The sequence below is a fragment of the Esox lucius genome, chromosome 14 (genome assembly GCF_011004845.1).
Source record: "Esox lucius isolate fEsoLuc1 chromosome 14, fEsoLuc1.pri, whole genome shotgun sequence".
NCBI classification, from domain to species: Eukaryota; Metazoa; Chordata; class Actinopteri; order Esociformes; family Esocidae; genus Esox; species Esox lucius.
In genome coordinates, this window is record NC_047582.1 from 1842680 (window position 1) to 2131037 (window position 288358).

The following is a 288358-nucleotide window of genomic DNA, read 5'->3' on the forward strand; positions in this document are numbered from 1 at the left end:
AATGCGAATGGCACCACCCAGACCATGCATGGATCAGGCTCTACCGGGCAGAGAGGCTACCAAGAGGCCAATTGCAGCTTTGAAGGAGCTTCAGTCTATTATGGCAAAGACTGGTCAATGTGTGCTTGTGACCACAATATCTCAAGCACTCCTCAAATCTGGTCTCTATGGAAGGGTGGCAAGAAATAGAAAACACTCCTCAAAAAAGTGCCGTTTGAGTTTTGCCAAAAAGCATATTGTGTGAATCCACTGTGTGATGACAAGTGTCCTGCATTTATTTAGACATTCCGGTGCTATTATTGGCTGTAATATCAATATTGATTTCAGCAAAGACCACACACCCCACCCTGGGTTAAATTATGCATAAAACTGCAATGCATTGAACAGTGTACATTTGTTTTGTGGGAGAAATTGGGTTATTCCAGAGTGGTACGTCAGGCACTCTCTACAAAGTACATTACTTGCATATAAACCTTGAGAGTTTTACATGACTTTTATTTTCAGAGGTGTTCCTTGTATTTGTCAGGTATATACAGTTATACAGGTCCGGAAATATCTGGACACTGACAAGGTTTGTTAGTTTGTCTGTTTACCAAAATATATTCAAGTTACAGTTAAATAATGAACATGGGCTTAAAGTGCAGTCTCTCAGCTTTAATTTGAGGGTATTCACATCCAAATTAGAGGAAGAATTCAGGAATTACAACACTTTAGTATGTAGCTCCCTCTTTTTCAAGGAACCAAAAGTAATTGGACAATTTAATAAAAAGCTGTTTATATGGACAAGTGTGGGCTATTCGTTATTTCTTCAAGTAAGCAGGTAAAAGGTCTGGAGTTGATTCCAGGTGTGGCATTCGCATTTGGAAGCTGTTGCTGTGAACCCACAACATGCGGTCAAAGGACCTCTCAATGCAAGTGAAACAGGCCATCCTTAGGCTGCAAAAAAAAATAATCAGAGAGATAGTAGGAACATTAAGAGTGGCCAAATCAACAGTTTGGTAGATTCTGAGAAAGAAAAAATGCAGTGGTGAGCTCTAAAACACAAAAAGGCCTGGATGTCCACAAAAGACTACAGTGGTGGATGATCATAGGATCCTTACCATGGTAAAGAAACCCATTCACAACATCCAGCCAAGTAAAGAACACTCTCCAGGGGGCAAGCATATCCTTATTCAAGTCTACCATGAAGAGAAGAGTTCACGAGGGCAAATACAGAGGGACCCCACAAGGTGCAAAACATTCATAAGCCTCAAGAATAGAAAGGCCAGATTAGACTTCTAAAAAGCCAACCCAGCTCTGGAACAGCATTCAGTAACAGTTCATGCAAATACATATTAACAACTATATTAACAACAATGTAATGCCACAGGTTTTACATTGTAATTACGATAAAATAATGATTCATCAGTATAGGTTTATTACAAAACCTCCTTTACGATGCTATTTGAAGGGTGTAACTACACACAATTTTGTTTTAGTAATTACACAATGTCTTGTTACACATGTAAATAAAACATTACACTTTTGCTGTCGGCTCTGTTGTACCATATGAATAGCTACACCGAAGATGTCTCTAGCTAATCCTAATGGTGGCTGTCCCTCCTACAGCTAGATGCTGACCCTCAAACATAGCCTGCCATCCAGATTTCAGAAGCAAGAGTAATTCTACTTAGAGATTGTGCAGATATACACAACATATGAGATATCTTGCCTACAATTGAAAGTTTAAAAATAGGGTCAGTAATCAGTAATGCATCTTTAACCGACAAACACTAGAGGCTAACTTACCATGCTTACTGCCGGGCTACAATGTTTTCTTCTATCAAATGTAATTTAAGAATAATGTAATTAATATTTACCTACCTAGGAATTAGCAACTTATGAGAAAGTGAAACATAATGTTAAAACCTGTGTAATACCATGTAGTTGCAATTTAATTTATATGTACTTACCCAGGAATAAGCAACCTTTGTAATTAATGTCTACCTACCTAGGAATGAGCTGTTTATGAGAAACCCAAGAATCTGTTACAGGTCCCAGGCGTGGGACCAGGGAGGCTGTTTATATGACCTCTAAAACAGGATAAATAATAAGGAATATAATAAAAATAAGATTAAGATTAATAAAGTTATCTTATATGTTCTCTCTTTCTGATAGCACAATCATTTACATTCCATGTTCCATGTGTGGTGAGTCATGCAGTTAACATATCATACTATTTCTAAGAAGAAACATGAATCCTGATTTCACACATACACACACAATCTCACCATTGGCTGTACAAACACAAAGCCTTGCTAGAGAATAGGAACACAGTTAAGCATACAAATAAAAAAGTCTTTAGAAAAATGAATGTGACCATAAAGATGCTTCAATAAGCTTACAAACATCGGTCTGCATTCCACATTAATACCTTAACTTTAGACAATGAAACACTATCTGGAGGCCTTACATTTAACTGCATTTCAATAACTGCTTAAAGGTAGAAAAACTTAAATCCTACTAAAAGAATATTACAATATCCTAATTACAATACAAACATTCTCAAAACATCTATGAATGGAATGTAAAAGGAAAAATACATAACTGGTGCACGTAACCTTTCCTTGCTTTTAAAGTTCAATACGTTAGCATTGCTAGCTTCTCGGACAGGCTAGCGCACCCAAACTAACTAAAAGTTATATAAATCATAATTCACTACCTGCCAAAAGACAGTTGTCAACTACTAAAATGTTTATATCAATCTTGATTATGAAGAATTTGTGTTTGTCACTTCACAAACCTGTAAAACAGGTTTAAAATGACACAACAATTTTGCTGATCTGTTGTGGTTTCTCCGCAAGATTAAAGATCGCCTGACCTGCTCCCCAAACATAATGGTCCTCTGCTCGCTAGTGCCCCCTAGTCGTTGCATGAGGTATAAGTGGTTCTCAATGACCTTCAATGTAGTTTCACTTGAAAAAACTACTGAATACCGCAAAACAATAAATTACAATTATTTTGCATAGTTTAGTTACAAAAGAAACAACATTTCCACCAGACAGTTAATAAAAAATTATTACGTTGTTCATACATAACATTTGATTTTTCGAAGAAAACATTGTAGTCAGACAATAAGCATTGTAATTTAGCCTGTAGTGTTTGTCAGTTAAAGACACAACTGATTACTGACCCTATTTCTTAGACCTCAAATTTCAGGTGAGATGTGTAATATGTTTTACATATCTATGCAATCTCTGAGCAGAATTACGCATACCTCTGAAATTTGAATATTAGTCTATGTTTGAGGGTCAGCATCTACTGTAGATGTAGGAGTACAGCTACCGTTAGGATTGACTACAGAGACAACATCTTCGTTGTAGCTTTTCATACGGTGCAACATAGCTGACTGCAGAAGTGTAATTCCAAGAAGTTTTTTTTACAGGTGTAATATGACATTGTGTAATTACTAAAACAAAAATCATATGTAATTACACACTTGGAATAGCATACTACAGGATGTTTGTAATTACCTTTTGTTTGTTTACCTTTTGCATGGAGAAGGCTTAGAACGGCTCATGATCCGAAAAATACCACATCATCTGTAAAACACGGTGGAGGCAGTGTGATGACATGGGCAGGCATGGCTTCCAATGACACTGGGTCACTAGTGTTTATTGATGATGTGACAGAAGCAGCCGGATGAATTCTGAAGTGAGTAGGGATATATTGTCTATATTCAGCAAAGTTGATTGGATGGCGCTTCACTTTACAGATGGATAATGACCCAAAACATACTGCGAAAGAAACCCAGAAGTTTTTAAGGCAAAGAGATGGAATCTTCTGCAATGGTCAAGTCAATCACCTGATCTCAACCCGATTGAGCATGCATTTCACTTGCTGAAGACTGAACTTAAAGCAGAAAGACCCACAAACAAACAACCACTGAAGACAGCTGCAGTAAAGGGCTGGAAAAGCATCACAAAGGATGAAACTCAAACTCAATCGTTTGATGTCCATTCGTTCCAGACTTCAAGCAGTCATTGCCTGCAAAGGATTCTCGACAAAGTATTAACAATTAAGATTTTATTTATGGTTGTGTTAAATTGTCCAATTATATTTCAGCCCCATATTCTAATGACACCTGAGACGATCATAAACACAACCAAATTGTTACTATTCCAATTGCATTAAATACAGCATATTTATAAGAATGTTTGAGTCGGCATTACTCCTCAGTGGCGGTAAGGGACTTGGCTATTTTACAGAATATTAGTTTGCCATTTTTTCAGCCTTATAATGGGTCAAAGGCAAAAGCAATCAAAACTTCACATTGGCAGCTCTCTTATGCCTGAAATAATGATGGAACAAGTAACAACTGTAAAGGCAAGTGTCCTTATACATTTGTTGTCCTGAAACAGGCATCCTAAGTGTAATTTCTTAATGCTGAAACCAATACGTACACAGGTACAGTTAAATAAATGGTTTTAATCTATATTTTAACCTCATATTAATTGTTCAATTTGAGATCTAAGCTTTATGAATATAGAGCAAAAAGAAGAAACAATAATTCCCTGTCCTAATACTTACAGAGGGAACTGTATATGGGGTCCTTCAGTTGAAAATTAAGAGACAGCAGTAGGTAGGCAGCACCAAGTTCTTTACACTGTTACTAAGTCAGACATAAAAACAAGTGTCCAGCACCCACAATGAGCACAAGTCAAAAATCAGCTGTACTGTATAACAATCTGAATACAGTCCCTTTATAAGCTGAGTCAGTGAAGTCAACTTTCCCAATGTATACATACTTTTTTTCACTGAAATTGGGATATTATCACACGGTCAACTAACACCAACCTAGTTGTGAAATCACAGTCCAGTAGACTCATTAACAAGCAAATTAATTTCTTTCACAGTAACTAGTTTACAACACCCTCGCACAATCGCCAAATCCTCCATTCGAAATGACAAAGTTACTATGGGAGACTCCTTTTATTTCTTGGTTGTTTAGCACTCTGTATGTAAATATCAACACCAGGAGATTTTGATGAGTGGATCTGAGTACCAGCACAGAGAAATACTATTTTATACGAGTCACAACAGAGTGCCATTCTAATCCAACATAATGAACCACCTGGTCCAGGGCTCGGCATCGGCAGTAAGTACCACTACAAACGGTAATGTTCCAGCCTAGAAAATCCCTGTTCTGCACACTTTTTGACAGTGCCTGCATTTAGGAGCTGGGAGTTTTACTTCCTCAAACATGTATTGGAGACAAATCTGCTCTGATGGCAGACAATGTGATTGGTCGACATAACGGAGAGTGCGTAGCTTATCTCGTAACTCTAAAGTTACTCAATTAAAGTTTGCATTGAAAACAGTGAAGGCCTAGCGTGGTCCAGTTGTCTATGCTTCCTGACAAAACGTATCTATAAAATTGGGTAAATGGCAGTGGTTAAGATAAGGGTTTATTGTATGGACAAGAACTATCCCTGGTCAACTGTCTTCTCAGAGCATTCAGCCCTTTAGAAATGCAAGTTTCACTAATGGTCATTCAATCAAATTTTGCTCTACATTTATGGCTGATTTGCCTCCTAAACATGTTTAAGTAAAACTCCAATGTGTGATGCTTCACAAGAACTCTAGTATAAGTACAGTAACCCTTCTACTTTCAGTACGAATAAACCCTCACAGAATCATCATAACTAGTGTTTTTCATTAGATTGATTCAGACTAGGACCGAGTTTTAAAGAACAAGAAATGTTTCACTTTATAATACATATTTAAAAGATGATCGCAAAGTTGTATCATCCCTTACCTTGGCAGACATGTATTTAGGTTCAAAACAACCTACAACACATTCTTCATTATTTATTATCCAGAACATTCATGTCTGAAAATACTTAAAGCCACAGTACAGACAAATGAAGCAAGGTCTCTATCATTTTTGATAAAATATTTACATTTCAGTTCACTTCTGCCTCTCCTGTTTTGGTCATAGTCATGGTAAAATGGCACAGAAGCGAAAGTCAACTTTTCAATTTGAGACAAAAAATCAGCAAACAAATTAATTCAGTACCATAACACAGAAAATTCAAATAAAATGTAAGCGCAAGGAAGAGCCTTGAATTAAAATTGAAACATCACATAAAGATAGTTCTGTTGTTTAAATATCAGATAAAATATTTTAGTGATTTTGTTTTTACATACATTATAATATTTTACTTCTGCATTGTTTTCCCATTATATACACAGGCAAATTCTAGCCTTGTCCCAGATCTGTTTGTGCTTTTACCAACTCCAAACGCTCATTGGAATTTCACTGACTGATTGGAAGTTGCCATGTTAGAACAAACAGGAGGGAACACACGCGAGGCAGATAAAGGGCAATGCAGTAACAAGGGCTTGATTACATATTTGGTTGAAAGTAAGGTATATGAGGAAAAAGGTTTTCTTTCAGTTCATGTCAGTGAATTTATACTACAAACATCAGGCTGAGAATCGTCTATCAGGCAGACAATCAGCCCCCTGTCCAACTTCACATTTAATCCATTCAGTCTACCCATAAATTATTTCATTAAAATGCTATTGTCTCATTAAAAATGGCATACATTCTCTTCTACCCCTCTTACTAGAAGCCGGTGTTACAGTCTAATAGGTATTCCCTCACTGGGCCCAATGGGCAGGGTATTGTTTCTCAAAATGTACATTCTCTTACATCTCTCACAGTCTGTTTTACCCATTACTACACTGTGGTGCTACAGTCTGTCTTACCCATCACTACATCTGGGTGGTACAGTCTGTCTCACCCCTCACTACATCCGAGTGGTACAGTCTGTCTCAACCCTCACTACATCCGAGTGGTACAGTCTGTCTCAACCCTCACTACATCCGAGTGCTACAGTCTGTCTCCAAGCTCTGCAGATTCAGATTTTGAAACCCAATCATTAGTCACACACTTACTGGATTCTGATTGCACTGTCCTTCCCAATGAGTCTCTTAAAGTCCTCTGTACATTTTCCCATTCCCCTTTCAAAAGTTTCAGGAGGAACAGCTCACTCTCCCATCCCCTCACTGGATCCAAATGGTGTTGGCTCGGTCTGGCCTGCGTGGGTCGGTGGTCAGATCTCCGAATGTGGAGAAGAACTGCTCCATCTCTTTCTGAAGCATCTCGTTCCTCTTTTCTGCATCATCCTTGGCCCGCTCTGCATTACGCAGCTTGATCTCCACCATGGTGTACTTCTTCCTCTCCTGGTCCAGCTCCTCGTGGAGATTCCCCATCTCTGTCTCCAGCTCCTGGTTACAGTGCTCCAAACTGTGGAGTGAAGAGTAGTAAAATGAGAGAATAATTACTAATTATGCTTACACTGAAGGTTAGAGGTAGGGATGTGTGAGCTCTATGTGGCAGGTATCCATCTTTATCTGCAACTTCAAGTTAAAGATGGGAATGGAAGATCCAATTTCGCTATAGGCCTCGTTGACCCCTCTCGAAACATAGCTCTTATGGTTGTGACCATAAAGCTCTTTTTTGGTCTCGTCACTAAAAACAGTGTGCCAGAAGCTATGAGGTGTTGTCGGGCATATTGTAACCAGGCTTTTTTGTGGCACTGGCGCAGTAAAGGCTTCTTTCTGGCAACTCGACCATGCAGCTCAAGTATCGTCGTATCGTGCTCCCTGAAACAACAATCTTTTTCCAGAGCAGCCTGTATTTCTCCTGAGGTTACCTGTGGGTATCCCGAACAATTCTTCTGGCAGTTTTGTCTGAAATCTTTCTTGGTCTATCTGACCTTGGCTTGGTATCAAGAGATCCCTAAATGTTCCACTTCTTAATAAGTGATTGAACAGTACTGACTGGCTTTTGCAAGGCTTTGGATATCTTTTTATATCCTTTTCCATCTTTATTAAGTTCTATTACCTTGTTACGCAGGTCTTTTGACAGTTCTTTTCTGCTCCACATGGCTCAGTATCTAGCCTGCTCAGTGCATCCACGTGAGATCTAACAAACTCATTGACTATTTATACACTAATTGCAATTTAAAAAGCCACAGGTGTGGGAAATTCACCTGTGTGTCTGTAACCAGGCCAAACATTCAAGGGTATGTAACTTTTGATCAGGGCCATTTGGGTGATTACTGTTATCATTATGATTTAAAAAGGAGCCAAACAATTATGTGATAATAAATGGCTTCATATGATTACTATCCTTAAATAAAATACATTTTTTTTGCATGATCAGTCATATTTTCAAAATCAATGCCAAGATTTCACAATTTTTGTCAGGGTATGCAAACTTATGAGCACAACTGTATGTTTTCCAACTATTCTGCACGATGGGTTCACAACAGACTAGACACAGAGAGTAGAGAATATCTGAGTACCTGAAATATCTTTGTGAAAGAAGGTCTTGATGCTTTGTTATTGTGGTTTGGATCATTGCCCTGCTGAAATTGTCTTAGTGGACAATTGTCTTTAGAGCAGGTTCTCTTGTAGTATTTCCCTGAATTTTGCTTCATACATTTTTCCTTTAATTTTAACAAAATGCCATGTCCTTGCAGATCAGACGCATCCCCACAGCAAGAGGTTGCCACCACAGTACATCATGTAGTGCTTTGAATTTTGGTCAAAATGTTCTATCTTGGTCTTATCTGACCACAAAAACATTTTGTGTTCAAATGAGACCACAAAATGGTCTTATCTGACATTTGCATTACATCGTAATTTGGTTATCATTTTCTGTCAGATTTACAACCTGACCAATGTCTTAATACAGTAATACAGTGAGAGCAACTTTAATGTTTCACAGTTGAAGTACAATGGTAAGGTTACTGTGTCTTCGTTACAGTAGGCCAATTTCATTCATCTGTGAATGAATACTTACATAGGCATCATATTAATATTTCCCAACATTAAACCAATGTCACTATACAATAAATGATTTTGACATTTGAATGTGTTTTAAAATAAAATATAAAAAATAACCATATTTCAACGTACCATTTGTTATTCAGCAATGACAATTAGTCTGGGTTTTGAATACTTTTCAAGGCACTACAGTATAACTTCAGTATAACGTCTATATAATTGGAGAAATACTAGTAGGTGCGTTATTGTTGGGTAACATACATGCAGAAGGTGCAATGCCAGGCCAGGTGCAATGCCAGTCCTTGCAAGAAAGCATAAAAGGCCCTGACAATTAAAACATTTTACTATAAAAATGTTTTATTAGTATTTCTCTGGTGATTGAATAGGTTAGTTTGAACCTGAGCCAGCAGAGTTTAAAAGGAGGACACAGTTATTCAATAAAACACATTGATTTGTATACTGACAAAAACAATCCAGCATTTCAATACTTGAAGACAACAGTAGGGGGCACTCTACCTCTTTATCCTGGCCTCGTACTCAGTCTTCTGCTTCTGCATTTCCTGTTTGAGACTAGCCACCAGGCTGTGTAGAGCACTGTGACTACTATGTCCGTTACTGATGGCGAACATCTCACTATTATCGCTGCTACTGGTGGCCCTGCTACCCCTTCCTCCACCTCCGTTCCTCTGCTCCCCTTTACCCTTGACGTCCCCCCCTGGCTGGGGCTGCTCATCGAGTGAAGACAGCCCACCGGAACAATCCAGCAGCACCAGGGGGTCCTCATAGTGACATAACCCACCGTAGAAGTCCTGTTCTGGGCAGGTGGTGGTGGACGAGCGGCAGGATGTGGAGTTGTCTGGTAGGGAGATCTCACAGGAGGAGGTGGACCATGTGGCACTGTCCACGCTTTGCTTGTCCTCACAGCTGGAATTGAGACACTGGTGTTGTTGATTCTGTAACTGCTGCTGTTGTTGTTGCTGTTGGACGTTGTCGTAGGTGGACAGCCGGTTCTGGGCCATCGTCTGTTCCCCACAGTTCCTCGATTTGCTGTCTCGTAAGGTGACCTGGTAACCGTTTGGCAACCACAGGCCGTTGCGCCCGTTCAGGGTACCGTTCACCACGTCGGTGCTGGAGACGCCCAAGCGGACTCCCCCATTTGAGACCCCATTGGTGCCCATTTTGGTGCCCGAACCCTTCAGCGTTCCAGTGCGTCGGGCCTGGAGGCTGCTGCTGTCCCCTAATAATAAAAAAACAATGATTTTACATTTCTGACCAACATCTTTTACAAAATAAAGAAATCGCATCTTACATTGAAGCCTAATTCAATTCAAAATGTACAGCAATTAATAGGCGACACAGGAGATTCACCATTTATTTGGTTATCATTTTAACCTTTTCTAACATGAACCCCAAATAGTTTCACCAAAACAGATTCTTCCATATAGACAGCTGAAATGGATTTAGTGTTCTACTAACCTTTAGTAGTTATTTTTTTTGCTGTGAGCTAGGAATTTCCTTTGGCAGATATACAAAATTGGCATTGTATAACTGCTTGGGTCAATACAGTTGCAAGAAATACTGATAGATGTGCTTGTTTTTGGCAAGTGGCCGTAGAGAGACAGAAAAATATAGTGTGCTCTGGTCTATGAAAAAGAATATTGTAAAACCTTGTAAAAAGAATATAATACATTTGCTTTTAGAAATATAATAAATACTTGACCCTAATGAAATCCTTTGTTTTGTGTGTTGGGGTACTGGGAAAGACACGACAGTGGAAATAAGCACCTCACAGGACATTCACAGGCCTTTATTACCGGTGTTGCCGGGTAGAGTCTGGCTCTTCTCCTGGTGGGCTGAATCGCCAGTGGATGAGGAACTAAATGAACCATTGGTGACGATGCCACCGCCTTTGGAGAATGCAGGGTTCTTCTTAACCATTAAGGGTGGGCTGCGGGACAAGTCAAACCGCCCGGTCATGTGGCCATTTTTGGGGCTGGCTGCACGTGGAGAACCAGAGCCGCTGTTATCTAATGGTATCGGCTGCTGGTGGTGGGGCAACTCAGGGTTTTCCCAGGAACATTTTCTGACCCTTGCTGTATTCTGGGTGTTGTTGTTCTGTTCTGAGGAGTTCTGCAGCTGCTGGCCTGCAGCTGTCTGAATTGGCCTCCCCAGCACCTATGAAATCATAAAATCTCCTGCTAAGTATTGTATCATAAAAAAGTGTCATTTAGTTTTTCTCAAATCTTATATGCCTTCGTTTAGGAAAGTAGACAAATGAAGATATTTCGTTTGATCAAATCAAATCATAAAACTTTTGGAATTTCAATTTCAATGTACTTCCTGAACTGACTAAACCAAAATGGAATTGAGCCCAGAACTGAGGAGTTTTTAATTCCTAGTGGATTGCAGCCAAAGACATGCACACCTCGTTGTTGTTGTTGTTGACCAGCTCAAGTGTGGTGGGACTGCCCTCGTCTCCGGAGAACAGGATGTCGTGGCGACCAATCAGGACTGACATCAGCTGCTGCACCAGCACAGTACCTGCAGACACATCCAGTCATACTATATTCAAACATTATACATTACACCCACAATATAAAAAAAAAGAAATACATGAGATAACAGAAACTCTGACATTTAAATATTACGACCCAGCAGAGATTTACCTTCCATGATTGCTACAGGGTCTTCAATCTTTGGCCGCAGAATATTTGGACCAAACACTGTGGCCAAGTTCTGGACACTCATCTTGTTCACACCTGAATAGGACTGGACTTCATCTAAAAATCTGGAAGAGGAGACCAGGATTAACCAGGAGAGCTTTTTAATATTAGTTCTTGAACAAAAGCTATTGAAAAACATCACAACACAGGAGACATTGCTGGGCTAATACAGAATAATACAGTAAAAAAGTAATGTACACAGTAATTAACAGTACTGCACCTGCATATGTATTGCAGCAGATTATAGTTGACTTGAGGTAGGCATTCCACTTTTCTTTTCAATTCCTTCATTCCCTGGACAGAGAAAACAAACAAACAAATTGTTCATTCATCAGTCTAAAACACCACTTCAAGTGATTAAATAGGGATTACATAATATTATTAGTTTGGCATCCCCACAGAATTTTAAAATAAGTTTATAACATGATATTTCTACTGAATATTTGCTAAATGCTTCACATTAATTGATTAAATGCTACCAAATGTATCAGAAAACATTAATTAAAGCTTTGTTTTTTCTAGCCATGGATAAATGCAGTCATAACACACAGTTGCACAATAATCTAATTCAACGTATCTGAATAATTTATCTTAAATGTATCCTTTCAAATACAGCAGTATATACAATATTGATTGGTCAACATACTCCTATCTCCATAATCTGCTCAGGTATAATCATAATCAATACTACAGGAATCAGCAGTTGAAACAATAACAACGAGTTTCCCCGTCCGTTTCTGTAAAAACCGACAGAAGATGAGCTGGACATTTTTTTACTCTCTGACACTCATTGACGGTGCTATGGATGCAACATAATAGGTTAAACAATGTTTTGAGGCCTAGAGGGTTCATTCATGTACTTTGTTTACAACATTGGAGTATAGATATTTTACACTAATATTTTAGGTTCTTACTGGATACAACAATTAAACTTAGCTCATTTATAATTTATAACCTTTAAGAATCAATGGATAAATAAAATGAACTTCTTTAGTTCTTATCTTTAAAACAATTCAATACAAATGCAATAAATGCATGGTACTGTAAGGATATGAGAAATTGTAACAAAATGCTGCTGCTTTTTCAATAAAATTTGCTGGCCATGCTTAGAACTTTGTGTCTTCTGTAAAATGATTAGATACCTCTAACTTGGCTGGCAGACTGGGGACAGTAATGTTTTCTGAGGTGAGGCAGGTGAAGTATGAATTACGCTGGAGGCAGATTCACAAACAGATAAGCACGCACACACACACACACACACACACACACTGTGCAGAATGAAAGATGACAGGAAATGAGTCTGGAAAGTGACTGAGTGGAGCTGGTTGGATAACCTGTGAGACAGCAAGCCTTGTTGGGTGAGAGAAGATAAAATCCAATTGGTTGAAACACAGGCGAGAGAACAATGTAAGCATACTATTAGCATGGAACAGCGGGGTAGGGTACAGATGACTGAGCAGAGAAACCACCTTAAAGATTTAAGAAAAGAGCTGAAAATGTTGAGATGGATTAGATATTATGCAAGCCCAATTAAACTTACCATAACAAATTGGCCTACTTAAATATACTAAACGAGGTTCTATGCATTGACAGTTACTCATTTACTGAATCTTACAAGTAATCCTGGTCCAAAATGTAGAATTACAATATATTTGGAATAAGATGCCATTTCAGAAGCATTATATTTACATTTCAGTAATTTATCAGACACTTTACCAGAGTGATGTAGCCATTCACACCCACCATTGTTACATCGCCCTGCACAAATATTGGCATCATTGTTAAACATGAGAAAAACGAGCTGTACATTTTTTTTTTGCTGTTCATTCTCTTGATTTTTCATTCAAAATATTCCCAAAAATCTGATAATTGGTGTAAAATTATAGACAACAAATGTATCTAAAATAGATCTTTATCTCCAAAAAGTGCCAAAATTATTATATTGCCATTCATATATTATGTTTGTAAGTAGTAATCACCTGAGGGATTAGGAACACATAAGTTGTAAGCCATGACTTCCTGTATCATAGGGGTATAAATATGAGGTGGCACACAGTGGAAATGGCCATTTTCAACCTTTGAGCCTATCAGGGCAATAATAAAGAAGTTTAAAGCAACTGGAGGTGTCAACAATCAGCCTGGAAAAGGACGTGTCAATATTGACCCCACGTACTGTGAGGCGGATGGTTCGAGAGGCCAAAGAATCACAGCTGCATAATTGCAGATGTTTATTGGGTCTTGGGGACAGAATGTTTTCAATCCTACAATCAGATGCCACCTACGAGTTGTTTGGAAGGGTTGCCATAAACAAATACTTTTGTTTAAAACAAAAACTCAGTTTGCCAAACTGGGCAAATGGGACCTGTTTCAATGGTTAGATGAGACGTGAGGTGGGTTTGATGTGGACAAAGAGCCATGCAGAAAGGTACCTCATCCCTACTGGGAAGTATGGTTGCGGATTGCTGATATTCTTCTGAAGTCCCTCAACAAATTACTAGGATACGTTGACTCCATCAAGTACCAGCAGATATTAAATAAATATCTGCCAGAAAGCTTTAACTGGGCTGTGGTTGGATCTTCCAGTAGGAAAATGATCCAAAGCACATCTCAAAATCAACACAAAAATGGTTCACTGACTGCAGAATGAAGGTTTTGCCATGGCCATCCCAGTCCCCTGACCTAAACCCTGTAGAAAACCTGTGAGATGAGCTGAAGCTGAATCTGGAACGACTGCGTATGGAGGAATGGTCTCAGATCCCTTGCCATGTGTTCTCCAACCTCATTAAGCATTTTAGGAGACTCAAAACATATCTCGGTTGCAAAAATATTAAATGAAGAGGTGCCAATACTTATGGCACATATACTGCATATTTGAGAGATATATTTCTTTAAAATATCAATAAATTTTTCCTTTGTTTTAAATTTTTTTCTATATTTTGAATGAAAGATCAAGAGGATAAACAATATAGTAATAGTTTTGCTCATATTTACAAAGGGCGCCAATATTAGTGGAGCGCACATTATGTTCCCATCCTCTTCTTACCTCCTCTACCAACCTGCTGTAGATGTATTGTTAAGTGTCTTGCTTTTTAACTTTACTGCCCTGACTGCTAGGCTATAGTACTTGCCACGTCACAGTCTTCGCCACAGGAGGTACTTACAGATTCCTCGTCTTTGCTGAGGAACTTGGTGCAGGAGAGGAACTCATCAAACTTGGAGAACGGGATGACCGGTTCTGGTAGCTCTCTGAGATACAGCTTCAGCAGAGAGGCTACTGTATGTACATCTGTATTACTGCACAGAGAGATAGAGATGAATGGAAGGGAAAAAGAGAGAAAGTGGGAGAGAAAGGGAGAGGAAGGTGAACTGGATAGAGTTGGTGAACTGGGACCCAGTAATAAATAATGTGTAAAAGAATCCCAGTCCCTAACTCAGTGGGAGGTGAATATGACCATGTGTCTCTCACTCAAGGCAGGATTCGTCAGTGGCCATGTGGTCTCTGAGTTATAGAAGGTGTCACAGCCCTGATACAAATGACAGTCCCATAGTGCACTGCAGTGCAGTCCCTCAGTATGTTTTCCTCTATAGAAACTTTCACTCTCTGTTTCTTTCTTTCCATCTCTCACTCTTTCAGTGTGTCTCTCTGTCTCAATCCCCATGTATCTGTTTCTCTTCCTCAATCAGTTTTTTCTCTATCTTTCTCTTTCTCTGTCTCTATGTCTCTTGATCTGTGTTTCTCTTGTGTCTGTTGGCACTGGTCCTCTACCTCTTTTTTCTCCCACCCCGAGTTTAGTCGCCCAACCAAAACAGGAGCTGTCTCCAATTAGCACTTCCATCACAGTGTGACAGTATAGGAGTTAAAGTTTAAAACAGTCACAATTATCACCTCCATGCCAGCGTTCTCATCACACCTGTCCTGCACTCCTGTGGAAGTGTTGAGTAGTGTCAGAATTCGAGTCACACTTTATTTATGGCAAACCAAATTCACACATATCATCTTATTCACCATCCATCCCGTGTGCATTTTGACTACAGTGAAAATAGGTTTGCATAGCTTTACTTACTGAAATTCATGCAGATACAGGCTTTATGTCTAGTAGGTATTCTGAATTTGTCTCACTGATGTATCTCACTGACTCACATTGTGAGCTATGTATTCAAGGAATAAATGTGGTAGAATATTGTTTTATCTCTCAAGAAGACACAATCCTTTTTACTTTGCCTATTGACATTGTGACCTATTGAGCACAATCAACACAATCCTGAATTGGTCTGTAGCTTTGTTTACACAGGCAGCCCAATTTATTGAAATGTTTCATGCAAAACGCATAACGGGACTTCTGTCGTCATTATTTCTCTGTACTTATAGTGTTACATTTTGAAAACCTGACTGCTGGCATTCACACTTTTTTGGGATTACATTATCAGTAAACTAATATTAAAAGGTCCTAAGTAGACCTACGTGGCTGTAGAAGAATAATGTAGCACTACTAAAACGAGTGCAGGTTATGCAAGGTTATGTTTTCCATTTCAATATATTCCTCATTTAAGACAGTGGTTCTCAAAAATGCACAGCATGTGAATTCACTACTGTTGGTAACATCTGTGGCAGTTGCCATTCGAGATTCTTTACTTGTGACATTGACATTTTATGTATACTAATGAGATATTATATGTTGATTTGGTTCCCATTCTTCTTTACAAAACTGATCAAGGTCTGGCAAGTTCCTTTAGCGGTGTTGACGGAAAGCAATATCAAGTCATGCTACACATTTACAATATAGGTTCGGCTCTGACCGGGCCTCAAAAGGACATTAACTTTTTCATGCTTTGGGTCATTGTCATGCTGAAAGGTACACTTTCTTTCTCAGAGGTCTGAGGTCATCAAGGTTATCCTGTAGGACTTTTCTGTAAATTGCTCCATGTATTTTGCCTTCTATCCTGACAAGCTTCTCTGACAATGAGAAACATTCCCATAACATGATGCTGCCACTACCATGCTTTACAATAGAGATTGTTATATCCAGCTAATGTGCCATGTTTTTGTTTGCGCCAAACCTTTGCATTCAGGCCAAAATGGGCTTAAAGTACAATCTCTCAGCTTTAATGTGAGGTTATTCATATGCAAATTGGAGGAAGGGTTTAGGAATTACTTTAATATGTAGCCCCAACTTTGCCACAAGACAAATTAATGTCAACAGTGTTTTCTGTTTTGCATTGTTAAAATGGGACTGTAGATAATAGCATTCTTCTTTCTACCTTACAGATATAGGCCAGATGTCGGATTCTAGTTTCAAGTTTGAAGATCTATTTGTGAAATGCACCAAATAACAAAGCGTCATCTTGCACAATGAAATTCTTGTTACATGGCACCCGACAACTACGTAGTGAGAGTTAAGAAGAAGAGTATGTAAGCAAAATAATAAGAAAATAAAGCAACAACATAAAACTAGCAGCAATCTGGGTAGTATTATTGAACATTTAGATATGGCAATTATGGCAGTAATATACATAACAATGTGAACAAACGGCAATTGGTAGAGTTATTGATTATTATCGATTACTGAGTGCAATAAGCTTATGAATGGTGGCACAGCACACTACAACTATGTAGTGAGATTTACAAAGAAATTTTTTACACACAGCAAAAAATATATCAAGAGGATAAACAACAATATACATAACATTGTACATAGCAGCAGTATAAAAATAGTACTGTAAACTAGCAGCAACTAGCAGGTAGTAGTACTGAATATTGTCGATTTTGCAAGTTTTCCCACTTACAAAGCATGTAGAAGTCTGTAATTTATCATTTATCATAGGTACTCTTCAACTGTGAGTGACAGAATCTAAAACATAAATCCAGAAAATCACATTGTATGATTTCTAAGTAATTCATTTGCATTTTATTGCAGGAAATAAGTATTTGATACATCAAAAAAGCACAACTTAATATTTGGTACAGAAACCTTTGTTTGGAATTACAGAGATCATACGTTTCCTGTAGTTCTTGACAAGGTGTGCACACACTGCAGCAGGGATTTTGGCCCACTCTTCCAGACAGGCCATCTCCAGATCCTTCAGGTTTCAGGGCTGTCGCTGGGCAATACGGACTTTCAGCTCCCTATAAAGATTTTCTATTGGGTTCAGGTCTGGAGACTGGCTAAGCCACTCCAGGACCTTGAGATGCTTCTTACGGAGCCACTACTTAGTTGCCCTGGCTGTGTGTTTCGGGTCGTTGTCAAGCTGGAAGACCCAGCCACGACCCATCTTCAATACTCTTACTGAGGGAAGGAGGTTGTTGGCCAAGATCTCGCGATACATGGCCCCATCCATCCTCCCCTCAATACAGTGCAATCGTCCTGTCCCCTTTGCAGAAAAGCATCCCCAAAGAATGATGTTTCAACCTCTATGCTTCACGGTTGGGATGGTGTTCTTGGGGTTTTACTCATCCTTCTTCTTCCTCCAAACACGGCAAGTGGAGTTTAGACCAAAAAGCTCTATTTTTGACTCATCAGACCAAATCACCTTCTGCCATTCCTCCTCTGGATCATCCAGATGGTCAAACTTCAGACGGGCCTGGACATGCGCTGGCTTGAGCAGGGGGGCCTTGCGTGCGCTGCAGGATTTTAATCCATGACGGCGTAGTAATTTTATCCCTGATGTCCTTACACAGCTCTTTGGTCTTGGCCATTGTGGAGAGGTTGGAGTCTGTTTGATTGAGTGTGTGGACAGGTGTCTTTTATACATGTAACAAGTTCAAACAGGTGCAGTTAATATAGGTAATGAGTGGAGAACAGGAGGGCTTCTTAAAGAAAAACTAACAGGTCTGTGAGAGACGGAATTCTTACTGCGTGGTAGGTGATCAAATACTTATGTCATGCAATAAAATGCAAATTAATTATTTAAAAATCCAAAATGTTTAGATTCTGTCTCTCACAGTTGAAATGTACCTATGATAATAATTACAGACCTCTACATGCTTTGTAAGTAGGAAAACCTGCAAAATCGGCAGTGTACCAAATACTTGTTCTCCCCACTTAAAAAATTTAAACTAGCATCAGTTTTGAAAGAGTAGGCTAGGGGAGTATGAACAGTATGCATTGAGAATTATAGATACATATGAGTCTAATATGCTTATGAATATGCTTATGCTACATGCAAATTCATATTCTAATGCCCATTAAAAGTACCTGAAAGGACATCAAAGCAAATGGAATGTTTGTGTGATAAGTATGATCATGGATCAGTGTTACTGGTTGAGGAGCCTTATGGTCTGAGGGAAAAAACTGTTTTTGAGTCTTGAAGTGCAGGCTCCGATGCTCCGGTAGCTTCTACCAGATGGCAGCAGTGTGAACAGACCATAGACTGGGCGGCTGTGATTTTTGATGATGTTCCGTGCTTTCCTCAGGCTTCGTGTATGGTAGATGCCTTGCATGGAGGGGAGATGGGAGACTTTACAACCCTTTGGAGGGACTTGCGGTTTGCAGCAGGTCAGCTGCCATACCAGGCAGCATGACAGGATTATTTTAATGGTGCACCTGTAGAGGTTGGTGTTTTTGCAGATATGCCAAATTTCATGAGTCTCCTCAGGAAGTATAGTTGTTTTTGGGCAGTTTTCACTGCCGTGTTTGGACCAAGTGAAGTCATGCTTCATGAACACACCGAGAAACTTGAATTGGGAGACTCTCCACTTCAGCTCCATCGATGTGTATTGGTGTTTGATCCCACCTGTCCCGCTTCCTGAAGTCCACGATCATCTCTTTAGTCTTACAGACATTGAGAGAAAGGTTGTTTCCTGGCACCATGTAGCCAGGTTCCTTACCTCCTCTCTGTATGTGGTCTAATTATTGTTGGAGATGAGACCCAGTATGGTAGTGCTGTCTGCAAATTTGAAGATGATAGTGGAGCTTTGTGTGGCCATGCAGTCATGCATGAACAGGGAGTACAAGAGGGGACTGAGTATGCAGCCCCATGGGTCAGTGTAGAGGAGGTGAGGTTGCCAATTCTTACCACCTCGGGTCAGCCCGTCAGAAAGTCTAGGATCCAATTGCAGAGGGAGGTGTTTGGCGGGCACAATAGTGTTGAATGCAGAGCTCCACAAACAGCATCCTCATGTATGGGTGCCTTTTTCCAGGTGGGAGAGGGCAGTGTGCCGTCAGGGTGATGGTATCGTTTGTAGATCTATCTAGCACACAGCAGTTTGCAGTATCCCATTGAAAGTTAATTTGTGCATGTAGTTTGTCCATTTTATTGTCCAGGGATTGAACATTTGCGAGTAGAATGGTCGGTAATGACGGATTGCAGTATCTTATCTGAGATCTGCATAGGACACCGGCACCGGCTAGCCTATTGACACAAAAAGACATGTGCATCCCACTCTCCAAATGACCTGCTGCACACCTGAAACTCATTTTGATTGTGTGTGATTTGTGGTGATATGTCTGAGGCAAGATTGAGGTCACTTAAAGAAAGTGAAATCACCATTTTAATGAATCGATTTATCATCTCGATCTGCTTCAGCGCGGAAGGAGCACATTGTACATTTCTATAAATATCCCGAACGGTAATCGCTAGAATCATATAGTTTTCTTCTAGCTAATATCTAGACATTCTAATGAACCAACCCGTATATAGTTTGTGTTCCTATGGATATCACACCCTGCGTGATGAGGCAAAAGTAGAGTTGCACCAAAACTGGCCACCGTCACGCACGTCATGTAATGGGGAGTTCACCTTATCCCATTTGTAGGTCTACTCCTTGTTGCCCAATCACAAACAGCGCATCTACTATGACATAATGCCTGGAAATATGACCTTTAGGAGGCACGAATGATGGGAAAGAGTTGGGGACATGTAGTCCTCTCCAAATCAACAACAGCGTTCAGCCACTGGTACATTGGCCATCACCAGTGTAGGTTTTGGTGCCTCTGTCCAATATGACTGTAGATGTTACCTATCCGGATAACAAGTAGATTGCTATTTATGATATATAGCACAGTATTACATCATTTGCATTATAAATATGATGTAAAAATGTTCTTCTGTCAACATTCTATTGTGATGTTCTTTGGTTTTTCTAAAAAATAAAATTATCTTACTGTTTTATAATGAGACATAACTACAACTGCGCTACAGGTCCTCTGCTCTGGTGTAATTACCACATACAATTGAAGTCCGCCTTTCCAACACATAAAATTTCTGAGAGTGTACTGATTACACAGATATACAATATTTCATGACACCTGTAACATGAATAAATGAATAAAGGACCCAAAATGTCCAAGTCATGACATCTGGCAAAAAATCACCCAAGACCAACAAGTGTTAAAACAGAGCGTTTATGAAGGATCTTGGCAATTTCAATGGAGTTGGTCATGTGACTGGAGTGCAGCATTAACTGACCATAACCATGTTTCAAGGGATATTCAAGTCCTTTTTTATATCCCTCCCCTGATCTGTATCTTTCCACAATGTTGACCCTTTGTTCTTTTCGAAATGTCTTGGTGCTCATAGTTCAGTGTTTGATTGGCAATTCACTAACCAAGTGTTTAAAAGGTGATTATTTAGACCTTGGTATTAAAAGAATTTAGGATTGGTATTAAAAGAGTGGTGACAACTAATACATTGATATTTCAGCTTTATATTTTTAATATCAAATACCATTTTACAATAATAAAAAGATCCCCTAAAAGTGAGGAGTAGTGATCTGATTTAATTCCTTGCAGAGCTGCATTATTGTGGCTTAGTGCTTTGGAGGATTATTTTGGTCTTGCTTTGGAGGAAATATTTGCCTCAGGGCAAAACTGAGGTCACGAGATGAACACCACAAAATTGGGAGTAGTCAAAATTTGGGTCAAAATTGTGAATACAAATGTTCAAGGTGTATGTTCAAATGTATAGTATGAACAAGATTATTTACATGTGAAATGCATATGAATTCATGAATCTCTGAGGCACTGACAAAATGTGAAACAGTTCAAGGTAGTGTAGACTTTATATAGGCACTGTATATTGCTGCTTTCAAAGTCAAACACAATATATTTTTATAACGGCACTTCTGTGAAATATTTCTCATCTTATTGTATTTGGGAATGTAACATTTGCATTTTCTATGATTTGTTCTATTTTATACTTTTATAACATTATTTCACTTGTCTTAGGTAACCCTGGCAATATGCTGTAGATGCACTGATTTGAATCTAATGGATAACAAACCTCTTACATACCAGTCAAATGAGGGCTTCTCTCCACAGTCAAAAGCATCCTGAAGCTCTTTGACCAGGTTGGCCTGCCCTGGCAGCCTAAAGAGCCCCTCTTCCCGTAGACCCCATTGTCGTATGAAGTCCACACACTGCTCCACCAGCATGGGTGCCTGCTTGCTCCCATAACGCCGTTCATAGCGTACTGTTTCCTCCAGCTTCTGACCAAAGATACCTAGGAGAGACCCAAATCAGAAGTTCAAAATAAGGGTCCATGATAACTTTCTTAGGCTATTTTGGACATATCATTAATTAACATGTATATGGGTTTAATTATTTGCATTTGTTAAATTGTTAGCACCCCTTTTATACTAATTATTTGTATTAACTTTATTTTAATATTGTTAAATCTTAGTATACAGAATTTTGGTCAACATTGGTAGTTAATAAATGAAATAGACTTTGACTTTTGCACAATTGCTTGTGTAAATTACCTTTGTGTAGACAAGTACAGTAAACACATGTACAGTAAACACATAGAAACAGCAGTCTCTCGCCATTGCTTACCATAATTTTTTTCCTGAACTAATGGCCATTTTCCACTGCATGGTACCGGCTCAACTACTCGCCTATAGACTTGACTTTAATCGCTTCATGGGGGACAGTTCCTTACTGTGTTTAAACACGTAAGGGAAGACAATGGACATTTTTCAAGCTAGGAATCCCACATTCTACTTTTCCTCGTTCAGGAAAAGGAACAACTCTTTTTCAAAGTGTGTAAGGTATAAGCTATATGGTCTGAATTGGACAGTACCACATGCAGATTATGACATTGATTTACTACAATTTGATGAACTCCCGAAACAAATGAAGATCACGATTTTTTGGGACATCGGACTGATTATTATTGAACACCGAGTCACCTACCTATGGTGAGTTCTGTGTTATTATAAATGTATTGTTAAGTTACTGAGTAAGGCTTAATGACTGTTTTGTATTAAACAATGACTGTTTGCAATATTCTATTAACATTCAAATAATTTAGTCAAAGTCACTGGTAGCTGAACACAAGTTCTAAACCATTGGCGGGAAAACAAGTTATAGAAGCTGAGCTTGAAAAAAACAGCGTTGGCATGAGATGAAATACCCTTGTGTTTCTTTGTGTGTCCACAAGTTTGTTTGTCCACAAATGTGCTTATTCTTTGTAACTTTTATCAACTGATACGTAACATTAGCTTAATCGTTTTTCTTTGTGTAACGTCATCCACATCAGGTAGATAACGTTACTCTTGGCAGTAACATTTAGCTAGACAATGTTTACTAGAGATAGGGTGAGAAGCTCGGTCACCCGGGAGGAGCTCAGAGTAGAGCCGCTGCTCCTCCACATCGAGAGGGGTCAGCTGAGGTGGCTTGGGCATCTTTTTCGGATGCCTCCGGAACGCCTTCCTGGGAAGGTGTTCCGGTCCCGTCCCACCGGGAGGAGACCCCGGGGAAGACCTAGGACACGCTGGAGGGACTATGTCTCCCGGCTGGCCTGGGAACGCCTCGGTGTCCCCCCGGGAAGAGCTGGAGGAAGTGTCTGGGGAGAGGGAAGTCTGGGCATCCCTGCTTAGACTGCTGCCCCCGCGACCCGGCCCCGGATAAGCGGAAGAAGATGGTATGGTATGGGTATGTTTACTTGGTTTCACCATACTTACCTGTTCACCAAATGTTATGTTTATTTTTAGGGTGGAGCAAGCACAGTACTCCACGCCACCATGTGGAGGACTGCTACATAGGTATGTGTGGGTTCATTCACTTAACCCAGATTATTAAGTTATTAAAGCATGTTGCTTCCAATTTTATTTGTCAATTTAAATTACATTTTAAGGGCAAGAAGGCAGAGGTTGGGGGAAGTTTTAGCTCTGCACATGGTGGACACTGCAATTTGAGTTCTGATTGTAAAATAAACAGATATTTAGCACGGAATAATTAACTGTCTGTCTTTACTTTCAAAACTTTTGGAGAAGATCAAGCGGCTGACTGAAGAGAAGGTTGAGCTAAGGGCACAGCTGGCTCTACAATCAGGTAAAAACAAGACTATAGTTACGCTAACATCTTGCCTTCATGAAACTGCATTTGTCTGAATGTATGCCCTTTACTACAATGCAATACTGTACAGTTTCTCCGAAATTACATGTATATGCCAGTTTTGTTTATTTCACCATCTATTGACATTTCATTGTGCTTTTTAGCTTCTGATAAAGGTCTGACTGAAGAGAATGTCAAGCCGAGGGCACAGCTGGCTCTACAATCAGGTAAAAACAAGAATATAGTTTCGCTAGCATGTTGTCTTCATTAAATATTTCATTTGTATTGAATGTCATGCAATTGGATTTTCTTTTGAATAAAGGATTTTCGGGCCCTCAAAACAAGGGATCAAGTGCGTTATCTTGGTGTTCTGATAGACTCAGACCTCACATTTAACAGTCATATCAAAGCGGTCACCAAAACAGCATTCGATCATCTAAAAATGGGATGACACTGAGGAGGCTGTCCAGAACCAGGTCCCCAGGTACCAGAAAGGGGCAGCTGAATGTGCAGGTGGGAGAAGACGTCGCAGTGGTACAAGGGACCTGGCGTGAATATGAATGACATCTCCAGCACAACCAATATTGCTGCTAATCTACAGTACTCTTTTTTAACTGCTGCTATGTACAGTGTTATGTATATTATCCTCTTAATATATTTGAAGCAGTGTGTGAATGTTCTTAGTTCTGACTGTAGTTGTAGTGTGCTATGCCACCATTCATAAGCTTATTGCACTGATGTACAGTGGGTATAGAAAAGAATCACCCCCCTTTAAAATAATCACATTTTGTTGCTTTGCAGCCTGAAATGAAAACAGACACAAAAAAATATAAAAAAATATTCAGCTGTATTTACAACTTATAACATCCAAGTGAAATATATAATACCAACTTGTCAGAAAAAGAAAAAACAATTCTCCTAAAAATGACTTGTAAACCCAACCAGGTGTAGTTAATCACCTTATCAATAGCACACAAAGCCAATTGACTTTCAACTGTGACCAGCTGTGGTCATTTTGATTAGCTCACCATGAAACAAGCTTTTCCTGAAGCATTTCAGTCCTTGGTAGTGCAACTGAAGAAAACAATCAATTATGGGTGGCAAGGCATTGTCAAAAGATCTTCGGGATAAAGTCTATAAAGTCAGGAGATGGATAAAAAAAAAAAATTCAAAGGCTTTATCAGTGCCTAGAAGCACAGTGAAGTCTATTATTAAGAAGTGGAAGGCATTTGGTACAACAGAGACCCTCCCTGGGTCAGGATGTCGCTCCAAACTGGATGAAAGAGCCAGGAGGAAACTGGTCAGAGAGGCTACCAAGAGGCCTATAGCAACTCTGAAACAGTTGCAGGAATTCATGACAAAGAGTGGTCATTGTGTGCATGTAACAACAATATCATAAATTCTCCACAAATGTGTCTTTTATGGGAGGGTTGCAAGAAAAAAGCCTCTCCTCAAGAAAGGCCATATGCAGTCATGACTGAGCTTTCATGTTATCATGTTATGGGGTTGTTTCTCTGCAACAGGGACTGGAGCACTTGTCAGGATAGAAGGAAAAATGGATGGGGGAAAATCTGCTGTTCTCTGCCAGAAAGTTGTCAATGGGAAGAAGATTTACATTCCAAGATGACAATGACCCAAAGCACACAGCAAAACTGACCACACAGTGGTTGAAGGAGAAAAAGGTGAATGTCCTTGTATGGCCTAGTCAAAGCCCGGACTTAAACCCATTGAAAATCTGTGGAATGACTTGAAGACAGCAGTCCACAAACGGTCACCATCAAACTGAACTGAACTTGAGCAGTTCTGCAAAGAAGAGTGGTCAAATATTGCAACGTCTGGATGTGCAAAGTTAGTAGAGACATATCCCAACAGACTAAAGGGTGTAATTAAAGCAAAAGGTGGTTCAACAAAATACTGACACAAGGGGGTGATCCTTTTTCCAACTCAGTGATTATGTTTTTGAATTATTTTTCTCATCTCATCATCTCATCTTCATCCGCTTATCCGGTATCAGGCCGCAGGGACAGCAGCTCCAGTAGGGGACCCCAAACTTCCCTTTTTCTGACATGTTGGTGTTATATCTTTCACTTGGATGTTTTATGTTGCACTGAGTAAATACAGCTGAATGAAACAAAAACTGTCTGTCTTCATTTCAGGCTGCAAAGCAACAAAATGTGATTATTTTACTTTTCTATTCCCACTGTATCTATAATATTCAATAACTATCCATCACACTTATGTATATTACTGGCATTCTAGCCCTTGTTTATTTTGTATTGTATTATGTTTATTTTGTACTTTTCCCCATCAAATACTGTAATTTTACTATATCTCTTTTTTGACATGTTTTTTTTTTTCAATTTGTTTATTTTGTATGCTTGCGGTATAATGTTTTTTTGTATGCATCTTGCACTATTTGAAATAAATTTTTTAGATTTTATTCAGTTCATTGCATTTGTGATATGACCAAAATTATTGTAAAGGATTATTAAAAATAAAACCTAACATTGGGGCATGAGACATCCTGCTGGGTTTAGTGCATAAAAGCAGCTGGCAGCCGTCGAGTCGCTGAACAGGGTTTTGTTGGAAGGCATTGTCATGAAAGTGGCCCACCGGTGGCCCGACTGCAACGCGCGCTATAAAAAAAAAAAGCATCCGCAGAAAGCTAGTGAGCCGCCAGTGGGCCACTGGCGTGTTGCTTGCTGTGGACAGGAATAACGCTGCACAAGGACTAAACTAACAACAGGGGTAGTAGTACACCCAATGCAAAACTTCGGCGAAATAGGCTCAATCGTTTGTGCAGGTTTGTGCCGTAAAAATTTTTGTTTGTGATGCTATCATTTTATAGATATTAAAGAATATTTTATAGGTCATTCTGAGGTCACTCCCCCCAACATCCTCCGAAATCAACGAAAAAAGTCTTGTTTGTTTGTGATTCGTTTGCGCCGTTAAGTTTTTCCTTTGTGCTCCATGGGTATTTTATATGTTAGACATTTAATTATTGGTGATGACGTCACTTAGCCCCCCAACATGCTCCAAATTTAGTCAAAATAGGCTCATTCGTTTGGCCTTCGTTTGTGCTGGTTTGTGCCATAAAAGTTTTGTTTAGCTTCAGTGCTTTAAATATTAGACATTTTATTATTGGTTATGGTACCACCAGCCCCCAACATGCTGAAAATTCCATCGAAAATAGGCTCAATCATTTGTGCTCCGTTTGTGCTGGTTTGTGCATTAAAAATATTAGTTTGTGCAGCATTTTTATATTAATTTTAAGTCACCAGCCCTTGAACCTGCTCCAAACTGCCTCAAAATAGGCTCAATCGTTTGTGCTTTGTTTGTGCCACACAAACAAAACTTTTAACTGCACAAAACAGCACAAATGAAGCACAAATGAATCTCAATTTGGAGCGTGTTGGGGGGCTGTTGAGTGAGATCACCAAAATATATAAAATACAGAAGCAGCACAAACAAAAAATTTTATGGAACAAACAAAGCACAAACAATATGACGATCTTGGAGGATTTTGGGGGGTTGAGTGATTTTATTTTGTATCTCAAAAATGACAGCAGTACAAACAAAAATTTTAACGGCACAAACCAGCACAAATGGAGCACAAATTATTGAAGTTCTGTATTGGGTGGGGGGCCAACTTCACGCAGGTTATGTAGTGGTAGTGACAAGGAAGTTTGTAGGAAGGTTGTGGTGGATCTCTGAACAGAGGAGAATAACGTTAGCAAGGACAATAACTCAAACAGTTTTGTAAAGCAGAGAGCGGCCGTGAGCGTTAATACCGGGTAGTGAACAACAACAATCTAGCAATGAGCGGCAAGCTGATGAGGGGATGAACCGCAGGTGTGGAGGCTTGAGGAGGAGTAGTGGAGATGTGGAGGAAAACAGAACTGGATCACAGGAGCCTGAATCCGGCTCCCAAATACACACAGACAAACTGGAGAGACGGAGGGCCTGGCACGGACTAGGAGGAGGTGGATGTGGAGCGCGTGATATGATTATGGATTGCAGAATCATGATTTTCACGGAAATGTGGCTTAACAACAACATACCTGACAAATTGAGCTGGATGGCCACGATATCTTTAGAGCAGATAGGATTGAAATGGAATGCGGTAAGACAAGATGTAGTGGACTGTGCATTTATGTAAACAAAACATGGTGTACAAACACTAAATTAACTGGGAGTCATTGCTCAACCAATCTAGAATACCTGATGATTAGATACAGGCCTTTATACCTGCCTCGGGAGTTTACATCTATTGTTGTTATGGCGGTGAACAGGTCCGGAAGAAATTAGGAGACCACTGCACCTTTTTCTTTCCTTTCCAAAACGTTGAAAGGGAAAGTTTTGAGTGAGGAACAAAAGCGTTCAATTTGCAGTGGTCTCTTAATTTTAACCCTTCTGTTCAGCACTCAAAACCTTCATTTCTTTACAAATGGTACATACAGTGGGGAGAACAAGTATTTGATACACTGCCGATTTTGCAGGTTTTCCCACTTACAAAGCATGTAGAAGTCCGCCATTTTTATCATAGGTACTCTTCAACTGTGAATAATAAAATAAAATGCAAATGAATTACTTAAAAATCATACAATGCGATTTTCTGGATTTTTGTTTTAGATTCCATCTCTCACAGTTGATGAGTACCTATGATAAAAATTACAGACTTCTACATGCTTTGTAAGTAGGAAAACCTGCAAAATCGGCAGTGTATCAAATACTTGTTCTCCCCACTGTATACAGTGGATATAAAAGGTCTACACACCGCTGTTAAAATGCCAGGTTCTTGTGATGTAACAGAATGAGACAAAGATAAATCATGTAAGAACTTTTTCCACCTTTAATGTGACCTATAACGTAAACAATTCAATTGAAATCAAACTGAAATCTTTGATGGGGAAAAAGAAAAAACAACCTGGTTGCATAAGTGTGCACACCCTTAAACTAATACTTTGTTGAAGCACCTTTTGATATTATTACAGCATTCAGTCTTTTTGGGTAAGAGTCTATTTGCATGGCACATCTTGACGTGGTAATATTTGCCCACTCTACTTTGCAAAAGCGCTCCAAATCTTTCGGATTGCGAGGACATCTTCTGTGCACAGGCCACAACTGTACCTACCCCGACCTCTCAGGGACCTTGTTGGACTACTTCCTTTTACTCATCTGACACTGCCAAAGACTGATACTGGAAGTTTTCAGTTACCAGTATGTGTCTAGCTCACTAACCTCACCGCTGCTATCTATGCATTCCAGCTGCACATGCACCTTGTACATTAAATTTGCCTCTTTGCACATTTAGAATTGCCATTTTGCTTGCAATTTTACAGTAACACACACGTTTACCTCACACGTCTACAGTTGTTACACACACATCTACCATAGTGCTCTGGATCACGGTTGCTCATGCTACCCTACTACAGTACTCCTTCATTTGCCTGGTTTGCACATCTTGTATGCCATTTAGAAATTGCCATTTATACCCAAACAACTGTTTTCAGACTTTTAACATACATTATATCTAATACTTTCTGCACTACTTTATTTGCCTGAATTGCACATTTAGTATTGCAATTTGTACTGCATTTGCCTTCAATGCACATCTACACATTCCACTTGCAATATACATATACTTAATACTTGTACACATTCTGCCCTCTATTTGGACTTCTGGTTAGATGCTTAGTGCATTTCATTGTACTGTACTTGTACTGTTCAATTACAAAAAAGTTGAATCTAATCTAAAAATGAGACCTGGGACAACAAGTGCTTGGAAATTGACCATTAGTAAGAACAAAAAACGTTGGATATATTATCTATTCTCTTCGCAGAATATGATGTTTTGTTTGGCATAAACATAAACCATAACAGACCCTCTTGCAGGCTACATGTTTGACCATGCTCTAAATATTTCCTGCATTCAAACAGTGCACTTGGCACCCATAATTTGATAATTCGAGAGCGACAACTTTTATGAATTTTCACAACTGTATTTAGGACCATAACACTTGTAGCATTGATGTGTACACTGCTGCCTAGGCTTCATTACTGTTCTTCTAGCAGCAGGGTATATACTAGCAGTGCTAACTCAGATTTACTTTTTCTAAATAAAAGCCATCATTGAAATATATAAGGCAATATAGTTAACAATTGAGTCTGTACACTTCATGTTTAATGTCCAATGTTGTTCTTGTCTGTACTTTTTTACAGACTACATTGTTAATTAAATTGCCTTATAGATTTCAATGATGGCTTTTATTGTGATAAAGGAAATCTGAGCGCTGCCAGCAAAATATCCTGATGCTAAAATAACGCTAATGAATCATTGTTTGGCCATCACTACTGCTGCCGTCTCTGCCACTTACAGTACAGAACTTTCAAGATTTGTTCAAGAAATATTGTTCTTGTAGAACCACAGCACACCAGCACACAGCACAAACTTGTTTGACTATTCTGATATGGGAGCTCATAACTCAAAACAACCTTTTCTACATGCCCCACTACATTGAGATGAGTCATGACTCACCCCTCCTGAAGCTGACGCAACTTGTGATTTTCCGTTAGATGCTCTGATTAATAAAGCTTTGGTATGCCAGAGCACCAGAGGCACACAGTTTACATTCCTGTTCTCCAACATCGTACAGACAGATCACAAAACAGTTATCCTGCAGCCTTAGGAACTGACAGGTCAGAAAGAAAGAGAGATGCATGTAGGATGATGACAGGCATATCTGATGGGACTGACAACTTTATTTATTTATTTTAGTTTCAGCGAGGTCTCAGTCACTTGGTTTCAATGATTCAGTAACCAAGCTAGGGGTCCACTAAGATGAGAGCTCATGAATCAGAAAAAAAGGTGTTTGTTGGTCTCCTTTCGGAAACGAAAAGTGTTTATCAGTTTTCCCCAAATCTTACACATCAATGTCCACAGTCCCAAGTCCCAGTCAGAGAAAAAGAAATTAAAAACATACCATGCATGCCACTTAATCACCAAATTGAGCGAGAAGAATGTCAATAATCCTCACAAACACACCAGTAAAGGAACGGAACTAGAAAGGGATGAACCAAAGCAAGAGGATACAATAGCAGAAATTCTGATGGAAGTCACATGTCACATGTAACTGTGGTCGTTGAATCAGGCCCAATGGTCTTTCAGCAAAAATCTCCCTTCTGTAACATCCCCCATTGTCTCTATCCTTATTTTAGCATACAAATGCCAGAAAACCCATCTTAACAAAAAAGAATGTACAATAATCAGTGAGAAACCAAATGGATTGATTCAATGTCCAACTCTTCCTGCTGTGTTTTCCAGGGCTGGTCTAAGTCGACTCCGCTTTGCTTTCACTTGAATATGGACTCTCTGGTTACTCTGCTGTTTGGTCCAGGGTGAAGACTGGATTGTCAGCTTTAGTACCGGCAATTAGTAAACTCCTTCAACACTCGCAGGTCCTGCTGGGTCAACTCCTCAGGCTGACTGCCTGCTGAGCGCTCCTGGCTCACACACATGTGCCTCTCTACTTCACAGCGCTATACCTCTTGTCCTCTTAGCCATCCATTCTCCTTTTGTCAGTCCAAACATGCAGTACAGCCAAAGAGGAAAACAGAGACAGAGAGGCAGAGACACAAAGAAAAATAATGTGAGAGAAACAAAGGGAGAAAGAGACAAAGGGAAAGTCAGAGAACAGGGCTCTAAATGCCCTGTCTTCAGTTGTCAGACGTGGTGACTGCTGTTTTGGACACCATACACACAAAAAACAATGGGTGACACACAAACTCACGGAAAGACACACACAAGTGCTAATCATTCCCACTGTGCTCACTCATGGTGATCACTTGACTGAGCCAAAGCCCTCCTCTAAGTCCTCCAAACATTTGCTTTGATCCATGCTGGTCAATTATTGAAGGAAAACAACTGAAGGACTTGAGAAAAACAAAGCTTGTGAGAGAACTGCTAGACACGCTCATTGTCATTGAATGCAGTAGAGAAAACACCTTTCCTCTCTCTGTTTTTCGGCCTCTCTCTCTCTCTCTCTCTGTCTCTCACTCAGTCTCTTGGACAGCTTCTCCATCAACCTCTTTCTCAGTCAGCATCAGTCGGTCTCACTGTTCTTCTCAGTCTCTCGATTTGTAAGCCATTTCCATTTAAAAGGCTTTGTTGGCATTGGAAATGTGTTTACATTGCCAAAGCAAGTGGGAAAATGAAACATTGGAATTATAATTTTTTTTTAACTAAACAATTGTAAGTAAACACTTCGCCCTGGAGGGACCTTAGGTGGTGTGTATCATGTCTGATTTCTAGGGCAGTGAGATGTGTTTCATGCATTATTGACCAAAAGAAGTGAGTCCTTGATTGATAGACACATCAGATGTCTTTCAGTGATGTTCCTATCAGCAGATATGTTGATAAATGTACAAGGTGTCAATGTTTTTCCTCTTTCTAAAAGACTACAACGTCAAAGCCATATACTTCCTGCTCTGGACTTCAACAAGTTTAACAAGACCAACGTGGCAAATAAGTACGCTTGGAATTGGGAGGCACCTCACCTCACGATGCAATATTATCACTGTCACGTCCTGGCTATGCCCCTAGCCATCTCTGCACTGGGCTGGGGGCATAGCCAGGACAGGACAGGAGGTGGCATCTAGCCACCTCCAATCCTTTTGGTCTCCCCAATTGGAGGCAGGTGTTGGATGTTGCCTCCAATTGGGGACCCTATTTGAGTCCTTTGATTTTGCCATGCTGGTGTAGTTCATTTTGGTTTCTCCTTTGTATGGAATATCCCACGTCATTGGTTGCTGCCGCTGTTTGTTTTGTTTGAGTCTTTTGTTTTCATTACAAAGTATGTCACAGATTGTGTGATTCGCTTTGCCCATTCAAATTGTGGGGTAGTCTGTTAAGAAGACTATCCAGGGTTTGTTGTTTTGGTTTCACTGCTGTCACAATGTTCACCTCTGAATTATGTCAGGTGGTATTACCCAAGTACAGTAGGCCTACATGATTTTTGTGCAACACGAATTACATGCAGCGTGAGACATGTCTAGCTTTTTTTCCCTGCAATGTTGTTGAACCCAAAGTGATCCCACACCTTTGACTGAAAAGTGCACAGCTTGAATGTGTTCATTCCACCAAAAAAGACCATTGCGCCAGAGAGAAGTACCTGCTTGAGCGCAGCCTGCGGGTTTGTAAAACTAAGGTGACAAGTGAGCTTAGGTACAGTGGGGCTTTTGCCTTGCAAGGACTGGTAAATTAGTTGGTACCAGTGAGATAGGCGCCGGGTGTGTAATGAGGGCCAGCCAACTAACTGTATTCAGGAGGCGATCTACGCTCGCTATGAATTCTGGAACTTGTGGTAGTTTATGGATAGACCAACGTCAAGGAAAGAGATTCTACCGCAAAATTAAAATTAGCATGTTCTGGGTTGTGTTCAGGAAACCTTTTTGTTTTTATGACACAAATATATCACTGCTAACATTAGTAATTGGTACATACAGTTGTTGTGCTAATGCCCTTTTAATCAAACATTACACAAAAGACATTTTGAGTTTTATATTTCATCTCACTGACTCTAGTTCCCCTACTCTAAACAGGAGACTTCTAGAGGGGGAAGAAGGCATATGAAGAAAGGGGAATGAAGCAGTCAACTTTGTCTAGCTGAGGCTCATTAACAGGACTTTACCTGCAGCGTTGTGTTATGGTTACGGTTAATGTCCGATCCAAAAACATCCAGTGCTAGAGCCCCGAAAGCTCAGGTCTGGTGAACCACTGGTTCTGTTGCAATTGTTGGTTTAGTTTGTAGTGTTTTAGGCTATGTTTCTGGGTAATTTGTTCTAGAAAATAAAATGGTGACATCTACATTCTCCAGTGACAAATGTTCCTAATGGAAGCCCTGTGTGTTTGTGTGTGTGGATGTGTGCGTGCGTGTGTGTATACGTGTTTTGTCGCTTCACAACAGAAATCCCTACGATACAGTAGTCTACAGGATTTACCTGCTCAGTGGGCACTGAATACATGCAAATCAAACACAAAATCAAAATGTACCCTTCTGAGTCTTCTGATCACAAAATAACTAACGCAAAAAGGTGGCCCCTTAGAAGAAATCCTGACTAACGGAAGATGAACTATACACATAAAAAATTAAGACTCAGTTCAGACTGTGGATATCCACAGAAAACAAATTCACAGGAAGGGTTACCAAGTTATGTTAACATACACACATTAGGGCATTGCTGCATGTTTTAGTCATTCAGGTGATACTCTAATCCAGAGTGATTTACAGGAGCAATTAGGGTTAATTGTCATACTCAGAATAACATATTACACCTTGCTGGCACAGAAATTAGATCTAGAAATCTTTTGGCTGGCTATCCTCTGCTTTGGTAACATTATTCACACACAAGACTGAAAAATTACATTTGATATGATTGTGCATTCCCACCTCCCAGGGGATACATGAACATAAAACATAGCACAGAAATATCACTTCACTACAGTGAACTCATTGTCATGTTCAAGAAACCAATTTGAAATGATTCGAGCTTTGTGACATGGTGCATTATCCTGCTGGAAGTAGCCATCAGAGGATGGGTACATGGTGGTCATAAAGGTATGGACATGGTCAGAAACAATGCTCAGGTAGGCCGTGGCATTTAAAAGATGCCCAATTGGCACTAAGGGGCCTAAAGTGTGCCAAGTAAAGTGTGTCCCACACCATTACACCACCACCACCAGCCTGCACAGTGGTAACAATGCATGATGGATCCATGTTCTCATTCTGTTTATGCCAAATTCTGATTCTACCATCTGAATGTCTCAACAGAAATCGAGACTCATCAGACCAGGCAACATTCTTCCAGTCTTCAACTGTCCAATTTTTCCTATTTGTAGTGGAGATGAGTGGTACCCGGTGGGGTCTTCTGCTGTTGTAGCCCATCCGCCTCAAGGTTGTGCGTGTTGTGGCTTCACAAATGCTTTGCTGCATACCTCGGTTGTAACAAGTGGTTATTTCAGTCAAAGTTGCTCTTCTATCTGCTTGAATCAGTCGGCCCATTCTCCTCTGACCTCTAGGATCAACAAGGCATTTTCGCCCACAGGACAGCCGCATACTGGATGTTTTTCCCTTTTCACACCATTCTTTGTAAACCCTAGAAATGGTTGTGCGTGAAAATCCCAGTAACTGAGCAGATTGTGAAATACTCAGACCGGCCCGTCTTGCACCAACAACCATGCCAGGCTCTTTCCCATTCTGACATTCAGTTTGGAGTTCAGGAGATTGTCTTGACCAGGACCACACCCCTAAATGCTTTGAAGCAACTGCCATGAGATTGGTTGATTAGATAATTGCATTCATGAGAAATTGAACAGGTGTTCCTAATAATCCTTTAGGTGAGTGTAGACATGTCTTGATTTCTTGGTAGATGTCCTGGTAGACATGTCTTGATTTCCAACCCTTCAGAATGTGCTGGAGAGTTGCTGGTGTGAGGCAAGGGCATAATTGACAATTGATAAGAATGGGATTAACCTTTTCACGCGTGAGTTTGAAATATTCCTTACCGACCCCCCAGCGTGAGTTTTTTTGCACGTGACTTCAGTACTCTGCAGCATTTGAACTCACGCCAGCATTTGAACAGTCATCTTGCTAGGTAAGGAACACTACATGCATTGCATTGCAAGCTTCTCTCGTTGACTCGAATTCTAAGAGCTGCAAAAGTTGGTTGATTTATTACTGTAGCTAGCTAGAAAACGTCAGCTAACCGCTAGCAAACGTCAGCTGCCTGCTAGCTAACAAATCGTGACCAGTTATTCAGTGCAGTGAAAATGAATAAACTATATAAAATGCATACAACGGGGAACGTAACTTCTAGAAAGTTTTTGCAATGGTTTTGATCGGTAGTAGTCGCTAATATAATTCGTTTTTGTGCATTAGTGTTGGCTGTCTGTTGGTACGTAACTAACACTTCTTGTCCCGATTTGAATGCTTTCTACCTGGTTAATATCATAGTATGGTCTTGAAACAATTACAATCAGGAAATAAAGTTATAAACACTGTTTGAGCTAAATGTGAGTAAATAATAGCGCGGTTTTACCAGCCATTGTTACGTTACTTGTAGCTAGGTATGCTAATGGTGCGTTCTAAACATGACGTTCTAATCACACCGGTGTGATCGTACGCTCCAGGGACCACTCTAGATTGATCACACCAGTGTGATCGTACGCGCCAAAGGGTTAAAGAAGGTGATAGCTGCAAAGCTTAGAAAGGAGTGATAGGGAAGCAGAATAGACAGCTGCTGGGATGAATGGGGGGGGCCCTAGACTTCAACAAATGAACATACTGGAAACTATACACTTCTTTGGGGTTGTACCTGGTTGACCTGGCAACATTTCACTGTGGCCCATGTAAGGTCACACCAGGGAGATTGTGTCAAGGTGGATGAAACTCCTTCTTCCTGAGACCTATACGCTGTGGAGGTACTTCCTCGGATAATAAAACTTCTCAGGTGGGTTAACGGACAGGTCTCCAACCAGAACAGTTTGGATAAATGATCCTCTAACTCAGTGACTGAAGGAAGTAAACTGAAATTGCAATTCCAGTGTTCCACATTAAAAAGCAAGAGTGACATTTCCTATATAATTAAAAAATAAGTTCCTTTTTTGCCTCTTCTTTTATATTGAGCCCTAGTCGGTGGTTAATGTAACATCACAGAACAGCTCAGTGGTGATTTGACAGGACCGCTGTGGGGGTTGAAACAGCAACTGAAGCCGCTGATGCTATTCTGGACTGAAAACCCTTTGGTTAAGGGAGCTCCCTCCCTCTGAGGCTCAGACCAAATGAACAGAACATGGATGATGATTTTAATCTCTTGGGTTTTATCTCTCTAATAATCTCACTTCAGTGTGCATGTGTGTGTGTGTGCGCACATGTGTGTGCATATGTGATCCAAAACCTCCACTGCTGCAGAATGTGAAAAGAAGCCCACTCCAAAATACAAGCTTGGCTGTTGAGGCTGCTGTGCTGTGTTGTGGTCGCAGGCCAGGGAGCTTTAGCACCGAGCCAAAGCTCTCCGGTGGCATCTTTGACAAATGACTCTGCCTTTTGAAGAGCAGTCAACTGCAATAGACATCAAACTCCCTGCACTGAAAACAGAGGGGCCGTCGGCCCGAAAAATGAGAGAGCCTTCTATTCATGCCACAGAGCTAGGAAAGAGATTTGGGGTATGGGAGCCTGCCAGACTTACAGACACAGGGGCCAGAGCAGTTTGTTGGCTGATTGCAATCAATAACAAACTGCACCACAAGCACCAGCATCAGCAATGCAAGTAAAAAACAAAACAAGTTAAGAAGCTACTATGAAACACTGTATGAATTAGCACATTAGAAGACACAAAGAGGTTTCCAAGACCGAATAATTCCAAAACAAATGCAGCATTGTTTGCGCATCAAAGCATCAACGTGAGCATTTGTCTTCCCCACAAAATTGTATAATAGGCTCTAGATGTAACAACTAGCATAAAAACATCTCACACGGCTGAATATTCAGAGAGAATTATCATAATGTGTTTTGTTGAAACAGGTCCAAAGATTACGCCTATAGACATGGACGGAAACATTTATAGAAAAAGCAGGCCAAACGTTACATCGGCACAAAAAACCTTTTAAACATTTATCAGATGCTGTAATCCAGAGAAGTAGCGAGTGCACACGTTTTCATTCCAGGCCCCCGTGGCAATCAACCCTACAGACCTGGGTTTGTGATGGGACCTGTACTAACCTCCACCAAAGGGTGCCCATATGACCCTCCGGATGGTCTTCACCCAATCCTCCATGTCATTCTGGGTGCTGGCCATGAGAAGGTAGGTCTCATGATTCGCTGTCATCCGCTCCCTGTCTCCTCCTGGGAAAAAAACCAAAGCCTTACACAAAAACCAAAGATCCAGTACAAAAATGTCTTAGTGTTAGATATTGAAAGTTTGCCTTCAGCTGGCAAGCTGTCAATATCTAATAAATGGCAAACTGTCAATTTTCAGAATATCATTAAATTATGTTATTCAGAATGATTAATAACATCATAATTTGTGTTATGATGCTATTCATAATTATCTGTATTATGAATAACAACATAATACAAATTCAAATACCCAGGTTGTTATATTTGTGTGGTTTCACCTACCACATTAAGCCTGTGTAACTTACAGCTAATTCATTGAGTAAGATGTACCTACAATTACTATAAGTGGGTACTGTGGTTGCCTCAGCTAGCTGTCTTAACATTAATGAAATAACTCTAAGTCATTCTGCATAAGAGCTTCTGCCAAATGACTAAAATGTAAAAATGTCAAATGTAATACATACACCATAATTACTCTGGGTTGTATAAGTGTGTAGGGGGGACATGGAAATTAATTTTCTGCATGTTGCTCTCCCCTAAGACATTGTTAGACAGTGGGTTTAGAGCCAGGAATCAACCATCATTCATAGAAACCCTGAAGCGGTTAGGGTTAAGTACCTTGCTCAAGGTCAGAATGACACCTTGACAGTTCTGGGATATCATCCAGCAATCTAGTATCCACTGGCCAAAACCTGTAACTGTTAGTCTAACATCCCATCCCATTAAAAGTATAACATACCATTGTAACATCACAGAACATCATTATACAGCATTAAAGTAAATACCCTCTGCTGTCATTGCCACTGTAACAAACATAATTATTTAATAATTAGTGTAATTTGTAGTCTGAATGATGCTTGTCGGTAGTGTGTCTGTGGTGTTATGATGGTGTGTAATTACAGGTGGGTTCAGTCAGAGGGATCATTGACGCCTTGACCAGTATGATGTCATTAAGGTGCAGACAAACAGAGAGATTAAGTTCTGTCTGTGTGGGCGTGTGTAATGTCTGTGTGGGCATGTGGATGCGACTATCATAGATTTGTGTCTCTGTGTGTATTTTATTGTTTGTGTATGTGTGTGTGTGTATGCAAATTCAAGGCCTCTAAACATGGCCTCTTACAGCCAGGAGAATGCCCACCAGACCGAACCGATTTATGGCCTCCGTGAGATCCCTTCTCAATGACCTCATCCCGTTATCACGCTGATAATATGTCCACTCCTGTCAGTCCAATTGCTTAGGATGTTACTGTAATCCTTGCATGGAAAAGACAGCATGGCGCCGCAGTGGGTGGTGCCCAGTACTTCAATGGGGCGGAGCTCCCTGCCATACAGCAGAAGGCCTGAAACAAGACTTTGCCCACCCATGCCAAGGACTCTTCTCTCCAGTACCACACTGCGCATTCTACTTGTGCGTTACATCTGGAACCAACTGGAACCTAAACAGATTCCACATCCAAGCCATAAAATGGCTAATCAAATGTGTACTTGCCCCATTTGTTTTAAGTAAATATATATTTTCAGGCTTTTTAATGCATTATAAAAAGGTAAAAGACTAACATGTCCACTGACCCCGGGGGTAATGTTTCCTGTTGTCTTGTTTAGTGTTTACAGGGCATCTGCTCCAGCCCCATCACACACAAAGGAGTTGAGACCCATTAAGAGCTCAATGTCCACATTCATTTAGGAAATGACTAAAGGGGAGAGAAACATCATATGTTGCGTGCTGTACTATACCATTTAGCAACGCAATGTTTACATACACTTCTCCCATGACGCAAAGAATGTTGTGTACATACATCTATCCTAACCACTCCTCTTCCATTAACACAATACAAAATCATTCATTCCAGAAGACCAGCCAGTTCATGACGAACAAGTTTGACAAAGAAATGACTAACTCTGGATGGGAAGTCAGTCTTCAGAGGCACGCTATCACCTGGGCCCAAGTTGTGCACGCATGTATGGTTAGGAAAACATTTGGGATATATTGTTTGGAATGGCTTCATAACACGTTTGCCAGAAGCTTGGCTTTGACAGTCAGTTATGTACTTGTAATTCGGTCAACAGGATGGCTAAATAAGTGGTGTAGTACGAAGAAAAACGGGGCTCAAAAAGCTTATCACCACTTTCCCATCCAATAAAGCATAAAATGCCTGAAATAATTAATATATATCAATTACAATTCTAAATATACACGTCAAATGCATTTTAAAAAATCTGTCATGCGTTATAATACATTACAAAATGTATTACATAAATATAAGGGCTATTTTTGATATTTCACGCGTACTACATCCAAATCTGTATTCTCAATGTATTGTTTTTCTTATGGGATTGCTATATGAAATAGTGTACAGGTGCAAAATATTAGAATATTGTGAAGAATTTCTTTTTTTCTGTAATTCAAATTAAAAAGTGACACATATTCTAGATTCATAACACATAAAGTGAAACATTTCAGGCCATTTTTGTTTCTTGATAATTACGGCTTACAGCTTGTTGAAATCCAAAATCCAGTATCTCAAAATATTTGAATTAAAATGTATAATACAGAAATGTTGACCTGAGAAGAGCTCTAATCAGCTAATTAACTCAAAACACCTGCAAAGGTTTCCTAAGTATGTTAATTTATGCACTCAATACTTGGTTGGGGCTCCTTTTGCACAAATTACTGCAACAATGCGGCATAGTATGAAGGCAATCAGCCTGTGGCACTGCTGAGGTGTTATAGAAGCCCAGGTTGCTTTGATTGTGTTGTTAGGTCTGGTGTATCTAATTTTCCTCTTGACAATACCCCATAGATTCTCAATGGAATTCAGGTCAGGCGAGTTGGCTAGCCAATCAGGAAAATCAGGAAATCAGGATCTCATATCATAAAGCTTGTCAGCAGATGAAAGAATGAAGTGCTCTAAAATCTCCTGGTAGATGGTTGCATTGACTCTGGACTTGATAAAACACTGTGGACCAATACCAGCAGATAACATGGCACCCCAAATCATCACTGACTGTGGAAACTTCACACTGGACCTCAAGCAACTCGGATTCTGTGCTTCTCCACTCTTCTTCTGGGACCTTGATTTCCAAATGAAATGCAAAATGTACTTTCATCTGAAGAGAGGACTTTGGACCACTGATCAACAGTCCCGTAATTTTTTTCTTCGCCCAGGTAAGACACTTCTGACACTGTCTCTGGTTCAGGAGTAGCTTGACATTAGGAATGCAGCACTTGTAGCCCATTTTCCTGGACACGTCTGTGGCTCTTGATGCACTGACTTCAGCCTCACTCCACTCCTTGTGAAGCTCCCCCAAGTTCTTGAATCGGCATTGCTTGACAATCTCCTCAAGGCTGCGGACATCCCTGTTGCTTATGCGCCTTTTCCTACCACACTATTTCCTTCCAGTAAACCTCCCATGAATATGCTTTGATACACCACTCTGTGAACAGCCAGCCCTTTCAGCAATGACCTTACATAGCTTACCCTCCTCGTGGAGGGCGTCAACGAGTGTCTTCTGGACAACTTGTCAGCAGTCTTCCCCATGATTGTGGTTGTGTGTAGGCTCAGGGAGTTAATTAGCTGATTAGAGCTCTTCTCAGTATGACATTTCTGTATTGCAAATTTTTTATATTAATATTTTAAGATAATGGATTTTTGATTTCAATGAGCTGTAAGCCGTAATCATTAGGATTGAAACCAAAAAGCTGGAAATGTTTCACTTCATGTGTAATGAATGTAGAATATATGAAGGTGTCACTTTTTGATTTGAATTATGAAAAAATTAAACTTTTCCACAATATTCTTTTTTTATGCACCTGTACAAGTAGTGATCACTGCCTCATCATGCCTTCTGCATATGTTAACTTCGCCTAATGAATGGCTATACAAAATATATGACATTGGGAATTAAATAACAGGTACAAATATTTAAATGTAAGAGTCATTAAAACAAAGATTGTTTAAGAATTAAATGAGATAGAAAATATAGGGTATTAACTTTTACTGCTTACAAAGAACTAAGAACAAATAGTTACAGAACAAAACTAACAAACCACATGACCAGAGTTGGAACGAAGGCATAAAGTAAGAGTCTCCTTTGTAAAGGAACGCAGGTGCATGTTTGTAGTAACACTGCTTTCTCTTTATATTTGCCTTTCATAAGATCTGTCATGATAGCTTTTAGCCTTGCTATCAACAGGTGCCCATATAATTTGACTGCCAGACCACTTGCCTCTGTGGCATACTAACGGATAAAAACCTCTTATGGTGAAGCTACTATGGGATTTTAACATTGTGATGCAACATCACCCCAATTAGATTTTAATTTTAAAAAATTGGTTCCTATTAAATCACATCAGGATAAAAAAGGAGATGATTATGAAATCACTAAATTAACCAAGCACACAACTTACCTGTCAAAGGTTCTTCAAAGAGCACCTAATTTCTTGGAGAGGACACTTTACCTATGGAACCAACCGGCTCTAGCAACTGAGATGAAGTTGATGACTGATTTCTATTTAATGAGCATACCAATTTCTGGCAGCCATGGCAGGTGGTCAAAACATTTTCTCCTCCCACACGTGTTTACATTCCCTTTTACCTGTTCTGGCTGGCTGCCCATGTCTTTCTGTGTCTCTGATTCTGACTTAAGCTATTTCTCCAGATTGGTTGATGTATTGTTTCATTTCTCCAGATAGGTTGATGCATTGTGATCCATTTGTGAAAGAACAAATAATAATGACCCAGGCTCATGACCCACCTGATTAGATCCAGACATGTCTCATGTGCCCCTGATTTTGGCAGACCAGATCTGTGCTTTGTCTTCTGAGCCCCATCTTAACCAAAACGATTATTCAGCCAATTTTAAGACCTGACATTAAATGGTAAAATGCAACTCATGCTAGTGAACTAAACAACATTTAAATAAAAATGATTAGAACTGGAAAAGAAAGTATGTTGCACCATGCTGATGTTCGGTAGTGCTGCAGTGCGAACTGTATTTTAATTAACAAGATTGAACGAAATCCATTCCACTGTCATTTGTGAGCACCACCTCTGCATAGGATATAGGTTAATGATTTATACTAAAACAAAAAGCAATTATGCAAGATCTTCTTTTATCAACACGCAAGGAATGCCAATTAAATCTCTTCAAAACACTTCTAATTTACCCAAAGATCTCTGGAAATAGACTAGCTGTTTGCATGCCCTGCGTCAGCCATTTGTCTGTTAATCATATCTATGATTCTCTATCATGCATTGCAGGAATAATGTAATGCAATTTTTACAGGGAATTCATTCCTTGTTCTTTATAGCTGCAGAAACAATAACAATACTTATTCAATAACAATACCTTTGTCTTTTTCTACAAAATACCTAAGCGGCAATGTAGAAATGGTTAGATATCGATTCTAAAAAGTATATTCGGTTAAATGTAAATGAGCGTACGACAACAGCTTAAATAGCCAAAGTCACGAGGAAAAAAAGTATTACCAACAAGTAAAACATATGTTATTACTGACCCGATAACACGCAGTTCAAATGTTTCTCAAATAAGACGGTTTACAGTTAGGTTAAAATAAAGAAAGTAATATACTCCGCTACCTCCAACGTAAACGTTAAAAAAGGTCCTCCAACGAACAAGCCGCGCGCACCGGCTGTCCGGCGGATAGACAATAGGATTAAAGTGTTTCAACCCCTCCCCTCTACTCCCTCCGTTCTCCTCCATGGCAGTGCTGCGCCGGTAAGCGAGGGAAGAGGGAGAAGAGATATTTTATTTATTTTGTGGCCGAGAAACTCACACAATCTTAGTAGTGTTTAAATAATATCACTTCAGGCTGAGAAGGTGCAATGTTGGTCTGTGTGGTAGGTTTTTCTGGACCGATCTGTCTAAAAAACGTTTTGGGGGAGGGGCGCATGTATTACAAATAGCACGTTTTAATCTCGTTATAAACTTGGTCTTTTTAAAGTACCCTATTTTCTAAATTCTGATCCAATTCAAGCTGTCTCAGTTCACTCCCTCCCCCGAATGTTACTGTTAGTTACAAGGTTCATAGCTTTGCTGACTCCCTGAATGATATATCCGGCCCTGTGCATTCATCTACTGCATTCCTTGCAGGTTGATTGACCTGACTCACTTGCTCTCATTCCCCCACATTAATCTCACACTCATTGACCCTTCTGCTAGTCATAGGAGTGAATGGTCTGTTGCAATGATTCCCTGTCTGTATTTTTGCTTCATTTCTTGCATGCCCTGTAGTTTCACGTAGTTCCTCCAGACAGGGCCTATTTTCCTCAGGATGTCCTGTATCACTGAGTGGTCTTTTAAGGGAAGTTCCAAGCCGTTACTCATTGTGACTTTGACATTACCATTTCATACTTTCTGCTGGCTAGAAAAAAGCAGGTGTGACCCTTCAACACTTTGATTAATGTTTTAGTTTCAGGCGTCAGCAACCTTCATTAGGATAATGTAAGATGTGCCTCTAGAAAGTTTAGACTATTGGTCTGAATATCTGGGTATTACACTTTTAGATGGGTTTAAGATAGTTGACAGAAAAGGTTGCATAGTTCATTACACTCTTGAGAGGAATAGAGTGGATCACACTTAATATGTAGAGTCAGTGATTTCAAACAATACCAGGACAATACAAGATTTTCTGACTAATGCCATGGAGAACAACATTACTCCCACCATTGCTGAGTTTAATGTTTAGAAATGAACTAAGAATATTCTGACTAGGAAAAAAAACACCATATCTACGTTAAGAGAGCTTGAAAAAAATTGGTAGCTGACCCAATGGAACTGTTTTCTTGTCATTCCATCATTTCATTCCTTAATTTCTTAGGCATTTTAAGGATAGATCGTCATACAAACGTATTGTAATTCACCATGTGTCCTTCGGATTTCTTTGTCCTTATTAAGATCAATTGACCTACAGAATGTCCCAATCTGCATAACAAATTACATTGTACCTCCTCTGTAGTGCACTTCTTTTGACCAGAGCCTACATGGCTCAGTGAAAAGTACTGCACTAGAAATACTGTCATTTGAAACGTTGGAAGCTGTTAAACAAGCATACATGAGGATTGTATACAGTTGCATGCCATAGCTGCTTTGCCAAGCAAGTTCCAGCTGCATGAGCCATTTCCTGTTGAAGTTTCAGTTTAATTTGAAAAATCAATGACTAATTGATGAATAATACGTAAAGACGTAAAATGTTTTGCATTAAATCTATTGGATTTACCATTCCTCTAAAGTATTGACCAGTATAAACAAATTAATGTCAAATTGTTGTTTTTTTGCACTGACATGACAAAGACCCTTTGTATCTGCCAATAATGTAATGTATAACTTGACTAGCCAGAAATTATATTCAGAGACAGCCATATGGCTTGTGAGAGAAAATCTGATACAGAGAGGACTTTATTTTATTCAAGCAGTCACCAAAACAGAGATTATGTTACATACTAATTCCACTGTGAAAAGACACCAGAAAAGCAAGTGCCTTTGTTTCTCTACTCTGTCCTCCGGTGTCCTATTTTGGTGCAGAGAAAAGTGAACACAGAACTATGCATGTCTTTTAAAGGCGCAGCTCAGTAAGCATCCCTGTGCCCAGTGAAGTGAAATATAGTGTTTTGAATATGCATATCCTTAGTTCACTATCTATTTGTATTAGCATTGCCTGCATTCCAAATGTCACCAATTCCCTTCATAGAGCACTGCTTTTGAAGAGGGCTCTATAGGGTGCCATTTGGGATGCACACACGCTGCATCAGTCAGAGGTAAGTTGACACTGGGCCAAACTCTTGTCTTGACTGGTACATAGCTTGTTAGCTGTTTGTTATGTCTGCTTAAAGGGGAGTCAGTTATCTTTTTGGTCTGGTTGATGTAAAATCTACATTTCAGTCAGTCTGTCATTCCAAAGGAAAGGGACCTGCCTTGTTAACACACTGACTGCTCTCCAATTGCATAAATTCGTTTAAATAGAACAAGGCATGTGTAAAGTATGTTAATCTGTTCTCTTGGTGACTATACATTTTTCCTGATTAGGTAAATATCTAACTAGAACTTGGGACCACTGCTTCACAAACACATGTTACAGTCCTTCCTCCTTCCTTAAAAATGTCATGTATGGAAATTGTTTTAGACAAGTTGCACATTTTGAAATTTGACTTTCGCAATAACTGAAAATATTAATATTTCAACTGACATTTCAGAAATGGTAATTCTTGACATGGTAGCTAAAATCTTTATGTAACTAATAGTCACTAAACATTGACGGCTTGATCAAATGATTAATCGGTACAAGATAAATTTCGAAACTGCTGTTGGCTATAACGAGAATAGGGGGTTTTACGCTATGTTTTACAACTCAGACTTAAAAATCATGTGAGACTGATCAAGGACCACAAAGGTACATAAATCAAGCAAGATCATGTCTACTGATGCCTGTATCTGAAACAAGCTCAATACATTCTATGCGTGTTTTGAGGCTGACAACACTAAGACCATTTGGAAAGCCCTTAGTGAGTGAACAAACAGAAAGCCGCTAGTCCAGTTTAAAGTGTGTGGTAGTAAGCCTGATTACAAGAAGTAAGGAGTCAGCCTACATGGAAGACGTATGTAAACTCAAATTGTAGCACTAGGATAATAACCTTCCCCTGAATATCAGTGTCTTACTAAGAGGCTCTGCCACAGTAAATCCAAGCTATCACCTACCAATTGTGTTCCACAACCAACCACATGCTACATGTGATGGTGAGCTAGACATGTACATTTACAATAATCTGTTTTAATGTTCTGTAATTCATAACACTTATAGGGTGCAACATAACTAAAGTCTCTTTTTACAATTTCTGTAGAAACCAACCAAAGTGTAAGAAAGGAAAGATACTGTAAATAAATATTAAACAGGTCTTATCACCATAAATATCTGATAGATAACACCAAGACACAAGTAAGTTTTCACTAGACACACTTCTCATCTTTGGTTCAATCATGCAGGGACCCTGTAATATACTTGATAAAATGGTTCTAAGGGACCATTTGCATAGCTGTTTATTCATCTGTTGATGAATGTTCTGTATGGTGATCATTGGCAGCTTCTGGACTTCATGGAACCTAGCAAAGCAGAACAAGCAGCAACACACGATGTAAACTACATTAATAGAACAGCTAGTGGAGGGAGGAACACTCAACCAGGTTTATATTCCATCCTAAATGGCACCCCTCTTCGATACATAGTGCACTTTTTTGACCAGTGGCCTTATGGGCTATTTGGGACACAACCTAATAAAGCACAATGTTTACAGAGCCCAAATGACTCTACATAGAATGCCAAAGACATAGAATAATTTTGTGAATTACACAGTATCTGATAAAGTAAGATAAATACAGTATGTTATGAAATAGACACTAAAGAGATGAATGTACAGTCAATGTCTTTCATCATACAAAATGGGTAAAGCAGTATACAACTGTACACAAATTTAGCTTGTGAGCACCACTTTCATACACCCACTGACAATATATCAAATCTCCAGGGAATCTTTAACCACATAAGTCATTAAAAACACTATATTTTACAATAACAACCCACAAAACCAACAAACCGTAATATGTTAGTTATACTTAATGACTATGACGTTCTATTTACCAAGATAAAAGCCTGCAATCTGATTTTTCAGGCCATCTTGTTTCTACCTGTTATAAACTTCACACATTTTTAGATAAGAATAAAAAATGTCTCATTTGATTCATTATCTCCTAACCCATCCAATCAAGATAAATGGCAATCAAGGTAAATGTAAATCAATGAACGCCGAAACCAGGTAATCAAATGGCTGCTGAGGATTGGAAAAACAAGGCAATTTTTAACAAAAAGTGATTTTACATATGTTTAAATTTGTATTTAATAACTATTGTTTGCATGTACTGATTCAATATTTTAGTCATTTTAAGCACCAGTTAGTGAAATTGACACTGTTCATCTGACAACACCATTCCTAACCCTGGCAGCCTTAAAGTATGCAAGTGAAAATAAGTTCCAGCTGCTGGATATCCTTACCAGCATGAAATGACTTGCAGACAGATAGCAATATTCAGGAACACTTAATTTGGATAGAAAATCTATAGATTCTTTACAACTCATTCAATTAACTATCTGGCATCACCAACCCTAACCGTAAACCTCACCCTATCTCTAAAAATATGTTAAAAATACTTTTTTTGCATCAAGACATTGGCTTTTTACACTTACATTAGGTTATATTGGGTTGCTTTCAGTTTACAAAAAAAGTTCTCATTCTAGTGGATATATAATATTGTGACTAACTTAACATGAATTACTGGAAAAATGTATGTTGAAAATATGTATTGTTAATAAACTATTAGCCCCGTTCCTTACTCTGTATATACAGTTACAGGACTAGTAACATTTTAGCCATGCTAGTGGAAATGTTGGTATACTGTACTAGCCTGGCTTGCTTGTGTCAAAAATCCTTAAGATCCACCTCTGGTCATATGACATATACATATATACATATATATACACATATACATATATACATATACAGTGGGGAGAACAAGTATTTGATACACTGCCGATTTTGCAGGTTTTCCCACTTACATAGTATGTAGAAGTCTATCATTTTTATCATAGGTACTCTTCAACTGTGAGTGAAGGAATCTAAAACAAAAATCCAGAAAATCACATTGTATGATTTTTTTATAATTAATTTGCATTTTATTAAATGACATAAGTATTTGATACATCAGAAAAGCACAACTTAATATTTGGTACAGAAACCTTTCTTTGCAATTACAGAGATCATACGTTTCCTGTAGTTCTTGCCCACTCCTCCATACAGACCTTCTCCAGATCCTTCAGGTTACAGGGCTGTCGCTGGGCAATACGGACTTTCAGCTCCCTCCACTGATTTTCTATTGTGTTCAGGTCTGGAAACTGGCTAGGCCACTCCAGGACCTTGAGATGCTTTTTACAGAGCCAATCCTTAGTTGCCCTGGCTGTGTGTTTCGGGTCATTGTCATGCTGGAAGACCCAGCCACGACCCATCTTCAATGCTCTTATTGAGGGAAAGAGGTTGTTGGCCAAGATCTCGCGATATATGGCCCAACCATCCTCCCCTCAATACGGTGCAGTCGTCCTGTCCCCTTTGCAGAAAAGCATCCCCAAAGAATGATGTTTTCACCTCCATGCTTCACGGCTGAGATGGTGTTCTTGGGGGGTTGCACTCATCCTTCTTCTTCCTCCAAACACGGCGATTGGAGTTTAGACCAAAAAGCTCTATTTTTGTCTCATCGGACCACATGACCTTCTCCCATTCCTCCTCTGGATCATCTAGATGGTCATTGGCAAACTTCAGACAGGTCTGTACATGCGCTGGCTTGAGCAGGGGGAACTTGCATGCGCTGCAGGATTTTAATCCATGACGGCGTAGTGTGTTACTAATTCTTTGAGACTGTGGTCCCTTTGAGCTCTCCTCAGGTCATTGACCAGGTCCTGCCGTGTAGTTCTGGGCTGATCCCTCACCTTCCTCATGATCATTGATGCCCCACGAGGTGAGATCTTGCATGGAGCCCCAGACCAAGGGAGATTGACCATCATCTTGAACTTCTTCCATTTTTCTAATAATTGCGCCAGCAGTTGTTGCCTTCTCACCAAGCTGCTTGCCTGTTGTCCTGTAGCCCATCCCAGCCTTGTGCAGGTCTACAATTTTATCCCTGATGTCCTTACACAGCTCTCTGGTCTTGGCCATTGTGGAGAGGTTGGAGTCTGTTTGATTGAGTGTGTGGACAGGTGTCTTTTATACTGGTAACGAGTTCAAACAGGTGCAGTTGATACAGGTAATGAGTGGAAAACAGGAGGGCTTCTTAAAGAAAAACGAACAGGTCTGTGAGAGCCAGAATTCTTACTGGTTGGTAGGTGATCAAATACTTATGTCATGCAAATAAATGCAAATTAATTATTTAAAAATCACACCATGTAATTTTCTGGATTTTTGTTTTACATTCCGTCTCTCACAGTTGAAGTGTACCTATGATACAAATGTAAGACCATTCTTTGTAAGTAGGAAAACCTGCAAAATCGGCAGTGTATCAAATACTTGTTCTCCCCACTGTGTATACACTCACCTAAAGGATTATTAGGAACACCATACTAATACTGTGTTTGACCCCCTTTCGCCTTCAGAACTGCCTTAATTCTACGTGGCATTGATTCAACACGGTGCTGAAAGCATTCTTTAGAAATGTTGACCCATATTGATAGAATAGCATCTTGCAGTTGATGGAGATTTGTGGGATGCACATCCAGGGCACGAAGCTCCCGTTCCACCACATCCCAAAGATGCTCTATTGGGTTGAGATATGGTGACTGTGGGGGCCATTTCAGTACAGTGAACTCATTGTCATGTTCAAGAAACCAATTTGAAATGATTCGAGCTTTGTGACATGGTGCATTATCCTGCTGGAAGTAGCCATCAGAGGATGGGTACATGGTGGTCTTAAAAGGATGGACATGGTCAGAAACAATGCTCAGGTAGGCCGTGGCATTTAAACTATGCCCAATTGGCACTAAGGGGCCTAAAGTGTGCCAAGAAAACATCCCCAACACCATTACACCACCAGCCTGCACAGTGGTAACAAGGCATAATGGATCCATGTTTTCATTCTGTTTACGCCAAATTCTGACTCTACCATCTGAATGTCTCAACAGAAATCGAGACTCATCAGACCAGGCAACATTCTTCCAGTCTTCAACTGTCCAATTGTGGTGAGCTCGTGCAAATTGTAGCCTCTTTTTCCTGTTTGTAGTGGAGATGAGTGGTACCCGGTGGGGTCTTCTGCTGTTGTAGCCCATCTGCCTCAAGGTTGTGCGTGTTGTGACTTCACAAATGCTTTGCTGCATACCTCGGTTGTAACAAGTGGTTGTTTCAGTCAAAGTTGCTCTTCTATCAGCTTGAATCAGTCGGCCCATTCTCCTCTGACCTCTAGCATCAACAAGGCATTTTCGCCCACAGGACTGCCGCATACTGGATGTTTTTCCCTTTTCACACCATTCTTTGTAAACCCTAGAAATGGTTGTGCGTGAAAATCCCAGTAACTGAGCAGATTGTGAAATACTCAGACTGGCCCGTCTGGCACCAACAACCATGCCACACTCAAAATTGCTTAAATCACCTTTCTTTCCCATTCTGACATTCAGTTTGGAGTTCAGGAGATTGTCTTGACCAGGACCACACCCCTAATTGCATTAAAGCAACTGCCATGTGATTGGTTGATTTGATAATTGCATTAAAGAGAAATTGAACAGGTGTTCCTAATAATCCTTGAGGTAAGTGTATATGCACATACTAGGGGTTTCGCGATATACCGGTTTTGACGGTAACCGTGATATTAAATTTTTTTTATATTGATATCATGTTAATAATACACATGATAATATCGTTTTCACCAATCAATCAATCAAATTTATTTATAAAGCCCTTTTTACAACAGCAGTTCAAAGTGCTTTACAGAGACACCCGGCCTTAAACCCCAAGGAGCAAACAACAGTAGTGTTGGATTTCAGTGGCTAGGAAAAACTCCCTAAGAAGGCTTCACCAGATGAAACTGAAGTTCTATTTTAGCCAATTCACATGTATTTTTCCAAAAACTACCTTATTTTTGTCATCTATAGACAAACGGTGAATGTACTTAAAGAAGGAGACGGGACCTATACACTGGTGTTGAAATCAACTTGTAATCTTCCCCCAAAAATTTTTTCCATGGCTTATTCATGGCCAAATGATGCATTTGCTTAAACTACGAGTTTGGACCTATACACCGGCCTTTACGTAACCTTTTCGTAGCTTATTCAATAGGTGAAAATGTTTTGTATTTTTCCAAAAACTCCTCTGTGTGTTAGGCCTTGTGGATCAGTGGCCTTTTCACCATCCATTAAGTGTAATTGTTCTTTTTGTATTGTATTTTTTTATTTGTACAGTTACGGTTACAGACTCTCCACCGCCATACATTCTTATTTTGAGTGTAATTAATTTGCCAAAAAAGAGTGAAAAGTACATAAAAGAAAGTTTAAGATTATTTTGACTGACAGCATTTTTTTCATGTAAATCTTCTATTGACACCACGATAATATCGTTACCGTGAATTATTTTGGCCATGATAACCGTGTAGTGAAAATCTGAGTACAGTTGCACTCCACATGGCACCACATTCTGGTCAAAAGTATTGCACTACATAGTGAATAGGCAGTGATTCACAATGCAGACTAAAGGCTGATTTATGCTACAATGTCAAACGTGTCTGCGTAGGATCCCAGACAGCGCAGAGAGCTGCACAGGCCCACACAGCCAGGCAACACAGGCTACGTGCACCAGCAAAAAAATCTGAAAGTGTATTTTGTTCATATGTTTAGTTTTCTTTAAAAAGCAGATATTGCACATTGAAGTTTTGTTCAATTGTTTTTTGTTTGAAAATGCAGAGAAAATTGGATCTTGTTTAAATGTGCAATTTCAAGTTCTAAGATGGCTGCTCTTTTTACTGTCATCTGCAACAATGACATGAGGGATGGTGACTCATGTCCCAGTAAGGTTTTAGGTGGAGGGATAGCAATTGTCCCCTGAAGCAGTTTTTCGCCAAACTTGCTTTCTTGAAAAATTCCCCCATCGCTCTCTCAGCCGTAAGATCCCACATCCACCATGTTAAATCGATACTGTGCATCATACAAAGCCATGAGAACAATTTTTAACTGTGTAGTTAAAAAAGTCCCTGCCTTGATGTAGGGGTGCTTTTATTTGCACATGCTTTCCATCAATGCTTCCAAGACAGTTAGGAAAGTTCCACAGTCTCCAAAAATCTTAAGCTTACTAGCCAGGATGGGAAGCAAACAAATTCACTCTTTAGTGCCAACCAGATTGCCTTTGTGACCTTGGAAAGGATATTGGACACAGTTGTAGAAGCCATCTTGTAGCTCGAAGCTACCGTCGGTTGTGATGCACCCGTAGCAAGAATTCTCAGGATGACCGAAAACCTCTCAGAAGAGGTTATAGGTGTGGAGTGGGTGGCTTGATGGGTTATAAAGCAATGCAGAATATCACTGAAACGATTAGCTGACATCCTAAAATATCTGAAATGCATTTCTTCATCCATGTTACGCATCTGCTGAACAAGCACACTGTATTCACCCTCATCTGCTCGAGACATACTCAAAGGCCTTGTTGACCACCTCTTTTTACGCCTTCCGTCTGTTTCAAATCAGTTCTTCCAACTCATTGTCCATCTCCTCCTCCTCTTCATTTAATTTGACTAATTCTCTCAAAAGCGCCATTCCAGGTATTGTAACCCTCGATATAGCAAGGGAGCTAGCTGTTGTTACATTGTTTACCAACTATACAGTAACTTATTCTGTGACGCCTTCCTGCTCTCCAAGCGAACAAACCAACCATTTGTGCGATCTTGCCACCTAGTGCAAAGAAATGTAATGATATCTACACAACAAGGATGCACAACTATAAATGCCTATGCACATCTGCCAACATCTGCAGATGACATTAACGCAGACCCGCATAAGCATAAATAAGGCTTAAGAAGCATGCCCAGAGTTGCATGGTTCATCATTTAAATTGGTTACTGTATAAGAAGCCCTGAACCATCTCGCCATAGTGAGGTTTCAGGGATATTACAGGGACATGTGAAAGGAGAGTTATAGAAATATATTTAATTCTAACAATTATATTTCTACATAAGACAACAGAAATATTGTCATATGCATGACAACAAGGGAGCATATTTGGGGAGGAGAATCACTATGTTGTTCTGGATATGAGCATCTGTAAATGAATGAGGTGAAAACGTAACTGGTGTAATTTGAAAAAGTGGTTTCAGCGGTTTCTGTAGTGGAAGCCATATGAGGTTGCAGGTAGAATGTTTTTGGGGGGTTCCAGGTAGAACCATTTTGAGTTCCAAGTAAAACACATTTCAGCTGGAACCAAAAACAGCCATACCTGGACTCTTTTTTAGAGTGCAAGGTAGATGAGAAGTACTGCTCTTTAATGCTTGGCTCTTAGATGTTGAGTTAGTCAGATTGGCTGTCCGTCAATAAAACACACAGCCTTAGAGCAGTTCCATTAGTTATGGGCTCCAGACAGTGCAGCTAATGAGTGACCCAGTCTCTTAGACTGACTGCTAACAGGTGGTCAACGACATAGATCTGCTCTGTACAATAATTGGCGCTGCGTTAACTAAAGATACCTGGTCTCCTAGTTTGTTCACTTTAAACTTCAGTATTTTCTTTTTCTGTGGAAACATTTGACATGTTTTGGTGCCCTACAAAGCATTGTGAAACTGCAGAGATTTCAAAAAGAGAAGGATGTTGTGCAAAGAAAGCTATTTTTCCATATTTACCATACCATATTTTTTCTGATTCAAGTAAACTGAGGGAACAGCAGTCGGTGGAAGGAAGCATACAATTTACACAAAGCAACGCAGCATTGTTTGGTCAGAATGACTAAAACAGATGTCATACATCCGCCTGTTAGGTCCTGGGGACTTGCAGATGTAAAATCATATAAACCAGTCACTCCACAACAACAGATGCATCTTTCAAGATCTTTGTGATTATTTGCTAGAAAAAGCTTGAAAACAAAAAACAAACTTGATGCCCATGTATATATCATGTATATATATCTTGAATGATGGAATCTGTGCTCAAAAACGTGTCTATGTAGCCATCTCGTTGGTAGTACAGAAATGTATTACATGCAGGGACATGTTTAGATTCAATACAGTGTATAATGATAGTCTGGGAGCGTCTCAGAAGTTCAGCCACTCATAAATACCTGTCATTTCCACAGAGCTCAGCACAGGAAGTCACACTCAGTTTACAGGATTGTCCTGATTTACAGAAAAGCTATAGTTGTATAGTGTAGTATTTTAATCTGTCACTGAATCAGAAGGCATTGTACACCAATCAACAATACTTGCCTCCTATCTCTCTGTATGGATAGATCCATGTGGATGGATATATTTCTCATGGGGGGGCAGACAGCCTTGGAGTTAGAGGGTTGGGTTAGTAATTGAATAGTAGCTGGTTTGAATTCCATGAGCCAATTGAAAAATCGGACAATGTGCCCTTAAACAAGACACTTGACTCTAATTGCTTTCATTATTTTGGATAAATTATTAAAATGTAAATGCTTTTTAGGTCATTTGGTCAAAGTTCATTGATGATTGATGATATACAACATATTATTCTAGAACTAGCATTGGCCTACATCACTTATTTCCATATATATCTACCAATTCAGATGATATAATTTGTGAAGACTAACAGTTACCTTTGGAAACAAAAGAGAAACTCATGCCAATGTTTGTCTATGTGTCAAGCAGCACATTTCCAAAGGGAAAAAGGTTTAGCCAATGACGAGCCTGAACTAGCAAAACGCACACATAATTGCCATTGTTACCTGAGTGAGAAGATTTTAAATCTGATAGTCCAAACTCTAACAAATTATGAGCTGCTGGCTGCATCACTTCCATACCTCCACGTGTCATTCACTTATCCCAGAGAATAGGACTCTTGAGCTGGGAAAATGTCTTGCTCGACTGCGTGTTCTTGGAGACTGTGGCCCTCTTGCTCTGGAGCTCTTGCTAGTTTTGGCCCTTACACTAAACGGTCAATAAGCCCAGCTGAGAGAGGGGAGGGGTGACTGGGTAGAAGGTAGAGGCTACACCCACTTCTCCCACTCTAAGAAAACAATAGGTTAGTAGATCTCAGAGCTGTACAAGCCACTCTATAAAGGGGCTTGGTTTCACCTCGCCTCGGGCTGTGAAGCAAGGTCCAATAAACAAAACAGGAAATCCTATTTAGAGTAATGATACCTCATTGACATTTCAAACCACTATGCCAATGCTGAGGTAAAACCAAGGCAACATTTATAATAACAATAATTAATAAAAGTTGCAAATGATATGTCTTCAAATTGAGTGTTGTTATAAGTGTCCGACACAAGGTTTGGTCCAAATATATTCGCAGGATGGAAGAAACTAGGCATTGTGAGAATGAAGTGAAGCATTGAATGAACCACTGGACTAATTATCAAAAAAGGAACTAGGCAAACCTAGTTCGGCCAGGTCACAATTAGAATGAATGAATGTTGTTGCCCTTGCTGGATTCAAATCTGGGGTCTCCTATGTGATATCCTGTGTCTTTTGCCACTATGCCACTAAGCATAATATAATCGTGAACAGTTTTATTTGCTACTGAAGTAGCTACTGAAGCTTGTAGCCAGTGATGTTTTTGTCTATCCAGAGAAAATCCAAATGCATTCTTTGTTCTGTTGGAGGTGAGTATCGAACACTGGTAGTCAGTCAGGCACTCAGTAAGAGATATTCACTCTTCTTGGCCAGCTCCGCTTACACCAGGGGTGTCCAAATAGTTCTACAGAGGGCCAAGTGTCTGCAGGTTTTTCGTTTTTCCAATAAATTGGTTCCCAGTTCACACCTAAACAACCAGGTGAGGGTAGAAACTAACCAATTAATAACCAAATTTATCAATCAAGTACAAGGTGAGAGTGTAAATCTGCAGACACTTGGCTCTCCGTGTAACTGTTTGGACACCCCTGGCTCTATCAAAATGATAGAGGAAAAGAGAGAAAGAAAAAAACAGAGGAAGAGGAGAGATGCAGTAGGTGAAAGTGTGTGCACTAACTCTGCTGTGTTTCTACTATAGTTCTCTCTTAATCAGTGTAGTTTACACACCATGCTTAAATGTAAACATGTTATAATGTTACATATGGGAAGCCAGATTCTTCCCTCAGCAAGTAATGAGATTTAACCATATCCACTAATGGGGAAATAATTTTAAATGTAACTCAAGTTGTGATGAACGCGCCTGGAAGAGGTACAAAGTGTATTTTGTCCCAATGTCACAAGATTCAACAGTGTAAAGGATGATTTAATAGGTGAAACATTCTCCAAGCATCACAGAGATTGAAGAATATCTTGAATCTTGGGGTCACCAAGTCTCCATAACTACGATGAGACGGCATCTCCGTGCCAACCAGCTATTTGGTCATATTGCCAGGACATATACTCTACTCTCATAAATGACAAAAGTAGAATTTTAAGACCAAAGGTGGATTTTGTTTAAGAAGAGGTATGGTCATGCAGAAAACAAGAAACCAGGCAAACCTAGTTCAGCCGGCCCGCAATAGAAATTGCTGACTCGAAACCGGGTCGCCCGTGTGAAAGGCTGTATCGTTAACCACTACACCACAGAGCTGTGCATTTGCCATGTGTCAGTATAGCGTCTTGTGTTTATCCTGAAGAAATCCTCTTTTGCCACTGGCCGTTTTAACAGTTAATTGGCCATTCGTGAATGACACTGATACAGTTAAATTGACTAACGTTTCTTACTAAGTTTACCTCCACCACAAATAGCGTCTATGTATGCCGTTTGCCACTGGCCGTTTTAACAGCATATTAGCCAGTAATAAGCTTTATCAGTATCTACTAACTTCCTGGAATAGTCATAAGAATTGAGCAATTGCTAGCGAGTCTGACAAAGCTATTTCATTTCATGGCATAAGAACATATTTTTTTCTTTCATGGCAAAACAACATACTTTTTTCTTTCATTCGTGAATTACATTTACACAATAACTATCAATAAAGGCGACGATAACGAACTTTTTCATCAAGTAAAAAGACGAGAGAATTATGGAATCTACAAAAAATATATAATAAATGTCATCGCTCTCAATAGATTCAAACTTAGATCTTCCATATGAGAGGCACTGTCTTTAACCACTACACCACGGTATTTCATGTTTCAGCAGTTGTTAGACTCCTTTTAGGATTGTGTTAAACTGACTAACGTTTCTTATTAAGTTTACCTCCACTATAGCGTCTATGAACTATATTGCTTTTGCTACCTGGCCGTTTTAACAGCTTATTAGCCAGTAATAGGCTTACTAGTATCTATTAACTTCCTAAGAATAATCATAATAATTGAGCAATTGCAAGCAAGACTGAAGATTAACTTTTCCATGGCAGAAACTGTCGCAATATAACCATATATAGTTTCAGTTAAGGCTTACTATAACGTAACTACTGTATGTGGTAGCCAGCAAATGTGTTTGTCTATCCTGACCCAAAGCGCATGCACGGATGCCTACTTCGAAAATCCACCAGAAACAGTATGTGTATATTAGAAGTGGAATGTATAGATGTGCATGATGTTTCAGGTCTGTTTCGCTTCCAAAGGCCTGGGGATTTAGTATACACTGAATTGTGGACTGTCAAGTACCACAATATTTTTTAGCATATTATGTCTTCCCCTGCCAGAAGGATAAAATTGTGTTCTTGTTGGATACTTTGGATCTTTCAGCAGGACAATGATCTACAGCATTCTTTCAGATCCTCGCAAAAATGTCTCACAGACCATAGAATCAAACTTTTACAATGGCCCTTAACCTAAACCTGACTGAAACCTGAGAAGTGAGTGTTAGAGGAGAGACCAATGAGGACAGAGGACTCTGAAGTTTCTGATGAGATTCAACTCAGTGCTATTATCTTGTCAAGGGGAGGGTGCACAAAGTTTTAAATGCACTAGTGCCAAAACTAAAGATATTTTGCAAGATTTTGTTGCTCAGGGCACACAGTTTGAAATAATGGATTTGGACAGCGCTAATAATGCTAATTCCAGGCTGGGACAGAGGTGAATAATGGCTTGTTGTGAAAGATTACTCGATGGGCCTTCAAGAACAACTTAGGGTGATAGAAATTTCACCCAAATATGAATCTAGGTCAAACTATCCTGTTAACTTTGATCATACTTGGACATTGTATCTAGAGTTAACCTGTGGGAATCATGAGCATGGTGTGGTCAGACTGCCTTTACACGCCAATTTTCCTATTTTCAAATTGCACCATGCTGCTGTATAGCATGCATGACAAAATGTACAGTATTTCACAAAAGTGAGTCCACCCCTCACATTTTTGCTAATATTTGATTATATCTTTTCATGTGACAACAATGGGGAAATGACACTTTGCTACAATGTAAAGTAGTGAGTGTACAGCTTGTATAACAGTGAAAATTGGCTGTCCCCTCAAAATAACTCAACCCACAGCCATTAATGTCTAAACTGCTGGCAACAAAAGAGAGTACACCCCTAAGTGAAAATGTCAAAATTGGGCCCAATTTGCAATTTTCACCTCCCCGGTGTCATGTGACTCGTTAGTGTTTCTCAGGTGTGAATGGGGAGCAGGTGTGTTCAATTTGGTGTTATTGCTCTCACACTCCCTCATACTGGTCACTTGAAGTTCAACATGGCCCCTCATGGCAAAAAATTCTGAGGATCTGAAAAAAAGAATTGTTGCTCTACATAAATATTGCCTAGGCTATAAGAAGATTGCCAAAACCCTGAAACTGAGCTGCAGCACAGTGGCCAAGACCATACAGCTGTTTAACAGGACAGGTTCCACTCAGAACAGACCTTGCCATGGTCGATCAAAAAAGTTGAGTGCACATGCTGTCATCCCAGAAGGAAGCCTCTTCAAAAGATAATGCACAAGAAAGCCCACAAACAGTTTGCTGAAGACAAGCAGACTAAGGACATGGATTACTGGAACCATGTCCTGTGGTCTGATGAGACCAAGATAAACTTATTTGGTTCAGATGGTGTCAAGCATGTTTGGCGGCAACCAGGTGAGGAGTACAAAGACAAGTGTGTCTTGCCTACAGTCAAGCATGGTGGTGGGAGTGTCATGGTCTGGGGCTGCATGAGTGTTGCCGGCACTGGGGAGCTACAGTTCATTGAGGGAACCATGAAGGCCAACATGTACTGCTTTCCAAAGCATCAGCATTCAGGCTAAGCACCTCACTAATCTCTTCAGACATGTCAGATATGTCCATCTCTTTGAAGGGGTTGGTGATGAAAGCCACACAAGGCTCCAGTCTCCTGAAGTCACTGAACCTCTCCTCAAATTCCTGACCCAGCCTTTTCAGTAGATCCATGTACTTCCATCTGTTGAGGACAGCAGGTGACACTTTATTTTCCTTCAGCATTTTCTGCAGAGAGGGGAAGTGCTGCATTTTGCTTTTCTGGATTTGCTGCAAGAGACTCAGCTTTGCAATAAAAGCTTTCACAGAACTTATAATTTCAACAATTTATTTGCCTTTTCCTTGTAATTCAGCATTTAATGTGTTTTTGTGTGATGTCTGTCAGGAATGCAAGATCCAGCTGCCATGCAGTTGTGCTCATAAGTTGGCATACCTTTTTGACATTTTGGCATTGATTTTGAAAATATTATAGATCATTTTATTTAAGGATACTGATCATATGAAGTCATTTATTATCACAGTTGTTTGGCTTCGAGTGCTGTCTTCATTTCATGACTCCAAAAAACCTAGATTTCTGTCAGAAGTGAAAGAAAACAATGTAGATCTTTTACTGATCCACCTAGTTTCTGTGTGAAGCAAAATATCACCATACTCGGATGCCAGTTCTGCTAGAAAAAGTTTGAAGGTTCTGTGTTGTTTAGCCTTTGCTGTAATAGTATTTATGATCTTAATGACAGGCGTCATGATATGCTAAAATCGGTTTACTTTGGCACGGATTGCCTGCTGATGGATGATGTGGTGGTAGTTAAAAAAAAACAAGGAAATTCAGGATCTGATTTGCAATTTGCTATGAAAGTTAGTTGATTCACCTTCTCCAACTCTATTCTGCTACCAGATGGAAAAGTAATTTATACTTTGTGGTGAAGTGCCACTCCACATTGTCTCTTTTTCCCACCGCAATTTTACCATGCTCACATTTTCTTTTGACAACCATGAACACAAACTCCCATTCCAGATGGAAATTGTACATCTCTGTTTTAACTTTCTTTTGCGTGGAGCAGGTGCACCTGCCGCAGCGCTGATGATGAAACTGAACTTGATTTTATATTTATATAGTTGCGATGTGCAGTTCGCTAACAATTCGTTTGTTTTGAATGAATCTTTTTAGTAATTCAGGAATCACAAGTCCTATTTTCTAGTGACTTGATCAATAGTATCGTTCGCAGAATGTTTGACAGCGGATTTCTACAACATGATCACTTCTAGCTCAGTTCTCTGATCAACGTCTATGTAACATTGCAGAGAAAAATAGATCATTGCAGGAACATCATAAAGACATGTTTATAACTGATAATTGAATCACACAGTCTATAATAATTAATATAGTTAGTTGATTACTGATGTCATGAAAAAAATTAAAAACGACAACTACACAGAGCCGCTGCCTTTGCCTAAGTTAAAAACACTTGTTAACAACTGACCTGTCCAGTCTTATCGTTAAAATGAACGATAGTTTTGTTCATTTGAACGACTGTCAGTGGAGTTCTAACCAACCACCGAATAACTGTTAGTTTTACTTTCTCAAAGAAAAATAGATTAAGACAGTAGAATTTTAAAGACATGTTTGTAACAGATTATTGGACACAGGTCTAAAATAATTAATGTAGTAGTTGATTTTTGATTGTAATGATGAACACGTATTAAATCGTACACTGAGCCTTTGCCTAAGTAAAAAGAGTTGTGAACGACTAATTCAGTCAGTTTTATCGTTCAACTGAACGGTTGTTTCATTCACTTGAACGACTGGAAACAGAGTTCTACCCTGACCGCTGGTGTAACAAATACACCAGGGAGGCAGGAGTAGATGGAACAAATGCGGAACGCGCACTTTAATGTAGTAACTCAGGGAGCAGGCAACAGGCAAAAAACACAGAGGCAGGCTCAGGTCGGTACACGGAAAGGTTGGACGGCAGGGCAGAAGTACACAACGGCAGATGGAGGAGGGATAGTCCAGGGCCGAAAACGGGACTAGCAGGTCAAAAGAGCTGGCAAAGGCAAAAACACAGACAAGGATTAGACAAAGAGGGTTGGTTGAAACACAGTCAAGGTAATAAATCCACTCTATCCAAAAGACGAGAGAACAAGGCTCAGTATGCATCCGCTACACAAAAGCAATACCTCACAAAGAACTAGGGAAGCTGGGTAAAATAAATAGGGAGTGTTAATCGGGAACATGTCTCAGTACTCAGGTGATTGTGATCTGAGATGTGAGTTCCGTTCAAGGGAGGCAGGTTGTGTGTTAGTATGATGAGGAACTGCAGGCAGGGAGTGTGATTGAGCTGGTTGAGGACAACGGTCGTCAGAAAAGACACTTAAACAACATTATGATGATGAGCATTCGTGGGGCCCCCGGGGTGGGGGGGGTGGGGCTGTAGGCATTACTGACTCAAATGAACAAAATAACTTTAATGATTCAAACTTTTTACTGAACGACTCAACAAGATCTTTCCATCACTAATATGTTGCTTGCTTCCAGCAATCCACTTGACCTACTTGACCTACCAAATCACAAACAATCCTAAAGGCTGCTGCCGGCAATACGCCTCTTTAGAAACACAGAGCTTTTAAAAAGTTATCGGCTTATACATGAGGATATTATGATCATAATCAATGAGTCTGTTTAGACAAAGACAGACATGCTTCAGTGAATTAAACAGCATGCTGTGCCAAGCTGTTTCTTTCTTCTTTAAAGTAGCACTGAGAGGAAATTAAATTAGGATTGTATGAATCGTAGTGAATGCACGTAATGAGTTAGTCTACCTGGCTGAGCCAAGGGTGAATCACATATGCCACAGTACACATTGATGGTTCACTGTTGCTTTGTCACAATCCTGAGCTGAACCCATTTACCATGTAACCATACACCACACAGACTCCAGGCATTACTCTCCTTGTCGCAGAGACACATTGGTTAAAAGCCTAAGTGGTCTCATGTTTTTCTGTCAGTGCCTAAGAATGTTTTGTTTTTGTGGATCCACAGTTCTGTGGTTGAACATAGTTATTTCTCCTCCCTACGGGGAGTCATTGATGCAGTCACTTCACCAACCAACAGAAACATAGGTAATATAGGGCATATTCTGTCACTTTGGATGATTGATTGACAGGTAGGTGGAACTTCCTGTGTGACGTATGTTAAGGGTTGTAATTTCCTGTATGACATATGCGTGTCCGGGGGATGAAATATGGTATGGAGGGTGTGTGGTTTGTAATTCATGGTGGCTTTAATGTTTAACAATAGGGCTCCAGGGTTCTGACATTATCTCCAGGATAAAGGCTTACTGCGTAAATGATGTGGTCATCATGACAGAGGGTTGTATGCATTACAGACTTGAGTTCCTGGAATGTGGTGGTGTTGACCCATTTCGATCAATTACGATTGCTTCAGTTTGCATCACAGTATTTTGCCACAGATTCCTCACCAAGGATACAATCGCATTGGTCCGTCAGAAGACATTTGCAAACAGCTCAATCCAATGGCTTGAATATCTGGCCTAGAATATATTGATACAGCATGCCCTGAACCGAGGTGAAATGAAAATCGGGCATACTGTGTTGATGGATATACTGAACGTGATGGTGTGTGGACAGCCTATGCATTTCTAAGCTGTTTCTGGCACAGTCACCCAAAGTGACATTGTTCAAAAAGCACCAACCTGGTGACAAAGATTCAGTATGGGTTGATGCACCAGCAATGGCTGGTAAAGCTTGAAGCTTTACCAGCCAAAAGATCAACACAACGTGCATGTTCAGTACATATGTGAATGTGAGTGGAATCAGCTTACAAACACATCTGCAGATGTCCAAGCTTTCTTGAAAACCTTTGATGCTCCAGAGCGCTTTGACCCTCATGCTCTTTTCTGTGGTCGTATCATTGCAATTCAGTTGAAGTTTATGGCTCAAGAAGGGGAGACTATACAGTATAACGATGCCTGTAGTCTTTACCCATTCGGCAACAAGACAAAGACTTATCCGATTGGGCATCCAAACAATCTTTCGAGATTTCAAATCACCACTTTGGTATTGGTAGGGCTACCATGTGTCCGCCAAAAGGCCTTTATCATCCCGTTTTACCACACTGGGTCAGTGATAAACTGTTCTTTCCTTTGTGTAGATTTGTGCAGAGTCTGAAAACCAGGTAACTGATTGTTCACAGACTGATACAGAAAGAGCTTTAACTGGTACCTGGGTTACTACTGAGTTGGTTAAGGCTGTTGAGAAAGGTTATCACATTGTGTAAATATTGAACGTCTGGTATTTCACCAGGACATCAGATAATCTTTTTTGCAGATTACGTGAGAACATTCCTGAAGCACAAGTAGGAAGCTAGCCACTTTCACCATCAGTGGTTGACGATGATGCTAAAGAACAGTATATTTGTGAATATCATGAAAAGGAGGTTCTGCAGCTTGACAAGGAAAACAGTGTTAGGCGATCTTTGGCTAAATTGTCTTTGGGGTAAGTTGGGTGAGCGGACTAACCTTATGAACACAATGTTAATTTCAGATCCGGAGGAGTTTTGCCACTACCTTTAATCCAGTGAAATAGAAGTTAGTTTCTCATTTATCTCAGACAAGGTTGTCTCCTCACTTATTTCCGATGGAGACAACTCCGCCTACAGGTGGGAGATTGACCATCTGGTGTCCTGATGCAGTCAGGACAACTTGGAGCTCAACGCCTTAAAGACAGTGGAGATGATAGTAGACTTCAGGCGAAGCCCATCTGCCCTCCCGCCCCCCGGGTGGATCCCCAGTCAACTCTGTGGAGTCCTTTCGCTTTCTGGGCACCATCATAGCCAAATTGTCTATAGCCCACTGTCCACAAACACACACAGGCCTCAATAGGACAAATCTATAACCCTTTCCCATATACACACAACCCTCAACTGGACAAAATCTTGCACCTCACATATACTAAACTTTTTAGTAATCTTTTAGCAATTTATTAATGCACAGTCTACTATGTTTATGCTTAGTCCACTGTTCTTATTTGTTTTAATTTCCGTTATTCCTTTTGTATAAATTGTTGCACCAACGGCACCAACAAATCTTAATCATTCACTGAATCTATGAAATCAGCCCAGTTGGTTTGGTGTGGAACCTCGTCTGGAAACCTCCAACCTTGTCTGCCACACTCCAATAACAGGGTTGCTTTAAGGGGTCGAACACAGTCTCCAGAAAGGGGGCAACATAAATAGGAATTGGCTTTTAAATTGATTATATTATGTGGCGCTTGTGCCTGATATCAGATGCTGAATGTCTTCTGGTTTTCCCCAATTTTATCAAGTGGTTCTTGAGGTAAGGTGACCAGACATTCCGTTTTGCCCAAGATTGTCCTGGTTTCAAGCTTGCTGTCCCAGGTCCCAACAAATATCGGTAAAACACTAAAATGTCCCGGTTTTTGACATTTACTACAACATTTTCACGGTTTTCACCACAATAAAAAAATAAATAATAATATTGCAATGTCTCCACATACAAGTTGGAGCCAAACTACTGCATAGAACTGCTTGGCAAAGCAACAATTCACATCAATACTCAAGGAAGCAGAAAAACACACAGGACTGTGGATACAGTCACAAACGGGCCCAAGTCCACCCCCACTCCACCAATCACAAACAAGCACAATGATGATGAAATCGCCTATCTATGGTGGGTGCATAAGTGCATTAACATGCGGTACACTTAAGGGTCCCAGTTTGGGGCTTTGAAAATGCGGTCACCCTAACTTGAGGGCAAAAAAACATTTCTGTTTTGTTAATTACACTTTTGCTTTGGTCTGACTCTCAGGTTTTAATCACTCCCAGGTCTGAAGCAGAATGAAAACCAGAAGTGTTTCAGTCAACCCAGGACTGGAGTAAAAAGAATAAACTTGTTTGGAAGGTGTTCATTTTCCCACACGACCCCTTCGTTTGTTAGAGACAGCTCAGGTTATATCTGTCGACCATTCTTGAGGTCCATGTTGACACACACTATCAGTTTACTGTGTGTGTGTCTGGAGACACTATGATCATTGCTGTCTGCTTTTGGTCTGTCTCCACCTGGGTCCTCTGTAGCCATTGTATCACAAGTACAGGTGTGCATGAGTATGTATGTGTGCTTGTTTTCTCACTACTCATCGGAATACCCAAGGAAGCTAAGGTCAGGTCAGGGAGGGCATGGGTTGTTTGGCTCTACTGTCGCTTCCGGGGCTCCGTAGGGAGGAGAAATAACTATGTTCAACCACAGAACTGTGGATCCACAAAAACATTCTTAGGCACTGACAGAAAAACATGAGACCACTTAGGCTTTTAACCAATGTGTCTCTGCGACAAGGAGAGTAATGCCTGGAGTCTGTGTGGTGTATGGTTACATGGTAAATGGGTTCAGCTCAGGATTGTGACAAAGCAACAGTGAACCATCAATGTGTACTGTGGCATATGTGATTCACCCTTTGGCTCAGCCAGGTAGACTAACTCATTACGTGCATTCACTACGATTCATACAATCCTAATTTAATTTCCTCTCAATGCTACTTTAAAGAAGAAAGAAACAGCTTGGCACAGCATGCTGTTTAATTCACTGAAGCATGTCTGTCTTTGTCTAAACAGACTTCAGGCAAATGTAGTCTTAATACAATAATTCAACTGGTTAGAATGTGGCAGCTATAACTGTGCCTACACCAGAAATACAGGAATCAAACCAGGATGTAACCAACTTGTAAACTGCGGTTATGTTCAGTATGAACATATCAGCAGCACTATTATGTCCAATATTATGTCCAATATCAAGATATCCCAGATTGAGATTCAAACACAGATCAACCATGTGAAAGGCTGTGTTGCTAACCACTACACCACAGAGCTCTACAATTCGTCAAATGTCAGTATAGCTCCTTGTGTCTATGAACAAATCCTCTTTTGCCACGGGCCGTTTTAACAACTAATTGGCCATTCATGAATGGTATTGATATAGTTAAACTGACTAATGTTTACCTCCACCACAAATAGTGTTTATGAACTGTTAGCTTTGGCCACTGGCCGTTTGAACAACTTATTAGCCATTAATACGCTTTACTGGTAATTACTAACTTACTGGAATAGTCATAGGAAATGAGTAATTGCTAGAGGGTCTGCCAAAGCTATTTCATTTCATGGCATAAGAACTTATTTTTTTTTATCATGGCACAACAACATACTTTTCTTCTTTCATTAGTGAATGACACTGATACAATAACTATCAAGAAAGGTGATGATAACTAACTTTTTCATCAAGTGAAATAATGAGAGAATCATGGAAATATATATTTTTTGTTGTTCACAACAGATTTGAAATTGAGTCTTCCACGTGAGAGGCACTGTCTTTAACCATAACGCCATGACGTTACGCATTTCACCAGTCGATTAACAGTATTGAGCATTGTGTTCACTGACTAACATTTCTTATTAAGTTTACCAGTTAGCTTTTGCCACTGACCATTAGAACAGCTTATTAGCCAGTATAAGGCTTACTGTTACCTACTAACTTTGTAGGAATAATCAAAAGAATTGAGCAATTGCTAGTGAGACTGAAGATGACATTTTCCATGCCAGAAACATTCGCAATATTACCGTATACAGTTTTAGTTAAGGCTCACTGTAACGTAACTACTGTATGTTGTAGCCAGCAAATGTGTTTGTCTATCCTGACCCAAAACACATGCACGGATGTGTACTTCAAAAATCCACTATAAAAGTAAACTGTTTTATTTCAGGTTTACTATAATGCAGTCACTGGAGGTTTTAGCCAGCGAAGTTTTCGTTTATATGGAATAATTCACAATGCGTTCTTCGCTTTGCCTGCGAGGAGATACAACCTCGGGACCTATAGTTGGTAAGGCCACTTCCCTAACCACTATGCTATTTAACAAGGGGTAGTCAGTCAGTCAGTAAGAGATATTCACTCTTCTTAGCGGGCTCCGTTACGCGGTCTGGCAAAAAAATTTAATCAGATAGTCATACTAGCCAGGTATTACCCACAGGCTAGTGAGCTATCTCAATTTCATTCCTGGTCACAAATTTTCCTTTTTTTTTTTTTTTTTACACTGTGCCTTAAATAAGACCTGCATGTTCTGCCAGGTCTGTGTGCTGTAAATACTTCATTAGGTTAAGGGATCAATTACATGTTTTCGGATATGGAATCACAACGTAAATTATGCTGCCTAAGATGACTTTATTATTGTTTATATTACTATAGTGCCACTGACACTGAACTTGTGACACTGAACTGTCATTCCTTTTTGTCGGACAGTGTAAGCGGAGCCAGTTAAGAAGAGTGAATGTGAACGACTGACCGACCCTTGCTAAATAGCGTAGTGGTTAGAGAAGCGGACCTGTGAAATATACGTCCCACGTTCGTATTTCCTAGCTGGCGAAGCGATGTACGCATTATGAATTATTCTGTATAGACAAAAACTTTGCTGGCTAAAACCGTTATTATTATCTACCATTATAGTAAATCTGAAATCTGAAATCAGTTTACTGAGATTTGTGGTGGAGGTAAACTTAATAAGAAACGTTAGTCAATCAATCAAATGTATTTATAAAGCCCTTTTTACAACAGCAGTTGTCACAAAGTGCTTTACAGAGACACCCGGCCTTAAACCCCAAGGAGCAAACAACAGTAGTGTTGGATTTCAGTGGCTAGGAAAAACTCCCTGAGAAGGCCGAATTTTAGGAAAAAACCTAGAGAGGACCCAGACTCAGAGGGGTGACCAGTCCTCTTCTGTCTGTGCCGGGTGAGATATTAAGAGTCCAATTAGAATAATAAATACATTTCTCTAGGCTAAATCCAGAGAAATCCAGAGAAATCCATTTGATTGCAGACTAGGTCAAAAGTATGACCAGGTGGACAAGGACAGGGACAGCAATGGGCGCCCCAAACCAGGTACTCCGCAGGTGTGGACCAGGACCTCATGTCCTCCTAAAATTTAAAACTGGAGGAGACTGAGAAAAGTTAGAAAGTGCATTCCTCATATCCCCCAGCACAATAATATAGCAGCGTAACACCTTGAAACTGAGACGGGGGGTCCGGCGACACTGTGGCCCTACCCGGGGGAGGCCCCGGAGCGCCCAATTGCACAAGTGCGCAACAGAGAGTCAACAACAAGCCAGTGACTCTTCCTCCGAAAGGCATTGGAGGGAGGGCATCCCAGTGGCGACGAGAGCCCACCTGGCAAGACAGCAAGTGTGGACAGTATCAAGCCTACTGGTCACCTTCACGCCCCCGGGCCAGGCTACACCTAATTATAAACCGTGCTGTAGAGATGAGTTTTTAGTAGACACTTGAAAGTTTGCACTGAGTTTGCATTTCTAACCTTAATTGGCAGATCATTCCACAGTAGTGGAGCTCTATGAGAAAAGGCCCTGCCGCCAGCTGTTTGTTTAGAAATTCTAGGTACAATTAAAAGGCCTGCATCTTGCGATCGTAGGTTACGTGTATGTATGGCTGGATAATTTCAGCAAGGTAAGTAGGAGCAAGTCCATGTATTGATTTATAGGTTAAGAGTAAAACCTTAAAATCAGCCCTAACCCTAACAGGCAGCCAGGACAGGAGTAATGTGTTCAAAATGTTTTGTTCTAGTTAGGATTCTAGCAGCCGTGTGCAGCACTAATTTAAGTTTATTTATTAATTTGTCTGGATAACCAGAGAGAAGAGCATTGCAGTAATCTAGTCTAGAAGTAACGAAAACATGGATACATACAACAGTTTTTGATAGAATGTTTCGATTTTTCGAAGATGAAAATAAGCAACTCTTGAGACATATTTTATATGTTCTACAAAGGAGAGGTCAGGGTCAAGGGTAACGCCAAGGTGTTTTATAGGTTTTTGGGATACGACCATGCAGCCGTCGAGGTTCACAGTGAGATCTGCTCACAACGCTCTTTGTTTCTTGGGTCCTAAAACAAGCATTTCTGTTTTCCTTGAGTTTAAGAGCAAGAAATTCTCTGACATCCACATCCTAATATCTGAAATGCATGCTTCCAAAGTAGCTCATTTAGATTCCACAATTCTCTTGTCTATTCACTTGATTAAAAAGTTATTGTTGTCTTTATTGATAGTTACTGTATAAATGTCATGCACAAATGAAAGAAAATAAGGATGTTTTTTTCCCATGAAAGAACAAAATAAGTTCTTATGCCATGAAATGAAATAGCTTTGTCAGACTCGCTAGCAATTGCTCAATTCTTATGACTTTTCCAGTAAGTTAGTAGATACCGGTAAAAGCTTATACGCTGTTAAAACAGCCAGTGGCAAACGCCATACATAGACGCTAGACGCTAGTGCATAGAAACGTTAGTCAGTTTAACTGTATCAATGTAATTCACGAATGGCCAATTAACTATTAAAACGGCCAGTGGCAAAAGAGGATTTATTCAGGATATACACATGCCGGGTGTCAGTATAGACAAGAGGCTATACTTACAGACAGCAAATGTAGAGATCTGTGGTGTAGTGGTAAACAACACAGCCTTTCATGTGGGTGACCTGGGTTCAAACCTCTAGATGGCAACACACTCAGTTGAAAGTCAGCTGAACTAGGCTTGCTGCTTGTTTTGAAGAGGGTTTAAATGACAAAAATCTAATTTGACTGTACAACTGTGTAATATAGCAATATAGAAAATAAACACCATAATTATTCTGCACAACCAAAAGAGATCTATCAGGATCCAAAATGGTTCTGCCTGGATCCAAAGTTATTTTTGAACTCTTGAGAGTGCAATCTTTACTGGAGTAGAGACTACTACATTTGTCCTGGCATGGATATAACATAATATAATACACTAGACTTATAGATAATACCACTGTTCAACAGACTACTCATGCATGCCTTAGCTAAGCTCTGACTTGGATGTGAATGTAGGTTCATTAGGTTGATAGCCCAGGGACTTTTTGTATCAGCAGAAACTGAGGGAAAAGGACACTCGGTCCAGTATGCCAATTCAAAAAAAGGTAGTAGGTTCTCTCACAGATCAAAGTGTAGTACACTGAAAGGAACACTGAAAACACACTTATACACTCACCTAAAGGATTATTAGGAACACCTGTTCAATTTCTCATTAATGCAATACGCTAATCAACCAATCACATGGCAGTTGCTTCAAAGCATTTAGGGGTGTGGTTCTGGTCAAGACAATCTCCTGAACTCCAAACTGAATGTCAGAATGGGAAAGAAAGGTGATTTAAGCAATTTTGAGCATGGCATGGTTGCTGGTGCCAGACGGGCCGGTCTGAGTAACTTTGACAGGGTACCACTCATCCCCACTACAAATAGGAAAAAGAGGCTACAATTTGCACGAGCTCACCAAAATTGGACAGTTGAAGACTGGAAGAATGTTGCCTGGTCTGATGAGTCTCAATTTCTGTTGAGACATTCAGATGGTAGAGTCAGAATGTGGCGTAAACAGAATGAGAACATGGATCCATCATGCCTTGTTACCACTGTGCAGGCTGGTGGTGGTGGTGTAATGGTGTGGGGGATGTTTTCTTGGCACACTTTAGTCCCCTTAGTGCCAATTGGGTATTGTTTAAATTCCACGGCCAACCTGAGCATTGTTTCTGACCATGTCCATCCCTTTATGACCACCATGTACCCATCCTCTGATGGCTACTTCCAGCAGGATAATGCACCATGTCACAAAGCTCGAATCATTTCAAATTGGTTTCTTGACCATGACAATGAGTTCACTGTACTGAAATGGCCTCCACAGTCACCAGATCTCAACCCAATAGAGCATCTTTGGGATGTGGTGGAACGGGAGTTTCGAGCTCTGGATGTGCATCCCACAATTCTCCATCAACTGCAAGATTGTATCCTATCAATATGGGCCAAGATTTCTAAAGAATACTTTCAGCACCTTGTGGAATCAATGCCATGTAGAATTAAGGCAGTTCTGAAGGCGAAAGGGGTCAAACACATATTAGTATGGTGTTCCTAATAATCCTTTAGGTGAGTGTATATAGGACACTTACTGTGTCGATGAAATTTAATTTACACAAACTCCTCTCAGAAATGCCACAGAAATCTTTTTCACATAGTTTATTTGAATGTCTTTTACGACAAATGATGTCTATAGTACAGGCCACCTTACCACTCTGAGAGTGCATGGACTCAAGCCGAGGGGGTCTGTGATGATGGATGACCATCACACAGTGAATCCACAAAAAGTTATATTTAATGTGCCGATCATCAATGTAAATCTCTATGGCAACCAGTCCCATCCCAAACAGGTAATTAAGTACATTCTGTAAATCCAAATGATCAATTCCAGGTCCCTGTCTTTGCTTTTACCGTCTGAAGACATTTGACATTTCCCATGACAAGCCTTCTGCAAGTGCACTTTGCTTTTGACTGTAAATCTGAAAAGTGGAACTCAAAAACACGATATAACTCAAACGCAGCTGGGGCTTAGCAGATGAGTGCTTTAAGAAAACTTGGTTCTGAGAAATTCATAAAAAAATATTTTGATCAAAACCCGGACAACAACAGGTCACTCCAGTCTCTCTGCCTCGCTCTCTTTCTCTCCCTTCCCTTGTGTCTTTCTCCCCTTCCCTCTCTTGACCTCTATTTTAGTTTCTCCCTTGTACTCTCTGTACTCGCCTTGCCGGCCCTTGTCTTTGTTGCTCTCTCTGATAAAGCTGCTGTCCAAAGGGCTGGTTGACAGCTTCACTATAGATTGTGCCAGTGAAAGGGACAGATGGATGGCTGATAGTGGGTGAGTAAGTGAGGGGACAATCTAATTGGAGAGATCAGGAAATGCTGACAGGGAGGTCACCAAAGGAACAGGGCACAGCCAATGATGTCACCCCACCCCCATCCTGTAGGCCAAACTGAAAATGTTAGAAAACGCATTGTGGAAAAATACACTTTATCCTCACTCAATGAGACAACTGACCATACTGCTGTTCGGTGGTTGCACACTGCTATTTAGCTGGTCTCAGTGAATAGCCTGTACTCCTGCTGCACATGGAGGTGAACACAGGCTAATAAGTCAAATGTCAAGTGCATTCAATTGGAAAATGCAACACGTCACTGCAGAAATGCAAATATAAAAGGCTTATTCAGATTGACATTGACATTTTAGGGAGCTTCAAGAAAAACGCTTTTAGGTATTTAACACATATTTAATACTAAAGCTAGGTATAACTGGTCTGGCATAATTACTAAAATTTAGGAAGGCAGCTTTGATACAGAGACTGGAGAATGACTAATATGAAGATCTTTCCCAATCCTATTCAATTTCCTGCCCTCTTCTATTTGCATTTCTGGTTAGATGCTAACTGCATTTCATGTACTGTACTCGTACTGTTCAATGACAACAAAGTTGAATCTAATCTAAATCATCTAATTTAATATCTGACCACAGCAAGACAGTGCACTATTAGGGCCATTGTACTGAAGTAGTGCACTGAACAGGGAATAGGCTGCCATTTGGTATATTGATAGAATACAGTGGGGAGAAGTATTTGATACACTGCAGATTTTTCAGGTTTTCCTACTTTAATTTTTATCAGAGGTACACTTCAACTGTGAGAGACGGAATCTCAGGGGGCTTTAGTATCAGGGGATACTACTGAAAGTGTCTAAAGACAGGATGAGGAGACTGCAAGTCATGCAAACTGACAGAGAGACCGGCAAGAAAGCTCAAATTGGGAATATCTAAGGCACTTCGAATTATTTTGTAGAAAGAAATATTGAAAACATTAACTTAAAATATTAACGGCAGAAGTCTTCTGATTGTACTCTATTTATGCAATTAATACCTTAAAAAGCATACAAATGGGCACTTTAAATCAGTGGTAGCATCTAGCAACTCCTTGTGGTCAGTCAGGTGCCTGCAAGTTGTAGTGAGGTTGTTTTCCGGTAAATGTGTTCCCCTCCAAGCATATAGATGTTTGCATTAATATTTTCCCTAGATAAAGTGGGGAGAACAAATATTTGATAACCTGCCGATTTTGCAGGTTATCAAATACTCCTGATACACCTGTCCACACACTCAATCAAACAGACTCCAACCTCTCCACAATGGTCAAGACCAGAGAGCTGTGTAAGGATTTATCAGGGATACATTTGTAGACCTGCACAAGGCTGGGATGGGCTACAAGACAATAGGCAAGCAGCTTGGTGAGAAGGCAACAACTGTTGGCGCAATTATTAGAAAATGGAAGAAGTTCAAGATGACGGTCAATCTCCCTCGGTCTGGGGCTCCATGCAAGATCTCACCTCGTGGGGCATCAATGATCATGAGGAAGGTGAGGGATTAGCCCAGAACTCCACGGCAGGACCTGGTCAATGACCTGAAGAGAGCTGGGACCACAGTCTCAAAGAAAACCATTAGTAACACACTACGCCATCATGGATTAAAATCCTGCAGCGCACACGAGTTCCCCCTGCTCAAGCCAGCGTATGTCCAGGCCCGTCTGAAGTTTGCCAATGACCATCTGGATGATCCAGAGGAGGAATGGGAGAATGTCATGTGGTCTGATGAGACAAAAATAAAATAGCTTTTTGGTCTAAACTCCACTCGCCGTGTTTGGAGGAAGAAGAAGGATGAGTACAACCTCAAGAACACCATCCCAACCGTGAAGCATGGAGGTGGAAACATCATCCTTTGGGGATGCTTTTCTGCAAAGGGGACAGGACGACTGCACCGTATTGAGGGGAGGGAGGATGGATGGGGCCATGTATCGCGAGATCTTGGAGTACAACCTCCTTCACTCAGTAAGAACATTGAAGATGGGTCGTGGCTGGGTTTTCCAGCATGACAACGACCCGAAACACACAGCCAGGGCAACTAAGGAGTGGCTCCGTAAGAAGCATCTCAAGGTCCTGGAGTGGCTTGGCCAGTCTCCAGACCTGAACCCAATAGAAAATCTTTGGAGGGAGCTGAAAGTCTGTATTGCCCAGCGACAGCCCCGAAACCTGAAGGATCTGGAGAAGGTCTTTATGGAGGAGTGGGCCAAAATCCCTGCTGCAGTGTGTGCAAACCTGGTCAAGAACTACAGGAAACGTATGATCTCTGTAATTGCAAACAAAGGTTTCTGTACCAAATATTAAGTTCTGCTTTTCTGATGTATCAAATACTTATGTAATGCAATAAAATGCTAATTAATTACTTAAAAATCATACAGTGTGATTTTCCGGAATTTTGTTAGATTGCATCACTCACAATTGAAGAGTACCTATGATAAAATGACAGACTTCTACATGCTTTGTAAGTGGGAAAACCTGCAGTGTATCAAATACTTGTTCTCCCCACTTTATCTGGGGAAAATATTAATACAAACATCTATATGCTTTGAGGGAAACACATTTACCGGAAAACAACCTCACTACAACTTGCAGGCACCTGACTGACCACAAGGAGTTGCTAGATGCTACCACTGATATAAAGTGCCCATTTGAATGCTTTTTAAGGTATTAATTGCATAAATAGAGTACAATCAGAAGACTTCTGCAGTTAATATTTTAAGTTAATGTTTTCAATATTTCTTTCTACAAATAATTTGAAGTGCCTTAGATATTCCCAATTTGAGCTTTCTTGCCGGTCTCTCTGTCAGTTTGCTTGACTTGCAGTCTCCTCATCCTGTCTTTAGACACTTTCAGTAGTATCCCCAATACTGAAGCCCCCTGGACAAGCAATTACTATACAGGTCTTGTATGGGAGGAAAGAGGAGGAAACAAGTCATATTTTTGTTTAAATTCAATCTTCTAAACATTATTCTACAATGAGCCCCTTTAAGGGGTAGGTTGCACTTTTAGTTAAAGCCCAGCTCACCTTAAATCCACCGTTTATATTATGTGCCAGCAATAATTTTGTGGTTTCAGGTAGCCTTGCGATCGAAACATCTGAGTAGTAACCGAAAGTTCACAAACAAACTCAATTGAATTCCAGAGCTAGGCAATACAAGTCAGTTAACATTAACTGCTTCCAGGTCATCGCTGTACATAGGAATATGTAATTCAACTTACCTGGTATAATAAGAAAGGGCAAAATGTGTGGTTTGATTATTATCTTACCCCATGGAAGCTACATGCAGATACAAAACTGAGAATTTTCAGGAAATTACAGTGTAGTCTATTCAGTACTTCTATGTGGAGTGTTTCTTATGATGAATTGCTAAGTGTTTACCTGGCAGGCTTCTAAATATGAACCAATAACAAGATAGGTTGATACTGTTGGCGAAGCAAATCTCTTAATACAAGCAACAAATGTCAACACATGTAAATAAACCCATTTTAATAGGAATTAATTTGTCTCAAGCATGCCGGAAAATTGATAAAAACAACATATTCTAAATAAAGTCATCAAAGAAGCATCTAACCAAATCCCATCCAAATCTCTGGAGAACATAGGGGATAGCTAGAAAACCAGGAACTTCATAAACACCCCAAACTCGAATCACAACTGCTATAAACATATGGGTAACTTATTTGTAATAACATGATGAACACCCAGTTGAGCCACTTACAGAAATGAGCAACACACAAAATACTAAAATAATCTTTTGAATTCCTTGAGAAAATAATGCATATCATCCAACAATATAGCACCTTGACACATTTCATGGCACTCTCTTTACCCCACATTATACTAATAACATCTGCCTCCCTACCTCCTGCTTATTTCCCATAATCAAAAGTTAAACCAAATGCAAGCCCAGGATACAAAAGACTTAATGCACACACCTGGGATAGAGTTCAAATCCATGTAGAGAGAGGCAGTACTCTCTACCTCTGCCGTACTTAGAGGAGCCGGAGACGCCGTGTGAACCGACATTCACCTCTCTCTTCAACTGTCCCCATAAGCCTCTACTCCCCTCTTCCTTCGGACAGCAAGACTCTCTATGCACCCCAACTTCCTCCTCTATATCCTCCCCCGTAATTTCAATCCTGAATTCAAAAAGCGTAGCATGCAACTCGTCGACTCACTCATGAAATCAGTGACATCACCAACAAAAGTTCAGACAACCGGCAACGATTAGTCGATTCACCTCAGCCGCCTCAGTTGTCTGCTCCAAAGTAAAATGCCCAAGTGGTAAAACAGCCACAGCAAAGCAACAAAGACTCATAGCCAGGCTGTTACGTAGCTTAGCATACACTTAGTCAATTGACTAGGAATCGGGTGGCTACAGCATAGGGTGTTCTGATCTGTCCCTATAGGACATGGCAGGCTGAGACCAAGGAGTTGTTGTAAATTACCAGACTGAGTGCAGCCCCCCGACCCACTGAGACCCAGGGAGGTCTCCCTTCTCTCTCCGGGCTTGTAAATCTTGTCGACAGACCAGGCACTCTGCCAAATAACTCAGCCTCCTTGGAGCTCTATTAATACAGCTACCGTTGCTGACCAGCGGTGGTCGTATCTGTTGGACAGTGGTGCTCCCTCTTCATGGGTTAATCCATCCGCATGAACAGAAGGAGGGTCTTTAATAATCTCATTCTTAACTTTTTTTAAGGCCACTGATTCCTAACAAGGGGTACTACACCAGTGAGCTACTTAAATTAACTAAAGAGACCATAGCATCACTGGGACAATGCACATGAAAGGGTAGCCTACTTTAGGGATACTCAACACAAGACAAACTTCCATTGTTGGTACAGTAACCGATAAAGGTTGGGAACATACATTGTTAACCATCATTAATGGTAAAATATGCAGTTTTCACATTCATGTTGTCCAAAATGCACCAGTTCAATTTTGAATAATTTATTAATTACTTAGCCTAAAAATCATTTTGATATTGTATCAGTACTTTCAAAAGAGGTTACCGTTTTATAGCCCAATCCCTCAACGTTTTAACAAACCAGGGGCTCTGAGTACCCCTTATTATGGTTTAAACTGCTGATTTCCCTTTCAAGGGACAGTCACTGAATATAGCCTAGCGAATACACAGATTGAATTAAATGCTGCTGCAACTAGTGATGGCCAAACAAGACTTCATTAGTGTTATTTTAGCTGCAGGATATTATGCTGACAACACTCAGATGTTCTTTATCACAACAAAAGCCATCATTGAACTTTATAAGGTAATATAGCTAACAATCTGGTCTGTAAAAAAGAAGAGACAAGAACAGTATTGGAAAGGACATTAAACATTAAATGTACAGACTAGATTTTTAACTATACTGCCCTATATATTTCAATTATGGCTTTTATTTTGAAATAGAAAATCTGAGTTAGTGCTGCTAGCATAATATCCTGCTGCTAGAAAAACGGTAATGAAGTCTCATACGGCCATCACTAGCTGCAACTCTATTAGGATAGACTCCATTGCAGCAAGCCGATAGAGAGAGAGGGAAAACCAACTTTAACAAGCTTGTTCCAAGTATTTACCTGACTTGGAATTAGTTTACATACCATCTCCAAACGTTCAACTTAAGTATCCAGGCAATCCTGCAGACAACCACATTCACAAACAAATGTAACTACAACAGCAGTAGGAAGGAGCAGCCCTGAAAAACAGAGTCTAAATATGCCCTGCCGGAAAGTTCCGGCTAACCTGATACTTGTTGCTGGGGGGCTGGGGGTAAGAGTGGGGGTGTGTACGGGGTTAGCCGAGTGTTTTGATGTCAAATAGCGATTTCCAGACACAGGGGTATAGTCTCAGGTATTTTTGGTCGTCATGATTACCTATTCCCTATATATAGGGCCATTTCGCACTCAGATAAACAATACGTCAAGCTGTGATCCTCTCCATCAGGCCTGGTTATATAAGCATCTGAGTTTCCAGTCTTCAGTTTGGCCAAGACCCAGACAGACAGTTAGGACTCAGCTAGACTCCTGTACTGTCAGTTGTTTATCTCTGACACACACACACACACAGTATTGCATCAGGACAGTGCTTCATGCAATCTCTCTTTTCTTATCAGTCTTTATCTCTCTCTTTAGCCATGAAGTAGGCACTAGTATGGACCTCTTCTGCTCTGTGTTAGGTAAGTGACTGACTGGCTGTGTTCTCCCAGGGCTGTGGCAGGGGCAGGCAGTCACAGACACAAACTTCGGACTAGAAGTTCTAGACATGAGAAAGCACGCGTGGACCTCCTTGCTGGGCAAAACAACATGACTTGTTTGGGAGTTTTTTAAGCTTTTCAAATGTTGCTTAATTGAGCTTGCATGGTAGTTCACAGACAATATAACCAACATAATAGTCTACAAACATCAAATGCAGCCCATATCTAGTACTGCTGGCAGGCCCAAGCAAACTAATTAAAGTCTATGGCAAATTTGTATTAGTTTAACCTAGGTGTGGTGTTGGAGACTAGATGGTCAATGGTAGTTTTACTTTAAAATATAATTCAAGAAGCAGTCGACCACAGAAAATGCACTTAAAGACCGTATGTAACTGTTCAGATATTTTGGAATTCCTCACTGTGCTGTCTTTCTTCACATGGAAAGTAGCATTGTTACATTTCAGTGGCAAGTCATTTCACTTAAGTAAACATAGTAGTTAATCATAACTGACCCCCTCAACCATCTGTTGGGTACAGCAGAATGGTCTCCCAGACTTTCCCTTCTGGTTTGGTTTGGTCTGTCAGTCTGCCACCAGGGTGGGTTTATGTTAACTCAGCCAATTACAATATATACAAAACAATTACATGTTTTCATGTGTTTTTATGCTGTATTGAACAGGAAAGGGGTGAAAGATAGATGAGAATGTTGGTGCTTAAAGGCCAGAGGGCTGGATTTTAACGCTGCAACAGTATATGTTCACCGGAGGCTGGACCACCCCAGGCAGCTCCATGATGGCTTTCAAACATTATTTGTTTTCATTGAGTAGCATGTCTTCAGCCAGGAGACAGTCAACCATTTATATCTGTTTCATTTTGCTGTGGGCATCCTGACTGATCTGTTACAGGCTTATAGGCAACACTACATCCCATTGTACCAGACGCATAAGGCCACGGCTCATTTACAGTTCTATAACACAGTACTGCAAGTTGTTGTTATTGCCAATGCCTTTTTCAATTTCGGACACTATCAATCATGCCAAATCAGCTTTGTCAGCAATCTTGTGAGATATGTTTGTCTGATCCTTAAGGGCCTTGGTCCATCACTGCCCCAAACTGAGCGCATGCCTGGATTCACCCCAGCTGCAAATAAACAATCTAATTACAAAGAGATGGAAAAGGCTAGAGTATTGTAGTATTTTAAACCAATAAACAACACATAACTGCCTATTCTAACATTTATGCTTTTTTGACATTTAGGTTTGATTTAACATTGCTATATACAGTTTTATGTCTTGTCAATAAATGAAGATGTTTTAGTTGTAAACTTATAAATAAAATAAATTACAGGTGTATTTTACAATGCTATACCTATAAAAGGACTAAACAATTCATACAGTACATAACCAATTCAAAAGCAGTTCATTTTGTACATCATTAACTACACGTCATAAAAACCTAAAAGTACAGTACTCTATATCACTGCTTCTCAGTTACTAAGGTGTCGCCGATCACACTGGCGTGATCAAATCACATGACTTGTTTAAGATGTTGAAGCATGAAAACAGAAGTGCTGTCGTCCACTTCTGTCGAAAGTGCTGGCTTGAAACTCCTTTCTAGTTTTTTTTTTTTATGCATTTATTAATGTCTATGTAATTTTTTGTTATAAAATGAAAGAAAGAAACATTTCTGAAAAATTTATTATTTTTCAAATCGGATTTTGTGTTTTTTGTGTGTTTTTGGGTCCAGTATGTTGATACAGAATGTCAAAGTGAAAAACTAATTGTCAGGTCATATAGGTGATGTTGTGCTGAAAAAAAACAAACAAATATTGGTATGGTAAAAAAGTTTTTTTTATCTAGTTTATAAAGGCAAAATTTAAAGTACTCAAAAACAGCCAAAATAGCACAGGACTCCTAAGCGCTAACTTACATTTATTATATATATATAGCTCTGAAGGCTGAAGAATCCATTTTAAAAAGTTTAATCAAAGGACAGCTCTGTCTAACTAGTCTCACACCTTGTTCAAACCAACTCGACTACAACAAAGAAAACAGAAGAAATGGCCGCATTCCAAAGTCATAGACCAAATTAATTGAAGCCAAGGAAAAAACCTTTAGGTTAAAAAAAAATCCTTGATTTTGTTTTAGTCATGCTAGGCTTGGTGCCATTTGATTTCCCTTTCCCAAACTTAACTCCACTCTTAGTTCACTGATGCATTCCCTTAGCGCTACATCTCTGTTCGGCAACAAAGGAAGTTGGAAAGGGGAGATGAGAGGTAAATAATAGAAAGAAGAAATCTAAAGGTTACATAGCTATTAATTAAAGACAATATTTGAAGGAAATTAAAGTCTGACTTTCTGTTACACAGATCAATGTTACATTTTCTCAATGCTGTTTTGCATAAAGGCTCAACTTTTGACATTAAAAATCACACCCACCCACCTTGAAGATACTGCTGCCCCTTCTTTGAATGGGTTTCTTTGTTCCTATCACTGTATATAGTGTAGATACCTATATATATTTTACATCTTCCAATCTCAGCAGGCATCCTACCACTTAGGCCATTGATACCAGGTGATGTGAAGAGGATCAGTGTTTTTTCCATGGGTTCTCACTACAAGTGTCCCCCCAGAGATTGATTCTTTATACACCTTGTCACTTAGCTCTGTAATCTCATCACATAGTCTCTCCAATCCTTTCTATGTACAGTGGGGAGAACAAGTATTTGATACACTGCCGATTTTGCAGGTTTTCCTACTTACAAAGCATGTAGAGGTCTTTAATTTTTATCATAGGTACTCAACAACTGTGAGAGAAGGAATCTAAAACAAATCCAGAAAATCACATTGTATGATTTTAAAATAATTAATTTGCATTTTATTGCATGACATAAGTATTTGATCAACTACCAACCAGTAATATTTCTGGCTCTCACAGACCTATTCGTTTTTCTTTAAGAAGCCCTCCTTTCTCCACTCATTACCTGTATTAACTGCACCTGTTTGAACTCTTTACCTGTATAAAAGACACCTGTCCACACACTCAATCAACAGACTCCAACCTCTCCACAATGGCCAAGACCAGAGAGCTGTGTAAGGACATCAGGGATAACATTGTAGACCTGCACGAGGCTGGGAAGACTGAATCTGCAATAGGTAAGCAGCTTGGTGTGAAAAAATCTACTGTGGGAGCAATTCTAAGAAAATGGAAGACATACAAGACCAATGATAATCTCACTCCATCCGGGGCTCCACGCAAGATCTCACCCCATGGGGTCAAAATGATCACAAGAACGGTGAGCAAAAATACCACAACCACACGGGGGGACCTAGTGAATGACCTGCAGAGAGCAGAGAGCTGATTCCCGGCCACCACATATAACTGCGTGCAAGACTCTTCATTTTTACAGTGCCTAAATGTCCTTCGTGCAATGTGTCCAACATCTGACTGTGCAATTTGGAGGGAATTACAACTCGTAATCCACACATCAGAGTTCCTTGACACACAGAAAGCTGTTCTCTCCTCACTGAAAATGCTGGATATAGTGAGTTTCCATGCGCTGGCCATCCCTGTACTGTGATGTCATAGACCTTGGACAATGTTGGGTCATTACGGGTCTCTCTCTGAATAGTGGCATTTGTTACAGGTAGCTGACTCACGATTGTGGTATGAAACACATCAGCTGGATCCATAGCATGTGACTCTTCCATAGACTTCAATGGAAGATGCGACAACCCGTCCGCATTACCATGTAGTTTAGTGCCCTTGTACTCAATATCATATTGGTGAGCACCCAAGAAGAGTGACCAACGCTGTAGCCGTGCTGAGGCCATCACTGAAACACCCTTCCGTACGTTGAAGATCGAGACCAAGGGCTGATGGTCTGTGATGAGGGTAAACCGTTGACCATACAGATAATGGTGAAACTTTTTAACCCCCCACACAAGACTAAGTGCTTCTCGATCTATCTGTGCGTAGTTACGTTCTGCTGCCGACAGTGATCTCGATGCGAAGGCGATTGGTTTTTCTGTGCCGTCTGGAAACTTGTGTGATAGCACAGCGCCGATTCCATACGGCGACGCATCACATGCCAACCTGATGGGCAGGGATGGGTTAAAATGTGCCAACACTACCTCAGAAGTTATGAGCATTTTGGTCTTTTGAAAAGCTTGTTCACAACTGTCTGACCAATTCCACTGTGTCCTTGTTTGCAACAGTGCGTTCAATGGATGTAACACAGTCGAGAGGTTCGGAAGGAATTTGTGGTAATAGTTCACAAGTCCGAGATATGATCGGAGCTGGGACACATTCTGTGGGTGTGGTGCATTTAACACAGCTTCAATTTTGTCCTGCGACTTATGAAGACCATCTTTGTCTATCACATGTCCACAGTAAGAAATCCGGGACTTGAAGAACTCACATTTTTCCTTGTTAGCTCTCAGTCCATACTCACACAATCGAGTCAACACTCGTAAGTTTTGGAGGTGATCTGAATCATCCTTCCCCGTTACAATAATATCGTCCAGGTAACACTGCGTTCCCGGAATGCCCTGCAGCACCTGGTCCATCGCTCTCTGCCACAACGCAGGAGCTGAGGCGATTCCGAAGACTAGACGGTTGTACTGATAGAGCCCTTTATGTGTGTTGATGGTCAAGAACTTCTTGGATTCTTCATCCATTTCCATTTGGAGGTGAGCTTGAGCCAGGTCAATTTTTGAGAAGTGTTCACCACCAGACAAGGATGCGAAAATATCTTCAATGCGTGGTAAGGGATACTGTACAGCATGAAGCGCTGGATTAATGGTCACTTTAAAGTCCCCGCAAATACGCACATCATCTGTTTTCAGTTTTTTTATTACTGGTACTATGGGTGTTGCCCATTCACTTCTTTCGACCTTGGTCAGGATTCCCAATTTTTCCAAATGGTCCAGCTCCGCTTCCACTTTGGGACGAATTGCGTATGGCACTGGGCGAGCTTTTAAGAATTTTGGAGAGGTGTCTTCTTTCAACTCCAGATTCCCTTTTATTCCCTTAAGTGTCCCTATTCCTTTCTGAAACACGGGTTCCACCGTTTGTATAATTTGCGCTAAAGTCATTTGTGTCTCTTTGTTTGCAATTTGTTGTGACACATCCAGGTTTTTTATGGCATGCCAATCCAGAGGTATTTTCCTCAGCCACTCACGTCCGAACAATGCAGGTCCTCCGTTTTCCAACACATACAGGTTCAGCTGCTGCTGATTATCTTCGTACTTCACAGTTACTGGTAACTTTCCTTTCGGAGACACTTTTTCGCCAGTATAAGTCTTTAATATCACTGATGTCTTTTGCAGTGGTATTTCTGAAAACAGTCGCTTGTAATCAGCTGCTGAGATGACTGATAAAGCAGATCCAGTGTCTAACTCCATTTTGAGTTTAACTCCTGACACTTCAGGTGTGAGCCAAATAACTCTTCGATCTGTCTCCTCAATATTATACAATTCCAGACATGAAAGGTCATCCGTACCTGAACTTGTGTTCGAATCATTTTCAGTTACTTGATGTACAGTGGCGGGTTTGTGTTTCACTTTATACGTTTTGTCCTTGTGCATTTTCCTTTTCTCTGTTTTGCACACTCTCTCAATATATCCCTTTTTATGACATTTTCTACATTCTTTATCTTTGAACCAGCAGTCATTTCCATCATGAGACATTTTCCCACAGCGATGACATTTCAGTTTTCTCTCTGATTTCAGTGACAGTTTATTTGCTGCACACTCTACTGATTTTTGTTGCAATTCCAATGCATCTTTTGCTGCTGTCTCCATGGATATTGATATGTTCAGTGCACGCTCAAGTGTCAAATCTTTTTCTGTCAACAGTCTTTTTTGTGTGCCTTCATTATGCATTCCACACACAAGTCTGTCTCTTAATGCATCTGCCAGTCCCCCTCCGAATTGGCAATGCTCTGACAATCGGCGCAACTCAGCTATGTATTCAGAAATGCTTTCTCCTTTAGCTTGGTTCCGTTTATGGAATCTAAATCTTTCCACAATAACTAGGGGTTTGGGGTTCAAATGTTCACTTAGAATGTCCACTATTTCTGTGAAAGTTTTATCCGCCGGCTTTTCAGGGGTTAACAAACTACGAAGCAGTCCATACGTTTTCGCTCCCATCACGCTCAGCAAAACAGCAACTTTCTTATCATTTTCAACACTGTTAGCCTTGCAATACAGCTCCACTCTTTCCACATAAGATCCCCAATCCTCAGCATTAGTGTCAAATGCGGCGATAGTTCCGATCATTGACATTTTTGCTCAGTTGCACTTTCCTTTAGACATTAATTGGCTTTCACACTCTTTTCATGTAACTCACACGCTCTATTTGTGATTGATTACCCACATCCGTGGTTGTCGATCCAGACCTCGTCGCCAATTTGTCGTGTTTGTTACTAATAAAGAAAGACTCGACACAAGCGTCTGCTATGTACTTCACGTGTACATTTTTACTGAACCGGAACTGCACTCAAACTCGTACATACTAGATGTCACCACAAGGTGGCAGGCTTATCACAAGAATGATGATGCCCAATAGTACATACATTACAGTATTACATGTGACGGATCTTAGTCTTCTCTGAAGTGCCTACAAGAAAGTTATAGCTAGCTTTCTTGCGTTCCAGTAAAGAAAAAAGGCTGATCACTTTGATATTACATGACGTGTGGTCTGTGGCTAAAGCCCCCCTAAAATATGCCTAGCGACGTCCCTGGTTGGAACCAAACAGAAATGTTCTTGTACACCCTTTCCCTTTGGCTCTGGCTGCTTTCATGACACACTCCCTATCCTTGAAATCAAGGAACCTAATTATTGCCGTTCTTGGCAGAGCATCTATCCTGTGTGACGTCTCAGTCACTTGTGGGGAACACAGTGATCCCACTCTAGCCTTTTCCAAGGCCTCAGGAAGCCAACCCTCTGGAAAGGTGCACTTTACTTGCCTTTCTACCCAGTCTCAGCTTGTATCTTAGACAGCAATTTTTGGCTTTCACCCTCGTTTCCAGTGTGCATACCCTATTTTGCAGAACGTTAATGGTTGATTCAGCATTCCCTAACTGCCTTGGATGCATTCCCTAACTGCCTTGTTGTTGCCTTGGATAACTGAGATCAGGCTGTCTACTCTGTTTGAGAGTTTGTTAGCCTTTATAGTGCCCGAAATTTCAGAAAGATATTTTCATAGCTCTACTCTGAGCTCCTCCACATCGAGAGGGGTCAGCTGAGGTGGCTTGGGCATCTTTTTCGGATGCCTCCGGAACGCCTTCCTGGGAAGGTGTTCCGGTCCCGTCCCACCGGGAGGAGACCCCGGGGAAGACCTAGGACACGCTGGAGGGACTATGTCTCCCGGCTGGCCTGGGAACGCCTCGGTGTCCCCCCGGAAGAGCTGGAGGAAGTGTCTGGGGAGAGGGAAGTCTGGGCATCCCTGCTTAGACTGCTGCCCCCGCGACCCGGCCCCGGATAAGCGGAAGAAGATGGTATGGTATGGTATATTTTCATAGCATGTAGGTTTACAGTTTTTCTTGATTGCCAAGATACTTTTAATGAAAATGGGGACAAGTTGATCTTCATTTTAACCCAATGAGCACAGCAGTGTTCTTTGTTTGCAAGAAAATGTCGTCATTGCTTTCACATAGAATGTCAATGGTAAGCATCATTTTGCAAAAGAGTTAACACAACTCTCCACTAAAAATGCAAAACTTTGTTGAGCAAATCACATCAAACTAAATTAAAACATTAGTTCACAGCTGATTCAAACCACTCCCTTGAATCGGAAATTCGTCTACATGTATATAAGACTTTGCACAATTGTAAACCAGGAATTAATTATTTTTCATGCATAAGAGGTCACCCTGAGTTGCTATTAGCAAAAATGGGTCAAACAAGGGTAACGGAAGAGGTTAAGATGCATAAAGGTGGAGTAGCTCAAAATGTAATTCAAAGGAATATTGTTTTAATTAAATTTGTGCCACCACTATTGACTATATTGTCAATCATGTCTTTTCAATGAGAGAGGCTGGGAGGCAGGTCCAGCCCAATTTCTAAAGAACCATCTTATTATTGGCATCAATATCAAGAATATTCAAAACTTACTATAGGTAAGTTACTACAACACACCCCACTGTATAAACTACACTATGCAAAATCACATTTTAGAAATTGGTTGGTTTTTGCAGTGATTTGTTAGGTGTGTTTTACTCTGTGTAAACACCATTTGCCCGAAAAGGGGCAAATGGAAAGGGGTCAAACACGGTAAAGCTTTTGTTTTCTAGATATTCATGCTCTTCAATGACATTCTTTATTGGAAGATAAAACAGTCCATGCAGTGATACTTTAATATGTTAACTTGGCTTTTATAATATAATTACAGTATTGACAAATAGCCCATACATATAATTTTTTTTTAATCCATATTAGGGTATACTGATAGTTGTAGTTAGTAATTATTGGGTCATTGTGTAATGATTAATTTTAAGATTATTTTGACGAACTGTGTCACAGTGTGGTTTGTTGGATGCTATGTGGCCGTCCGGAAGGCCCTACCACAGGTTGTGAAAACCGCCCAGCTCCCAGCCATTGTGGACCTTCAGCACTTTTACACCTTTTAGACTTGTGTTTGCCTGCGCTCTGTTGAGGAAGCGTTCAATTAATTATAGAATTAATATACTGAATCCTGCGCCTGGTTCTCCCCTTCTACAACACATCACAGATACAGTGATGCAGTATGACAAACCACAACAAATAGTTACATTTAGGTATTAAAACAGACTCAATAGTTTAGGTTAGCTGAGTGGTTTAGTCAATAAGGGCTTTGGAAAAAAGCGTAAAAAAATAAAACAACGTCTACCTAAAACTTGGATTTTAAAAAAACCTCTGAGGCAGCGTCCATGTTTTATGCCTGAAACCCATCAGCAAGTATTTCTCCAGATGAATACCTAAAAAAAAATTGCCACTATTGACCAAAGAATATTCAAATTTGCATGATCTGGCAAATAAATGCATATAAATCAGTCATTGTTATTGTAACAATATTTTGTAATCATGTTGGTGTCAGTTCTCCAAATATTCAATAATATTTGTATCAACTACATTGACTTAAAGTGATACAATTCAGTACACATGCTTCAAGATTAGTTTCTCTAACCACTAGACAACCCTGGTAGTATTTTTACTAAACACGATTGAATGAGGCTTCTTATAACAGAGATCCTGCATTTACAAAATTTGGCCAAGGGGGACGATGCAGAATTCTTCAGGGAAGATATGTTTACATTACAGAACCCTCAACTTTGCTATAAAAAAGTAAATGCACCTCATGTGGCATTACCATTGGTAACATTTTGGCAGTTAAAATACTATTATTACCATACATACTACCATAGACATGGCTGTCCTGTTTCTTTTTCAACCAGATTTAATTATATTAGTTAACTAAAACAATTCTAGGGCTGCTTCTTTACTCTCATAAATAATGTTGTTTAACAGAGAGACAATTTGTTCCTGCTAAAATAATGGTCCTAGTTACTGGTGGTCCTTCACACTCATGCATGTGAAGGACCACCAGTAACTACTTTTGAGCAGATCTGAGATGTGACCAACAACAAGGGATGGGATGAGGAATGTCAAACTAACTATTATTTTAAAGAATACCATGCTGGCTTTGGAGATGTTATCTTATTGAACACTAACACAAACACCCACTCACTCACACACACAAACACAGAGGCAGATTGATGAAAAGTTCATCTCATGACTTTCTGAAAAGTCACATCACAAAGAAAATGTTAGACTGCAACACTGACAGCCTTTCAGTCAGAGAAAGACCAGGTGTAGAAATTAACACTGCATACTGTGAGGTTTATATTCTTCTGAAATGCTCAAATTGCGTTTTTCAAGAACTGCTAGGAATATTACTGGAAAAACTCATGACATTAGAACAATATAATTGACACTGACACTAGGGATACCATTATTCCAAAGCCCTGACCAATGTCCATGCAGTATACCACCTCCCTCCCTCTATCCTAGAATAAATGTATTATCTGTCATGTCACATCAATCATTTATTTGATGTTTAAACAGAATTATCTCCTGCTGAGAGGATTCATGTTTGATATAAAAAATTTAACAATAACTTAACAAAAGTGAAGAGAGCCCAGAATGCCAACATATAAACAAGAAAAGCAGAGACAAACAGAAAATTAGAAATCTGTCCCAAGCAATGACGTCAACAATAAAGACAGGAATGAAAAAAAGTATAATTATTTAGACAGCAAAGATTATATATTACACTTTTAGTCAGCATTTTTGCTTTGCTTTGCTTGGTGGCGGACAGCTCAAAAGATAGACCTGTTCTGAAATTTAAGTGGCTGATTGTCAGTACAGTATGTAAGTGACAACAGACGTTTTATGGGATTACAGGATACAAGCCTTTGCGTTTTAAAACTATATTAACTGCACTGAGACTAAGGACGATGTTCTGAATTAATTACAATTAGAGATGCAACACCTGACACAGATGCTGATGTTATTAGAATATTAAGACTGCAGGGCTAGTACATTAAGGCCCAAAAGGAGAAATATTCTCTCAGAACTATGTTTTCATCCCTAACATGTCAGGCTTTCAGACAGGTTACTCAACCGAGACCGCTCTGTTCTGTGTCACACAGGATTGTAGTCTGCACAAGCTAACTCTTGGTCCTCATACAGTAAGATCTATCCACTGCACTTGACACTGTGAACTCTGGTTCTCCTCCACAAACACTGGGAACGGTTGTCTCAGGAAGAGCACACTCTTGGATTGCATCCTTCTTGACAGGCCGTTCATTCAAGGTGACGTGGAGAAAATCTGTATCTGCTTTATGGGTCCTCACTACTGTTGTCCACCAGGGCTCAGTTCTAGGCCGTCTACTCTTCTTTATATACATCAAATCAACTGGTAATATCATATTCTCACATGGTCTCTCTTATCATTGCTCGGCAAATGACACTCAATTACAACCCTGTTTCCCCAAAAAAATTTATGCTGTGTAAAATATTAAGAAAACCCACATGCAATGATATGCAAATCTTATTTTTTTAATCTCACAACTAATTAAGTTAATTGGCAACAGGTCAGTAACATGATTGGGTATAAAAAGAGCATCCCAGAGAGGATGGGTCTTTCAGAAAGACATGATTCTGTAGTGGACATCACTGCATGAGCTCAGGAACACTTCCAAAAACCATTGTCCGTGAACACACTATATTGCTTCATCCACAAATGCCAATTTAAACTCTACCATGCAAAGAAGAAACCACTGCCGCCTTCTCTGAGCCTGAGTTAATTTAAGATGGACTGAGGCAAAGTGGAAAATGCTCCTGGAAATGAATCATGGAAGCGGAGTCCTCCGGACTAAAAAGGGGAGGGACCATCCGGCTTGTTATCAGTACACAGTTCAAAAGCCAGCATCTGTGATAGTATGGAGGCGCATTAGTGCACATGGCATGGGTGACTTGCACATCTGTGAAGGCACCAATAATGCTGAACAATATATACAGGTTTTGGAGCAACATATATTCTGCCATCATGTCTTTTTCAGGGAAGGCCTTGGTTATTTCAGCAAGACAATGCCAAAACACGTTCTGCACGTATAACAACCGAATGGCTCTATAGGAATAGAGTCCAGGTGCTAAACTGGCCTGCCTGCAGTCCAGAACTGTCACCCATTGAAAACATTTGGCGCAATATGAAACGTACGACAAAAAGTACGACAAAGGAATCCTATATCAAGCAAGAATGGGAATATATTTCACATTCAAAACTACAGCAATTGGTCTCATCACATCCCAAATGCTTACAGAGTATTGTTAAAAGAAGAGGTGATGCAACACTGTGGTAAACATGCCCCTGTCCCTTTTTTGAAACAAGTTGCTGGCATCAAATTCAAAATGGGAGGGCATTTTTCCAAAAACAATAAGATTTCTCAGTTTCTGTATTTGATTTGTTGTCTTTGTACTATTTTCGGTTAAATATAGGGATAAATTATTTGCACATCACTGCATTCTGTTTTTATTTGCATTTATGCAGCGTCCCAATTTTTGGAAACAGTGTTGTACATTATGCTGATGTGACAAATATGATTTATTCCTATAAAAAACTATTTTAATCACTAGGTCACAAACGTGTTTTTAAAAAGCAGATTGTCATCTAACCAAATCCCAGGTTATTTGTAAGAAGCAACACATTCTTTAAAAGAACCATTTAGGGTAGTCATTTTAGCATCATCCAAAGTTATGTTCCGTGATAGAAAATAGCATGTACTAACTTATGTGCATTTAACACCAACGTACGGTCACATGGGAGAACTAGGTTCAAATCCAGTAAGGGCAACAACAAGTCCATCCATCCATCCATCTTCTTCCGCTTATCCGGGGCCGGGTCGCGGGGGCAGCAGTCTAAGCAGGGATGCCCAGACTTCCCTCTCCCCAGACACTTCCTCTAGCTCTTCCGGGGGGACACCGAGGCGTTCCCAGGCCAGCCGGGAGACATAGTCCCTCCAGCGTGTCCTAGGTCTTCCCCGGGGTCTCCTCCTGGTGGGACGGGACCGGAACACCTTCCCAGGAAGGCGTTCCGGAGGCATCCGAAACAGATGCCCAAGCCACCTCAGCTGACCCCTCTCGATGTGGAGGAGCAGCGGCTCTACTCTGAGCTCCTCCCGGGTGACCGAGCTTCTCAACCTATCTCTAAGGGATCGCCCGGCCACCCTGCGGAGAAAGCTCATTTCGGCCGCCTGTATCCGGGATCTTGTCCTTTCGGTCATGACCCAAAGCTCATGACCATAGGTGAGAGTAGGAACGTAGATTGACTGGTAAATCGAGAGCTTCGCCTTGCGGCTCAGCTCTTTCTTCACCACGACAGACCGATACATCGACTGCATTACTGCAGAAGCTGCACCGATCCGTCTGTCAATCTCCCGTTCCATCCTTCCCTCACTCGTGAACAAGACCCCTAGATACTTAAACTCCTCCACTTGAGGCAGGCACTCTCCACCAACCTTAAGTGGGCAAGCCACCCTTTTCCGACTGAGGACCATGGCCTTGGATTTGGAGGTACTGATTTTCATCCTCACCGCTTCACACTCGGCTGCAAACCGTCCCAGTGCATGCTGAAGGTCCTGGTTAGAAGGGGCCAACACGACAACATCATCTGCAAAGAGCAGAGACGAAATTGTGTGGTCCCCAAACTGGCTGCGCCTAGAAATTCTGTCCATAAAAATTACCACCTACAGGAGGGACCATAAGGGGCCGGTGCAAAGAGGATCGGGCGGCAGTCGAAGGCAGGGGCCTAGACAACCCGATCTCTGGACACGGAAACTGGCTCTAGGGATGTGGAATGTCACCTCGCTGGCGGGGAAGGAGCCTGAGTTAGTGTGTGAGGTTGAGAGGTTCCGATTAGAGGTAGTCGGGATCACCTCTACGCACGGCTTGGGCTCTGGAACCACACTCCTTGAGAGAGGATGGACTCTTCACCACTCTGGAGTTGCCCATGGTGAGAGGCGGCGGGCTGGTGTGGGTTTGCTTATAGCTCCCCAGCTCTGCCGCCATGTGTTGGAGTTTACCCCGGTGAACCAGAGGGTCGTTTCCCTGCGCCTACGGGTCGGGGATAGGTCTCTCACTACTGTTTGTGCCTACGGGCCGAACGGCAGTGCAGAGTACCCGACCTTCTTGGAGTCTCTGGGAGGGGTGCTGGAAAGTGCTCCGACTGGGGACTCTATTGTTCTACTGGGGGACTTCAACGCCCATGTGGGCAACGACAGTGACACCTGGAGGGGCGTTATTGGGAGGAACGGCCCCCCTGATCTGAACCCGAGTGGTGTTCAGTTATTGGACTTCTGTGCTAGTCACAGTTTGTCCATAACGAACACCATGTTCAAGCATAAGGGTGTCCATCAGTGCACGTGGCACCAGGACACCCTAGGCCGCAGGTCGATGATCGACTTTGTTGTCGTCTCATCTGACCTGCGGCCGTATGTCTTGGACACTCGGGTGAAGAGAGGGGCGGAGCTGTCAACTGATCACCACCTGGTGGTGAGTTGGATCCGATGGCGGGGGAGGAAGCTGGACAGACTCGGCAGGCCCAAGCGTACTGTAAGGGTCTGCTGGGAACGTCTGGCCGAGTCTCCTGTCAGAGAGATCTTTAACTCCCACCTCCGGCAGAGCTTCGACTGGATCCCGAGGGAGGTTGGAGATATTGAGTCCGAGTGGACCATGTTCTCCACCGCCATTGTCGAAGCGGCCGCTCGGAGCTGTGGCCGTAAGGTCTCCGGTGCCTGTCAAGGCGGCAATCCCCGAACCCGGTGGTGGACACCGGAAGTAAGGGATGCTGTCAAGCTGAAGAAGGAGTCCTATCAGGCCTGGTTGGCTTGTGGGACTCCTGAAGCAGCTGACGGGTACCGACAGGCCAAGCGGGCTGCAGCCCGGGTGGTTGTGGAGGCAAAAACTCGGGCCTGGGAGGAGTTCGGTGAGGCCATGGAGAAGGACTATCAGCTGGCCTCGAAGAGATTCTGGCAAACCATCCGGCGCCTCAGGAGAGGGAAACAGCCCTACCAACGCTGTTTACAGTAGAGGTGGGCAGCTGTTGACCTCAACTGAGGATGTCGTCGGGCGATGGAAGGAGTACTTCGAGGATCTCCTCAATCCCGCTGACACGTCTTCCATTGAGGAAGCAGAGGATGAGGGCTCAGAGGTGGACTCGTCCATCACCCGGGCTGAAGTCACAGAGGTGGTCAAGAAACTCCGGGGGTGGATGAGATCCGCCCTGAGTACCTCAAGTCTCTGGATGTTGTGGGGCTGTCTTGGTTGACACGCCTGTGCAACATCGCGTGGCGGTCGGGGACAGTGCCTCTGGGATGGCAGACCGGGGTGGTGGTCCCTCTTTTTAAGAAGGGGGACCGGAGGGTGTGTTCCAACTATAGGGGGATCACACTTCTCAGCCTCCCCGGGAAAGTCTATGCCAGGGTTCTGGAGAGGAGAATACTGCCGATAGTAGAACCTCGGATTCAGGAGGAACAGTGTGGTTTTCGTCCGGGCCGTGGAACACTGGACCAGCTCTATACCCTCTACGGGGTGTTGGAGGGTTCATGGGAGTTTGCCCAACCAATCCACATGTGTTTTGTGGATTTGGAGAAGGCATTCGACTGTGTCCCTCGCGGTATCTTGTGGAGGGTGCTTGGGGAATATGGGGTCCTGGGTCCTTTGCTAAGGGCTGTCAGGTCCCTGTACAACCGAAGCAGGAGCTTGGTCCGCATTGCCGGCAGTAAGTCAGACTTGTTCCCAGTGCAACAACAAGTATAACTTTTAATTGCAGGCTGGCTGAACTAGACTTGCCTGGTCCCCTTTATGGTTATTCAAGCTGTACATCATTCATAGAGAGGCACAGGAACTAATGCAGTCACTGTCTCATCAAACTCTATGTAACTTTTCTAAAATACCGCAGCCTGCCTAATTCAACCTTCCAAACTTCTCCCATGTCACTACATTACACTGCATACTCCATTTACTTATTAACAAAGCTTACATCCACTACAGGACCACAAAGCTTGCCTACTGAGCAGTAGGTGGAACTGCTCCTTCCAAAAATCAGGCTATTCTTAAACCCTGCTTCGCTACCGGTCTGGGTAGAATCAGTTTGCCATCAAAGACATTAGGTTTCAATTTCTTAAGTGGTCCACTTATATTTGAAAAGTGCAGATTCCCTTGAACGCCTGAATTCTCTCAACATTAAAGTTAGACAGGTGATTAAATACAAATAATATTGTGTTTCCCTTGCTAAACTACACCATATTATCTTAAACGCAGGGGACCATTCTTGAGACAAAAGTAACACATTTTCTTTTGAGGATGTAGATCATCAGATTAATTAATTAAATGTAGGATGCAACAATTTCTCTGTTTCTGGTGCCACAATCAGGGGTTAAACTGGGCAGAAGCCAGCAGGAGCTGAGCTAGTGCACATATGGTCAAAATGAGACCTACAGTTAGGGAAGCTGAGCTCTTTAGATACATTTTAGATACAACCGGTAAGTAGAAAGTAGGGTACCCCTACTTCCCAAATCTCAATGTGATCCCTCGCCACTATCCTATAAGCAGAAGATGCTGAAAAGAGATCTTTATGGTTGGAAATATGTTGAAAGGTCTTTTAGTTACTTTGCTCAGTTAGACATGTGTTCTGTTACGTATGATGTATTGCTTCTCCCCTTCCCCGTTGCGGAGTGTGGGTTGTTTTTGTGTCTGTGTCCAGGTGGTTTGTCTGTCTGTCTTTCGCAGGTGTGGTGAGTTGCTGATGATGAGGGTGGGCGTGGCCTGTCCTTCTCCCTTATTCCCTGTGTAATGCTTGTTCGCTGTCTACCCTTGGTATGTTGTTGTTTGTGTGTTGTGCTATGTATAGTATGTAGTAAAATACCCGGTAAGGGCTCGTTTTCAGCTTGGTGTCTCATCTAGTTTCTTGTTGGCTGCATTCAGCCCTCAGCACACATCACTTTCACACCCTTGAGCATTCAGGCAACTGGCAGTTACCCCTCCACCTCCAAACGAGCCATATCCTACATTATTTCCAGACATCATTTGTCATCTTAGACTAAGTAAAGCATAAATAAACACATTTCAGGATTAGGGCGCAAGCACTGCTCTGTTTTTTGTGAGGAACAAACTTTTTTTTGTGGAGGGAACAAACAAATAGTCCCTCCAGTTAAATCTTTTTATTTTTTTAAGCATCAGTGCTTGACGAGAAAATGGAAATGTATACAGGAAGAAACAAAGCCCACGGCTGATGATAAGAAAGGGATATCAAATATCCAAACAACATATGCAACTATATGCCACATTAGTTGTATTGCGTCATTGGTGGTGGACGAGGTGAGTTGTACCAATAATATAAAGCGCTTTGAATATTTCAGATGGGAGAGGTTATTATTGACATTATAATTGACAGTTCACAATAGTATACATTATTTCATTAAATTCTTTATACATACATTTGAAAATGCTTCAAATCAAAATGCCTCAAAAAGGACCTGCATTCCTTTATTTATAACCTGTTCTTTTCCATTCTCTTTTGATTAATTTGCAGAATAAAGACACTTTGATACACTTCATTGTATCCTGTACTGTAATATCTAATCCAAATCAATACTAGCAGAAGGGCAGGGATAATATAAACTCATTGTTTGAGAACATTTCCAAGCTGTTCTTAGTATACCCTTGCTGCTCCCAATGTTGCCCTTACTGTAACTCCCTGAAGGACAGAAGAGTGATATAGTAGGTTGCCAAAATCTATATCTGCTTCACTGACAGAAGGAGTATGAGGCACTGCTCATTGCAGTTGGTGGGACCCATACTGAAAAAAGAGAATTGAAATATAAATGTAACAAATAATATATATTTTTACAAACACACGTGTCACAAGATACCTTACTACGTTTTCCCAATGGCTGTAAAAATGTAAGAAACCACATGGAGGCACTATAGCTGTTCTTTCAAATGAACAGTGGGGAATTCTTACGCACATTGCAACTGCTAAAGTGGTTGACCAAGCGGCAAACAACATACAAGCACTGGTCTGCTATGAGATATGAAACTACCTGACATCCTATAGGAGAGTAAGGCATTCAATAACAGAGCAATTGCTGTGATGTTGTCATCTACTGACAAAGACCACCATAAACGTTTTGCCACATAAGATAATAGACCTGTCCTACTTGAGACCCTCTAGCACTCTAACCTATTCTTTATCACTTTAGTAAACCTCTATCTTTCCTAAAGAAAATGAGTTGCCCCATAGTGTAAGAAAATACCTGCAAGACACACTGAAGCTAACATATTAAAAATGTATACTTAAACACTGCCATTCTCCCATGACCCCTGTCTTAGTAGCATTTCAGCTCGAAGCCATCCACCTGCCCACTGTAACATAATCCAGGACACTGGTTGCATTATGGGATGCCTCAGCACTGAATAACCATGGAAACATTCACCATGAAAATATTTCCCATAACTCAAGGTGCCATACAGTGTCACGGCCAGTAATCATACTTTCTGTAGCTTTCCAAATGGCACCCTATATGAGCCCTGGCCTGAAGTAGTGGATGAGAATAGAGAATAGGCTCGGTTTTCTCATCCGACTTTCTCTTGCTGTGCACTGACATACTGATTATATTTTTTATTTCAACTATCAGAAACCTGAAAAACAGAGAATAAGAAATGGACATAATACATTAGTGTGACATTATAACACATCTATATTCAGTATGAAAGGCTAACCAGAGTAAAGTTGGATTACCTGACTTCTATGCAGTGCTGAAAGTTCTGGAGACAACTCAAGAGTGGGTACAAAATGTCACCTTGACTTTTCAACACATTCCTCAAAAAGAGGAGAAAGGTTTTGCTTTGTTGTTACAACAAAGGCCTTTGATAATGTCTGACATTCGGTCTGAGGTAAGCAACTAAAGTTCACTAGTTCCAGAACATCATTATAATAACTAAAAAAAGTATTTTGTACACTTCAAATTGATCACAACTAATCCCAAAAATTGTAAATGATAAAAAGATAAAGTAAAAATGTATTTGGATAGTCAATCTGCAGATGCTTTACGGGCTATCAAAACATCTAAACATTCAAAACATTCAATCCTCATCCCATTCCTAACCCTAAGTCATTCCCTAACACTTAACCTAACATTAACCATAACCTTAGCAGTTTGTTTTTGACATTTTGTTAATATGAATATCTTTAGAGCGTCTATAAATGTTTCTGTCTTAATAAACAGAAAATTATTATTTGATACCTTTACAGAATTTACATACAATCACAAAAATTCCTGCACCACATACGTGAAACCACCAAACCTGACCAAATTCACCCTAATTAAGCATGACATTTGCAGTGTCAGAGTTGTGAGTTCGATTTCCATGGACAGACAGAATGAAAATATATGTTCAAAAAGGCACAGCAGGCTGCAGGCTGAAGAATGCCTGTCTGTCCACCAAGATCCTTGTGAACTTCCACCACTGCACAATTGAGAGCATTCTGACAAACTGCGCCACAGTGTGGTTTAGAAGCTGCTCCAAAACCGTCCGGAAGGCCCTGCAATGGGTGGTGAAAACCGTCCAGCACATAACTAGTGCCAAGCTTCCTGCCATCGCAGACCTCTAGCAGAAGTGATGTCTGAGCAGAGCACGTGGGATCATCAAGGACCCTTGTCACCAACTGTTTGCCCTCCTTCCTTCAGGCAGGTGGTACAGGCCTCTTCGGTCCCACACCAGCAGGCTCAGGAACAGTTTCTTCTCATCTACTGTAACCCTGCTGAACTCTGTGACCCATCACTTACCATACCTCCCCGCCTCTCTGGGACCTTGTTGCACAACTCCCTTGTACTAATCTGACACTGCCTTGCAATGCCTGATAATGGGAGATTTCAGTTGTTAAAGGTACTTGTCTACCTCAGGAACCTCACCACTGCTAGCCCTGAATTTTGCCTCTTTACACATTGAGAATTGCCATTGTGCCTGCATTTTTACAGTTGTTACACACGCATGTCCACCTCAGGACCTCATTGCTGCTATCTCTGCACCTCGAGTGCACATGTTACTTTAATACATCACTCCTTCATTTGCCTTGTTTGCACATTTTGAATGCCATTTTTAAATTGCCATTTGGACCCGAACAACTATTAACCCACTTGTAACATTCACTATACTGAATACTTGTAAATGTTCTGCCCTCCTCTATTTGCCTTAATTGCACATTTAGTATTGCCATTTATACTGCAATTGTCTTCATTGCACATCTATACATTCCACTGGTAATATCCATATACTTTATACTTGTAAACACTTGTAGATTTTCTGCCCTCCACTATTTGCACTTCTGGTTAGATGCTAACTGCATTTCATTTTACTGTACTTGTACTATTCAATGACAATAAAGTTGAATCTAATAAAATGTTGCCCATGGGAATCAAACCCACAACCCTGACACTGCAAATGCAATTCTCTAGCAACTGAGCTACAATGGAGATGCGCTCCACTGAGCCTGGAGTCCATCTCGCTCCTCTGAACACCTTCATAATAATAAAACAAGCCATGCATCAACGCTCCCAGCTACCGCATTAGAACAAACTGTCTAGCACGCTGAGGAGGTTCTCTCTCCGTACCTGTGGATGTTTATCACATATCATCACATAGCCAACGTGACAGAGCTCGTTCACACGGCAAGATTCTCCAGGAGGAGCTGCGGGTGAATGTTTGATGAGCTATGGGTTACACTGACAGGCTAATGCAGGTGTGCTTTGCAAAAAAAACATCTCTAGGTCTTAATCTTGCATGTAAGTTAAACAGTCTTTTGCAAAGACTTTGTTGTTGACCTATAATTGAGTGGACAATGTTGGTGTTGTCACTAGTCTGTGGTTTAGAGTAAATAATTAAGAATTCTCTTTCTGTCCCTTGCATCTTCTCTGACCCCCTGGTACTCAACAGCCACCTGGCCTCTCCAGTTCACAGAGCAATTGACAACGGTGTGATCTTTTCCATTACTTCCCATGTCTTTTACTTAACCTTTAATTTCTCTTTCCCTTACAATCTGCTGTAGCTAGGGAAACATTTGGAATTTGTATATTAAGTTTCTCCCACTCGTTCTTTCTTTTGTATCCTTTATTTGCTGCTTTATAGGTTTTCCCTTGTTTTCCATCAATATGAACAGGAGCAGGATGCCATGGAGAGAAGGAAGTCCATCAGATTATAATTTTTTTTTAAGATGGATGAAAAATTCCCTTCAGATGTCTCACAGTTTTCATAAAATTTTCTTTTCTACATGCTGTTGACTGAATTAGTTATTTTATGACAGCTCCTCCTCTCGACAGCACCAGACCTCACAACCTCGAATTTAGGGACATTAAAGCACGTTCAATTGGACTCAGGTGACTGACTTGGCTATTCAAGAACTTTCCACTTTTTGGGCCAGACAATACCTTGGTAGCTATGGCAGTGTGTTTTTAGTCATTGTCCTGCTGCATGATGAAGCCCAGTCCAATGGGTTTAGAAGTATTTAGTTGTATCTAACCAGACAAGTTGTTTCTTGTCACTTAGCACTCTACACCAGACGTCAACACCGGTACATGTTAATCTTTATCTCATCCATACACAATACATTTTTCCAGAACACTGCATATGTTTTAGGCAAATTTTGAGACATCCTGTTTTAGAGGCCACCTGGGGTTTTTGCATATTGCATTTAGACCGGGGAAGTCCTCTGTGGATATTAGTGGCTGACATATACACCTACCTCCTGTAGAGTGTTTGTGATCTGTTAAAAGATCTCTATAAAATATATTTGTTGGTCTGCCCAGTCTTTTGCAATTGCTGAGCTCATGTGTGCGTTCTTTCTTTCTTCTTAATGTACAAAGTTGGCCTACCTTTGATTGACTCATTCTTATTTATCGGTCTTATGATGGCCAGCTTGATTTGAATAGATACTTCTTCATGTTGTCTAACGTAAAGCTTTGGACGAACAGACATTAAAAGCTCTCTTGTATTGCACTAACAATGCACATAAGCACATGTGCCTAATAAGAAATATTAGTGAAACCAATTGTACAAATACTTTGTTTTTCAAATGTGCTGTAACTTCAAAAATTGTGTTCATTTTTACTAGTTGTTTTACTAGTAACCACTGGCCTCTGTGGCACACAAATTCCAGTCAGTCACTGCACAAACACATAGGTGCACATGCATACAACCACACCCCCCGACACACACACAAACCTGTCTTGACGGGGTATGACAGAAGGCAAGCAGAAAGCAGTGTGCCAGTCAGCTTTACATTCCATAACAACAAGAAACAACAAAAAAACAACATGATGCTAAACTCCCTCTTGCTGGTGGACTGAAATGTACCACATCTTGCAGATGGTTAGGAAGCAACAAATGTATTTTGTTAAATGAAAATGAGAAAACATGAATATCTCATGTACATATATATTTAGATGCTTTGCCATGGCACTCCAAATTGAGCTCAGATGCATCCTATGTCCTTTGATCACCCTTGAGATGTCTCTAAAACTTGATTTGAGTATACCAATGGCAAACTCAATTGATTGGAGATTTAGAAAGGCACAGCACTGTCTGTGCAATGTCCCACACTTCACCATGCATGTCAGAGCAAAACTGATTGAATCCAAATAACTCTCTTTAGAGTAGATAAATATAGGGAAGGATTTACAATATACAAATAATTGGGCAAGAAGGGCCTCTGTCTTCAGATTTAGGAGAACCTGCCAAAAGTACAACCATCTCTGCAGCACTCCATCAATCAGGTCCAGATGGAAGCCACTTCTGAGTCAAAAGGCACATGACATGCCACTTAAAGGAAAAAGATGAGTCCAAAATCAAACTATTAGGTCTGAATACCAACTGCTATGTCTAGTGAAAACCAGGGAGTGCTTATCACCTGGTAATACTATCCCTATAGTGAAGAAGGGTGGTATAAACATCATGCTATAGGGATGCTTCTTAGTTGCATGGACTAGGACACTGATCGAGAATCAAAAGTTTGACTGAAGCAAATACAGAAAGGTCCTTGAAAAAAAACTATTTTAGAATGCATGACAATGACCCAAAGTACACAGATAAGACAACGCTTTAGTGGCTTTAGGACATGTCTGTGAATGTTCTTGATGGGACCGGCCCTAACTTTGACAACACTGAACATCTGTGGGGAGTCTTGAGGTTCGCAGTTCACAGACCCTCCACATCGAATCTTAAAGAGCTTGAGAGGATCTGCAAGGAAACATTTAAGTACTGCATAAAGGGTCTCAAAACGTATTTACATTAAATATTTTTTGGTTTTGTTTATTTATATTTTACATTTTCACTAAATTGGCGCAAATTTCTTCAAACATGTTTTCAGTTTGTCCTTATGGGGTATGTGTGTAGCTTGACAGCAAAAAAGTGATTTAATCAATTATAAATTATGCCAAAGTTCAACTACATTTTGAAGGCACTGCAATAAAAATGGATTACTTTACACATTTGACATGTTTCTTTAAACGTATGTTAATTAAATATTATATAATCAATAGGAAGTTGTGTTGTCTGTGTTGTTTAACTGTTCTGCACTTTCATGTGTTTGATGTTTTATATAAACCCCAGGAAGAGCTGTGAGGTTCAGTTCTGTTTGGTTTAGCTTTTGGTTTTTCAACGTAGCCTGTTATGTTAAGTTTTTGTCTTTTTTTCTGTCTGTAATTGTTTGAAAATTCATATTTTCAAATTTTTTTCTTTCACTGGATCATGTTCTTATTTCTAACTGAGATGTGCTGAGGCGTCACACTAAACCATATGACAAAGGGAGAGTCTGAGGTGGTTGGTTAGCCACTTTTCCTGGTCACTTGTGCTTTTTCATTGTTGCCTAAAACATACCCCACATCTGCATCTGACCCAGTTAAGGTGTTGATTGTATGGCTCGTTTAGCTTGAAGCCATGGCTGTCTTTGATGATTACGAGAGTGTAATTCTGAAGAAGTGGAAGAGTTTGACTTCCCTGGAAATAAATAATGTTCTTCAGACTCTATACGGAATTCAAAGGTGAGCAAATACTTCGTTGATTGGGCGAGAGGTTTGTCATACACACACTAGAATAGATGACACCAGTGTACACCCGAATTAGAAGGGAAGGCACCGCAAGACAAACCAATGTTGCCCGGAAATCTGAGTTTTTCATTTGGGTACTTATGTAATATATGGCCTGTATATTCAGCATAGTATATATAGGGATTGGTTTGTCTTGTGGTACCTTCCCTTCTAATTTATGTGTACACTGGCTTCATCTATTCAAGTGCATGCCTGAAGCACCTCTCTCCCAATCAAAAAGCTGCTGATCTTAGTACACTTGTCATCATTTTTTCCCCCATAAACAGTTCCAATTGTAGCAACGGCGGATGCAATGTCCAGGCAGTGTATACCCAACTTGTAGATAGACGAAGTACTCGCAACCCTTTGAATTCCATACAGAGTAGGGTGTCCAGATGTCCCCGTTTTGGAGTTGACTGCAAAGAGACTGCAAAGTGAAATAATATTTTACGTGGCAAAAAAGACCGGGAAGCAGAGCTATTTAGAGGTTAGCTAGCTACTGTCTAGGTTAAAAAACATTCACATGTAGCAAATGCTGTGGACAGGCTATTTTTAAAATATTATCATATTAAAGTAATGCACAATTAATTATGATAAAATGTATTAGTAGATTACATTTTTTATGATTTGACATAAGTATTGTGAAAATATATTGTCTCTGTTTTTCAGTTTTGCTCATGTTCTTTTATTCTGCTCTTATTCTGCCCAGACAACCAGGACAACTGAATGGCTGTTCAGATTGGACAATTGTTTCTGTAATATAGTTGTTTTCTCAATGTATCACAGTGTGCCTGTTAGACTAAATACAAGAAACCGGAATTTCCCCCCTTTTTTTATTTAATAGATAATAACATCAGATACTTTAATGATATATTGATCGCCAAACGGGAAATGTCCCCGGTTTTCATTTCAGACATCTGGTCACCTTAGTATAGAGTCTGAAGAACATGGTTGAATCTCAAATCGCATACTACATACTAGGTACGTACTTCGCGGATGATGGTGAAGTACGTACTGTTTAGTGTATATGGTAAGTTAGTATGCCAGTATTGGGACTGATTGGGACATACTATCTCGTCACAAAATTGCGTCTGACCATTCAGAATTTTGTTAAATTGACAAACGCTTCTTACTGTAAACCTAGGTCACCTTAGCAAGCAAGTCCTGGGCCCATAACAGACGAACAGTAACAGATAATTACAAAATAAGTCAAGTTTTTTATTTTGTTCAATGAAATAGCGTTTCTCTGGTTTAATAAAAAGAGATTCTAAATACATGTATGTGAGACTCCAGTGTTCCAAATCAACTGACTGACGTTTCTTATTAAGTTTACCTGCACCGTAGCATCTATGAACTGTATGGCTTTCAGTAATAGGCTTACTAATATCTACTAGGAATAATCATAAGAATTGAGCAATTTCCAGCGAGACTGAAGATCAACCATGCCAGAAACAGTTGCCATATAAACATATACAGTTTCAGTTACGGCTCGCTGACTAATTGGAATAGTCATAAGAATTGACATATTTCAAGAATAAGAATTTTCTTTCATTCATAAATGACATTGATACAATAACTATCAATATAGTTGATGATAACTGACTTTTACGTGAAGTAAAAAGACGAAACATGGAACCTCCTCCTCTTTTATTGCACAAGGGGTTTTGGTCAATATTACCCCAAAAAGCATGCACAGATGCATACTTCGTAAATCCACCAGAAATAGCAGACCATCCAGGGAAAGTTTGGCATACTATTTTCAGCGTACTGTGGTTTGAGACATACTAATCTTCTTGCATACTAATCTGACATTATATATAGTATGCAAGTATGCATACAATATAGTGATTCAGCCCCTTCTTCACTATATTGAGATTCAGCCCATTCTTTACTTCCACACAAGTGAAGTCAAACTCTTCCACTGCTTCCGAATTACACTCTCGTAATCATCAAGGACAGACATGGCTTCAAGCTTAAAGAGCCGTACAATCAACCCCATAACTGAGTCAGATGCAGATGTGGGGTATGTTGTAGGCTACAATGAAAGTGACCAATAAAAGAGTATAAACCAACCACCTCAGACTCCCCCTTTGTCATATGGTTTAGTGCGACGCCTCAGCCCGTCTGAGCTGGAAATAAGAACATGATCCAGCTTAGCCTCCGAGGCCAAGAATAAAAATGTTTTTCTGCCATAAACTAAAAATCAAAAAATGTAAAAAACTGGTCCATAAACCCAATTTTCTATTCTTTTTGACTGGAAATTGATTGAATATTGGAATTTTCAACAAATTTTTAAATATTTCTATTTACGGATATTCATTAGAATAATAAACTGATAAGCGTTACATGGACCCTTTCAAAGTCACTACACATTGGTGTCACCTGTTGGTCAAGAATAAATATCCAATGCTGAATGATCATATACAGTGGGGAGAACAAGTATTTGATACACTGTCGATTTTGCAGGTTTCCCTACTTACAAAGCATGTAGAAGTCTGTAATTTATCATAGGTACTCTTCAACTGTGAGTGACGGAATCTAAAACAAAAATCCAGAAAATCACATTGTATGATTTTTAAGTAATTAATTTGCATTTTATTGCATGACATAAGTAGTTGATACATCAGAAAAGCAGAACTTAATATTTGGTACAGAAACCTTTGTTTGCAATTACAGAGATCATACGTTTCCTGTAGTTCTTGACCAGGTTTGCACACACTGCAGCAGGGATTTTGGCCCACTCCTCGAGAAAGACCTTCTCCAGATCCTTCAGGTTTTGGGGCTATCGCTGGGCAATACAGACTTTCAGCTCCCTCCAAAGATTTTCTATTGGGTTCAGGTCTGGAGACTGGCTAGGCCACTCCAGGACCTTGAGATACTTCTTACGGAGCCACTCCTTAGTTGCCCTGGCTGTGTGTTTTGGAAGACCCAGCCACGACCCATCTTCAATGCTCTTACTGAGGGAAGGAGGTTGTTGGCCAAGATCTCGCGATACATGGCCCCATCCATCCTCCCCTCAATACGGTGCAGTCATCCTGTCCCCTTTGCAGAAAAGCATCCCCAAAGAATTATGTTTCCACCTCCATGCTTCACAGTTGGGTTGGTGTTCTTGGGGTTGTACTCATCCTTCTTCTGCATGGAGCCCCAGACCGAGGGAGATTGACCGTCATCTTGAACTTCTTCCATTTTGTAATAATTGTGCCAACAGTTGTTGCCTTCTCACAAAGCTGCTTGCCTATTGTCCTGTAGCCCATCCCAGCCTTGTGCAGGTCTACAATTGTATCCCTGATGTCCTTACATAGCTCTCTGGTCTTGGCCATTGTGGAGAGGTTGGAGTCTGTTTGATTGAGTGTGTGGACAGGTGTCTTTTATACAGGTAACGAGTTCAAAAAGGTGCAGTTAATACAGGTAATGAGTGGAGAACAGGAGGGCTTCTTAAAGAAAAACAAACAGGTCTGTAAGAGCCGGAATCTGGATTTTTGTCTCTTGCAGTTGAAGTGTACCTATGATAAAAATTAGACCTCTACATGCTTTGTAAGTAGGAAAACCTGCAAATTCAGCAGTGTATCAAATACTTGTTCTCCCCACTGTAGATGTCTTTCCATGTTATCCAACATGACTTCGTAGTGCTTTGGTTAGGCATTTGCTTTCCAAAGGGAAATTGTAATTCCCAGTTCGTATCCCGTGTTCTTCTTGCCTTTCCAGCTAGCATTTTCCTACTCTGCGTCCGTTCTAATGTTTTGTATTATTATCTATTCTCATCATCTCATCTTCATCTGCTCATCCGGTATCGGGTCGCGGGGACAGCAGCTCCAGCAGGGGACCCCAAACGTTCCTTTCCTGAGCCACATTTGCCAGCTCTGACTGGGGCATCCCGAGGCGTTCCCAGGCCAGTGTCGAAATATAATCTCTTCACCTAGTCCTGGGCCATCCCGAGGTCTCCTCCCAGCTGGACGTGCCTGGAACACCTCCCTAGGGAGACGTCCTGGGGGCATCCATACCAGATGCCCGAACCACCTCAACTGGCTCCTTTCAATGCAAAGGAGCAGCGGCTCTACTCCGAGTTCCTCACGGATGGCTGAGCTTCTCACCCTATCCCTATGGGAGAACCCAGCCACCCTTCTAAGAAAACCTATTTCAGCCGCTTGTACTCGCCATCTTTTTCTTTCGGTCATGACCCAGCCTTCATGACCATAGGTGAGGGTAGGAACGAAAATTGACCGGTATATCAAGAGATTTGCCTTCCGGCTCAGCTCACTCGAACCAGTCCAGTGAGTGCTGAAGGTCACAGACCGATGATGCCATCAGGACCACATCATCGGCAAAAAGCAGCAACGAGATCCCCAGCCCACCGAACTGCAACCCCTCCCCACCCCGACTACAAACAGGATTGGTTTCCAAAGAGAATTAGGATGTGATCAAACGAGGCTTTGGACGTCATCAATCACGTGGTATTACACGCAAGCCTCTGCCCTTTCTCCTGGAATTGAATGGGTTGAAATTTCAAAGCATGCCTCAGAGATTTTGGTCTCCTGACCAACAATTATTTAAAAACTTTCTGTATTATTGAGGCTGAGAAAGAGAAAATATTAACATAATATTAACGTACGAAAATAAATATAATATTTCATTAAGTGTGCTGGCAAATAAAACCTAAACTAAAACTGGATTCAACACTGTGTCAGATTATTATGTAATCACCAATTTCACATGGGCTACTTAGCTATCCAATATATGGGAAGCACTTGTAAATAACTGGGCATAGTGGAAAGCCCCGGTGCCTGACAGTAGAGATCAAACTAAGCTTTGGATGTCATCCATTACCTGGTGATCATACATCTGAATGATATATCTATGAGAGAAACGCTGGAGTGGATCCAATGCCTTATTTAAGATGTGAAAACTGACAAGCAAATTGTTATTGTTATCATCAAAATATATGACAAAGTAATCATTGGGACTTGAGCGGGGCTTTGTAAAACAACTGTATATCCAGCCACAGCTCTACACGTTCAGCCTCCAGCAAGGGGATGTACCTAGCGAAATGACAAGACATTTTCTAACAAAAGTCTACAGTATTGGGCCTACCCGTTTGTTATTGATAATGAATGATGTGTAGCAGGAACGTTTTGACATTCACCAGCTTGTGAATTTAATTAGTTCTTGATAATTAGGCTGAAGTCTAATTTAGTTTCATAAAGCATGGTTGGAAAGTGCCATGTCTTTAAAAGTGCTGTGCCAGTAGATGGTTGCTTGACGTCCAAAGCTTCAGACATCATCAATCACCTGATATTGTTGCTCGGAATATAAGCCTCTGCCCTTTAGTTCGAGCAAACTGGGTTGAAATTCTCTGAGCCTCAGCTTCATGTGTCTCATCACTATCTGCGCCTGTGTCCAACTACCCAATCCGTGACAGTAGGTACTGGATGTAAAATAGCAAACAGGAACAACGTAAACACGTTTCGAATACTGTGGGTATCAATATAACCTATAGATATGGAGGACTAAATGTGCCATAATATGAAATTAATAAATAAATACATAAATAAATAAATATATAAATAAATATATACATAATTAAATATATAAATAATTAAATACTTCAATATATAAATAAATAAATTGCATTTGAATTGTGTACACTTATGCATTGTCAAAATGCAATGGGGCGGGACCTCACCCATTTGATAGATCTATCATGTAGCACACGAACAAGTTTCAGTGCTCCCTTGTCCGTTATGGATAAATAATTGGGTCGCTTTGAGAACTATTTAACCAGATGATTTATGTCGTTAGCATGTGTCCTGTTTTCAGTTAGGCTACTTTCATTTACAAGGTATGAAAAATTAAAGGTATGAAAAATACAGATTTCACCGTAGCAATGTTTTTTAGTTGCCGATAGAATAAATAGATGCAAGGTGTTAAACATAGGGGGCTGGGCCAGGTCTGGGCAGGCTGGACAAAATCGACACAACTCAAGTATTGTTTTCCACTTCCCTGTTATAATTGAATTTAACAATCATAAAAAAACGTTACTCCCAACACCCATTCAAAAACTGAATAGGCCTGAATGTATCAGGCAGACTACACATAGACATAAGCAATTGGACTAGCCTTATCCAGAGCAGCCCTAATAATGACATACTGAAATTGCTTTTTCCATTCTATTCTCCATGAGTTGGGCTACTGGGATGTTGTGTTTGTTTCACCATTTATGCAGGTGCTGCCAAAATAAGTGTGGTGTGCAAATAAAAGATGATTTCAACCAATCAATCAATAAAATTTATTTATAAAGCCCTTTTTACAAAAACAGTTGTCACAAAGTGATTTCCAGAGACACCCTGCCTTAAACCCCAAGGAGCAAACAACAGATTGTTGAATTTCAGTGGCTAGGAAAAACTCCCTAAGAAGGCCGAATTTTAGGAAGAAACCTAGAGAGGACCCAGGCTCAGAGGGGTGACCAGTCCTCTTCTGGCTATGTCGGGTGAGATGTTAAGAGTCCAATTGGAATAATTAATACATTTCTCTGGGCTAAATCCAGAGTCTATTTGATTTTAGACTCGGTCAAAAGTATGACCAGGTGGACAAGGACAAGGACAGCAACGGGTCCCCCAAACCAGGTACTCCGCAGGTGTGGACCAGGACCTCATGTTCTCCTAAAGTTTAAAACTGGAGGAGAATGAGAAAAGTTAGAAAGTGCATTCCTCATATCCCCCAGCACATTAGTATAGCAGCGTAACACCTTGAAACTGGGGGGTTCCGGCGACACTGTGGCCCTACCCGGGGGACGCCCTCCAAAAAATTAAATAGGCTTTAATGTAGCAGGCAGACTACAAGTAGACATTGGCCTACGCAATCTGACATGCTGTATCCAGAGCAGCCACTGACGAGCCCTTCTATTCTCCATGAGTTGGGCTACGGGATTACTGCATTTTAGTTGCCATTTATGCAGGCAAAAAAAGTTTGCAGGGTTGCCAAAACAAATGTGTTGTGCAACTGAAATATCGTTTTGGCCGGTGGCTACTGTTGGTCAGTGGTCAATGTTGGAGGACAAGGAAAGATGCCTAACTGAACAGGCATGCTTGAACCAACGGTATAGGTTCATATGCACCCCTTCTCTAATTGTGTAGCCTCCTAGAAACTACACATTTTAATGGGAGTAATACTGCAAATGTTCTCTTTCAACTCCCAAAAAATGCCTTGCATGTTTAACAGAGAAAAATTATAAGTAATATTCTTTGTGGCATAATATTGAGTAAGATTAAATTGACTAGTATTTCAAATCTTGTCATCCAAGGTTATTGTCCCTGCAAATGTCTAAAACATCATCAATATCTGTGTCTGTTAACCTGGCAATCACACCAATACTACTAGTCAGATATTACTCTGGGCTATGACAAGTTTTTCATCTAGTGTAGTTCAAGTTTATTTATCAAATGCACCAAATAGCACAGCGTCCTCCTGCACAATGAAATTCTTGTGACTTGGCACCCCACATCTACATAGTAAGAATGAAGGACTATATAAAGTAAAAAATTATACATCGTCCAAATGCAATAGACATTTCATTTGGATGGTGTGAGGTTGTGCATCGTCCAAATGCAATGGGGCGGGACCTCACCCATTTGATAGAGATGTCCTCATTGGAATGTGTGCTTTATGCTTGGAACACTGTGATTGGACACTTGAGAGCAAACAATTCAAATGCAATTTGTATATATTTATGTATTTCATGATGTGAAATTTCATGATGTGAAATTCTAATTCAATGTAGGGGTGGGACTTTCAGTATGATTGAGGTGTTCCCATTCCATTACGTGTCTTCTAGATGTTTTTAGGTACAATTTGTAGGCACCATAAACGTGTATGAAAATATATTAAGCACTGTTAAATTACATCCTACTCGATATCATTCCATGATACATTTGCTTGATATTATATTCTCAATAAAAAGTGTAAATCAGTTTTCCAAAATCACAAAGCACATCATGCTCTTTTTCTAAACAAATTAATGTTCTAAATTGGCCTAGTTTTGGTATTTGAAAAAAACAAACATGTGCAGCATTAAGTCCATTCAAATGTATAGTTTCTAGGAGTCTACACAATTAGAGAAAGATATTGAGACAACATTGCCCACTGACCTACAGTAGCAACCAGGCAATATATGTTAATGATCTTTCATTTGCACGCCACACTTATTTTGGCAACTCTGCATGCTTGTGTTCCCTGCATAAATGGTAAAAAAAACATCCCAGTAGCCCAACTCACAGAGAATGGAAAGGAAAAAGCGATTTCAGTATCTCACTATGGCCGCTCTGGATTAGGCATGTCAGATTGCTTATATCTATACGTAGTCTGCCTGATAAATTCAGGCCTATTCATTTTGAATGGGTGTTGGGAGTAACATTTTGTTATGATTTTTCAATCTGATTATAACATGAAAGTGGAAAACCTGGTCCCCATTTTTAACACCTTGCGTCTATTTATTCTTTTGGCAACTAAATAACATTGCTACGGTGAAATCTGTATTTTTCATACCTTCTAAAGGCTTACGCCTACTAAGCTATTGATCAGTGCTGGCAGCCTGGCACAAACAAGACACAGCCACTTTATCAGTCCTCCACCTGATTACGCACTTGCCACAATAGAAAGTAGCCTAACTGAAAACAGGCCACATGCTATCAACATAAATTATCTGGATCAATAGTTCTCAAAACGACCCAATTCTGTATCTAGAACGACAAGGGCTCACTGAAAACGTTCGTGTGCTACATGATTGACAGGCTCATCTGATGGTTGCTTCTCAAGTGTCCAATCACAATGTTCCAAGCATAAAAACACACAGTCCAAATTGGACTGCTCTATCAAATGGGTGAGGTCCCGCCCCATTGCATTTGGATGGTGTAACTCAAGTTTACACCATCCAAATGTAATGTCTATAGCCTTTGGACAATGTATAACTTCACACCATCCAAATGAAATGTCTAATTTATTTGGAAGATGCTTAAGTGTACACAAAGCAAATGTAATGTGTATTAATTAATTTATACATTTATTTGTATATCTATATATATATATATATATATATATTTATTTATATACTTGTTTATTTCAGATTATGGCACATTTAGTCCTCCATATATATATAGTTAAATGTATACATATATATGGTGCCTCCCAGCAATGTTTACCTATCCATATACATAAATGTACTCCGATCAGCCATAACATTATGACCAATGACAGGTGAAGTAAATAACACTGATAATCTTGTTATCATGACACATGTCAGTGGGTGGGATATATTAGGCAGCAAGTTAATATTCTGTCCTCAAGGTTGATGTGTTAGAAACAGGAACAATGGGCAAGTGTAAGGTCGACTTTGACAAAGGCCAAATTCTGATGGCTAGACGATTGGGTCAAAGCATCCCCCGATCTGCAGTGGTCAGTACCTATTAAAAGTGTCCCAAGGAATGAAAAGCAGTGAACCGGGCGACAGGGTGGAAGAAGATGGGCTGGACTGATGAATTACGTTTTCTTTTATATTACGTGGATGGCCAGGTGCCGGCGGAGACAGTGTGACAGTTTGGGCAATGTTCTGCTGGGAAACCTTGAGTCCTGCCATTCATGTGAATGTTACTTTGACACATACCACCTACCTATGCATTGTTGCAGACCATGTGCACCCTTTCATGGCAATGGTATTCCCTGATGGCACTAGCCTCTTTAAGCAGGGTAATGCACCCTGCCACAAAGCAAAACGCGTTCAGGAATGGTTTGAGGAACACAACAACAACACAACAACAACAAGTTCAAGGTGTTGACTTGGCCTCCAATTTCCCAAGATCTCAATCCAATCGAGCATCTGTGGGACGTGCTGGACAAACAGGTCATTTTTGAGCAGTCTTTTATTGTGGCCAGCCTAAGGCACTCCTGTGCTATAATCATGCTGTCTAATCAGATATGCCACACCTGTGAGGTGGATGGATTATCTCAGCAAAGGAGAAGTTCTCACTAACCCAGATTTAGACAGATTTGGGAACAATATTTGAGAGAAATAGGCCTTTTGTGTACATAGAGAAAGTCTTAGATCTTTGAGTTCAGCTCATTATAAATGGGGGCAAGACAAAAAAGTGTTGTGTTTATAATTTTTTCAGTGTATATATGCGGCTCTGGAAAAAATTAAGAGACCACTCCTAATTTGTCTTAAATCAGCATCTCTACATGTATGCCAGCCATTCCATTCCAGTGTTCAAACACAGGCCCACCTTTACTTAATGAGGAACTGATTAGGTGATTACCTGAACCAAATCAAATGTAACGAGGAAAATTATAAAAACCACTGCGGTGGTCATCCCTATCTTCTTGCTATAGGACTAGCTGAATGGCAAAAACAGTGCAAGTAGTACCTCAAAGGTAATTTGAATTTAAAAAATACTGTTCAGCATGACAAAAGAGTTGAAAAGAAAAGCTTTGAATGAGGAAAAGATGGGTTCAATTCTTGCTTAACTGGCAGATGGATACAATGAGGGTCAGGTTGCTTCCTTCCTGAAAATTTCAAAGACAGCGGTTTATAAGAACAAGGTCAAGCAACGGACATTGGGGACAACAAAGCTACAGACTGGCAGAGGGCAAAAATGACTGTCCACTGACCAAGATGACTGTCAACTCATTCGAATGTCACTCAACAACCGTAGGATGAAATCAAGTGACCTACAATAAGAACAGCAAACAGCAGCTTTGGGGAAGTGCACGGCGAGGACGGTTCTAAAAACAGGCTCCTAGGGGCAGGGATGAAGTTGTGCAAAGCTAGAAAAAAGCCAAGAAGAGAAGCAAAGAAGAGCCAGGCTGAAGTTTGCAAAAGACCATAAGGATTGGAGTAAGGTCATCTTCTCTGACGAGTTACATTTTCAGATTTTCCCAACACCTGGTCGTCTAATGGTTAGATGGAGACCTGGAGAGGCCTACAAGCCACAGTGTCTCGCACTCACTGTAAAATTTGGTGGGGGATCGGTGATGATCTAGGGATGCTTCAGCAAGGCTGGAATCAGGCATATTTGTCTTTGTGAAGGACGCATGAATCAAGCCAAGTACAAGGTTATCCTGGAAGAACACCTGCTTACTTCTGCTCTGACAATGTTCCCCAACACTGAGAATTTGTTTTTCCAGGAGGACAATGCTCCATGTCACACAGCCAGGTCAATCAAGGTGTGGATGGAGGACCACCAGATCAAAACCCTGTCACGGCCATGTCACGGCTGTGGTGGTTGAAGGACACAGGCGCAGACTGAAGGTCAACAACCATGTTTAATACAAATGGAAGAAGGACTCCAACAAAAACAAAAGGCAGCAACCAGTGACGTGGGTATTCCTTACACAGGATAACAAAACCAAAATGAACCACGCCCCGGGGCCTACAAACTAAACTTAAATAGGGTCCCCAATTGGAGGCAATGACTAACACCTGCCTCCAATTGGGGAAACCAAAAAGGAGTAGAGGTGGCTAAAGGCCACCTCCTGTCCTGTCCTGGCTATGCCCCGAGCCCAGCGCAGAGATGGCTAGGGGCACAGCCAGGACGTGACAGTACCCCCCCCCAAAGGCGCGGGCTCCCGACCGCAAGACCGGGACGACCACACCCGGACCGGCGGAGGCTCAGTGCCCGGAGCTGCCGGCACAGGCCGGGGAGGCGGAGCCGCAGGGACAGGCCGGGGAGGCAGAGGGCCAGGAGACGGGAGAGCCGGCGGAGGGACAGGAGCCGGCAGGAGAGCCAGCGGCGGAGGGACAGGAGCTGGCAGGAGAGCCAGCGGCGGGTCGACAGCCGGTGGAGGAGCAGGAGCCGGGGGGGCCGGCAGAGGGTCGACAACCAGCGGAGGAGCAGGAGCCGGGGGAGCTGGCGGAGGGCCAGCAGCCGGCGGAGGAACCGGAAACGGGGATACCGGCGGAAGGCTAGGAGTCGGCGGAAGAGCCGGCGGAGGAGTAGGAGCCGGCGGAGGAGCAGGAGACGGGGAAACCGGCGGAGGGTCAGGAACCGACGGAAGGGCCGGCGGAGGAGTAGGAGCCGGCGGAGGAGCAGGAGACGGGGGAGCCGGCGGGGACATAAGAGCCGGCGGAGGAGCAGGAGCCGGGGGAGCCGGCGGAGGAGTAGGAGCCGGGGGAGCCGGCGAAGGAGTAGGAGCCAGGGGAGCCTGCGGAGGAGTAGGAGTCGGCGGAGGAGCAGGAGACGGGGGAGCCGGCGGAGGGTCGACAGCCGGCGGAGGAGCAGGAGCCGGGGGAGCCGGCGGAGGGTCAGAACCCTGTGGGAGAGCCGGCGAAGGAGCCGGCGGAGGAGCGGGAGCCGGCGGAGGAGCAGGAGCCGGCGGAGGAGTAGGAGCCGGAGACGGGGAAGCCGACGGGGAAGCCGGCGGAGGGACAGGGAGAGCCGGCGGAGGGTCCGGGAGCGGCGAGGGCGCCGCTGAGGCCGGGAGCGGCGAGGGCGCCGCTGAGGCCGGGACAGGCGAGGGCGCTGAGGCCGGGACGCTGAGGCCGGGACAGGCGAGGGCGCCACAGGACGAGGCGCGGCGGGACAAGGCGGCCAGTCTTCCGCGGGCTCGGGCGGCGGCGGCCAGTCAACCGCGGGTCCTGGCGGCGGCGAAAACAGGGCAGCGGGAGGAGCTGGCGGCTGAGGCCACTGGGCTGCGGGAGGAGCTGGCGGCTGAGGCCACTGGGCAGCGGGAGGAGCTGGTGGCTGAGGCCACTGGGCAGCGGGAGGAGCTGGCGGCTGCGGCTCCCAGGCAGCGGGGGGCGCTGGCGGCGCTGGCTGCGGCTCCCAGGCAGCAGGGGGGCTGGCTGCGCTGGTTGCGGCTCCCGGGCAGCGGGGGGCGCTGGCGGCGCTGGCTGCGGCTCCCAGGCATTTGGGGAAGCAGGGCGCCGCGGGGTAGGCCGACTGGACAGGGGACCACTCGTCCCTTCCAACCCGTGGCTGGTAGGGGGCACAGGCTGCTGCTTCCTCCTCTGGCCCCCTCTCCTACGACCCGTCCTCTCCGTCCTCTGCATCTCCTGTAGGAGCTCCTTGACGACCTCCTCCTCCTGCCGGCTGAGGGGCTTGACTTCTCCCCACTGGTCCACGCCCCATAGCACCCCCCCAAAAAGGTCTTGGGGCGACCTCCGGGTTTGCGCCTCCGGGGTCTACCTCCACTCTCCCATACACCACCTCCTCGTTGTCCGAGGAGAGGGAGTCAGACCCCCAATCGCCTCTCCAGGCATACTCCCCTCTCAACGGGTGAACCGGAGGGGCGTAGCCGGAATAAGCGCAGAGACGCCGAGCTTCCTCCTCCGGCGTCTCTGGCTTCTCCCACAACCAGAGGGAGTTGTCCCTGTGGCCATGGCGGGTCTTCCTTGTGCGTCTGCGGTTTTTTTGGTGGTTCATTCTGTCACGGCTGTGGTGGTTGAAGGACACAGGCGCAGACTGAAGGTCACAAGGGTAATCCATGTTTAACCCATGTAAAACCGCGCTATTATTTACACACATTTAGCTCAAACAGTGTTTATAACTTTATTTCCTGATTGTAATTGTTTCAAGACCATACTATGATATTAACCAGGTAGAAAGCATTCAAATCGGGACAAGAAGTGTTAGTTACGTACCAACAGACAGCCAACACTAATGCACAAAAACGAATTATATTAGCGACTACTACCGATCAAAACCATTGCAAAAACTTTCTAGAAGTTACGTTCCCCGTTGTATGCATTTTATATAGTTTATTCATTTTCACTGCATTGAATAACTGGTCACGATTTGTTAGCTAGCGGGCAGCTGATGTTTGCTAGCGGTTAGCTGACGTTTTCTAGCTAGCTACAGTAATAAATCAACCAACTTTTGTAGCTCTTAGAATTCGAGTCAACGAGAGAAGCTTGCAATGCAATGCATGTAGTGTTCCTTACCTAGCAAGGTGACTGTTCAAAGGCTGGCATGAGTTCAAATGGTGCAGAGTACCGAAGTCACGTGCAAAAAAACTCACGCTGGGGGGTCGGTAAGGAATATTTGAAACTCACGCGTGAAAAGGTTAATACAAATGAAAGAAGGACTCCAACAAAAACAAAAGGCAGCAACCAGTGACGTGGGTATTCCTTACACAGGATAACAAAACCAAAATGAACCACGGCCCGGGGCCTACAAACTAAACTTAAATAGGATTCTTCCTAAGTTAAAACATTAGTATTTTGTTGTTGAAAAATGAATATACATTTGTTTTCTTTGCATTATTTGAGGTCTGAAAACCATGCATCTTTTTTTGGTTATTTTGACCAGTTGTTATTTTCTACAAATAAATACTGTAAATGACACTATTTTTATTTGGAATTAGGGTGTAAGGTTGTCAGTAGTTTATAAAATAAAACAAACATTTTCATTTTACTCAAACACATACCCATGAATAGTAAAAACCTGAGAAACTGATAATTTTGCAGGGGTTTCTTAATTGTTTCCAGAGCTGTGTATACAGTATCTCACAAAAGTGAGTACACACCTCACATTTGTGCAAATATTTGATTATATCTTTTAATGTGACAACACTGAAGAAATCAAAATTTGCTAAAATGTAAAGTAGTGAGTGTATGGCTTGTATAACAATGTACATTTGCTGTTCCCTCAAAATAACTCAACACACAGCCATTAATGTCTAAACCGCAGGCAACAAAAGTGAGTACACCCCTAAGTGAAGATGTCCAAATTGGGACCAATTAGCCATTTTCCCTCCCCAGTGTCATGTGACTCGTTAGTGTTACAAGGTCTCAGGTGTGAATGGGGAGCAGGTGTGTTAAATTTGGTGTTATCGCTCTCACACTCCCTCATACTGGTCACTGGAAGTTCAACATGGCACCTCATGGCAAAGAACTCTCTGAGGATCTGAAAAAAAGAATTGTTGCTCTACATAAAGATGGCTTAGGCTATAAGGAGATTGCCAAGACCCTGATACTGAGCTGCAGCACGGTGGCCAAGACCATACAGCGGTTTTAACAGGAACAGGTTTCCTCTAAGAACAGGCCTCGCCATGGTCGACCAAAGAAGTTGATTGCACGTGCTCAGCGTCATATCCAGAGATTGTCTTTGGAAATACACGTATGAGTGCTGCCAGCATTGCTGCAGAGGTTGAAGGGGTGGGGGCTCAGCCTTTCAATGCTCAGACCCATACGCATGCGCACTGCATCATCACGTGTTTATGTGTTTTTTTGCGTGTGTGTACACACTCCTTTTCAACGAGAATACAATATTACTTATAATCCTCCCCCTACATATTGAAATGGGCTGCCTGCCAAACTGGGCACAATCAATGTTAACTCTCTGCTAGAGGTGAGAATGATGATTTTTCACCTTGCCAGCTTGGAGATTTGATTCAGTTACTGTGGCATACGTCTTTAGAATACAGCATTAAATGTCTTTCTTTTGTTTGCAGGACAAATGTTTGGCCAACTTTATTGACAGAGGAGAGAAAGATAAAGGGAGTTTTTACCAAAAGGGCAGTTGGCTGGAATGCAACCCATGCTGCAACAGCAATGTGCATCAAAGGCAGCATCTTAAACTACTGGACCTTTATACACCACCAGTATTACATTTCTAAATGGAATGTAAGGGGGTTTCTACAGAACGCAATTGAGAAAAAATACCGTAACGCTATACTATCCATGCTACATAACCAACATAATATAATGATTTAAGGGGAAAAGCAGGTACATAGTTTATAACCTTGTCTCTGAACGAAATGAGACAAACACAGAATGCCAGCTTATGTAAGAGGCTACTTGGATTACAGTAATCTATACTCTTTTTCAGAATGCAATCAAATCCTTCCCTAAATTAATTGTCCAATATGGTAGCACACAGAAATCCTACCATGCAAATGCTGCGGTTAGAAACAGACAGAAGGAGCAGCATGCTACAATACAACCCTGACTGACATTGACTGCCTTCCCAACTCCTCCCTGTCTATCCCTCAATTCTCCTCCTCCCACCCCACCCCCTCTTTTCCCTATCTTTCCCGTCAGCTACTTGTGGAACATTAACCCCCTAAATAAAATCAGCGGAACTGTAAATCGCTCTCAGGAACATGACCTCAGTGTCTTCTCTTGCTATCAGAGCACATGGCTCTGAGTTATTTGGCTTGCTGTGTGAGTGATGAGATAATGAATACCCCTCCTCCCCCCTCCAAACTGGCTGTAATTAAAGCAAAACCAAAAGGTGAGTGCAATATAATTTAAAACTAGGCAGCTATAGTCTTTAGCGTCCTAAATGCCAATATATTCCCTTAATATATTCCCCACTACTTTTGATCAAGGCTTATGAGATGCTGTTAGGGAATAGGGTGCCATTTGGGACCCTAATATTGAGAGCTATAGAGTGAGCCCATTAAACGTGAGAATAATATGATTAAACTCCAGGCCACCACAGGGACCGAGCCCATTAAACAACAATTATTGACACCCATTGCAGCTAGGCCGACCTGGGCTCTATTCGAACATTTGAGGGAACAAATTAGGCAATACTGGGTATGCATTCTAATGATGATACAGCATAGGCAGTTTGAATGAAGCCACATATAGGGCAAACACTCTTATCCAGAGCCACTTACAGGAGCAATTAAGCTGAAGTGCATTGCTCAAGGGCATAACTTTAGGTTTTCCATATTGCCTGCTCGGGGATTCGAACCAGTTACTATTCTTTTCCATGGCTATGTTGTGTTCTTACTCTTATTTTACAATACTTTAAAAGGTAGAATGAAAACATTCTCATTTACTGCAATGACCTGGGAGAAAAATGGGTTAAAAGCGTTCATCGGGGACTTAAAGACACATTTTTTGATAACACTTTATTTGAAGGGGTGTACATAGCCATGACATGACACATGAAGGAATCATTATGAACATTCAATGTTGTCATTAAGTGTCATTCGGTTGATTGTCCTTTTTTATACAAGGTTGACATTGTTTGGGATGTCTTTATTATGACAACTTGAAATTAACCAAGTTAACACAACCTGTCAATGTCTTTGTTATGACAACTTGACATTAACTAAGACATCACCTGTCAATGTCTTTGTTATGACAACTTGACATTAACTGAGACATCACCTGGCAATGTCTTTGTTATGACAACTTGACATTAACCATGACAACATTACATTAGCTTCAACTTTATTGTAATTGAACAAGTACAGTACAATGAAATTGAAGGAGTAGGGTAGCATGTGCAACTGAAATGCAGGGATAGCAGCAATGAGGTTCCCCAGGTAGACACGTACCCATAACAACTGAAAACGTCAGACGTTGCAAGGCAGTGTCAGAGTCCAGTAGCACAAAGGGTGGATATGGTTAGTGATGGGTACCTAGTTCAGCAGGGTTACAGCAGATGGAAAGAAAGTGTTCCTGAGCCTGCTGGTGCAGGAATAAAGAGACATGTACCACCTGCTTGATGGGAGGAGGGCAAACAGTTTGTATGGATGTGAAGGGTCCCTGATGATGCCGCACACCCTGTGCAGACACTGCTTGTGCTGGAGGTCTAACAATGGCCGGGAGCTGGGTACCAGTGATGTGCTGGGCGGTTTCCACGTCGGCTATAGATCTAAGACGATGATGTGCAGGCCTTCCAGTCGGATACAGAGCAACCGCCAAACCATGCTGTGGTGCAGTTAGTCAGAAACATAACCTGTCATAAACATGTCATAGCAAGCCTGATTATCAAACTTGAAGAAACTATTTAGCTTTATGTGTTAGCATTAAATACAACTGTCATAAGTGGTTGGCCCAAACTGTCCAAATTGTCAACTACAGTGGTACAATTTGGACTTGTCATAAAGATATCATGATGTGTTAAAACACTGTCAAATGCATTCATAACTGTGTCATGAATATTTTTCTCGACCTCAAGTACAGTGGTACAATTTGGATGAATTAAGATGTAGTTAAGCTTGTCAAATACTGTCATAAAGATGTCATAAAAACTGTCAAATGCTTTTAAATACCTTAACAAAAGAAATACATTTCCTTTGTTTCCAAATGCTGTAGTTACCTCAAATTAACACTGATTTACAATGATGAACAAGACATGAACAAACGGTTAACAATGATAACCCTTACTTTATTAATGGTTTACAAATGCATTAAATAACAGAGTGTAGTGTAATTTGTTCATGTTGACACAGGACATAAGCTCATGTCGTTTTTTGCAAGAACACACAGTTTGTAATGTAATTTTAAGGTAGACAGTCCCAACCCAACACGACCACGTCAAACTGCCCCCTATAGGCCAACTGTAGTAAGTGTCCTTCAATATAAAAGTGTCATTTAAAATTCTATATCAACCACCTATTTGAAGATGCAAGTCTACCTTATTAATAATGGTTACTGCACTATAAACATATTGGATTATGTATATTATCTCTTGAATAATATATTATTTATCCTATTGTTCATGCAAACCACTAGTTACATGAATGGATGTCCTGCATCAACATTAACAAAATTACAGTACAAACTATGTTCCTGCAAAAAACTTTGATATTAACTTGACTTGTTTTCACATCATGGAAAAGTCTGCCCAAGACACCTTATAATGGTGTATGGTTAATCAGTGGTGCCACTCCATCATTTTGAGGTGAATCATTAGTGACTCACTAGTGCAAATACCTCAATGACTCCATATTTTAAATTTGTATTTCTGCCATGCATGCTCATTATGCTGAGTATGAGCACCAGTCTCAGGATCAGCAAAGTTCCTTTTATGGCGGACAGAATACTGGCAAAATAGTTTTGATAATTAGGCACATGTTTTTGACAGGTAACGTTGTCTTAGTTACTGTCATGTTGTCATAAAAAAGAGACTGACAGGTTATGTTGTCTCAGTTAATGTCAAGTTGTCATAAAGACATTGACAGGAAATTTTGTCTCAGTTAATGTCAAGTTGTCATAACAAAGACATCCCAAACAATATTAACCTTGCATAAAAAATGACATAATCAACTGAATGACACCTAATGACAACATTCATAAACATTCCAAATGATTCCTTCATGTGTCATGTCATGGTTATGACAGTATCATGACAGTGTCATGTCACTCTTATGCACACCCCTTTAAATAAGTGTTAACGAGTTTTCTACTGGGATTCGATTACAGCAACTTTTCACTGACTAGTCAGCTTCTCTAAATCTAGGCTACCTGCCAACATTACCTAAACTATTTAGTATTAATGGATAATAAAACTATTACTCAGAAATAATGCTTATAAGCAGGTACAGGCCATTGACACACGTCTATCTGTGGGTAGTGAGTTTACCAGAATAAAGTATGCATGTGTTATTCTTCCACACCACCCAGTTCATGCAGCTACTCATAGAAACAGGATTGCTAAAAGGCCCAAAGCCCCTTAAAGCATTATAATTTCACTGGAACATCAACCAAAATGTAAAATGTCTGATGGCTCTAGTAATTGTAGCTCTGCTGGTAGGTTTTCTAGAACATAGACAACAGGTGTTTGTTCTTTTTCTGCTCAAAACTCAAAAGAAGAACTGGTCTCTTTCACCCACTGTTTCCCCAATCATACAGCACTCATAATAGCATTCTTTCTGAGCACATTGTCAGAACAGTGAAACAGGACTACTTTGAAATAATGAAATAGTCTTATGAAATTAGATGTAAGATATTTTCTGAAGCCAAATTTGCATTTCACATTCACTGGGTGTCTCTAGGTTGCACGTTTTAAGTCTATTTTAGGTTGAATATTTGATTCAACCACGGTTTTCATCCTTTTCAATCATCTGAATGATGATGAGGGGGAAATTATATATATTGATTTAGGCATAAAATAACACTTGCCTAAAGCTTGTCGAAACACTGTCATTTGTTTTTTTAAAGCATATGTGAAATGCTGAACAGCTATAGTTGGCTACAGCTGTCCACATGTTCACAGCTGAATTATTTAGGAAAATAAACATTTTCTAACAGGTGGTTTCTATCAACATGCACCAACTGCAACATATGGATCAATTAGTAATGAACAGCTACAGAACTTACAGAAAGATACAATTACTGATTTTAAACTTCTTTGATGTGCTGTGATGCATTTAGCATGGGGTCTTTGCATACTGTCAGAAGCTTGTATTCATCATTCCGATGTTGTTTGAGATGTAAATCTAATTAAAAGTCAGTGCAGTACATACCCTTGACTGCGTGTGATCAAGAAAGATGTATAGATCTAAGACAAAAACAAATACTTTCTTGCATATCGTTTAGAAGATCATGGGTCAGAAAGTTACAACTATCATCCTCAACTTCATAGGATTCATCCTATAAATAAGACTGATTGATTTGATTGTACGTGTGGTCACTTCAACCAGAATGGTTATGTATTGCAGACAGTAATAACTTAACGCATTACTGCATGTCTGCTTCACATCAAAACCCCAAAACTGTATTGCTATACTCTTGTTTAAAGATGTCCAGTAATAGTTACTTGTGCTAAAACATCAAAGGACATATGGAAATGTGTTGGGCTATCATTCACCCTCAAACCAAAGCCTTGTCTTCTGGCTGTTATGCAACAATGTAAGCACTAAGCAATTTTTCAAGTTTTAATGACAGGGAAAATCTAAGAAAAAATATGTTCTCTGTGCCGGTTTTTGGCTTAATAATTGCATTCACACATTTTCCAGTAAATGAGATAGTGTTCGCAATGTGAGGATGAAATGTTTTGTTGTTTGTAGTCCATGTACAATGCCAGGAACATGTTGCCCAGTGTCCAGAATCACACACTCACCCTTGTGGCTGGAAAGTCTGGACACACACACTGTGCATTGTAAGAGAGAAGATGGGTTGACTGGAAGCAGTGATGCATGTCTTATGAAATGCCACTGAATTGAATAATTAGTTTCAAGATGGCCACATCGAAAAAGTTATACAAATGTAAAGGAAAAGGCCAAACATCCATGAGGTTCCCCTGAAAACAGGCAAATCTTGCTGCTCGGTGCAAATCAGATGATAGATAGCAGGCAAGGTCTTATTCCTTCGAAACAAAAACAGACTTAAAATCCAAGAAGATTCAAGCTCCACTGAACTTCAAGGCTCGCCAGTCACTGCCTCTCATTTCAATAACCCACTCAAAAACACACGATCAGAAGGACGCATTGTGCTGGGTGAAATAAAAAAAGTCATGAATGTGAGAAATCTGTCATTCAATCATTCAATGGGCTATACAAAAATAAACCTCTTTGCAAACAAGATATTGAATCTCACTTCTATTCTCTCATCAAAAAAACGGTGAATGAACACAATAAACCAAGGACGAGTGTGGTTTGAGAAAACAAGAGAGAGAAAAGAGGGGAATATGCCAGAAGGAAAGGATGAGTGTTCTGTTCAAGAAAAGCAGGCAAATAACCAAGGAGAGTTCAGTTCCCTTCATGGGTCAGTACACAAGATCCGCTGCCCTCTACACAAATCCATCTCTGGCTGATCGATTGGAGTTGGTCACACATTGCCCTACAGACTAGCTGAGTGCTGTGGGCTGTTGTCTTTCAGTAGGGCAAAAGTATTGCACTATGTAGGGAATAGGGGGCTATTTTGTTCCCAGGGCACATTCCCTGACTGTCGCTCTCTGGGAAAATGGACTCCCTTATTTGTGTCTCTGCAGTACTCTTGAGTCAAGGCCACCTCGTCTGCAGTGGTTCAGGAGTTTTTTTTTGTGTGTGTGTGTGTGTATGTATGTGTCACTCAGAGATTCAATGAGCTCTAAGAAAGTCAAAGCTCATGTCCTCAAAGCAACATTAAAACATTTAAACTTAGTACTACGTTAGACTACAAAGCATTGTTGGTATGTTACAGCATTAATGCACCACCAGGAGAGAAGTGAACTCACATTTAAGCTTGGAACTTAAGAATAATGAGACATAACCGATATAACCAATCTATATTTGAAGCAAAGTAAACACAATGCATTTTGCCAGTAATGGAAGAAACAATGTTACTTCTGTCATGATACGGTGAGCAGCAGTTCCACAGTTCCATACACCCACTTTTCCCATCACTTACGAACACATCCCGGACTTGTTTTGTCACGTCTTAATCATGCACACCAGGTCCCTATCTACTCAATTGTAAGTGTTTAAATGTTTCCCCTCTGCTCCCCACAGTGTGGATCATTTTTATTGTCGTGTTTGCTGTCTAATGTAAATCTTTGAGAACCTTTATGTACGGTTTTGCTGCTTTAATCAGCCATTTTCTTTTGTGTGTTTTGTTGTGCTTGGTGTTTGTTTGTTTCTTGTATTAAAGAACCACACCGACTACCTCTGCCTGCATATGGTTCCTTGCTCCTGCAACACTGCAAATCATTACAACTTCTCCCACAGAGCAGATTTGGTAGAATTCATCCTATTGTCTGCTATTGTATTTCTTATAATGCAGAATCTCAAAAAAGAACAAAGAGCAAATATAATACAAAAAATCCATCATTCACAAATAAAATCAGTCATCCTTAGTAAGTTAAATGTGTGTTTGCTGTACTCTGACTACAAGTGTGCCAAACACCTTCAATTTGAGGATATGAGACTAAGTGTTACTATCACAATGTCTTCCAATTGTCATGATCACAAGATACCCCTGAATTACAGTATTGCTGGTGAATAACAAGACAGGATTTACTCTGGCTTCTGTAAGAAAAAAAGTAACTTAGTTTCTTTGTCTTACCTGCAACAACCTCAAACAGAAATTTTCCACCCTCTTCCCCATTGCTAGGATGCTCTGTGACTCTGTTTCCAGGTAGGATAATGGTTCCCTAGACAGAACAAAAAAAGAATAATTTAGATGTACTGCACACAATTTTTGCTCAAATATAAAAAATCCAAATGCATACAATTTCAATGGGACAGGACAAAACAGATTCACATTAATCATGCAATTGTTTTTATAAAAACAAATAAACACAAATATATATGGAGGAAATAATATACATTAAATGACACTACTGTCAGGCCATGGCTGGGGTGTCTCAAGGCATTTAAATGCGCCTCGGGGCCACAGTCCACATTCGATTGTCCTCAGTTAGAGTCAGCTGTCCTGTGTTGCCTCTAATTGGGGACCGTATTTTAGTTGCCCTTCTAGTTGTTTATGTTCTGGATCATTATTTGTGCCATGTGCCTTAAGTATGCAGTAATGCCTCTCCATTGTTTTGTACAAATAAAGGAATGACTACCTTTTCTCGCTTTGGGCCTCATGTCCTGCCTGCCTCAACCGTGACAACTACAGTAGTTATGATTCAGCATAACGTACAGTCAACTCAAGTATTAACACCCTTCATGCTAAAAACATAAGGCTGTATGCTTTTATTTCAACACAACAATTTATCAAACAAAACATTTTATTGAGTACTACAAATTTCTTGTTGGCAAAACATAGACTTCAAAAGTATTTAGCAAGGCAAAAAAGAATCTAAGAATCACAGTTTCAGATGTCAATAGTTCATAGTCAATGGAATCGTGGGGTCATTAAGTCTCAAAATCAACTGTTAGAAGCCACCTCCACGTCCACAAGCTCTTTGGAAGGGTTACACAAAAGCAGCCCTAATTAAGCCAAATCTCAATTCAAATCTCAAGTAACTGTCCACACCAGGGGGGTGGGGTTCATAAAATATTGATTGTAGGGGTGCCTATAGTTTTATCTTTGTTTTTCTGAAAATATGAAACTATACCCTGAATTGTTTACTGTTGTTGTGTTGAAAGTTATTGTGTTGAAATAAATGCATTTGGCTTGACCTTATGTTTACCAGAAATATTACTGTTTTTTCCAAATGTTTACACACTAAAATTGGAACTTGAATGTCAATCACTGAAATCTGAAACTCAGGGGTAGGTGTAATGCTTATCATTTAATTGATCTTATTAATATCCGTAAAGAGACAATTAAAACAAGAAACCAGGCAAGCTTCACCCGGTCCGCAACAAAAAAAATTGCCATCTCGAGATCCGAACCCAGGTCGCCCTCATGAAAGGCTGTGTCGTGAGCTGTACATCCAGTATAGCCTCATGTCTCAATCCTGAAAAAATCCTTGTTTGCCACTGGCTGTTTTAATAGTTAATTTGCCAATCCTAAGAGAAATGGATTCAGTTAAACTGACTAACGTTTCTTACTAAGTTTACCTGTACCACAAATAGCAGCTATGTATTGCGTTCGCCAATGGCCGTTTTAACAGCGTATTGGCCAGTAATAAGTTGTCCCCTTGCCATTCCGATTTTGTTTTCATGCAGTACTGCTGCCAGTGTCATCTCATCTTCATCCGCTTATCCGGTATCGGGTCACAGGGACAGCAGCTCCAGCAGGGGACCCCAAACTTCCCTTTCCCGAGCCACATTTGCCAGCTCTGACTGGGGGATCCCGAGGCGTTCCCAGGCCAGTGTCGAAATATAATCTCTCCACCTAGTCCTGGGCCTCCCCCAAGGTCTCCTCCCAGCTGGACGTGGCTGGAACACCTCCCTAGGGAGACGTCCTGGGGGCATCCTTACCAGATGCCCGAACCACCTCAACTGGCTCCTTTCAATGCAAAGGAGCAGCGGCTCTACTCCGAGTTCCTCACGGATGGCTGTGCTTCTCACCCTATCCCTAAGGGAGAAGCCAGCCACCCTTCTGAGAAAACCCATTTCAGCCGCTTGTACTCGCGATCTTGTTCTTTCGGTCATGACCCAGCCTTCATGACCATAAGTGAGGGTAGGAACAAAAATTGCCCGGTATATCGAGAGCTTTGCCTTCCGGCTCAGCTCTCTTTTCGTCACAATGGTGCGGTAAAGCGAATGCAATACCGCTCCTGCTGCTCCGATTCTCCAGCCAATCTCCAGCTCCATTCTCCCCTCACTTGTGAGAAAGACCCCAAGATACTTGAATTCCTTTACTTGGGGTAACGCCTCATTCCCTACTCGGAGGAGGCACTCCAATCGGTTTCCTGCTGAGAACCATGGCCTCAGATTTAGAGGTGCGCACTCGGCTGTGAACCAGTCCAGTGAGTGCTGAAGGTCAAAGACCGATGATGCCATCAGGACCACATCATACGCAAAAAGCAGCGACGAGATCCCCAGCCCACCAAACTGCAACCCCTCCCCACCCCGACTACGCCTCAATATCCCGTCCATAAAAGTTACAGACAGGAGTGGTGACAAAGCGCAGCCCTGGCGGAGGCCAACCCCCACCTGGAATGAGTCCGACTTACTACCGAAAACCCGAACACAGCTCTCACTTTCGACGTACAGGGATTGGATAGCCCTCAGAAGGCACCTCCTCACCCCATACTCCCGCAGCACCTCCCACAGTATCTCCCGGGGGACCCGGTCATACGCCTTCTCCAGATCCACAAAACACATGTAGACTGGATGTGCATATTCCCAGGCCCCCCTCCAGGATCCTTGGAAGAGTAAAGAGCTGGCCGGTTGTTCCGCGACCAGGACGGAATCTGCATTGTTCCTCTTCAATCTGAGGTTCGACTATCTGCCGAACCCTCCTTTCCAGTACCTTTGAATAGACTTTCCCAGGGAGGCTGAGAAGTGTGATACCCCTGTAATTGGCACATACCCTCTGGTCCCCCTTTTTGAACAGGGGAACCACCACCCCGGTCCGCCACTCCTTAGGCACTTTCCCCCGACTCTCACGCAATGTTGAAGAGGCGTGTCATCCAAGACATCCCCTCCACACCCAAAGCGTTCAACATTTCTGGACGGATCTCGTCAATCCCCGGAGCTTTGCCACTGTGGAGTTGTTTGACTACCTCAGTGACTTCTACTTCCCCATCAGCCTCCAGTTCTGCCTCCACTATAGAGGGAGTGTTAGTGGGATTTAGGAGTTCCTCAAAGTGTTCCTTCCTTACTGTACACTGTACTATTACCTCCTCAGTTGAGGTCAACAGTGTCCTATCCTTACTGTACACAGCTTGGATAGTTCCCCGTTTTCCCCTCGTGGGGTGGCGGACGGTTTTCCAGAAACACTTTGGTGCCGACCGAAAGTCCTTCTCCATGGCTTCCCCAAACTCCTCCCACACCCGCTGTTTTGCGGTACACTGCAACCGTCTCCAGAGTCCTCCGGAATAACATATCCCGGAAGGCCTCCTTCTTCAGTTGGACGGCTTCCCTGACAACCGTTGTCCACCAGGGTGTTCAAGGGTTACCGCCCCTAGATGCACCTAAGACCTTTAGACCACAGCTCCCCGCCGCAGCTTCGGCAATGGAGGCTTTGAACATCGACCACTCAGGTTCAATGCCCCCAACCTCCACAGGGATGCCAGAAAAGCTCCGCCGGAGGTGTGAGTTGAAGATATTTCGGACGGGGGCTTCCTCCAGACGTTCCCAGTTCACTCGCACTACCCGTTTGGGTTTTCCCGGTCTGTCCAGAGTATTCCCCCACCGCCTGACCCAACTCACCACCAGATGGTGATCGGTTGACAGCTCCGCCCCTCTCTTTACCCGAGTGTCCAAAACATGCGGTCTCAGATCTGATGACACGATCACAAAATCAATCATCGACCTCCGGCCTAGGGTGCTCTGGTACCACGTACACTTATGCGCTCGCCGGCGAGCCCTCCCTCTGGGCTTGGCTCCAGACGGGGCCCCGGGTTTTCTCCAGGCAGGGTAACTCCTCCTCTTCCTCCTTTGTACATAGAGGTTTTTTTAACCATTCTTAGTCTGGCTCCTCCCCTGAGACCACTTTGCCATGGGAAACCCTACCAGGAGCCTTAAGGCCTGGACAACACAGCCCTCAGGTTCATAGGAACACACAAACCTCTTCACCACGATAAGGTGATGGCTCCCGGGGAGGCCAGTGTCATCTATTCAACGCATTAGCTGCAGACTGTCTGGTGTTAAACACCGGCCGGTGTTACAGTGTTTGGACATTTCCAGATGCAACATAGGCGTGGCACAAGAATCCTTGGGCAGGAATGATCATGTAGGTGACTGCATCGATGACTGTTCAAAATGCTGCCAACGTAAATAAATCGTACATATGTTCATTTTGTCATTCTTATTTGTGTCATGATCACGTTTAATCTGTTTGTTCTTAGACTATGTATAACCTATATGGGAAACAATTTGAGATTGTTGACGATGCAGCTCGAACGCAGAGTGGATACGGTTGTTAATTGTGGTAGAGTGCAGGTGCGCACAAATAAACTTGTGATACAACATCTGCATCTACCATCGTCAAGTTTCATATTCATATCCTTTCATCATTTTCACCTACCAAAATCAAATCTTCAACAAAGGCAACACAGCAGGTGTGGTGTAATAAACACAAACTGAGTATACCCATCAAATTGAATAGGCATCGATACAGTCACTTACACGATCATTCCTGCCCAATATGTTTTTAATAGCTCAATATCCATGAGGTAGAGACCTACAAACAAGTGTGGTCGGTTCCTTTACCTCTCTTCTGAATGGTACACCTCTTTTATCAATATTCATTATCTGTATTTCATTTTAAAATTACATGCATTGTTACAACTCTATTACCTAATTCACATGAACTGTTTTCAATAACTTCCAATCCAGATGACATGTTCATCTAAAACCACTTTCATTTTGTTCTCTGACCTTCCTTGTCAATATTATGCCCCTTAGATTTGCCATTTCTAACTTCTGTAAATTTACAGGAATTTATCTTTCGAAACCACTTTTTTAATAGCTCACTATCCATATGATTTAGAGATCTACAAACAAGTGTGTTGTGTTCCCTTACCTCTCTTCTGAAAGGTACACCTCACATTTTTTCCAAATTCATAATCTTAAAATTATAAAATTACATGCATTATTAAAACTCTATTACCTAATTAACATGAACTATTATTAATAGCTTAAATTCCAGATGACATGGATGTCTAAAACCAATTGCATTTGTTTACTGACCTTCTTTATTTAGAGTACGCTCCGTAGTTTTGCCATTTTCAAATTCAGTGATTTTATCAAAATGTATCCTTCTATACAATACTTTTTGATAGCTCACTATCCATGAGCAAGTAGGGTGTGTCCTTTTCCCTCTACTCTCACAGGTAAACCTTTTAATATTTATACAACATTTTGGTATAATTTATATTTTTTTTGTGGGTAAATTATTTTCATTCTTTATTGCTGAGTTGTCAAACCGGTTCAACGGAGGGCCAATTGTCTGCATATTTTCCCTCTCACCTTGTACTTGATTGATTAATTAGGTCACTGATTGGTTTTTACCTTCACCAATTTATAGGACAAAACAAAAACCTGCAGACTCTCTGCACTCCATGAAACCAGTTTGACACCGCTGCTTTAGTGTATGCCTAGTTGGAGCCATTGATCACAGTGCCTCTAACTATATGGAACTACTTGCAATGATTATTTTTCTCCAACGATTATTGAAATATATTGGTGAAATTAACAAAACACAATTATGTTAACATTCCTCACCTACAAAAGATTTTCCTGTTTTGTTTATATTTCATTGTCACATTTGACTTAGTAGTTAAATGTTAAACTCCGCTCTGGCTGTGGGTTCAAGCCCCAGTCATGCCACTGTCGATTGTGGGCGGGGTGTCTGGTAGGGTGCTGCATATTGGGCTGGTGTCACAACCCCGTTCCAGCAATGTGTCTGGCGGGGCAGGTGCCTCTGACCTAGCCAAGCATATAAAGTAATGTAAGAGAGCATTTCCTCCAATGTGTTGGCTCACATTAACTTCATGGTTAATGGAGGGGTTGTAAAGAAGCAGACCGGCTGATCAGACAGGTTTCGGAGGAAGCCAGTGGCGATCTACAACTCTCCTGACTCCGCAGGGACTGTTGTAGTGGTGGGACATGGTTGTACAGTGGGGTTGGGGGTAAAATATTAAAATTAAAAAGAAAATAACAATAATTAAAGCTGCAAGCAACATTTAGCGGGTTTCAGCATTAAGCTATTAGTAGCCAGATTGCAGTTTTTCCAATAGGACACAAATCCAACTCATGTCCATAGCTGTAAACAATATTACATGTATGTTTTTCCTTTTCACTAGTAGCCCCATGTGGCCAAATGGAAACATAATTCATATAAACTAAACACACAACCCTGATCATGTGTACCAAATGTACCACACAATGTGTACCACACTTAACATCGGCCATTTGATGCTATAGAAGTAGTGTTTGAAGCATTTTCTGAATTGCTGAAAAAACGTTATGCCCGATTTAATGGGTCCCAATTGCAAATATGTTCCTTATGAGGAGATGGACTTATCTACCTCTTTTCAAGGCTGTATCTCAAAAGGGGTGAGCATGGTGACCTTAATAATGTGAAAAACCTCAATAGCCCCACTGGGTGGTTGATAAAAAATTCCCTGCAGAAATGTTTTCTGTATGGACCTTGTCAACATACGTACCAAGCAACGCTTGACATGAACTTTTTGGCTCACCAGCAATTGTGGCTAGTGGTTTTCCAAAGTTACTAGCCACTCAGCATTTTCACTAGCCACCATTTCGTTGTTGGGAAATAATGTTTTATTTGTTTATCAGTTCTACATGATAGGTCATATATGTAATCTCACTGAGAGAAAAAGAACAACAGATTCTGTGTTATGGCTATTATGGCGCCATTGTTCGACCAAACTGAATTAACTTGCATGTTACATTGCAGTTTTCAGGAAATTTGCCTGAGATAAATATGGATACTTCAATAGTCTGACACTATCAGAACAGTACAACACCTTATGCACCAAACAATGTAACCAGGAAGTTGCTTGAATTTTTCAGAATGTAATAAATGTACCGTAATCAGACTTCACCAGCGCAGAGCATATTAATGATTTCAACTTTTGCTTGTTGTACGACAAATGAATGGGGTCAGAACAGATAATCATTATCATTTTCAAAGGTATGCTTACTTAATTATGCGTTTTATCATCAATGATGAGCAAACTTTTTCTTTTAGAATTGTTTAATTTCGATGATCAAAAGGTTCAAACATCAGTTAGAAGTGGAGCTGTAGAAACCAATAAAAACAGAGAAATTACTTAACAACTGAGAATGGTATATCTACTGATGCGTGAACACAACACCCTCTTTACCATAAGCAATTTTTTTATAGCTAAAGTATTAGTTATAATGTTCATGTCACCAGGATGATTTAAGGTGAACCAATGCTAGTTTAGACTGAGACTCTTGTAGCATTTATTTTTAATGAAATAATCATGGCAACGTTGCATTCCACTAAACATTTGCTTATATTAGCATGTCATTGTACAAATGAAAACAGAGAATTGCCTTAGCTACATGAGCATAGATTACCTACTAAGGCTTGAAAGCATGACACCATCCCTAAATGGTCAAATTATTATTAGCTAAACTGTACATTATTCAGCTTTTCTAGCAATTACGAGCATAGATTAGCTACTGAGGCTTGAAAGCATGACACCTAAATGGTCGTTTTTGAATCACTAAATGGCCAAATTATTATTAGCTAAACTGTATGTTATAAGGATTTTAGATGGACTAATGCTAGCTTAAACTGAGGTTAGTTAAATATATTTCTGTTAGCTAACGTTACTAGCTAGTTAACGTCGATAGAATTTATCGTTTAGGTTAGCCTTTTTTTTTTACTAGGTCGTTTATTTAAATGAAAATAATCATGGCAACATTGCACTAAATATTTGCCTATAGTAGCAAGTCATTGTACAAATGAAAACATTGGATTAAATAGCTACTGAGCACAGATTGGCTACTGCGGCTGGAATTCATAACACCATATCTGAAATGCAAATAAAAAATTGCTAAACAGTCAGTTATAATGTTCATGTAATTTTACATGGAGTAACTAGCCAGACTCGTAAAAAAAAGCCACCAGCTGTTAACTAATGAGGCAATATGAATTGCATGTACAGTATAGTGTGTTGCATTGGGGGTTAAACAGGGACAACAATATATTGTTTTGCTGGATGTTGCACTGTGCTCCATGATTGCAACTTATATTTGTAATTTTACAAACTCTTCTAAGTATTTCGTACAACACATCGAGACGATGCCTGATGATTTCAGCTGTCACTCTGCTGACACCTCACCCTCCCCTGTGTTGTCCCTATCCTTGTCCATCAAGTCATGCTTCCGACCTGGACTAGGTTTAAATACACTCTAGACTCAGCCCACACCTATTTATTAATAATTATAATTATAATCTTAATATGTTCACCTGGCACAGCCAGAAGAGGAGTGGTCACCTAGCCACTGAAATTCAACACTACTGTTGTTTGCTCATTGGAGTTTAAGGCCAGGTGTTTTGTAAAAGGACTTTGTGACAACTGCTGATGCAAAAAGGTTTGTATAAATAAATTTGATTGATTGATTGACATTCACTGCGGTACTGAAGAGTTTTTCCGCAAAATATAACACTTATGCATTATAATAGATGGAAAATATAAGGCCTTTACACACAGCATTGTCCCAGGTTAAGACTGGCCCCAGATTAGCTTAGCCTGTGTTCACACAAGAGTTTGTCAACCCTGGCCTAAGGATTCACACTTGTGTTCCTAAGCCCTAGGCTAACGGACAAATACAACACAATACCATTTTACATTCTATGATAAGCTGCAAATGTTGCGTTCTTTCTGACATGATAATAATGTTACTGTAGCCTACATCACTGACACATGATCAATGCTACCACGATTCAATTAACGACTTCATGACATCGACTGATCAAGATGCCCACTCTGTCGGTATTTACTTGAACGACTTTGTAATAACTACGCAAAGAAAGAGAAAAACTTTAGTCAACCTTAATTATTTCAACATATTTGCTGGATTTACATCCAAAGCAAGCTGCAGTAACTATTTTTCCTAGATAGAGCAGGTATAATGAAATTAAAAAACTTTGGAGAGTGAAAGGACCAAAACAGACGATGCTGTTGGTAACGGTGCACGTCACAAGCTTATGTAAATTAAGTGAAAGGACAGGTTTTGTGATTGAACAATAAATGTTATATGGTTTGTTCTTGACCCTGTTTCACAATGGTTCTTTGGTCAATTTTTTTCTGGAGCCAGCCCTGAAATGTCGGTGCTAACACTGCTCCAGAGCATGGCCAGCTAGCCCTAGGCTAAGTGTGGTGCTTTCCCACTTCAAAATATGCAAGTGTAAAAACTTGCTTAGCCCTGGGTTTAAGATGCTCTTAGCCTTTTGCTAAGGTGCAGTGTAAACACATCTAGTGTGGTTGGAGGAATTACACAATGAAGAACCCAGGCTGAGGACTGGCTGTGTAACGCCTGGGATGACAACGCTGAAGCCTTGGGTTCTTCCATCTCCGCTTGGTTGTAATCTTGTGACATGTTTTGTAAATTCTTCCGACTGCTTGATAGTCACAGGCTGGATGTCTGTTTTTATGCTGTGTTGAGGACGGTGTTAGCTTAAGGCGGGGCATCAGGGTTTTACGTCAGTCCGCAGTCACAGTCACAATCTAACCCGCTCACATTTTCCAGAAATAGTTCCAATCTAACAGAGTCATACTATTATGTGGGCCCTGTTTTGGCCCTAAATTAAACACTTTTCAAAAGGTGTCCCATAAACTTGCATTAAAAACCATTTGATCAGTCACACCAGCCTTAAACTCTTGGCCTTCAGGTCATTCATAAAATGCAACCTCCGGTATCTCTGGGTTGAAAATGTATCTACCGAACCGACCGTTGTCCAATATCCATTCCTGTGCCAACATTTCCTGGTGTAGTTGAGGGATTCAGGTTAAACTCTGCATCAGTTTCTTCAGGGCTGGCATGTTGATTGCATCTCTGCTGTCCAGTTGTAATTTCTTACCAAATCGCTGAGCTGCGTTAAAGATGTTAGCTTTCAACGGTGTTTCACCCAAAACATTTATCCCTGCGCAATCCGCCATGTTTTGTATTGTGTAGGTAAGTTTACTCAGGCAAGACTGAATGACCATCACCGGTGTCTGCGTGGTTTAAATACACAGACCACGCCAATCATCCCATCAAACATGAAAGGTAAACAACCACTGGTTGTAGGACATCTGTTCTGTAAACCCTGGGGGGGTTTATAGAATTGCTGGACTATGTCACCCTTTTTGTTGAACACCAATCATCTTTCCGCTGACACAACACTTATTTACTGCCTGGGAATTTAACATTCCGGAACCCTAAGACCCATTTGTTAATCATCAAACATAACCCACCTGTTATAACACTAGCTGCTCATCAGTCGTTGTAAAATATCAAACATGGACACATCAATGTAAGCGTAAATCACAAAGTCACTGGACATGCATACATCACTCCAAAAGTCCCGCCCTAACACACGTCATACAGGAAGTCAATACGTCACACTGGAAGTCCCACCCTATAAACTGGATGTCCCAGTTTTATTAGCGACATAAAATGTTAACTAGTTTGTCATTAATTACCATTTCTGAAATTTCTGACATAGTTAAAAAATACAAACATTCCCAATTATCGTCTACCTTACTATTTTGTTCAATTGCATTATGTTTTATATAGTTATATTGTTTCTATTTATGTTGCAAATGACAGACTAGAGCGTTTTACCTACCATACTTGCCAGAAAAGACTGATCAACTTAACATTACATGATGTCTGGTCTGCCGCACATGTGGTATTTCACGATTTCCAACTTGTCTGTAAAGATTGTTTATCAAACAAAGTCAGTTTCAGGTGAGAAGATGAGTGTCTCACAGTCATTAAGGTAATCAAGATTTGAACTTCCATTCAGATTGGTGAATCGTCTTCTTCAACCATCTTTGATCGCAGAGACATTTGGTCCCAGAATTCATTGGAATGAAAACTAAAATGGCTGCGCAGGTAAACATTAATTAGCCAAACAAACTCAACATAACCTTCATAAAGGTGTTTTTCAATGATCGTATTTGTCCATTACTAAATATGCAAGAATCAGAAATCATAATTTTTCAACATCTTTAGTGAAATAGTGAATAATCACATAAATAAAGGCATTATTAACACACAAACTATTGTCTACTGGCTAGCATATGTTTTATTGATAAGACAAGTGGAGTGATTCTCAGGAAAATAACACTTCTTAGAAGGTTGCTCAATAAATATATATACTGCCCGAAATAGTTTCAAAATATTATTTTAACCAGTTGAAATCAGAATACTGCTCCATATCTAATAAGCAACATGGTGTTTATGGGCTGCTGTCGTGGCAATTTTTGTTGTCATAATATAGAATTCTGGAATTGTCAGTCCATACTGAAATAATATGCATTAAGAAATCATGCTGAGGGGCCTTCAGTGATATTTAAAATGTACATGTGCAAAGGTTTAAATCTTTCATTTGATGCTATAAAAGTAACGTTTGAAGCATTTTTCACAAATTCTGAATTGTTGAAAAACCATTATGCCCGACTTAATGGGTCCCAATTGCAAATATGTTCCTTATATACAGTGGGGAGAACAAGTATTTGATACACTGCCGATTTTGCAGGTTTTTCCACTTACAAAGCATGTAGTCAAATTTTTATCATAGGTACTCTTGTGAACTGCTGAAACCCTAATAATAATGAACCGGAACAAAGACAATAGGGTTTCACCAGTGAACTGCTGAAATCCTAATAATAATAATGAACCGGAAGAAAGACAATAGGGTTTCACCAGTGAACTGCTGAAACCCTAATAATAATGAACCGGAACAAAGACAATAGCGCTTCACCAGTGAACTGCTGAAACCCTAATAAAAATAATAATTATTAAAGCTGCGAGCAGCGTTTCAGTGGGTCAAGCGGGGCACAGGAAGCATCTCACTGCATGCTCTCACTAGAGAAATGTTTTGCTATTTAAAAATGCCCAATGCCGCTAGTAGTCAGGATGTCCAATCGAAAGAGAGGAAATCTAAACAAAACAAAAAGACCTTGAAACCAGAAAAGGAACCAGGCAATCCTAGTTCAGCCAATTAGGAGGGATGAATATTGCTGTCGCTGATAGGTTTCAATCCCTGGTTTTCTATGTGGCAGACTGTCTATAATCATTACACTATGTAAACAGCAGAATGCAACTTTTACCTCAGCCATTAAGTTTTTGCTGAAATAACGTGGACATAATAACATTTATTAACGGAACTAAAGAGTAGTTTTGCACAAAGACTATATAGCTAATAGCTATACATCCTACTTATAAAGAAAAAAATGACACCAATCACTTCATGGCTGATTTGTGTCTTTGGAAAACAATAACATTATATAAGGGTCACGTAAAAAAAATTTTCCTAAACATATGAGAACCAAGGTATTACAGAGGGGATATATTTTGTTGTGTGAAGGGTGAAAAGTACCAAGTGTATATTCATTTCTGAAATACAATATTAGGAACATCGCAAAGGGGAATGGAACTAGGGTCAGAATATTGAAGAACAGAGACATTCCCACTACACTACAGGGGCTACTGATTGCCCCTACAGCTCTCTACCCTCTCCAAATGTAAATTTTACCCCAGCCATACAATTTTGCTGAGATAAAGTTGGCAACAAAACGTTTGTAACGGAACTAAAGTGTTCTGTCGTACAAAGATTATTATAGATGGCTAGCTAGTAGCTATACATCCTACTTGAAATGAAATCAATGACTCCAATCACTCCATGGCTGGTTCCTTTCTTTGGAAAACAATAACAGCATAAAAGGGTCATGTAATACAATTATTCTCGCAAAAAAAAGAAAATCACAGTATTTCAGATATGCATTGTGGAAAGGCATTTATGATATATAGATTTTGGAATGTCTGAGAAGGGAATCGAACTGGGGTCATAATATTGAAGGACCGGGATTTTCCCACTACACCACAGGACCAACTGGCAGACTGAACTGTCTCATCGGGTTGGGATCTATAAAACCCGAAATAGCACACGCATATTTTTAAAATCCACCAGAAACATTTACAATAATATAACTTTTAAAGACAATGGTCCAGTCGTCCTTTACACCAATTGTCATCCAAATCCATTCAGCTGTTTCGGAGGAAATGTCGTTTAGTGTGTTTTTATCAACGTCAAAATCCTGAGAAACATCAGTTATATTTATAACGCCCCCAAGCAGGTATTTCTGTATGGGAGTTTTCATGTCCATTCCTAGCAGACACATTTATGAGTATGATTCGTTGCGTTTTGGGTTTAATGGACGTCTAAAGTCATAGACCCGCCCAGCTCAATTTAATTCGCTGATTTCATGCAAATCCGTTCTGCAGTCTCGGAGGAGATGTTGTTAACGAGTCTTTCACAGAAGTCAAAATGGAGGCCATATTGTTTGAGATATCAACTTTTCATATATACCTTTTAAAGACAATGGTCCAGTGGTCCTTTACACCAATTGTCAACCAAATCTGTTTAGTGGTTTCGGAGGAGATTTAAGTGTGTTTTTATTAACGGCAAAATTGTGAGAAACATCAGTGATGTTTATAGCGCCCCCAATAGGTATTTCTGTATGGGACTTTTTCTGTCCATTCTTGAGAGACACATGTACTAGTATAACCATATTGTTTGAGATATCAACTTTCCTTATATAACATTTAAAGATAATGGTTCAAAGGTCCTTCACACCAAACGGCATGCAAATCCGTTCAGCGGTCTCAGAGGAGATGTCGTTAATGTGTTTTTCACCAAATTCAAAATGAAGGAAAATCCAAGGGGCGAATTTGAAAGACCCCAAAGACATTTTTGGTCAGCATGAGAAGGGGTATATCTGGTTGCGTATCTCTACAACATTCGGTTCATGAGATCTTTTCGACTGAGTGCTACAGCGCCACCATGAGGAGTATGGGTACCATATGGGTCTACAATCAGGCAAAGTTTGGAGCATTTGAACCAGAGGGGACCGAGCTATGGACCTCTGAAAATGGCCCTGGAGAATAATAATAATAATAATAATAATAAAAAAACTTACAAACAGCAATGTTGCTTGGCCCCCTAATAATGAACCGGAACAAACACAATAGGGTTACACCAGTGAACTGCTGAAACCCTAACAATAATAATAATTATGAACTGGAAAAAACACAATAGAGTTACACCAGTGAACTGCTGAAACCCTAATAATGAACCAGAACAAACACAATAGGGTTTCACCAGTGAACTGCTGAAACCCTAATAATAATAATGAACCGGAACTAACACAATAGGGCTACAACAGTGAACTGGTGAAACCCTAATAATGAACCGGAACAAACACAATAGGGTTTCACCAGTGAACTGCTGAAACCCTAATAATAATAATAATAATGAACCGAAACTAACACAATAGGGCTACAACAGTGAACTGGTGAAACCCTAATAATGAACCGGAACAAACACAATAGGGTTTCACCATGGATCTGCTGAAGCCCTAATAATAATAATAATATGTGAAACTCAGAAGATCATTCTTATTAGCATACTGTTTACTTTTTGTTTCATCTGATATTTGTCTAGTTAAAAACTGTACTGCCTTGTAGTAAAAGTGGGTGACAAGGGTGGAAATGTTCAGTAATGATATTTATTGTCAGATTTCTAGCCAAAGAGTTATGCAGAGGCCTTGATGGACGGAAGGTGGAATCTGAGGACCCTTACTGTGGACACTACTATGTGTTTCAGTTTACCTCTGCAGTGGGCATACACAGACCCAATCCAGCTGGCATCCCAATAACACAGCTGGCACAAACAATGATCCACAACTGGAAGAGCAAAAAGTCTAACTTAAATAGGGTCCCCAATTAGAGTTAACACGGGTGCCTAGAGACACCTGTGCAGTCTGGATCTTACTGTGGTCCCCAGGCGCATAAGTAGTTAGTGTAGGGTATATTGTGTCAGAATGGTGATTTATGGCCCTAGGGGGCGGGACTTCCATATTGATGTGACAGGTGGGCGGGACATCCGGTTTGCATGGGTGGGACTTCCGTTATGACGTATGTTAAGGTGGGACTTCCGGTATGACGTATGTTAGGGTGGGACTTCCGGTATGACGTATGTTAGGGTGGGACTTCCGGTATGACGTATGTTAGGGTGGGACTTCAGGAGTGACGTATGCATGTCCGGTGACTTTGTGATTTATGATTACATTGATGTGTCAGTGTTTGATGTTTTACAACGTCTGATTAGCAAACCAGACTAGTGTTATAACAGGTGGGGTATGTTTGATGATTAACAAATGGGGCTTAGGGTTCCGGAATGTTAAATTCCCAGGCAGTAAATAAGTGTTGTGTCAGCGGTAAGTTGTTTGGTGTACAGCAAATGGTGTTCGTCAAATATAAAACCCTGGTGTTTTATCTTCTGACAAGTGTTGCAACAGCTGGCATACAAATGGTGTTTGCTAACCTTTCATGTTATATGGGTTGACTGGCGTGGTATGTGTATTTAAACCACGCTGACATCGGGGTTGGTCATTCAGTCTTGCCTGAGCGAACTTACCTACACATTACAAAACATGGAGGATTGTGCTGCTATCAATGTTTTGGGTGAAACACCGGTGAAAGCTAACAGCTTAAACGCAGCTCAGCGATTTGGTAAGAAATTGCTAATGGACCGCAGAGATGCAATCAACATGCCAGCCCCGAAGAAACCGATGCAGAGTTTAACCCGAATCCATCAATTACACCCGGATATGGTGGCACAGGAGTGGAAATTGGACGATGGTCGGATCGGGGGATACATCTTCAACCCAGAGCAACCAGAGGTTGCATTTTATGAATTACCCGAAGGCCAAGTGTTTAAGGCTGGTGTGACTGATCAAATGGTTTTTAATGCCAGTTTATGGGCCACCTTTCGAAAAGTGTTTTATTTGGGGCCAAAACAAGGCCCACATAATACAGTAGATGTACTGTTTAAAGTTGTCGAGGGGCTGAAAGAGTATGACTCTGTCAGATTGGAGTTATTTCCGTAAAATATCAGCGGGTTAGTTTGTGACTGCGGACTGATCGACCGACCTAAGACCCCCGAAGCCCCGCCTTAAGCCAACACCTTCATCAGCACAGCATAAAAACCGACAGACCGCCGGTGACATTCAAGCAGTCGGAAGATTTTACGAAACATGTCTCAAGATTACAACCAAGCGGTGATTGAAGACCCCAAGGCTGAGGACTGGCTGTGTGACGCCTGGGATGACAACGCTGAAGCCTTCTACGGAACCCCTGACCCAGACAGCTCGATTCCACCGGCATACCCCGCAAGAAACTACCATTGGATTGACAGGGTTGGTGATCAACTAGGTCCTCTTAACCTGTCATACCTTTCAAATGCTAACAAGAGTTATCACAAAATGGACAAACCAAAAATTTTAAAGATCATCAAAGCAACAATGGGTATGATTCTGGAAAACGTTGTTGGGGCTATTCTACACAAAGCATGCATCGGATGCGAAGTGGACCACCCGAGCCAGACAAGACATTCATGTCTCGAACCGCCTGAGTATTTTTTTGAGACCCATTATGATGACATTGTGGCGACAGTTTTAACACCGCGACTGAAACATGTGTTGGTCAAGGCTTTGAACGCATCTGGTTTTCACACACCGATGACTGATGTTCACGAGGCCGCTGAGAACTTTCTGCACGAGCTCAAGTTGGAGCCGAACATCACACAGAGACTGAGTGAGAACAGGGATGAATACATGGACAAATTTAATGAGGATGTTGTCTGCGACGCAGCGGGGTCATGGTGTGATGAAAGCAAAGAGTCTGTTGTCTAAGGCCAGGGTTGCTTCAGTTCTCATGTTAACATGTATATAAACAAAGACTATGAGAAATCTGAATGTTTGTGTAACTTTTCTGAATATATTGGTTGTGTAATTTCGAAAACTCAAATAAAACATTGTTAAACATGTATTAATTCTCATTATTGCTCGAACACTCTACGATGTCTGAACAGGTTATGAAAAGTATTTACTATGACCCGGCAAACCCTGGTGCTTATGTGGGTAGAGAGGGTTTGAAAAGAGCATACTTGGAAAAAACCGGGGAGATCCTCAAAAATGGTGAGGCCGATGACTGGCTGCTCGCCCAGGATGCATACACGCTACACAGGCCTGTAGCTATACATTTTAAAAGAAATAGAGTTATTGTTCATGATATAAATTCACAATTTCAGCTGGATTTGGTTGACATGAGTGCTTACAGCGTGGAAAACAATAACATGAAATTTATGTTAACATGCATAGATGTATTAAGCAAATACGCATGGATTCGCGTGCTGAGAAATAAAAGCGCTATAGAGGTAAAGCGAGCATTTGAAGACATATTAAAAGAAGGAAGAACACCACAAAAAGTCCAAACGGACAAGGGGAAGGAGTTTTTTAATTCACATTTTGAAATGTTGATGAAGAAGTACAACATAAAACATTTTGCTACAGGAAATGATGTCAAAGCGAGTATCGTTGAGAGGTTTAATAAAACAATTAAATCACGAATGTGGAGGTATCTGACAGCAGCCAACACCCACCGCTATGTTGAGGTTATTCAAGATTTAGTTCGTGGGTACAACCATAGCTACCATCGGTCTATTAAGATGAAGCCTGCTGACGTTTGTGAAGAAAATGTTAGATTAGTTCTCAAGAACCTGTATGGCACAACATTAACGAGAAATGGTAATCAAAGCTACAAGTTCCAGGTTGGGGATACAGTGAGACTCTCAAAGCTGAGAGGTGCGTTTACAAAAGGCTATGAAAAAGGGTACACAGATGAATATTTTACAATAACAGAATGCATTCCTCGGGTACCTCCTGTATATAGAATAAAAGATTACGATGGTGATGTGATAGTTGGGACCTTTTATGAACAGGAATTGCTGAAAATAATCGTGGCCAAGGATAAAACTTTTAAAGTGGAAGCAGTTTTGAATGAGAAAGTACAGAAAGGGAGGAAAATGTGTCTTGTGAAGTGGCTAGGTTGGCCTGAGAAATTCAACAGCTGGATACCATCGGAACAAGTGGTTGACCTAGAAACTGGATAAAACTCCAGGATTTACAGGATCACGTCATTTACATTGACTGCGATCAGCATGGGTGACGGTGGCTTCTACATAACGCTGCCCAGTAACTCATCGAGACATGTCTATCCAAGCAACACAAGTTCGTGCTATACCACTAAATTTGCCAAAGGTATAGATTTGAAAGGCGATTGGGAAGTATCTTTGATAGAGTTCCAATACCCGCATACGTGGAATACTTTTACACGGGGCGAAAACGCATTTGAACTACTTGACTTGAAAAACGACAAAACTTGGAAATATGAACTCGACACCGGTTATTACAGCAGCATATTAAAACTAGTGATAGAGCTCAACAGTCATATAAAAACACATGGTTTATCGGTGGGGTACGATGAATTTAAAAATAGAGTGTTTCTAAAAGGTGAGACCCAGTTTAGTTTGAAATTTAGTGCAAAACTGGAACAGATATTGGGGTTAAAACCAGGCGAGCGGTGGTCTGCCACATGGTACGGAACATACCCCACAGATATTCTGGCGGGGTTTAACACCCTATACATCTACACAGATATAATTGATTATCAATGTGTTGGTGACAGTCATGTCCCACTGTCTGCGAACTGTACATATACAGGGAGAAAGAATGAAGTTGTTCACACGTGACGTACGACAAGCCACACTACGTACCTCTTAGTAAGAGACAATTTGATGAGATCTGTATTGAAGTAAAATCTGATCAAAACCAGCTGGTTTCATTTGTAGTGGGGAAGGTGATTGCCAAAATTACACTTCAGACCCGTCAAACAATCTTTTAGAGTTTAAGATGCAGCCGCAGAAGCTCTATGATGATCCTCAAAGGTATGTTGAATACTACACAACACAGGCCGGTAACGGTTTACCAGGTATCATGGTAGCCTCAGCAATGTATGGGGCCGGTCTAGGGGGCCTTTTCCGAGGGCTTTTCCGGATGGCAATACCTTTGTTGAAGCGCGGGTTCTCCATAGCAAAACCACATCTGAAGAGTGCGGCTAGGAATATAGTCGGCGATGTTGTCAACAGTGTTATGTCACGACAAACAAACAGCAGGATGGTTCTGGATTAATGGTTATGTCTCGAGGTGTTAGAAAGAGACCACCTGGTAGGCGAGCCTACCCAAGCGTAAAAACGCAGAATGAGACAAAAACAAGAGCCAAGGTTAAAAGAGGACATACACCCCGGAGGACGCTCAAAGGGAACACAACAAATCGGATTAAGAATATATTTTAGAGAGATGGCACTCCTACACCGTATGTCTGGCGAATGTATGGAAGACAGAGTTGGATTTATTCACAGTTCCATTCACACAGACATCTATCGAGAAAAATACATACGTTGAAATACCGACCCTATCAGCAAGATCTGACGCAGCCCCTCTGGAGTTCTTTATTGCCGGGAATTGGCGAAGACTACGTGATCTAAACAATACTTTGCTATACCTACGTGTAAAAGTCACTAACCGGACGGAACCAATATTGATGCGGAGCCCGTGTTGGGTTTATCAACTATCGATAGCCACCCTATTTTCACAAGTGGTGTCTCCTTGGGTGATCGTTTAATTAGCCAGAGTAGCAACACATACCCCTACAGAGCCGTTATAGAGAGCATTCTGAATTATGGATGTGATACATTAAAGACACAGTTTTCAGCTGGGTTGTTTTACAAGGATGCCGCAGGTCACATGGATATGTTACGGACCCTGCAGGCGAGAACGATGGACTTACGAAAAGGGCAGCCTATTCGGTGGATAGCACAACATTTGAAATGATCGGCCCTGTTCATAGCGATATCTTCTTTCAAGAGAAACTTATGTTAAACGGCGTTGACATAAAGGTTAGGATGGTGCGCGGTAAAGATGAGTTCTGCCTTATGGGGGTCGGGGATGTGCGTTATCGTTTGCATATACTATCCGCATCACTATTTGTCAAGAAAGTGTCTGTTTCGCCAGCCGTGAAACTTGGACACGCTCAAGCGCTACTCTCAACCAATGCCAAGTACCCAATTGAAAGAGTGTGTATGAAGACATTTAGTTTACCGGCTGGGGGTCGTGTTTGTAACCAGGAAACCTATTTTTAGGACCTCTGCCAAAATGTATTGTAATCGGATTGGTGGACAATGACAGTTTTACCGGAAGTTACACAAAGAATCCATTTAATTTCAAACATTATAATTGGAGTTTATGGCTATGTATGTGGATGGTCAGCAATTCCTAGCAAACCATTCCAACCAAATTACACAACAGGGTCAGCAGTGCGTGAATTTACCAATTGGCCTTAGCTTCAGGAAAACACCTAAAGGACCAAGCCTTGGCTATTGACAGGTCGGACTTCTTACACGGCTATGCCCTTTATGCATTCAACTGCGCACCAGACGAGGAATGTGGTCAGCACATATCCTTGATCAAGTCAGGGAATGTACGACTTGAGATGAGGTTCAGACAACCACTACCCCACACAATTAATTTAGTTGTTTATTCAATCTTTGACTCCATTATCGAAGTGTCAAACCGGCGACAAGTCATGGTTGACTACTATTAGGAGAACTGTGTGGAAATGAATACCACAGAGTTGACCAGTGTGGTGAACCAATTTTCATCTAGGACCCATTTCTATGGTGTGCTGGCAAGTGACCAACTACCTAGGGTGCCTGTCCGAGATGTTGCATCAATGATGATTGTTAATACACACCCAAGCAATCAACCTGGGGAGCACTGGCTGGCTATTTACATAACGGATGATGGCATTGGAAGGTTTTATGACAGTTTTGGAAACCCCCCGGATTATACATATTTTCCCAAGTCAATCAAGGCCTTTCTGAAAACCTGTGAGAATGTGGAATACAGTTCAAAACAAGTACAGGACCTGATTTCAACCACGTGTGGACAGCATTGTTTGTTCTTTCTCTTTCTAATGACAAAAGGTCTGAGTTATAATGATTTTATGTCTTTTTATGCTGATGATTTACGAGAAAATGATGCCCTAGTCTCAAAGTTTGTAGCTAAGATGTACCAGAGTAAGCGTGATAAGCAAATGTTTAATTGCATACAACATGCTCAATCTTGTGAAACGTTTAATTTGTGCCATGGTTGTTGAAGAAATAGAAAAGCCAATCATGTGTATGTCAAATTTATTATTAAAAAATAAAAACATTTGTAAAACCACATCAATGTTTACATATTATTTTTCATACAACATTTATTCAAGATAAAACAAACATACAATGTATCACAAATAAAATAAAAACATTAAAATGGAAGCCATTTTGCGGGGTCCGTGGTATGAGGTTCAAAGAAAGCTTTGGTTGTTTGAAAACCAGTTGCTGGTGGTGTGGCTAAATCATCCATTGTGTCACCAGACTTTTGTTTATACAAATTGATTTTACGTCTTACATGCGCATTTGGAATAGTTGTAAAAGGCATGTTGAGACATGCCATGGCCTCTAAAAACACACCCCACCCCAACGGTCTTCTATCGTCAGCAATTTTATTGGTAGCTGTCACGCTTTTAACAAGATCCAATAGGTGCGAGCCCTTGATTATCTCTCCTTTGAAAACAAATTCACCATTTGAATTCCATGAAGTCAAATCTTTAGACCTGTGCATTCTATTAAGAATATATTCAACATTCTTTCTACGCTTCACAGGCACATTATCCAAAATTTCATCAACAAGGTCAACATTTCGGTCAACAGTTTGCTTATTCTCAGTCACGTTTACTACAGCAGACCCGGTCTCAGACCCGGGTAGACTTAAAGTCAGGGTGTTTGTATCAAGCTCACCTGGCGCACAACAGTCAAAAATCTTTGTAAAATGGCAGAGTATCTTTTAGCTTTCTCATGTAAATCCATATCAGGCTCAACAGTATATTGCGAATCGATGAGTCCAATCATTCTCAACAGATTGTCTTACATCGGTGCTAGTCGTTTTGGATTCCCGCAGTTTTTTCCAACTGATGTTGTGGCCACAGAAACATTTTCTGAGCATGCTCCATGTTGTTTAACCCTGTCTCGATGCAATTAGACTGGTTAAGAATGGAACTGCAACGCTTAGTAACGGCAGTAGAAAACCTCCAGATTGGTTGATGGTTTTTCTTTTCCGTGCAACTGAAGTGTTCTTTCTAGACATGTATATAATTTTGGCTTTTTGTCTCTTTACTTTTCGGAGCTGCGACTCGGTTAAGGGTATATTACCGCGCCTTAGATTAAGCGCTATTTCACAGAGTGATAGAATGAGGTCGGTGGATGCTGATTCTAAAATAACTTTTCGTTGACTTGCCGGGGCCTTAAATATCATTTTCAAAAGTGGTAAATTTCTACGAATGCGTTTAGACATGATCAAACTTTCTTAGGAACGTACACGACAGGCCAATCCCCTGAAAATAACCCTGTTCTCAGACGGTAGTCTTCTGGTGTTGTAGCTTTAAAGTCAATAAGTAAATAACCAAAAGGCGGATGTGTTGCATCTTTAAAACTCTCCATGAAGAATCGAGAAAGACCGGGGTATATCTGTCTGCCTAAAATACTAATCTGCTGATTGTCGCGGGGGTTTTTAAACAAGATGAGGTAGTTTGTGTTCAAGTTAATAGTTCTACTAGATTTGCCTTTAACAAACATGTTTTGGACGAGGTAAATTGCACTCAGGTTACGGTGGTGTGAATATTGTGTGAAAACTCGCTCCATCTCCAAACTCTCTGATGCACTTTTCATTAAATCGTCAATAATTAAAAGGTTGTTTTTCTGAATCGGTAGCAGATTGTCATCACACAGCGATGTTGGTAGACCTTCTATAAAAGTAATCTCCCTTACTTTCAACAGTTCGTCATACAGCGGTTGCCAACATGAATAAACCCAGACAATATTTTGAATTTCTTTGGAGAATACAACCTCTGCATTATCCAACAACATCTTCACAAAATATGTTTTACCAGAGTTACTGGGGCCACTAATGACACAGCTGAATGGGTGTTGTAGTCGCGGGTCAAAACCGCTATCCATCCTAGACTGTGGTTTAGTACCCATAAGGCCTTGTGCTGTAATCAGGGAGCAGTACACGCTTGTTGTACACAACTCTGAAACGCTTAGACACTACACGGTTTTTCAACGTGAATGTTCTTTTATCTCTAGCAATTGTGTCTGCATTAGCAAGGACATGATCATCATCACCGCCCTCACCCCGTACAAAGTTGTCAACAAATTGAGCTATGCTGTCACCATCCGGTAACTCATCGGTCAAGTCACCCAAGAACGGGCCCAGTGGGGGGACCCAATCCCCATGGCGTGTGACAAAGATCACGGAATCAGTGTCTGTGTAGAGTACACGTCTATCCAACTTTTCCAAGAGTGAGTACAACTCGAGTCTAGCATAAGCTGTTGTGAACGCGGCAATAAATATGTTGCCGTTACGTGGTTTGATTGGTGTCTGTTTTGTGTAACGCCACTGTACCATCGCAACAGTGTCTGAGATGAACGAGAAATAACCAACATCTATTTCACTGGAAAAAAGGTAGTGGCTAAACTCCTCCGGATCTGTAATTAACATTGTGTTCATAAGGTTAGTCCGCTCACCCATCTTACCCCAAAGACTATTCATTGCCAATTTAGCTAAAGATCGCCTAGCACTGTTTACAACAATGTTTTCCTTGTCAAGCTGCACACCCTCCTTTTCATGATATTCACGGATATACCGGTCTTTAGCCTCATTGTCAACCACAGATGGTGGGAAGCCACTAGCTTCCTGCTTGTGCTTCAGGAATGTTCTCATGTAATCTGCAAAAAGATCATCTGATGTCCTGGTGAAATCCCAGACTTCAAATATTTCCACAATGCGATAACCTTTCTCAACAGCTTTAACCAGCTCAATAGAAACCCAGGTACCGGTTAAAGATCTTTCTGAATCAGTGTGTGAACAATCAGTTACCTGGTTTTCAGACTCTGCACATAATCTACACAATGGAAAGAACAGCTTACCGCCAACCCTGTGTGGTAAAACGGGGTGATAAAGGCCTTTCGGTGGACACACTGTAGCCTTAACAATACCAAAGTAAGTGTCTAGGGGTTTGAAATCTCGAAAGATTATGTCTGGATGCCCTATCGGATAAGTCTTTGTCTTGTTGCAGAATGGGTAAAGACTACAGACATCGTTATACTGAATAGTCTCCCCTTCTCGAGCCGTAAACTTCAGATGAATCGCATTAGTACGACCACCAAAAAGAGCATCCCGAGGGTCAAGGCGCTCTGGAGAACCAAAGGTCTTCAAGAAAGCTTTGACATCTGCGGATGTGTTTTTAAGCCGGTTCCACTCACACTCCCATATGTATTGAACATGTACGTTGTGTTGTTCTTTCAAAGCCTCTAGCTTTGTCAACCATTGCTGGTGCATCAACCCATACTGAATCTTTGTCATTGGATTGATGCTGGTTGAACAATGACACTTTGGGTGACCGTGCCAGAAACAACCTAGAAATTCATAGACCGTGCTAAAACCATCACGTTCAGCATAACCATCAACGTAGTAGGGACCGATTTTCACTTCACCCCTGTTCAGGGCGTGCTGTATTGATATATTCTTATCGGAGGCCACATATTCAAGCCACTGTATTGAGCTGTTTGAGAATGTCTTCTGACAACGGTTGTAGTTGTCTGAGGGGACCAATGCAATGGTGTCCTTGGTGAGGAATCTGTTGCAAAAGACTTTCATGCAAGCCGAAGCAATCGTAATTGACCGGAATGGGTCAACACCACCACACTCCAGGAACTCTAGTCTGTAGCGCATACAACCCTCTCTCAAGATGACCACATCATTCACGCAGTAAGCCTTTATTTCATCCTGCATGACAAAGGGGTTTGCGGAAACAAGTGCATACCATTGCAAAAACTCATCTTTTTCTTTAGCCATCATGGTATTCACGCCATAGTAATGCGGTTCCGGATGGGGGCCAACATAGTTCTCATTCTCCTTGATGTTAAATTTGTAAGGAAAGTAGCCTTTTTTCGAATCCTTAAAACCCATAGCACGTGGCAAGGCTGACAGCTTCATAGGTAGAAAGCAATGACTATCAATGTATCTCTGATTGAATGTGCTGTCTGTAAAAATCATGAGCTTGCTACCATTAGCAATAAGTGTTGTGCCAATACCATTGTTAGCAAGGTACTGCATCAAGATGTAACCATCGAAACCTTTAGAGTTGTGTGCTATAAATGTGTAGTCATTATATTTCGGTTGCCTAAACTTTTGAAAAAAGCAGTGACACAACCTTCTCCGGCTGAACACCACATCTTGTTATCAAAGCTTATTGCACACACAAAATTTGCAGTGTGTACACCATTCACCGATTGGCAATAGTCTCAAAATCATAAAATATGTAGCGCTCACTGGGGTCCTCGGGCTTGGAGGGTTTATAAAACACTGATGATTCATTTCAAAAGCCAGATCCACATTACAATTGGGGCACATGTTAGCAATGCACCGGTGTGCTTTATAGTTGGTAATACTGACATTGTAATAGCGACCACAATCGACACAGTATTTCTTCTGGTCACACCTGCTAACCCAACGATCCACACTTTTGTGGTGCTTCAAACGTTTATGCTGGCTATAACAAAAATCTGAATAACATATCCTTTTACAGTCAGGGCACTGCTTTGTGTTACGGGGTTGGGTATGACAATCTTCATGAAGACAGACACTACAGCTATGTTTACAACCATGATCACCACGTGTGTTGAAACCGGTATAGCACCAGTCACAAACATAAGACACACCCAGAAAACCCTTCAGATTCATGATACCGTAGAAATGGTTATCGTGTAAGTACATAAAGACAGTTCTAGGGTGGGTTTCCTTGCTGTTTTGAAACTTGGTAAAGTAACCATCCCGTGTTCGGTGAAAGACAACAATTTTACACCCTGTAATTTCTTCAAACCGAACAATATCTGTGAATGACACACATTCATCTAACGCTAAACCAGCCCCCTTATGTAGCTCACGACCACTAACCAGGGCCTCGGGATATGTGTACTGGGGGTTCAACATACCCATCAAACAAACAGAAAAACACGTAGAATCATTATTCACAGCCACATATAAATGTCTTCTTTTTTTATTGATAATCTGATCTATCAACACTGTTTGAGCTTTACGTCGTGGGGCACCACCCTCACGGTTTTTGACAATTTGTACCACCAGTTCTAGTGATTCATCAATCATAAGCTCCGTATTACTCTGCATAACACTTTCAAGTAAATTACCAAACGTGCGTTCATTATATTCATCCGCTCTCATGGTCACATGTACGGGGTCTATCAGAGATTCACCAATCAACTCAATCTGTAGACGATCACCGGGCCCTTGTACAAAGTCTGAGGCTCTAACAATCAAAGTATCCAAGCCTGCTATAATACTTGTGTAGAAAGTGCCAAAATCACCAACTTCACCAGTATTTTGTAAATTTATCAACTGTCGTAATTCAACATTGTCAAACGCATTACGCTGTATAACTCTAACATCGCCATCACTGCACTGAGTTTGCATCAGAGAGCTCGAAGAAGTGTCAACTAGATCGTGTGAAAAATGGGGGCTACTAAGCTCGGTTAACAAGCCTTGTATCTGAGGATTATTGTGCGCATCGCTGTGTAACAAAGTAGCGGTTGGTTCATTTGTATTTTGGGGTATGGTCGATTGATTATTTGTAGAGGTTGTTGGCTGTTCCGTGTCTGGACTGTCGTTAGCATTATCTTTCGCCATTTCTCTGGTTTAACGTGTAAATAACAATCCACTTTTCAGATTTAAATATTCTAACTCAAACACACATTTACATACAGCGCAGTTTTGAAGAGTTGGCTGTATTACCTTCAGCTTTCAAGCCTGAAAGAAAACAAAAATCCCCTCACGCTGTGCAGCCACAAGGAAGGGTATCCGTAACTGACCCCATTGTGGTAATGTACTTTGTATCATCACCCGGCTGTCCTCAATCTGTTGGAATATAGAATGTTGTACCAAGGGTCAGTATGCATAGTCATAATTGTAAATAACACTTTAGAACAAGACTAAAAATGTCTGTAAATAATTAAACTTACACAAAGTATCTGCTCAGGTTGTGTAAGATCACAGTCTGGCCACCCAGTCCAACTGACGCAGATGCCGGTCACTTGAACTAAATACAAATAGGATTAACAAGCGTATACAGGTAATTAAAGCTGATTAACAATAATGTCAAAAGTCTACTTACCAAGATTTGGAGGTCCAAAAATGTGTTTACCAAATACGGTCGGTGTTCAAATCCGCTCAACCTAAACCGGAGATTTAAACAGGCAACATGAAAGACAGCTAAAAATGAATGGATTGCGCAATCGTAAAATTGATTTACAAATTCTTAAAAAGTTGCATCACAATTCAAATAAATGACTTCAAATAAAATAACTTGTACTTACAACAGCAACGATATACACCCCGCTTGAACCACCAGCTGTCTTTTGCGGATGCTGCGGGGTTTAATTACTGTCTTCACATCGCAGCCGGGGCTCCTCCAGCAAGTCACGCCTCTTAACTTTGTCATTGGTTACATGTCATCGTTCTTCACGTTAGATTCAAATTGTGTTAGAACTATACATGCTGCAATGATACAAATTCAGGATAAAACTTAACTATTTAGTTCAGATTTTTGTAGCCACTTGGCAACCAAATATATTGCTATATCACGTCTGGTAGAACAGCCGTTCTCGTTAATTTTCGCGGCTCAGCCGTGACACACGTCATATAATTGTATATATTAACGATAAACTCATCTGCTTACATATAAACGCTTGCTATTGTCACCATATCGATATTACTCAGTTCAACATTTAACAAACACAGGACCATAATGCAGCAATACAAAATCAGATTTCACGAGTTGTTCATTAAGAGAATGCACCACATCTTCACCCGGAAGTGACAGCATAATCCCATACGAACACAAATACTATAGTATTTTTTTTTAACCAACGTTTGCCTATTATTAAACATTTCTACCAATGTGTAGAAAACAATCTTGCGTTGATCTCTGTTGTACAATTTCAAAAGACGCCTTTACGAATGTTTTAATTACCTGAAATAACCTATCCTTACCTGTCAACGATTCCCCGTTGTTCATGCAAATTTATACGCGACCTTGCTGTTAACTTTGTAACGTTTTGCCATATAATGCAACTTAGAAGTTAATGCTGACTTAACAATTTTCATTACAAAACTCAACATTGCTCATACATACACTTGTTTTTATTTATAACAATATTTTAAAAACCCCCAACCACGACACAATCTACCTTTGCGAAATGTGTGGTTGGCCCTGGGCCATGGATGCTCCTTCAAAATAAAAGCATTGCTCATGCGATGTTAATTTGCTGTAATTCTGTGTTGGACTACAAACCGGGACACGGGATGGTTTCTAACCTGCATATACTACAGTTTGTATTAGTGGTTATTTAGGGACCATTACTACTGGGCAGATATAACCTTGAAGCCCATCTCTTGTTAAAATGAATGTTGGGCTGAAAACTATCCGAACTCGTAAGTCCCGTCCCACCCCCTTCTTTATATCTTACAGAAAAACACGTCTCTCACATGTAACTCTGTGTTTGTGGAAAAACACCATGTTACAACCACATTGCAAAACATGGAAGTTTACATCTGTACCACAAGGCATTGGAACCCTGGCCCCCCTTTTGTTTAACACCAAACACCATACCGCTGACACAACACTTATTTACTGCCTGGGAATTTTACATTCCGGAACCCTAAACCCCATTTGTTAATCATCAAACATAGCCCACCTGTTATAACACTAGTCTGGTTTGCTCATCAGGCGTTGTAAAACATCAAACACTGACACATCAATGTAATCATAAATCACAAAGTCACCGGACATGCATACGTCACTCCTGAAGCCCCACCCTAACATACGTCATACCGGAAGTCCCACCCTAAAATACGTCATACCGGAAGTCCCACCCTAACATACGTCATACAGGAAGTCCCACCCTAACATACGTCATACCGGAAGTCCCACCCTACAAACCGGATGTCCCGCCCACCTGTCACATCAATATGGAAGTCCCGCCCCCTAGGGCCATAAATCACCATTCTGACACAATATACCCTACACTAACTACTCGCATAGACATGCCTAGAGGCATCTCCAGCCAGGACATATCACATGCTCCACTCATCATCAAAATGTTTTTTTGATGTGAAATAGAACAAGACCAAACATTTAAAAGTTCAAAATGTAGTTGTGTTATGTAAACATTGCACGAATACCGGAATTTAAAAAAAGCTGTACCATTGAGAGTAGAGGGAAAATAACACACCACACTTGAAAAAATAGATGTTAAAACACCCTGAGGATGGACTAGGCGGTACCGCCCACGCCTGGGACGTATTTGCATAACAATTACATAGTATTACATATTTTCAAAACAGTTTGTGAAAGAGAGATTGTTTTCTTTGCTGTTTCCTAGATATTCCGCTGAAAACGCAGATGCGCTTTGTGTTTATGTGGCACATTTCCTTGTTGTCGTCATCCTGTCCAAATGCAACCTAACCCTTGTGCACCTGACCAATGGATGGGCTGTTGGGTGACAGCATCCAATGGAAGGCTGTTGCTAGGCAGAATAGTTTATTTTACCCAATCAGGGGAAGGTGTCTGTTATGTATTTGATCAAATCAAAAGGTTGCTGGGTGGGACATAAGTTTCATTGTCTTTATTTGCTCCATCTGACTGTAGAAGAGGTTGTAGCAGAATGTCAGCTTAGCTAGCATGCTAACTTAGCATTAGCGAACGTTTTAGCATTGTGTCCTTGCGTAATGCTAACTTGTCGAAAAGACAAAGAAAGGATATGTTTTCAACAGTTTTATAAGTATTATTATTAGTATAAAATGGCAAAACATAACACTTTTACTAAATGTAGCCATAGTCTGTTACGGTTATCAAACGCTGGATAGCGGAGTTACCGGACAACAAAGGACGAATTGTAACAACAGGCTAATGCTAACGCAAGAACAGTCTGGTAAGTAACATCTAATAACCTATTTATCTTGAAATAATAAATGTGATCATTATAGATAGTGTCTGCTTTGCATATTTGTAATGGGAGAACTGTTCCACATGGCTGTGTGTGGTCTGAATTCAATCATAAATATTTTATGATATTTATGGGTGTCATAATCATACTGTTGTGTATGAACATAAGGTGAATTATTTAATTGTTCTGTTCAATTTTATTGAGATACAATGCATATTTGTGTAAGATAAAGGGTTTGAAAAGTGTTTTTGGAATGGCAGAACAGTTCTACAAGGCTATTTGTGGTCTGATTTCAAGGATTAATAGTGACATAATTATGTCTGCCATAAACATATTGGACTGCTCGCACAAAAGGTGACTAATTTCATTGTTCTGTTCACATTTATTCTGATACAATGCATTGTATTGCAAGAAAAGGGGTTTGAAAAGTGTTTTTGGAATAGCAGAACAGTTCCACAAGAATCTTTGTGGTCTGATTTCAAGGAAAAATAGTGACATAATTATGTCTGTCATAAACATATTGGACTGCTTGCACAAAAGGTGACTAATTTCATTGTTCTGTTCACATTTATTGTGATACAATGCATTTTTGTGCAAGAAAAACGTTTTGAAAAGTGTTTTGTAATGGCAGAACAGTTCCACATGGGTTTTTGGCCTGATTTTAATAATAGTGACATAATAATGGCTGTCATAAAAATATTGGACTGCTTGCACCCTAACCCTAACCCAGAACAGTTCCACAAGGGATTTTGGGCTGATTTCAATGACAAATGTGTTGGACAAAAGGCAAATTATTTCATTTTTCTGTTCACGTTCATTGTGAAGCCTTTTCTTACACAAATGTGCATTGTGTTTGCACAGAACATTGGGAGTATCACTCCGTATGGGTGTGTTATGGTCAGAATTCAATGATATATAGAAAAAATCTGATTTCGCTTATGAAACTATTTACTTTATTGTGCATTTTTCCCTAAAACACTACCTTATAAGAACATTAACATGCATGCTTATATTAGCTTAGGTACTTTGGAATAATTTGATTTCAAATACACAATGATCGATTTAAATTACATATTGTTTATAAGCCCAAATATAAAAGTAGCGAAACCCAAAAATGTAAAGTGTAGTGCTCAGGGGGTTAAGAAAGATACATTTCTGTAAAAGCATTGAAAATGGAAAATATTAGGCGTGTACAGTTACAAGGAAGGTAACTGAAAAAAATGCAAGTGGTTTTAGAGGAACATGTCACCTGGACCCCTCCAAGAACTGCCACCTTAACGTGGTGGAGGGGTTTGAGTACCCGAGTGACCCTAGGAGCTATGTTGTCTGGGGCTATATGCCCCTGGTAGGGTCTCCCAAGGCAAACAGGTCTTAGGCGACGGGTCAGACTAAGAGCGGTTCAAAACCCCCTTAATGAAGAAAAACATTTTGAGTACCGTGACGTCGCCCGGTATGGCGCAGCCGGGGCCCCACCCTGGAGCCAGGCCCGGGGTTGGGGCTCGTATGCGAGCGCCTGGTGGCCGGGCCTTCCCCCATGGGGCCCGGCCGGGCTCAGCCCGAACGGGCGACGTGGGGCCGCCCTCCCGTGGGCTCACCACCCACAGGAGGGACCATAAGGGGCCGGTGCGAAGAGGATCGGGCGGCAGTCGAAGGCAGGGGCCTAGACAACCCGATCTCTGGACACGGAAACTGGCTCTAGGGACGTGGAATGTCACCTCGCTGGCGGGGAAGGAGCCTGAGTTGGTGCGTGAGGTTGAGAGGTTCCGATTAGAGGTAATCGGGATCACCTCTACACACGGCTTGGGCTCTGGAACCACACTCCTTGAGAGAGGATGGACTCTTCACCACTCTGGAGTTGCCCATGGTGAGAGGCGGCGGGCTGGTGTGGGTTTGCTCATAGCTCCCCAGCTCTGCCGCCATGTGTTGGAGTTTACCCCGGTGAACGAGAGGGTCGTTTCCCTGCGCCTACGGGTCGGGGATAGGTCTCTCACTGTTGTTTGTGCCTACGGGCCGAACGGCAGTGCAGAGTACCCGACCTTCTTGGAGTCTCTGGGAGGGGTGCTGGAAAGTGCTCCGACTGGGGACTCTATTGTTCTACTGGGGGACTTCAACGCCCACGTGGGCAACGACAGTGACACCTGGAGGGGCGTGATTGGGAGGAACGGCCCCCCGGATCTGAACCCGAGTGGTGTTCAATTATTGGACTTCTGTGCTAGTCACAGTTTGTCCATAACGAACACCATGTTCAAGCATAAGGGTGTCCATCAGTGCACGTGGCACCAGGACACCCTAGGCCGCAGGTCGATGATCGACTTTGTTGTCGTCTCATCTGACCTGCGGCCGTATGTCTTGGACACTCGGGTGAAGAGAGGGGCGGAGCTGTCAACTGATCACCACCTGGTGGTGAGTTGGATCCGATGGCGGGGGAGGAAGCTGGACAGACTCGGCAGGCCCAAGCGTACTGTAAGGGTCTGCTGGGAACGTCTGGCCGAGTCTCCTGTCAGAGAGATCTTTAACTCCCACCTCCGGCAGAGTTTCGACTGGATCCCGAGGGAGGTTGGAGATATTGAGTCCGAGTGGACCATGTTCTCCACCGCCATTGTCGAAGCGGCCGCTCGGAGCTGTGGCCGTAAGGTCTCCGGTGCCTGTCGAGGCGGCAATCCCCGAACCCGGTGGTGGACACCGGAAGTAAGGGATGCCGTCAAGCTGAAGAAGGAGTCCTATCAGGCCTGGTTGGCTTGTGGGACTCCTGAGGCAGCTGACGGGTACCGACAGGCCAAGCGGGCTGCAGCCCGGGTGGTTGTGGAGGCAAAAACTCGGGCCTGGGAGGAGTTCGGTGAGGCCATGGAGAAGGACTATCGGCTGGCCTCGAAGAGATTCTGGCAAACCATCCGGCGCCTCAGGAGAGGGAAACAGTGCCCTACCAACGCTGTTTACAGTAGAGGTGGGCAGCTGTTGACCTCAACTGGGGATGTCGTCGGGCGGTGGAAGGAGTACTTCGAGGATCTCCTCAATCCCGCTGACACGTCTTCCATTGAGGAAGCAGAGGATGAGGGCTCAGAGGTGGACTCGTCCATCACCCGGGCTGAAGTCACTGAGGTGGTCAAGAAACTCCTCGGTGGCAAGGCACCGGGGGTGGATGAGATCCGCCCTGAGTACCTCAAGTCTCTGGATGTTGTGGGGCTGTCTTGGTTGACACGCCTGTGCAACATCGCGTGGCGGTCGGGGACAGTGCCTCTGGGATGGCAGACCGGGGTGGTGGTCCCTCTTTTTAAGAAGGGGGACCGGAGGGTGTGTTCCAACTATAGGGGGATCACACTTCTCAGCCTCCCCGGGAAAGTCTATGCCAGGGTTCTGGAGAGGAGAATACGGCCGATAGTAGAACCTCGGATTCAGGAGGAACAGTGTGGTTTTCGTCCGGGCCGTGGAACACTGGACCAGCTCTATACCCTCTACGGGGTGTTGGAGGGTTCATGGGAGTTTGCCCAACCAATCCACATGTGTTTTGTGGATTTGGAGAAAGCATTCGACTGTGTCCCTCGCGGCATCTTGTGGAGGGTGCTTGGGGAATATGGGGTCCTGGGTCCTTTGCTAAGGGCTGTCAGGTCCCTGTACAACCGAAGCAGGAGCTTGGTCCGCATTGCCGGCAGTAAGTCAGACTTGTTCCCAGTGCATGTTGGACTCCGGCAGGGCTGCCCTTTGTCACCGGTTCTGTTCGTAATTTTTATGGACAGAATTTCTAGGCGCAGCCAGGGGCCGGAGGGTGTCAGGTTTGGGGACCACACAATTTCGTCTCTGCTCTTTGCAGATGATGTTGTCGTGTTGGCCCCTTTTAACCAGGACCTTCAGCATGCACTGGGACGGTTTGCAGCCGAGTGTGAAGCGGTGGGGATGAAAATCAGTACCTCCAAATCTGAGGCCATGGTCCTCAGTCGGAAAAGGGTGGCTTGCCCACTTCAGGTTGGTGGAGAGTGCCTGCCTCAAGTGGAGGAGTTTAAGTATCTAGGGGTCTTGTTCACGAGTGAGGGAAGGATGGAACGGGAGATTGACAGACGGATCGGTGCAGCTTCTGCAGTAATGCAGTCGATGTATCGGTCTGTCGTGGTGAAGAAAGAGCTGAGCCGCAAGGCGAAGCTCTCGATTTACCAGTCAATCTACGTTCCTACTCTCACCTATGGTCATGAGCTTTGGGTCATGACCGAAAGGACAAGATCCCGGATACAGGCGGCCGAAATGAGCTTTCTCCGCAGGGTGGCCGGGCGATCCCTTAGAGATAGGGTGAGAAGCTCGGTCACCCGGGAGGAGCTCAGAGTAGAGCCGCTGCTCCTCCACATCGAGAGGGGTCAGCTGAGGTGGCTTGGGCATCTTTTTCGGATGCCTCCGGAACGCCTTCCTGGGAAGGTGTTCCGGTCCCGTCCCACCGGGAAGAGACCCCGGGGAAGACCTAGGACACGCTGGAGGGACTATGTCTCCCGGCTGGCCTGGGAACGCCTCGGTGTCCCCCCGGAAGAGCTAGAGGAAGTGTCTGGGGAGAGGGAAGTCTGGGCATCCCTGCTTAGACTGCTGCCCCCGCGACCCGGCCCCGGATAAAGCGGGAGAAGATGGATGGATGGATGTCACCTGGATTGTAGGCTATTAAAAATAGTTAATGTGAATTAGGTAGAAGAGTTGTAATAATGCGTGCAATTTTAAAATAAATTCCAGATTATGAATTTGGAAAATATCAGAGGTGTTCCTTTCAGAAGGGAAGTAAAGTAACAAAACACTTGTTTTTGGATCTCTGACTCATGGATAGTGAGCTGTTAAAAAAAAGAGTGGTTTCGAAATATAAATTCCTGTAAATTCACCAAAATCTAAAATGAAAAAACTAAGGGGTGTACTCTTGACAAGGAAGGTCCGTGAACAAAATGCAAGTGGTTTTAGAAGTCCATGTCTTCTGGATTGGAAGCTATTAAAAATTGTTCAGGAAAATTAAGTAATTTAGTTGTAATGCAATTTTATTTTGTACATTTTATACAGAGAATTGTATAATAGAGGAAAGGTAAAGGAACACACCACATGTGTTGGTAGATTTGTAGCTCATATGGATAGTGAGCTATTAAAAATAGTGGTAGAGAAGGACAAAAGCTACTAAAATTAACAAAATTGAAAATGGCAAATCCACACACTGTACTCTGGTGAAGGAAGATCAGTGACCAATATACAGGTGCTGGTCATAAAATTTGAATATCATCAAAAAGTTGATTTATTTCAGTAATTCCAAGTGAAACGTGTATATTATATGCATTCATTACACACAGACTGATATATTTCAAATGTTTATTTGTTTTAATTGTGATGATTATAACTGACAACTAATGAAAATCCCTTTAATTAAACCCTTTTAATTCAATATCTCTGAAAGTTTGAATATTACTTAAGACCAATACCAAAAAGGAGTTTTTGAAATGTTGGTCAACGGAAAAGTATGAACATGAAAAGTATGAGCATGTACAGCACTCAATACTTAGTTGGGGCTCCTTTTGCCTGAATTACTGCAGCAATGCGGCTTGGCAAGGAGTCGATCAGTCTGTGGCACTGCTCAGGTGTTATGAGAGCCCATGTTGCTCTGATAGGGGCCTTCAGCTCTTCTGCATTGTTGGGTCTGGCGTATCGCATCTTCCTCTTCACAATACCCCATAGATTTTCTATAGGGTTAAGGTCAGGCAAGTTTGCTGGCCAATTAAGAACAGGGATACCATGGTCCTTAAACCAGGTACTGGTAACTTTGGCACTGTGTGCAGGTGCCAAGTCCTGTTGGAAAATGAAATCTGCATCTCCATAAAGTTGGTCAGCAGCAGGAAGCATGAAGTGCTCAATAACTTCCTGGTAGACGGCTGCGTTGACCTTGGACCTCAGAAAACACAGTGGACCAACACCAGCAGATGACATGGCACCCCAAACCATCACTGTCTGTGGAAACTTTACACTGGACTTCAAGCAATGTGGATTCTGTGCCTCTCCTCTCTTCCTCCAGACTTTGGGACCTTGATTTCCAAAGGAAATGCAAAATTTACATTCATCAGAGAACATAACTCAGCAGCAGTCCAGTCCTTTTTGTCTTTAGCCCAGGCAAAACGCTTCTGACGCGGTGTCTTGTTCAAGAGAGGCTTGACACAAGGAATGTGACAGCTGAAACCCATATCTTGCATACGTCTGTGCGTGGTGGTTCTTGAAGCACTGAGTCCAGCTGCAGTCCACTCTTTGTGAATCTCCCCCACATTTTTGAATGGGTTTTGTTTCACAATCCTCTCCAGGGTGCGGTTATCCCTATTGCTTGTACACTTTTTTCATCCCCCATCTTTTCCTTCCCTTTGCCTCTCTATTAATGTGCTTGGACACAGCTCTGTGAACAGCCAGCTTCTTTAGCTATGACCTTTTGTGTCTTGCCCTCCTTGTGCAAGGTGTCAATGGTCGTCTTTTGGACAGCTGTCAAGTCAGCAGTCTTCCCCATGATTGTGTTGCCTACAGAACTAGACTGAAAGACCATTTAAAGGCCTTTGCAGGTGTTTTGGGTTAATCAGCTGATTAGAGTGTGGCACCAGGTGTCTTCAATATTGAACCTTTTCACAATATAAACATTTTCAGAGATACTGAATTTGTGGTTATAATCATCAAAATTAAAAGAAATAAACACTTGAAATATATCAGTCTATGTGGAATGAATGTATACATTATACAAGTTTCACTTTTTGAATGGAATTACTGAAATAAATCAACTTTTAGATTTAGATAGACTAGCTAAACTTGCACCAGTTACAATTCCGTTACTGATGTGTCTTTGTGTATCCACATTGTTCTTAGCTAGCCTGTGTGTGTCTTATGCTGGCGTTTTTTTAAACCTCTTTTCTAAACATTGCTTTCAGGTGATGATGTTTTCTGTAGTTTTGTTCCCGGAGGAGGATGACTGTGTGGCAGTAGTTCCACGCCTATGGCTCAAAGGAGGACTTTGTTACTGGCCACTAAACAGCATCACCAGCAGGAAGTCCTTCAGCCACGACAAATTTTCCAGAACTTGTTCATCACCTGAAGACACCTGGGAGGCTATCCCTTATCAGCTCATCAAGCATGCAGGTGAATTAGAAAAAATAATAACAATTTGAAACTTGGAATGAAAATATGTTTTGCAGGTAAATACTTACAAAACCTTAACTTTTCCTAGACATGTGAGAGACCAGACATGTGTTTCTCGTAATTGCTAGAATGTTTACTTGGTTTCACCATATTTACCTGTTCACCAACTTTTATGTTCATTTTTAGGATGGAGCAAGCAGAGTACTCCAGGGCACCAGAGAAGTACTCCATGCCATGTAGAGGATGGCTAAATAGGTAAGTGTGGGTTCATTCACTTAACCCAGATGCTTAACTTGTTATTAAAGCAAGTTGCTTCCAATTTTAATTGTCAATTCAATTTTACGGTGCGAAGAGGATCGGGCGGCAGTCGAAGGCAGGGGCCTAGACAACCTGATCTCTGGACACGGAAACTGGCTCTAGGGACGTGGAATGTCACCTCGATGGCGGGGAAGGAGCCTGAGATCGTGCGTGAGGTTGAGAGGTTCCGATTAGAGGTAGTCGGGATCACCTCTACGCACGGCTTGGGCTCTGGAACCACACTCCTTGAGAGAGGATGGACTCTTCACCACTCTGGAGTTGCCCATGGTGAGAGGCGGCGGGCTGGTGTGGGTTTGCTTATAGCTCCCCAGCTCTGCCGCCATGTGTTGGAGTTTACCCCGGTGAACGAGAGGGTCGTTTCCCTGCGCCTACAGGTCGGGGATAGGTCTCTCACTGTTGTTTGTGCCTACGGGCCGAACGGCAGTGCAGAGTACCCAACCTTCTTGGAGTCTCTGGGAGGGGTGCTGGAAAGTGCTCTGACTGGGGCCTCTATCGTTCTACTGGGGGACTTCAACGCCCACGTGGGCAACGACAATGACACCTGGAGGGGCGTGATTGGGAGGAACGGCCCCCCTGATCTGAACCTGAGCGGTGTTCAGTTATTGGACTTCTGTGCTAGTCACAGTTTGTCCATAACGAACACCATGTTCATGCATAAGGGTGTCCATCAGTGCACGTGGCACCAGGACACCCTAGGCCGCAGGTCGATGATCGACTTTGTTGTCGTCTCATCTGACCTGCGGCCGCATGTCTTGGACACTCGGGTGAAGAGAGGGGCGGAGCTGTCAACTGATCACCACCTAGTGGTGAGTTGGATCCGATGGCGGGGGAGGAAGCTGGACAGACTCGGCAGGCCCAAGCGTACTGTAAGGGTCTGCTGGGAACGTCTGGCCGAGAGACTCCTGTCAGAGAGATCTTTAACTCCCACCTCCGGCAGAGCTTTGACTGGATCCCGAGGGAGGCTGGAGATATTGAGTCCAAGTGGACCATGATCTCCACCGCCATTGTCGAAGCAGCCGCTCGGAGCTCTGGCCGTAAGGTCTCCGGTGCCTGTCGAGGCGGCAATCCCCGAACCCGGTGGTGGACACCGGAAGTAAGGGATGCCGTCAAGCTGAAGAAGGAGTCCTATCAGGCCTGGTTGGCTTGTGGGACTCCTGAGGCAGCTGACGGGTACCGACAGGCCAAGCGGGCTGCAGCCCGGGTGGTTGTGGAGGCAAAAACTTGGGCCTGGGAGGAGTTCGGTGAGTCCATGGAGAAGGACTATCGGCTGGCCTCGAAGAGATTCTGGCAAACCATCCGGCGCCTCAGGAGAGGGAAACAGTGCCCTACCAACGCTGTTTACAGTAGAGGTGGGCAGCTGTTGACCTCAACTGAGGATGTCGTCGGGCGGTGGAAGGAGTACTTCGAGGATCTCCTCAATCCCGCTGTCACGTCTTCCATTGAGGAAGCAGAGGATGAGGGCTCAGAGGTGGACTCGTCCATCACCCGGGCTGAAGTCACAGAGGTGGTCAAGAAACTCCTCGGTGGCAAGGCACCGGGGGTGGATGAGATACCTCAAGTCTCTGGATATTGTGGGGCTGTCTTGGCTGACACGCCTGTGCAACATTGCGTGGCGGTCGGGGACAGTGCCTCTGGGATGGCAGACCGGGGTGGTGGTCCCTCTTTTTAAGAAGGGGGACCGGAGGGTGTGTTCCAACGATAGGGGGATCACACTTGTCAGCCTCCCCGGGAAAGTCTATGCCAGGGTTCTGGAGAGGAGAATACGGCCGTGTTTTGTGGATTTGGAGAAGGCATTCGACTGTGTCCCTCGCGGCATCTTGTGGAGGGTGCTTGGGGAATATGGGGTCCTGGGTCCTTTGCTAAGGGCTGGCAGGTCCCTGTACAACCGAAGCAGGAGCTTGGTCCGCATTGCCGGCAGTAAGTCAGACTTGTTCCCAGTGCATGTTGGACTCCGGCAGGGCTGCCCTTTTTCGCCGGTTCTGTTCGTAATTTTTATGGACAGAATTTCTAGGCGCAGCCAGGGGCCGGAGGGTGTCAGGTTTGGGGACCACACAATTTCATCTCTGCTCTTTGCGGATGATGTTGTCGTGTTGGCCCCTTCTAACCAGGACCTTCAGCATGCACTGGGACGGTTTGCAGCTGAGTGTGAAGCGGTGGGAATGAAAATCAGCACATCCAAATCCGAGGCCATGGTCCTCATTCGGAAAAGGGTGGCTTGCCCACTTCAGGTTGGTGGAGAGTGCCTGCCTCAAGTGGAGGAGTTTAAGTATCTAGGGGTCTTGTTCACGAGTGAGGGAAGGATGGAACGGGAGATTGACAGACGGATTGGTGCAGCTTCTGCAGTAATGCAGTCGATGTATCGGTCTGTCGTGGTGAAGAAAGAGCTGAGCCGCAAGGCGAAGCTCTTGATTTACCAGTCAATCTACGTTCCTACTCTCACCAATGGTCATGAGCTTTGGGTCATGACCGAAAGGACAAGATCCCGGATACAGGCGGCCGAAATTAGCTTTCTCCGCAGGGTGGCTGGGCGATCCCTTAGAGATAGGGTGAGAAGCTCGGTCACCTCAGAGTCAGCTCAGAGTAGAGCTGCTGCTCCTCCACATCGAGAGGGGTCAGCTGAGGTGGCTTGGGCATCTGTTTCGGATGCCTCCGGAAAGCCTTCCTGGGAAGGTGCTCCGGTCCCGTCCCACCGGGAGGAGACCCCGGGGAAGACCTAGGACACGCTGGAGGGACTATGTCTCCCGGCTGGCCTGGGAACGCCTCGGTGTCCCCCCGGAAGAGCTAGAGGAATTGTCTGGGGAGAGGGAAGTCTGGGCATCCCTGCTTAGACTGCAGCCCCCGCGACCAGGCTCCGGATAAGCGGAAGATGATGGATGGATGGAATTTAATTTTAAGGGCAAGAAGGCAGAGGTTGGGGGAATGTTTTGCTCTGAATATTTTGGTGGACACTGCGATTTGAGTTCTGACTGTAAAACAACCAGATATTTAGGACTGAATAATTAACTGTTTATCTTTACTTTCAGAACTTTTGGAGAAGATCATGCGGCTGACTGAAGAGAAGGTCGAGCTGAGGGCACAGTTGGCTCTACAATCAGGTAAAAACAAGACTATAGTTACGCCAGCATCTTGTCTTTATGAAACTGCATTTGTCTGAACGCGTGCCCTTGACTAAAATGCAATACTGTGCAGCCTTTCAGAAATTACATGTATATGGCAGTTTTGTTTATTTCACTATTAAGCTATTGACATTTCATTGTGCTTTTTAGCTTCTGATAAAGGTCTGACTGAAGAGAATGTCAAGCAGAAGGAATAGCTGGCTCTACAATCAGGTAAAAATAAGACTATAGTTGCGCTAGCATGTTGTCTTCATGAAACATTTCATTTCTCTTGAATGTAATGCAATTCTCAAAATCATGTCAGACCATTGAAGTACAATATATGATTACTGTATTACAGGAGCCATAAGGAAGAATCCTTCCAACCGGGATGCCACTAATGAGGCTCTCTGGAACCAGGTCCCCAGGTACCAGAAAGGGGCAGCTGACCGTGCAGGTGGGAGAAGATGTTGTGGCGTTGCAAGGGACCTGCCATGAATATGAACCTCCAGCACAACCAATATTGCTATATGGTGTGGGGATGTTTTCTTGGCACACTTTAGGCCCCTTAGTGCCAATTGGGCATCGTTTAAATGCCACGGCCTACCTGAGCATTGTTTCTGACCATGTCCATCCCTTTATGACCACCATGTACCCATCCTCTGATGGCTACTTCCAGCAGGATAATGTCACAAAGCTCGAATCATTTCAAATTGGTTTCTTGAACATGACAATGAGTTCACTGCACTGAAATGGCCCCCACAGTCACCAGATCTCAACCCAATAGAGCATCTTTCCGATGTGATGAAACGGGAGCTTCGTGCCCTGGGTGTGCGTCCCACAAATCTCCATCAACTGCAAGATGCTATCCTATCAATATGGGCAACATTTCTAAAGAATGCTTTCAGCACCTTGTTGAATCAATGCCACGTAGAATTAAGGCAGTTCTGAAGGCGAAAGGGGGTCAAACACAGTATTAGTACAGTGTTCCTAATAATCCTTTAGGTGAGTGTATATGAATGCATTATCCTCTTAATATATTTATAGCTCTGTCTGAATGTTCTTAATTCTGACTGTAGTTATAGTGTTATGCCACCATTCATAAGCTTATTGCACTGATGTATCTATGATATTCAATAATTATCGATTGCTGCTAGGTCATACTTATGTATATTACTGCCATTCTAGCCCTTGTTTATTTTGTATTGTATTATGTTTATTTTGTACTTTTACATTCAAATACTGTAATTTTACTCTCTGTTGCTGGACACATTTTCTTGCACTATTTGATTTTGTAAAATTTTTTATTTCAACTCATTTGCACATGTTTATTTTGTATGCTTGCTGTATAATGCATATATTTTTGTATGCATCTTGCACTATTTGAAATAAATTGATATTTTATTCAGTTCATATTCATTTGTGATATGACCAAAAGTTTTATAAAGGATTATTATAAATAAAACCTAATTTTGGGGCGTGAGGCATCCCGCTGGGTTTAGTGCATAAAAGAGGCTAGCCGCCGTCGGGCCGCTGGTGAGCCTCTGATCAGGGTATTGTTAGAAGGCATTGTCATGAAAGCAGTGTTGTGCCACTGGCGTGTTGCTTGCTGGGGAAGAGCTTGTAGTTGGGGGGCATTGGTCATGAAAAGCTCGAATTCCCTCCCAAGGTCTCCCGAAGAGGAAGAGAAATCTTTTGGCAGTTTTGGCTGAAATCTCTCTTGGTACCAAGCCAAGGTCAGGTAGACCAAGAAAGATTTCAGCCAAAACTGCCAGAAGATTTGTTCGAGATACAAAGAAAAACCCACAGGTAACCATAGGAAAAATACAGGCTGCTCTGGAAAAAGAAGGTGTGGTTATTATCCAAAGCCTTGCATATCTTTGAATATCCTTTTCCATCTTTATAAAGTTCCATTACATTGTTACATAGGTCTTTTGACAGTTATTTTCTGCTTCCCATGGCTCAGTATCTAGCCTGCTCAGTGCATCCATGAGAGCTAACAAAGTCGTTGACTATTTATACACAGACACTAATTGCAATTTAAAAAGCCACAGGTGTGAGAAATTCGCCTTTAATTGGCATTTTCACCTGTGTGTGTGTCACTATGTGTGTCTGTAACAAGGCCAAACATTCAAGGGTTTGTAAACTTTTGATCAGGGCCATTTGGCCGATTTCTGTTATCATGAATTAAAAAGGACCCAAACAACTATGTGATAATAAATGGCTTCATATGATCACTATCCTTAAATAAAAGGATGATTAGTCATAGTTTTTAAATCAATGCTATCATTTCACAATTTCTGCCAGGTTATGCAAACCTATGGGCACAACTCTAGATACATATGAGTGTAATTTGCTTATGAATGGTACATGCAAAGGAATATTCTAATGACCATTAAAAGTGCATCCTGAAAGGACATCAGAGCATCTGGAATGTTTGTGTGTGATCAGTATGATCATGGATCATTATTACTGGTTGTGGAGCTCTATGGCCTGAGGGATTTCTTTTTTTTTTTGAGTCTGGAAGTGCGTGCTCTGTTGCTCTGTGTGAACAGACCATAGTCTGGGTGGCTGTCATCTTTGATGAAGTTCTGTTGTTTCCTTGGGGGTGGGGGGCAGTCTCCTCAAGAAGTATATTCACTTTGGGGCAGTTTTCACTGCTGAGTTCACTTGTCTGAACCAAATGAAGTCATCTTTGATGAACAAACAGACAAACTTGAATTCGGTATTGACTCTATCCACTTCGGCTCCATTGATGTGTATGGGGGTGTGACAATTATTTCTTTAGTCTTAAAGACTTTGAGAGAGAGGTTGTTGTCCTGGCACTATGTAGCCAGGTTCCTTACCTCCTATCTATAAGTGGTTTCATCATTGTTGGAGATGAGACCCAGGATGGTTGTGTCGTCCCATTTGAGGATGATGTTGGAGCTGTGTGTGGCCACGCAGTCATGCGTGAACAGGGAGTACAGGAGGGGACTGAGTGTGCAAACCTGTGTGGCTCCAGTGTTCAGGGTCACTGTAGAGGAGGCGAGTTTGCCTATTCTCACCACCTGGGGTTGGCCCGTCAGGAAGTCAGGATCCAATTGCAGAGGGAGGTGTTAAGTCCCAGGGTCCTGAGCTTAGGAACAAGCTTGGTGGGCACAACAGTGTTGAACGCAGAGTTTAAGTCAACAAACAGCATCCTCACATATGTGTTGCCTTTTCCAGGTGGGAGAGGGTAGTGCGTGTCATCAAAACGATGGCATCGTCTGTGGGGCGGTATGCAAATTGAAAGGGGTCTAAGGTGTCAGGAAGGGTGGAGCAGATTGAGATGGGTTCTCACCAGCCGCACAAAGCACTTCATAATGGCAGAGGTCAGTGCAGGAGGGGACTACAGAGGTTGAATATAGAGGTGAAAACCTCCGCTAGTTGGTCAGTGCACCTCCTGAGGACACATCCTGGAATGCCGTCTGGCCCTGGTGACTTGGAGGGTTCACTTTTTTAAAAACTCTCTTTACTTCAGCCATATTGCTTCATAGCATAACAACAAAACCCATAGGGTAACTTCAGTCTATAAAAAGCTGTTATGTAATCACACACACTCTTTCACACGCACACCCTGTTGAAAAACTGCACAAAAATAAGTGCTGCTCTGAGAATGTCATTTTTGTGTGTGCTTCTCTGAGAATGTACTGTACAAAATGCCATATTGCAGTAAAACTATACAACTCTGCTGCTGTTCCTTCTCGACCACTCACCCATGCTTTCCGTAATCACAACCCGCTTCTCTGATGTTTGCTGCAACAACCTACCACAAAATACCGCCCCTCAGTAGCAATATAAGCCACAACAAAATCTGGCCTCATATTCAGCAATACTTACCCAACCCAGCACCAAAAATCCCTGAAAAATGTAAGTTAAATGAAAGAAAGTTATATTTATTAAAAAAACTGAAGTGTTATGCCCAGAGAGACAGAGCACAGCAATAACAACATTATAACTATTGAGCTAAATGTATACCAGCTTAGCTTAATACTACCATAGTCATAGCACAGTTATAAGCCTAACGCTAAATGGAAGCTGTAGTGCAATACTATCGATGTTGCTGAAGGCCAGTTGCAGTTCAGATCTCAGCAAGACATCGTACCTAGCTGCCCCCTGTAGACAAGGCTGTTTTATCATGGTAATTATATAGCGAGGCACAACAGTCCAGCTTGCAACAAGAGTAGCACGTGGGAAGGCTTTCCGGATATATAGTCCCTGAGGCCACAAAGGGATGAGAAAGGGGTGTGGGAATATGGAAAAAAAGGGAGTACAGGAAATGTGACATCACGTACACAGTTCCCGATGACTATTGACATGGTGCATGGGTTGGGATAGCACAGGGTTAACACAATGCATCTGTGCAGCTTTTCCCACTTAATAAAATATACATTGGAAATATGATAAGAAGAGAGGAGTTAGTTATGTGATTGGCATTTCCTCCAAAATGAAGATGCCACACTGGAGCAGTGGCAGTGAAAAAAAGAAAATCAACAAAACCAACACCATCTGACACTGCATGAAAAGGCCTGTTTTGGAGTCTGTCCATACAAGTAAAGATCTTTGTCTGTCCATACAAGTAAAGATCTCTTGACATTTCTGGAAACTCCTCAAACTTTGCACATGCAAATTAGTTCTTAACACGTCTTTTGTCTTCATTCTATTTTAAACAGTTTACACTCAGCAGGTAACCTAAAGTTAAAAAGCAGTATACTTAAAGTGTTATACTTTTGGACATGAAATAGTATAGAAATAAATAAACTTAAAAAAGTAGTATACTTGTATACTACTGCGTCCATTTTAACACAATGAAATATATTTACTACATTACATGGTTTTAAAATAATTTTTAAAATGTGAGGTCTCGTGTCTCCCCTGTCTTATTCCTGTCCAGGTTTTCCATATCTGCCCTGTCTGTTCATGTTGCACTTGTACATTGTGTTCATGTGCTCTGTTCAGAGTTTGATCTTGTCTTCAGTCCCTATGTTCCATGTTCCCCTAGTCCGGCCCGTGTTTTCTGTATGTTTGTGTTGATTTTCGGCTCTAGTGGTTTCATTTCTATGTTTGGTTCCATTATCATTGATCTTCATTGTTTTCACCTGCTCCTTGTTAGACCCACCCTATATATGTCAGTTCATGGTCAGTCTGTGTGGAAGTGTTGTTTGTGTGTATTTGTTATTATGGCAATCAGCTTAACCAATAGTATATGGTTTGTTTGGTCCTGCTTTGTGTCTAACTGTGGTTCCCTTATAAAACAGAGGAAAAATGAAGCGAAAGAATAAAAATATAAAAAGTGGAGCTCTGCGTTGGGTCTCACACCAGAAGCGTGCCAGAGCGCACCAGAGTGCACCAGAGGCGCAGTTGAGTTCACTCACAGCACCACAGCCATTGCCACGGGCACACAAATGCTCCCCAGAGGCTGTCCCTATCCAGCCTCCAAGCTCCCCTGAACTCCCTATGGACTCCCACCTCTTAGGCTCTCCTTCACCTTCCTCTGCAGGTATCCAGGTTAGGTCTTCCATGTCTAATTCCCCACAGGATGGTAGCCTGTCTGTGGTCCCTGGTAGCCAGAACAAGACTTCTTTCTCCCCTGTCCTTAGAATTTCCCCCTACCTTCTCTGAAGGGTTTACTAGTGTGTCTTGTTCAGGTGGTTTTGTTTCTCAGTCAGGGTTGGTTCCCAGTTTGTCTGTGTCCGTATCTAGTTCCCCAGTTTCACCCTCTACTTGTGCTGTGTCTCTAGCTCAGCTCCCTGAGTCAGACTCTATAATGCCTCCGTTTAGAGCATCTAGCCCTCTTAGTAGCTTGCCAAAGTGCCCAGTCCGGTCTGTTTGGTTCCCCACTCGAGATGTCCAAGTTCAGAGAGTCTATTGCCAGTACCCCAGCATTTTTGTATGGGAAGTCCGCTCCTCTGCCTAACGTGTCGGTCTGCCAGGCAATTTTTATCCCTATGTCTAGCATCCTTGCCCCTCAATCGGTGAAACTCCCTCTGTGTAGTCCAGCGGTTGCTGTGCCCAACTCTCACCACCTGCCAGTGTCCTGTCCAGTCAGCATCCAGTGATTGTACCCTATATATTTCTACCATTTTATTTGGCGACCCCAGTACCCTGGTGTCAGTAATCAGTTGTGTCCTGTCCCCACATCCAGTCAGTACACAGCTGTACAGGTGAAACATGACAAAGTGCAACAAAAGTTTTATTGTTTACAAGTCTGTGGCTGTTTACCATGACGACAAAGGAAAAATAAAATAAAGGAGACATTGAATAAAAGCCTTTATAAAAAGGCTGGTTGAGGAATCAGATTCACAAGAAGTTTGACGTTATATTGCAAAGTTCAAGAAACAATGTCAGCTGAAAAATGGCAAGATCCTTGTTTGGATATTATAATGTAAACAAAGGAACTCCCACACACAGTCTGAGTAACTTGCAAAAAGATTTCAACAGTTTACACTCAGCAGGCAACCTAAAGTTGGTACCAAAACATTGTTATTAAATTCTTATTGCAAATTACGCAGACTGTGTGCAGGAGTTCTTTTATTTACTTGAATCAACCTAGTTTTTCCACTTCTGTATCAACTGAATAACATTTCTAATTGCTGGATTGGAATGGTCCACTGGTGTAGAAGCAATAGATTTCATTAGGTCCCTGCCACCAGTAAGAAACACAGGTCCATGACAAGTGTATTAACCTTGACTAACGTTTGATCTCCATTCCCTTTCATCCCATCCTTATTGTGCTTCAATCCAGCTGCCCTGGATTTAACTATACAGGAAGTGGATTATGACACAAAAGCACCTGGAGAAATGTAAAACAGGCCTCGCATACAGAAATGTAAAACACAGCTGTTTGAAATATCTGGCTTATTCGGTAACACTTTACAATAAGGGTACATTCACTGACATTAGTTAATGATTTAGTAAATATTAACCAACATGGATTATACACTCACCTAAAGGATTATTAGGAACACCTGTTCAATTTCTCATTAATGCAATTATCTAATCAACCAATCACATGGCAGTTGCTTCAATGCATTTAGGGGTGTGGTCCTGGTCAAGACAATCTCCTGAACTCCAAACTGAATGTCAGAATGGGAAAAAAAGGTGATTTAAGCAATTTTGAGCGTGGCATGGTTGTTGTTGCCAGACGGGCCGGTCTGAGTATTTCACAATCTGCTCAGTTAATGGGATTTTCACGCACAACCATTTCTAGGGTTTACAAAGAATGGTGTGAAAAGGGAAAAACATCCAGTATGCGGCAGTCCTGTGGGCGTAAATGCCTTGTTGATGCTAGAGGTCAGAAGAGAATGGGCCGACTGATTCAAGCTGATAGAAGAGCAACTTTGACTGAAATATTTGCATACCTCGTAACAACCGAGGTATGCAGCAAAGCATTTGTGAAGCCACAACACGCTCAACCTTGAGGGGGATGGGCTACAACAGCGGAAGACCCCACCGGGTACCACTCATCTCCACTACAAATAGGAAAAAGAGGCTACAATTTACACGAGCAGTTGGACAGTTGAAGACTGGAAGAATGTTGCCTGGTCTGATGAGTCTCGATTTCTGTTGAGACATTCAGATGGTAGAGTCAGAATTTGGCGTAAACAGAATGAGAACATGGATCCATCATGCCTTGTTACCACTGTGCAGGCTGGTGGTGGTGGTGTAATGGTGTGGGGGACGTTTTCTTGGCACACTTTAGGCCCGAGTGCCAATTGGGCATCGTTTAAATGCCACAGCCTACCTGAGCATTGTTTCTGACCATGTCCATCCCTTTATGACCACCATGTACCCATCCTCTGATGGCTACTTCCAGCAGGATAATGCACCATGTCACAAAGCTCGAATCACGGCAGTTCTGAAGGCGAAAGGGGGTCAAACACAGTATTAGTATGGTGTTCCTAATAATCCTTTAGGTGAGTGTAGGTCTTAATAAACATGTATTCGTCTATGTTAATATTGATTAAGACAGTTATACATGTATGTTATTGTTAGTAAATGTATTAGTTAAAATGTATGTAACATTTACTACATTCATTTAATAAGTGATTCATATTTATTTCTGTAAAAATCAATTGCAATGTAAATGTCACTGTAGCAAGTCAAGTTTTGCAGGCATGGACTCTGTGATGTGTGTTTTAACTAGCTGCTCAAAGCACTTCATGATTATTGGTGTGAGTGCTCCTGGGCAGTTGTCATTCATGTAGAGGATTTTTTGCTTTTATGGCACAGGAAGAATTATGGACTTTTTGAAGCAGGTGGGGACCACTGACTGACGTAGCAATAGGTTGACGATATCAGTAAAGACTTTAGCTAGTTGGTCAGCACAGACCTTGAGAACACAGCCTGAGATGTTATCTGGTCCCGGAGCCTTGCGGATCTTAATACTTTTTAGGGCTTTACAGACGTCTGAACTTGTCATTTGGAAAAGGCAGCAGTCCTGGTCCATTAGTATCCAGGGGTGATTTCTCAAAGCGAGCATTGGAAGAGTTCAGTTCCTCTGGAAGAGAAGCCGACACTTCCCCCACACTACCTGTATTGCATTTATAGTCAGTGATGGTTCTCAGACAACTCCACATGTATTTATTTCCTGCCTGAGATCATACTGGGATTTCTTATAATTGTCCATGCTGACGGAGTTGAATGCTGTTGTCCGTGCCTTTAGCATGGCACGGATACCACTGTTGAGCCACGGTTTTTGATTAGGAAATTATTTTGTAGTTGTACGTGGTACAACGTCGTCAATACATTTGATAATAAAACAGGTCACTGACTCTGTGTATTCATTGATATTGCCTCCAGACGCTTCTCAGTCTGTGGTGAGGAAACAGTCACATAAATCGGCTTCCAATTCGTCCGTCCATTGTTGAATGGACCTTGTCACTGGCTTCTCTTGTTTTAGCCTCTTCCTGTAAGCAGGGAGCAACAGTATCAATGCATGGTCTGATTTGCCAAAAGCAGGACGGGGGAGGGCTCCAGATCAGGAGAGCATCCAGAAAAGATTACCTGCTTAATTGAAGAAATAACTAAGGAATAGCCCACACCTGTCCATGAAACAGCTATCAAGTCATTTGTCCACTTATTTTTGGTCCCTTGAAAAAGAGGTGGCTACATATTAAAGAGCTGTAATTCTTAAACCCTTCCTCCAATTTGGATGTGAATACCCTGAAATTAAAGCTGAGAGACTGCACTCTATGCCCATATCACTCTATGCCCATATTCATTATTTTACCGTAAATTTAATATATTTTGGTGGACAGCAAAAATAACTAAACTTGTCAGTCTCCAAATATTTCCGGACCTAACTTTACCTATAACTTTAGAAATCGAATGGTTCAACTAAATATACAGAAATATTGGCCAAAATCTATTGTCACTCTTAGAATGCAGATAAAGTGGATGTAAATAAAGTTAATCATTTTAAATTGATCATTTGCAAACTCTTTAAACTCCACTGTAAATTGTCATGCTGATTACAGAAGCAATAAAACTGGCGTTCTTCAGACTACTTCAGTATCTTCAGCGTCAAAGTTTCTGGGTTCAATTATAAGCTCAAAATGTATTTCTTCTGAAACACATCAGTCTTCTTGTTCTGAGAAATGAAGGCTATTCCATGCAAGAAATTGCCAAGATACTGAAAATCTCATAAAACTTTGTGTATTTCTCCCTTCACAGAACAGCACAAACTGGCTCTAACCATAATAGAAAGAGGAGTGGGAGGCCCCTGTGTACAACTGATCAAGAAGACAAATTAGTTTCCAGTCTCAACATCAAAAGGGAAGAGACGACCCTGGAATGCTGGCCTTCTCAGCAGAGTTGCAAAGAAAGAGCCATATCTAAGACCCATAAAAATAAATGATGAGCAAAAGATCAGACACTGGACAGAGGAAGAATTGCCTTGAAGGTCAGGAATATGTCATGGTCTTACGTTAACAATATGGCTACATTTATTAGGATTCGGGTTTAAGTGCTTGAGTTTGACCAGTATGTTTTTCAGACAGTCAAATATGAAAGCATATAACAAACATTTAATATGAAATATGAGGTCCACATGGCACCTGTTAGTTGGTGGGATATATTTGGCAGCAAGTTGAATGCAATTGTGCAATTCTGTCCTCAAAGTAGATGTGTTAGAAGCAGAGAAAATGGGCATGCATAAGGGCCAAATTGTGATGGCTATACGACTGTATAGCCATCACTGCAGCCCTTGTGGGGTGCAGCTCTTGTGGGGTGTTCCCAGTCTGCAGTGGTCAATACCTATCAAAAGTGGTCCAAGGAAGGAAAAGCGGTAAACCGGCGACAGGGTCTTGTGCGGCCAACGCTCACTGATGCACGTGGGGAGTGAACGCTAATCCAACAGACGAGCTACTAGAGCTCAAATTGCTGAAAAAGTGAATGCTGGTACCAGTAGAAATGTGTCAGAACACACAGTTGCATATGGAACTGCGTAGCCGCAGACCAGTCAGGGTGCCCATGCTGACCTCTGTCCACAGCTGAAAGTGCCTACAATGGGCACATGAGCATCAGAACTGGACCACGGAGCAATGGAAAAAGGTAGCCTGGTCTGATGAATCACGTTTCCTTTTACATTACGTGGATGGCCGGGAGCACGTGCGTTGGTTACCTGGAGAACACATGGCACCAGGATGCACTTTGGGAAGGAAGCAAGCCTGTGGAGGCAGTGTGATGCTTTGGGTAATGTTCTACTGGGAAACCTTGGGTCCTGCCATTCATTTGGATTTTATTTTGACATGTACCACCTACCTGAGCACTGTTGCAGACCATGTGCACCCTTTCATTGCAATGGTATTCCCTGATGGCATTGGTCTCTTTCAGCAGGATAGTGTGCCCTGCCACAAAACAAAAATGGTTCAGGAATGGTTTGAGGAACACAACAATGAGTTCAAGGTGTTGACTTGGCCCCCAAATTCCCCAGATCTCAATCCAATCAAGCATCTGTGGGATGTGCTGGACAAACGGGTCCGATCCATGGAGGCCCCACCTCGCAACTTACAGGACTTGAAGGATCTGCAGTTAGCATCTTTGTGCCAGATACCGCGGCACAACATAAAAGGTCCATGCCTCGACCAGTCAGGGCTCTTTTGGCAGCAAAAGTGGGCCCTACACAATATTAGGCAGGTGGTCATAATGTTATCGCTGATCGGTCTATTTGAGAAACAGATAGCACGACAGACACATACACTTTTTGGCATTACATATTATATTTGTAATGTTTACTTTATAATGTATGTTGTTGTGGTTTTCCATGAATAGTCATTGCCAAATATTAAATGATGAATGAGGACTGAGTTACACGAATAAGTGCTTGTGTGTGTGAGAATAAATTGATGTCACAAAGACGAGCATTCCAGAGTTGCCTCTGCACTGTTGACATTGTGACTGGTGTTTTGTGGGTACTATTTAATGAAGCTGCCAGTTGAGGACCTATGAAGTGTCTTTTTCTCCACCTAGATGTATTTGTCTGCTTGCTCAGTTGTGCACCAGGGCCTCCCACTCTTTCTATTCTTTTGTTTGTGCAGTTCTGTGAGGAGAGTAGTACACAGCATAGTATGAAATATTCAGTTTCTTGGTAATTCCTTGCATGAAATAGCCTTAATTTCTAGGAGAATAGATGAAAAATGACAGTTCTTTGTTTCTGGCCATTTTGAGCCAGTAATCGAACCCACAATTGCTTGTTCCCAAGTTTAGGACCCAGGGTCTTAACACCTCCCTTTGCAACTGGATCCTAGACTTCCTGTCGGGCAGATCCCAGATTGTGAGAACGGGCAACTTCACCTCCTCTACACTGACCCTGAGCATCCAACCTGGTCTCAGGACACTACGTAGACTATTCTATGTAAATCAATGGCACCCGATTTCATATAATATTCATTAAGTTAGGTTACATTACAATGCGCCACCAAAACGTATGATACATAACAAAATTATTCAAACGTAACATATCTTACGAACGCAATTACAACGTATCAAATGTTAGTTTTACTTGTGTTTGGAACCGGTGATGTTTGGATGAAACGGTAGTCACCCTACCCACTGACCCACAATGATTATACACATTTAAGATGAGTAACAGCAACACCAAGGTCACTAGAATATGTTATAAAAGCATTTTATTGTTAAAGTTAGGTTAACGTAAGGCATCACAGCACTGGGGTTAGGATTAGATATCACAGCACTGCGGTTAAGGTTAGGGTTAAGGTTTGGGCTACGGTTAAGAAACAAAAAAGGTTATGTTAAGGTTTGGTTAGATCGCACATCACTGGGGTTAAGGTTAGGGTTATGATTTGGTTTAGGATTACAAAAGAAAATCACTTCAAACATATTTATGTTGTGACAACCCCAGAGAGGAGGTAAGTGTTTTAGTAATATGGTGCCAGGAAAACAAGCGCTCTCTCAACGCAAGATTAAGGAAATGATTGTGGACTTCAGGAAATCCACACACACATCGATGGAGCTGAAGTGGAGAGAGTTTTGTCTGTGTTCGTCTGTGTTCATCAAAGATGACCTCACCTGGTCCAGGTAAGCAGACCCAGTGGTAAAAACCTCCCAAAAACACATATACTCCCGGAGTAAACTTAAGACGTTTGGAATGCTTGCAGCAACTCTCACCAACTTTTACAGTTGCACCATTGATAGCATTCTCTCAGGCTGCATTACTGCCTGGTATGGCAGCTGTTCTGATGGTGATCACAAGTCAGCGTAGCGCATCATCGGCTGCCATCTCCCATTCGTGCAGGGCTTCTTCCCTACACAATGCTTTTGGAAAGCACAGAATATCATAAAAGACTACAGCCACCCAGACTATGGTCTGTTCACAATGCTGCCATCTGGTAGACGTTACCAGATAATCAGGGCACGCACATCCAGATTCACAAACAGTTTTTTCCCCCAGGCCATCGGGCATCACAACTAACAACACAAAGCTGCAAGCAGCATTTAGCGGGTTTCAGCATTGAAGCTACTACTACACGGATTGCAAATTGTTTTCAACTTATATCCATAGTTGCAAGCAATACGACATCTGTTTATTCCTATCCTATAGTGCCCCCATGTGGCCATTCACACAAAGTAAAGACAACCCTGATCATGTGCACCAAATGTAATCTCACTGAGTGACAAAGAACAATATCTATTGTGTTATGCCTAATATGCCAGAAAGCATATCTCCCACAACAGTTTGTCCAATTCTCACCAAATTTGGTATGCACCATTGCTATGACAAGGTAAGTACATGTGCAGTGTGGCACCAATTGGCCATTTGGGGGCGCTGTTCCAGAAAATCAAATTAAACGCTCATTAATCCTGAACACAAATAGGCATATACAACCTATCAGGCCTATACTGCCTATCCTCTTATGGCATTCTGATTGCTTGGACCCCTTAATTGCTGCTTGCAGCTATATACATACTTGACTATATTCTGTTGTTTAGAAGTCTACAATGCTTAAACCAATCACAGACTGCGGTAAAACAACCAATGTCAAGTCTATCCAAGTCTATCCATGCATTAACATCACACCAAGTTGGAATATTCCACTAGACATCATTAAGCATTGTGTTAAACTGACTAACGTTCCTTATTAAGTTTACCTCCACCACAAATAACATCTATGAACTGTATGGCTTTTGCCACTGGCCATTTTAACAACTTAGTAGCCAGTAATAGGCATACTAATAGGCCTATATACTAACATACTACATGGAATAGTAATGAGAATTGAGCAATTGCTAGCGAGACTGAAGATGAACTTTACACTGCCAAAGCTATTTCATTTCATGGCACAACAATATAGAGGACTAAATGAGCCATAACATGAAATTAATAAATAACTGAATATATACATAATTAAATATATGAATAAATATATAAAAAATGAAATACTTAAATATATAAATAAATACACATTGCATTTGCATTGGGTACACTAATTGACATTTCATTTGGTTGGTGTGAAGTTGTGCATCATCCAAATGCAATGGGGCGGGACCTAACCCATTTGATAGAAGTGTCCTCATTGGACTGCAGTGTTTTATGCTTGGAACACTGTGATTGGACACTTGAGTGCAAACTATCCGCTGATTCCTGTCAATCAAGTAGCACACAAACAAGTTCTGTTGTGTCCTCGTCCGTTATGGATACACAATTGGGTAGCTTTGAGAATTCTTTAACCAGAGAATATACATTTGCATGTGGCCTATTTTCAGTTACTTTCATTGCGCAACTGCACGATCAGGTGGAGGACCGGAGAAGTGTTTGTGTCTTGGCTATGCCATGCTGCCAGCACCAAAAGTTTAGTTTGGGCTGGTGACACCTAAAATTAAATGTCTAATATATAAAATGCTGTATCAGCACAAACTAAACTTTTAACGGCACAAACGAAGCACAAACGAATGAGCCTATTTTGACTCAGTTTGGAGCATGTTGGGGGGCTGAGTGATGTCATCAATAATTAAATGTCTAATATATAAAATACCAATGCAGCACAAACCAACATTTTAACAGCACAAACCGGCACAAAGAAACGAGAAAATTTTTGTTGATTTTGGTGGGTTTTGGGGGGCTGAGTGACCTCAGGATGACCTATTTAATATTCCTTAATATCTATAAAATGAAAGCAGCACAAATTTTTAAAAAATACAGCACAAACGAAGCACAAACGAATGAGCCCATTTTGACATTTTAACGACACAAACCAACACAAATGGCGCTTTAGCCGTTGGGTGGGGGTCAACTTCACGTAGGTGTCTATAGCTCAATAGTAGGCGTAAGCCTTGACAAGTTATGTCTTAGAGTAATTTGTAAAAGTCCCTAAAGATTGCACTGTAGCAATGTTTTTTTATTTGCTGGTAAAATACAGACGCAAGGTGTTAAACATAAGGAGTTGGGCCAGGTCGCGCAGACTGGACAAAACACACAACTCTAGTCGCTTTCTTCACTTCCCATTATAATCGGATTTAACATTCATAATAACACATTACTCCCGACACCCCCTCCAAAAAATGAAATAGGCCTTAATGTAGCAGGCAGACTACAAGTAGACATTGGCCTACGCAATCTGACATGCTGTATCCAGAGCAGCCGCTGACGAGCATACAAAAACTAACTTAAGGAAAAACAAAGGGGCTGAATCGGTATACAGCAAACTGGAAACACTCACCGGTTACATGTAGCACACTGACAGCAAACAACAATGATCAACAAATGTGGGGCGCAGAGGGGAAACATTTAAAAACATACTAATGAGATGATTGGGACCTGGTGTGAATAGTTGAAGAAGTGACACAAAGACAAGTCCGGGATGTGTTTGTGGAGTGATGGGAACTGGAGGTGTACGGGACGGTGGCACTGATCCTCACCGCACCGTGGCAGCTAAGGGATTATGCATTTTAGTCGCCATTTATGCAGGCAAAACAAGCGCGCATGGTTGCCAAAACAAATGCGCTGTGCAAGTGAAATATCGTTATCTTTTGACCGGTTGCTACTGTTGGTCAGTGGTCAATGTTAGAGGACAAGGCAAGATGCCTAACTGAACAGGCATGCTTGAACCTACAGTATTATGTTCATATGCACCCCTTTGTGCTGCTTTGTGATTTTGGAAAAATGCCTTGCATGTTTTATGGAGAAAAACTATCAGTCATATTCTTTGTGGCATAATATTCTTTCATTCGTGAATGACATTGATGCAATGTAGGAGACAACTGTCTTTTTTGTCAAGTGAAAACACGGGAGAATCGTGGAAACCCCTCCTCATATACTGCCCAAGTGGTTGTGATCTAGCCTATATTACCCCAAAAAGCATTGCAATATAACCTTAAACAGGTTTGTTTTAGGCTTACTGCAACGTAGCTACAGTAGGGAATGTTGTATTCAGCGAAGTTTTTGTCTATCTTTAACAAATCCTAATGCATAATTTGTTTTGTTCTGTTTCATTTCATGGCACAACAACGTTAGTTTTTCTTTCATTTGTGAATGACATTGAGACAATTACTATCAATATACAGTAGGTTACTTTTTCGTCAAATGAAATGATGTATCGTGGAAACCCCTCCTCTTTCACTGCATAAGGTATTGTGCACTACTGTATATCAAGCTACCCCAAAAAGCATGCATGGATGCGTACTTCGAAAATCCACCAGAAATAGTCAGAATATAGCGGAAACAATTTTATTTTAAGCTTACTATAACATAACTTCGGAAGGTTGTGGCCAGTTTTTGTCTATCCTGAACAAATCTTAATCCACAATTAGTTTTGACTGTGGAGGGACTTGAACACTGGCCCCCTGTGCAAGAGTCCACATCTCTAATCACTACACTATTTAACGAAGGGTAGTCAATCTGTCAGTCAATCTGTCAGTCAGTCAGCCACTCACTCACTTACACAGTAAGAGACATTCGCTCTTTTTGTCCAGCTCCGCTTAAGCGGTCCGGCAAAAACACAATTGGAACAAATACACACACACACACAGAAAAGTTTCATTTTCATCATATAACCCAACAAACTATAACCATTTAAACATTCATTTAATTAACTAACTAGATATGTTTTTTGGAAGCAAGCATGAAACATTATTCAACACTGGTGGATGGCCATTCAAGAGGACTGACACCATCTTCAAACATTTTGTAAATCTTTTCATGGTGATGTCAAAGTGAAGAGTTTCAGCATTGGTATTGAAAGGGTTTATACAAAGTTCCATCTTTGTTTCCAGATAATAGACAATGGCCTGGTTTACATTTCAGTAAATGATTGAGTTGAAACATTATGGCACCTATTCATTGTAAATCTCAAATAATCGAGTAAAACATATTTATTAACATGTTTTTACCCTGTCATATCCAAGCGGGAGCCTACTGCTGTCACATGTTCCGCCTTCAAAACCCGAAGGCAAAGACATTCCTTTATAAATCTGCTATTTAGTATGGTATATCAGAGATGAAGTTGTAGGAAACCTTGTTTGCTCAACCTTCCTCCAAATTCTGGTCACAGACTCAGATGTGAGTGTTCAGTGACTGACTACATTTGACAGACTGAGGTTTACTGTGCTTACTGATAGTTTAGTTCAACTTAAATTATTCTTCAAGGTCTTCCTCACCTCCTCACTGAACTTGTGCCCTGTCTGCACTAATAATACATGGGTTATTATAATGCTTTTACCTAACTCAAAGATTCACTGTCACTGACAAGAAAGAGAAAGCAAGCTTAGATGGTGCAGTGTAATCCTGACTACTAATGAAACCAATGTCTTGTTTTCATTCAGACGTTCTGTCATGACACTGACACGAAAGGAAACCTTGGATGATTCTTTCTTAGATTGTGCTGCGTCTTTACAGGCTAACTAGCACGGTCTTACAATATTTTCTGAAAATACACTATTGATGGTGTCATCACGTCTTTATAATGAAAAAGGGTGTGCTATTTTACAAAAAAGACCAAAGACCAATATGGACATCTACAAACATTTAAAAAAATTACCAATCGACCTAATGCAAATTTTAGGGACAATACTGAACAAGCAACAAACTCTGCTCCAGTACTGTTAACCTTTAAAGGGACCATCCATACATTGTGCATACAGTACATCACAAGATTCATGGGACCATAGGATTCATCTATCTATGACAGATTAATCTAACTTGTGAAAAATAAATAACAAATAGCTTAATGTTGTAATTCTCCTATTGATTTCAGTGCTTAAGTAGGTTTTTAATGTAATTGGAAGGCTTGATTTTGCCAAAATATCTAAGCTATACTACAAAACCAGAGTTTGTAATACATTTTTGCTAATGAAACCAACCAACAATGAAACATCACGGCTCCATTTATATTTCCAATTGATACAGCGTTTTACCAAGGAGTGAGCATAAGGCTGTACACCCCGAAGAATACAAATGACTGTTCAGCAATAATATGAGTTACCAGGAGGCATTCTACTCGTTCCATATTTTTGTCCTGATGGGAGGCATCTAATCCCTGTTTTAATAGGGATTAGAGTATGAAAACTTGATAGCTTCTACTTATGCTGCCCAATGCATCCCAATCTTGAGATGTTTCCCCAAGGAAAACTGGGAGAAAAAATTACCAATATAAATAAAAACGTTTTAGCTGTGCTTGATTGAGCACATTTGACTCAAAGGACCAAGAACAACAAAACCTGCTTCTAGTTTGAAAACACTTTAAAATAGATTAGATATCTGCCCTATTGACTCAAGACCCTGGCAACAGCAGTAGATGAACCTAGAATCCATATAGGCTTCGGCGTCCAGGCTTGTTCCCACAATGCACTCAGAGCGGAAGCAAGATAGCTCACAGACATTGTCCACTCAGAGCATTTTCATCAATATTGCCTCAAATCAAAGAAAATCTAATAATGTGTGAAATAGGAAAGACAAGAAATCTGGAAAATAATAAACAGTAATGTAGCATTCTAGGGAAATGACACAATCTGTATAATTATGTGTTGATTATTGTGTAGACAAAGGTATACAATGGTGTATTTACACCACCACCAATTAATGAGAACCCATGACATGGTTATGTCTCTATAAATCAGTATTTGACAGACATATTACTCTTGGTAAGACAAAAGTGGAGATGCCACACTTACAAGTAAATCAAATCATATTTGTCATATGCCTGGTAACAGCAGCTGGAGCCTAAGCATGATCTGCTTACAAGATCAACAATCTCATCTGATCTCCAAAAATTGAAAAATTTCTACTTGGTTCAAAAACAATTCAAAAGAGCAATTAGCGACTACACTTCCAGATTGGATGCAAGCGATTCTGAAATATATTTTATGTAAGTGAGGAAAATTACGGCACTGGGAGCAAGTCAGTTAATTGCTTCTAACCTTAGTGGCACAAGGAGTGAAAGAACTACAATAAGAGAAAACAACTCCTGTGGAAAACTAGCCCTTGTGAGAGAGAGAACTAATAATCAACAATAAACTCCCAAGCATGCAATCCCTCTAGGTGTCCAGGCGGTGTTTAGGTAAATACTGGGTACACAGTCCTTAGAGAAAATGTTGTACTAATTTCACAATATACAAAAAAAGGACTACAGAATTAAGAACTTGTAACCTCAGTTTGATTAATTTAACATTTGAGTAATTGTAGAGAACTAAACATATTAAATAAACAGGAATTTCTAAATGAAGTGTTTATAATAGAAATAAAGTAGTTATAATAGCCATTTAACTACACATGGTCACTTAGCTACTGTACAGTACACAAATAAAATCATTAGAAGCATCAATAATCATAGTCCTGAATAGAATAGAATTCCATGAGGAACGTGAAGTGCACATAAGCCTTTTTATGCTAATTTTTACCAAGGATGGCAATAATTCTGGAGGTCCATTGTTTCTGCTCTGACCTGTGCAGTTGACTGGAATCTTGTAAAGTGAGTTCACTGGAGCTTCAGTCTGGCACAGTGGCCTAAGCCCATGCCTTCCAGTACAGCTGGACCAAAGTGGCCAGGATTTCAAATCTGGGTTGAGGGCAGGGGTCCCGCAGATGGCAGTGTACATTTTTCGGCGCTGTCCTAGAGGGATTGGTAGGATGTCGGATATGGTTGCCTGGTCTCGCGACTCCATGTAGTAGGTTGGAGTTGTGGTCAAAGCCAACTGTGGTTTTGACCTTTTTCATCATTGACATTTAGCCCTTTGCAGTGACACAGTCAAGATGCCTTAATGGCAATTTTTTGTGGATTGATTAGACTCCCTGTTTTAAAGGTAAAATAAAATGCATTCAAATGCACTCTTGTAGTGGTTATGAAGTCATTAGACTTAATGCATTAATGTTAATACTATATGTGGCTTTGCAGCAGATCTCTCTGCATTTGATCACCACCAGCTTTGCTATCTGGGCAAGTTCAGTTATATTTTTCGCCTCTTAAGCATTAGCTTCAAAGCCAGTTGAGCTTCTTTTGAAACCCAGGCCAGCTGGATTTAGTGGGTTTGATTTTCTAAATGCAGTGGTTTCTGCATGTCAATGAGAGTCTTTATATAATGTTTTTAGGACCATCAAGATTAAATCTCTAATTGTGCAGAGTTGCAGATCCATCCCCTCTGTAAAGACCACGCAGCAAATGTATTTTCATTATACACCTGTCTAACTACAGTTAACTTTAAGTTCTGTTGTCCTCATTGGTGATATTTATAGTTAAGAGTTTATGATATTAAGGATACAATTTGTTCTCTATAGCCTTTGTACATCACCCATCCTAATCCAAACTCTCAGATACTCAAAGGAAGACTGAAACACTAGATTACAACTTTCACATACTCATCCTTCCATCCATGACCCACAGCGGAGCTAGATTCCCAGTTCTCAGCCCAGCCCAGCCCAGACAAGCAGTCTCTGAGTAGGATTGCTGATTCAGAATCAGTTTGGCCTTTTAGATAATAATGAATACAGTTGTGTAGGACAGAGAACTTGTACTCCTGCTCTGAGTTGCTTTGTAAATGTGGGCCAGATCTTCCTCGAACATGGAACCATGGAGGCTTTCCAATAAAAATCCTGAACTCTCATTGTAAACTAGATGTGTTCCTCAAACATAAACATAAAGCTCATCCACCCACAGCCCATAATAGGGTTTGTTTCCTGGAAGTCAGCCCAGCCCAGACCACCTCTTCTGGATGAACAGCACTGTCAAATTGTTAGAACAGGAGGTGGGCGACTGGCTGGAAAAAGGGAAGAGAAACGAACAACCGTTCCAGCAAACCCCATAATACATCTGTTGTTCTATTAACTCCATTCACAGCTGAAAGAGAGGCTCTCTTTTCTGAAACATTATTCAGCAGTAAGCTCTTTCTCTTTCTTTTTCTCTCACTCACACAACTTTCTTTTTTTTATGTGAAGGGAAATTAAATTACTATAACTATGTTTAGGTACCAAACAGTAAATCTCAGAAAAGAGTGTACACATTCATGTTGGTAGACACACACACACACCTTAATTTCACCTAACCTCTTATCCCTCCTAACCCCAAACATAAACACTAGCCACTAACACTAATCTCAGTTCAAAATGAAATCCCATTTTAAAATGAAATAAACCACTAGGACAGAAATAGTCAATATCACATTTTCAGTTTTTTACTAGCGTAGTGGGGAGTGTCCAAATCAGATGCAGTAAGTAAAACATGAACACACACAAACACAAAAACAGACAGAACAAACACACACTATCATCCGACAACAGTATACAGGCCCCTGAAACTCCATAATGTGGATACATACGTCAAACTCCCATTATGCATCAATTCCCTTCATCCACCCGGAGGTAGCAAGCTGTTATTGGCCTCCGGCCAGTGATGAAGAGGCTGTTTTGAACTGGATATTAATTAGCCGAGTCATGGGATGTGATTCCTCCATTCATTACCTGGCTCATTATCCTCATTAGCCATAATGGCTGTCCCTGACATGGGAGCAAGAAGAGCATCTGCCCTCCGCAGTTGTCCAGGGAACTCTCTGGTCACAGGCACCTGTCCGTGCATTAGGATATGCTTGTGAACGAACATCGGAAAATACACATTACATTCCCAAACACAACATCTCTTAAAATATACAACATTTCTACAGTGGAGGAAAATACTGAGAATATCACTCCAGAAAATGAAATAAAGTCAAGGTACTTTACATTTCTATTTAGAATGACCTGAAAAAGAATTTACCAATTAAAAGAGAGAATATTCCTCTGTAGAATAAGGAACACATCTGTAAGTGCTCTGTCACCCGGCACAGCCAGAAGAGGACTGGTCACCCCTCTGAGCCTGGGTCCTCTCTAGGTTTCTTCCTAAAATTCGACCTTCTTAGGGAGTTTTTCCTAGCCACTGAAATTCAACACTGCTGTTGTTTGCTCCTTGGGGTTTAAGGCCGGGTGTCTCTGTAAAGCACTTTGTGACAACTGCTGTTGTAAAAAGCGCTTTATAAATACATTTTGATTGATTGATTGATTGATTGTTTATGGTGGTTTGGGATCTACCGTCCTGAATGTCAGCCATGCAAGCAGGTGGGTTAAAGGTCACGGAAGTGCATGTGGGATGCAGCAAGTGTAGGCTTGGCATCAGCACGCCTACTGCCTGGCTGCGTGTCCCTGCCTGTCCAGAGCTATCGCACACGTCATCAGTCACACAAAGATAACACTTGTGCCAAAGCAAGAGGATGGCATAATTTATTGAACTTTTAAGGTACGCATGTAATATTGTACTTCTCATGTTAATCTTATGATAATGAAGTGAAACAGCACAAGAAAAAAAAACATTAGGCAAATTTGTTTAAAGTGCGACTGAATTCCATGCAAAGCAGAGTTTAAAAGTAAATTTGTTGAACACAGCTAAATGAAAGCACTGTATACTGCGTAAAGAATAGCCTGAGTGAATTATGAATGAATAATAAGAAGGGGAAAAACATCACAACTAATAATTACTGAGTATTCCATAAGCAGGCGTTTTCAAAACATCCACTTGTTTTCCAACTGAACCTACACTACTGGGACCTTGGCTTTTAGAAGCCCTTATAGAGACATTTGAAAACAAAAACAATTCATACCATACAACACTGTTGTTTCTTTAGGGGTGCTCAATGTTTTAATGAAAAGGATTAAACATACAAGTAATTAATGTAAAAACCATGTACCCGTCAGGAATTTCAGCACCGTGGACCAAATGTTACTGTATTTTTTGTTTGTCTCCACAACACTAGTGTTGAGATAAATGTAGTTTAAATAATGCTGATTTAATAACCATGTATTCTTATGTTTTTGTTTTATTAAATTGTATGCTGCAGCCAGGTTAGGGAAACATGATTGAATACAATAACCATAAAGTTTAGAACTCCATACACTCACTCAGACTTTACACCTGGCTCAGATAGAGAGACAGGATTAAAACCCCACAATTAACATACAAATGAAACTGCCCCCTATACAGCACAAAGAGACCTTCTGTCTCCAGCCCCCTGATGTTCTAGTCTAGGTTAGGACAATAGAATGTAAATTACTGTAACCTGGTTAAGATTTCACACCTGTATGCAAATAACCTGTTGATCTATGACCGAGAGTGAGAGCATGTCCTTCCTCATAGGATGGCGAAAACCAAGAGATTCGTCCAACATGTCACCATGCCAACAAAGAGCCAATCAGGATGGGTTTTACTCACGAGAGTGAAAAGTAACCGCCCCTGTGGCGGGAGTATTAAAACCAATGTTCGATCTTTATTCGGGGCGAATATTTTGTGGAAGCTCGAGGGTTGAGCAAATATTTGACCGCTGCAGTGTATTTCATGTATTTTGACTTATCAATTCATATTAATAAATCTTTGTGCTAAATTTCCATTTGGACCTGAGCCTCGTCCTTCTTCAGAAATTCTGGTACACGTAAAATTCTTAACACTAGTAAAATAAACATATCAGTGTCTTTGTGTGCTTGTGTTTCAGGATGATCTTTAGTGTTTTACTGTTTCGCCATGTAAAAACCCTTGATTTTCAGACGCACATTTCACACACACATGCAATAAAAAATTCCTGCTTCAGCATTTAGAGCAACACCTCTTTTTCCTTTTTATATCCTGGTGTTAAGTAATATGAGATGATAGGGTGGAGGGTTGCACCAGCAAAATGGCTGACAAAGCAATTTACATCTTGACCCCTGGGCTGGTGGCGAAGGCATATAGCCTTTTCTTTGTTTCTTTGTATTCCTGCTTTAGGTCTTTCCTTATCTTAAATGTTTGGTAAGATTTTGAATGAAGTTAAAGATGCCTTCCAGGGTCTTAAGCACATGAAATCTACAGTATCATGCAAATATACTAAATAGCATTTGTAGACAACAAAAATAATGTGTCTCCATGCTCCAAACTTCTTTGGAGCTGTTTGATAGGGGCATGTGGTAGAATGAATTAGAATCAGACCATAAGATAAAGTGAACTGAACCCTATGTAATGTTTTGGCAAGGGAATTCCATAACGCCTGGGCTGAGTATGCCTTGGACGACAGTAGAGAGGGCTTTAGTTGTGACCAGGGTAAAGCCTATGTGAAGCACACACATATTTTGTAAGTACACATATCCCAAACTGAAAAAGTTAATTGCTAAGCCTAAAAGTAATTCCAATTGTAACACTATGCACGATTGTACATTCCTTAAACCTAACCCAGATGTTTTTGATGACCAATTTTTCAGGTTTTGCCATACCATAGATTACACACACATACTGTACATAGAAATTAGTTTCCAATAAAAAAAATTGAGTCAGGAATACTGGGCCATTAAAGCCCCATTTAATGTTTTACACAATGAAGAAGAAATAAAGCCAAAATGTTTGTGTCTCTGCATTTCTGATACATACAAAAAAGGTAAACCACAATTTTGAGTGCGTACCTACTGCATGGGAGACTGCACTGGTACTCTTTTTATAATAGTTTCAAAATCCTTCCAAGGTCCTGTAAAATAAACATCAGCCAGGTAATGTTTTTACAGGACACGACAGAAGGAGTTTGAGATAGGAGTCACATGGCACATGGTATCCTCCAATAGGAAGATTGACAGAAACCTGGCAGGAGATACAGTGCATAATAACATTTTGTGTTTTGTGTTGCTGTGGAAATGTACACAGAAAGAGATTTACAGAGAGAGACTGTCAGACAAATGAACAATGCGTTGCAACCACAAGAGAGAGAAAGAAGCTCGGATCCTGATATGACGATGTGAATAAACTGTCCTCCGATACAGTAATTACATTAAGATTTTTCCCATCTTCTGCATATCTACATAAGCTCTGCACATTGCTGCATCTTATGAACCACTGCAAAACAGGAAAGGCAGGAAACAGGGAAGGAGGGGAGAGCAGAAAGATATGTTAACTCCTGTCAGATGTCCTCTGTGGGAACACATTGCATTGACGGGCCTTTACAGGAGGCTGTCACAAGATACAGACTGATTTACCACAAGTAAAGATTGTCTGACAGAGAAAGGGTCTGAAGTGTAACAAAGGATCTGAGATGAATTGTACACATAGTATTGTGTGGACATGCAAACAGTGATATCACTAGGCAGTGAATAAAATGCATTGAGATATAAAGAGGATAACTTCCCAGTTGTCCATTTACAGCACTACCATCTCTGCCTAATTACCCAGGACTCTGCTTATTAAAATAAAACATGGCTCATTCTGCCAACCATGATATCAAAGACCAAGACACTCACACACACTCTCTCTCTCTCTCTTTCTCTCTCTCTCTCTCACTCACTCAAAGACCAGTACCTTACAAATTGTTTCACTGGTCCAATTTTGACAAATCAAATAGCATACAGTAAACCCACTGATTCTTGAGTGACATAATTAAGTAATACGACATGAGGGGAGTGTTACAGATTATGTCATGCATAGCACTGCTGTTCTTAAGCACACCGCAATGCAGACTGCTTGGATCCAGCAATATATTGGCAATATAACACAACCCTTATCACATGATGGGGTGTGTTATAATGAATGTTTCCTTAGAAATTCTCACTTTGCCTTTTGAATTTGGGTTCACCTAAATACCATTCTTCTTCAGAAATGAAGGGATGCAACATACACTGCCATGTATTTCTTGCTTGTGGTGCAGGGTAACACAGCCCCAAAATTGATACTGTGGATTTGTCTTTCTCTTGTTCCTCACCGATCCATCATCCTACGTCAACCTATACTGTCGGCAGCCTGGTTACAGTAATTTGAGGGATAGACCAGCCTTTTGTCTGAATTAGTCATTGTCTTCTCTGCTTGTCATTACTATAGTTCTGACTCTGGACATTTTAGATGAGCCCCCAGACAAAACAACTATATTACAGAAACAACTGTCCAATCTGAACAGCCATTCAGTGGTCCTGGTTGTCTGGGCAGAATAAATAAGAGAACATGAGCAAAATTGAAAAACAGAGACAATATATTTTCACAATACTGAATATGTGGCACGTCCTGGCTATGCCCCTAGCCATCTCTGCACTGGGCTGGGGCCATAGTCAGGACAGGATGGAAGGTGGCACCTCTAGCCACCTCCGATCCTTTTGGTCTCCCCAATTGGAGGCAGGTTTAGATTTTTGCCTCCAATTGGGGACCTTATTTATGTTCTCTGTGTGGCCACACCCAGTGTGGTTCATTTTGGTTTTGTCTTTGCATTGGATACCCAACGTCACTGTGTGCTGCTTTTGTTTTGTTTTGTTTTGTCTTCTTTTTTGATTAAACATGGATTACACCCTCTGTTTCGACTCTGCGCCTGTGTCCTACCACAACCATGACATTATGTCAAATCATTAACATTTTAATCTACAAATAAATGTTATCATAATTAATTGTGCATTCATGTAATATGATATTTTCAAAATAGCCGGTCCAATGCACGTGCTATATGTCCAAGTGTTTTAACCTAGACAGTAGCTAGTTAACCTCTACTTAGAACAGCGCGATTGAGACGTCCACTGGTGGGCTCTGCTGCAATTTTTTTTGCCACGTAAAATTTTTTTTTTGCATAGTTAAAAACAGGGACATTTCCAGGGACAACTCCAGCTGGGGACATGCCACCAAAAACGGGGACTGTCCCCAGAAAACAGGGACGTCTTATCACCCTATTATTAAGAAACATTAAAGTTCACATCTTCAAGAAGGCATTTCTGCAAAAAAGACAAAATGCCCCGGAACATATATTTCTTCTTACAAACGGCTCTCCTGAAAAGTAATGCAGCTTAAGCCCAGTTTCCCAAATTCTGTTTTATTGGGTCTAGGGTAAAGAAATTGTCAGACTACATTGAAAGGAGTGTCTGCTGTCAATGCACTGGATCTGAAAAAATAGTGGTAACAATTTTTGTGTTAGTTTTCTTCAGACAGCAACAACATGGGAAAGTGAATGTTGATTAAATAAAGATGTCTCAATTCTGTGTTATTTTTCTGCATCTCTGATGATAGGCCTGGATTTGCATTTCCTGAGGTGTAGTCTCATATCTACTCACACTCCCGCAACATTTCTTTCTCACTTCTCTCTGTGCTATTCACTCACCTAAAGGATTATTAGGAACACCATTCTAATACTGTGTTTGACCCCCTTTCGCCTTCAGAACTGCCTTAAGTCTACGTGACATTGATTCAACAAGGTGCTGAAAGAATTCTTTAGAAATGTTGTCCCATATTGATAGGATAGCATCTTGCAGTTGATGGAGATTTGTGGGATACACATCCAGGGCACGAAGCTCCCGTTCCACCACATCCCAAAGATGCTCTATTGGGTTGAGATCTGGTGACTGTGGGGGCCATTTCAGTACAGTGAACTCATTGACATGTTCAAGAAACCAATTTGAAATTATTCGAGCTTCGTGACATGGTGCATTATCTTGCTGGAAGTAGCCATCAGATGGGTACATGGTGGTCATAAAGGGATGGACATGGTCAGAAACAATGCTCAGGTAGGCCGTGGCATTCAAACGATGCCCAATTGGCAATAAGGGGCCTAAAGTGTGCCAAGAAAACATCCCCACCACCACCAGCCTGCACAGTGGTAACAAGGCATGATGGATCCATGTTCTCATTCTGTTTACGCCAAATTCTGACTCTACCATCTGAATGTCTCAACAGAAATCGAGACTCATCAGACCAGGCAACATTCTTCCAGTCTTCAACTGTCCAATTTTGGTGAGCTCGTGCAAATTGTAGCCTCTTTTTCCTATTTGTAGTGGAGATGAGTGGTACCCAGTGGGGTCTTCTGCTGTTGTAGCCCATCCGCATCAAGGTTGTGGCTTCACAAATGCTTTGCTGCATACCTCGGTTGTAACAAGTGGTTATTTCAGTCAAAGTTGCTCTTCTATCAGCTTTAATCAGTCGGCCCATTCTCCTCTGACCTCTAGCATCAACAAGGCATTTTTGCCCACAGGACTGCCGCAAACTGGATGTTTTTCCCTTTTCACACCATTCTTTGTAAACCCTATAAATGGTTGTGCGTGAAAATCCCAGTAACTGAGCAGATTGTGAAATACTCAGACTGGCCCGTCTGGCACCAACAACCATGCCACACTCAAAATTGCTTACATCACATTTCTTTCCCATTCTGACATTCAGTTTGGAGTTCAGGAGATTGTCTTGACCAGGACCACACCCCTAAATGCATTGAAGCAACTGCCATGTGATTGGTTGATTAGATAATTGCATTAATGAGAAATTGAACAGGTGTTCCTAATAATCCTTTAGATGAGTGTATATAAGTAATGTTGGTACCAACAGCTGACCTGATAACAGTAAAATGGACTCTAAGGAATGAAATATAGTTTTACTAAATTATGTTGCTTAGAAATCTTGTAGAATGTCCACGCTAAATCAAAAATTATGGAAAAAGAATTGCTCAAGTATGTATGTCAAAATTTTACAAGCACTGTGGATAGGGCATCAAGAAAGCGTTGGTAGGGCATTAAACATGAAAGGATCCAAGCATGGATAAATGTACAGCATGCCTGCCTCTCCTAAGAGAGAATTGTTGGAGTTTACTACCAGATGTTTTTCAGACAACTTAACCCAGATGTCAGTAATCTTTAAAATATAAATATTTGATTTTAGGTTGTAATTGCTTCTTTGCAACAACTTTGAATTAATTATAAACAGATGATAAACAACCTAAATACTCCCTAGCACCCTCCAGAATTATTGGCACCCTTGGTAAGAATGAGCAAAAAATTATTGTTGTTCATTGGCTGATCTTGCCTTCAAAGTAAAATTTTAATGAGGTGAAATTGTTGAGAAAGAATAGCACTCGAGTCTTCTCCTATGAAATGTGGTGAGTGGGAAGAACATATAGCAAGGGATCTGAGACCATTAGATCTTGGTGCAACCTTGGAATTCTCCTCTTCACCTCAACCCATAGGTTTTCAATGACAGTTTAGGTCAGGAGATTGTGATGGCCATTGCACAATCTTCATGTGGTCAGTGAGCCATTTTTGTGTGGATTTGAAATAATTTTGAATAATTTTTCTATGGATTTGGAAGATTATTTTTGTGGATTTGGAAGAATAAGAATCAGGATCCTGCTTCGATGATCCAACGACAACCCAATTTACGCCTCCTGGTAGGGGCAGACAGATTTTGTTTTAAAATCTCCAGGTACATAACAGAGTACATCATGCCATGTATCTTAATAAGGTTCTCAGGGTCATTGGAAGCAAAATATCCCCTCAACAACATATATCCATACTTCCCAGTGGGGACTGGGTTATTTTCTGTATGACCATTTCTCTATTTACACCCAAAAACATGTTGCATTTGTAGTTACAATGAAACTTCCAATTATGCTCAATATACTTAAGATACTGACATTCTTGTCTTGATGACAGTGAAGGCTTATGTCTGGTGAGTATGCAGTCCATGGAAGAATTGAGGATATTTTACATTCCGGGAATTGTATATAGATCATTGTGAGGGGCCTGTGCAATATCAAGCTGAAACAATAGTGCAATGTTGAAGTCCTGGGCGGATGTGGTTACAACTTGTCTGCATTTGTGAGCCTGTTTGGACATACAGTGAGAGAAAAAATCTTTCATCACCTGCGGATTTTGTACGTTTGCCCACTGACAAAGAAATGATCAGTCTATAATTTTAATGGTAGGTTTATTTGAACAGTGAGAGAGAATAATAACAAGAAAATCCAGAAAAATGCAATTTTATACATTTATTTGCATTTTAATGAGTGAAATAGGTATCGACCCCTCTGCAAAACATGACTTAGTAATTGGTGGAAAAACCCTTGTTGGCAATCACAGAGGTCAGACGTTTCTTGTTGGCCACCAAATTTCTCAGGAGGTATTTTGTCCCACTCCTCTTTACAGATATTCTCCAAGTCATTAAGGTTTCGAGGCTAGTGTTTGGCAACTCGAAACTTCAGCTCCCTCCACAGATTTTCTATGGGATTGAGGTCTGGAGACTGACTAGGCCACTTCAGGAATTTAATGTGCTTCTTCCTGAGCCACTCCTTTATTGCCTTGGATGTGTGTTTTGGGTTATTACCATGCTGGAATACCAATCCACGATCCATTTTCAATGCCCTGGCTGAGGGAAGGAGGTTCTCACCCAAGATTTGACGGTACATGGCCCTGTTCATAGTCCCTTTGATGTGGTGAAGTTGTCCTGTCCCATTAGCAGAAAAACATCCCCAAAGCATAATGTTTCCACCTCCATGTTTGACGGTGGGGATGGTGTTCTTGGGGTCATAGGCAGCATTCCTCCTCCTCCAAACACAGCGAGTTGAGTTGATGCCAAAGAGCTTGATTTTGGTCTCATCTGACCACAACACTTTCACCCAGTTCTCCTCTGAATTATTCAAATGTTCATTGGCAAACTTCAGATAGGCCTGTACATGTGCTTTCTTGAGCAGGGGGACCTTGCGGGTGCTGCAGGATTTCATTCCTTCACGGTGTAGTGTGTTACCAATTGCTTTCTTGGTGACTATGGTCCTAGCTGCCTTAAAATCATTGACAAGATCCTCCCGTGTAGTTCTGGGCTGATTCCTCACCGTTCTCATGATCATTGCAACTCCACGAGGTGAGATCTTGCGTGGAGTGCCAGACCGAGGGAGATTGACAGATGTTTGTGTTTCTTCCATTTGCAAATATTCGCACCAGCTGTTGTCACCTTCTCACCAAGTTGCTTGGCGATGGTCTTGTAGCCCATTCTAGCCTTGTGTAGGTCTACAATTTTGTCCATGACATCCTTGGACAGCTCTTGTCTTGGCCATGGTGGAGAGTTTGGAATCTGATTAATTGATTGCTTCTGTGGACAGGTGTCTTTTATACAAGTAACACGCTGAGATTAGGAGCACTCCATTTAAGAGTGTGCTCCTAATCTCAGCTCGTTATCTGTATAAAAGACACTTGGGAGACAGAGATCTTTCTGATTGAGAGGGGTCAAATACCTATTTCACTCATTAAAATGCAAATCAACATTTTTGACATTCGTTTCTCTGGATTTTTTTGTTGTTATTTTCACTGTTCAAATAAACCTACTGTAACGAATGGGTCAAGGCAGAGAGAGACTAGTTCCAGTTGAGGAGCAAGTGGTTTATTAGGAGATGAACTCCAGGTAAGGAAAAGGATAGTCAGACAGGCAAGGGTCAAAACTGCGGAGGCAAACTATTACACCACCACAAGTCTAAAGACAAAGTCGAGGAGAAAAGCAGGCAAAGGGAATTGATACAAGAGGTGCACTAGGCGGAAGCAAAAAACCAAAGGCCCAGTATGAATGACAAAATGACAAACAATACCTCAAAAAGGGAGAACTGAACAGGACTAAATTGGGACATAAACCAGACTCAGGTGGGAACACAGGTGCTCAGAATGAGGGTGATTGGGATCTGATGACTGGGGTGCGTTCATGAGCCATGGAGCATGGGGTGCGTTCAGGAGTGACGGAGCGCGGAAGCAGATCTAAGCCGGAGGAGGACGTCACAACTACAATAAAAAATATAGACTGATAATTTATTTGTCAGTTGGCAAACTTACAAAATCAGCAGGGGATCAAATACTTTTTTCCCTCACTGTACAGTACTCTCCAATTCTTTATTTAAAAAAATAATAATTTATGAGGTTAGATTTCTGTCATCTAATATGAGTGTAAGAACAAGCTGACAAACAACAACTTTCCATAGCTTTTTTGGCAATCTTTACCAAGGGGTTCAATGATTTTGGAGGGCAAAGTATGCACACAGTTACAAAAAAATTATCCCAGAGATATAACTTAGATGGCATTGGCAGGTCAAGTCACACTTATTCCATCAGTCATATGCATATCAGTCAATATACAATTACAGGACCTTAATATTGTTTTGCTATGGAGTAGACAAGGTTACTCACCAGAGCCTTTGTCTCCTCCTCATCTTTATAATAGTGCAGTTGTTCACCTCGGAGTACAAACCAACGTGTGTGCCAAGTCTTCACAAAGCCTCCCTGCTTCCTCAACCACCCGCATCTGACAACATTCTGCTTAACTGGGCCTCTGCTGTGCTGGGGACTGCTACTGGACGTCGCCCGCTCCTCCATGGTAGTCGGACCAGTGGATCTATGCTAGTAGTTTGTCTCCCTGAAAGTAGAGGAGATCGAGAGGGTAAGTAAAGCTATGAAGGCTAAAGTTCCGAATACACAGCCATGCAAATTTCAACTCTAGATTAGGCCAGTTGCACCACTTTGAGATCAAAGGAATACAAAAAAATCCAATAGCTGAAGAGAAAATGTCAACCAGGTCAAAAAGATCACAAAGATAGGCTGAAAAAAACTAGAGTACATGTAGGCAGTAATAAGATCCCAAAAAATATGCAAGTCAAATAGATGACTGACATTAAGAAAAAAAAGTTGTTTAGCATACAGATACTGGAAAAACTGGACCACAATGTTCCACAAAAGAAAAAGGACACTTAGGTTCCAACCCGATCTGATTAAGGACATTAGTGCATTGTTGAATTTGTATTTGTTTGAATATTTCCTGAGAATCAAATCATTTGTGGGGTGTGAGACATAGACAATTGGCTACAGTCTGTGTTGTGAATGGGAGGAAGAAAGGTAATGGAAACATCGTAAGCAGTGCCGGCTCTAGCCATTTCAGGGTTCTAAGCAACATTTTATTTGGGGCCTCCCTCTCCCCTATTGGTTGGGGGCTCCCTAGCAGTTGGTGGCCCTCTAGCAGTCGGGGGCCCTAAGCGACCGCTTACGTTACTCATGTGGAGCCAGCCCTGATGGTAAGACTGAGGAACGTTGTCTAGAGAGAAGCCAGGGAGTTAGCAGAATACAGCCAACCTTTTTGCTTTCTTTTGCTTGCTTTCTCTCTCCCCTCCCTACCACTCTCTCTTGACCAGCCTCTCTCTCTTCCCTCTCAGCTGCCCTGGTGTTGTGGACTGACCCATATGGTGTAGACTTCATTTTCTGTTTTGTTTTCCTTTGACAGGAGCCAAAATTCATGTATTACGCATATCTTCAACACATTAAGGTTATGAGGTGGTCAAATTGAGCATGTGCGTGTATGCATATCCATGACCTAGTGGGTATACTTAAATGCAGATTTGACGGTTTAGAAGCTACTTCTGTCTGATCACGAAATAAATTAAACCATTCAGAATAGCATACACCTTGAGTATGCCTGTCATTTATATATAAATCTTCATCTTCCTGACAAATAACTACATTGAAATATATTTGGGCCATTCGAGCAAACAGTAGACTGTTCAAAAATCAGTAAAAAAATCAGGAATATCATGTTTTCATAATTGTACTCCTAGGCCTAGTTCATTTACAATACAGTTTTTCACAACAACCAATACACGTTTAAAAAAATGTGCACTAAATTTACTCAAAACTATAAACACACTTCAGAAAATTCCTACCCTTATTGATTAAATCCCTCACTTCTCACACAAAATCAAAAACTTTACACAAAACCTTGATATCTGTCATGTAACTAAATGTAGCCCTAAGATGTCTCAACAAAAGCAACACATGCAATGACACTACTGTATACCCAAATAGACACAAATTCTAGTCATACCATGTACAACCTAATATCTCATTAAAGTTACTTCATTCAATCATCACACAATGACAAAAACTACGATTATCAATATACCCTCTATACCACTCTTATGTTGCTGCTGTATTGTTGATACTATAATTGCAGTATATACAATAAAATTAAAATAAATTATCATGGCACTGGATGTGTTCATTTACTAAAATAAAATGCATAAATAATGTCTCTCAAGAGCATGAATATCAAGAAACAAAATATAATTGTACCTAAATCCATTTTATCCTTTACACAGTCAATTATGCTGTTTATACTAGAGAAACACCCTAAATCCCTTATAGGTGCCCTCCATACATTTTGAGACCATAGTCAAAATATCCATCTTTGCTGTTACACTCAAGATATATGAAAATGCAATTAAAATAAAAAATGTCAGGCAAGTAAAGACTGTCACCTTTTTTTCTGTCTGTTTCAACATTAGATGATTAACCAACCAAGAACAACAGCACTTTCAGGAATCCATACATCATTTTGCCAAAAGGCTTCTGTACACTTCTGAATTCATTCTGATGCTGCCATCATTCGTTACATCATCAATTCCAGAGGCAGCCAGTCCATGCCTTGACAACACCTTCACCATGCTTCAAGGATATTGTGGTATGCTTTGGATCAACCGGCAGTTGATCAACCTTTCTCCACATTTTTGCATTCCCATCACTTCGATAAAGGTTCACAATCATGTCATCTGTCCATAAATCTCTGTGCCAAACTGTACTGGCAGATCTCTAGATCATTTTTTGGTAGTGACCAGTGGTTGGCATCTTGTACTGTAGCTTTTATAATTCTGCTTTCAAAATATTGATTTTGCTATGCCCAAATTATAAGCTATGATTTTAATAAATTTTCTCTGTCCTTTTAGTATCCAAATCTTTCATAGACATGTTGGAATATGTTTACTGACACCAAATACTGACCCCAAAGGTTAAAGCAAAGAATAGAACTGAGACTACACATTCATAGCTCTTTTATATTTGAACAATAAATACAACATGAAACACCTAATGAGATAGAAACACCTGTGAGCCAAATATACCAACAGTTATGCTCACATAAAATGGGTGGATGGAACTCTGATAGTGCTTGCATTCTTAGTTGGACAAACGTGTTGAAAAATATGTACATGAACAAAATGTGACATTATGTAATTTTGCCTCATATTTATCTTATGTTTTAATATGCCTTGAGTGTACAGCAAAAAGATTTACTTTACTGTCCCAATACTTATGGATGGCACTGTATGTTATACACAGCTCTGGAAAAAAGTAAGAGACCACTGCAAAATTATCAGTTTCTCTTGTTTTACTATTCATAGGTATGTGTTTGAGTGAAATAAACATTTTTGTTTTATTCTATAAACTTGTCATGTCCTCCCTCCCCTGAGGTGCTCTGTTTTGGTTACTCCAGGTTGTCAGGGCAACGCATTAAGGGGCGTGGCGTCACTCTTTTGAATAGAGCCGGTACCAGCTGTTCCCTATACCCAATCACACACCTGTTCCCGCTTGGCTCATCACCGGCTGTATATCTGAGGAGCCCTGACGACCCGTCCCTGCCGGATCGTTGATCCACATTCGTATGTGTCACGGCTCATGACTAAATCCCTGAGATAGCTTTGCTTGTTGATCCCATTAACCTTGTCTCCCTGTGCTTATAGGAATCTTCCTGACAACCTTCACCAGCCCGTGTACCGACCTCCTGCCTGTCCAAGACTGCTCTGCCTACTCCCTGTCTGTACCTCTGCCGCCAGCCCGTGTACCGACCTCCTGCCTGTCCAAGACTGCTCTGCCTACTCCCTGCCTGTACCTCTGCCGCCCGCCCGTGTACCGAACCTCTGCTTGCCCATGACAACCCTCTCATAATAAATTGATTTTCGCACCGCACCCATCCGGTCTGCGTTTGGGTTCCTTTCAGATCTGACAAAACTACTGACAACGTTACTCCCAAATTCCTTTTTTTTTTCATTTAGAGTATTTATTTGTAGAAAAAAGCAAGTGTTCAATATAACCAAATAAATATGCTTTCTTTTCAGACCTCAAATAATGCAAAGAAAAAAAAATCATTTTGTAACAAAATATTGTTTTAAATTAGGAGGGGTTCAGAAAAAAATATTTGGTGGAATAACCCTGATTTGTTATCACAGCTTTTCATGCATGCTCACCACCAATCTGTCACATTGCTATTGGGTGACTTTATGCCAGTCCTGGCACAAAAATTCAAGTAGCTCGGCTTTGTTTGTTAGCTTGTGACCATTCATCTTCTTCTTGATCAAATTCCAGGTTTCAATCAGGTTCAGGTCTGGAGATTGGGCTGGCCAAAACAAGGTCTTGATCTGGTGGTCCTCCATCCACATCTTGATTGACCTGGCTGTGTGGCATGGAGCATTGTCCTGCTTGTACAATTCTCAGAGTTGGGGAACAGTGCAGAAGGAAGCTGGTGTTCTTTCAGGATAACCTTGTACTTGGCTTGATACATGCATCCTTCACAAAGACAAATCTGCTCGATTCCAGCCTTGCATCCCCAGATCATCACCGATCCTCCACCAAATTTCACAGTGGGTGCGAGACACTGTGGCTTGTAGGCCTCTCCAGGTCTCCGTCTAACCATTAGACGACCAGGTGTTGGGCAAAGCTGAAAATGTGACTAATCAGAGATTACCATACTCCATTCCTCTACGGTCCAATCTTTATGGTCTTTTGCAAACTATAGCCTGGCTCTTTTCATTAATGAAGGGCTTTTTCTAGCTATGCATGACTTTAGCCCTGCCCCTAGGAGCCTGTTTCGAACAATCCTCGCCGTGCACGTCACCCCAGCTGCTGTTTCCCTTCTTTTTGTAGGTCACTTGATGTCATCCTACGGTTGTTGAGTGACATTCAAATGAGTTGACGGTCATATCGTTCAGTTGACAGTCGTTTTTGCCCTCTGCCAGTCTGTAGCTTTGTTGTCCCCAATGGCTGTTGCTGGAATAAAAAATCAGGGTTGTTCCACCAAATATTGACTTCTGAACTCTTCCGAAGTTAAAACATTAGTATTTTGTTTCCAAATTATGTTTTTATTTGCAATTTGGAAGTAATGTTGTCAGTATTTTATAGAATAAAACAAAACTGTTCATTTTACTCAAACACATACATACTTAACTGATAATTTTGCAGTGGTATCTTATTTTTTTCCAGAGCTGTATATATGGATACCCATTTCAGGAAATGTACATATTTACTCATTGTACATGTAAAAGCAGTATTCTTTTACCGTACCTACCATTTACATAACAATTTCAGACTGGGAAGCTTTAGACATTCTCAATTTCCCTTACCTCCAAGCAGGGCCAATAACAATGTGTCTAATTGGCATCTAATTCAAACCTGACAATAATAATACAGGAATATGAATTATGCTTTGTGTAGTGATAAGTGGAAACATAACAACCCTGTCACACTTTCATTCACAAAGAAAATGCTAAGCATGTTTTTGCAAATTAGCAAAATCAACTCTCTACAAATACACAAAATCTATTGAATAAATCATGTCACACAAAATTAAAACATTGGGTTAGCTGATACAAACAACTTCCTTGATGTGAAACTCTTCAGCATGTATACAAAACCTATTTGCACAATTATTCAATCAGCAATCAGTACATATTCATGCATGAAGAGATGCTATTTGCTATTTGCAAGAATGGACCAAGCACGTGGAAGGGAAGAAGGGTTCAGACACATGTGGTAGAGTTGCTTAAAGGAGAATACATACAGTCATACATTTAGATGAAATTCCTGTCACATATTGACCATGTTCTCATGTATGGCCTTTGTGTGAGTAAGGCTAAGCAGTGGGTCCAGCCATCAAGTTTTATTAAAAGTATTTTAGCAATCTAAAACATTTTTTATAATCAATTACCAAATCTCAATCTCAGTGCCATTTCCACAAAATGTTTTCATTGGAACCCTATAATCAGGGACTCATTTAGACCGGGAACATCAGGTGGGTATAATTATTGATAAGAACAGAAAACCAGCTGGCTCTGGAGAGTAAGATTTGAAGACCCCTTCCATAAGGTGTTCCAGACTTTCCCTTATGAATTTTGCATGATATTGTAGACAATGAATAATGTCTACAGAGTAAGCTAAAGTGTACAGAAAATATACAAAAGCATAATTGTATATGGTTATATTAATGAAGATAAACATTTATTGTACATCATCAATTATCTGAAATGGGCCTAATATTTTCACACATATTTTTTACTGTCACAGAAAAATGCCATTATTATTATTATTACTCTTTACTGGATTTCTCTAAATGTATAAGGTGGGCAATCATGTTAACAATGGCTAGTTCTTGGGCATGACTACATCAGACGAAGAAGCTAAAGTGTATAGCTACTATAATACATGTCTCGAGTATATAATTTTCTTGAACTGTCCTGCTTTTGCTAATACATACAGATTCAGAGTACAGAAAACCAAGTAGTCAGCAGAGTAGTCAAGTTTACAGTCATTTAGTTGTATTAATTTCTGAAACTCCAGACAATTGATTCAACAGAGAAACAGTTTGGCTGTACTCTCAGCCCAGCTTCCCTCATTGTCATACCAAGTACAAAAACAAGGCTAAGTATGATGTCATGAATCTCATTATAGATCATTGTTCCTCTTCCAATGCTTGTTCTTCCTTTACCTTCCTCTCTGATGTTATCATCCATTGTCTCAAAATATCGGGGATTTTACCTGTGGCCCTTTTTATTCATGCTAACAACCTGATTGCTTGTTGACCAATTATGCTTGTTAGAGTTTATACCTGGACAACTCTGAAAAATGATTTAGCACTGGTTAAATAATATCCTGGTAAAAACAATAAAAAAAATTATTAGTAGAAGGAAAAGACAATTGCAGACAAAGACTTCAGTGAGTTTGACAGACTTTGGTTGTAATGTTCAAGTAACTTTCCCAAAATTGCCATATTTTCTAGAAATCAAAATTTCCTAGAATTAGCAGGGAATAAGTGGGAAACTCACCCAGCATCCATGGAAAAGCTGGGAACGTGGAGAAATATTAACTTTCTCTTGCAGCCCTGGCTATGACTTTAAACTGCTGCTGTCAGCTCCTTTCTCTGCCACGTTGTCATCAGCAGTGAGCCTAGTTTTGTTCCAATGGACCAAGGAGCCAAGATGAGGTCCAAATGTGGGATTTTTTGTTCCATCATCTGTGGAACAAGTGCAGCCGCAACTGGGCTTTCTGTGGTGACTCTCTTATTATCTCCCACTGCTTCGCTACCATGGTCAGTTCTCTCTCATCTGTAAACAGAGCAGGTAGGGTTGTGTTTAACCAGCATGAGGGCCAAGCCACCCCCAATATCCTGCCAGTCCATCCACCTGTGGTTCCAATTATGTCTGAAGGGATACTTCTCTCTAGCACCGCAGTGAGTATGTCTTTTACAAAGCAATATCATCAGTGGTAGTGGACTTTAAAGCTGTCAAAGACCAGTTGATCATTAAAGGACCTACACTGATAGTACAGAGACATAATGATTCAATATGTGTTCTGCCTGTGGGTTTCTCTACTGTAAGAACAGTGACCGGGTGATTGATTAGACATTTTTGTGTGATTGTGCATGTGTCCAAGTTGATTAAGCAACATTGAACCTCAGGGCTTCCTTACCATTTTTATCAACTTTCCCCACCACCCAGAATGTTGAGAACACACATGTATGCACACACTCAAATACATTCACATAAGGCACACGAACATGCTCACACTCATCTGTTGATGGAATCCCCTGGTGTGTGTTATCATATTCCTGTCCCATTGCCAGACCTCCAGTATGAGTGTGTGTGTGTGCATGTGTGTTTGTTGTGCCATAGCTAAGTCCTTGTGCCAAAGACCTCCAGCATTTATCAGTGCAGTCTGGTGCGTTGCAGGTGTTTTGGATTCAACAAGACCAAACTCTCAGTAAAAGGGGGTCAATTTCTGGAATCGAGGTACCTGAAACCAAAAGGAGACCCTAAACCCCCTTTCGATTACACGATTACATAAAATATTTCTATCAGGAATTTAAAAAGACAATAAAGGTTTTCAACTATAGAGAAAACCAAAGACCTCTTTTGGAATCCGTGATTTAAAAAGAATGTAGAGCTAGCATTTGCATGCTTTGTAACTGTGCATTCGCCACAGAAAGAGTAATATAAATTAACATGCAGTGCTGTTGAACTGAGGGTCATACATCTGCAGTAGAGTAACTTACAGGTGAAAATAGGTTTAAGTGCACAGCACGTATCTTTAGTCTTTCTGCTGTCCTAGCCCTAAGATGGTAAACTTCAAACATCTATTTGCTGCCTATGATCTAAGCTTCTGCGTACGGGGCAATATTACTGCTGCAGAATGGGTATGAATCCAGCCCACTGCTTTTTTAGCAATGGCTCTCCCTATCTTTCACCACATTCCTGTTTCAAAATATTTTTAATAATGATACACAGTTTGACCTGTACATTCTTCCAAGGGAAGTTAGTGTCAAATATATTATTTTATAATTTTACCATAAATATATTAGATTTACATCACATTCTGTTTATAATGTGTAGTATGCAAAAGTGAAGAATAAACCAACGGAATAATATAGACATCAAATGATCTCAGTCGTTGATATGGAAGTCAACTGATGACAACTAGAGTGACAAACAAACTGTTGTGTGTTTTTTCCCCGTGTGGCATTTCCCTTCCAGGCTGTGTCTCATTTTTCCTGTTCTGAGGAAAGCTCTGACACAAAGACACAAAAACTGTAATGCCCTCAGTAACAGTGCTACTCTGTCTGCAGAGACCCAGCCATGAGGCCATGTCCTGACTAGCCTCTTAAAAGCCTCTGTTGATGAACTCATGAATAAAAGATCCACTACTGTCTTCTGGCAAATAAGCATCGGGCCTGCAATCTATTATTCATTATGTTTTTCATGAAAAGAACATAAAAAAAATGAAAAAGAACATTACAAAATGTAACTAAGGAATGAAAATTACGACATTCTTCCCTGCGGTCAAACTATGATCCTTATTCAAAGGTATATTTACACAACAGTCAGTGCCGCAGAAGTCAAGGGATTTGGAGTGTTTTGGGAATCTGTTTCTATGGAATTTTCTCACACTCCATGTGTCTGTGAGGAGTGACTACCCTCCAGGGTCGATGGGAAGACAAGAGGAGAGTCTGACCTTGAGAGATATACAGTGATCTGACTACAGAGCTTTTCTGTTCTGGAATCAACTATGTGTTTGTAAACAGGATACGAGTGACATGTTCCCTGGAGCTCAGCAAAAAACAAAAATGTAAATCTTTCCATTGTTGCCTGTAACAGATAGTGAACATGAATGCTTGACTTCAAGAGCTGAGCATTCACATAGCAAATCAAGTTTTTGGCTCAAAGTTACACCCAAAATTGTTTAGAACAACAGAATGACTAGCCATCATTGGTAATACCACGCTACATCCTTCGTCGATGACATGTGAGTTAAAAAATCAGGATATGTTACTGTTAAAAAACATTATCTTTAAGCAGCAACTGTGTGAAGCTATCCTCTGTCTGTCTGTTCAGTGTGGGAAATTCTGATTCTATCTGTGTCTGATATGGTCTTTCAGTGAAGTGTTGCTATTGCCTGACAACATTGGTAGGCTCAGCCCTCTGTTTCTCTGAACTGCTCTACTTTTCACTCTCTTGATCAGGCCTTGAAATCCCAGAATAACACTTCTGAATATCCCTTTACTACAGAGAGCACACAAGAGGCCATTGCTACTACACAAATTGCACCCGGTTCGAATGTTATCATTGGATTGAATGGGCGTTATCAGTGGTTATCAACCTCATAGATATGGGTCAGAGGGGCCTGCTACACCTACTGGTAGGCTCAGAAGGCTGTTATCATCCATTTGCATGGTTAATCATGGATAAATACACGAGAAGACTCCAGATCCAATCCCAGACGAATTCAGGTCGCTGCTACAGGTAAGACCATTAAAATGAGTTAAGGTTAAGGTAAGTCTACAGGTAAGACCATTAAAATGAGAGCCTTTAAACTGTGATGATTTCGTCAATACTAAATTATCCAAATACTAAATATCCATGCGAATGGATGATAACAGCCTTCTGAGCCTACCAGTAGGCTAGCAGGCCCCTTCTGACCCATATCTATGAGGCTGATAACCACTGATAACGCCCATTCAATCCAATGATAACATTTGAATTGGTAGACATCGTTGTGAGATGCAATTAAGCTGGAATTCATCAATTTTGCTCAAACAACAAAAGTAACTTCTTGTCATCTTGTTATACAGACGCAGGTAATGGACAGCCAACAAAAGGTAGACAACAAATATGGCCCCATTCCTAATTGCCACATTATCTTTTGCTGTACAGCTAGGGTGATAGCTACGGAATATACCATGGTAGGATGCTTTCTTATCAGTATGGAACAATGACAATGAATATGGAACAATGAAAATGTATTAGCAGTCATCCTGATTAGCTACAATTTAATAACATTATAGTAACTTTGGTAACACAACATACTGTAAATGTATACTTAATTTCAATCAGTTGCAATGTTTCTGACCTTGGGTAAGTGACTGCATTGAATTTGTCTCAGTCACTGATAGAGTACCATCAAACTTTCTGGCCCGCACATTCTTTAGTTTGTTTTCCTGCAGCAATTTCTCTCGCCAACCAGCCCAAATTGTGACATTAAATGTAAGAACTACAAATCAGTGAGTGAATAGGACACCAGCAAACATATGGAACTGAAAATTTTTAGAGGACCAACGTGAACATTTAGAGCAGACATCCAGACTGATTTTCTGTGTTTCTGATGTGGTATCAGAGATCAAGTGAAACAAACAAGATGTACACTTCATACTACAGAAAACATTTTGTTTTCTGAGATGACACCTTGTTGTGACACAGGTATTTCAGTTCACGCTAGGTGTGTTTCTGAGAGTCCCTGTCTATGATGACCTCACTGTCACGTTCCTTGAATTTAGGTACCCTCTCACCCACAACTAATTATACTTAGATTACCTTCTCTACCGCAAGAGAAGAGGAGTGGGTATTGACTATAGTATTGACACTATAGTGCTAGTTTCCCATACAGAGCATAGCTAGCTCACTACAAGACTGGACTGGAGGTAATTGGTTTTCGCTGCTTATACAAGGTGTTTGCTCTCTCTATAGGGATAATGTGATGGACCTCACAGCACACAAAAGGACAGGCTTAATGTTTGCCATTTTTAAGATGGGCAAAACCTGACTCTCATTTAAGGAAAGAGAGGAGCACGAGAGTGGTCTGGTCTCCACTAGCCTGACCTTTAAGAAACGAATTGAAAGGAAAAGTGGAAACTAAATTCCAGTAGTAAGACAAATAATTGCGTTAGCTTGTATGGCATAACTATCATTTCTCTACTTGAGTAGTGATGGCATTTTAAACAAGAATGTTTTCCAAAATCAAGCCTATTTTGAATAAAGACATATGAAGCCTTCTTGATCCTCAGTGAGAGTTTATGAGTTATATGTACAATCAAAACAAAGTGCAAATTATCTACTTAATCTACTGTGTGAAACTGCACTTAAGACCTGTAATGATTCCCTGGTGTATTGCAGGAACATAAATTCTTTATTTTTAACTAGGCAGACAGAGCCATTAGAGCAGCCATCTGTCTGGTTGTCTCCAGGACTGAATAGCTGCGAGCCAGCCAGCAAACCAGACAGCCAGCCAACCAATCAGCCATAAAGAAGATAAACCCACCAATCAAACGATGGCCATGGCTGTGGCCTTTTTGCCTCTGCAACTCTGAAAAACCTGCAGTCAGCTGTTTGTTCAAAAGTTTGTTTGTAGTTCGGCACTGAGAATAACCACAAGAATGGACTACATGCAAGTAAGCAAGCTAGCTAGTTATCGATAGATAGCTGACTGATTTAGTGATTACCTGAATCAAACCTATCTGTCTTGGAAGGTGTATTCATAAGTAACTAGGAGGTGAGAATGTTCCAACCTCCGATTGGGGGAATACAACTGAACGCTTTTTGAAAGCTATGAGAAGTATCATTAGGTTTGACATCACTCGACATGGCAGCGTTTGTGGTGAAAGTTTAGAAAACAAGAAGTACTTGCTCCGCACCCAGAGAAGTTAGTATATTGGTTTATTTCAGTCTTACTCATTAGCACTGTGGATTGTGATGTTAAATAATAATTTGCGGATTACGTTTGGGTAACTGGGGTAATGTTATGCCTCTGGCTTGCTAGCCTTAACGTTACTTAACTGTCAATACCGTAACCTGTTTGTTGTAGTCATGAACGCTCCTAACAAAAACTTCTGAAATGAAAAAGATTCCAGAATCTAGACAATTTAACTTTGTATGTGGAAAAACATATCAGTTATAATAACTTATTATTCAAAATATGATATAAAAAAAGTGAATAATGTATGTTTTTATGCCAAGCATGTTTTTTCCTATTAGCAAGTCAAGTTGTTTATTTGGAAGGTCCAAATCCTCTTATTTCACTCACTGCCTTTGTGCCCTGGCATGTGGCCTTTGTGCCCTAAAATGTTTGGTGAAATCGAAGGCCAAATGGCCTTGCCCCTAAAATTACGAAATTCCAAGACTGGTGGGCATATTTACATATTTTATAGATTTTTTTCAAGATTGTTATTAACAGTTTCAATCATAGGGAGATAATAAATGAAGAGGAGACATAGGGGTGAAGGGTAGAGACGGTAATTAACCCTGGGCTCTGGCAGGAAACTGCATATGCCTTTGCTGGAACCAGCTTAATGATTTAAGTGACCCATCTATTCATCTCTATGACCACCCTTGCTTACCAGTGCTAGACACAGGCTAATGCCCATTCACCATGTCTCTCGGTGATGCAGGGCCCAATTGATCATGACAAATACAAGGCACTAAACAAAAAGGCTGGCTGGAGACACTAAAGCAAATCACTGGCTCCTGCCTGAGTAAGTTTGATGATAACCACATTGGTAGCAGCATGCACTAGAATTGCTAATGCACCTGAGCCAAGACAGGCAGCAAATGCCACCCTATTCCTTTATAGTGCACATATGTATTTTATATAGTCTTAAAGCTTTATATTATATAGATACTAATAAAAAATGTGCAATGATAAAAAGCAGGGTTGTTCAACTGGTATCCCCGTATGCCAGATCAGACCCATTCATAGTTTTTTTTGTTGATAGATTGAGATTAATGAAAAATGTATACCTAAATGTTTAAAATCTTAAGCCCTTGTTCAAATTCCTCCAATGAACAAATCATTACATGCTGTCAACCAGTATCACAAAGCATACACAGACTTACCTCATATGCCTGAAACAGAGTGTGCTTTGAAGTAATTACTAATTACAGTGAGTAAAAAAAAAACTCAGTTGAGGCTATTATAAACTTTATTTGATCACGACTTTTCTTGCAACAATTCCTTGTTTCCAAAAGTGATGAAAGACCTCTCAGCAACATTATCTCCAGATATTTGGTAGCTCAGCAAGGTTACTTCTGGCAGAAGAATAACCTACATGTGTGCAATATTCTGGTAGTTTCCGTTCTCCAGGACTGCAGCCAACACGTAGCAGAGATTTGTAGCTGAGGTTGTTTTTTCCAGTGATATTTTAAATCACTTGAGAATTGACTTAATTTGTAGTTCAAGGGGAGGAGGAGCTGTTATTGATATCATTCAAAAACTGTTTCTGGTTTGAGTTTGTAGTAAACGTTAGTGTATCTTAGAGAGAAAGGGCAATTAGTCGTCACCAGCCATCCATGACTCCTGGGCTAGAAAGAGTAATGTATGATTGTCCCTTCTGACCCTCTTTTACAGACAATTCCTCATGGGCAGGTGAAACTCATGTAGACAGTACAGGTCAATCAAAACAACAAAACCCTGCCATTTTACATGTGATGGTACAACAGTTAAAATAGTTTCTTTACCTGTGATGTGACTCGCAATAACAGTCCCTCTAAAATAAACCCCACAAAGACTATAAGCAGAGTGCTAGCCAAATCAAGACATCTAAAATAGCTGAACTGCACCAATCAGCCATGACATTATGACCACTGACAGGTGAAGTGAATAACACTGATAATCTCGTTATCATGGCACATGTCAGTGGGTGGGATATATTAGGCAGCCATTGAACATTCTGTACTCAAAGTTGATGTGTTAGAAGCAGGAAAAATGGGCAAGCGTAAGGATCTGAGCAACTTTTGTCAGAACACACAGTGCATCGCAGCTTGTTGCGTAAGGGGCTGCGTTGCTGCAGACCAGTCAGTGTGCACATGTTGACCTCTGTCACTGCCAAAAGCGCCTACAGTGGGCATGTGAGCATAAGAACTGGACCACAGAGCAATGGAAGAAGGTGGCCTGGTCTGATGAATCACATTTTCTTTTACATCACGTGGATGGCCAGGTACGTGTGCGTCGCTTACCTGGAGAACACATGGCACCAGGATGCACTATGGGAAGAAGGAACTCGGAGGAGGCAGTGTCATGCTTTGGGCAATGTTCTGCTGAGAAACCTTGGGTCCTGCCATTCATGTGGATCTTACTTTGATACGTACCACCTACCAAAGCATTGTTGCAGACCATGTGCTCCCTTTCATGGCAACAATATTCTCTGATGGCTTTGGCCTCTTTCAGCAGGATAATGCACCCTGCCACAAAGCAAAAATAGTTCAGGAATGGTTTGAGGAACCCAACAACCAGTTCAAGTTGTTGACTTGGCCTCCAAATTCCCCAGATCTCAATCCAATCGAGCATCTGTGAGATAAACAGGTCCGATCCATGGAGGCCCCACCTAGCAACTTAGAGGACTTAAAAGATCTGCGGCTAACATCTTGGTAACAGATACCACAGCACACTTTCAGAGGTCTAGTGGAGTCCAGGTCAGGGCTGTTTTGGCGGCAAAAGGGGGACCTACACAATATTACGCAGGTGGTCATAAGGTTACAGCTGATTGGTGGATACTACTCCCAAAACTTTCCCTGCTTCTAGATATGGTTGATGCATGTACTAGATGGAAATGTAATCTGCAAACCTGCAACTGAAAATTACAGTAAATTAATGTACAGGCATACTCTTACCCCTCAAATTTCTTTCTCATATAATCACCACTTAGTGTGTTGTAAAATGTTATATCACATAAATAATATTAACATACATCCCATTTATTCATTAAATGCTTGCTTAAATACTGAGTGATGTAAGATAAACTGTCTAAGTATGAGCAATTTGGTTTCTTTGCATGCTAATTCTGCTTACACGCTAGCTAATTTTGCTAAAGTTGGTCAATGGTGTTTACCATTGCGAAATAGCCTACTGAGAATGCCAGCTTTGTGGTTGCTGCTACTAATTTATTGTTATTATTATAACTACATCATTGATTTTGCCTGTGTGATAAACAGTGGACTAAACATTGCCTGATATAAAATCAACAGTGCAGAGATGGGCATTCTGGATAATTTCATCTGTCTAGTCTCTCTGTTTAATGGCTTGCAACCATAAATGTCTGCATTTAGCTTCAAAGGGAGGCTTCGATAAAATTTTTATATTCTATAAAAATTAAGCCCATCTTTCTTTCTTTTTTGTGCAGATCAGTCATTAATGTCAACCAAGTCAATGGTGAATGCTGTCATTAATAGTATAATTTCTGCACTGCATTATTTATAAAGCCCCTTTTACATCAGCAGTTGTCACAAAGTGCTTTTACAAAACACCTGGCCTTAAACCCCAAGGAACAAACAACAGAAGTGTTCAATTTCAGTGGATAGGAAAAAGTTAATCATTGATTAATGATTGATTTCTGCATTGCCTCTTTTTCCCTTGAAAACAAGCAATAAAATCTTAAAATCAATCCCGAAACTGACAAGAAGCCAATGGAGGGAGGTCAAGATTACTGTAATGTGTTCATGCGTTCTTTTTCCAGTTAAATGAAGAGCACCTGCATTTTGTACTAACTGGAGCAGATTAAGAGATGACTGTTCTACACCCATGTACTGTAGAAAGAATAAACTAGCCAAGAAGTAATAAAAGCATGGATAACAAACTCTTTGGGAGATAGACTTTGCTAAAAGTCTTAACTGAAATAAGCTAGTTTTGACAACTGAACTAATCTGCCTATCAAATTTAAAGAAGGTATAAAAAAAACACCAATATTCTTAACATAGAATTGACTGTGAGAAGCTAAAGGGCCCAGAGTACCAAGAGAATCACTCAACAACTCTTATCGTCCAAAAACACAACAATGTTTTTTTTACTATCATTAAAGGAATAGTTTGTCAAAAAATCATATTTATCCAAAAAAGTTCTTACTAAAAGTTAGTCTGGAATGGACATAGAGTCATTTGTTTCCAACTATCCATTATTCAGCTCTGTCCCCAGCTGTTGTTAGATTTATTTGCGTCGTCCAAATTCATGAATGGAAACTGTGTCCCACTACAGCAAAGCTGCATTGCAAGTGGAAAACTGGTTCTTAAGATGGTTCCTCCATCTGCATCTTCACGTCCCTCCACCCCACGCCTCCCGGATTCCCATCGGACATGAACCTAGTGCATCCTCGTTCCTCTGTTCTCCCATCATCTCATGCACCTGTTGGCTTCCCTTCGATCTATGTGCCTCTATGTTCCGTATTCAGCTTTTCGTCATTCAGTTCGTTAGTGTCTGTATATAAGGTCTGGGTCTTGGGGGGATGCTGTCAGTGAATGCTTGTGTGTACATTTGGCTATGGCTTCTACCTGATGTGTAAGTTACCTGATTGGCTCTCATGCCCTTTGCTTTTTTGTTTTTTTATCAGTTGTAACTGCCTGCTGACAAGTTTTTTCATTACACTCTCCTGAATTTACCCGCATCTCTGCTTCCAACTCATTCTTAAGAGTCACAAAACTACTCCAAAATGTCACAGAACTACTCCAAAGTAGTCCGTTTTTTTCACAATTGCATAAATCTGTGCTTTTTTTTAGGAAGATGAGGTGTATACGTCAAAGTAAACAAAAGGTATTATTCGCTAGCTAGGAAGAAAGTTACTTATTTCGTTGATATTCACCAAAGGTTTACTTGCTTGAGAGACAAAGGAAAATACATACCGTGGGGAGAACAAGTATTTGATACACTGCCGATTTTGCAGGTTTTCCCACTTACAAAGCATGTAGAAGTCTGTCATTTGCATTTTATTGCATGACATAAGTATTTGATACATCAGAAAAGCAGAACTTAACATTTGGTACAGAAACCTTTGTTTGCAATTACAGAGATCATACGTTTCCTGCAATTACAGAGCCCACTCCTCCATAAAGACCTTCTCCAGATCCTTTAGGTTTTGGGGCTGTTGCTGGGCAATACAGACTTTCAGCTCTAGGCCACTCCAGGACCTTGAGATGCTTCTTACGGAGCCACTCCTTAGTTGCCCTGGCTGTATGTTTTGGGTTGTTGTCATGCTGGAAGATCCAGCCACAACCTATCTTCAATGCTCTTACTGAGGGAAGGAGGTTGTTGGCCAAGATATTACGATATATGGTCCCATCCATCCTCCCCTCAATACGGTGCAGTCGTCCTGTCCCCTTTGCAGAAAAGCATTCCCAAAGAATGATGTTTCCACTTCCATGCTTCACGGTTGGGATGGTATTCTTGGGGTTGTTCTCATCCTTCTTCTTCCTCCAAACACAGCGAGTGGAGTCTAGACCAAAAAGCTCTATTTTTGTCTCATCAGACCACATGACCTTCTCCCATTCCTCCTCTGGATCATCCAGATGGTCATTGGCAAACATCAGACGGGCCTGGACATGCATTGGCTTGAGCACGGAGACCTTGTGTGCGCTGCAGGATTTTAATCCATGACGGCGTAGTGTGTTACTAATGGTTTTATTTGAGACTGTGGTCCCAGCTCTCTTCAGGTCATTGACCAGGTCCTGCCGTGGAGTTCTGGGCTGATCCCTCACCTTCCTCATGATCATTGATGCCCTACGAGTTGAGCTCTTGCATGGAGCCCCAGACCGAGGGAGATTGACCGTCATCTTGAACTTCTTCCATTTTCCAATAATTGCGCCAACAGTTGTTGCCTTCTCACCAAGCTGCTTGCCTATTGTCCTGTAGCCCATCCCAGCCTTGTGCAGATCTACAATTTTATGCCTGATGTCCTTACACAGCTCTCTGGTCTTGGCCATTGTGAAGAGGTTGGAGTCTGTTTGATTGACTGTGTGGAAAGTTGTCTTTTATACAGGTAACAAGTTCAAACAGGTGCAGTTAAGAACAGTGGAGAACAGGAGGGCTTCTTAAAGAAAAATTAACAGGTCTGTGAGAGCCGGAATTCTTACTGGTTGGTAGGTGATCAAATACTTATGTCATGCAATAGAATGCAAATTAATTATTTTAAAATCATACAATGTGATTTTCTGGATTTTTGTTTTAGATTCCGTACCCCTCCAGTTGAAGTGTACCTGTGATAGAAATGACAGACCTTTACATGCTTTGTAAGTAGGAAACCTGCAAAATCGGCAGTGTATCAAATACTTGTTCTCCCCACTATGTATTTTTTGTTTGCTAGCGATCTAGCATTAATCAGGGCCATGGGAAGGACAAGCTCCCCACTGGTCGATGATGAAGCACGGCCCAATGGGCAAAGGTTCCCATGGTCCACACCACCTCTGCAGACTCAACAGGTAGGGAACAGCAGTCGGACTATCCTCTCTGGAATGATCTATTAATACCCAATCAAGTTACTGATGTGTTGCAAATTGACCTAATTAGTTGTATGATATTTCACCAGGTTTAGTTGTTTAGCATAACACCACTGTAAGGTTCTGTTCCTTCTTGGTTTTTGTTTCTTGCTGTTTATTTGTTTGGTCAGTTTTTTGTCGCTTTGCCACCATTGAACCAAACTAGTTCAATATATATCTTTATTCTACTTTCTAGTTTGTATTTCTATGCTCATTTGGTTTTTCATTTGGTTTGATCACTTTCACCTGCCACTTTTTAACCCACCCTATTCATTCAGTTTGTTTTCTCAGTTTCATTGTGAGGTATTGTTTTTGTCTATACTACGTACTAAGCCTGTTATTCCGAATTCTGTGATAGTGTTCTAGCATGTTTTGACAAACCTGACCGTTTCTTGTCTGAGTTCTTGCTTGTATTTTCGCTCTGTTTCTTGTGTATTTTTGGCCCTGACTACCAGAGGGACCACAACTCCGATGTCTGCCTTGCCCTTCTGTACGTTTGGCTTTTTGATATCCTGGTTTTGGACTCTGCCTGTCTGACATTCGAGTTTGCCTTCAGTCGTCTGCTCAATAAAGAGTGCACTCTACATAATGAACCACTCTCCTGCCTCCCCATGATCTGTTCTGACAACGTTTATAGTCCTTTAGTGCTATCTTATTTGAAACATGTTCCTGGCATCAAATTCAAAGTGAACATGTATTTTCCAAGAAACAATAACATTTCTCAGTTTCAACATTTTATATGTTGTCTTGGTACTATTTTCTATTACATATAAGGTTTAAGTAATTTGCACATCATTGCATTGTGTTTTTCTTTACATTTTACTGTGTCCCAACTTTTTTGGAAACGTGTTGTATATCAGGTGATTTTAATTTATATTTTGATAATCGGACTGACACAAAGGTTAGTTTTTAGAGGTTTTAAACTCAATGTATTTAATTATTCAACATAACCGTGGTCACACGCTAGACTTGGTGATTTTATGGGTGCAAATATTGATATACACTCACCTAAAGGATTATTAGGAACACCATACTAATACTGTGTTTGACCCCCTTTCGCCTTCAGAACTGCCTTAATTCTACGTGGCATTGATTCAACAAGGTGCTGAAAGCATTCTTTAGAAATGTTGGCCCATATTAATAGGATGGCATCTTGCAGTTGATGGAGATTTGTGGGATGCACATCCAGGGCATGAAGCTCCCGTTCCACCACATCCCAAAGATGCTCTATTGGGTTGAGATCTGGTGACTGTGGGGCCCATTTCAGTACAGTGAACTCATTGTCATGTTCAAGAAACCAATTTGAAATGATTCGAGCTTTGTGACATGGTGCATTATCCTGCTGGAAGTAGCCATCAGAGGATGGGTACATGGTGGTCATAAAGGGATGGACATGGTCAGAAACAATGCTCAGGTAGGCCGTGGCATTTAAACGATGCACAATTGGCACTCAGGGGCCTAAAGTGTGCCAAGAAAACATCCCCCACATCATTACACCACCACCACCAGCCTGCACAGTGGTAACAAGGCATGATGGATCCATGTTCTCATTCTGTTTAAGCCAAATTCTGACTCTACCATCTGAATGTCTCAACAGAAATCGAGACTCATCAGACCAGGCAACATTCTTCCAGTCTTCAACTGTCCAATTTTGTGAGCTTGTGTAAATTGTAGCCTCTTTTCCCTATTTGTAGTGGAGATGAGTGGTACCCGGTGGGGTCTTCTGCTGTTGTAGCCCATCCGCCTCAAGGTTGTGCGTGTTGTGGCTTCACAAATGCTTTGCTGCATACCTTGGTTGTAACGAGTGGTTATTTCAGTCAGTCAAAGTTGCTCTTCTATCAGCTTGAATCAGTCGGCCCATTCTCCTCTGACCTCTAGCATCAACAAGGCATTTTCGCCCACAGGACTGCCGCATACTGGATGTTTTTCCCTTTTCACACCATTCTTTGTAAACCCTAGAAATGGTTGTGCGTGAAAATCCCAGTAACTGAGCAGATTGTGAAATACTCAGACCGCCCCGTCTGGCACCAACAACCATGCCACGCTCAAAATTGCTTAAATCACCGTTCTTTCCCATTCTGACATTCAGTTTGGAGTTCAGGAGATTGTCTTGACCAGGACCACACCCCTAAATGCATTGAAGCAACTGCCATGTGATTGATTAGATGGTTGATTAGATAATTGCATTAATGAGAAATTGAACAGGTGTTCCTAATAATCCTTTAGGTGAGTGTATTGTCTATTGTTGATGCAGCTTTATCCAACCACTTCTGTATATTTTTTTACCGGTCTGACCCCCACCATACAATGCACCACAGAACATACAGTTAAAAAACACATCTTTCCACTGAAAAAGCAGAGAATTTAAAAAAACATAATATCCCTTTGCCTTTTCTCCCGTCATCCTGTGATGACCTGTAAACAACCTTTCCACAAGACTCAACACAACAATTGATGCTGTGGCTCCATTGAAAATAAAGACAGAAACCTCCTTGGAGGGATGAAGAAACAATCCAATTCAAACCATAAGTCATCCAACTGTTCACTTGACCCTATCCCTACATCCTTTTTAAACTGCATATATGAGGACATACTAACAATTGACAACTATTCTCTTTTTACTTGCCTTTTTCCCACTGCTCTGAAAGCCGCCTTAGAAATTATATTACTTAAAAAAAGCACACGATACCCTGAAGCGTTAAACTACAGACCAATCTCTAATCTACCATGTTGAAGTAAAGTTCTGGAGAAGCATGTTTTAATACAATTGAAATAGCATCTGAATGCCTGTTCTACATTTGAAAAATTGTCTGGCTTCCACACACAACATAGTATTGAAACAGCACTCCTAAAAGTAACTCCTAAAAGTAAAATACATTAGAATAAACACAGATAATAAAACGCTGTCTATCCTTTTACTACTGGACATAAGTGCCGCCTTAAACACCATAGATCACACAATCCTTCTACACAGGCGTCAAAATTGTGTTGGACTATCTGGTTCAGTTTTAAACTGGTTGAAGACGTACCTCAGTGGCAGAAACTCTTTTGTTAAACTTAGTGACCACAAAATCAAAGACAATAAATATGGACCACAAAGTTTGATTTTGGGTCCTATGATGTTCAACCTGTAAATGCTTCCTCTTGGTAGCATCATTTGAAAGCATGGAATTAATTAATTAATTAATTTTTTACAGCTACACTGATGAAACCCTGAGGTTTTGATTATTGGTGCCAAGGCCCAAAGAGAGGAACTGACTGCTCATTTTATTTCACTTGGTCTACACTTAACCCATCAAGCAAAACATCTTGGTGTGATTTTAGACTGTGACCTGAACTATGAGGCTCATATCAGACAAGTGATAAACAGCTTTTTACCATTTAAGAAACATAGCAAAGTTTAGCCCGTTTCTCTGCCAGGCTAACACTGAGAGACTGATTCATGCATTCATCACCAGCAGACTTGAATATTGCAACTCTCTTCTGTCTGGCCTTAAGCAAAAAGGCATTGGAAAACTGCAATTTATTCAAAATGCAGCTGCACATGTTCTTATGAATACTCAAGAGAACACAACACCAATTTTAGGACTTTTAAGACATTGGCTGTCTGTGAATTTTGCCCTTATTGATTTTTAAAGCAATACAGGGCCTTTTACCTGAATACTTGTTTTGACATGGGTTTCAGATATGTGCCCAGTTGATCCCTCAGATCCTCTGGTATTTGTCTTACTATTAATTTTATGAAGTCATATATCCCTTTTGTTTTAATCTTACGGTAAATTTTATATCTTTACCATAATACCTGATATCTGTTATCCCCAAAATAATATTTGCAGCTTTTATAAAGCACCTTGAAATGCATTTTGTAAGAAATGTGCTAAATAAATAAAGTTTGATTTGATTTGAAACACACGCTTTTTCAAAAATCTTTGATCAGACTGTGAATCTTAAGGAAACTTAAAATCAAAGAGCCTCCTACAGAAGAGATGAGGTAATACAAACGCATAGATTTGGAAAGGGTACAAAATAAGAGTCAGGGAGAGCTGTGACTCACTGGCTTGGACAGGAGCCTATTGTAACCACAATATTTGCTCAGAAAATGTGCAAGCTTTTTGATTGGTTCTTATTAACTAGCTATTTGCATGTGCAACGTCCCAAGCTTCCTCATCAATTCACAATGCCATAGGTTTTGGAAGATAGACAGTTTGGTGTTGTGGGGCGGTACATCAGAGATTTGTATTAATTCAATTTGAACAGAGGTTATCCAATCAGTGATGCACATCCCCTTCATTATCATGCAAAGATGGGGACAAGTCACACATGGTCAAGTCCAAGCAAGTCTCAAGTCTTAACCATCAAGTCTCGAGTCAAGTCTCAAGTCACAGTTGAGATAAATCAAGCAAGTCAAGTCAAATCAAGGGTTCACACTAAGCAAGTCAAGTCGAGTCACAGTACTAAAGAGATGAACACACACATACTGTCCTCTGTTTCTGACATGCGCTCGGTGCGAAGCTCGATTTCAAAATCAAATATTTTTCTCCTTCGCGGTACAATTTTTTGGGGGGACAAAGCGGAGGGATCTTGAATCAGCCTGAAGGGGTTGTATTCGCTATAACAACCGCCTCGCTATACCTTATCCCGCTTATTACATGGCTACCTACCAAATAAATCAATAATTTGAAACAAAAGATTGATTTCAAAAGGAATTTATTGATTTAAAAACGATTTTATTGCTTCCTCTAAGAAAATAGTCCGTTCCGTCTCTGGTTAGAATCCTGCTGCGTCCATAGTAACGCGCTGTTTTTCATGGCAACGGTCTGTTATCAAGAAATAACACGCATTCTGCACTGGAATTCAGCTAATCCATGTAATAAGGTCTAATAATAACAACCTTATAAACTAATTATTGTGACTGAAAAACTGCCTAATATGTAATTACGCTGTATGAGTGAAAAAAAAAACCTCTTCGAAATGTTTAGGTGCTAGTAATCACATCGGCGCCTCCATGTTAGCCTTTCATGCAGTAAAGTTAACTGTTATGGTGTAAGCACAATGCTTTTTAGTTTCCACACGCAGTCCACAAACACTTGAAAATGCCCACATTTAATACAGACATTATAGCCTACGTGTAATAATATACATGCCCGCTCATATTCAACTGAATATAAAGAGATTACTTTCTTACCTTTCCTTGTGGTTCTTAAAATAACGAATGAAATTTGACGTTGTTGCATATTTTGCATCTGGCAAATCTTTTTTTATTCCCACGGTCCAGTTCAAAGTCCTTGTATCCAAACGATACTATTTGTGGAGCTCGACTAACGTTACTGTCTGCCATGTTTGGCGCGGTTTGAATTGTGCAGCGTTAAAGGCACATACGCTGATTAGTGGTGCTGATTTCACAACATATAAAATAATTTTATTGCTGTTTGTTTATTATTAGTTCAAGTCATTGTCGAGTCTTCCACTTCAAGTCAAGTCTCAAGTAACTTGTTCTCAAGTCAAAGTCAAGTCATTTTCATACTTTAATCAAGCAAGTCACAAGTCCTTAAAATTGTGACTCGAGTCAGACTCGAGTCAAGTCATGTGACTCGAGTCCCCCACCTCTGTTATCATGTCACCTTATAATAATTTAATTTCAGTGTCATTGTTTTAAAATGTAACATCAAACAGAACAAAATGTACATGTTACACTTGTAATTTAGTAAAATCCAAAAATTGGTTTTTACTTTAGTAGATTTGACAAGACAAAAGGCGTAACACATGCTCACTCTGATGAAGGCCATTGAAGGCGAACATTTTACACTTTCATCATCATCATCATCTTCTTCCGCTTCATCCGGGGCCGGGTCGCGGGGGCAGCAGTCTAAGCAGGGATGCCCAGACTTCCCTCTCCCCAGACACTTCCTCCAGCTCTTCCGGGGGGGACACCGAGGCGTTCCCAGGCCAGCCGGGAGACATAGTCCCTCCAGCGTGTCCTAGGTCTTCCCCGGGGTCTCCTCCCGGTGGGACGGGACCGGAACACCTTCCCTGGAAGGCGTTCCGGAGGCATCCGAAACAGATGCCCAAGCCACCTCAGCTGACCCCTCTCGATGTGGAGGAGCAGCGGCTCTACTCCGAGCTCCTCCCGGGTGACCGAGCTTCTCACCCTATCTCTAAGGGAACGCCCAGCCACCCTGCGGAGAAAGCTCATTTCGGCCGCCTGTATCCGGGATCTTGTCCTTTCGGTCATGACCCAAAGCTCATGACCATAGGTGAGAGTAGGAACGTAGATTGACCGGTAAATCGAGAGCTTCGCCTTGCGGCTCAGCTCTTTCTTCACCACGACAGACCGATACATCGACCGCATTACTGCAGAAGCTGCACCGATCCGTCTGTCAATCTCCCGTTCCATCCTTCCCTCACTCGTGAACAAGACCCCTAGATACTTAAACTCCTCCACTTGAGGCAGGCACTCTCCACAAACCTGAAGTGAGCAAGCCACCCTTTTCCGACTGAGGACCATGGCCTCAGATTTGGAGGTACTGATTCTCATCCCCACCGCTTCACACTCGGCTGCAAACCGTCCCAGCGCATGCTGAAGGTCCTGGTTTGAAGAGGCCAACACGACAACATCATCCGCAAAGAGCAGAGACGAAATCGTGTGGTCCCCAAACCTGACACCCTCCGGCCCCTGGCTGCGCCTAGAAATTCTGTCCATAAAAATTATGAACAGAACCGGTGACAAAGGGCAGCCCTGCCGGAGTCCAACATGCACTGGGAACAAGTCTGACTTACTGCCGGCAATGCGGACCAAGCTCCTGCTTCGGTCGTACAGGGACCTGACAGCCCTTAGCAAAGGACCCAGGACCCCATATTCCCGAAGCACTCTACACAGGATGCCGCGAGGGACACAGTCGAATGCCTTCTCCAAATCCACAAAACACATGTGGATTGGTTGGGCAAACTCCCATGAACCCTCCAACACCCCGTAGAGGGTATAGAGCTGGTCCAGTGTTCCACGGCCCGGACGAAAACCACACTGTTCCTCCTGAATCCGAGGTTCTACTATCGGCCGTATTCTCCTCTCCAGAACCCTGGCATAGACTTTCCCGGGGAGGCTGAGAAGTGTGATCCCCCTGTAGTTGGAACACACCCTCCGGTCCCCCTTCTTAAAAAGAGGGACCACCACCCCGGTCTGCCATCCCAAAGGCACTGTCCCCGACCGCCACGCGATGTTGCACAGGCGTGTCAACCAAGACAGCCCCACAACATCCAGAGACTTGAGGTACTCAGGGCGGATCTCATCCACCCCCGGTGCCTTGCCACCGAGGAGTTTCTTGACCACCTCAGTGACTTCAGCCCGGGTGATGGACGAGTCCACCTCTGAGCCCTCATCCTCTGCTTCCTCAATGGAAGATGTGACGGCGGGATTGAGGAGATCCTCGAAGTACTCCTTCCACCGCCCGACGACATCCCCAGTTGAGGTCAACAGCTGGCCACCTCTACTGTAAACAGCGTTGGTAGGGCACTGTTTCCCTCTCCTGAGGCGCCGGACGGTTTGCCAGAATCTCTTCGAGGCCAGCCGATAGTCCTTCTCCATGGCCTCACCGAACTCCTCCCAGGACCGAGTTTTTGCCTCCACAACCACCCGGGCTGCAGTCCGCTTGGCCTGTCGGTACCCGTCAGCTGCCTCAGGAGTCCCACAAGCCAACCAGGCCTGATAGGACTCCTTCTTCAGCTTGACGGCATCCCTTACTTCCGGTGTCCACCACCGGGTTCGGGGATTGCCGCCTCGACAGGCACCGGAGACCTTACGTCCACAGCTCCGAACGGCCGCTTCGACAATGGCGGTGGAGAACATGGTCCACTCGGACTCAATATCTCCAACCTCCCTCGGGATCCAGGCGAAGCTCTGTCGGAGGTGGGAGTTAAAGATCTCTCTGACAGGAGACTCGGCCAGACGTTCCCAGCAGACCCTTACAGTACGCTTGGGCCTGCCGAGTCTGTCCAGCTTCCTCCCCCGCCATCGGATCCAGCTCACCACCAGGTGGTGATCAGTTGACAGCTCCGCCCCTCTCTTCACCCGAGTGTCCAAGACATACGGCCGCAGGTCAGATGAAACGACAACAAAGTCGATCATCGACCTGCGGCCTAGGGTGTCCTGGTGCCATGTGCACTGATGGACACCCTTATGCTTGAACATGGTGTTCGTTATGGACAAACTGTGACTAGCACAGAAGTCCAATAACTGAACACCACTCGGGTTCAGATCAGGGGGGCCGTTCCTCCCAATCACACCCCTCCAGGTGTCACTGTCGTTGCCCACGTGGGCGTTGAAGTCCCCCAGTAGAACGATAGAGTCCCCAGTTGGAGCACTTTCCAGCACCCCTCCCAGAGACTCCAAGAAGGTCGGGTACTCTGCACTGCCGTTCGGCCCATAGGCACAAACAACAGTGAGAGACCTATCCCCGACCCGAAGGCGCAGGGAAACGACCCTCTCGTTCACCGGGGTAAACTCCAACACATGGCGGCAGAGCTGGGGAGCTATAAGCAAACCCACACCAGCCCGCCGCCTCTCACCATGGGCAACTCCAGAGTGGTGAAGAGTCCATCCTCTCTCAAGGAGTGTGGTTCCAGAGCCCAAGCCGTGCGTAGAGGTGATTCCGACTACCTCCAGTCGGAACCTCTCAACCTCACGCACTATCTCAGGCTCCTTCCCCGCCAGCGAGGTGACGTTCCACGTCCCTAGAGCTAGTTTCCGTGTCCAGGGATCGGGATGCCTAGGCCCCTGCCTTCGACTGCCGCCCGATCCTCTACGCACCGACCCCTTATGGTCCCTCCTGTGGGTGGTGAGCCCACGGGAAGGCGGCCCCACGTCGCTCCTTCGGGCTATGCCCGGCCGGGCCCCATGGGGAAAGGCCCGGCCACCAGGCGCTCGCGTGCGAGCCCCAACCCCGGGCCTGGCTCCAGGGTGGGGCCCCGGCTGCGCCATACCGGGCGACGTCACGGAACTCAAATAATTATTCATCATTAAGGGGTGTTTTGAACCGCTCTTAGTCTGACCCGTCGCCTAGGACCTGTTTGCCTTGGGAGACCCTACCAGGGGCATATAGCCCCAGACAACATAGCTCCTAGGGTCACTCGGGTACTCAAACCCCTCCATTTTACACTTTCATTTTGGTATAATAAAACAAGTGTCATACCTTTTTTCTTGCCACAATTATCTAATTTGGTGGCTGAAACTTGACTCATGTTGGTAGAGCGCATTATACTATTTTTCCAAATTAAGTAAATTTTTCATAATCTGTTCCTATATTGAATATCATTTTCACTGGATATTCATTACCATGAGGAAAGATAAATCCTGTGACGTTAGAGTTTTTAGATATAATGAAAGCTATTTTTAACTTAATTTGATTAGTTAAATCCCCCCACCAAGGTGATAAAGAATTTTCTTTTGATCTAAAGTGGACACCTGTGGGATATGCCAATCATGGAATTTGTGCACAAAACGAGGGCAGAGAAAATAAAAAAATGATAAAGAAAACAATGTAAAACATTGCACCTTTTTCTTTCCTTTCCAAAAAAGTTGAAAAGGTTTTGAGTGAGGACCAGAAGGGTTAAAATTAAGAGACCACTGCAAATTGAACACTTCTGTTCCTCACTCAAAACTTTCCTATTGAACATTTTTGGAAAGAAAAGAAAATGGTGCAGTGGTCTCATTACTTTGTCCCATTTGTAAAGAAAACATGAGTGAGCAGGTAAAACACATCTTTTATTTCTTATGGGATTCACATTCAACTGTAGGTCATAAAGGAATGGCATAATCATAAAACAAAACATGACAAAACATTTTTTTTTTCATTGACCCCTGTTCAAATGTCTGCATAACCTTAGTTCTTAATTATTGCCCCCTTTATCATCAATGGCAGCAGTCTTTTGTAATAGTCTATGAGGCCCCAAATTCCTGCAGGTGGTATAGCTGCCCATTCGTCTTGGCAAAATGCCTCCAGGTCATACAAAGTCTTTGGTTGTCTTGCATGAACCGCACGTTTGAGATCTCCCCAGAGTGGCTCGATGATATTAAGGTCAGGAGACAGTGATGGCCACTCCAGAACTTTCACCTTTTTCTGCCATAACCACTGGAGGGTCACCTTGACTGTCGTGCTGGAAAGAACATCCAAGAACATCCCATGTGCAGCTATAGTGCAGAATAAGTCTTTTTTGTGGCATTGGCGCAGTAAAGGCTTCTTTCTGGCAACTTGACCATGCAGCTCATTTTTGTTCAAGTATCGTTGTATTGTGCTCCGTGAAACAACCACAGTCTTTTTCCAGAGCAGCCTGTATTTCTCCTGAGGATACCTGTGGGGGTTTTCATTGTATTCCCAACAATTCTTAGGCAGTTTTGGCTGAAATCTTTCTTGGTCTACCTGACCTTGGCTTGATATCAAGAGATCCCCAAATTTTCCACTTCTTAATAAGTGATTGATAAGTGATTGCAAGGCTTTGGATATCTTTTTAAATCCTTTTCCATCTTTATAAAGTTCCATTACCTTTGTTATGCAGGTCTTTTGACAGTTATTTTCTGCTCCCCATGGCTAAGTGTCTAGCTTGCTCAGTGCATCCATGTGAGAGCTAACAAACTCGTTGACTATTTATACACAGACACTAATTGCAATTTGAAAAGCCACAGGTGTGGGAAATTCACCTTTAATTGCCATTTTCACCTGTGTGTGTCAACTTGTGTGTCTGTAACAAGGAAATACTCTGGCCTGAAAGATATGAAAGGCTTGATGAATAAATGCACTGGTTACAGTAAACAAATGTGTGGTTTTTCTTTGAAGTAAATTGTGATTTCTTGCCCACTTCTACCTTCTCAGAGTTACATATTTCTCCAGACCAACATTGTCTCAGTCACTAGTTTTATGCTGCTATATCTTTGTGCCGGGGGAGTCTGCACTGTCTTAATCCCTATTTTTTATGTTGCATTCGTTTATGTGCTGGAAACAAGGATCAGTCCGAATTATATGCTACAATATTCTTTTGGATCCAGTGAATGCGGTCTAAATGTTTTCTGGTATCCTGCTATGAGGGAAAGAGCCCTTTGACCACACCTCAGGACTATCTAGTCTGACGACTCCTATCTGTCGCTGTCCAAAGTCTTCCGAGGTGTGTTGCTCTCTCTATAAGTAATTGTATAATATTATATATTTTATTTCCAATATTGTGAGGAATGGCCATTTCTTTTGCAGTAAAGAATGTAAAGAAATGCATAGAATAAATTAATGAAGGACTAGTTAATACCTCATATTAAATGATATGGCAGTATTTTTTATGACAGTACCTGGTTTTTAAAAGATAACTGAAAAGACAATTAAGCAATTAGCAATTAAGATGTTTTGCAAAATGAGAATTGATTTCAATGGCTTTGTTAAGCATTTTAAGAGCTTTTCCTATATACTGATTACCCATTATTAATTTACCAACATAATATTTATTGACTTTTTACCCAACTTTTCTACACTGGGACTCAATTTGGACATAACGAACAGAGCACTCACCCGAAGCTAAGTACCATTATACCTTATCATTGTAGTTGTTATAATTTCAACATCGAGGAGAACTATCTTATCAGTCAGAGTCAAGGCCTGAGCCTTCTTCGGAGGGGAATGATTGGCAGACATTTTCTACCGGTGGCCCAGGAAAAACTGAAAACTTTAGTCATTACGATTCCACTTCCTGCAGTATTAGACTAAAGAATCAGCCGGCGATTGTACATTGTTTACCGTGGGGCAGAGCCACCAATGTAGCCGCAAATCTGGTGTTGGTGCTAGTGAAGTCTGAAACTGGTAAGTATAGAGATATTGCAAAATATAGCATCAGCGTGTAAATTACTGCCTCTGGCCTCCTCTCAGCTAAGCTCTACAACAGACTTGCGTAATTCAATCGCTGGCTGAAAACTGAGTTTGTACATTACTGGCTCTCTTTTTGAGACTCTCCCAGAAATAGGGCCAAACCTGATCTTCTGTTAGCCAGCCTGCTAGCATTGTAGACTCTATCAATAGCATAGCGTGAGTGGTAAGTATAGTTTTGCCTATTACGACTGTGACTGGTTCCAGGCTGAGATAAATTAAACAGGGTAGTGCTAACAATAGCAACCCTATTAAGATAAAGCCTTCCTCCACCTCGGTCACAAATAAAAATGACTGTATTACCTCGCATCACAAAATGGGACTCTTTAATATTAGAGCACTTGCTCCAAAGGCAATGGCAGTACATGAGTTAATCACTGATCATTAAGCAAATCTTTTTGAATTGCCTGATTAACTGCCTTAAATGAGGCCTCTCCTCCTGGCTACACTAGTGATCATATCCCCCGCACTTCCAGAAAAGGGGGTGTTGCTAATATTTATGACAGTAAATATAAATTTAATCTTAAACACATCACTAGTTTTCATTCTTTTGAAGTTTTACTCATGAAAGCTAACCAGGCCGTTAAATAATTTTTCATAGCTACTGTTTACAGGAACCCCGGGCCATACCCAATGTTCCTCAGTGAGTTTCCAGAATTATTGTCTAACCTAAAAAATTGGATCGAATGTGGCGCTCCACCAAGATGGAAGCTTGGATAGACATTACACTACAATACCGAAAAAGCACTCACATTTGCTCGATCAGCTTATTTCTTCAACCTGATTGAGGTGAACAAATACAATCCAATTTCTCTTTGATACAGTTAAAAATAAAAAAGCAATGCTCAACAAAGTGAAGTGAGTCTTTATTTCAACAGTAAGGAATACATTAACTTCTTTGATGAGAAGATCATTACCATTAGAAAACAAATAACTGACTCCTCCTTAAATAAGTATAATCAACTTTCGCTGTTCATAATCAACTTTCGCTGATGCAGCAACCACAGCCTCCCAAATCCTAAAGGTGTATTGTTTTCCCTGACTGGAAATCTCATGTTTGAGAAGGGTCCACAAGTTCTCAATAGGATTTAAGTCAGCTAAGGAAGGGGGCCAGGTCATTATTCAAGCATCTTTGAGGCCCTTACTTGCTAGCCAAGCAGTGGAGTACTTGGATGTATGTGATGAAGCATTATCCTGCATAAACAATATGGCCTTCTTGAATGCTGAGGACTTCTTCCTGTACCACTGCTTGAAGAGAGTATCTTCCAGAAACTGGCAGTAGGTATGGAAGTTGGACCTTTTTTGGACCTTTTCAACCCGAAAAGGTCCAACTACCTCATCCTCAATGATAGCAGCCCATACCTGTACCCCTCCTCCACCTTGCTGGTGCCTGACTCGAAGTGGTTCCCTGTGTCCATTAGTGATGGCCACAGGCCCATTCAACTGGTCCGTCAAGAGTCTCTCTTATTTCATCTGTCCATAAACCATAAATCTGTCTTCAGGTATTTATTTGCACAATCTATACGCTTCAACATGTGAATCGTATTTAGTGGTGGTCTTCTTTCAGCCTTCTTGACCATGACCATGTCTCTGAGCACTTAACACCTTATACCTCTGGACAATCCAGGTAGGTTGCAGTTCTGGAATATGGTGGCAATGGAGGATAATGAGTTCCTGATAGCTTTACGTTTAATTCTTTTCAAGTCTTTTGCAGTAAATTTGCGTCTTTTCTTCTCCATAATTTTTTTGCACCCGAGTTGACTATTCGCAACAAAACATTTGAGTGTCCGGTGGTCAGGCCTCAATAGTTTAGCTATTTCAAGAGTGTCACATCCGTCTGAAAGGCATTTAGACTTTTCAGTGTCAGTTAAATCTATTTTTTGGCCCCTTTTACCTGAGGTCATGCAGCTGCCTAATAATTATGCACACCTTGATATAAGGTGTTACTCACTTTTGCCACACCCTCCCTCATTACACAAATACATATCACCTGAAAATGATTCAATCCAATGAGCATTCAAGTTTATATGATTTGGATTTAGAATATTTGAATAGAAAAAATAATACTATCAGATTACTCACTTGCATAATAATTGTGCATGCAGTGTATATATGCTGCATTTGGGTGATGTCATATGGAATCACAATGTAAATTTTCATTCTGAGTTTTGTTCGCAGATCTCACTGTGAACCTCGACGGCTGTAATGTCGGATCCCAAAAAACTGTAAGAAACCTTGGCCTTAACCTCGACCCTGACCTCTTCTTTGATGAACATATAAATTATATCTCAAGAGTTGTTTATTTTCATCTTCAGAACATTGCAAAAATCTGAAACCTTTTATAAAAAACTGATGAAGAAAAACGAATCTATGCTTTTGTTACTTCTAGATTAGACTGATAAATCAATAAACTTAAATTAGTGCTGAACACAGCTTCTAGAATCCTAAATAACACATTACTCCAGTACTAGCCTCTTGACACTGGCTACCTGTTAGGTTTAGGGCTGATTTTAAGGTTTTATTGTTAACCTATAAAGCAATACATGGACTTGCTATTACTTACCTCGCTGAAATGATCCAGCCATACATATCTACATGTACTTTAGATCACATGATGCAGGCCTTCTAACTGTACCTAGAATTTCTTAGACAAACAGCCAGAGGAAGGGCTTTCTCTCATAGAGTTCTACTCCTATTGAATGATTTGCCAACTAAGGTTCAATGTGGAGACTCTACTAAAGTGTCTACTAAAGACTCATCTCTTTAACATTGTCTATTTTTAAGTGCAGTATGACCCAGGGGTGTGAAGGTGACCGGAAAGGCTTGATACTGTCCCCCCTTGCTGTCTTGCCAGGTGGGCTCTCATCACCACTGGGATGCCCTCCCTCCAATGCAATTTGGGGGCATAGTCACTGGCTTGTTGTTGTCTCTCTGTTGTGGCCATCGTGCAATTTGGGGTTAACTCTGCTGGCAATACTCATCCCTCATTTCAGGGTGGTTGCAGTTGGTGGGTGTCCCTTTGGTGCTTGCCAATGTGGGTGGATCGATTTCCTGCTTGTTGGGCCCTGTCCGGGGCCTCCCCCGGATATGGCCACAGTGTCACTGGACCCGCCCATTCTCAGACCCAAGGTTTTATGCTGCTATATTATTGTGCCGGGGGAGTAGGGTCAGTTCTCCTACTCCTACAAATCCTTGTAGTTCTAAGGAACCTTGTATTTATTAATTATTACAATTGTGCCAGGTAAATAATATATTCACCTGGCACAGCCAGAAGAGGACTGGTCACCCCTCTGAGCCTGGGTCCTCTCTAGGTTTCATTCTTAGGGAGTTTTTCTTAGCCAGTGAAATTCAACACTACAGTTGTTTGCTCCTTGGGGTTTAAGGCCAGGTGATTTGAAAAAGCCCTTTATGACATCAGCTGATGTAAAAAGGGGTTTCTAAATAAATTTGATTGATTGATTGTTGTTCTAATGCACTTTCAAAATGTTCTGTGTCTCTTGCCCTGTTTAAACTTAGGAGGACATGAGGTCTTGGCCACACCTCCAGAGTATCAGGCTTGAAAGACCTCCTTGTTGTGTTGCAGATCAAGATGATACCTGACAATTTCAGCTTTCACTCTGCTGACCCCCCACCCCCTCTGTCTTTTTCTATAAACTAGAATCGGTCATAGCATATTCCGAGTCTTTTATACCAATGAGATGTTTACAAGGTGGTACCTTTCAGCTGTTATTCCCCTGTAACATTTGTTCAAGCAGAGTAAATTCCATATATTCTATACACCTAATTGCCTATACCCCTTGCCAGAAATGTAGACTTACCACAGCTTTATGGGACAACTGTGGCTCATAATTATAGCAACAAAAAAACAGAACATCACGTTGTCAACAGCATTATAGGGCTTGGTGCACCACAACCAATTATAAGTGGCATACCAATACACTTTAAATATGGGTGTCCCTTTCAAATAGATTTTGTACGTTTGCCCACTGACAAAGAAATGATCATTCTATAATTTTAATGGTAGGTTTATTTGAACAGTGAGAGACAGAATAACAACCAATAATCCAGAAAAACGCATGTCAACAATCTTATAAATTGATTTGCATTTTAATGAGTGAAAAAAGTTTTCGACCCCTCTCAATCAGAAATATTTCTGTCTCCAAGGTGTCTTTTATACAGGTAACGAGCTGAGATTAGGAGCACACTCTTAAATGGAGTGCTCCTAATCTCAGCGTGTTACTTGTATAAAAGACACCTGTCCACAGAAGCAATCAATTAATCAGATTCCAAACTCTCCACCATGGCCAAGACAAGAGCTGTCCAAGGATGTCATGGACAAAATTGTAGACCTACACAAGGCTAGAATGGGCTACAAGACCATCGCCAAGCAGCTTGGTGAGAAGGTGACAACAGTTGGTGCGATTATTTGCAAATGGAAGAAACACAAAAGACCTGTCAGTCTCCCTCAGTCTGGGGCTCCTTGCAAGATCTCACCTCGTAAAGTTGCAATGATCATGAGTAATGAGGAATCAGCCCAGAACTACACGGGAGGATCTTGTCAATGATCTCAAGGCAGCTGGGACAATAGTCACCAAGAAAACAATTGGTAACACACTATGCCGTGAAGGACTGAAATCCTTCAGTGCCCGCAAGGTCCCCCTGCTCAAGAAAGCACATGTACAGGCCCGTCTGAAGTTTTCCAATGAACTTCTGAATGATTCAGAGAACTGTGTGAAAGTGTTGTGGTTAGATGAGACCAAACTTGAGCTCTTTGGCATCAACTCATCTCGCCATGTTTGGAGGAGGAGGAATGCTGCTCATGACCCCAAAAACACCATCCCCACTGTCAAACATGGAGGTGGAAACATTGTGCTTTGGGGGTGTTTTTCTGCTAAGGGGACGGGACAACTTCACCGCATCACAGGGACGATAGACAGGGCCATGTACCATCAAATCTTGGGTGAGAACTTCCTTCCCCCAGCGAGGGCATTGAAAATGGGTCGTGGATGGGTATTCCAGCATGAAAATGACCCAAAACACACGGCCAAGGCAAAAAAGGAATGCCTCAAGAAGAAGTACATTAAGGTCCTGGAGTGGCCTAGCCAGTCTCCAGACTTTAATCCCATAGAAAATCTGTGGAGGGAGCTGAAGGTTCGAGCTGTCAAATGTCAACCTCAAAACCTTAATGACTTGGAGAAAAGAGGAGTGGGACAAAATCCCTCCTGAGATGTGTGCAAATCTGGTGGCCAACTACAAGAAACATCTGATTACCAACAAGGGTTTTGCCACCAAGTACTAAGTCATGTTTTGCAGAGGGGTCGTATACTTGTTTTACTCATTAAAATGCAAATCAATTCATAGATTTGCATTTTAAATCTATAAATTGATTTGCATATGTGGACCCTGGTCAAAGGGCCAACACATGCCCTTTGACCAGGGCCCACCAATGGAGGGCCCACCAAAACACGTGCGTTTTTCTGGATGTTTTTTTGTTATTCTGTCTCTCACTGTTCAAATAAACCTACCATTAAAATTATAGACGAATAATTCATTTGTCAGTGGGCAAACATACAAAATCAGCAGGGGATCATATACTTTTTCACTCACTGTATAGTGCTCTACCTTTGATTTGAGCATATTTGATTTGAGCATATACTAGGTAATGGCTGTTGTTTATTACTCACTTGGAACCAAATATACTAATCTGGTGAATCACTACCGAGGCAGTTTAGAGGTAAGACCAATCACACTGGCAGTCCAGTGCACCAATGGAGAAAAAAACAAATGTTTATAGTTAATGAACATACCATAGTGCTCATATTTCCAGACATTAAGTCTATGGTTCAGTTTAGACTTAGTTGGCCAAAGCAATGTAATATCCGGATGGCAACACTGGAATCTTAGCAGATAGATGCAAAGCTATAATTTGTGCCAGACTGCGCATGCCTTACATTGACAAGCTATCCTGTATACCCTTAAAACATCCACTCTTACCATCTGTGTACACACAATGCATGCCTGCATTCCCACTCACAAACGGTCAGCAGGCAAACAAACACACACACACACTAGCAGGCACTGCTCCCTGAACAGCTGATGCTTAAGACAAATACACCCAGCCGTTACCACTGCCTGTATCGGAAAAAAATAAACAGAGCCTCTGCCCACTTCTGAAAGCAGTGGTATGTGTGTATTAGTGTGTGTGTTTTTGTGTGTTCTGGAGATGCCCAGCTAAAACCACACAGGTGTGGACTTGAGGTCTTCTTTTAAAGATGTGTTGTCATGACTTCCAGAGTGACACCCTAATCCTGATTTTGCATTTATTATCTGCCATGCTTAAATAGCCAATTGGATGCTAGGGATCATTAGGTACAAATTGTGGTATGAGGGCTAGTGAATTTAGCAAAGGACACAAGGGATTACATCAGTAACGTCATCAGGACCAGGTTTTCGGGCTTTAAACCAGAATGGTTTTGGTCATCCGACTGTTATCATAAATGTATTGCCATGCGTGGTCAACAAAATCAAGGTGAGCAACTTATTGGGACAGCATTTTGAGACAAGCATGGGGAAGATTTTTTTCTCTCCACTGAATCTCCATTTTGACATTTCGGTACAGTAAGCCAGGGATGACTGAACTATATTCTGGTGTTTACATTAGTCCAGTTTCCTCATCAGCAGGACTGATAAGAACATTTTGTTACATCATGATATTATGTATAGCCCTGAAATAGAAACAATTTAGGACAAAGTGTCAGCTCAAATGTATTTAAATTGTGTGGTTCATGTATATGACAAATTTAGCCAATAACACAATATTTACAAAAGTCTGCAGACTTCAAATATGTCTACATTGAAATTAAATACCCCTCATCAGGAAAAACTGGTTCTTAATGATACCACAAGTTAGGTGTAGCACGCTAAATTCAGCTTCCCCATTCAGCAAACAAAAATACAGAACAGAATATATAACTGACAAATACCTATCCAAATGGATCCTTAAAGGGGAATAACAACGAATATCTATAATTTGTCTGAGTTCATAAATTGCCTTATGTAGTTGTGGAACTGTTGATTGAAGTAATTGTTTGAATGTCAGGCAAAGCTTTTTAACTTTGTTGTGCTTGCTTGATCCTGCTCTCCATGAGTGTGAGAGATGCATGCATGTTTCCACTTTCATATTTGAGAAATGCATGAATCTATGCTAACATTATATTTTAATAATATTTAATTGGGCTAATGAGAATATATGACCATGATCAAACAATATATGTTAATGGAACAATTCTTGGGTTAAATTGTGGCCCAACATCAACGGTAAATATATATTTCATGGGGAATATATAAACATTTATATTTAAACATTTGGTGGAAACAATTCATACAATGGCCTTTTCTCAATGAAAATGTGATTTGATATTACAACATAATATCACTTGCTGCAGCCTATGGTCTCAAATCCAGTGACTGACCAGAACCAATCCTACTCAGCTTCAGAGCCAAGCCCTCAGGTGGTGCTTTTCTTAGTTTCTTCTGATCTATGCAAGATTTGGATCTCAGGGCATAAAGGAAGTTCTCATACAATTGTTTTATTTATTTTTTGGCAGTTTGATCAGCATGTTTGGTTTTAATTTTGAATGGCTTTACTTTTGTGTCATTCTTTAATATAACACTTTCCAATATCATTGATGATGAGGAATATTAAGTTGGTGAAAGAGTCTTCCAAAGTATTCATTACATCGCAAATGGCTAAGAGTTTGAAACATGATTCAAAGTGTGTTTTTTCTAAAGTGTCAGAGGCATAACTGAATGTGCTTTATTTAGATACCATCTTCATATGGATTATGTGCTTGTTCTATTACCTCTGTTTACTGTGATACATGCAGGACTATATTTCTTTGGTGAACAAATTCTCCTTAAACAGACAAACTTCGACAAGTGAAAATTAAACACAATATTATTGCCTGTGCCAAAACTGCACCAATATTTTTCCATAACAACTTGTTTTCCATCTTCTTAAATATGGAGACAAATGTTTTCAGAATTTGCATCTCAATTGCTCAATCCTCATTTCCTAGTGTCACTATTTACATCATGTTCAGCAACCTTACATTATAACTTCAGGTTTATTTGATACTTGTTGATCACAGACATCTTCCCATGAATGTCTGAAGAGTTTGTTAGAAAATAATATGACTACGAATCTCCTGGCAAATTGGCATTGGCTAAATTAATTTATTACCAACCAATTATTTTCCACAGCACCTTCCCATTAACTACCATGCATATATCTGCTATAGGGCTCTTCTTTTGTCATGTGATTTGCTCAAATTAAATTGTTATGAAAAATCACTTCTGAATCTACGAGTTTTGAGCCATTGCCTTTCTCCTTTTTGTTCTTTCTCCCTCATCTCTCTCTTCTTGTTTTCTCTACCATCTCCCCCTTTCCTTGATAATCAGATATGACAAAGCCAAACCTGTACACCCCCACCCCGCTCACTGTGCAGCTGACAGCACGGTAACCTGATCCCCTGAGACATTCCTGATGAAGTCAGGGAACACACAAATACAGAGAGAGAGAAACACACACACACACGCAGACACCCATACACTAGTCTCCACCATTGCTGTGTTCTGTGATGTCTATTTCCCCAGTTGTCTGGACCGCTCACTTAGTGACACATGATTCAAAAGTTAACTCTAAATATCTGAATGTCCTTTTTGATTTGGCCAGTTAAAATCCAAGGGGCCCATGTCACTGGGTGTTTGCATGCATGTGTAAGTATTTGTTGGTCAATCAGTGAAAAGCTGGCTAGAGAATAACTAGGGTGTGTTCATGTAATACTTACCTCGTCGATACAGAAAATCCCCCCAATAATTGTAAAAGAGTAGGGGGAATTGGACTTTGTGAAACAGGGAAACATGCTATTTTTATCATAGGGGTTACGTTATGGCAAAAATATATGGTTGAGGTTTGGCTTAGGGGTTAGTGGTAGGGTTTATGATTAGGGTCAGGCGTTAGAGTTAGCAGTAGGTCTAGGGTTAAGGCTAATTTAAACTTACAGTTTGGTTTAGGATTAGGAAAATAATGGGGGGGACTGAGGCCTCTCTGTTAGTGTATTGAGGTGTCCTTGAGAGAAGCCGCTCATGCTCAAGTACATTGTATCTACCCACGATGTGCACCTGCATCCTGTAGCCAAATTGCTAGTGTTCTACTACTTCCCGAGGTGTATAAGTAGAATCCTTAAAATGGCAGTAAACTTTCTGCCAGTAGACATTTGACTTGAAATGAGATTGGATTAATTCTTTATGGTCAGACTGAACAATGTCACTAGATATGAAATTAAGATGGACACTAGAATATAAACTATTATTTTTACCCAGGTATGTTAATATGGATGAAAACAAACAAACATTCCTCTCCCTGTTTCTCTTTCTACTCTCTGAGAGTTCATTGGAGAAGTAAAACATTTTGTAATGCAAACAATTTAGTAATCAAATGTGTAAACATCTGGTCTGGAAGCACGTCTTAGAAGCTGATTCACCATATTTGTAATAAGGCAGAAGTGCACTGAGACTACAGTTCTGCTTGTGGCAGTAGGGGATTTGACAGACAGAACCACCAACCTACTGACTCACCCACATGAGAAATAAAACCCTGAGCAATGGAAAAACAACATTTCATATGCATCACCGAAAGAACAGCAAGGCTTTTAGCTTTTGACGAGACAATGATGAAAACCATGTATCACTGTATCTTTACAGTACCCAAAAGACCCTGCCAGTCCAAACGTTGCTCTTCAGACAGTTTTTCTGCTAACATTTACGGTATCGTACTACATAGTGACAAAACATAGCTTAAGCTTTCCAGGCATTTTAATGCTACATAAATACTTAAATATAACAATTCAAAAGTAATCTCATTGGGAGCAGTCATAAGACAGACATTACACCTTCAGCTCAGAAAGTCCTACTGATACCGACATAGAGACTAGAGAATGTAAACTTATTTTGACTAACAAGTTATAAAGCATTAAATTGGACCTACTGGCTTCAAAGATGCATTATTATGCTTTTTAAAAACATTTCAGCCATTGGTTTTTGATAAGAAGACAAATTGGGTCCTGATTTTTGTGTATCATGTCAACCACTTGTGTTCTACGACATTCACTTTGTGGGATATAATCTTGCAAAACAATCATAGAAAAATGTCTTCTGATAATCTGTGCAATATACAAATCCAAAGTGTACAATAAGATGCATTTGTCTTGGCTAAGATGCTGGAGTGCTACTGAGAGTGCCAGACAGTGAGTCCCGCTGCTTTCCCGACAGTCCTATTGATAGTCTGATAGTCTGTCAGTCAATCTGACGTGAACTGTATAGACGTGAACTCAACTGGTCTTAGTGTGAAATGGACAGAAGCTACAACGAATACAAAACACAACTAACAAACTGCAGACAAACCTAGGGGGAGGCAAAAATTAAATCCAAAATGCACACAAAGAGCAGAAACACTTACCCTATTAAATGGATCGCTTTAATATCCTGTTTGTAACGGTTTACAGTCCAGAATAATAAAATCTGAAATATAAAGTCAGTTTGTTCTCAGAAAGAGCTAACAATCCTCATGGTTCAGAGAAAGTCTCTACTTCCTATAGCAACAGCATTCCTCTGTCTATGTTGCTGTTGTCACCTTTATGGAGCTCTGTACAGCTGCCTGAAAGAGCTGACTGGAGAGAGACAGAGAGAGAGAGAAAGAGAAAATAGAGACAGTGAGAGAGAGAGAGAGAGAGAGAAGCATGGAGATTGACGTGAGTAGGGTTTGAACGAGCTCCTGTCATAAAGTTTTTCCTTGACTGCTCAGGACCATCTGCCTGCTGGGTAGGTCTCCGCTGGGACCGACAGGACGAATAGCAGCCGCAAACTGAAGATCAGCAGGGGAAGCAGCCTAAAGCCCCATGGGCTCTGAAGGCTGGGAGAGCAGTCCACTGAGTACAAGTCTATGGCTGCAGACTGCAAAACACACCCTTCCCAGCCTGAGCTGACACACAGTTAAAAGGAGAGCCCACGTTTGTACGCAGTACACGGAATATGAACAGTCTGAGTTAAACAGGTTGTCTGTGAGTGGCACACTAAACACCTTGCCAAGAGCTTTCCTAACACGGCTGAAGCCAAACTCAGCCAGCACAACAGCGTACGACCACACGGAACTTCCTAGTCCATGAGTGGGCTGTCTGCCTGCGTGTGAGAATGGGAGCGAAAGCTGCAGTGAGAGAGACAGAAAGAGGGAGGACAAGAAGCAGAAGGAGGGGGGAGCAGGCGGAGTATTTGGGTGAGCGAGTATATTTTGAGGAAGTCTGAAGATGAGTGGTATGACTGAGCAGTGAGGCAGCCCTCTCGCAGACAAGCAGGCTGGCTTTGCCTTAGGTCCGGTTTCAGATTCCACAAGAGCAACTGACTGCCCCCCTTAGCACCACCTCTCTCTTGCCCTCTTTCAATCAAACACACCTATGCATCCCCTCCCTCTCCATCCGCAAGCATAGTGGGGCGAGAAACCTCTCCTTAGGGTCAAAAGGGAGATTAATCCCAGCACTCATAGTCATTTGTCGAGATACTTTAATTGGGGCTAAAATGTATACTGCACATGCAGAATGTAAACACTATTTGGTAACAAGTTCTGTCCGGAAAAACACAAACACTAAATTGGCCATGTACATTGGTGCTCTAAATTGCAAGACAAACAAGTGAATGTATGCAGTTACGGGAAAAACAGTTGGTACTTTCTAGCTATGTAACTGGGTCTCATTTACACCTCTCTAAGCCAGCTGCACACATAACAATGCAAAGGAAAGAGCATCACATTTGTCTGTTACTGGTTCAATAGCTCTGTTGGTCTCACAGTGTCCTCCTAAAGACTATGATTGCTATTGTGTAACTGCATGATTCTGAATGATTATCTGTCTGTAATTCATGCTGTCTGTGATACATTTTGTTTTGACCTTGATTTACACAAGGACATGTAAACCAATCACTTTATTCAGTTAAACCCTGTAATACAGCATTATACTATGTAGTGCCTTTTAAAAAATATTCAGACTCCATTTCCACCACATCTTGTGTATAGAATTAATAATTGATTGATAATTTCCCCAATCAATCTACACACAATTGCCTCATAAAAAAATGTTTTGCCAATTAAAAAGAATTAAACATCTTACATACACATCTTACACACAGAAATATAATTTCCTTCCTTTCATTCATGCTTTTGGTGGGATCTTGGATCACTCTTCCATAAAGTACATTACAAAATCCTTGATAGTTTTAGATTTGTTTTTATTTGGTTTCAAAGATTTGTTTTTATTTGGTTTCAAACCCGGATTCTGACATCACCATTGTGAAACATTTGTTTTCATTTCTGTGTTGATTTTGGTGTATGTTTCAGGTCATTGTCTTGAAAGGTCTATCCACAGCCAAGTCACAATCTCCTGGCAGATGCAACCAGGATTGGGGCTAAATCATTCTGGTACTATTAGCAAAACATCCCTAAAGCAATGATCCAAAACCATATTTTAATATGGGTATCAGGTGTATTTCCTAGAATGCAGTCCCCTTTTGTCGCCACAAATGCTGATGGTGTGCATGGCCAAAAAGTTCACATTTTGTCTCACTTGACCCCAACACACTATTCCAATTGTAGGTCCAATAATTCTTGGCAAAGTTTAGGTGAGCCATTTGTGGGAAGTGCTAAGTAAGGGCTTCTTTTGTGCAACCCTTCTAAAGAGCTAGTTTATTGTGGAAGTAGGCAACTAAAAGCTAATTTGAGACTTGATACCCTTGGATTCCACTAGACGGTGCAGTTCTGAAACTCTGATCCTTGGATTCTTCTTCGCCTCCCTCATCTTCCTCACCGTACATGGAGATAATATGCACGTTTCCTCTTCCTGGCAAACATGCAACTGTTCTATTGGATAATTTCCCTTGACTCTGCTAGTGGTATATTTATATCCTTTACCTGATCTGAGTAGGTCAAGCACCATCTGTCATATTTCTGCTAAAAACCCTTTGGTTTATCAATGACGATTCATCCATGACGCCACATACAGGATTTTACGTGTGTGCGACCTCCTATTTATACCAAAGGTAACAGGAACAGGTGAAAGGCATCATTATTATCAATTCCAGGATACTGAAATCAACTAAAGAGCATATCATTTTATATCTCCACTTTGTTTTTTAGGGGTGCCAATACTTTTATAATACGTTTGAAACTGTATAACATGTTGTGTTCTTCCTATTCAAACTAATTTCATGCATGTTTCATGCATGAAAGCAGAAACTTTCCTTTCTTCAGAAACAAATACTTTTTTAGGTGACCCCAAACTTTGAATGGTAGTGTATATCTATTTACAAACTGTGCAAAAGACTTAGGCTCTGAAAGCTCGAACAAGTAATTTATTTGGATAGTAGATTAATAGTTTAGATCAGAGGTGTCAAACCGGTTCCACGGAGGGCCGAGTGTCTGCAGGTTTTTGCTCTCTCCTTGTACTTGATTGGTAATTAGGTCACTGATTGGTTAGTTTCTACCCTCACCTGGTTGTGTAGGTATGAACTAGGAACCGATTTATAGGAAAAACCAAAAACCTGCAGACACTCGGCCCTTTGTGGAACCGGTTCGACACCTGTGGTATAGATGGTGAATCTGGGATGCTGGCCTATTTTCCCTGTCTTCCTCTGTCCAGTGTCTGTGTTCTTTTGGCCAATCTTAATATTTTCTTTTTATTGGCCAGTCTGAGATATGGATTTTTCTTCCCAACTCTAGAACGGCAGCATAACGGAGTCGCCTCTTCACTGTTGACATTGAGACTGGTGTTTTGCGGGTACTATTTAATGAAGCTGCCAGTTAATGAAGCTCTCAAACTTAATGTGTTAGAAGCAGGAAAAAGTGTAGACACAGACCAGTCAGGGTGCCCATACTAACCCCTGTCCACACCCAAAAGTGCCTACAATGGGCAATGGGCATCAGAACTGGACCACGGAGCAATGGAAGAAGGTGGCCTGGTGTGAGGAATCATGTTTTCTTTTACAACACATGTATGGCCGGATGCATGTGCGTCGCTTTCTTTGAGAACACATGGCACCAGAATGCACTCTGGGAAGAAGGCAAGCTGGTGGAGGCAGTGTGATGCTTTGTGCAATGTTCTGCTGGGATACCTTGGGTCCTGCCTTTCATATGGATGTTACTTTGACACGTACCACCTACCAAAGCATTCTTGCAGACCATGTGCACCCTTTCATGGCAACGATGTTCCCTGATGGCATTGGACTCTTTCTGCAGGATAATGCGCCCCACCACAAACCAAACATGGTTCAGGACTGGTTTGAGGAACACAACCAGTTCAAGGTGTTGACTTGGCCTCCAAATTCCCATTCGCATCTGTGAGATGTGCTGGACAAACAGGTTTGATCCATGGAGGCCCCACCTTGCAACTTACAGGACTTATATGATCTGCTGCTAACATCTTGGTAACAGATACCACAGCACACTTTCAGAGGACTAGTGGAGTCCATGCCTCGGATCAGGGTTGTTTTCACGGCATAAGGGGACCTACACAATATCAGGCAGGTGGTCATAATGCTATGGCTGATTTGTGTATGTATGTATATGTTTAGGCATTGGCAATATAACTGACAATCAGCATAGTTGCTGTAATATTCTAAAGAATAGTCAAAAACCAGACTGATATCTGTTCATGTTGCAGTTGATTAAAAAAAGAAAAGTGCTATCAATTTAACAGTAACCTAACACCAATAACTTAGATTTTTAAGCAAGGCAAGTCAAATCAGAGATAATTGTCACTAGACTTCCCACCGTTACATAGCGGCAGCATATGGGCAGTGTTCCATACGTGTTAGATTACAAAATATGTGTTAGAACTCCAGTAGTGAGAGGGCAGCAATTACCAGAAAACCTGGGTCAGGTTTGTTGGCCCCTGTGCTTTTCTTAGTGTCAATGATTTTGATAGATCTCCGGCTTAGGTGTTAGGTTTAAGGAAAAATTAACAGTTGAGCATAGTATTGGATTATGGTTAGGATTTATTACTAGGTTGTCTTTAGGCATAAAGGTTAGGTAATCTGATTAAGATTATAGTTATTTTAAGGTTAGGGTTAGGTTTAGGTTTGCTGCATTTGTTTGTGTGTTTGGTATTCCTTCACAAAGACATACCATACCTGATAGCCCCTATTGAGTTACCTGAGCGCAGCAATCCATTCTTTAGCTTGGTATCTTCTCATCTTTCTCCTAAGAATCAGCCTAGAAACATGAAATTGATTAAAACACTTGTAATACCACCTATTTCATCGCAGCATTCACTCATGGCAGCTGACATTAAATTGTAGTGAATAACTCTTATTTATTGTTAAGCTTCGTTAACAATAAATAAATAAATCTTGATTTCCGTCAACAATCTATTTAGCAATGAATCTTGCATAGGGTGTGAGTTTTCTTTGCCACAAAAATGCAATTAGCATCAACCATAAAACAGCAGTACACTATTAGCTCGTCAAAGGATAAGCCTCTTCCGGGGGATACTAGAATTCCAGAGACTTCACGGTTAACCTGTTTGGAAAAGGACTCGAACCGAGCAGGATTAGGATCCCATTCGAGCACCCCGAATTGTGATGGTAATTCCATGTATCGACACTCTTAAAGGAGTAAGAAACAGAGACAAAGTTCTCTTGGCACATTCTAACAGTTTTATTAACTATTATGCAAATATGAGAGACGCGACAACCGCTTACACACATAATCGTCTGAGGAGTCTCTGACTCGACATGAACATTCAACAGTATTTATCACAGATAAAAGGGGTGTGGTAAGATGATGCCCAGCTGTCCTATGTCAATAAAACGCATTCCCTTTGTTATGTTACTACCTAAGCTTCACACAAAGGACAAGCTCTCCTTCCCCCCATAGGTAAATTCTTAAATTCTAAGAGTTCTTACAGCATCTGGACAGACAATAGATGCCCCCTAGGCAAATACCAGATCCCCCACATTCCTTTTCTAATTTGAATAAGGGGCTCTCAGTCCTTTAATCAGTGAGAATACATTGGTTAGAGAAATTTCCACAACAATCCATCCTCTTGAGACCATGTCAAACCTTGGTATCAAACCCTAAACATGTCACTCATTAGGATGTAGACTGCAACAAAACAGTACTCTTTAACAACATTACCCAGTCAATATCATTACCCTTAATGATTAGAGGACAGAACAAATCTGAAATGTCTGGATCCTCCTTTACATTCTTCTAGACGATTACCTTCCTATAAACTCCAAGATCACACTGTCATCATACAGAATTATAACATAGTACAGCAAAACATTTTTCATGTTAAAATCATCATAAACACCTATCACTGAATGCATCCTTCAATTTATCACTGTTACAAAGTCCTCTCGTGCCAATTACTTGATTCACTGAAAAGTCCTCTCCATGGTCCCATTTGGATGTACTTCCAAAGTCATCACAAATGTTCTGCTCCTCCAAATGTCAGACAGTCAGTTATGAACTATTTCATTGGCAGGCCGATGTAACAGAACGTAAAAAGTCAGATGTATATTCCAAGGTGTTGTCCTTCATTCTAGCTGCTTTATCACCCAGGTCAGGAGAATCGGTGTGTTCTCCTTTGTGAACGCCAAGGTGACCAGTTTTAGCTAAAGGCTCTATAGCTAAAGGCCAGGTAAAAGTGACTGCTTACTAGCACCAGAAAATTCACTTTTCCCTCAGTGACTTCAATTCACTGTGCCGAACCTCCCAGGTTCCTCTCTCAGCTACCTGGACAGCAAATGAGTGTACCTGGTATGGACCCAATCATCGTAGCATGATGTCGTGCAGTAGATCTTTCCGCGTCCCTGTAAACGTTGTCCCAAACCGGAGCTTCCTCGCCTCCACCCTCTCGGTTGGAGGTTGCCTCGAATCAATCGAGCTCACAGGAACCCAGCATCCTGTAGACGTGCGGCACCTAGACGTGCAGTGCCCCAGAGTAGACTCCACTCGTAGCTGTAGGACAGGACAGTCTGTGTGTGTGTGTGTGTGTGTGCGCGTGTGTGTGTATGAGATCCATCTTCTCAGCCACCTCACAGTTGTCCTTTTAAGCCAAGCTCAGTCTCTCTCTGGGCTCCAACAAGTCCTCTATTGCCGAATCACTTTCAAGTATCCTGTACCTCAATCAATCAATCAATCAAAATGTATTTATAAAGCGCTTTTTACAACAGCAGTTGTCACAAAGTGCTTTACAGAGACACCCGGCCTTAAACCCCAAGGAGCAAACAACAGTAGTGTTGAATTTCAGTGGCTAGGAAAAACTCCCTAAGAAGGTCGAATTTTAGGAAGAAACCTAGAGAGGACCCAGGCTCAGAGGGGTGACCAGTCCTCTTCTGGCTGTGCCGGGTGAGATATTAAGAGTCCAATTGGAATAATAAATAAATTTCTCTTGGCTAAATCCAGAGTATATTTGATTTTAGACTAGGTCAGAAGTATGACCAGGTGGACAAGGACAGGAACAGCAACGGTCCCCCCAAACCAGGTAATCCGCAGGTGTGGACCAGGACCTCATCTCCTTCTAAAATTTAAAATTGGAGGAAACTGAGAAAAGTTAGTAGTACATCCCTCATGTCCCCCAGCACAATAATATAGCAGCGTAACACCTTGGAAACTGAGACGGGGGGGTCCGGTGACACTGTGGCCCTACCCGGGGGAGGCCCCGGACAGGGCCCAACAGGCAGGAAATCAATCCAACCACATTGCCAGGCATCAACCAAAGGGACACCCACCAACCGCAACCCCCCTGAATGAGGGCCGAGTATTGCTAGCAGTGTACAGCCCATCTGCACAATTGCGCAATAGAGAGTCAACAACAAGCCAGTGACTCTTCCCCCGAAGGGCATTGGAGGGAGGGCATCCCAGTGGCGACGAGAGCCCACCTGGCAAGACAGCAAGGGTGGACAGTATCAAGCCTACTGGTCACCTTCACGCCCCCGGGCCAGGCAACACCTAATTATAAACCGTGCTGTAGAGATGAGTTTTTAGTAGACACTTGAAAGTTTGCACTGAGTTTGCATTTCTAACCTTAATTGGCAGATCATTCCACAGGAGTGGAGCTCTATGAGAAAAGGCCCTGCCGCCAACTGTTTGTTTAGAAATTCTAGGTACAATTAAAAGGCCTGCGTCTTGCGATCTAAGGTTACGTGTAGGTATGTATGGCTGGATCATTTCAGCAAGGTAAGTAGGAGCAAGTCCATGTATTAATTTATAGGTTAAGAGTAAAACCTTAAAATCAGCCCTAACCCTAACAGGCAGCCAATGTAAGGATGCCAGGACAGGAGTAATGTGTTCAAATTTTTTTGTTCTAGTTAGGATTCTAGCAGCTGTGTGCAGCACTAATTGAAGTTTATTTATTAATTTGTCTGGATAACCAGAGAGAAGAGCATTGCAGTAATCTAATCTAGAAGTAACGAAAGCATGGATTAATTTTTCTGCATCAGTTTTTGATAGAAAGTTTCTCATTTTTGCGATGTTTCGAAGATGAAAATAAGCAACTCTTGAGACATATTTTATATGTTCTTCAAAGGAGAGGTCAGGGTCAAGGGTAACGCCAAGGTTTTTTACAGTTTTTTGGGATACGACCATGCAGCCGTCGAGGTTCACAGTGAGATCTGCTAACAACGCTCTTTGTTTTTTGGGTCCTAAAAGGAGCATTTCTGTTTTATTTGAGTTTAAGAGCAAGAAATTCTCTGTCATCCACTTCCAAATATCTGAAACGCATGCTTCCAAAATAGCTAATTTAGGGGCTTCTCCATGCTTCATTGAAATATATAACTGTGTGTCATCAGCATAACAGTGAAAGTTAATATTGTGATTTCGGATTACATCGCCCAGAGGGAGCATGTATAGTGAGAAAAGTAATGGGCCCAGAACCGAGCCTTGAGGAACTCCAAAGCATACCTTTGACTTGTCAGAGGATATGCCATCCACACTAACAAACTGATATCTTTCAGATAAATAAGATTTAAACCAGGCTAGAACATGTCCACGTAGCCCAATATTGGTTTCCAGTCTCTCTAAGAGAAGGGAGTGATCAATAGTGTCAAAAGCAGCACTAAGATCAAGAAGCAACAGGACGGATGTGGAACCTTTGTCTGAGGCCATTAGAAGGTCATTTGTTACCTTCACGAGTGCAGTCTCAGTACTATGATGGGATCTAAAACCAGACTGGAATATTTCATAAATGTTTTTTGTCTTTAGGAAGGCATTCAGTTGTTGGGAAACACATTTTTCTAAGATTTTTGAGAGGAACGGGAGGTTCGATATTGGCCTATAATTGTTTAATATGTCGGGATCTAGATTAGATTTTTTTAGAAGAGGCTTAATTTCCGCAATTTTTAGTGAGTTTGGTACGCATCCGGAGGAAAGGGAGCAATTTATTATGTTCAGCATTGGCTGACCTAGCACAGGAAATAACTCCTTAAGTAAGTTTTAACGGTAAATGTAATAAGACAGTGATCCGATAATCCAGGATTTTGGGGGTAAATTATTAGATCTACAATATCTATTTCTCGTGACAGGACTAAATCTAAGGTATGATTGAGGCAATGTGTTGGACCTGAGACATGTTGGATGAAACCCATTGAGTCGATTATGGCTTGAAAGGCTTTTTGAAGAGGATCATTGGGGTTTTCCATATGGATATTGAAATCGCCAAAAATTAGAATACTATCTGCCATGACTACAAGGTTAGACAAGAATTCTGGAAACTCATTGAGGAACAATGTGTATGGCCCGGGGGGCCTATAAATAGTAGCTATGTAAAATGATTTATCGGCCTGGTTAACTTTCATGAGTAAAACTTCGAAAGAATGAAACTCTGTGATATGTTTGAGAGTAAGTTTATATTTACTGTCATAAATATTAGCGACACCCCCTCCTTTTCGGGATGCACGAGGGATATGATCACTAGTATAGCCAGGAGGAGAGGCCTCATTTAAGGCAGTGAATTCATTAGGCTTTAGCCACGTTTCACATAAACCAATAGCATCTAGTTTATGATCAGAGATTAATTCATTTACCGCAACTGCCTTTGGAGCAAGAGATCTAATATTTAGGAGTCCCATTTTGAGATGCGAAGTGATACAATTATTTTTATTTTTGACCGAGGTGGAGGAAGGCTTTATCTTAATAAGGTTGTTTTTGTTAGCACACTTTTCTCAGCCTGGAACGAGTCACAGTGGCAATAGGTAAAGCTGTACTAACTACTCTGGCTATGCTATTGACAGACTCCACTATGCTAGCAGGCTGGCTAACAGCCTGCAGCCTGACCTGCACCCTATCTCATGTTAAAGCTATAGGAGTGAGACTCCTGTCAATGTTCCTAGACAAAAGAAGAGCACCACTCTAGCTAGGATGGAGTCCGTCGCTCCTCAGCAGATCAGGCCTTGCCCTATTTCTGGTAGAGTCCCAAAAAGAAGGCCAGTTATCTACAAACTCTACCTCCTGCGACGGGCAGAACTCCGTTTTCAGCCAGCGATTGAGTGGCGCAAGTCTGCTGTAGAGCTCGTCACCACCCCTAGCTGGGAGGGGGCCAGAGACAATTACTCGATGCCGACACATCTTTCTAGCTAATTTACACGCTGATGCTATGTTCTGCTTCATAACCTCTGCCTGTTTCATCCTAACATCGTTGGTGCCAACGTGGATAACAATATCTCTGTACTCTCTATACTTGCCAGTTTTAGACTTCGCTAGCACCAACCCCAGATTTGCGGCTACGTCGGTGGCTCTGCCCCCCGGTAAACAATGTACGATCGCCGGCTGATTCTTTAGTCTAATACTGCGTGTGATGGAATCGCCAATGACTAAAGTTTTCAGTTTTTCAAGTCCACCGGTAGAACATGCCTGCCGACCATTCCCCTCCGAAGACGGCTCGGGCCTTGACTCCGACTCCAGTGGGGAAAACCTGTTCAAAGTCTCAGTTGGTTTTAGCAACGATTCAGGTTTAACTGGTCGACGGCATTTCTTCCCAGTGACCAAGAGAAAGTTATTGCCCGGCTGCAGGAGCTGTGCCGGGGGGCTAACAAAACTATCGTTTCTACCTGGTGGCACTGATGCAGATTTTTCTATTTCTACACTAGCATAATCCTTGCCTGGCATTTGCGTCAGAAGCCGAGCCTCTAACTCTGCTATCTTTAACTTAAGACGAACATTCTCCTCCGTGTTGTTGCTACAACAATTACAGTGAAAAGGCATTGTAATGATACTTAGCCTCGGGTGTTCAGGGGTGAGTAGTTCTGTTAATTATGTCCAAAAAGAGTCCCGGTGTAGAAAAGTTGGGTAAGAGGTCAACAGATAAATATTGCGTTGGTAAAACTCTAAAATAGAATTTTGACCAATTAGTTTATATCGAGTAAATTCGAAAAAGTTTGGCAGGTAGCCAGGTAGGTAACAGCAGGCAGGGTACAGCACGTCAACAATCCCACAATGCCTCACCTGTCTGTGAATCTTGAGAAGATGAGTTGTAACTGCACAGTACATCATCACAAATATGTCCATTACATTAGCTTGTTGCATGTCGCTGATACATTAGAATCACACACTATCAAACACTCAAACCCTATATTTCCAATGTCTCTCTACTTCCTTTGTCCAGATCAGAACAGCTGCAATCAGTAACAGTATCGTTAAAACATTAACCTTTCTGGTGCTTCTGTTTTGCCAGTGTAGCAAAATAACAATTCCACTCTTTTCTATAGTTGGTTTAACAACCAACACAAATAACAGAAGAACACAATTTCACATTTTCCATTACTGTTTCAATAACTCATCAGTTAAGATAGTTTGCTTACATTGAAGTACCACTCTCAAAGAGTAGTCCATGAACAATTCTCAGTTCACCTATATAATTTACATCTGATTGTGTTGTATCGGAACTACAATCAAATTCACCCTTGTTTCACATAAATGATCAAATACCTTATTTCAAATCGAAACATGTCACACCATCTTGAAGGTCAGCTAACATAACTGTTATTTAGCCTAATTTCTCTACAAGATGAACTCACTGTGAATGTCTCCAAGTCTCTTCTTACAATCCTAGCACATTAAAGACACTTCTGTATTCCTGTCATAAATCATGACCCCCCCCTTTTAAGCCCTATCCCAAGAGCTCAACCTGGAGTGGGGGATGGTCTACTAACCTAAGGATAACAGACCCTGTTCTTGAAGAATGGTCACCTTATCAATAAGGGACACATTGTTGTTATCTTGAGAGACAACCCAGGCCAGACAATAGCAAGCAACCTTACACCTCAGAAGCATCTGTTAACCATTAACATTCCAATGATTGCCCACTAGGACAGAAATTAAATGGAATTAGAATACCCAATTTTGATAATGTCTGTTTCTCTTCTGAAGAGTCCAAACAAGTTAAAACATGGCAAAATTTAGTAAACATGTAAGGAATAACAAAATGTGCTCCCTGCACGTTTTTACCCACTTATTCCATAATGCATAATATTAAAATGATTACTTCTTAATCAAATATTAAACAAACTGAACAGTAACACTCCCATCAAATTAGTTTCTTATCCAAACCATTTCAAAATGGTAAGATGTATTCTACTCAATCATGATCATGTTAGATTTTGCATAAAACATACTTCTCAAAAACCCAATTAGACAAACTACATTATTCACATAACTTCTTTAAGTACCTATTTAATTTGCTTTGAACTCTAAGTTCAACTCTTTTTCATTATAGATAATTTCATACAATCCTCCCCTGCTTTCATGACAGAGTCAACGGAAAATGACTCAAAGTGAAAGCAGAACCATAACAGGACCGAAATGAAAAGAAAATCGATAGTTGGGAGTAATCTAACATTCATCCAGTAAAACGTTGCAAGCTGAATATGCAACCAAAACAAATGAAAATGATAAAAACATCCACAAAGGAAATAAAAAAAAAACAATTGTACCACACGGTCGCTCGTGTGAAGGAACTCCCAAATCAGCATAACAAAATTAGCATTTCCACAGGCAATGGCCAAACTAAGTTGAAACCAAACAAACATCATGACTCAATTTACCTCCTAAAGTCTAGGGTATTTTCTCAACTTTAGATGTAAGTCTATGTGATTCAAAATAGTGGCAGTCAGCCAAAATCGCTACTTTCATGCATATGTCATGCAAAGACATCACATTTGTTCAAGCAATTAACAATGTCGGATGATTTAAGGTCTCCACCTTTACTACAATTTGATTCGAAATATTAAAGCTATTGAGAGGAACATTTATTTCGCTTTCACTTAATGTTTGATCATCCCAAAACTAAACATACTAATGTAGGGGAAAGTACCACGGGTGAGGACAGGCCGAAACACTACAAAAACGTGAGACAGTCTTCAGACTGCCCGAAGTAAAAGACGTCATGCCTACAATTTAGCCGATAACCTACATTAACTAAAAGTCCAGAGTTATAGCTAAAATCAAGGAACAATCAGTGAGTGATACCCAGGGCCCGGTTTTTCAAAAGTAATCCACTAGGATTTTGGATAACGGATTGGATCAAATCTTGAAAATAGGTTTTTCAAAAGAAAAAACGGATTACATAATCGGATTAGATCACGTAATCCAATCTTGGTTTTGATCCGGATCAAACCTTTAGTTTGGGTTTTTCAGAACTTTTTTGTAGGATTTGGATCACTTTGATCCAGAAAATCTGGATTAAACTGATCCCATCAGAATGGTGGATTCGGCGTGGATTTCATGCCCAAAATGTAATGAAAACATTAAAAATGTATCAAATAATACTATATTTGGATCATGCAGTATCTTACAAGATATCCAATTTATCCTACATCTCTCTCAATCATACACCATCAGTAAGGTCAAGTGTAACGTCTTCAATCACAATAATAAAACATTGTTTTTCTTTCAACAGATTTGCACAAGGGCTTCGCTTGAGGCAAATTGATATGCTCAGGGAAGGGATTACTGGAAGTTCTCGAACACTCTCCAAGATGGCAAAAACACTGAGGAGAGTCTGTCGCCACTCATGAAGGCATATGTCAGAAGAAAGGGCCAAGTCGTTGGACGACACAGGGAATTTGTCATGATTGATGAGAGCAACTTCTGTCATAAACGAAAGGTAGGTAACTTTCTACTGTATAGTATGATAACAAAATTATGTGATTACGATAAAAACAAACTCTGCTTTCTTCAGAGAATACTCCATTTGCATCAATTACAGCCTTGCAGAAATTTGGGATGCTAGTTGTCAATATGTATTCTTTAGAGATTTCACCCCATGCTTCCTGAAGCACCTCCCACAGGTTGGATTGGCTTGATGGACACTTTTAACGTATCTTACGGTCAAGCTGCTCCCACAGCAGCTCAATAGGGTTGAGATCCATTGACTGTGCAGGCCACTCCATTATAGACAGAATACCAGCTGAGTGCTTCCCTAAATAATTTGTGCGTAGTTTAGAGCTGTGCTTTTGGTCATTGTTCTGTTGCAGGAGGAAATTGTGTCGAATCAAGCATCGACCAAAGGCTATGGCATGTCATTGCAAAATAATGATGGACTTCCTTCAAGATCCCTTCTACCCCGGGGCCTCCAACTCCTCTTTCTATCCTGGTTAGAGTCTGTTGTGTGAAGGGAGTTGTACACAGCATTGTACAAAGTCGTAATTTTCTTGGCAATTTATTGCGTGGAATAGTCTTCATTTCTCTGAACCAGAATTGATGAATAGAAAACCTTAATGTTAGCTCTGGTGAAAACTGTTGTGCTGAAAGAAGCAATACAGCTAGCCTTATTTAGGTTAGTTGAGAATCTAGCGAATTGGCAATTGTGGGTTCAATTACAAAATGGCCAGAAATAAAGAACTTTCTTCTGAAACGTGTCAGTCAATTAGCCTTTAATTAACTTGTGTTAGCAAATCCAACAGGATGAACGAAAAGGATAAACTTGGAATTGCAAACACAATGTGCCATTGAACACAGAAGTGATGGTTGCTGATAATTGGCTTCTGTTTGCCAATTTTAGAAATTAAATTAAAAGTCAGCCATTTCCAGCTAGAGTAGTCATTTACAACATTAACTATGTCTACACTTGAATGGAAAAATTTGATTTTTAAACAAAAACAAGGTAATCTGTCAATGTACCCCAAACATTTGAACAGTAGTGTATAAATATGTATAGTTGACTTTCACTTAAAAACGTTTTTAGATGTTTGTTAAACCCATGACATACAAATTTAGAATATTTGTTCATGCCTGTTTTTTTCCCCAGTATGGACGAGGAAGGTTTGCACAGACATGAGCTTGAAGAAAGTGGGTGTTTCACAAAGAAGAAGGAGGCCCATTCTGAGACTGGTTAAGCGTAGGTCTAGACGTCACCTGGTACCCTTAATTGAGCGGCATGTGTATCCTGGAAGCCAAATCATCAGTGACGAATGGCGGGCTTACAGAGGCTATCAGCATTTCTCTGTGTACCACAGTCGATGGTTTGTGGACCCAAGAACCAGAGGCCATACACAAAATCTAGAGAGAGCATGGTCTACTTTCAAAGGGTATGTATGGCGGATGAGAGGGAACAGAACTGAGTCCATGCTAAAGGACTCAGCTCTTTAGCTCATCTTCCTAATTGAGTGGACTTATTGGCTTGGCAACCGACACAGAGATGGTCCACTTGGGAGATTGTTGAAGGACATTCGGCACATGTTCCACTTATAAGGTGTTTCATTTGTAGATCATGCATGTAATCCAAGGGAAATTCTTTAGCTTTGTTCTGTTTTTGCTCTGTTTTTGCTCGGTTTAGATTTTGCTTTTGTTTTTTACCGTGGTCTGTTTGGTTTTGGTCCTTTGATTTTGAATGCAGCTTGTCCTTTTGTATTATTTTTTTAAGTCTGTTTATTAAAATACCTGTTTGTTTAAGCAACCTTCGCTTGTGCCTGTGTCCTGCTACCCCTGTTGCATTGTGACAACCTTACAATAAAGATCTTACATTTTATTAATCTTTAATTATAATCAAACAAATTATTATTGTCTGCAAGTGCTTTTAAGCTATGAAAACGTAGTTGACTTTACAGTTTACAAGGATCACAAAGCTACTTAACTAATAATTATCAGTACTTAATAGTTTATAGCCATTTGCAAGCTTTATTCAGCAATTAATAAACAAATGAATAGTTGACTTTACAATAAGGATTACAAATGTACTTAACTAATACTTAATTATCAGTAATTAATAGTTTATACCCATTTGCAAGCTTTATTCAGCAATTAATAAACGAATGAATAGTCATGACTTTACAATAAGGATAACATTACCTTAACTAATTATTAATTATCAGTATGTAACAGTTCATAATCATCTAAAAGCATTAATAAACTAGAAGATAACTAAGAAATAGATGAGTTAAGCATTACAGACACATTTTAAATACAATACATTTCTACTTTACAGTCATTAGCATTAATAAATTAGATCTGCATTTTTGCACAAAATACTATAAAAAGCATCAGGCATTTGGGTAATATTTCTTTGGAGTTAATGAAATGCATTTTTTTGTGAGAACATTCAAGCATGTTTAAATATATATATATATATATATATATATAATAGATTCTTGAAACAGCAGAATTATACATGTGATAATTAAGCAATACATTAGGAGTGTAACACATGAGTTCTTGAACATCATGACATATCAACAACAAATTGTGACAACTGCGCCCTCTGCTGCTTCACCTCCCCCTGCTTCACCTCCCCCTGCAGCAGGGATTACTAAATTACTAGGATTACTAAATCCGGATCAATTTTATCCGGGTTAAACCTTTTGAAAAACTGGGCCCAGGATACTCCAACCTAGATCTCTAAACACAGTGACATCAATCTACCCCATTCGTCAGTTAACCAGGCTAGAATTTAAACGCCAGCAACGAGCATCAGGCGTAGGTTTGAAAACACAAGCATTATCCCAGGTATCATTGTAAATACAAACTAAGCGAAAGTAAATAATTCATTAACCAAACCCAATTGAACATTTTAAATTGGATGTCAAACATTAGGGGTATATTCATTCAGGCAATAAACAGGCCGTGGTCATTTTACCCTCTTTGGCAGGCTATGACTATATTGGCTGAATCCAGTCTTCATGGAAAACAGCATGTTATCTCAATATTAAAAACTTTCGCTGTGGTCTGCATCCTACTCCATACAAGGAGAGAGAAAACACTATTTTAACCCCTCATTACGAAACCACAAGACCATATTTTACCAAATCACAGAATCATCATTATACCAATTTCCAAGCTATCCCTCTAATTAAATTTAGGAATATATTGTCGTAAACAATCCTAAATTAGCATGCGAACACCCCCACGTGTGCCAGCCACCAGCACAACAGTAGAAAGCAAATTCAATTTTGCAATTTCAGCACAAAGGCAAAAGCCGAAAGAGTAGGCCTCCCCAAAGAACCACAACGACGACGCAATGAATGCGTTCACCCAAATGTACACCAAACAACGCAAAACCTTGCGATTTCAAAACTTCCAAGGTAACAACAACCTCGGTAAACGAGATTACATTTTCTATCAAGGAATATACAATGCAGCCAATCAGAACCCCTGTGCACAGGGATTACCAAAATGGACAAATGCATTTACTAGATGTCAACCACAAACAGATATTGACAAATGCCCATGACTCGGGCCATAATCACATACAGAACAAAGACAATAGGCACGCACACATACAAATTCATTAGTACAACTACTGATTTAAACCATAAGCTGACCAACAACTTTGGCAATTTACAGGAGCAATCCCTACTCCTCCCTACAGACTCTGAAATTGATGGACATAGAGCCTCGACATAATCCGCGAGGTCCTCCGAGCACAGCAGTAGGCAGAGATGCGCAACAGATATAGCCCCTAAGCCATCAGTGCCCTAGCTACGTGGTCGCAAATCAACCCAAGGCCTGTCAGGCCGGTCAGAGGGGACAACCTGAACGAAAAGGGCTACAACACAGATCAATACACTCCACACAACATTCCCAAAGCTCCCATCAGTCAACACTGTCTACACACCGTAGCCTACGCCATCCAAACAACTTCACAACACGCCTCCTGCAACTTCCATACGTTACCACGTCCATCTACCTTCAATCAGCCCGGCAGGCCGCGCATCCGTCACCGAACGAAAACGCCAGTCGCCGGAAAACCTAATAACACTCAAAGAAACATTTGTTCACATGTCCAAACACCATAAACGTCAGACATAATTTTTGCCGGTCCAGCGTAAACACGAGAGACCGGCAAAGATTTACTGCCACACTTTTACCCATAATTAAACCCAGCAAACCCCAAGCGTGGCGAAAACGCCGGATCCAATGGGGAGGTTGTCAAAACCGCCACCAGTCACCCTGGTACCTCGATCAACTTGCCCAGCATGCGTTGATAAGCTCGTCAGCCTTTTTGAGATATACCTTACACTAGTGTTTAACACAGTGGTTCAACCACCGCACTGTTAACAGTTCTTCCTTAAGCGCTGACTGTAATGTGCACATACTTCCTGAGGACGTAATTTAAGCCCGGGTACCTGTACTGATCAGGCACGAGTCACAGCTCGTCAAAGGATAAGCCTCTTCCGGGGGATACTAGAATTCCAGAGACTTCACGGTTAACCTGTTTGGAAAAGGACTCGAACCGAGCAGGATTAGGATCCCATTCGAGCACCCCGAATTGTGATGGTAATTCCATGTATCGACACTCTTAAAGGAGTAAGAAACAGAGACAAAGTTCTCTTGGCACATTCTAACAGTTTTATTAACTATTATGCAAATATGAGAGACGCGACAACCGCTTACACACATAATCGTCTGAGTGAGTCTCTGACCTCGACATGAACATTCAACAGTATTTATCACAGATAAAAGGGGTGTGGTAAGATGATGCCCAGCTGTCCTATGTCAATAAAAACACATTCCCTTTGTTATGTTACTACCTAAGCTTCAACACAAAGGACAAGCTCATCCTTCCCCTCATAGGTAACTTCTTAAAATTCTAAGAGTTCTTACAGCAATCTGGACAGACAATAGATGCCCCCTAGGCAAATACCAGATCCCCCACATATCCTTTTCTAACTTTGAATAAGGGGCCTCTCAGTTCTTTAATCAGTGAGAATACATTGGTTAGAGAAATTTCCACAACAGAATACATGCCATGCATACTTAATTATTGGTTTCAGCAGTCAGTTTCACCACTGCTAAAACCGTATTGTGTTTGTTCCGGTTCATTATTATTATTATTAGGGTTTCAGCAGTTCACCTTGTGAAACTCTATAGTGTTGTTTCCGGTTCATTTAAGGTTTTCAGCAGTTCACTGGTGATAATAATGCCTTTATTTACGTGATTATCTTACTATTTCACTAAATATATGTGAAAAAATAATGAATTCCGGATCTTGCCAATTTTTTAGCTGGATGTACAAATACGACGTTGAGCTTTGTCTTGGGCTAATCACGTTTACCTGTGCACAGCCATTTTTGTTTTTCATTCCACTGAATTCTGGGAACAAATGTCTCTGCGACTCAAAGATGGTTGAACAAGACGATTTCACCCAATCTGGACCGGACTAGTCAAAATCTTGATACCTTCCTGTCTCTGAGTCACTAATTCATTAACGCTCAATGTATTTTACAAAGTTTGTTACCATCAGACTACTGACGTAGTTTCATTGCTTTTCTCTCCCTAGGTTGTGCTGTTTCCACATTATTTTCATCCCAGAGCTGACCTATTTATATTATTAACAATTATTGTGTTTGTGTTATAATTTGTTTGTACCCAGATAGCAAAAAATATCCGCACGGCTTCTTTTTGCCGCCGACCCTAAGCTGTCGGCTATAGGTGTGTCCTGCTGGCGGGGATGAAACGTTTGCCGCCGATTACGTCACTCCCATTTCTTGCGAGATTTCTTGACAATGCTTCATTTTCTCTGGCGGTTGCCTGGGTCTAAAGGTTCAGAATTACCATATGCCTTTGATTTTGTAGCTTCGGGTTGATAGCGGCTCACTTCAAGTGCAGGTTAAGCAAGTAGGGACAATGTTGAAGAACCTGAACCTACATTACACACAAAAAAGTAAAATTTAAGAAAGAATGCACGTTCTCACCTGCTTGTGCATTGCATTCCCTCAGGGCTTGGTTCTCCTCCCTCAGAGCTTGGTTTTTATTCTGGAGTCACTGGAAATCTACATAAAAATAAAAAAAACAACAACTACTAAAGGCAATATTTTCAATGCTGTTAAAACACTGGACAATAAGACATAGGCCTAGAAAATACCTTCATAGCTGAAAACTTTGTGCTGTACACGAGATGCCAGGGGCGTCCAAGGGCCAATAACAAAGCGATGACTTTCTCCTATTGATAATCATTGGACGTTAATAAATATGTTTGAAGTAATTGCATACATTTAATGAATTGGACTTAAATGTAAAAACTTAGTTTAGCGCAACGTATTTACATACCTCCAGCGTTTTCACCCATATGCTGCCAGGGTAAATTGCTGCTGGTGGTGTAAAGCTTAGTACTTGACGAGCTGGGGGACAAACATAACAGCTTTAATTTCACTGCAGAGATTGCATATTCAGTAATGAAACAATAATTGAACTGTGCAAAGCTAATGATATGTACAACACACCTCGACACCTTTTATCCAGAAAGTCAAGTGCCCTAATTAAAAACAGATTATGGATAAAAGGATTCCTAATCTTAAATAGAAGCAATAGTTTCCAAGACAAAAAACGTCACAAATAACATCACATACTTGTACTCAAACTCTTGGCTCTGTGAAGTGGAGTCTGGATTACTGGGGAGAAACCTGGTTCTGAGAAAGAGGGAACAGACATTTGTAACAAAGTGTATAATTTAGTTACAGGATCACAAATTAAGCATCACAGCAATACATTTTACATACCAGCTCTGAAGTCTACAGATGGCTCAACATTTTGCAATGCAACTTCTGTAGCATGTAGTGATTCAAGTGAATGGCCTGTTTGTCCCTCTCAACTCTTTTCAATATTATTTTCCTTTTGGCCCAGTAACTAAACATTGTGACTAACAATGCATTTACCTTTAAAACCAAAACGATTGACCAACAGTAGGTCTCTTGGGTGAAGATAACCGGTTATGCTCTGGCCAAGGTATCTGCAAGAAAACATGAACAAAACCGGATTGTTAACGTTAGGAATATACCGTAGCTATGCTGTGGGGGGGGGAACATTATCAGCCAAATGTGGAACAGTGAAATTGTTAAAAATAAAATGTATTCACCGAGTGTTGTGATTCAAGTGAACACAATTTTCCTCAAACATAAAAAGTACAGCAGTTCAGAGAATTAGAAATCATAATCGCCTTAAATCCAGTACAGTAGCAACAAAGCACAAAACTTGCTAGCCACAGTGTGTACTGTAACAAAGGCAAAATAGCATGTGCTAACTAACACCTACTAGCCACTCTAGCTACTGGACTAGCAGCATACTTGTTCAGGCAAACAAAATAATTTAAACAACATATATACATCGTTATTTTTGTAAGAAAACACTAAAAGTTAAACTTAGTCTTTCTAGATGTAAAGCTTTTGCTACCTAGTATAGCTCGTTAAAATTCAACATGTACTAACAACATTGCGTTAACAAGGCTACTTTAGCTAGTTAGGCAAGAACAAAGATGACTACACATTTTAAATATATAAACTAAAAACAATGTAAACATAATATTGCGTTACACAAAAAGGAAACATGTACTTAAACGATGGTAGTCGATGACTTTGCTAGCTAGCAAACTGCAGGCTGTAACTCGCGATTGAGCGACGAACTAATGCGAATGTGTGTCCAAACCAACATAACCGGTAGATTTTGAGAATAGCCTTGTATTTAAAAGCGTCTTGCCACCGAAGGACCGCGGTCCTTTAGACCGGGGCAACCGCCAGAGAAAATGAAGCAGTCAAGAAATCTCGCAAGAAATGGGAGTGACGTAATCGGCGGCAAACGTTTCATCCCCGCCAGCAGGACGCACCTATAGCCAACAGCTTAGGGCCGGCGGCAAAAAGAAGTAGAAGCGGCTGGCGGTGAGCCGGCAAACGTGTTTGCGATTAAGACATTCTGACGCTTCTACTGTCTCTGGAGGACCGCCTCCGGTCCGCCGACTCATTGCTATCTGGGTAGGCACCGTAATCCCTCAACAATACCCAGTACTTTGTGGTTTTATTAAAGTAATTGATGTCGGCTGGGTCAAAATTATTTATATGAGAAGTGGAAACAATAGCCCGACAATTATCTTCTAAATATCTAACCAGTGCAAACATTGTAAATGTGAAGAGGCTGTAGATACCGGTGATACTCTTCACAGCTGGCAACTGTCACAAATGAAATGAAGCACTTCTCAATTTGAATATGAAACTTGTGCAGAGAGATTGAATATGAATATGGAATGTGGCTCATTCATAAAATGGTAGGCTATGTATTCTGTATTACATTGATTCATTATTTATTTATTATTCAGTGTTTGCTATGGAATCAAGGAGACAATACAAAAGATATTTAGAGCCACAGATTCCTCGAAATTCCTCGAAATTTGAAGTGGAGACGACAGGATCACTCAACAAAGGATCTAAAGTTCTGAGAAAGAGACCTAAAGAAACATAGAAGAATGGTTCATATTTAGCTTGCATTTCCTGTTCCAAGTACATTCTCACACTCTTTACATATCTCTCCTCAACAGGATCATGACGAAGACTCATGGCCTGATGAAGACCAGGGCCTTCATGATGTTGCCTCTGAGGTAGGTTGTATGACTGATATGGTTCCCCAATGTTACCTATTTCTGTGTTAATCCTGTTTAAATCATCTCTTTAAATATCTCTCCTCAACAGGATCATGACAAAGACTCATGGCCTGATGAAGACCAGGGCCTTCATGATGTTGCCTCTGAGGTAGGTTCTATGATTGATTTGTTGACATCAGTTCACTAGGCTTAAATGTCTTAAAGTATTTTTTTATTAAAAAAAACAAGACCAGCGGTAATTGTTTTCTTTTTGTTTCCATGGTAAAATACCTTTCAATCAGACTTGCTACTTCAAAATATAAATTTGATTACAATGACATGGGAGGTACTGAACTGAAATCTCAGAAAATATTCATCAAGCTGTGTGAACTATCTTTGTGTAGTAATATCTTTATGAATATAAAACAGATAGGAAATCAATGCAACTATTACACAGTCATGTACTGTACTGTCAACATCTCTTTCATAATTTTTATCTAGGACAATGGTACTGGCAGTAACAGTGATGACTCAGTTGAGGATACTTCAACTCAAGCAACAGGACAAGAGGAAAGATCTGAATGCTGGAATGATCCATTTCACATCTTTGGAAGCCTACCAAATTTGAACAGACCATTGTGTGATTCTGTTCGTGTGACAAAAGCTGAAGCTCTCCTGCTGGTACTGTCATTTGCCATGAGACATGGTCTTAGTGGAGTTGCGATTATTGACCTTTTGCAACTCATTAATGTGTTGTTTGGCATGGATGCTTGCAAGTTCGAAACATTTATTCCAGAGAGTGTTTGGGAAATCTTCAGACCTGGTTAAATTCCATTTGTACTGCATTTTTTGTATTGGAACATAAGGTTCTAGTGACATGAGAGAGGTTGAATGCCCTCAGTGTCATAGAGTATGTAAAACACATGATCTTAAGCAAAATAATTTCTTCATTAGTGTTCCTCCTGCTCCACAAATTCAGTGCATCCTTGAACGACTAGAAGGCACATGTCTTTTAATATACAAAATGAACAGAAACACAAATGGAACAATTTCATATATATTAGATGGTGAACTGTACAAACAATTATCAGGTCCTGGAGCAATCCTGAATGAGGAACATAACTTCTCTTACACATTCAACAGTGATGGCAGCCCAGTTTTCAACTCTTCAACATTTTCAATTTGGCCTATTCATGTGATAAATGAGCTACCAACAAAAGAGAGAGGGAATCACATGGCTTTGGCTTGTCTGTGGTTTGGAAAGGGTCAAGACTGCTTTCTATTCACCCATCTAGAAATATTTCACGCTTACTCAGATAACTGAAAGAGCGGAAATTCTGGAAAGCTTCTGAGTGGAATTCTGCTTTTAAAGTACATAAAACATTTTGCCAAATTAGTTCAAGCCATTTACCTCTAGTTAAAGTCCAACATTTTCCCAAATTATATAAATGAAGCAGATGTTCTTTTACTTGAGTTTGTGTTTGGGGTTCAGGAGCTTTATAATGAGGAACAAATGACTTCAAATGTACACTTTTGTACACTCCACCTTGCTAAAAGTGTTAAGCTATGGGGGCCTCTTTGGGCCCATTCTGTATTCGTCTTTGAATCAGCAAATGGAGAGAACTTGTTAACGGAACAAGAGGTGTGGCAACTCAAATAGTTGACAAAGTTGTACTACGAAAAACATTTCAGATTTACACAGTCCACCATGACATACTGAAATTCTGTCTCAACTTAAATTCTTACCCCTGATTACAAGTGGCTGAGGAGCATCACGGCACTACAGTTTTAGGTGAGGGTTATCCGTATACACTCAACACTGAAGAGCAGGAGCTATTTCAAAAGAGTGGTTGGCCAATATCAGCTGTGGTAGTGCATAACAGACTGGTCTACAAAGGTCAAAGGCTTGACAGCACCGGCTACAAAAGGTGCATCAAAACAAACAATACAGTTGTACAGTTGTCTGAAGGAAAATGTGTTGAAATAATAAAAATGTGCACATCTACACATTCAGAGGTTATGCTCCTTGTCAAACTTTTCAATGTTCATCGTAACAAAGCCATTGCAAACACCATACCGTACCATCATCTTCCGCTTACACTTCCTCCAGCTCTTCCGGGGGGACACCGAGGTGTTCCCAGGCCAGCCGGGAGACATAGTCCCTCCAGCGTGTCCTAGGTCTTCCCCGGGGTCTCCTCCCGGTGGGACGGGACCGGAACACCTTCCCAGGAAGGCGTTCCGGAGGCATCTGAAACAGATGCCCAAGCCACCTCAGCTGACCCCTCTCGATGTGGAGGAGCAGCGGCTCTACTCTGAGCTCCTCCCGGGTGACCGAGCTTCTCACCCTTCTCACCCAATCTCTAAGGGATCGCCCGGCCACCCTGCGGAGAAAGCTCATTTCGGCCGCCTGTATCCGGGATCTTGTCCTTTCGGTCATGACCCAAAGCTCATGACCATAGGTGAGAGTAGGAACGTAGATTGACTGGTAAATCGAGAGCTTCGCCTTGCGGCTCAGCTCTTTCTTCACCACGACAGACCGATACATCGACTGCATTACTGCAGAAGCTGCACTGATCCGTCTGTCAATCTCCCGTTCCATCCTTCCCTCACTCGTGAACAGGACCCCTAGATACTTAAACTCCTCCACTTGAGGCAGGCACTCTCCACCAACCTGAAGTGGACAAGCCACCCTTTTCCGACTGAGGATCATGGCCTCGGATTTGGAGGTACTGATTTTCATCCCCACCGCTTCACACTCGGCTGCAAACCGTCCAAGTGCATGCTGAAGGTCCTGGCTTGAAGGGGCCAACACGACAACATCATCCGCAAAGAGCAGAGACGAAATCGTGTGGTCCCCAAACCTGACACCCTCCGGCCCCTGGCTGCGCCTAGAAATTCTGTCCATAAAAATTACGAACAGAACTGGTGACAAAGGGCAGCCCTGCCGGAGTCCAACATGCACAGGGAACAAGTCTGACTTACTGCCGGCAATGCGGACCAAGCTCATTGGGAGGCTGAGAAGTGTGATCCCCCTATAGTTGGAACACACCCTCCGGTCCCCCTTCTTAAAAAGAGGGACCACCACCCCGGTCTGCCATCCCAGAGGCACTGTCCCCGACTGCCACGCGATGTTGCACAGGCGTGTCAGCCAAGACAGCCCCACAACATCCAGAGACTTGAGGTACTCAGGGCGGATCTCATCCACCCCCCGTGCCTTGCCACTGAGGAGTTTCTTAACCACCTCGGTGACTTCAGCCCGGGTGATGGACGAGTCCACCTCTGAGCCCTCATCCTCTGCTTCCTCAATGGAAGACGTGACGGCGGGATTGAGGAGATCCTCGAAGTACTCCTTCCACCGCCCGGCGACATCCCCAGTTGAGGTCAACAGCTGCCCACCTCTACTGTAAACAGCGTTGGTAGGGCACTGTTTCCCTCTCCTGAGGCGCCGGATGGTTTGCCAGAATCTCTTCGAGGCCAGCCGATAGTCATTCTCCATGGCCTCACCGAACTCCTCCCAGGCCCGAGTTTTTGCCTCCACAACCACCCGGGCTGCAGTCCGCTTGGCCTGTCGGTACCCGTCAGCTGCCTCAGGAGTCCCACAAGCCAACCAGGCCTGATAGGACTCCTTCTTCAGCTTGACAGCATCCCTTACTTCCGGTGTCCACCACCGGGTTTGGGGATTGCCGCCTCGACAGGCACCGGAGACCTTACGGCCACAGCTCAGAGTGGCCGCTTCGACAATGGCGGTGGAGAACATGGTCCACTCGGACTCAATATCTCCAGCCTCCCTCGGGATCCAGTCAAAGCTCTGCCGGAGGTGGGAGTTAAAGATCTCTCTGACAGGAGACTCGGCCAGACGTTCCCAGCAGACCCTTACAGTACGCTTGGGCCTGCCGAGTCTGTCCAGCTTCCTCCCCCGCCATCGGATCCAGCTCACCACCAGGTGGTGATCAGTTGACAGCTCCGCCCCTCTCTTCACCCGAGTGTCCAAGACATACGGCCGCAGGTCAGATGAAACGACAACAAAGTCGATCATCGACCTGCGGCCTAGGGTGTCCTGGTGCCACGTGCACTGATGGTCACCCTTATGCTTGAACATGGTGTTCGTTATGGACAAACTGTGACTAGCACAGAAGTCCAATAACTGAACACCGCTCGGGTTCAGATCAGGGGGGCCGTTCCTCCCAATCACGCCTTTGCAAACACCCCCCACATAACATGCATCAGTCGGTCAGAACATAAATGTGTTGTGCTCCCTAGTGACATTGTTGGAAAGTTTTTATTACTTGAGTTCAGTGACAAAATTTATATATGTACATTTCCTAATAATCATGAAAAGGACTGATTGTTTCAATATCCCAAAAACCCAGTGTGTGCTCTACTTTGACAGTCTTTAGACGATAAATTACCTACCCAATGAAGGAATATCCAAATATTCTAATATACGGGTCCAGCCCTACATTGATCCTTTCTGTTTCTGCCCTTTGAATTGAGTGGTTTATCTTTTTTATTATTATGTTTGTTTGTTTTTATTATGTGCGGATGTAAAGTCCTTATGAAAAAAATGCCTGGTTGTGGAAAGGTTAGTTTTCTACAAATCGCATGGCAAATAATATTGTATAGATTTTTTTAAGTAATGCTACCAATTATTTTGTATTGAGTTTGTTAGACCAGTTAACCAATTGTATTCATTTTAATTGGTTAACTGGCCAGTTACATCCTATTGGTTTCAACTGGATGGAACTGGTGAATGGGTTTTGATTGGTTTCAACTGGAATTCTTAACTTATTAAACCAATAGATTTTTAAAACCCAGTTGGATCCATTCCAATAGACTAGCTGGAATTGCCACTAGGGGTGCGTTAAGAAACAACTGGGCGCAGTACAAATCTAAACAAAAAATCAAACAGAAAGCACCGCATCTACTACATCCTTACACTGAACGGTTGCTAGTTGGTGGTTTGGTCGACCATTCCTCACAATTTCCATGTTTTCCTGCGAAAGGCTTTGCCAGTAAATCCGCCACCAAATGCATTTATTCTCCTAGATTGTGCGTAAAAAAAACAACAAATAAATATTACATCCCAGATAGCAATGAGTTGGTGGACCTGTGGCGGTCCTCCAGAGACAGCAGAAGCATCAGAATGTCTTAATCGCAAACACGTTTGCCGGCTCATCGCCAGCGGCAGCCGTCTTCCTACCGTCTTTGTTCTGCGGCCGGCCCGTGGGCCAACCGCCGTTCCAACGCCGTTATACAGAAGGCGGACCTTCCGCGGCAAACGCTATTTTCGAGTGATCTGTCGCTTTTATATATATATATATTTAATATTTATAGCATGCAGTTTATCGAGAATAATGATTGATCAAACCAGACAAATTTCCATTTGGTGTTTTAATTCCACATTTCAAAGTACAGTAACTGTCATTCAAACAATATGTGTCAGATCACTGAAATAAATAACAGGCAGAAAAAAAATATACATAGAAATACACACTATAGAACATACAGGTTTCCAAATAAATTTGGTAAAAAAAAACAGCCATACAAGCAAATTATAACACAAACACAATAATTGTTAATAATATAAAGAGGTCAGCTCTGGGATGAAAATAATTACCAGTAAACATAACAAGTAATGAGGATATTTGGTACCAAAGAATGTGCAGGATACCAAATAAATCGAGGTATAACATCACATTTTCAAGCCATTTCTAACAATAGGAAAAGTGGTAATAATTTAGAGTAAAGCTCTAGAGTAGAATAGACCATTATAATGGCATTGCTGACCTGGAGCACAAGATTTGCACCGTGCTGCAATGAGATCTGTGTCTCTTGTATCTGTGATAAACAAAACTTGACATATATACAGTGCCTTGCGAAAGTATTTGGCCCCCTTGAACTTTTCGACCTTTTGCCACATTTCAGGCTTCAAACATAAAGATATAAAACTGTAATTTTTTGTGAAGAATCAACAACAAGTGGGACACAATCATGAAGTGGAACGAAATGTATTGGATATTTCAAACCTTTTTAACAAATAAAAAAACAAATAAAAAAGCAGTTTTCAGTTCACATTGTCAACAACCTTGTCCTTTATTTCCACAGAGCACAAAATATACTCGGTGATGTGCTTCGGGTCACTACTACTTTTGAAAATAGCATTGCCGACTGTTTTGAGTACAAGGTAGGACCCAGTATATCTATTCCTGTGTTGATTAGAAATAGAAGGAACCGTGAGCATGCAACCCAAGTAAACTTTTCTAATCTGTTAACTGTAACGCGTCAACCTACTAGTCCAAAGAAGATTGTAGTGCTGCAATTCTTAACAAGACAGCACCCGAAAAATTTGGCTATATGAATACGTGTCGAAATGTTAGGAAAAGAGGAGTGGCTGCCCTATTCAAAGATACATTCCAGTGCAAAGAAAATACACTAGGTAATTTTATTTATTTTGAATACCTTTGTTTTACATTGAAGGGTAGCCCCAAAATTTTGTTTTTAACCATTCACAGACCTCCACGATATTCTGCAGATTTTAATGATGATTTTGCTGAACTACTCTCTGTTATATCAGTTGATTATAACTTGTTATACAGGGGATTTTAACATCCACATAGATAATAGTACAGACAATAATGCCAAATAACTTTTTTTGCACTACTTGACACTTTTGATCTCACTCAACATGTAAAAGAGCGTACATACACTCAAGGCCACATTCTAGATCTGATTATCTCTAAAGGTCTCGATATTTCTTCTGTCATGGTTAAAGACTTGACCCTCTCTGATAATTTCTGTGTTTTTTTTATTCACTTATCACCCCAAATGTTCCAGTAAACTCTTATTCTGTTAAGAAAATTTACATTAACGAGAGTACCAATGCTCAGTTTATTGAAGCCATAGCTATCTCTCCAACAATAACTGCTGAGTCAGTTGATGTTCTCCTGGATAATTTTAATGCCAAAATATTGAATGTCATGGATCGTGTTGCACCAGTAAAGGTAAAGAAAATTATGAGTAAACAGAAAACACCATGGAAAACCACCATAATGGTAAGCGCCCTGAAAAGAGAATGTAGGAAAGCGACTCTATTTGTCATGGTAGACAAGCTTACTGTCACGGTACGGAGAGCAGCAGCGCCACCGTTCCGTGCACCCTCAATTCCCGTCAGTCATGAACACATCCCGGACTTGTTTCATGTCACATGTCTTCAATCATGCACACCAGGTCCCTATCATATCGTTTATAAGTGTTTAAATGTTTCCCCTCTGCTCCCCGCATTTGTGGATCATTGTTGTTTGCTGTCATCGTGTGTGTTGCCGTTACATGTACGTTTCTTTAGAACAATTGTGTACAGTCGTTTTGCTGCTTAAGTCAGCCCTTTACTTTTGTTGTTTGGTCGTGTGTGATATTTGGTTATTAAAAGTCAAAACCGACCGCATTCCACCTGCGCCTGGTTCCTTACTCCCGCAACCCGTGACACTTACAAACCCAATAAAGCAGATAGCATCAGAACTCATGTCCACTGTGAAATGTAATGAATTTGCCTGTTTCTTTAGTGAAAAAATGACAGAGTCTAACAAGGACTCTGTACCATCACCACGACCACCAAGACATAACTTGGTTATCATTTTAATACAATTGATCAACAATTCCTAGAAGAAACAGTTCGAAATCTTAAAGCTTACACTAGCTGTTTCAACACACTGCCATCAGACTTTTATAAAACCATTTTTAACTCTATAACAATGGACCTACAGCAAATAGTTATTAGCTCTCTGCAATCAGGCATTTTCCCAACATCTCAGCTGCCATTAAGCCCCTATTAAAAAAGAGAACACTGGATGTATCTATAATGAACAACCATAGACCTGTATCAAATCTCCCTTTTATAGCCAAGATCATTGAGAAGGTTGTCTTCAATCAACTCAGCAATTTTGTGACCTCAAGCAGTCTCTTAGACAAATTTCAGTCAGCTTTCTGACCTCACCACAGTACTGAAATGGCCCTGAAGTTTTAAATGATATACGGCTGAATACTGATTCTGATAAAATAACAGTTCAGGTTCTATTAGATCTCAGTGCAGCATTTGACATGGTAGATCATAGAACACTTATAGATAGGCTGGACAATTTGGTAGGACTCTCCAGGACAGTCTTTGATTGTTTCAGATCTTATTTAGATGGCCGAGTTACTTTTTCACCATTGGTAATCATGAATCTGATAGGGTGGTTATGACATGCGGAGTTCCACATGGATCAGTTCTCGGACCGCTTCTGTTCAATCTCTATATGCTACCTCTGGGCCAAATTCTACAAAACAAGAACATTAACTGCCACAGCTATGCCGATGATACTCAAATATATAGGCCTCTCGAACCATATGACAACAGCTCAATAGAATCTCTGTATCACTGTATAGAGCACTTAAATACCTGGATGAACCAAAATTGTCTACAATTTAGTGCGTAATCTTGGTGTTCTGATAGACTCAGACCTCATATTTAACAGTCATATCAAAGCGGTCGCCAAAACCACATTCTATCATCTAAAAAATATAGCCAGAATCAAATGCTTGGTGTCCCAAATAGACCCAAGAGAAGCTCATCCATGCTTTTATCTCTAGTAGGGTTGACTACTGTAATGGCCTCTTAACTGGACTCTGGAAAAAGACTGTAAAACAACTGCAACTCATTCAGAATACTGCTGCTAGAATGTTAACCAGGACCAAGAGAACAGAGCACATCACTCTGGTTCTTAAATCTTTGCATTGGCATCCAGTCAGTTACAGAATAGATTTTATAGTGGTACTTTTAGTTTATATATCTCTGAATGGTTTAGGACCCGAATACACTTCTGATATGTTTGCAGAATATAAACAGAGCAGGCTCTTAGATCCATTAGCACAGGTCAGCTAGTAGAGCCCATTGTCCAAATTAAACATGGAGAAGCTGCGTTTGGCATTTACGCTGTACAAAACTGGAATGAACTACCAGAAGATGTTATACGTGCCCCAAACGTATGCATTTTTAAATCCAGGTTAAAAACAACATGCCTATGACTGAGCACTTAAACTCAACCACACTGTTTAGCCTTATAGCTTCCTATGTTTTTATCTCATTTTTAATCTTTATATGTTTCCCGTCAGATTGGCTTAAAGGTGCCCACATTTTTATGGTAGTAAAGGGCCAAGGGCCGCAAAAACAAAAAAATGATCTCCTCTGGCACCAAATGCCTGATCTTCATGTACTTTGATATTTGGCATCTACGGACCAAGATCCTCAAAGGTTATATCAGCCAGGCCAGTATATCAAAAACATGGCCGCCATTGACAAATTAACTTGTGTAGGGGCGTGGTTTAGTACATATATAGACATAGCTCCTACAAAGATAATGGTATAATTATTCTACTTGGTGCATTTGTTAACAAAGATGATATGACAATAATGCAACAATTTGTTTATCAACCACACGCAAGCTCAACATGCTCACCATGTTTAAAATAAAATCTTGAAAAGAGGTATATAAGTCCTTCTCCTCTAAAGGAACATATTTTCAATTGAGACCCATTAAGTCGGGTGTAATGGTTTATCAGCAATTCTGAATTTGTGAAAAATGCTTCAAACGCTACTTCTATAGCATCAAATGACAGATTTAAAGTACATTTTAAAATATCACTGAAGGCCCCTCAGCGTGATTTCTTTAGCAGACAAGTTGCAAATCTTGAAATACCACATGTGCGGCAGACCAGACATTATGTAATGTTAAGTTGATCAGTCTGTCATTTACAACATCAATAAAAACGAAATATAATGCAACTGAACAAAATAGTAAGGTAGACGGAGACTGGGTTGTATTTTTTAACTACGTCAGAAATTTCAGAAATGGTCATTAATGACACGCTAGTTAACATTTTATGTCGCTAATATTTACAAAATATTGTTGACTTGTTATTAAGTTATTATTTGGTATACAAGAAGATATTTTTCAAAACTGCTCCTAACCAGAGGCCTTTTTTGCTGGTCTAGTGATGTCAGAGTCAGAAAATTATATTTTTATAATGTAATATATATTTTCATTTAACGCTACATTTTACAAAGTTCATTCCCATCAGTCTACTGACGTAGTTTCATTGCTTCTCTCCCTCGGTTGTGTTGTTTCCAGTGCAGTTCAGATAAATCAGAGCTTTTATCGAATCAGATTTTCCACATGTGCTGTCTTCGGGTGAACATCTATCCTGAGACTTATAGAATTTTGAGTTAATTCCATCTTCTGTTGAAGCAAATGGGGAGAAAGTTGTTGATTGTCACATTTTTCAACCAATCCCATTTCGAGTTCGCCATAATGAGCCTATTCTTTGGCACGTAGCAGCCTTCTAGCTTGCCTAGTCCCTACGTGCTAATTTTTCAGGTGGTGTGATCGTAGAGCAAGCTACCTGAGATAAAACTAGTTAGGATGTAATATAAGAATATCTGAGATTTATTTTAACTTTCTTTAGTGAGGTTTCGATTTTTAGATGTAGTGCTTTGCGTCTTTAGATTTGTACTGAGCCCTGCTGTCTTTTTAACGCACAATGGAGAAGAAGAAATGCATTTGGTGGTGGATTTACTGGCAAAGCCTTTTTCGAGAAAATGTGGAAATTATGAGGAAGGGTCGACCAAACCTCTAACTTGCAACCGTTCACAGTGAAAATGTAGTAGATGCAGTGCTTTCTGTTAGATTTGTTTGTTTAGATTTGTACTGAGCCCTGTTGTTTCTTAACGCAAGTAGTTAGTGTAGGGTATATTGTGTCAGAATGGTGATTTATGGCCCTGGGGGGGCGGGACTTCCATATTGATGTGACAGGTGGGCGGGACATCCGGTTTGTAGGGTGGGACTTCCGTTATGACGTATGTTAGGGTGGGACTTCCGTTATGACGTTTTGTTGCCAAGTGGCTACAAAAATCAGAACTAAATAGTTAAGTTTTATCCTGAATTTGTATCATTGCAGCATGTATAGTTCTAACACAATTTGAATCTAACGTGAAGAACGATGACATGTAACCAATGACAAAGTTAAGAGGCGTGACTTGCTGGAGGAGCCCCGGCTGCGATGTGAAGACAGTAATTAAACCCCGCAGCATCCGCAAAAGACAGCTGGTGTTTCAAGCGTGGAGTATATTGTTTCTGATGTAAGTACAAGTTATTTTATTTGAAGTAATTTATTTGAATTGTGATGCAACTGTTTAAGAATTTGTAAATCAATTTTACAATTGCGCAATCCATTCATTTTTAGCTGTCTTTCATATTGCCTGTTTAAATCTCCGGTTTAGGTTGAGCGGATTTGAACACTGACCGTGTTTGGTAAACACATTTTTGGACCTCCAAATCTTGGTAAGTAGACTTTTGACATTATTGTTAATCAGCTTTAATTACCTGTATACGCTTGTTAATCCTATTTGTATTTAGTTCAAGTGACCGGCATCTGTGTCAGTTGGACTGGGTGGTCAGACTGTGATCTTACACAACCTGAGCAGATACTTTGTGTAAGTTTAATTATTTACAGACATTTTTAGTCATGTTCTAAAGTGTTATTAACAATTATGACTATGTATACTGACCCTTGGTACAACATTCTATATTCCAACAGATTGAGGACAGCCGGGTGATGAGACAAAGTACATTACCACAATGGGGTCAGTTACGGACACCCTTCCTTGTGGCTGCACAGCGTGAGGGGTTTTTTGTTTTCTTTCAGGCTTGAAAGCTGAAGGTAATACAGCCAACTCTTCAAAACTGTGCTGTATGTAAATGTATGTTTGAGTTAGAATATTCAAATATGAAAAGTGGATTGTTATTTACATGTTAAACCAGAGAAATGTCGAAAGGTAATGCTAACGACAGTCCAGACACGGAACAGCCAACAACCTCTACAAATAATCAATCGACCATACCCCAAAATACAAATGAACCAACCGCTACTTTGTTACACAGCGATGCGCACAATAATCCTCAGATACAAGGCTTGTTAACCGAGCTTAGTAGCCCCCATTTTTCACACGATCTAGTTGACACTCCTTCGAGCTCTCTGATGCAAACTCAGTGCAGTGATGGCGATGTTAGAGTTATACAGCGTAATGCGTTTCACAATGTTGAATTACGACAGTTGATAAATTTACAAAATACTGGTGAAGTTGGTGATTTTGGCACATTCTACGCAAGTATTATGGCAGGCTTGGATACTTTGATTGTTAGAGCCTCAGACTTTGTACAAGGGCCTGGTGATCGTCTGCAGATTGAGTTGATTGGTGAATCTCTGATAGATCCCGTACATGTGACCATGAGAGCGGATGAATATAATGAACGCACGTTTGGTAATTTACTTGAAAGTGTTATGCAGAGTAATACGGAGCTTATGATTGATGAATCTCTAGAACTGGTGGTACAAATTGTCAAAAACCGTGAGGGTGGTGCCCCGCGACGTAAAGCTCAAACATTGTTGATAGATCAGATTATCAATAAAAAAAGAAGACATTTATATGTGGCTGTGAATAATGATTCTACGTGTTTTTCTGTTTGTTTGATGGGTATGTTGAACCCGCAGTACACATATCCCGAGGCCCTGGTTAGTGGTCGTGAGCTACATAAGGGGGCTGGTTTAGCGTTAGATTAATGTGTGTCATTCACAGATATTGTTCGGTTTGAAGAAATGACAGGGTGTAAAATTGTTGTCTTTCACCGAACACGGGATGGTCACTTTACCAAGTTTCAAAACAGCAAGGAAACCCACCCTAGAACTGTCTTTATGTACTTACACGATAACCATTTCTACGGTATCATGAATCTGAAGGGTTTTCTGGGTGTGTCTTATGTTTGTGACTGGTGCTATACCGGTTTCAACACCCGTGGTGATCATGGTTGTAAACATAGCTGTAGTGTCTGTCTTCATGAAGATTGTCATACCCAACCCCGTAACACAAAGCAGTGCCCTGACTGTAAAAGGATATGTTATTCAGATTTTTGTTATAGCCAGCATAAACGTTTGAAGCACCACAAAAGTGTGGATCGTTGGGTTAGCAGGTGTGACCAGAAGAAATACTGTGTCGATTGTGGTCGCTATTACAATGTCAGTATTACCAACTATAAAGCACACCGGTGTATTGCTAACATGTGCCCCAATTGTAATGTGGATCTGGCTTTTGAAATGAATCATCAGTGTTTTATAAAACCCTCCAAGCCCGAGGACCCCAGTGAGCGCTACATATTTTATGATTTTGAGACTATTGCCAATCCGGTGAATGGTGTACACACTGCAAATTTTGTGTGTGCAATAAGCTTTGATAACAAGACGTGGTGTTCAGCCGGAGATGGTTGTGTCACTGCTTTTTTTCAAAAGTTTAGGCAACCGAAATATAATGACTACACATTTATAGCACACAACTCTAAAGGTTTCGATGGTTACATCTTGATGCAGTACCTTGCTAACAATGGTATTGGCACGACACTTATTGCTAATGGTAGCAAGCTCATGATTTTTACAGACAGCACATTCAATCAGAGATACATTGACAGTCATTGCTTTCTACCTATGAAGCTGTCAGCCTTGCCACGTGCTATGGGTTTTAAGGATTCGAAAAAAGGCTACTTTCCTTACAAATTTAACATCAAGAGAATGAGAACTATGTTGGCCCCCATCCGGAACCGCATTACTATGGTGTGAATACCATGATGGCTAAAGAAAAAGATGAGTTTTTGCAATGGTATGCAACTGTTTCCGCAGACCCCTTTGTCATGCAGGATGAAATAAAGACTTACTGCGTGAATGATGTGGTCATATTGAGAGAGGGTTGTATGCGCTACAGACTCGAGTTCCTGGAGTGTGGTGGTGTTGACCCATTCCGGTCAATTACGATTGCTTCGGCTTGCATGAAAGTCTTTTGCAACAGATTCCTCACCAAGGACACCATTGCATTGGTCCCCTCAGACAACTACAACCGTTGTCAGAAGACATTCTCAAACAGCTCAATACAGTGGCTTGAATATGTGGCCTCCGATAAGAATATATCAATACAGCACGCCCTGAACAGGGGTGAAGTGAAAATCGGTCCCTACTACGTTGATGGTTATGCTGAACGCGATGGTTTTAGCACGGTCTATGAATTTCTATGTTGTTTCTGGCACGTTCACCCAAACTGTCATTGTTCAACCAGCATCAATCCAATGACAAAGATTCAGTATGGGTTGATGCACCAGCAATGGTTGACAAAGCTAGAGGCTTTGAAAGAACAACACAACGTACATGTTCAATACATATGGGAGTGTGAGTGGAACCGGCTTAAAAACACATCCGCAGATGTCAAAGCTTTCTTGAAGACCTTTGGTTCTCCAGAGCGCCTTGACCCTCGGGATGCTCTTTTTGGTGGTCGTACTAATGCGATTCATCTGAAGTTTACGGCTCGAGAAGGGGAGACTATTCAGTATAACGATGTCTGTAGTCTTTACCCATTCTGCAACAAGACAAAGACTTATCCGATTGGGCATCTAGACATAATCTTTTGAGATTTCAAACCCCTAGACACTTACTTTGGTATTGTTAAGGCTACAGTGTGTCCACCGAAAGGCCTTTATCACCCCGTTTTACCACACAGGGTGGCGGTAAGCTGTTCTTTCCATTGTGTAGATTATGCTGCAGAGTCTGAAACCAGGTAACTGATTGTTCACATACTGATTCAGAAAGATCTTTAACCGGTACCTGGGTTCTATTGAGCTGGTTAAAGCTGTTGAGAAAGGTTATCGCATTGTGGAAATATTTGAAATCTGGGATTTCACCAGGACATCAGATGATCTTTTTGCAGATTACATGAGAACATTCCTGAAGCACAAGCAGGAAGCTAGTGGCTTCCCACCATCTGTGGTTGACGATGAGGCTAAAGACCGGTATATCCGTGAATATCATGAAAAGGAGGGTGTGCAGCTTGACAAGGAAAACATTGTTGTAAACAGTGCTAGGCGATCTTTAGCTAAATTGGCAATGAATAGTCTTTGGGGTAAGATGGGTGAGCGGACTAACCTTATGAACACAATGTTAATTACAGATCCGGAGGAGTTTAGCCACTACCTTTTTTCCAGTGAAATAGATGTTGGTTATTTCTCGTTCATCTCAGACACTGTTGCGATGGTACAGTGGCGTTACACAAAACAGACACCAATCAAACCACGTAACGGAAACATATTTATTGCCGCGTTCACAACAGCTTATGCTAGACTCGAGTTGTATTCACTCTTGGAAAAGTTGGATAGACGTGTACTCTACACAGACACTGATTCCGTGATCCTTTGTCACACGCCATGGGGATTGGGTCCCCCCACTGGGCCCGTTCTTGGGTGTACCTTGACCGATGAGTTACCGGATGGTGACAGCATAGCTCAATTTGTTAGTGGTGGGCCAAAGACATATGGTTACAAAACCGTTAAAGGTCTGACCTGTCTCAAAGCAAAATGCATTACGCTCAACAGCTACAAACACAACCTTGTTAATTTGGAGACGCTGACACGACTGGTTGACAACTTTGTACGGGTGAGGGCGGTGATGATGATCATGTCCTTGCCTAATGCAGACACAATTGCTAGAGATAAAAGAACATTCACGTTGAAAAACCGAGTAGTGTCTAAGCATTTCAGAGTTGTGTACAACAAGCGTGTACTGCTCCCTGATTACAGCACAAGGCCTTATGGGTACTAAACCACAGTCTAGGATGGATAGCGGTTTTGACCCGCGACTACAACACCCGTTCAGCTGTGTCATTAGTGGCCCAGTAACTCTGGTAAACATATTTTGTGAAGATGTTGTTGGATAATGCAGAGGTTGTATTCTTCAAAGAAATTCAAAATATCGTCTGGGTTATTCATGTTGGCAACCGCTGTATGACGAACTGTTGAAAAGTAAGGGAGATACATTTCATAGAAGGTCTACCAACATCGCTGTGTGATGACAATCTGCTACCGATTCAGAAAAAACAACCTTTTAATTATTGACGATTTAATGAAAAGTGCATCAGAGAGTTTGGAGATGGAGCGAGTTTTCACACAATATTCACACCACCGTAAACCTGAGTGCAATTTTACCTCGTCCCAAAACATGCTTTGTTAAGGCAAATCTAGTAGAACTATTAACTTGAACACACAAACTACCTCATCTTGTTTAAAACCCCCCGCGACCAATCAGCAGAGTAGTATTTTAGGCAGACAGATATACCCCGGTCTTTCTCGATTCTTCATGGAGAGTTTTAAAGATGCAACACATCCGCCTTTTGGTTATTTACTTATTGACTTTAAAGCTACAACACCAGAAGACTACCGTCTGAGAACAGGGTTATTTTCAGGGGATTGGCCTGTCGTGTACGTTCCTAAGAAAGTTTGATCATGTCTAAACGCATTCGTAGAAATGTCACCACTTTTTGAAAATGATATTTAAGGCACCGGCAACGTCAACGAAAAGTTATTTTAGAATCAGCATCCACCGACCTCATTCTATCACTCTGTGAAATAGCGCTTAATCTAAGGCGCTGTAATATACCCTTAACCGAGTCGCAGCTCCAAAAAGTAAAGAGACAAAAAGCCAAATTATATACATGTCTAGAAAGAACACTTCAGTTGCACGGAAAAGAAAAACCATCAACCAATCTGGAGGTTTTCTACTGCCGTTACTAAGCGTTGCAGTTCCATTCTTAACCAGTCTAATTGCATCTAGACAGGGTTAAACAACATGGAGCATGCTCAGAAAATGTTTCTGGTGCCACAACATCAGTTGGAAAAACTGCGAGAATCCAAACAACTAGCACCGATGTAAGACAATCTGTTGAGAATGATTTGGACTCATCGATTCGCAATATACTGTTGAAGCCTGATATGGATTTACATGAGAAAGCTAAAAGATACTCTGCCATTTTACAAAGATTTTTGACTGTTGTGCGCCAGGGTGAGCTTGATACAAACACCCTGACTTTAAGTCTACCCGGGTCTGAGACCGGGTCTGCTGTAGTAAACGTGACTGAGAATAAGCAAACTGTTGACCGAAATGTTGACCTTGTTGATGAAATTTTGGATAATGTGCCTGTGAAGCGTAGAAAGAATGTTGAATATATTCTTAATAGAATGCACAGGTCTAAAGATTTGACTTCATGGAATTCAAATGGTGAATTTGTTTTCAAAGGAGAGATAATCAAGGGCTCGCACCTATTGGATCTTGTTGAAAGTGTGACAGCTACCAATAAAATTGCTGACGATAGAAGACCGTTGGGGTGGGGTGTGTTTTTAGAGGCCATGGCATGTCTCAACATGCCTTTTACAACTATTCCAAATGCGCATGTAAGACGTAAATCAATTTGTATAAACAAAAGTCTGGTGACACAATGGATGATTTAGCCACACCACCAGCAACTGGTTTTTCAAACAACCAAAGCTTTCTTTGAACCTCATACCACGGACCCGCAAAATGGCTTCCATTTTAATGTGTTTTTAATTTATTTGTGATACATTGTATGTTTGTTTTATCTTGAATAAATGTTGTATGAAAAATAATATGTAAACATTGATGTGGTTTTATTTTTGTTTTTATTTTTGAATAATAAATTTGACATACACGTGATTGGCTTTTCTATTTCTTCAACAACCATGGCACAAATTAAACGTTTCACAAGATTGAGCATGTTGTATGCAATTAAACATTTGCTTATCACGCTTACTCTGGTACATCTTAGCTACAAACTTTGAGACTAGGGCATAATTTTCTCGTAAATCATCAGCATAAAAAGACATAAAATCATTATAACTCAGACCTTTTGTCATTAGAAAGAGAAAGAACAAACAATGCTGTCCACACGTGGTTGAAATCAGGTCCTGTACTTGTTTTGAACTGTATTCCACATTCTCACAGGTTTTCAGAAAGGCCTTGATTGACTTGGGAAAATATGTAAAATCCGGGGGGTTTCCAAAACTGTCATAAAACCTTCCAATGCCATCATCCGTTATGTAAATAGCCAGCCAGTGCTCCCCAGGTTGATTGCTTGGGTGTGTATTAACAATCATCATTGATGCAACATCTCGGACAGGCACCCTAGGTAGTTGGTCACTTGCCAGTACACCATAGAAATGGGTCCTAGATGAAAATTGGTTCACCACACTGGTCAACTCTGCGGTATTCATTTCCACACAGTTCTCCTAATAGTAGTCAACCATGACTTGTCGCCGGTTTTGACACTTCGATAATGGAGTCAAAGATTGAATAAACAACTAAATTAATTGTGTGGGGTAGTGGTTGTCTGAACCTCATCTCAAGTCGTACATTCCCTGACTTGATCAAGGATATGTGCTGACCACATTCCTCGTCTGGTGCGGCAGTTTAATGCATAAAGGGCATAGCCGTGTAAGAAGTCCGACCTGTCAATAGCCAAGGCTTGGTCCTTTAGGTGTTTTCCTGAAGCTAAGGCCAATTGGTAAAATTCACGCACTGCTGACCCTGTTGTGTAATTTGGTTGGAATGGTTTGCTAGGAAATTGCTGACCATCCACATACATAGCCATAAACTCCAAATTATAATGTTTGAAATTAAATGGATTCTTTGTGTAACTTCCGGTAAAACTGTCATTGTCCACCAATCCGATTACAATACATTTTGGCAGAGGTCCTAAAAATAGGTTTTCCTGGTTACAAACACGACCCCCAGCCGGTAAACTAAATGTCTTCATACACACTCTTTCAATTGGGTACTTGGCATTGGTTGAGAGTAGCGCTTGAGCGTGTCCAAGTTTCACGGCTGGCGAAACAGACACTTTCTTGACAAATAGTGATGCGGATAGTATATGCAAACGATAACGCACATCCCCGACCCCCATAAGGCAGAACTCATCTTTACCGCGCACCATCCTAACCTTTATGTCAACGCCGTTTAACATAAGTTTCTCTTGAAAGAAGATATCGCTATGAACAGGGCCGATCATTTCAAATGTTGTGCTATCCACCGAATAGGCTGCCCTTTTCGTAAGTCCATCGTTCTCGCCTGCAGGGTCCGTAACATCCATGTGACCTGCGGCATCCTTGTAAAACAACCCAGCTGAAAACTGTGTCTTTAATGTATCACATCCATAATTCAGAATGCTCTCTATAACGGCTCTGTAGGGGTATGTGTTGCTACTCTGGCTAATTAAACGATCACCCAAGGAGACATCCACTTGTGAAAATAGGGTGGCTATTGGATAGTTGATAACCCCAACACGGGCTCCGGCATCAATATTGGTTCCGTCCGGTTTAGTGACTTTTTCACGTAGGTACAGCAAAGTATTGTTTAGGTCAACGTAGTCTTCGCCATTCCCGGCAATAAAGAACTCCAGAGGGGCTGCGTCAGATATTGCTGATAGGGTCGGTATTTCAACGTATGTATTTTTCTCGATAGATGTCTGTGTGAATGGAACTGTGAATAAATCCAACTCTGTCTTCATACATTCGCCAGACATACAGTGTAGGAGTGCCATCTCTCTAAAATATATTCTTAATCAGATTTGTTGTGTTCCCTTTGAGCGTCCTCCGGGGTGTATGTCCTCTTTTAACCTTGGCTCTTGTTTTTGTCTCATTCTTGCGTTTTTTACGCTTGGGTAGGCTCCGCCTACCAGGTGGTCTCTTTCTAACACCTCGAGACATAACCATTAATCCAGAACCATCCTGCTGTTTTGTTTGTCGTGACATAACACTGTTGACAACATCGCCGACTATATTCCTAGCCGCACTCTTCAGATGTGGTTTTGCTATGGAGAACCCGCGCTTCAACAAAGGTATTGCCATCCGGAAAAGCCCTCGGAAAAGGCCCCCTAGACCGGCCCCATACATTGCTGAGCTACCATGATACCCTGGTAAACCGTTACCGGCCTGTGTTGTGTAGTATTCAACATACCTTTGAGGATCATCATAGAGCTTCTGCGGCTGCATCTTAAACTCTAAAAGATTGTTTGACGGGTCTGAAGTGTAATTTTGCAATCACCTTCCCCACTACAAATGAAACCAGCTGGTTTTGATCAGATTTTACTTCAATACAGATCTCATCAAATTGTCTCTTACTAAGAGGTACGTAGTGTGGCTTGTCGTACGTCACTGTGACAACTTCATTCTTTCTCCCTGTAATATGTACAGTTCGCAGCAGTGGGACATGACTGTCACCAACACATTGATAATCAATTATATCTGTGTAGATGTATAGGGTGTTAAACCCCGCCAGAATATCTGTGGGGTATGTTCCGTACCATGTGGCAGACCACCGCTCGCCTGGTTTTAACCCCAATATCTGTTCCAGTTTTGCACTAAATTTCAAACTAAACTGGGGCTCACCTTTTAGAAACACTCTATTTTTAAATTCATCGTACCCCACCGATAAACCATGTGTTTTTATATGACTGTTGAGCTCTATCACTAGTTTTAATATGCTGCTGTAATAACCGGTGTCGAGTTCATTTTCCAAGTTTTGTCGTTTTTCAAGTCAAGTAGTTCAAATGCGTTTTCGCCCCGTGTAAAAGTATTCCACGTATGCGGGTATTGGAACTCTATCAAAGATACTTCCCAATCGCCTTTCAAATCTATACCTTTGGCAAATTTAGTGGTATAGCACGAACTCGTGTTGCTTGGATAGACATGTCTCGATGAGTTACTGGGCAGCGTTATGTAGAAGCCACCGTCACCCATGCTGATCGCAGTCAATGTAAATGACGTGATCCTGTAAATCCTGGAGTTTTATCCAGTTTCTAGGTCAACCACTTGTTCCGATGGTATCCAGCTGTTGAATTTCTCAGGCCAACCTAGCCACTTCACAAGACATTTTCCTCCCTTTCTGTACTTTCTCATTCAAAACTGCTTCCACTTTAAAAGTTATATACAGGAGGTACCCGAGGAATGCATTCTGTTATTGTAAAATATTCATCTGTGTACCCTTTTTCATAGCCTTTTGTAAACGCACCTCTCAGCTTTGAGAGTCTCACTGTATCCCCAACCTGGAACTTGTAGCTTTGATTACCATTTCTCGTTAATGTTGTGCCATACAGGTTCTTGAGAACTAATCTAACATTTTCTTCACAAACGTCAGCAGGCTTCATCTTAATAGACCGATGGTAGCTATGGTTGTACCCACGAACTAAATCTTGAATAACCTCAACATAGCGGTGGGTGTTGGCTGCTGTCAGATACCTCCACATTCGTGATTTAATTGTTTTATTAAACCTCTCAACGATACTCGCTTTGACATCATTTCCTGTAGCAAAATGTTTTATGTTGTACTTCTTCATCAACATTTCAAAATGTGAATTAAAAAACTCCTTCCCCTTGTCCGTTTGGACTTTTTGTGGTGTTCTTCCTTCTTTTAATATGTCTACAAATGCTCGCTTTACCTCTATAGCGCTTTTATTTCTCAGCACGCGAATCCATGCGTATTTGCTTAATACATCTATGCATGTTAACATAAATTTCATGTTATTGTTTTCCACGCTGTAAGCACTCATGTCAACCAAATCCAGCTGAAATTGTGAATTTATATCATGAACAATAACTCTATTTCTTTTAAAATGTATAGCTACAGGCCTGTGTAGCGTGTATGCATCCTGGGCGAGCAGCCAGTCATCGGCCTCACCATTTTTGAGGATCTCCCCGGGTTTTTCCAAGTATGCTCTTTTCAAACCCTCTCTACCCACATAAGCACCAGGGTTTGCCGGGTCATAGTAAATACTTTTCATAACCTGTTCAGACATCGCAGAGTGTTCGAGCAATAATGAGAATTAATACATGTTTAACAATGTTCTATTTGAGTTTTCGAAATTACACAACCAATATATTCAGAAAAGTTACACAAACATTCAGATTTCTCATAGTCTTTGTTTATATACATGTTAACATGAGAACTGAAGCAACCCTGGCCTTAGACAACAGACTCTTTGCTTTCATCACACCATGACCCCGCTGCGTCGCAGACAACATCCTCATTAAATTTGTCCATGTACTCATCCCTGTTCTCACTCAGTCTCTGTGTGATGTTCGGCTCCAACTTGAGCTCGTGCAGAAAGTTCTCAGCGGCCTCGTGAACATCAGTCATCGGTGTGTGAAAATCAGATGCGTTCAAAGCCTTGACCAACACATGTTTCAGTCGCGGTGTTAAAACTGTCGCCACAATGTCATCATAATGGGCCTCAAAAAAATACTCAGGCGGTTCGAGACATGAATGTCTTGTCTGGCTCGGGTGGTCCACTTCGCATCCGATGCATGCTTTGTGTAGAATAGCCCCAACAACGTTTTCCAGAATCATACCCAGTGTTGCTTGGGTATGATTCTGGAATCATACCCCCCATTGTTGCCCCCTCCAAGAACTGCCACCTTAACGTGGTGGAGGGGTTTGAGTACCCGAGTGACCCTAGGAGCTATGTTGTCTGGGGCTATATGCCCCTGGTAGGGTCTCCCAAGGCAAACAGGTCTTAGGCGACGGGTCAGACTAAGTGCGGTTCAAAACCCCTTAATGAAGAATACAATTTTGAGTACCGTGACGTCGCCCGGTATGGCGCAGCCGGGGCCCCACCCCAGAGCCAGGCCCGGGGTTGGGGCTCGAATGCGAGCGCCTGGTGGCTGGGCCTTCCCCCATGGGGCCCGGCCGGGCTCAGCCCGAACGGGTGACGTGGGGCCGCCCTCCCGTGGGCTCACCACCCACAGGAGGGACCATAAGGGGCCGGTGCAAAGAGGATCGGGCGGCAGTCGAAGGCAGGGGCCTAGACAACCCGATCTCTGGACACGGAAACTGGCTCTAGGGACGTGGAATGTCACCTCGCTGGCGGGGAAGGAGCCTGAGTTAGTGCGTGAGGTTGAGAGGTTCCGATTAGAGGTAGTCGGGATCACCTCTACGCACGGCTTGGGCTCTGGAACCACACTCCTTGAGAGAGGATGGACTCTTCACCACTCTGGAGTTGCCCATGGTGAGAGGCGGCGGGCTGGTGTGGGTTTGCTCATAGCTCCCCAGCTCTGCCGCCATGTGTTGGAGTTTACCCCGGTGAACGAGAGGGTCGTTTCCCTGCGCCTACGGGTCGGGGATAGGTCTCTCACTGTTGTTTGTGCCTACGGGCCGAACGGCAGTGCAGAGTACCCGACCTTCTTGGAGTCTCTGGGAGGGGTGCTGGAAAGTGCTCAGACTGGGGACTCTATTGTTCTACTGGGGGACTTCAACGCCCACGTGGGCAACGACAGTGACACCTGGAGGGGCGTGATTGGGAGGAACGGCCCCCCTGATCTGAACCCGAGTGGTATTCAGTTATTGGACTTCTGTGCTAGTCACAGTTTGTCCATAACGAACACCATGTTCAAGCATAAGGGTGTCCATCAGTGCACGTGGCACCAGGACACCCTAGGCCGCAGGTCGATGATTGACTTTGTTGTCGTTTCATCTGACCTGCGGCCGTATGTCTTGGACACTCGGGTGAAGAGAGGGGCGGAGCTGTCAACTGATCACCACCTGGTGGTGAGTTGGATCCGATGGCGGGGGAGGAAGCTGGACAGACTCGGCAGGCCCAAGCGTACTGTAAGGGTCTGCTGGGAACGTCTGGCCGAGTCTCCTGTCAGAGAGATCTTTAACTCCCACCTCCGGCAGAGCTTCGCCTGGATCCCGAGGGAGGTTGGAGATATTGAGTCCGAGTGGACCATGTTCTCCACCGCCATTGTCGAAGCGGCCGCTCGGAGCTGTGGCCGTAAGGTCTCCGGTGCCTGTCGAGGCGGCAATCCCCGAACCCGGTGGTGGACACCGGAAGTAAGGGATGCCGTCAAGCTGAAGAAGGAGTCCTATCAGGCCTGGTTGGCTTGTGGGACTCCTGAGGCAGCTGACGGGTACCGACAGGCCAAGCGGGCTGCAGCCCGGGTGGTAGTGGAGGCAAAAACTCGGTCCTGGGAGGAGTTCGGTGAGGCCATGGAGAAGGACTATCGGCTGGCCTCGAAGAGATTCTGGCAAACCATCCGGCGCCTCAGGAGAGGGAAACAGTGCCCTACCAATGCTGTTTACAGTAGAGGTGGGCAGCTGTTGACCTCAACTGAGGATGTCGTCGGGCGGTGGAAGGAGTACTTCGAGGATCTCCTCAATCCCGCTGACATGTCTTCCATTGAGGAAGCAGAGGATGAGGGCTCAGAGGTGGACTCGTCCATCACCCGGGCTGAAGTCACAGAGGTGGTCAAGAAACTCCTCGGTGGCAAGGCACCGGGGGTGGATGAGATCCGCCCTGAGTACCTCAAGTCTCTGGATGTTGTGGGGCTGTCTTGGTTGACACGCCTGTGCAACATCGCGTGGCGGTCGGGGACAGTGCCTCTGGGATGGCAGACCGGGGTGGTGGTCCCTCTTTTTAAGAAGGGGGACCGGAGGGTGTGTTCCAACTATAGGGGGATCACACTTCTCAGCCTGCCCGGGAAAGTCTATGCCAGGGTTCTGGAGAGGAGAATAGTAGAACCTCGGCCGATAGTAGAACCTCGGATTCAGGAGGAACAGTGTGGTTTTCGTCCGGGCCGTGGAACACTGGACCAGCTCTATACCCTCTACGGGGTGTTGGAGGGTTCATGGGAGTTTGCCCAACCAATCCACATGTGTTTTGTGGATTTGGAGAAGGCATTCGACTGTGTCCCTCGCGGCATCTTGTGGAGGGTGCTTGGGGAATATGGGGTCCTGGGTCCTTTGCTAAGGGCTGTCAGGTCCCTATACAACCGAAGCAGGAGCTTGGTCCGCATTGCCGGCAGTAAGTCAGACTTGTTCCCAGTGCATGTTGGACTTCGGCAGGGCTGGCCTTTGTCACCGGTTCTGTTTGTAATTTTTATGGACAGAATTTCTAGGCGCAGCCAGGGGCCGGAGGGTGTCAGGTTTGGGGACCACATGATTTCGTCTCTGCTCTTTGCAGATGATGTTGTCGTGTTGGCCCCTTCTAACCAGGACCTTCAGCATGCACTGGGACGGTTTGCAGCCGAGTGTGAAGCGGTGGGGATGAAAATCAGTACCTCCAAATCCGAGGCCATGGTCCTCAGTCGGAAAAGGGTGGCTTGCCCACTTCAGGTTGGTGGAGAGTGCCTGCCTCAAGTGGAGGAGTTTAAGTATCTAGGGGTCTTGTTCACGAGTGAGGGAAGGATGGAACGGGAGATTGACAGACGGATCGGTGCAGCTTCTGCAGTAATGCAGTCGATGTATCGGTCTGTCGTGGTGAAGAAAGAGCTGAGCCGCAAGGCGAAGCTCTCGATTTACCAGTCAATCTACGTTCCTACTCTCACCTATGGTCATGAGCTTTGGGTCATGACCGAAAGGACAAGATCCCGGATACAGGCGGCCGAAATGAGTCTTCTCCGCAGGGTGGCTGGGCGATCCCTTAGAGATAGGGTGAGAAGCTTGGTCACCCGGGAGGAGCTCAGAGTAGAGCCACTGCTCCTCCACATCGAGAGGGGTCAGCTGAGGTGGCTTGGGCATCTTTTTCGGATGCCTCCGGAACGCCTTCCTGGGAAGGTGTTCCGGTCCCGTCCCACCGGGAGGAGACCCCGGGGAAGACCTAGGACACGCTGGAGGGACTATGTCTCCCGGCTGGCCTGGGAATGCCTCGGTGTCCCCCCGGAAGAGCTAGAGGAAGTGTCTGGGGAGAGGGAAGTCTGGGCATCCCTGCTTAGACTGCTGCCCCCGCGACCCGGCCCCGGATAAGCGGAAGAAGATGGATGGATGGATACCCATTGTTGCTTTGATGATCTTTAACATTTTTGGTGCAAGTTGTTTGTCCATTTTGTGATAACTCTTGTTAGCATTTGAAAGTTATGACAGGTTAAGAGGACCTAGTTGATCACCAACCCTGTCAATCCAATGGTAGTTTCTTGTTGGGTATGGCGGTGGAATCGAGCTGTCTGGGTCAGGGGTTCCGTAGAAGGCTTCAGCGTTGTCATCCCAGGCGTCACACAGCCAGTCCTCAGCCTTGGGTTCTTCAATCACCGCTTGGTTGTAATCTTGAGACATGTTTCGTAAAATCTTCCGACTGCTTGAATGTCACCGGCGGTCTGTCGGTTTTTATGCTGTGCTGATGAAGGTGTTGGCTTAAGGCGGGGCTTCGGGGGTCTTAGGTCGGTCGATCAGTCCGCAGTCACAAACTAACCCGCTGATATTTTACGGAAATAACTCCAATCTGACAGAGTCATACTCTTTCAGCCCCTCGACAACTTTAAACAGTACATCTACTGTATTATGTGGGCCTTGTTTTGGCCCCAAATAAAACACTTTTCGAAAGGTGGCCCATAAACTGGCATTAAAAACCATTTGATCAGTCACACCAGCCTTAAACACTTGGCCTTCGGGTAATTCATAAAATGCAACCTCTGGTTGCTCTGGGTTGAAGATGTATCCCCCGATCCGACCATCGTCCAATTTCCACTCCTGTGCCACCATATCCGGGTGTAATTGATGGATTCGGGTTAAACTCTGCATCGGTTTCTTCGGGGCTGGCATGTTGATTGCATCTCTGCGGTCCATTAGCAATTTCTTACCAAATCGCTGAGCTGCGTTTAAGCTGTTAGCTTTCACCGGTGTTTCACCCAAAACATTGATAGCAGCACAATCCTCCATGTTTTGTAATGTGTAGGTAAGTTCGCTCAGGCAAGACTGAATGACCAACCCCGATGTCAGCGTGGTTTAAATACACATACCACGCCAGTCAACCCATATAACATGAAAGGTTAGCAAACACCATTTGTATGCCAGCTGTTGCAACACTTGTCAGAAGATAAAACACCAGGGTTTTATATTTGACGAACACCATTTGCTGTACACCAAACACCTTACCGCTGACACAACACTTATTTACTGCCTGGGAATTTAACATTCCGGAACCCTAAGCCCCATTTGTTAATCATCAAACATAGCCCACCTGTTATAACACTAGTCTGGTTTGCTAATCAGATGTTGTAAAACATCAAACACTGACACATCAATGTAATCATAAATCACAAAGTCACCGGACATGCATACGTCACTCCTGAAGTCCCACCCTAACATACGTCATACCGGAAGTCCCACCCTAACATACGTCATACAGGAAGTCCCACCCTAACATACGTCATAACGGAAGTCCCACCCATGCAAACCGGATGTCCCGCCCACCTGTCACATCAATATGGAAGTCCCGTCCCCTAGGGCCATAAATCACCATTCTGACACAATATACCCTACACTAACTACTGAGACACGAAGAGGGTAGATGAAAATTGAAAGAGAGGAATGTTGGAGGAGAGAGTGGGAAAGAGGGGGAGAGTAACAGTTACAGGATGAGAGAGAAAAAATTCAGTTCATGAAAACACACACCCCTGCAGTTTCTCAAGGACGAGAGTGAAAGATGGAGTGG

The 288358-nt window shown here is 41.4% G+C and overlaps 1 protein-coding gene across 5 annotated transcripts; it reads right to left on the bottom strand.

The window, feature by feature from the left end:
• Nucleotides 1–5833: 5833 nt before the first annotated feature.
• arhgap24 (Rho GTPase activating protein 24) lies at nt 5834–239318 on the bottom strand. 5 transcript variants are annotated; one of them, XM_034296914.1, is made up of 14 exons: nt 238782–239318; nt 238608–238669; nt 197737–197962; nt 125017–125104; nt 37615–37737; nt 21794–22001; nt 14726–14858; nt 12707–12775; nt 11785–11858; nt 11508–11629; nt 11267–11382; nt 10656–11016; nt 9358–10078; nt 5834–7294 (listed from the first exon to the last, which is right to left on the bottom strand). In XM_034296914.1, the coding sequence occupies exons 3-14, from the start codon at nt 197920–197922 to the stop codon at nt 7051–7053; spliced, it is 2445 nt and encodes an 814-aa protein (XP_034152805.1). In that variant the 5' UTR covers nt 197923–197962; nt 238608–238669; nt 238782–239318; the 3' UTR covers nt 5834–7050. The 5 variants fall into 5 exon arrangements, with proteins under 5 accessions (XP_034152805.1, XP_034152806.1, XP_034152809.1 ...); XM_034296915.1 differs by lacking the exon at nt 12707–12775 and having other exon boundaries at nt 238608–239318; XM_034296918.1 differs by lacking the exons at nt 125017–125104; nt 197737–197962; nt 238608–238669; nt 238782–239318 and adding an exon at nt 78029–78050.
• Between the last annotated feature and the right edge of the window lie 49040 nt (nt 239319–288358).

Coding starts and splice junctions, on each gene's coding strand:
- arhgap24 (XM_034296914.1), bottom strand. CDS start 197,922: ATGGAGGAGCGGGCGACGTCCAGTAGCAGTCCCCAGCACAGCAGAGGC. Junction 125,105..197,736: donor AGGAGGAGACAAAGGCTCTG/GTGAGTAACCTT, acceptor TGTTCTGTCTAG/GGAACCATTATCCTACCTGG. Junction 37,738..125,016: donor TCTGTTTGAGGTTGTTGCAG/GTAAGACAAAGA, acceptor TTTTTTTCCCAG/GAGGAGACAGGGAGCGGATG.